Source organism: Aptenodytes patagonicus, chromosome 1 (genome assembly GCF_965638725.1).
Source record: "Aptenodytes patagonicus chromosome 1, bAptPat1.pri.cur, whole genome shotgun sequence".
In the NCBI taxonomy this organism is placed as follows: domain Eukaryota; kingdom Metazoa; phylum Chordata; class Aves; order Sphenisciformes; family Spheniscidae; genus Aptenodytes; species Aptenodytes patagonicus.
This window is the reverse complement of record NC_134949.1, coordinates 166,612,238-166,893,935: the sequence shown is the minus strand read 5'-3', so window position 1 is coordinate 166,893,935 and position 281,698 is coordinate 166,612,238. Positions and strand designations below refer to the sequence as shown.

Below are 281,698 nucleotides of genomic sequence, written 5' to 3'. Positions count from 1 at the left end.
CGACTCTCGGGCTCCCCGGCCGTGTGAGCGCCTCTCGGGATTCGCTCACATTATAAAAGCACCGTGAGGTCTGGGGTTTTTTTTTCTTTCTTTCTTTTCTCTCAGGGTTACTAAAAATGTGTGTTCTTTCTGGGTGTGTTTTTTTTTTCGGTGTGTGAGAGGCATTTTGCTGCAGCGGGGGTTATTCTCGGTAGTGGCTGTGCTGGAGAAGATAAATGACTGTACCTGCACAGCAATCACTCCTGACATCTGAACCGACTTTGGGTTTTACTCTGAAAATTTCTACAAGGATGCACGATGCAACTGAACAACGAAAACGGCTTCAGCTCTGGTTCATGTGCGCCCCAGAGGGTTCACTCCTGGGCACGTACGTACGGCCACAGCAGCGCAATTGGACCACGGCACCTTTTCCAATAAAGTCGGGATGAATCTCCCGTGGAGCTTATTGTGCCTGTGGCCAGCACGAGCCACGCTGTGCACGGCCTCCCGGGCTGCGGTGAAGCCCAGATTTGCCTTTCATACACACACGGAGAAACCATCGGGCACAGCTCCTTGAGGCAGAGGCTAATTTGATTGGAATGAGACGATTTGCCCTTAGTGGGAAAATAGTTTCATTATTAGGATGATATATTGTGTGGTGAATGTACAGCAAAGCCCCTTGTCTCAGCTGGCCCTCTGGGGGCAGGCTCCGTCCCTGCAGGGTGCCGGGCAGTGGAGGGCTCTGATTTACCCCACGGCCCCGTGCACGGTTGGCTGGCAGGGCCGTGGCGCGGCTGGGGAAGCCACCATGAGCACAGCAGCCCTGACCATGGCACGGTGCTGCCGGAGACGGGGCGAGGGGGTGTGGGCCACCAGCACGTCTTGCAGTGGAGAGAGAGTACTTTCCTCCCCAGCACTTCCCAAAATGTTTGCAGAAGCGCAGCCTGCCCTGTGGCTGGTGGGATGGCCTTCCCCACAGCAGCTATTTACTGGAGACCACTGGGGCTTTCAAATCCCAAGAGGATTTTATGTTCTTTTTAGTGGTTTTGGGGTTTTTTTTGTTGGTGGTGGTGATGATCTTGCTTGTTTTCTTTTTTTCCCCTCCCCAAAACTCCTGATAAACTAGGAAATTCCCATCACGGGACATTCAGGCAGCTACTGAAATGTACTGAGGCCAAGAAATGTCAAGGTTAAGATTACAGTTAAGCTAAATGTACGTTTCTCTCCAAGCTAGTAAAGCTCAAGCAATTCTTTAATTGCATAATATTTATAATGTTTTATAACATAGTGGCATTAAACTCAGTACTAATCTGTGTACTCATGTACGGTGAGTCATTTGTATAGAAATTACACAGTGAATGATATTGCCATGAATTAGTACAAGTTGAAGGTACCTAGCAAGACTAATAGTGAAAATTTGCTAACAACCATCTATTAATGTTGATACTTTTGTCACTCGGGGGTTTATATCACACGAAGGGAAAGGTCTGCTAATGAGAGAATAACTGCTGAGTAAATTGTAAAAAATATTCCTTAGTAAGATGGGGATTTTCTGTGTGCACATCTGTCAAGAGTTAAGCTAATCAAACTTGCGTGGGGTTCAGATGTTCTTCAGCTGTTTCATCACGATGATGAAAATACCCGATGGGTACGACATTAGAGAAGTGTTATCCCTACAGAAATCCTGACCCCACACCAGTGAGCGGGTCCAGGACCATCCTTTCGTCTACCTAATGCACCGCATGAAATACATCAGCAGCTGAAATAAATACTGGTCACCCTGAAGTCAGGGGTCACTGAAGCACTGATGGTAGAAGAACTGACGCTTTGCACACGAAAGGCTCCCGTCCGCCCTCATTACGCTCTCTCATGAGAGTTTTATTTCCACAGATTAACACCATCAAGGAAATAAATCTGGGATGAAGCCGGGCAAAATGCCATTGCCTTCCAGCCAGGTGCCCACAACGCCTCGGGCCGGTCGCCATCACCAGCGCTCGCTGATGATGGACGGGACGTTTTGCGATGCAAATTCATGCCCCGGACTTTCTCCGTGCAGTCAAATGCCCCCTGTGCAATCCCTCCCCTCCCTCGGGCTCTGTGCTCACACAGGCGCTAAAAATGGAGCTGCAGATCCCAGAAGGGGAATTACGTGAAGATAACCCAGCAGCTCCAGCCCCGCCGCTAACACGAACCCTGGGGACAGGGGGCTTCTCATGGAACCCCATGGGAGCGGGAAGGCATCGCTGTGCCAAAGGGGAGGCCTGGATAAAGGCGGGTCTGGGAGGGCTCAGCCCCTGAGCGGAGGGTGAGGTCCTTCCCAGGGGGCAGGCGCAGAGCGGGTCCTGGGGAGCCGGAGGAGGGAGATGCCCCAAGTGACATCACCAGCCTCGAAAACAGGCAGAGGAGACCAAAGGTCCAGGTGACAACCGTGTCCAGGGACTTGGGAATAAGGAGGAGGGAAAACAATGCGCTCTGCCTGATTTTATTTTTCTTTTTACAATGCAGAAGAAAGGAAGTGGGTTCTTCTTTTGCACAAAACATGCTCCTGCCCTGCATGCAGCAGGTGCCGTGCTACAGGAGTGCAACCCAGCTCCACCCGTTTGCACGGCCCCAGTGGCCCCACCAAGCCCAGCAGTGCTGCACCACACCACACCGCAGGCAACGGCCCCTTTTGCTTGGGGGTGCAGGGCTGGGGGGACCGCCTTCCCAGCTGGTGGGACCCCGCTCACTGCCTCTGCAATGCCGGGTTAGAGGAAAAGGGACCTCCCCCCCCCCAGGCAGCGTAGAGAAGCCCCCTCCACCCCAGTTTGCAGCCATCTCATTTAAGAGATATTGCCCTTTACTGAACCCAGCGGTTGGATGAAACATGGTGTGGGATTTGGGGGGTGAGGTTCAACTTCAGAGCTGGGTCCAGGTTTTCTTCTGCTGTGTCTGTGTTTGCACAAAACCACTTTTCCTTGGGCCCAGCAGGGAGCAAGCAAAGGGTCCCGCAACCCAGGTACCCATCCCAGGGCAAGGGGGAGCTGCTGTCCCAGGGTGTCCCTGCTGCCAGGGACCCGGCCAGGGTGCGGGGACACCTCCTGGGGGGGTCCTGTGCAAACACTCAGCGTGGAGTGTTTCTTTCCTGACACGTGCATCATGGCCGTCAACCACGTTGCAACCCCAGCCAGGTCCCCGCCAGGCAGCTGCCTCACGCTGCTTGCCTGGGGGTCCGTGCTGCCCTTCCCAGAGCCAGCTGTTGGGTATTTCGGGGTAGAAGTGCGCCTCTGAGTCACCACGGCTCTCTCTCACATCATCCTCACAGAGGACATCGCTCTCTGCCATCCCATGAAGGCTCCCTGCAGCCCCTTCTCCCTCCTGGAGGCCTTTGCACAGACGTTTCATCCCAGCCCGGCAGAAGAGCCAGCCCGCAGCTCCTCCGGGGTCAGGTCCTTCAGGCCATCAACTGTGAGCCCGGCCCTGGTGGTGTGTGTGACCGGCGAGGAAAGCTTGCAAAGAGCTGTCAGAGCCGCGCTAGGCAGGCGTTTGCCCTCGCACGTGCTGGGAGAGCTGGCACCGGGCTTGCTCCAGAGCTTCGTCTTCAGGTGCAAAGCCACACTCGGGGGTGCTGAGGCTGTTGTTTACACCTGGTGGGGTTTCCCAGAGTTGAGAGATGATTTGGAGCTGGACTTTCTGAAGGCAGAGCAGCATAACAAATGAGGTAATAGCCCCTTCACAGAGAGACAGCAGGAAGTTTGCGCCTCCTCTTTCCATTGTATCATCACCTCTCCCTCTTTCCTTTCCCCATCGACTTCGGTTACCTTTTCTCTCTTCTAGTGCAAAACATTTTCAGGAAGCTTTGGGTTTAGACACAAAAATCTCAAATCCAGATGCTTTCGGTTTCGATGCAAGAGGCAGAGATTTTCCACAGCCCAGCCCCTGGATCGCTAGTCCTCTGGTGGTAGAGCAGAAATTAGGAGAATATCTAATTTTAACATCCACCTGTCCATTCAATAACAACAGCTGTGTGGGGAGGACATTTGAGAGGCTTTAACTCAAGATGATGGGAATTGTAGAGAAAGCAAAATCTGTACTGAGATTCTACCAATTTGTGACAAAAATCTCAAAAAAATAATTACTGGGGGTGGTTTGGTCCGCTTGAAACTTAATCTGGCCCTAAATCTAGGTGGGAAACACTGGATAACGAAGCAGTTGAAATCTGCTTCTGCATGACGTGACCTGATTTATTCTGCATGCGCAGCACCAGCTCTGGAAATGTTGTCACAGCACCGAGTCACGACAGAGTGAGAGGAGTGGCACAGCTCACTCCAACATCCCAAGCGGTGGGACACAACGCGGCCGCTCCGGGAGCTGCTTCCTTCCACGTCCCCTCGCCTTCAGTCCCAAAATGTGGCCACAAAGCCTCGCGTGTGGGCCACGTAACCGCCACAGTTTCCATGTGCCTATGGTTTCACTGAGCCTGGCTGCAGGGAGGGGGTAGCTACACAAACAGGGGCAACTCTTAGTCATGTAGGTCTGGGCATCTTGGCAGGAGAAATACCGATGAAATTCACATTATGAAATAACTTCCTCCAGCGAGCATGAAAGGCACTTGTTCCCACGCTGTGCTGTGACTTAGAAGCTCCATTTTGATTTTGCAGGAATAAGATGAAAGTTTTCTTGGTATCTGATTTCTGTGGTTAAAAACAATGTTTAAAAGCTTGTTAAAAAAAAACAATCATAAGGCAAGTTTGGAGAACTTAGGTCCTATTTTTATCTGTTTTTTCTTATGCCACATACACTATATGCACACACACATTTATAACGTGCAGCTACGACATGAACAAAAGCAACCGGTGTAGAAGAGTGTGCTCGGGGTGCAGAAATGAGTGTTCATGATAGAGAAAGTGCCAAAAATGTATCTTAATTCAGTCTGGATCTCCATGAACCTATAAAACAACTTCTTTTGACAGGTCACCTTCTTATCTTGTGACTCGTTAGTCTTTGGGGTTTTTTTAAATTGCCATTTATTCTTTGCATTCAGTGTTTAGGCCATGTTATGACCAGGTTTGGGCTATGTTTAACACATTCCAGGTAAATCCTATGACAAGTGGAAAAATTAGCATCCTCGCGAGCATTTCCGTGGGGTGCTCAGCACAGTGCACCAATGCCTCACAGAATCACAGAATGGTTGAGGTTTGGAAGGGTGCTCTGGAGGTCATCTGGTCCAACCCCCTGCTCAAGCAGGGGCACCCAGAGCTGGTTGCCCAGGACCGTGACCAGGTGGCTTTTGGATATCTCCAAGGATGGAGACTCCACAACCTCCCTGGGTAACCTGTGCCAGTGCTCGGTCACCATCACAGTGAAAAAGTGTTTCCTGATATTCAGAGGGAACCTCCTGTGTTTCAGTTTGTGCCCATTGCCTCTGGTCCTGCCACTGAGCACCACTGAGCAGGGCCTGGCTCCTTCGGGTATTTACAAACATTGATGAGATCCCCCCTGAGCCTTCTCTGCTCCAGGCTGAACAGTCCCAGCTCTCTCAGCCTCTCCTCATAGCAGAGATACTCCAGACCCTTCATCATCTTTGAGGCCTTTTACTGGACTTTCTCCAGTATGTCGATATCTCTCGTACTTGGGGAGCCCAGAACTGGACAAACTGGACACAGTACTCCAGGTGTGGCCTCACCAGCGCTGAGCAGAGGAGAAGGATCACCTCCCTCAACCTGCTGGCAACACTCTCCCTAATGTAGCCCAGGACACCATTAGTCCTCTTTGCCACAAGGGCACATTGCTGGCTCGTGTTCAACTTGGTGTCTACCAGGACCCCCAAGTCCTTTCCTGCCAAGCTGCTTTCCAGCTGGGTGGCCTGTCCAGCATCTACTGGTGCCTGGGGTTGTTCCTCCCCAGGTGCAGGATTTTGCACTTCCCCTCCTTGAACCACATGAGGTTCCTGTCATCCCATTTCTCCGGCCTGTCGAGGTCCCTCTGGATGGCAGCATGATCCTCTGGCATATCAGCCACTCCTCCCAGTTTGGTGTCATCAGCAAACTGGCTGAGGGTGCACTCTGCCCCATCATCCAGGCCATTAATGAAGATGTTTAACAGGATTGGACCCAGTATTGACCCCTGGGGTACACTGCTACTGGTCTCCAGCTAGGCTTTGAGCTGCTGATCACCACCCTCTGGGCCTGGCCATTCATCCAGTTTTCAACCCACCTCAACGTCTCAGCATCCTCTGCTGATTTATCTATTCGCGTGCAAGTAAGTGGGGTGCTCTCTGCTTTATTGTGGGAAAGGAAACCTCAGAGAAGTCACAGTGAACAGTGAATAGCTGGAGACCTTGGCACCTGATTTTTTTCAGAGCATTTCATTGCTGCTTGTTCAAAGCATGGCTGTAACCGGCTGTAACGCCAGCCCCAAGCGCTCAGCACTTCGCATTTCCACCTCCTCGGCCCCAGATCCTGCAGAGTCCCGTGGCTTTTAGGAGAAGGTGAGTCCAGCTCATTGTGGAATAAAAGCCTTCCTTAATGAAAACCTTCCTTAATAAAAGCCTCCCTTACCAGCGGTGGTCAGAGCAAGCTCTAGCTTTTGTGGCTATCACCGCCTAGACTTGGTGTGGGCAGAGCAAAGAGAGCAATTCGTTCACACCATAACATTGATTCACCCGCAGAGCGTTGCCCACACGGTGCTGAGCACGGCACGGTCTCGGGGAGAAAGCAGTCGGCGATCACCCAGCGAAAGGCTGTCGCACACCCTTGCATGTGATACGTGTGTGCATGGGACCTGGGCTGACTTCGTACAGTCTTAATGTTGGCATCTCCTGATTTATAAGACTAGGAATGCAACTTTAACATGGCTTTTTGGTGTTGCTTTTGTTACTCCCCTCTTCTTTTTATGCTGCTTAGGAGAGCAGGCAGGAGAAGGAATACATGGTGCCTCAGAGAGACGTGATGCTCGCCGGTGCCAGCCACTGGCACGGCCACGGCGCAGACCTCTGTGCCCTGCCGTGGCACTGGCCATGTCTCTGGGGAGACGAGGAGCACCACGGGCTGGTTGTTTCACAACTGCTCCCTAGACAGCAAGGGAAAGCAGAGGTGTGGGTGCACATCAGGTCCTGCTGGGATACGTGGTTGACTGATCGCAGGCTGCCCTCCTGGAGCTGCCAGGATCTTCCTCCCTCCCTGGGTCCTGCCAGTGCCAGGTCCTCCCAGGGACCCCACCGGGGTCCATATGTCCATATCCATATGTCCCGCTTGCACATGTTGTGCAGCAGCATATGGATAAGACCCTCAGGGTATCAGGGGTAAACACAAACATTTCTACTGAGCTGATATTTTGGGGGGACCTGCAGCTTGGCCAAAGGATGTGGGAATTTCATGCAGCAAGCAAAAAGCCGATGGCCACATCCTTGTAAGCACATCCTTCTGTAACGGTTGGCTCCCTTGGGAGTCTAGCACATCCCTGCAAAACCACAGCATTATTTTTTCATGTATGAAAGGGAATGTTTCTCTTTAATTTCACTTTCAGAAATCATTAAACCATTTTTAAGCGGAATTTTCCAGTAGCTCGCCCCGAGGCAGTCTTTCCGCAAAAACAGTCCCAAACCCAAACGATACCTGCCCGGCCAAAGCCGTACGGACCCGAAAGATATCACACAATAGAAGGTGTTGGGGACGTGTAACCACAGTGAGTGCTGCCAGCCCAGCCTCCCGCACTGCTCCCAGGCGGTGCCTGCTCCCACCCCGCAGCCAGCCCAGGCTCAGCCCCTGCTCGTGGCACCTGGGGGGCTCTGCCGGCAATGTGGTGGGGCATCCCACGGGATGGACATAGGACATCCGTACGTGTTGCAAATGAAAGGGACTTTGCTATTTAAAAACAGAATTGAGAGCCCAGGACACAAATGCGTGTGTACAGGTACGTGCATCTACACATATCTCCACATACCAGAGGATTTGACGAGGAGCTGAGAAACCGGGAATAGAGACCAAGCACTTCTGGGGCTGAACGATAAGTAGAGAGCAACATCTTGGGGAGAATCCTCCGTTTTGCTTTGCGGTTTCCTCATGAAGGACCATGTTTATGCGAGTAAGATTTTGTTCAAGGCTGCAAGAAAAATTGGCTGTTAGATAATAATACCCTCAAAAAGTTTGGAAGTCGGTGGGGACAGGGAAGGGAGACATTCTTAGAATCATAGAATCAGTTAGGTTGGAAAAGACCTTTAAGATCATCGAGTCCAACCGTAAACCTAACACTGCCAAGTCCACCATCTTGCATCATGCAGTCACATGGTGCAATTCTGGTGAGGGTCTCAGCATCCTCCCCCGGCAAAATGGTACCGAACCCTCATGCAGGTCCTGCGCAGGGCCCGGCCCTGCATTTCTCTGTAGCTCCCTTCCCTGGTGGAGCTTTCCCCCTGAAGTCCACTTGCGGCAGGCGATGGTTGCTTCACCAAACCCCCTCCACGACTTCTGCCCCTTCCCTCAGTAAGGGCTGTGTTGCGGCTCTGGGTGTCTGCATAAGAAAATGTGCTGCTTGAACCAGATTGACTTAAACCCCAAACATTTAATCAGACTGAATTTTGGTGATGCTTTAAAAGTCTGGATTATATTGAAGGATTTATTTTGCAGTCAGCACATTTTACCTTTCAGGGCTTACTTGTAAGAGCAGACAGATACATCTCAAAACTTACCACCTTAAATGTCCATAGCTTTCAGGGTTTGTTGGCTAAATATTGTTCTAATGTGTTCATTACATGCCTTTGCTTCTCCACTCTTGCCTCCTGAGTCCAAGTTGCGGTTGGTCTCCTCCCTTACACGCCTCGGAATATAGTTACCAAATTATTTCTTCACAGTGGAAATTTTGCTTCCTGGGGTTTCACTCACTTTTAATGCATTCATGGAGACTGCAACATTTTAGCTGCTAATGCTTATTGAAAACACTTGAGTCTCAGGGCTTTAGCGTAGCTACCTTTGATGCTTAAGGCTTTAAATGATTTGTGATGATGAAGAGTTTGGTCTGACAGCGTAATTGCGAGTGGAGAGACTTCTGAGCACTCCATAAAAACTAGAAAAAAAATGGTACAAGCTTCGGGGAAGTTTTCTATGTACATGGTAGATACAGAAAATGGACCTCAAAATGAAGCTTTTTTTTGAAAAAGCAGAATTGGATGTTAGCGTAAGGGAAGACCCTTCCAAGAAACAACAAAACCCCTCCACACACATAAAAATAGACCCTGCTCAGCATCACACTGAGCCACCCCAAAAAGCCACAAGCCACGTCTTAACCAGGCCGACAGACGCCCCTGCCCGACTTCAGCAAGGGGGGAAGAAAATCAGCTTTTAACACCCCAAGTGAGAGGGCTGGCCATGGCTTGCTCCAAGCCCCTTCTTACTGGGAAGGCTTTGCACAAGTGGGAAGCACCAACGCTTCCAAGGCGGTGACTCGCGGAAGCAGGGATAATTCCCTTCCGTCTGCCGCCATAGCTACCCACTGCTCGCCACCCCAGCCTCTGCATAGATTTTACCTCTGCCATGAGACACGGAGGAATGATTTGCGTCTCACAGACAGGGATCAGGGGCAGGGAATGAGGTGGTCTAGTTTACTGTCGTTACAAACTGCAGTTGTATGGTTTAGCATCACGGAGTCAGAAATCCTAAAGCGGGACGTTGCCTGTGAGCCATGCTGGAAACTTTTAGAGACTGTTAAAGTCATGAATTTGTTATTCAGTGAGTATTTTGCTTGTGACAAAATACCATGCGGCTTAGCGTGTTGTGGAAACGAGTTTCTGATTTTTTTTTTTTTTTTTGGTTTGGCCCTCCGCCAGTGTTAATTGTCTGCAGCAACCCATGCAGTTCGGAGCTGTTAAAATGTGTAATCTCGAAACGTGCAGTCAGAGAGAAGCGTTTTGTTCTTCACACCCCCTGATCAAAGTCTGACCTCAAAGTTGTCTAAAATCCCGATTACTCTGAAATCATTTTCAAATGCAGGAACAGGTCTCCATCTTTACACAGCTATTACAGCATGCTGCTGGTTCTTTCGTACCATCACATATAGCGCATGTGGGTATCTCATCACCTACCACTGATGACCCTCAAGTGAGGAGGAATCTAGCTCTGTTGCTAAATGTGTTTTAGCTGTGTTGCTAAACGTGTCTTTAATCACCGGCTTCCTATAACTGTGTGAATGTCCCTGCTTAGGAGGGGATGTGACTGCTCTGGTTGCAAATGGTCAGTGTCAGAATGAGTCAAAGCTTGGCTGATAGAAAATGGGAATAACGAAGAATATTTCTAAAAGGACAAGAAACAAAGGGGTTTTTTTTTCAAGAGCTGAGGGAAATTTGAGGGAGGTCAGTAATTTCCCATCTCTCCAGCATTGCAGTCATCTGATGGCTTCTGTTGGCCTTGACCATTGATTACTAAACACACAATTTCACATGAGATGACCTGTTTGCCACAGCCTTACTAGTTGTTTGGTTTTTTTTTTTAAATGCATTCAAGTAGTCTGGGACAATAGAGTCATCATCCTAATCTGATTTAAATGCCAGCTCCTAAGAAGAGTAAAAATAGTATTTACTAGAAATGAAAACAGGGTTGTTTCAATAGCTAGGCTTTGATACTCCTCAGGAGGTGTAGATAAGGATATGCACTGTCTCCCCACCCACACTTGGTTCACAAATTAATAGCCTGGCTATGGCTGGCAGACCGAATGCCTCTCGCTGGGAAAAAGCAGTTTCTGCCTTCAGCTCTTTCTGGTAACAGGGAACCGGCCACTGCCACGCCATCCCGGCCACTGCTGCCAGTGGGATGCCAGTGGGCGGCCGGTCCCACCACCCTCCCGAAGGTGCCCGGGGCTCACAGCAGGAGCCTCCCGCTGCTTCCCGCCATCCACCTCCTGCCGCCTCACCACGTGTCACCGGTCCGGAGCCATGTTTCACTGCCAGGCTCCATACACACGGGCAACCCAGCAAAACCTCTGTGGCCGGACCCAAAGCCAGACCCGCCGACAGGGGTGGGCATTCGCCTGCTGGCTTCATGCTGCTGGCTCAGGCTCCTGCACCAAAATCATTCTTAATTTCAGGGCTTGCATGGTTCTTATTTTGCAGGCAGTTGTTCCCAATATTTGTTTTGCACAGTTGATCTGTCAGTTAAAAAATATAAACACTTTTTCTGGTGCGATGCATGTTGACGATGGGATTAATGTTTGTAATTGGGTGCAGACTGGGGTGAGGACGGGGGTGAAGGTGGTTTCATACTCAGAAGCACGTTTTCTTCTTGAGATGTGAACGTCTTCATCCTACCCTCTGAGGTAAAGCATATCTGTGGATGGTCTCCCCATGGCTGCCTGGTCCAAGGGCTTGTGCACTGACACACGGGGCTCTTGTGAAAGGAGAAGGTCTTGTAAAATGTATCAAGCTCGACAGGGAAAAGGTACTTACCACTTGGATGACCCAGTTTTTCATCAGAAACCAGTCTGAGGTAAAAGAAAGGTACCGCATTGGGGCTCTTTCGTAAGGTCCACTGAGCAAATGCTAATTAGATTCAAATTCATGCATGGGGTGTGGGCTTTTGTGGGAAGAAATGTCCCTGAGCAGAGAGACCACGCTGTCTGCAGGGCAAGCAGTGACTGGGTCCACAGCGGGGAGGTTAAATGGACTTCCCCCAAGCCACACAGCTCAAGAGGCAGCGAAGCACGTCCTTAGACCAATCTAAAAGTTTGCTTAAAGATCGTTTCCTCCAAGGAACCATTTGTTAACGTGCCTCTGTGCTGCCAGGTGTGATGTGCTGCCTGCCAGCGAGGAGCAGGGCAGCACAGGGCAACGTCACAGCGGGGTGGGACAGCCCCACCAGAGGAAGGGAGCGTGCCAAGGTGCAAACCCACTCCTCACCAGTGGAGTTGAACTTTCTCTGCCCTCCTGAGCATGCAGGGCGTCTGCGGGGCCTTGGCACTCAGCCCTGTGCAGGGCGATGCCAGGGACAAGCCCTGGCACAGCAGGGGTCGTGTGTTAACACCTCGGGGGCTTTCAGAAGAAGTGGGAAGGGACCATGGATCCACCAAAGCCACAGTGATGCTGGTTCCATTATAAGATGCTCCAGTGTCTATGCGGGGAAAGTCACCTTGCTGTCACTCCTGTGTGTACATCGTGCAGCAGGGAAGAAGTGTCGAGCGACTTTTGACTTTCTGATGGCGGGCATTTCTCTAGGCTTGAGCTGAGGAAGGTGGCGCAGAGCTGTCAACAGGTCCTGCTGCAGACTCACAGAGGTGGTGGAGGGAGGAAGTGGTTGTTCTCATCTCCGGATGATCTGCTGCTGCACACCAATTGCAAAGCCTTGTACGAGGCCCACGACAGAGCTTGCCCTGCGTAGGCAAGGAGGGATGGGGAGTTAGTGGAAAAAAACATTTAAGGGAAGAAAAGCAATTTTTGTAAGGGGGGGAAAAAAAGCCATCCCACATCACCTGTGGGTTTGAGACAAGTTGGCACAGCCCTGCTCAGTGCAGATCAAGCATGGTGAAGGCCAGCTCAGGTACTTCTCCCCGCAGCAGCCATTGGCCCTGGGACCAAAGGGGCTGCCGAGGTGACGGGGAGCTGGCCTGGGCGGCGGGAGGCCTCCTTGCCCTGTGGGGAAGATGTTGATGGGACAGGGGCACACGGGGCTGGTGCACACCGGGGCTGGCTCCACACCCTAGGATGCCCAGATAGGAGATGGGCTGATGAGGCCAAGTACATCAGCCCACATTGGCCAAGGGACTTGGTTTTGCCTGGGGGTCTGGTCTTGTGTGAGAGGGCCAGCGGGGTGCTGGAAGGAAACGGGTAGAAGTGCCGGAGAAGGAGATGGTTTCCTTCTCTTTCTGAGCCCACCCGGAGCAGGGAGGGGGCACGAAGGGGCACAGGGGCGCTGGGCCCTAACCCACATCCTCTCCATAGTTAGGGATGCCAAAGAAATGTTGATTTACAGCCAGAAATTAGGAAAAGGGAGAGACAGCAAAAATAGATTTTAATCCTCAGATGCTATTTTTAGGATACCTAGAGGTGAAATCTGCCGCTCCCCACCATCCCTTGGAAGCAGGCTTACCTTCCCATACACACGAGAGGTGTCAGCGTGGGATTACGCACTAGCAGTGATTAAGTGCTGCATTAATTGCCACTTACTAAAAAGAATTCAATTTTTTAATAGGAAAGGTAGGGAAAAATATATACACAAAATGCCTACTACAAATTCCAGGTAACTTGTGTCTGCGCACCTGGATGCGAAAAGTCGAGACCCGGAGCCCATCTTGCTTGAACACTCGTTTTCTTAACTCGCAGAGGCGAACGGCAGCTGCCTTCGGCAGCTTTTGGGGGTTCGTGCCTGGAAACGGAGCAGACCGGCGGGGAGAGCCGGCTCCCCGGTGCCACTAGAGGTCACCGTCTCAACGAGGTACCGGCCCTGAGGCACCGGCGGCGGCGGCACCGGCGGCGGGGGCGCGGGCAGCGCGGGGAGCACAGGCGGTGCCTCGCGAACGCGGGTTTATTCACTAGCGTTGACAGGCAGGCATTTTGACGAGCAAGCACCTGCGCCCAGCCTTTGCAAACGCTCCGGGAAAGGTTAGTTGAAGCGGACGGAGTTAAAATAGCTTATTAATAGAAAGGAGGGAGGGGAAAAAAAAATCAAAGGTTTGTGCTTTGAGAGCGAGGACTTCTTGAGTCACTTCGCTACACTTGATATGCTACTACTAGTCATTAGTATAATACTTAAATATTTTAATAAAATCTAATTCTACTTACCCGGTTAGAGAATTTAAAAGCATTCAGGTGGAAAATGCTTTTTTTTTTGGAGCTTCTGAAACTCAAGGCGGCTTTTGAAGGACACCTTCCACAGTGTCCTATGAAAACCTTCCCTGCCACAGCTCTTGGAAGCTGATTTTTTTCAGAAAGCTTCAGTGCCAAGTGTCTCCCACACTGGCACCGCCATCAAACGCATCTTCACACCTCCTTACCTCCACCCGACAGCAAGGGGGAGGGCAGAAACGAGGTCTCGGCCTCGGTGGGGCTTTACGGCAGCCGCTGCACTGAAATCTTTTCCTTTAAAGTCTTTGCTCCTTACTGTGTACGAATTAAAGACATTTAAGTAAGAGAGGTGTTAAACTTGCCCGAGGCAAATACCTACAATCAGGCGGTTGTTTATCTTTCTCCCAGAGTTTCCCCCATCTCCTTTGCTGGATGCTTTCACTCGTGCCTGAAGTTCAGGCCTCAGCCTCTTTGGGGATGGAGGGCTCTCATTTACATGCCTCAAACGTTTTTGGGTAGGGTAAACTTTAAAAGTAAGTAACCATCATGGTTTTAGCCAGGTTTTGCTTTGAATCGCTGGCTTACCTCAAAGCAAAACTGAGAAAAAGCCTTGGGCTAACTCTCATGACCTTAAACCCCGGACTATCACACACCTTCACTTATTGTTAGAGTGAAATTATTCAGAGCCGATGCCGGCAGCTATCGCTCCCGTTAGAAACCAGACAAAACACCCTCAATTTCAGTGGTGAAACTGTGAGCAGAATTTGTTTTTAGTGGCTACCCCCTTATTTAGCTGGCGGAAATGCTGGTAGCAGTCACCACCGACATCGAGCAAACCCACTCTTGCTTTCCACGCCGGCACCCTCTGCCGAGCCGCCGCTTTCGCGAGACCGCTTTTTGGGGAAGACCTGCGTGAGACTGGGAAATGCCACACAGTGAGGAGGATGGGGGGAGTTTTGGCCGGTGGAAGGTGATGGGTGTGCAGCACCAGGGAGCAAAACCCAGTCGGCGTGGCATGGCTAGGGCTGGCAGCTAAAATGCCTTTCCCTGTGAAAGGCAAGCTGCTGCAGGGCTGTGAGGCGGTCGCCCTCAGGAGCTCTTCCTGTGAAATTTCCTATAGGAAAATGTGTTTTTCTCATGCTGCAAATGCTTGGCAGCACTGTTTTGCCTCGATGCTGTCACCGCCTGTGGATACCATAATGCTGGTGGGCAGGTTTGGGACGGGCAAATCCTTCCCCTTCGCAGCTCGTAAAACAGCATTGCTTCTTTTATCACACCTCAAAGGCCCCAACTGTTTTATTTTACAAATGAGCCTTGCTTTCACTAGGGAAAGTTTAATGCACCTGCAGGACCAGGTAGTCACCGAGCTCCCGGTTTGCAGCCGCTCTCTCAGCTGCCAGGGCTTGCAGGAGGAGATGGAGGAGGAGGTCCAGGGCCCTGCAGCACGGGAGATTCGGCCAGGAGGACGCCGCTGTACAGAGTATTTCTGGACCCTTATGTCCCCCCATTCTCCCAATCTGAACCCCGGGGGCCAGCAGGCGTTTCTGTGTCCCCAAAGCGTTATCACGAGCTTTGCAGGCACATCGTAACAACCTGTGTTTGTACAGGCAGTCCCAAGGACTTCTGCAGCCTTCTGGCTGCCCAGCACATCCTGGGCCGTGGTGGGAGGTGGGGGAGTGAATATTGCTTCCTGGTAAACAAACAGGCGCTGATGTACGTGCTCTGGTTTAATTTCTTGTCAGAGATAGTCCTCGTTATACAAGGCCAGGTGTCGGGCTGGGAGGAGGAGGGAGGAAAGATGCCAGCAGGAGGAAGCACACCACCCTGAGGGCAGCGGGACCCTGATTTCTGGAGGACACCCGTGGGTGTTACGGCATTTAAAGGTGTCATCTGGCATTAGGGCCTGCATGGTGTGAGAGAGCCCCAGACCTCACAACCAGAGTCAACGCTGACGCCTTTCCCAAGGCGCAGAGGAGATCTTCTCGGCAGATGACGAACATAAAGCCAAGGGAGGTGAAGGTCCCACTAGTCTCAGCTGGAGCAGGTGCCACCTCAAGCGCAGGACCACGCTTTCCTCCCCTTGTAAGGAAATCTCCTACAGAGGCTGCAGAGAATCAATAAGAAAATCTTGATATTAAACACTGCGGTTCATCAGACTGAAATTATCAAAAGCCAGTGCAGCTTTACTGCGGTTTATGTCCATTTAATAAAATCTGCTTTTCATCTCCCTCTGAAGGCACGTGACCCCAGTGATTGAAAGCAGGCCAGGAGAAGCCCGAATGAAAAACCCACAGTAGGTGTAGGACAAACTCCAGTACAGGCAAGTTAGGTGCTGATTAGAGACCATAAACACTTGAACAGAAATAACAGGGTGAGCCAAGGTGCTGGAAAAGGCTCCTATGCTTGTAGGAGCCACAGGAGAAGGTGAACGGCAAACTGATACATGGCTCCATCCGGCACCAGATGGCCACAGCAGGCTCCTTCATGTACCGTTTGGTATAGAGGCAGGTCTGGGGACTAGTTCTTTAGGAACAAGCAAGGATCTCGATGCATTTCAGCTTTGTATCACTTCTGGCTGCTCTGTTGACAACCGGTGTGGCGAGATCAAAGTGAGGCAGAGACGAGAAGATGGCCCAGATCCTCATTTTTGTTATTCAGGCATTAAATGGAAATCTGGAAGACCTACTTGTACGCAGGAAGCAGGTACTTTCGAGAAACTTTGAAATGACAAGTTAGTTAGAGAAAACATGTATAGTAAGATGATTCTGGACATCCAAGCTAAAACATGGTTCCCACAAGTGCTGTCTTTATAGATTATGTACCAAATCCAAGAAATAAAAGAAATGGATCCATATTCTTTTTTAATTTGGTGATCAAATGGTCAGGCTTTACTAATATTATCAATGGCATGTTGGGAAAGGGCTGCTAGTAAGATCTGTTCCAGCCTTGCCTAACTTTTGATAAGAGTTAGCAAACAACATTGACTGATAGAATTCAATTAATTAGAGGCAGGTTTTAAGGATCACAGACTTGCCTTTAACAGGGAAGTAAATCTTAGTTAACGCCTTAATCGATCTCAAAAATAAAACGTCAGAAAGAAACAAAAGCTCCTCCCAGAAATCCCCCAAACACTTTAAATTCTTCTACTTGCAGAGATGTAAACGGCCCCAGCATTTAGGGCTTTTGAATCTACTCAGGAAAATGAAATTTATGACATTTTGACAGACTGTGGATATTTTCATTATAAAAGTACTACACGAATGTTTCTTGAATGAAATCACTGCGTTTGTGTGGGTGAGATTCAGGATCTCTGGATTCACCCACCTACACTGAGATGTCTGCAAAGCAGGTGTCTTCACACGAGAAAAAAATTTCAGCTCTAATATTGAGATCCAGCCAGTGGAGCTGAGGAAAGACAAACCTCTGGAATTTCAGGTGGAGAAAAAAGTAGGGAAAAGTTACAATCTGGTAGCCTGGACAGTGAATTTAAAAAGAGCACAGCTCCGTTTGCTGTTATTTCTCAGATTTGGGACATAATCCTTCTCTGATTTAAGTCAACGGGAGTTTTGCTATTGACTTTAGAGGGACCAGAATCAGGCACTGTGTCTGCTCCAGACCTGACTGTTTTATTTGGAAATATAACTTTTTTAAAACACACACTTTTCTCTTAAAATGCTACAAAGTAGAGCAAGTAATTACATTAGGCTCTACCTGAAGCTCCAGAGAGTTAATACAAAGGCTGCTTGGCTCTTGCCAACTTTCACTATTACAATTTTACTAGCACCATATGCAGCACTACCTTACCTGCTTGTTTCACTTAGTGAACTCATTGGGGGTTTGGTTTTTGTTTTTGTTTTAAAGGAGCATGCAATATACATAAACAAAAGCTCCAGGGAGTGGGGACCAGCTTGGTGGCCCATATGGTCTTAGTATCAAAGAAATCAGAGATGGAACAGGTCTGTTTGCTCAGCAACCCTGTCCTTTTTGGAAACATGCAAGAGTTGGCTCAGGAAAAAATGCTCTTTTGGGTGGTTTCTGTTGCCTGCTGTCATGCAAGAAACTGTGAAGTGAGATTTCCGGTGTTATTTTGAGCACCCCTGTAGCCAAAAAAGAAAGGAGCTGCAAGGTAAGGAGAGGACTGGCTGTGTCAGCTTTGAGACTGTGGAAAGGTTGGGGACAGTTTTCTGAGGACAGCCGGGAAAGGGTTTCTGCAGAGGAGAGTTTTCACTTGAAAAAGCTAATCCTGTGATTCTCATGTGACTAATTCCAATTCATGAGACGAACCAAATGCAAATTATACATACAAGGCTTCACATAAAGACCAAAGTGGAGATTATTCTCCAACAGACAGCTTTCCTAAGGCAGAGTAAAAGTTGACGAGGGATTTGTCACCACTGGACTTGAAAATAAGGTGACATCTTGCTGGAAGATGAGTTTTGAAGACCAAAGACTCTTGCAGCTCCCTCAGGCTTGCCCAGAAGGGGCCTTCTGCTGCACCAGGCTGGGGAGATGGACCTCAGCCTCGCCTGCTCTATGCCATGCAGCGGCATGTAAGCGGTCACGCCTGTGATAGTCCTATTTTTGTTTCATCCCAGTGAAAACGCCCTGCGGTCAAGCCAACAAGGCATTTGGCTCTGCCAACGTCCTTTGAGACTGTTGTATTTTGCTGCACTGGAGCAGCTTGATAGACCTCCTGGCTGAGTTGGGTCCTCCCCTACTTCTGTGCACGGTAAATGGACAAGAACCCAGCGTGCCTCATTTGAGGGCCAAGTGGCGTAAGCTGTGCAAAGGGCAGCCCGTGAGCGTTTTTAGCCCTAGGGATTGTCAGCCGTGAGGTGGGCAATGAGAGGGTCTGGGAGTCTAACAGGTGTCAGGAGGAAGCAGTGTTAGATGGAGCAAGGAGGTAGGGAGCAGAAAAGGGAAGAAAGGGCTGGAAAAGGAAGGCAAAGGTGGTAAACTCAAGGAAGTTTCAAGTTGTTTCTCAGAGATGGGTTTGGTGATTGAGTACAGTGTATGGATAACTTCTGCCCACTAAACAGAAAATTTACTGTATCGAAGAGCTCCATCATTGGGCTCCAACTTAGTTCAGGCTGCCGCAAAATAAGGTTTTGTCTTCAGAAGACAACTTGTATTGGCTACTCCCAGAGTCAGAGAAAAATCAAAGGATTTGTGAGGAAAGGTTAAAGGTTTGAAACTGAAGGTGCAGCTTTCAGCCTCATTTGGAGTCTCCTATGGCTTAGTCCACAACGAGATTGGGGGGGGTTACTGCCAGTACGCTACCTTAAGATGCACAAGTACATTGAGCCGTGACTATTACAAGGCACAACAATGTGGAAGTCAGACTTTGGTGGCTTTAAGACACTGGCTAGCTAAGGCTGACAGGTTTTGTTGCAAATTTGTTTCTGAACCCCAGCATAGCCTAACGCACGCTTATGAGTAAGAGCTAGGCTGGGACCAGCCCTCAGGAGCCAGGATCTGGCAGAGCTGCCCTCTCTCTCTGACCGGGTGAACTGACTGATGGTTTGGGACATGCTTCTCCCTCACTCTGGGGAAAAGGACCACAGAATCACAGAAATTTTGGTTGCATGGGATTTCTGGAAGTCATCTAGTCCAACCTCCCATCAAAGCAGGACTACCACCAACATTATACCATTAAGTCAGCCTTTATCTAGCCAAGTCATAAAAAGCCTCCAAGAAAGGATCCACGATCACCTCTCTGGAGCACCTGGTGGAGAATTTTTTCCTAATGGCCAGCCTGAACCTCCCCATCTGCCGTGTGTGGCCATTGCCCCTTGTTACGTCCTCTGGCACCACCAAGAAGAGTTTGGCTCTGTCATCTCCGTACCTGCTCTTGAGACAGCCACAGGCTGCTGTTCCATCACCCTTTAGGCTCCTCTTCACCGGGCGAAACAAGCCCAGCTCCCTCCACCTCTCTCACACCACACCTGCACTCTAGGCCCTGGACCATGGTGGTAGCCCTGAGCCGTCACCTTTCCAGTTTTTCCACATCCCCCTTGAAGCAGGGGTCCCAAAACAGGATGCTGTACTCCAGCTGTGGACGCACCAGTGCTGGGAAGGGGAAGTGCATGGTGCCAGCTCTTTCAGCCACAGCCTTATTTTGTGGGCCAATGCATGGTGCAGGCACCACCATGCCTCCACCCATGTCCCCACTGCCGGCTGTCAAAGGGGTCTAAACGGTTGATATAAACTAGGAGAAACGGTGCAGTTTCAGTTACAGCTAAAGCTTCGGTGTCGAAGCACCAGAGCGCCCTCTCCTCAGGATCTGCATATAATTAGCCATGCTTATTCAGTAAATCAGAGCAGCGCCCAACTTACGTCCTCCTGTTCCTCAAGTTCGTGTTTCGGTCTAAGACTTACCAAAACATAGTTTTATATGCTAATTTCCTTATAGTAAACCCCTTACTTTATGTTGTTCATCGATACCAAGTGGTGTACATGTAGGAGTAGGCTAATATTCTGTATATATTACCAACTTTATGAGTTCAAGAATTACAATGTGCTTGCTTTATTTAGGTGGTAAACTTTTTTAATGAGTCTGGAGGGTCCTTTACATAAAAGTAGTGACTCTAGCTTGGAATCTCTTTCCATGTTTATTAGAAATGTGTTTTACCTTACTGTGAAAAAAGCCAAGGAAACATGCCAGCCTTAAAGTCTAATGAAGTAGTTACTCATGCAGTCAAAGTTCATAAATTTTAAATACATTTAATTTATAAATTGAAAACATAGCTTGCACTGGTTTTTTCAAGATTATTGCTTGCCACAGGGGTTTTAGGATAGTTGCCGGGCCATGCTTGTTACCTCTTTCCTTTCAAGGCCAAGACTGGATCTTCACGATCTGCTCAAATTCATTCTGATGTTTTTATTAAAGAAAAAAGTATTTTCAGAGAGGGAGCTCCTTAAAATATTAAAAAACGTAACCCAGCCAGCAGCCTCTTTGTTCTCGACTCAAGATTTGCTTTCGAGCTGACACTTTAATAGAGAGCTCTTTCTTGTGGTGAGAAACCCTTTGTCCCTCTGGAGACCTCTTTTCTGAGCTAATTGCGGAGCACAGTCCCTGCAGTAGCAGTCTGAGCTGGATTTCAGTCTCACACCAATAAAACCTCAGTGCCAGCCTGGGTTAGAAGCCCAGCTCCCAGGAAAAGGGAATTTAGGGAAGGGGGGAAAGGAAGATGCCAGCTCCCCACTTTTTCCCTCTGCAGTCCTCAGGTTGCTCATCCATCCCTTGTGAGCAACTCTGGCTGCACAAGCTCTGCCATAATTTGTCCTACTTGCAAAGCGGTCTCGGGTACAAAACATGCCATAGGGATGCCTGGCACTCCACAGTTCTCTGCCTGCATCAGGAGGAGGCGAGAGGAGGGCGCCAGCCTTATGCCAGCTGGGATTTCCACCAGACACCCCACTGGGCACCCTGCCTTGTACCAGTGCTGCTGCGAAGCGATGTGGCAGCTAGCCGATGACTGCAGGATCACTGCTTGTTGACTCAGAGTCACAGGAGGTCAGTTCTGGAGCTTCAAATAACTTTACGTGGATGTTATAGAAATGGGAATGTGCCTATGATAAGGGAAAGCATCAAGCCCACATCACCTAGAATAGTGGTGTTGATATTTAACTGTTGTATCTTTAGATTTATAATCCTCCCAAGTTTCTTTTAACAATACAGCAATGCAGCCGAAGAAAAAAGGGCAGCAGGGCTCACCCTCCCCATTTCCATGCCCCCAAACTGGTCAATTATACCCAAGCCATTTCAGAAAGATATTTCTCTCACCTGGCCTCCAGTGACGGACATGCCACAGCATCCCTCACCCGGGTACTCACTGAGTCCTTTTCCTAACATTTAAAAAGATTTTTCCTGCACGTAATTCACATAAGGGCCACTTCTGCACGGCTCATCCAGACGACTCCATCCTCAGCCGTGCAGGTACCTCCAAGGACTTCTGCAAAAGGCAGCTGAGAGATGACACCCTCCTAGTGATTGATGGACGTCCCTGCTCTGCCCCAACACTTCTCCCATCTCCTTCCTCCCTGAGCCCCACCGCCTCTACATCGCTGCCGAGCCGGCGGCACACGCCAGGCCCAGCCAGCATGGGGAGCGGGGCCGGTAATTGGAAAGGGGAATTGCAAAGCACCAAAGCTTATCAACAGGCAGCGGGGGGAGAGTTCAACTGCTGTCCTCGGGGGCCCGGCCGGAGGTCTGGAGCGGGTTGGCAGCCTTTTGTTCGGCGGCACGGGGCGGACACGTGCAGCTGCTCCACTCCGAGTGGGCACCGCTGCAGTTGAAGTGGGGGGACGGCTCGCCGGCCGGTGCAGCCTCCTCTTTCTTCTGGGGCTGCCGAGGCCACGGAGAGCAGCACTGGAGCGGGAAACTGGCACAGCTCGGGGCGCCCATGCTCCCCAAGTGTTTTTGGGGTAGCCTTAGGTATGGCTTCTTGGCCTCTGAAGCGCCACCAAGCGCCATCACTATGCACACAAAAGTAGCAGCTTTTTTCTCATATATCTTTTACTCATTAACCGAATAGTCTAAATATAGCCCCGACTAGCACTAGCAAGAGATGGTGGGTGCCCTCTGTGGTCAGGTCTTTGCTGCTTGTCTACCTGCAGCGCTGGTTTTCTGCACCGGATCCTTCACTTTGCCAGTGCCACGTCAGGTGCCCTCTGCTCTCATTCCTGGGGCGGACGGATAATTTGCATTACGGGTTGCTATCACACATGCAGGAAAGGCATGCAGCCCCAGGAACGGAGCCAGCATGGTCCTCCCATGCTCCTGCCAGCTCGCCACACCCTGTGCAGTCCTCCCCTCCGTCCCTGCACCGGCTCCTGACCAGATGATATCGCTCCTGTCTGGATGTTCAGATAAACCAGGCTTGGTGCAGCGGACATGGATAAAACTCAGGAGTTCAAAGCCCAGCTCCTTTTGCAGGAGTTGTTCTCACTCATTACCCAGGATGGGTCCATCGGGAGTTCCCCAGTCCCAGCAGGGGAAGATTTAATCTTACCAGGGAAGTAAAATGGAAACTATTGTCTTTGCCGGGAAACATTCAAGATGTATCAGGAATATCTGATATGTTCATAGTCTGTGTTCCTGACTTCAGCCTTGGCTTGATGCCAGGCAGTAGTATCTCCACACCTACCAACCACTCACTGCCAGCCAACACTTCGCCCTTCACTCGGCAATTTATTCAAAATAGCAGGCAAGTGGAGAAGAGGGAAAGCACCTCGTGTCCCTGTGTGGATTTTAGGCTACATCCCAGCTGTATCTTCTGCAGGAGTTAACCCCTGTCCATCCCTCTTCCCAGTTGCGTAAGAATTGAAAAAGATGGTCAAGGGAGAAAAATTAAATGCACGTTTGCACTTTGTCTGACAAAGAAAAAGGTTATGGATGTTTAAAGGTTTGTTGCCATATTCTAGGTAGAGGAATATGGTTGTGACCTCTTGCATGTTGAAATATGATGTCACTTGCCAGCTTATTATTGATTTCAATTTCACCCATTCATAACAAAGTAGGCTTTCCAATGCAGTAAAAATTCTAGCCTCCAAAGATCCTCAGAGGAGCAACCTCCCACGAGACTTTGTAATCTCTGTCCGGGAATTCCTCAGCTCATCTGTCTCACTGTGTTTTCCTCGGAGTAAATGGAAGATCCCACTTCCCTATGCCTTGAATTCCTTCTGTTAGGATACTTGAGGCAGCACAGCATTTTATAGAGAGATAAAAGCTTGTAAGTGGCACGATAGCCTCATCAGAAGTAATCTGCCTTTTAGTGAATGGCCTCACATCCATCCTCCCTTGCCCATGGATAATTTTTCTCGGTAACTGGAAATACAACTCTCCATTTCTTCTCCTGGGATAACAATATGAGAAAAAAAGATGTTAGTGAGCAAATATTTGGTGGCAAAGCCAAAGGAATCATGTTCTTTTGAGACAAAACTCTACTTACAGCTGAGTAGACAGAGATTAAGTTATAAGGAATCCGGGCTCCTTGCCAATTCCTCCCCATCTGCTTGTCAGGAACAAATGCTTCGTTATTTGGCTCGGTGAAGGAGCAAAGAGCAGGAGAGAGGGCAGTGGGCCATGGCCATGTCCTCCCGCAGGCGTTTCCCCACCCATAGGAGCTGCTCTTGCCTGGGACCTCCAGCACTAATGCTCCATGTTAGTGACAGAAGGAGGGCCAGGGTTGGCTTGCCAGCAGAGGTGGGCACCATTGAGGAAAAAACATCTGGATAGAAGAGAAATGAATGAAGATGGATATGTGAGGCTTACAAAAAACAAAGGCAGGTGTGGGAAATGAAGAAAGTCAAGAAGAGTGATTTTCAGTGTCCCTGCAAGACCAAGGCACGTGGTGTCATAGAGATACGGGCTAAGAGACTACGGGGGGCTGTGAGCAACTGAAAGAGTTTGTAGTTCCTGGAGCTATGTAACTGTGTCACCAGTATACTGTGAAAAATATGAAAAATTACAAGAAGAGCAAGCCCAAGAACCACGTACCCTTACCACAGCAGCAACACCAGCCTCTTTCTGCATCTTGTCCCATGTATCAGAAGGCAAGCTGAAGTGAGATGGAGCCTTGAGTGAGTGGCAGACCGTTGCATGACAGCTACGCTTGGGAGCTGAGGAAGTCTGGGCTGAATGTTTGTTGGATGGTCCGATGCCTGTTAGGTGATTTGACAATTGCTTGGACCACAGGGCTCGAAGGACACTGATCAATGTCTTGATGCCCAGTTGGCAGCTACTAACAAGCAGAGTGCCCCAGGGGTTGATACTGGTGCCAGTATCGTTCTTTATTCTCATCAAAGACCTGAATGAGGAGGCAGAATGCAAATCTGTAAAAGTATCATCCTCAAACACGTCTGCGGATGGCACTAAACTAAGGGAGTGGTTGACAAGCCAAATGGTAGAGCGTCAATAAATAGACCTCAAAAACCTAAGGCCTGCACCAACAGAAACCCCGTGAAGTTTAACATGGAGACGTGAAAAGTTCTGTGACTGAAAAGGGCCTGGGGGTTATGGTGGGTGACAAGAGGAATATGAGACTACAATAGGATCCCATCGCAAATAACTGCAAATTGCACGCTCAGCAGTGCTGGGAGGAGGGTGGCCAGCAGATTGAACTGGACTCCTGCATGGCATTGGTAGGTCTGCGCCTGGAGTACAGTGTCCTCTTCAGGGACCCCTGCTTCAAGGGGGATGTGGAAAAACTGGAGAGGTGATGGCTCAGGGCTACCACCATGGTCCAGGGCCTAGAGTGCAGGTGTGGTGTGAGAGAGGTGGAGGGAGCTGGGCTTGTTTCGCCCGGCGAAGAGGAGCCTAAAGGGTGATGGAACAGCAGCCTGTGGCTGTCTCAAGAGCAGGTACGGAGATGACAGAGCCAAACTCTTCTTGGTGGTGCCAGAGGACGTAACAAGGGGCAATGGCCACACACGGCAGATGGGGAGGTTCAGGCTGGCCATTAGGAAAACCTTCTCCACCAGGTGCTCCAGAGAGGTGATGGCAGCTCCTTCCTTGGAGGCTTTTCACAACTTGGCTAGATAAAGGCACTGCTGACCTAATGGTATAACATTGGTGGTAGTCCTGTTTTGAGTGGGGTGATCGCCAGGGTCCCATGCAACCAACATTTCTGCGACTCTATGATCTCATTTCTTTATGTAAAACTTATCAATTTACATACTAGCCTACTTCACTAGCATGGATAAAATCTCAGAGAAGTTGCAAACAATCAATGCAACGCTACATAGATGAGCAGACACATAACTTGCTGCAATCCAAACACGTCACCCAACACAGAGCAATGAATGCATGGGTTGCATATTCAGCTGCATGTATTTTCCATTCAGCCAGATCACAGAAATGTATAACAATGTCCTTTATGAAGCCTTTCCCACTGCACCAGAGGTGCCGAGGCACTAGCAGACTCAGCTGTTGATTGTAATTGCTTCCAGATTCACCATTCTTGGCAGGCCAAGTCACCACAGAGCGCTCTTTTTTTTTTTGGCTTGCAAAAGTCCTGGAGCACACAACGTGCTCCAGTCACAAATACAGCACTAAGAGGCACTACAGTCCATATGAATCCATAGACAGCACTGTCGTATGCGTTGCCAGCTGGCCAGACCACCATTCTGCACTCACTGATCTATATGAAGGGGGAACAGTATAGAAACTTATCCACATACCTTGTCAAACATCCACATACCATATACCGGCCAGTGCACCCAGTTTGAGTATCTGTGAATAGAGCCACAGCACCGTGTAACGTCAGAATAGTAATCACCCTTTCCACAGTTAAATTTTCTATTTATTTCAGTTTAGGACAAGTGTTCTGCACATTGCATAGTCATACTATTTAGGAGACCACCTAATCTGGGAAAAAAAAAAAAAGCTGACTTGCAAAAATCTTGGCCCTGGCAGATTTTGGGTTGTGTTACCTTTTCATTTTCTCAGTGGCACTGCACTATATTCCTGCTCATCAAAACCCGAGAGCGGCAAACAAACGCCTCTTTCTGAGCAGTGCAAAGTAACCTTTGCAGACCTACCCACCATGTAGGAGTGTTTATAGATGATTTTCATTCTAAGTATCCTGAGGTTCGCCTTGTTAGCAAACCAGCATGTTGGGTGAGATTCTTTTCGCTACAGCCTCTATTTTCTGCTCCTGCATGTCTGTGCAGTGATCGTGTATAGCATGGCAAGTGATTCTCCCAGGAAATGTACTGTAATTTCCAGAGCGAAAAGGTCACCAAGAGAGCCATCATCTTTTCACCAGAACTTCCCAAGCATTTCTGTCTCTTGTCTGTGTAAATAACATGCATGGATTTTTTTCATATCTGATCAACCTTCCTCCCACCAATCGTAAACCAAAGAGGCAATTTTGTGTTTACCTGTAATCTGCGTGATCTTATTATCTTTGGTGTGACATGGAAGGCATAAATCAGAATGTAATTTGAAATTTCCAGAATTCCTCTATAACAGAGATGATAATTCTCCTAGCTGATGTTTTATACCAATTTTTGACATCCTAATCCCATTGATTGTTATTTTAATTAAGTTTTAGAGTAACCTCCATCCTGTTACTGATTGGGACATGTTGACAAAAACTTTCAGAGCATGTGAAGTAATGGCTGGGACAGGTTCTCAAAGGAGATCTCATGCAAAAATCAATAGGAGGACCCCTTGCTCCTGCTGCACTCCTTCCCCTGAATTAGCTAAGCACACCTAAGAAACCACTTTGCAAAGGGCAACCTAAGAAAGAAGTTTAGTTGCAAATGAGGGCAAATAACATTATTAAACCAGTTTGTGGGTGGGAGCTGGCAAAACTTCCTATTATAGTCTACCCATTAGAAAAATGTGCCTCTTGTTTTTTTGTTAATCATTCAAATTTGGATACTTAGAGACCCCACCCTCTAGAATATAAAAGGGAACTTCATTATGGGAGGAGTTGCAGCAGGTTTGCTTGCTTTTTGCCCTCATTTGAGAAAACAAAGAGCTTTATGCAAAGGATTTTAATATTTTTGTCAGCATAAGTCAGGTTTGTATTTACTGATCTGGCAAATCGGGTTCCATTTACAGTCACACATCGTTGCTAGAAGACAGAGACATTTGCATGAAACTGCAACACTAGACGTGTCATATCGTGGGGTTTTTTTTTATTTTGGACCTTTTTTTGTTATTCTCAGAGGAAAAAAGTTACCCCATTTTGTGCTGTCTTCCATCTCCACCCTTCTTTCTTCCTTTTCTGTCTTCCACACGCTTACCCAATCCCTTGCCTCCTTTTCCCCACTTTATAGTAGTTTAATGAAGACTACATGTCCCTAGTTTGTCCATGAGAGTGTCATATGGGACAGCATTAGAAGGTTTCCTTCTACTGCCTGCTGCAAGCCACCTTTTTCACCATCTTTTTGACTGTCAGGTCATCTTCCTAGGCAGCCACATTGGCCTCTCCCCGTTCTCACTGCGGGCATCACGGCGGTTTTTCATCACATCTTCGGCACCTCTTTTAGGAGCCGACAGTTCTCCCGGGCTCCCTTTCCCATTAAAATTCCTTTCCACAAGACTGCATTTACCAATTCTTTGAGCGGGTTGAAGTCTTCTGGTTTAAGTTCATTAGTCCATTGCTTTCGCTCCCTCCTCCCCTGAAACTCGAGAGCTCTGCTGATTTGTGATGTTTTCCACCCAGATCGCCTTCCTCCAGCAGCAGCCTCTCAACCAGTTTTCCCATGTTAACCAGCAGCAAACTGTAAGCCACTAGGTACAGCTGCGTACGCTTCACGTCACCGAAACAAAAAGCCGTTTTTTATCCCCAAAACTTCAGGGACGGGCTACATGTTGCAGTCGCCTCCCAAACACATATCTAGGACAGAGTTTCTGCTGCTGTCGGATGTATCCTACCGGAGGTACAGGCATCACTTCCCCATGTCCCCTGCTGCACACAGGGACCTGGTTCAAGGTATCAGCTCGCCGCGGCTGAAGCGGGATGCTTGCGGCTCTGCAATCAGCCGCCTAGTCTCCATGCAAGCAATTCCCCTAGGAGCCGGGAACCAGCTCAAACGCTTCGGCTCTGTGCTGTCCCCCACTCCCATAAGCCCTAGGATGTAACTGGCTGGAAAGAGATGGGTCTGTGACCTTTAAAGCTGCGTCGACATCCTTGTCACTGAATCAATGGGTCTCTTTCCCCAGTAACAGGCAGTCAGACGTTCAAATGCAGTTAGTGATTTTGCACGGTTCTCATCTTGGATGCTGAATTTCTCCCTGAAGTCAAGGGAAGTGTCATCAGGCACCCAGCAACACTGAAAGTCACACGCAGGGTGTCTTAAGAAAGGGCAACAAAAACAAACCCCACAAAAATCAAGGCATATAAATCTGAAAGGCAGACTTTAGAAAAACAGGAAAAAAGAATGTTTGCCTGGATTTCTCCCAGAAACAGCGACTATAATTCTGTAAGGCTGAAGATCAAGAAAATTATCTTTTAGTTTTACCCACATCATCTTACGCAGTATTTTCAACAAAATATTATTCACCATAATTTTCCACTTCTAACTGTAAAGTTCTTTTACTTCCTTTACTTCTAAGTGTAAAGCTTAAAAGAGCTAAGTAAAGCTCTTTTCAGTGTCAAATTCCCCCAGAATTAGAGGGCTGGGTGCACTGAATTACCATTACCGTTGAACACACATCCTGCTTCTTGCTGCTCTCTGTCCTGCTTTTGCTTTTCTCCGGCCATTTATTACCTTCTTTCCTTTCCTCGCTTTCTATTTCAGGCTGTCAAGGAGAGAGCAGAGTCCGACTCCCGCAATGAAATGCTTCACCTGGGGAGCCTGCTGAGAGCGAAATTGATAAAGGACAGCACCAGCCCAGGCAATTTCACTCACAGCGGGCACTTGCAGGTGAAGCACTACCATAAAATGGAGCAAGGTTACTCGCCCGCTGCCTCCCAGCACAAGTCACCAGCTGATAGCTGCTTCTTTCATGATCTTTTCACCCGTCTCCTGCCAGGCACCGCTTGCTCTGACCCCGGCGCAAGAGGCAGGAATCAGCCATGTAGACTAGCATTTGCTAGCAGGGGGGATGAGCCCAGGTAAGTGCTCCAAAGTGCTCAGCTGAAGCGTGGCCCGGCCACAGGACCGCTGGAGGCCTTCCTCAGGCCACCTTCCCACTGGTGGCATCCCGGGGAGGATGCCCGTGGTCCCACCCGCCTCACCGGGTACGACAACAGTCCCACAGAGCTGCGCCCACTGCAACCGCCTGGCGGGACAAAGGCGACTTGTAGCTGTTTCTGTAGCATCTGGTAAGGGTACCAGCCTGATGCTCGGCATAATTTAGGACAACCTATACACCATTTTAGCTGGTGGCTCCCGTGGATCTATTTCAGCACAGGTTAGGTCCCAAGGGGTAGGAACACTGTAACTCCAGCATCGCTTTGCCCCAATCCCGCTTTCTCAGCTATTTGAAAATCCCATGTATTAGAGGACACCTTTTCACCAGCTCAGGATTTTTTTATTTTGATAGGAGTATTCCTCAGAGCCTGACTGACACTGGGGCTGAGCTTTCTCCCTCAGACAGGTTAGCGTAAGGAGTAGTCCTGAGAGAAGCCTGGTGATGCAGAGTAGGGAAACTGGTCTCTGCCATCTACCCCTTTCTTCAATACTGGGAGTAGGGGATGAAACTTAAAAGCTCCAGATTTGAAACAAATAAAGAGATTTTTCTTACATATTCATAATTTATTTGTCAAGTGAAGATACACTATGTCATAACTGAGACCAAAATGTCTTGAAAAAGGCTTAAGCCTTTAAGGTGAACAGTCATGGTTGCAGTTAGATCGCACTGATAAAGCAGGATAAAAAGTTATGGCAGATAACCTTTCTCATACTTCATGGCATAAAATTCCAGGAACTGAAGGGATTATTGAGAAACCCCCTTTCTAAACAGTGCTTCTCATGGAGCGCTCTGTAGTCCTTGTTAGAGACTTGAATACCAGGCAGTGCCAGACATCTAGTAGAGCAACTCCTGCAGTACTGGTGGGGGGGAAATCGTTATGACAAATACTCTTTCTATGAGTCAAAAAATACCCATCATACCATTTACAAAATTCAAGGACTGAAATTATGACCTAAGAAGCACAGTGCAAACTCAATGTACGTGAACACTTAGCTCCTAATTTGGCACATAATTCCCAATTGAAATTAGTGGAAAAATAGGAGTCTCAAAAGGATTTAACTGCCTCAATACCTTCATAGTTCTTGTCCAGATTTCCAGCAGCCACATCCCAAATCAGCTCTGCAGCCTTTACCACGTTGTTCCAGAAGGCTTCCCATAATCTGAATTTCATAAACGTGATATGCTTTATAATAGTGCAAAATTCACCACCAGGAACTGGACTTAAGTAAAGATCTTTGTCAATGAATGTGGCTGATTGCATGTGTTAATATGTCATGCCACAGAAGGATACAGGCTGAGGACAGAATACTTGAGAAATGTGACCTGCTAATTATTAGATTAACTGCTAATAACCAGATGGTGTCTGTGTGTGTGTCTGTGTGTTCCCGCTTACGGGCTAGAATAATTTTGATATAGATTATTAAACAAATTTTTTCTCTCCTCCCCCCCCCCAATCTAGTTTAACTCTTGTCAAAGATCCTGAACAGTCTCTTCTTGAAGGAAAAAAAAATACAGACTCTTCTTTTCCCAGTTGATAGAAAACAGTGATCACCAAGAGTGATATTTAAGCTTGGAAACTTGGATGAGCTTGGATATTTAAGCTTACAGTGAAACTATTAATTACCAACCATGCTCACTGGTTACACAGGTAACCAGCTCAATTGATTTGGGGCTCACAGAGCTATAAAAAGAAAGCATTCCCCTTTGTTTTATCCACAAACATATTCCCATATAAAGGTTTGTTTCTTCCCAATCCCTATAATTGGTACTAATGTGAACAGCAATTTTATTATTACACACTGAGGGCTGAACAAACTAATTGGTGCAGCCTGAACCAGACCTGCTCCAAACATGGGAGGCATGGGCCAGGCAGGCAGCAATCTTCCCACACTTTCTTTTGTGCTGGTTTAAAATTCACCAGGGACCTCACAGAAACCTTACCTATAGCAACCGCTGAAGAGAGTCATAAATGCAGCTGCTCCCAAGGCCGTTAGTGCTCAGACCGTACTAGCTGGTGCCACGTGCCCCCTCTCCCTCCCGGAGGAGTCTGGTTTGTGTTTGCTGCAAGGCACCAGTGCATCCCTCTCGGCACACTCATTTCTGCGAAGACTCTGCCCCATTGCCTAGGCAAAGGAGTCAGACGAGCTGAATTTAGCCTTAAATATACAGTGATGGCTGTATAATTGTCTCAGCATTTTCTTTTGAGATGTAATTCAGTAGCGGTTTTTATCTTACAGAGCTCTTCTTTGCCCGTTTTAGTCAGTCAGTCCTTTCTCTTTTTAATTTGGCGAGTCGGGTATCAGACTGATTGTACATTTCTAGCACTGTATGAAATAGTGGGGAAAAGGACATAGGCCTCTATAGTATACCAAAAAGCCTGACAGGATTTGTGATAAATATTAATTTGAAGCTGGTCATAAAGTCATGGGAGGTGCTGGATCTAATGCCTGAAAAAAGATTTAAAAAAAAAAAAAAAAAAAAAAAGCCCCAAAACCAAACAGACTTGCAAGTCATAAAACCAAAGACAGCAACAGCGCAACCAGATGAGTTTCTACACACTGTGTGACTAGTCCGAACGCTGCACTGTTTACTTAGGCAGTGAACTGGCTGCTGTTCAAAAGGATATACTTTTCCTGGAACACTGCAGCTCTACTTTGACCCGAAGGAGAAGCACACCTCACATGCCACCGAGCCCTGCAGAGTATTTGCAGGTTGCAGCACGGCTCCTGCAATGGTCCTGAGCTGCAGGAAGCCAACCCCTACCCATCGGAGGACTGTGCCTTGGGAAAGAAGGAGGGAAGCCAGCAAGATCTCTGCCCCGGTGCTTCACAGACGATGCTGCCATCCATCTGCATGGGCTGGGGGGTGCTCATGCCATGCCTCTACTCCCACCAGCCCCACAAGTAACGTGGTCGACACGTTGCTACTGCCAAGGAAGCTTTGGATCCACAAAAGGACTAGGGCACTTGATGTGCTCGACTTCCACTTCGGGCACGGAGCCGTAACCCTCCTGTAACCCTGCTCTGCTGGCGTCTCACTGAGGAGGCACGCAGCCCCCTCCGTTTTCAGGCTCAAAGCTTCCTAAAGGTTGTCTTCCGATCACTCACAGAAGTACCTTATACTTAGCGGGACTGCATTGCTCAAATCTCCTCAGGCCAAAGTAGCATCAATCTTCACAAACCATAATCCTTCACCTGCTTCATCTGCGAGAAGTTCTCAGACACACTTGATACACCTGCTGGGGGGAAATTGTAACCAATTTCCCTTAGTACAGCCAATCATCCTTAGTACAGCCATCTGGGACTTTAATCCAGCTTCCTCCTCCACCTGATGAGGTCCTCACCCGTACTTCTCGCTTTCTAGAAAAATGACCAAGCTACCAGTCTAGGGACTACTTAGCAGCAGGGGATTTCCCCCCAGAATGAAATTTGTCATTAAGTTACTAGCGCCGATTGTCTCGGGAGAGAAAAAGAGCGCGCTCATTTACAAAACTCTGTATTTTTAGTTGTTAGGAGAACTCATCTGCAATAAGGGAGATTTGGGTTCCAGGCTGCAAACATATAGTCTATATTAAACACTAAAAAAAAAAAAAGAATGTTAAAATGACTATTAGCAGTAAAGTGGATGTTAGTTGTGTCCAGTTAGCACCCTACACATTACGCAGCAGAGTATTGTTCTGCTCTTCTGGTACTCAAATCACAGCCACTGAATTGTAACCTGTGGCTGTAAAACCTGTAGCGGGGGAAACAACTGTTTGCTTGCACCCTCCACGGCAAGGAGTATTTAGCTGTTCCACAGCACGTGGAACAGCCCCGCAGCTTGGCTGTTAAGGCGCTGTAGTGAGAGAAGTGTGTTTCAGTGCCCTCAGGCAAAGGAGGGAACATGCTGGGAGAAGGCACTGGCCACTGAGCTGTAGGATACAAGGGGCATTTAGGAGTTTGTTTCTGAAATGAAGAACTACGCTATGAGAGCGGTGAATCCCCAGATGAAGGAGGCACCCCTCGCAGCCCAGACGTAAGCAGTAGAAGGCGAGAACCACCACAATAATAGCAAAAGTTATTCACGTTTTCTGATAAAAAGAACGGTAACATTTTTCAAGGAGTGACACTTATTTTTCCCAGCAGTTTCTGACCACTCTGTATCCTTATCTTTGTATTTTCTTATCACAAGAATTTATCAGGAAAAACCCCAGGCTGTTCTTTCGCTTTGGCTTCTGTTGGTTCATAAATCTCTGAAACAGTAATTTTTCCTGTGTTTTATTTGTCTTGCATAACCTTGGAATTTCTGATGATAAAACCTGCGTTACTTGTTCTTCTAGTACTAAAACCACACTCCCTGAATTGTAACCTATCGCTGAAAAACCCGTAGGGGGGGAATTTAAGATGAGAAATTATCAAGCAAATTCCCACTGAAGTTCTCATTAAATTAGAGAAGGTGGGTTTTGCCCAGGCTGAAACTGGATCTCGGGGACCATGGCCATTCCTGGGATTACAACCCGTGGTTAGAGTTGCTCCAGAGAGTTGCTATGTTGAATTAGTAACACAGCCTAAAAAATGTTTTTCCACGTCATCTTTGTAGAGCAGAGAGGAGGGAGCGTCGTAGCATCACATCCACTGAAATGTCCTTTGCACCAACTGGCGGAGCGCCCCTTAAAATCGCTCTGAGTCAGCAGGTTTTGTAGTCATGAAGGCAGAGTAAGATGGGGGATTTAAACAGATCACAAAGCACACCGCAACTCCTACTCATCGCGCAGCTTTTGGAGCATTCTCAAGGAAAATGAGGATTAAATGGGCAAAGGCTTTTAAATATTCTCTCAAGCAAAGGAATGGAATTAGGCCCACAAAAGTAATTTGCTTGGAATATTAACCTGGGAAATGGGAGATAGGTTTGAACTCCCCTGTGGCAGAAGAGAAACTGAACTTGGGTCATTTACAACCCGATTACCCTAACCATGAGCAACTTTAAATAAAAAGAGGGACCTGGGAATTCTTCCCCAGCTGCGCTTGTCACAGGGCTTGATCTTATAATTGTGCTCTTAGGATATCTACAGGATGAGACAAGTAGGAATTAGACCTAGGAATGAGGAAGGCAGATGAAGAACTTACATTTTAAATATAGAGAGTTCAGAAATATCTAGTGTATATACTATGTTATAAATGAACACATATTTACATAAAACTAAGAATGGCTTATGTAGTGTAGAAAATACATAAAAATATATTAAGGTAACCTTACCTAAGGATTACATTATGTGGCCTGGGTGCCTAGATGCTCAACACTGCATCTGGTCAGACGCTGTCTGAATTAACCCACCTGGAGCTCCATCCTGCCACAGATACCTGGCTACAGTAGCCAGGTATCTCATTTATTGCTTTCTCAGGCACCTGGACGTTGCATTACAAGACACAGACCAGACACCCCTTTGGACAGCCCTGCTCATTCCTTACTGACTTTACTGGCAATACCTTAGCTGCCTAAAGACCTTGGCTATATATAGGACCGTGTCAGCAACAGATGCATCCCCCGAAACCTGTAATAAATGGAAGAAGGGAAATCAAAGACGTGTGAGTCAAGGAAATTAGCGGAAACGCTGCAACATTTATAAATACAGTTTTTCATTAGAGGCTGTTGTTTGGACTTTCTAAAGCTGCACAAACCCGAACTGATGGAAAACACAGGGAAGCAGGGAAAGGTAAAATGAGAATCTGAGCAATGTCCCCTCCTACATTATCAAAACCACAGACTTTTTATGCCCACCCCTTCTATAGGGTTTTTTTTTTTTGGTGGGGATTTTTTTTCGGTAGGTCGTGCCACACGACGGCAGCCATCAGTGACACAGAGGGAACGCGGACCCGGGAGCGTTGAGCTGTAACGGACGTCCACCGCAGCCAACAGCTGTCTGTCCATCTCCCTCCTCCCCGGCTCCACTCAGCCGGCGGTAGGTCTCGCCCCAAGCTCAGTCTGAAAACCGGGAGAGTTGTCCATAGCGACACCCCGGAGAATTAAAAAAAAAAGACAAAACGTATTTGAAAAAGCGCGATGAATGTTGAACAGCCGCGAAGCCAGCGCAGCCTGACCGGGAGCGGGGCCAGGCCTGGCTGGGACCCCCAGGCGCGGGCCCCAAAACGGCCGCTGGGCGCCGCTCCCACCGCCCGTGGACGTTCTCCCGTCGTTCCTCGGCGGCCGGGGCGGCCTCGCGCGCTCCCGGGGAGGGCCGGGGCCGGGGCCGGGGCCGGGGGGGAGGGGAGGGGAGGGGAGGGGAGGGGAGGGGAGGGGAGGGGAGGGGAGGGGAGGGGAGGCCCGGCCGCCCTGGCTCCCCCCTCCCGCGCCGCCCCCGGAGGAGGGCGCCGCGCTGCCACGGCAACCGGGGCAGGCGGGGCGCTACCCCGGAAGCGAACGCCCAGGGCCCGGCCCCCGGCTCGTCGCGTGTGCCGGCCCCGCCCCCTCGCCCTCGTCAGGCGGGCCGCGCGGGGTGACGTGTCGCACGCGCGAGAAGCCGGAAGCGGCGGCCGTCAGGGCGGGGGGAGACGAAGCCGCGATCGTTGCCGCCGCGGGCGCGCGTGAGAGGCGCCCAGGGACCTTCCCCCTTCCGCAGGCCGCCGCGCGCCCCCGCCCCGGCTCGCGCCGCCGCCGTTCCTCCACACGCACACCCCCACCCCCACCCCCGCCGCCGCCCCGCCATGGCCCTGCGGCGGCTCCTCATCGCCGCGGCGCTGGCGGCGGCCGCGCCCCCCGCCGCCGCCTTCTACCTGCCGGGCCTGGCGCCCGTCAACTTCTGCGAGGCCGGCAAGGAGAAGCCCGAGTGCAAGGTGAGCGGGGCCGGGGCGGACCCTGAGGGGGGCCGGGGCCCGCCGCGCTGAGGGGAGGCCTCGGCGCCGCCCGCGCCCCTGGGGCCCGGGTTGCTGCGCGGCTTGAGTCTTATCCTGCTGCTGTGGGGTTTGGGGGGTGGGGGTGTTTTCCGGAGGGTTTGTAGCTGCCTCGTTGTAACGTACCAAACGCCCCCGGCGGTCCGGGGGCTGTTGCTGCGGGGACTTGGAGCGTGCTTCGGTTCCCACTGTAATCGCTAATGGTGAAGCGTCCGCGGTCCCTGGCAGGGAAGGAAAGGGCTATGGGTTCATCTCGTGAGTTATGGTCACGTTGCGGAAATAGGAAGCCCGGCCACGTATCTCTCGGGCCCTTTTAAATAGTTGTTGGAAAGCTGCAGAAAGTAAGAATCGCAGTGACAGGTCGTGCCGGGGGGAGCGTGTGGTTCTCGGCAGGAGAGAGCAGCCGATGGCCGCAAGCAGATATAAAATCAAGGCAAGCATGCGGTGACACTTTCCTTGCTGTGTCTTCCTGGCTGCAAGAATCTGAAGTGTAGGGGCTTCGAGGCCCCAGAGTCTCAAGTGAAGCTTAAACTTATTTTCATGCCTACATAAGTGACAAGCAGAGTTCACATAACCAAATTACGTATTTGTAAGGATGTTGGCTGGTAAGGGAGTCTGTACTTAAAATAATCCTTGCTCCTTTGGGCGAGCTTTAGAAGTTGTTTGCTGCTGCTGTGGTGGAAATTGCACCAGACCGTGCTTTAAGACTTGAATGAGAAAGTTAAAGACCAATCGCTTTTATGATCCGTTGTCTTACTGCTGTTGAAAGTGGCTGTCTCACACTTTCTGATCTCTCTGCTTCTGTATTACATGAAGCACTGGTCCGTGATTCTTCAGAATAAGAGGCTATTTAAACTGCATGCTTTTGGTAAATACCTTGCACTGACTATATCCATTTGCTGTCATGAATCAGTAGAGCAGGTAGTAAGCCAAATGTGTAATGAAGACGTAGTTGCTATAAATGACTTTTCCCTTCATTTAAGTGTATTGTTCCATTCAGACCAGCCAAATCTTGCACCTAACACATAGCTGTGGATTTTTTCACTCTTGTTTCCGTGCAGCTTCTGTTGCAGTAAAACATTCTGTGGACATTCTTTTATAGGATCATAGAAATGGAGTTTGGAACTGACCTCAGGAGGTCACGTAGTCCAGCCTCATGCTTGAAGCACGACTTGCCAACACTAGATCAGCTCAGCTCTACCGTTGTTTGAGCAAGCCCTGAAAACATCCAAGCATGGAGCACCCATCACCTCCCTGGGTGACCTGTTACAGTGCTGCACTACTCTCTTAAGGAATTTTTTTTTTTCTTCAAATACAGGCCAAGACTTTCAAGCTGCGGTTTGTAGTTTTTCACAACATCCCTGAAAAACTATGTTTGAATTATTCCTGTTTTAAGCTAGGATTGTGGCAAATTTTTATTTTTTTATTTTTTTTTTTTAGGTCAAGTAAACCAGGTTGCCTACTGTCTTTTGTAACCAACCTGAGACACTTATGGGTGATCTTTCTCAGATGTCCCTGTATTTTTTTTCCTCATATAACGTGTACAAAATGTTTGTCTCCTTATCCTGAGAATTTATCATTTTGTAAATGTGAAGTGAGGTGCCTAGGTAATGTGAGTCTACCACCAGTGGCTAGCTGAACCTTATAGGATAACTTCAACAGGTGTATTATTGCAAAAATCTCTTTCTGAAATTAGCCACCTCTTATATTCCTCTACCTCGTGCCAGCCAATTTACATACTAAGTGAGACACAGGCACATGGAGAAGTCTAAATCACTCTTCACATCTAATTCTCTCCATGTAGTCTGCAGCTGAATGTAGTCTGGTCCCTGGTGAGGAGAAACAATATGTGATCAGATAATTGCTATAATATTTACATAAGTGGGTAAAACTAAGCTTCCCTGGACAACCTTAATTTTTTAACATGTTCTCAATGAGTTCTTACAATTGTCACTGTTGATTATGATGTCAGTAATAATACGGAATTCGCCTCTGCCTTGAGGACTTAGATCCACAGACCAGATCTCTAAATGGTACTATTTGTCTGTTATAATCTCTGTGGATCTCCTGTCCTCTATCGATGAGATCAGGTGGGATGTTGTTAGTGGGGCACGTAGCTAGCAGCACAAGAATGATGAGACTCCTGACTTTCCCCCTTCCTCCAAGCTGTCTGCTAATCTGCTTGGGCAAACTCAGTTTGGCTACTTTTCCTATTTCTGGTTGGAATATCATCAGAAATGGAATGTCATCTGTGCAGACTTAAATAGTAACTCTTGCCTGAACATTATGAATCCTTACTCAGTTTAAAAAAAAAAAAAACACTGATGGCTCCAAAGGGGACTTGCTGTTGTATGGGAAATTGTTTATCAAAGGTGCTGACCTGCAGTAATGCATGTACTTCTTACGGAAAACCAGACCATTCAGGTAAATCTCCTCCTCCGATGAAAAATAGCTAATCTAAGGCCATGGTTCTGTGACCAGCTGAGGCAATCTAATTCTTTGCTGCTGGAAGTGAGAGATTTCATTCCTGTCTTCCTCTGGGCAATGTGTTCCTGTCCTCTGCATTGCCCCGGCTGTGTCACTTGTTAAATCCTTTTTTGAGCTTATTAGCATGGCAGGAAGCTATCCAACTTTTTGCCAGACTAGTTTTTTGCTGTGTTAGTGAGTTGAAGTGGCTTATAGAATTATGACAAGTGTGCGCTACCCAGATGTAAGCAGCAGGTCTGCATGGCTTAGGGCAGAGGAAAGAGGAGTGGTAAGGTGTGTCTTCACTTAGTGAGTCAATCTAACAGCTCCCTACCTCTTGTGGAACTGCATCCTGACTTGCACATGGACAACTACAGTATATCAGTAAAACACAGTATCTGACTGAAGTATCTGAGCTACAGATACATGTGAACAATTCCATCTCTCTCCCCCCCCCCCAATTTCTTGGTTTGGCTAAACTTGAGTGAATTTTTGTAAGGAAGAAAAGCTGTCCTGTTGATTCATGGTGAGAAAATACATGGCTTGCTGTTGAAAGGGGGAGGTCTTGTTCCTGAAAGCACTCACCTTCCTTTTGCTGTCCCTAGCTCGTCTGATTGCACAGTAAGACAGTTCAACTTGCTATGCTGCTAAAAACTGCTCTTTAAAAATTTTTTTGGGTAAGTCTTTTGCTGTTTTAGCCAGTTGAATTGGTTTACTGTGCAAGCAGATAACTGCCAAAAACAGTGTAAGGTAAACAGTTGAAATGTATTGGGACCACGGGACTAGAATAAGGGAAGGGATTTTGAGAGTAAGAGGGAAGAGTGAGAGACCTCTCCCTCTCCCTTTCCGTAGCAGCAGGCTACCCCATCTGTAATTAATGTGTATAGGCCAAACTAGTCTGAAACCACAGCAGGTTCTTACTCAAGAGTTGCTAGAGTTATTGATAAACTTTTATAAGAAGGTAAATGTGGATATCCTTGCCTTCTCTTTGGAAAGAGCTTCTGTTCAAAGTTAAAATAGTGTATCAGTCTGAATACATTGTTTAAATCCTCATAGTTCAGGTTTCAGTTGCTACATAGATAAAATTGTGGAGCAGCTTAATTATAGGGAGAAGTACTGATCTCATCTGTACTTTTATTCATGTTCTTTTAAGACTTTTATTACACAAAAGTTGTGGTGATGGCTAATATGGCTCTAACTTGGTACGTGAAACTAAAACACTAGCAACTGTGGTAATTGTATTATTCTTGTGCATGATTTCTTGCTACCTTGTAGTTTGAATGGTTATGTTAGCCTTAAAGTTGTTTGTCATGTGGTCACTGTTTTTGTGATGGTTAGATAGTGTTTACTTACGCTGTCAGCAGGTACAGTTCCTTACACAAGATTCTACATTTCAAGATGTATAATTACACAAATCTTACATTTTCAGCTTTCCTTTACCTTATTCACGCAAATCTATTTACATATATATCTGTCAGAATTGAAGAAGTGCTTTAATATAACTGCTGATTATCTCCACTCTTTCAGTCTGGAATCGAGCTGTTTGTGAACAGGCTTGACTCTGTAGAGTCTGTCCTTCCCTACGAATATACTGCGTAAGTATATTATGCTGTTTATGTCATTTTAGTTGTCTGTTCTTCCAAAAAGATGAATTTAATTTATCTTAAAGTATTATCTACATCTTGCTGCCGCAGTTTGCCAGTGAGGAATGTCTGTTTATTTTGCTGACGTAAGTTTACAAATACAGAATTTTCAAGGAGCAGATGGATGCATACATTGCTTCCTTCTTCTCAGTTGCCTTTGCTGATACTTTAGAAGTAGTGCATGGATTCATAGGCCCTCATGTAGGTCGAATCACCTCTTTAGAGTAACTTAAGGTTAAAATGTGTGTGTGTCTATATATAACATTTACTCTGCATTAGTTGTCATTTTAGAGATCAAAGTATTACTGCTGTCTTTAGTAGCCTATAGCCAGATGAGTTAAAGCGGTAATGAGGTGTGAACTTCCCATCAATTATCTTAATGAGGTGTTAAGTGTTTTCTTGGTACACATCATAGGAGTGCACAAAATGTATCAGTGCCTGGTACAACTATGTAAAGTTGTTGCTTCAAAGAATATTTTGACTGTTAATATTGAAGAGGTTAAGCACTAGTTATGTCTACACTTTAATGAACACAAATGTGATATACTTGAAATTAGGCTGGAAAAACTTGGAGGATGTGCTATTAAATGTGTTGGTGAATAGAACTGCAATAACCTGTTTATTTAATAGTGCTTGTGGTAAAGGAGCTGTCTGTATGTGTATGGTTTGTTTTTTTTTTTTTCTTTTATTATTCCCCCTCCCGCCCAAGAATCTGGCCTGCATGCTTTTCTCTCAGAGCTGCCATGAAACTCTATGTGAAGGTTTAATTCCTGGCTAAAATCCCTATTCAAATAGGAAACTTCTAATTACTCAAGGAAACTTTTATGCTACCATTCTTAATGTAAACTGGGTTCTGAAATAGGTGATGAAGAGATTTGATTGTTGGTCTTATTTTGTTTTTTTCAAAATGGGACTGTGATTTTCACACTTTGTTTTACAGGTTTAAGGAAGAAACTATTGTCTAGAGGGAAAGCTGTATAGTTCCTTTACTTGTGATGAAGGTGTTGATTTGGGAGCACTGTTTGAGGTCTAATATTTGCAGCTGAGAATATTTTATTAACTTTTGTGTCTTTTCTCTAATTCAGGTTTGATTTTTGTCAAGCGGAAGGAAAGAAGCGTCCCTCTGAAAACCTTGGCCAAGTATTGTTTGGAGAGAGGATAGAACCGTCTCCTTACAGGGTTTGTTCTCTGACAAGGGGTGTTCAGTAATATGTATGTTCAAATGTAACCAAAGGAGATCAGAATCTTGAAGATCCTCTTCACAAAGACTTTATCTCAAAGAGCTTCAAAATCTGAAATTCCACATAACAGAAATCTGTCAATTTAACCTAATTGTAACTATGCACTTTGCGTCATGAAACTAGCCTGAAATGCTGTGGAGGTTGTCTTCTCTCTTTGCAACCTGCCAAAACCTGATTCTTGCTCCTCAGCTGTTCTCTTGTTAGAGGAAATTGAGTACTCTTATTTCTTGGAACCAGATCTGAAAATACCGAAGCTGTAAAATGGAAGAATTAGAAATGGTGCTAGCTGGGTTGTCTTTTCTGGTGACTGAAGCTCTCACCTTCTCTCCTACATGTAGTAGGAAAGTTATCAACTGAATCTGCCTGGGACAGCATTGCTGCTGTGAGGTCAAATGACTTGTCTGGTCAGAAAACAGGTTTTAATTAATAACAAGGAGCTCTTAATGTAGGGCACTACACAGTGAGCACAGGAGGGTTTCATAGCACACACACCAATATAAAAACCTCCTCTGGAGGGTTAATATACATAGTCTTGGTAATTTGTTAGGTGTTTTTATTATAATGGTATAGGCAATTATAAATGCATAGGGGAAACTTGTTAAATACTGAAATGACACAAAGTTTGTTACAGCCCTTTTGCTCATGTCTTTCATTTTTCTTAGTTCACATTCAACAACAAGGAGACGTGTAAATCTGTTTGTACAAAAACATATGATACCACAAAGCCAGAAGATAAACAGAAATTAGACTTTTTGAAAAAAAGTATGCTACTGAATTACCAACATCACTGGTAAGTTGATATCAAAATTCATGGATTGGTTAGTCTAGTATGTTGGTGATAATTTAATTTAGTTTATCATTTTGTATTTGCAAGTTAATACAGATTGAACACTAGGTATTTGCACTGAATCTATTGCCCTTCTGTTCTTGCAAAAGATGTTACATTGTTTGTCGTCTTCATAGAAAATTTCCTTCGCTTGAAGGGTAAGCACCAGATATAATGGAAACGAGCCTGTGTAGTTTTTGTGCTGCCTCTGTGCTTACTGTAAAATACTGCTATTTCTTTGTACCAGTAAATGTAGAAGTTAATCTGCCCTAGCTTGAGAAAAGTCTTAAGGGACCTTCATTCCATTGCTGTGTTGTCTTTGTTTTCCTTGAGAGCCTTTGCGTTCCCCTTCAGATGTTGTGTCCGGGAGATAGGATCAATGGTTCTGAGAGAGCGTTATGCAAGGTTTGTTTCTCTTATAGGATATGCAAGTGAAAGGTGGCCAATGAAAATTAATGAATGAAATAATTTTGAGGAACGCATAAACACTTGGTCCTTTCCTATTCTCTGAGCCCCTCTGTAACCATCTGAGTCATCTTGGAGCATGCTGGGGCTCTGTTTCTGCTTGAACATTGAGGTCCTTTTCCGATGGGCATTAAGGGTGGGGCAAGGCTGAATGTGTATGCTGAACGTCATGCTGATTTTCAGTTAGGATGTAGCCATGCTTTGCACCCACATCCAAGAGCTGGGAAATACTTATCAGCAGGTTCCGTCTTGATATTGGAAATACCCAGCCACACTATCTGTGTTTGTATGGTGCTTTGTATATTGGTATGCTGTGCTAACAGTAGCCTTTGGGTGCGAGGGCAGAAGGAAAAACTTTGGTGTGAAGTTGTCAGAGTTCCTGCGGCATGTCTTGGCAAGTAATACATGAGCGTGATTTTCCAGTGTTGCCCATATGATTCCAAATATGTGCTCCCTGCTTCACAGAAACAAAGTTTTCGGTCTTCATCTAATTAGATGAAAACTTCCTGGATACATTACTAAAAATGCAGGTGAAATGTTGAATGTTGCCATTGTCATTAAACGTTTTTCTGTAATGTCACATTCTGTTTCTTCAGTTTTGAAACAGCCACCCGTGCTGGAAAGGCAGTGAGTGCTTTTTCTACTGTTCTTGGGAACCAATATGGGATATCCCTTTTAGGGCTAAACTATGGCTTGCCGATGTAAATCTTTCTGGGAACCTCTTGAAAATTAGTGTTGTTGAAAGTTGATAGATTAGGTCAGAAGGGTTCATAGGCAATAGCCATATATTTATGGAAGTGAACCCGGAAGTAATAAAGAAACCCTGAAAGGCACAGCTACTTTTGTAGGGATTCAGTGTGTATATGCCTAATGCTGAAATAAATAGATCTTCAAACATGCTGGATTTGATTATATTCCTATTAAATGCTGCATATATTTACAATATTTATACCACTTTGAATTTCACTGATGCATGTTGGCGTGGCATAAAGCTTCAGCTTTAAAAGTTTGTATATGTTTTGGTGTATAAATGAAAAACAGTTTCCCAAGGCTATGACCCTGTCACTCTTTGAAAGAGATTCAGCTTTTTTAGGAAAGCCCGAAACTTAAGCTGGCTATTGATACAGAAACAGAACTGTGTAAAACTAATCACACAGAAAAGTACTTTAGACTGTTTTTTTTTCCCCTTAGATTAAATTGTTTTACAAATATACTTAGTGTATTTAAGTATTCTTTTTAGCCTGTACAGCTAACTTGATAGGACTGTTCAGATTTTAGTAAGATGTAGTTCTTTTTTTCAGTGTGAAAACTTCCCTTTAAATTTAGGGCACTCCATACATATTCTTATATTCTTAGTTCTTTTAATAGCACTTCTACTGTTTGGTTTTTTGCTAGGCCCACTGCCCTAAGATTTTAGAACCAGTAGCATGAAGAATCCCTGTTTATGTCTGTTATGGTAACGATAGTCCCCCTCAGCCACAGCTTCACAAAGTGGAAGTGGCTGGGTTTTGTGATGAATGATGCCTGGTCCAGGGGTATGTTGTACAGGGATCAGCAAGGTAGCATAAGTGAGGATTTAAGAGGTTTATTATCCACCTTCAATTTATCATAAATTCTTGGGGAACACAGATGGTGCAAAGTACTTTTAAGGTTTTAAAAGCCACTTAATAAGATTAGGAATTGACATACTGAATGGGACTCAACAGCTATACTGATATCTTGGCTGACAATGTTCATCACCAGATGTTCTTGAGAGACATACGAGAATACTGTTGTATAGCATATTTGCCCCACATGTATAATCTCTTCAAGTCATTTTAAATTTGAAGATTAACTGTGGAAAAATGATTTGCTGCTTAAACTATCAATTTGTTCCAGCATTGCTGCTTGAAGGCAGCTCAGTATGTCTTTGCTGTAGAAGATGCAAAGGAAAGCCTTTATCCCAACCAAACTCTTTAGCAGTAGTTTAGTGCTTTACCTGGGTTTGATTATGAAATGAAAATGCTAACAAAAGCAAGAGCTATCTCTAGCATATATTATGGAGGTAAAATTCCAAATATGGTCCAAGCGTAATGAATCTGCATCTGGAATAGCTCCTAATCAGCAACTTAACTGTGCCCCGTAGTAGCATGGTGAAACGAGTAGGATTTGGTTGGTGCTGCTGCTGTTTGCAACTCTTGTGATAGTCTTTGGAATCTCCCAAGAACCTGGACACTGTGTTTTTGGAGGGCCTGTCTTCACCTCTTCCACCGTGTCAGTATGAGACATGAAAATTGCTCCTTACTTCTGTCTGGGAGCTAGTGGTAGGGATGACGCAGGTTTTGTTTTGTGAACAAAGGCACCACGTACCGCTGTTTTTACCCCCATATATTGATGTGCTTTAAAAAATAGTGCTACTTTGGAGACTGCTACAATACACAACAAACTAAATAATGCTTTGTTGTTGTCTGAAGTCATAATTCCTGTGTTTTACTAGGTATTAAAAAGTACCTGATGAGGTATTATCAGGTATGAGGTATTTGTTAACGTTAATAGCCTAGTGGTTGTAATGATGAGACATTTCTTTGTAAAGGATATTCAGTAGCTTGAAAAGTTTTACAAAAAAGTATGTTAAGTTTCAGTGGGATATCCTTTTTTTGGTCTAGTGATGCACAAAAAGTGGCAGTTGTCTCATGTCTTCATGTGTGAAGTTTATTAACAGACCTTTAAAAACATACCTTGGAGCAATTAATGTTGCCCTAAGGGCAGCTACTGAATTTTAAGTCGTCTTTGAATTACTTTCTTTTGGGGTTTATCTTTCAGCTAGTTAAAACACTTCATAACATAAAGAAATAGGTTTGTGGGTTTTTAGTAGTTCCTTTTACAAAGGGACAGGTGATCATGTTTGGTATCTTTATGTTTAAAACTATATTTTTGGTTTTGACATTTGTACTGTTTGTAATGTGTTGGATACTGTTTGTATCTTATTGTCTTATAATTTTCTGCAACTCCTCATGGGAGTGTGGGATTCCTATACAAATTTTTCATTGAAATTGAACTATAAACCTACTGGGCTCAGGACTTTTAGATAATATGAATATAAATCTTGTGAGGCAATAATGTAAAGGCAGCAGGTAAACAGTGGAGGGAGGTTTGAAAGCGAATGGAGGGAGGTTTGAAAGTGATTACTTTGCCCAATGTGGCTTACAATTTTTTGCTCGTGTAAATCATCTAGTTAAAATATTCCATACTCTCAGGGAACTGCAACTGAGGTCGATGGTCAGGAATTCACTTAAATAGTAAAAAAAACCCCACCCAACAAACTTGTACTTAGCTTTAATGCAAAATAAAAGTTTAGAGAGCACCATGAAAAATGTATTTTGCAATGGAAGAGCAATGAGGAAGCTGGAGAATTAATAATGTGTGTGTGTAGGCAAAATGTTTTATTTTGTGTTTTGTCTTAAAGAAACTTGAAATTACCAAGTTCATTTTAGCTGATTTAGTGGATTATTTTGGCCATTTTTAAAGGCAAAATAAGGAAATGTTGAATTGTTATGACTTTGGAGTGGGAGAGTTTTATGTATCAGGCTTCAGAAGGGGACTTCAGAAACCAGTCCAGTGAATAGAATGTTTTGGTGGTCACAGACTAAGCCTCCTATTTCCAAGCCACCTTCTGAAGAAATAGACTGATTTTTTTAAAATTTTTTTTTTTCTAAAAAAGATAAAGTTTCAGTTGAAGAGCTAGATGCTTATATCTCATTTGGAAATTGGATTGGCAATCATGGTTAAGATCTGAAAGAAGTATTATTCTTGTAGTTAATCTTCCAATAATGAATGTAGCAAAGTTAGATTAATACTAATCTGGTTTTGCTTCCATTACACTGTGTATTTTGAAAGATTGTGAAACGTCACTGTGCCATTTACAGGATTGTGGACAACATGCCTGTGACCTGGTGTTACGATGTTGAAGATGGCCTGAGGTTCTGCAATCCTGGTTTTCCTATTGGCTGTTATATTACAGAAGATGGCCGTCCAAAAGATGCCTGTGTTATTAATGTATGTTTATGCAATTATTTTTTTTAATATTCCCTTTTTACTAATTTAAAGGCTGGCATTTCTCCTATGTCCTGTTTCTGTGGTGAGTCCTCACTACCTTAAGAACCCTTGTTGCCTAAAACTAGGTAAATGTTTTGATATCTCTGCAAGTACCACAATTTGAAAGCCTCATCTAAGCCTAAGAACTTTGTCTCTTCTGTTGCATGATACAGAAGGGCTCTAAAAGATAGAGGGAAGAGATGAACATGCATAGCATTTAGTACCTGTAAAGGGTGAAGGAGAAAAAAACCATGTCATCCTTCATTGCCTAAGAAGCCTAAACATTCGAAGGCTTGGACTTTACATTTTTGTGGGATAGAAGTGTTTTCATGGAAGCAGGTTTGCATAGACATGTTTGTACCTCTGCATGGAAATTAATATTTCTTGAAGGACTGCTTTCCCTAAAACTGTGTGGGCTGATGGAAGAAGGCAGAATATAAGATTTCTGAGTGAACAGAGCTTCTCCGGTGAGACAGGTCTATTGGATTAACTGCTGGGGGTCCAGATAAATGCACTGTACGTGTTACGGAGATGATAACGCAATAGAAAATCCAGGATGTCTTTAGATTACCACAGACCTCTTCCACGGAGAGGTCACTGAGAACCTGGAATAGGTTTTTGGTTTTACCAGAATGGTTGGTTTTACTTAATGGATCTTACCAAAGACGACGGTTTCTGCAGTTTCTAATTTTGTTTCCTTTTCTCCATAATGAATTGGTTTCAGAGGCTCCATATGAATGGATGCTGGAAACGCATTTATGATCAAATATGTAATCTGGCAATATTCTTTTAATCATGTTTAAATACCTGGTTTTAATAAAAGGAAAATAACCTTTGAAGGAGTAACTGAAGGACTGTAGAAGAACACGTTCTTTATATAACTTCTTATAATTAGGGTGCTTTGTAGAAAGGGGTGGCGATAGAACCCTGAAGAAGTACTAATTGAACTTCAGTAGACGTAATGCTTGTGATTTAACAACCTCTTTAACTGACTAAATACCAAGCTGATGTTTCCCTTCACCTGAGATTTGTATTCAGCATTCTTGGCTGCTGCTTGTAGTTCGTGCCTGTGCATCTTTGGTTTCAAATGTCAAGGTGGTTCTGTCGCAGAGAGCAATTATTTGCATTGTTTGTCTTGGGAGGTTCTGTTTAATCTATGAAAAATATATACGTTGTTTTAAAATAGCTGATGTTTATGAAATGCTTCTGGTATGAAAGTTGTCACATAGTTATGTATTCAGTTTGCTACTTAAATAAAATGGGACATCTTCAGTTAATGAAATATTTTAATATATTTATATTTATAAATACATTTTATATTTAATATGTTTTTCTACTTTACAACTGTGGTAGACAGTTCTTAGCATTAACTTTTCTAGTTTGTCTTTTTAATGCAAGGCTTTAATGCAAAGACTTTACTGTCTTTGTGTTCCCAGAATCCTGCATTCATCTTGTAGGAGAACTTCTTGACAGAAAAACTGTTACACGGTCTAAAATTCTGTTACGTAAAGCTTCCACCTAAGGCTTTTAGATGTCTTTATCTTTTTGATTGTTTAACACCGTCTTTTATCATTGCAGTCAGAATTTCATGAAAAAGATACTTTTTATATCTTCAATCATGTTGACATAAAAATATATTACCATGTTGTGGAAAACGAAGCTCTGGGAGCAAGACTGGTTGCTGCTAAACTTGAACCAAAAAGGTTAGTACTCAGAAGTAACTTGTCATCAAACAGTGGTCCATCCCAAGGTACTTGCTTTCATTTGGGGACCTGTTGCTAGTCAGAAATGTTTTCAGATATGTCACCTGTAGATTAGCTTTCCTGTTCATTGATGTAGTCTAATGTAGGACAGTCTAACATAATTTTGTTCTGAATTCGATAGATCTTTGTGCACTGTTTCCTGTTTGGGCCAAAAAAAAGATAAAATAAAACCTGGAAGTGGTATGTGTTCAGTGAAGTAACCCTCATTTCCCTACTGAGGAACATTTTGTCTTGTGACGGAATAGGCCACCAGTGCCTGAGGCAGGAGTAATCGGAGTGCGACATTTGATGTCTTCAGCAATCAGGATTTGAATGGAATGATTTCACAAATATACTCGTCATTTGTTCTGGTGTCTGTGTGGCTTTTGCACAACTGATGTCTGTTTTATTATTTCTTAGCATCTTGTCTTTCCTTTCTCTTGTATTCTTGGTATAACTGAGCTTGTTGCATTGTTGGTCCAGCATCATGATGAAAGTGTTTTTTTCTGACAAAAGTTAGTAATTCTGTTGTAACTTTCTGAGTGTTTTGGAGGTTCTTGGCAGTACTCAGACTTCTTTAATTTTTGGTGCTCTGCTTTAGAGACTGTGCTCTCTCTAGTTTTCTTGTTAGAAGAGACAACTGTTGTTTAAAAAGTTCAAGTATCAAAAAGTCTTGTGCTTATGGTACATTTCTTATGAGTTCTGAAACTTATGAGGCATTAAGAACAGTTTTTATATTTAAGGGAAGAATCCTGGATGAAATTGATGCTTGTGTAAGATGAATGAATTATTTCTTAAGAGTGTTGTCAGTGAAGCAGCTTTCATTCTGTGTTTTTTCTTCCTGCAGTTACAAGCATACTCATCCAGACAACCCTGATTGCTCAGGAGTACCTATGGATATAAGTAATAAGGCTAATGGAGAAGTCAAAATTGCTTACACATACTCAGTTTCTTTTGAAGTGAGTACTAAGTTTTCTGTAGTAGTTACCTCGTAAAATCGTGTATTAATACTCTGAATTATAAAGATGGACAACTAAGATTATCTCAGAATAGTAAATTTGTGGTTTTAAAACTTTATTTGAACTGGAATGTCAGAGGTGGCTTGGGATTTAACCACATGCTTTACAATTTTGCATACCATCGCCCACACACTGAATGTGAAATGCATATGTGTTTTTTAAAAGAATCACACTTTCCATGTTTACCTAGGTTGTCTGGTAGTTAATTTTTCAATCCAAGCTCTAAGTCTGAGAAATTGTGTGTTTCAGCAAATTTGTGTTGTAGGTAGCTTGAAGCTGATCATTTTCTGCTCTCCTGCTACAAAAGCTTTCTTCTCTTCAGGGTCTTCCTCCCATGGAAATTTGCAAAAGAGTAGGAAGCTGGTATTCTTTGTTCCGCTACTCTCTATTTAAAGACAGAGGAACAGTGTATCAGGCAACTGTAGGGAGCAGTGATACCTGAATATGTCTCATTCTGGTGACGAGCAAGAGATTTTTTTTTTTTTTTTTTTTTTTTAAATGGAGTTTGCTGGACAAACTGTTTCCCAAAGTTTCCCACTCTTTCCCAAACTGTTTCCCTATTAGTCTAAGCCTCAAAATGCAAGTGACTCGCTAAAAAGAGTGCAGGTTATAACTAACTGGATTTCTTGACTCTCTGTGTATGTATTGAAGGGATAGCTCACACACAGCAGTTCATATTTTCAACTTCAATTCTGTGATTCTTCTGGATATGAAGAGTCTAAGCCTTTTTTTTTTTTTTTTGTCGTTAACAGACTTTAATCAGAATCTTGGCAATTAATAGATTAAAAAATAGCAATAGGGCCATTTTTAATTTTGTTTAACCTTTTTCTTATTCTGATTGCAAGGCCAGTGGTGTCTTTCAAAATGATAGGCCATTGTCATATCAAGGCTGTTCATATATCTATCTTAATTCTAGATTTATAGCCTGCTGTAGAATTCAGTTCAACTGTGGTGAAATGGAGACTAGATAGTTGATCTTTAAAGTTAGTTGGAGGGTAGCATTGAGTTAGGGTGTGGGACCCACTGCCACTGTCATTAGAAGTACGCAATAAAGCACTGGTCTTCTAATATCATTATATCACCATGCTGTCTTAGGCATGAACCCCTTTTATCTCGTATAAGCTGTTATAGCAGTGTTTGAAGAATTGCCATGATAGTTCTTTACTCTAGTAATGTACTGGATTACATGGTAGAGTTCAAAATACAATAAATAGTATAAGAAAAATATTCAGGAGGGGTTATATTATGTATGAGTAATAACTATATTTTGAGAAATTATATCAGTTATGATGCTGAAATTAATTTGTATACTGAAACAAGTACTTCTGGAAACCTGTGAGAAGTTAGTATTTAAGAATGACCTTAGCTTCATGCTATTATATTGTTTATCTTAAAAAAAAAAAAAAAAAAAAAAAAAAAAAGACATGCCCAGCTATGCATGTGTTACTGTCCTGTGCACAATGTTACATCAGTTGGAGGTTGTTTTCTAAAATTCCATCGGGTTGGCAGATCAGGTCATCTCAGGAAAACAGAAAAAAGGCAGTGTAGGTATGCGGAAAAATGCGATTCTGTCCTAGAATTGTTGATACTGGTTTAGAAACCTGTTGCTTGCGTTGAGACATAATTTTATTACCTCAGTGAACTAGATAGTTGGCTAAATTTTTTAACCTGCTGTTTTTTATATTTTCAAAAACTGGCTTTACTGGAAAGCACTCTTGCTTTTGTATGTTCTAAATTACTAAAATAACATCCTGTCAGAAAAACACCTAGCCATTTTTATTAATGGATACTAGCGCTTATGGTTTGTTTAATAGCAATCTTCAGGTTGATCAGCACTGTTTATTCCTTTTTTCATGTTTACTCTGCAAAATAAAACAAAGAAATGCTCTTTTTGAAGTGTTTCTGATCAATGAATGTTCAGTCTGAATAAGTATAATCAGCTGAAATGCATGAAGGAATAATTTGTTTCCTTCTACTAACAACGTAAGTTTTGTAGTATTGTCTCGCCACCTGTCTTGCAGTATAAGCTGAATGTAATTGGCTTGGTAGTTGGTATTGAAACAAGGTTGCGTCAAAGCAAAGGATAATTCGGACAGAGCACTACCTAAAAAGTGGAACGTTATGCTGGAGACTATATAGCAGAGCTTAGTTTCTCAGTGTCTGTGGTGTTGACTTACACACTAAAAAATGCATGTTCTTCGTTATTCTGCTTGTCGTTTGAATTCCACATGAAATAATGTAATTCTTGAAGGGAGGAAGCACAATTAAATTAATCTGATATACCTTTATGTCCTAAGAAGACATGGGTGCTCAATACTATTCAGAAAATACTTTGGTTTAGATTCTATGGTCAAATCTTAGGTTTGTTTTAGGTAGTTGTTATTAAACTATTCCCCTTAAGGCATGCAAAATTAAATTTGTAATTTCTCATGAGATTTAAGATTGCTTTGCATGAACATCAACTTGTAAATTTAAGTTGGATACTGACTGTATCTGAAACTGATGTGTTTACTGTTTCAGGAAGAAAAAAATATAAGGTGGGCATCAAGATGGGATTATATTTTGGAATCCATGCCTCACACTCACATTCAATGGTTTAGGTGAGAAGAAAGTTTGTCTTCAAGTGTACTGTACTGAAGTGTTCACATTGCAATTTGAATGATGATTTTTTTAATTTTTTTTTTTTTTTTAAATTCAGTATTATGAATTCCTTGGTGATTGTCCTCTTTCTGTCTGGAATGGTAGCTATGATTATGTTGAGGACACTGCATAAAGACATTGCAAGATATAATCAGATGGATTCCACTGTAAGTCTGAAATGTACCTCCTAAAATTTATTTGGAATGTAATTTTTTTCAGCTAAATGTATTTCTGTAATAGGCTATTTAAATGGCAATCTACTGTATTAAAATAGGTGTATTTTCCTTTACAGGAAGATGCTCAAGAAGAATTTGGCTGGAAACTGGTTCATGGTGATATTTTCAGGCCCCCAAGAAAAGGAATGCTGTTGTCTGTTTTTCTAGGCTCTGGCACACAGATCTTAATAATGACTTTTGTTACCCTGTGTAAGTAATAAAGTGGGGAGGAGTTAGCTGAGTACAGATGATCTTTCACTGCTAATCGCAAGGTACTAGTAAAAGTAGCAGTATAGTTTTTGTCTAGAAATTTCTTAAAAGTCTAAGATTAGAAACAGCTGAGCTGATATAGTAGACATGCAACTTAGTATACACAGATTTTAAGATAACTGATATACTGGCTTTAAGTCAAATGTATAACTACTTTCCAAAATTATGCATCTCTGCTTCACAGTTTTTGCTTGCCTGGGATTTTTGTCACCTGCTAACCGGGGAGCTCTAATGACCTGTGCTGTAGTTTTGTGGGTACTGCTTGGAACTCCAGCCGGTTATGTTGCTGCCAGATTCTACAAATGTGAGTAAAAGTTATTTAGAATGACAGGGCTTAAGTTCGTTAAAGTAAATTATCATCACAGAACTGAATTTTATTTTCCAGTACTGTTTGTAGTTTCCCTCAGGGCAAGATGGAGAAATGTACTTACCGTTACAACAGAAAACACATACAGAACACGGACGTGGTTACATTGGTTTTGATGCGATCATGCCTAAAGACCCTGAATTGCTCTTGCTACTATGTATTTATGGAATTGGAAAGCAAATTCCATTTTACTAATACTAAGCTCATTACATCAGACAGTTTTTGTACTTCTGTCTCCTACAGTTGGGGGCTGATGTTAACTTGCATTTAGTTTTAGCCATCAATGTTGCTTGGTAACACTTCCCCCCCCCCCCCCCCCCCCCCCCCCAATCATGAACCTCTATTCTTGCACGCCTGAGATTTGTCACCTCTTTTTAGCTAGTTCCTAGGTCTTTGGTAGTTCCTAGGTCTTTGGGAGAATGGTGCTTATCAGACTGTGGCAGGGGCATAGGGGGAAGGATTATTAGGTGTTCTGTAGTTGTAGAAATCAACCCAGTGGTGTTTGGGCACCTGAGAGTAGTTAGTTGATACTATTTTCCTTAACTGATCCCAGCTAGCTATTGTTTCAAGGCCTGCCTACCAACCTTAAAGTGTTTGCCCCTCTACCCTCTGGTTTATTGTAAGGTGAAAATGCCATTCCGCATAATACAGCTTGTTTTAATTACCTTACTCAAGGTACAAGACTCTTTATGACTGAGTGAGCTGGATCTTTTGGACTATTTTAGTTCTGAACATAAAGGACTAGAGGAGTTTATTTCTGAACTTCAACCTGGCAAATTGGAGTTCTTTCTTCTAACCGTTTTGTAATTTTCATGTGGGGAGAACCACTGGGTTGTATTTTTGTAGGGAGTTTTTCCACAGTGGTAGTGATGTGATAGTGAACTGTTCCCTGTCCTTCCCTTCGAGCCAATTAGACCTAAATGGAAGGAGACTTTAGGACTAAGAGCATAATTGGGGACAGAATTATTGTTTATATCATGCTGTATATTATGAGTTTTGAAGGATATCTTGAAGTGTATCGATGGTAAATTCAATCCAGTATCTTTGGTGGAGAGGTAGCTAATAATAATTACATTTCATATTATACTTATTGAGAATCATTTAGTTGATACTTGAATACTGTGTTTAACTGCTAAGAGAGTGAGTGACTAATCCAGAGATATTCTTGTTATAACACGAGGTGGTCCATACCCTGTATAGAGCATGTAAACATGAATGTTTCTCCTTATAGTACACAAATAAAGTAATGTGAGACATAAACCAAAATGCAACTGAAATGGATATCCATTTTTAAAAGTGGGGTTTGGGTTGGGTTGGTTTTTTTTTTTTCAACATTGCATTTAAAAAGTGAAACCTGAGTTGAAATTAAATGGTTAATCTTAATAACCGGTGCCATGTTCTACCAAGATTTTATGAAGAAATAGCAACTTAATTAAAATCACTCTAACCATAATCGCTTCTGACTCTTGAAGTAAAGAAGCATGTCATTATGGCAGTGCTCAGATGAAATTGTCAGCTTCACTGAATTCCAGCAGGATATTTTCATTTGAAAGTGTGCGGACTATAATTTTTATCAGCGTAGTGCAAATTCATAAAGATTTTCGTAATAAAGCTATCTTTGGTCTTTTGGTATCACCACTGCTTAATGCTGTTAAGACTCAAGAGAGCATCACAACTTCCTGTAAGTGCATTAGTCCTGACTTTCTTGTAAGATTCTTAGACAAGAATTATTTAAAGAAAACTGTTAAGCTTGCTTTTCACATATTTATATATGTTTTCCTGCTGAAACCTGCAGTCAAATGCTAGAAAGCTTAAATGTCTTAATCACTCCAGGTTTAAACTGTTTTTTAAAGACTTAAAAGTACTGCAAATCTGCTTCTTCCTTTTAACAGATTAAGTGGTCAGAAACCCAGTTTATTTAGTTGGAATACTTTTCTTGACCTTGGTCTGAGGCTTTGCTTTGAAGCTCTGTGATTAAGCAATATGATGAGGGAGCTCAGTTTTATTACTAAAGATTTAGTTTACTGTTTTAAACTTGGGCATGATAGCACATTATTTGAGTATTTGCAAACTAAGTATAACAGGTAAATGGACTGGAAAATTAATAGTTCTGAGCTTAATGCATGTTTTGATGACTGTCAAATGTTTTAATACAGCATTTGGAGGTGAGAAATGGAAAACAAATGTCCTGCTGACATCATTCCTTTGCCCTGGGTAAGTTGAGAATATCGCCATGATTAAAAGAATTAAATTGCGCTTCTCTGACATGCATAGCTAATTTTTAAGTTTCAGCTATACAAGTAAATCTTATTACATCGTCCCTTTATTCCAGAAGCTACAAAAATACCACAGTGCTTTTGACAAAGATGAATATGTTAATGGCATATCATCCTTAGATTTTTTTTTTTAGTAAGCTTTTGTTTACTCTCACCGCATGAAAAGGTTGATTAAGAAAGAGTATTATGGTAGTACTAAGTTTTAGACAGGCACACTTTTTCATCGCTTTCTTTTACTCTAGCCTGTTTCTGTAACCACACTGTAGTTGGTCTTATATGGTGTCATATACTGTATAACCACTGTGATAAATTTTTCTACTTAATCACAGCAAGCAGTCTTACCCTGAAGTGTAGTTAAGACAAGCATATATTTGAAATTGCTTAGTTGGAACGTCAGCTCCTGCTGGAGTTCAGTCCCACTAGATTAAGAAAGAATTGCTTGTTTGACCTCTTCATTTTGATATTTTGTGTGTGTCATTTCATTTTAAGAGATTTTCACTGAAATCTTAATACAGTGCTATTGTTTTGTTAACGTTAAATATTAAGGAGTATTTCTGTGCTTTGTGTGTTATGTCTTTTTCAGAATTGTATTTGCAGATTTTTTTATCATGAACCTCATTCTCTGGGGAGAAGGCTCTTCAGCAGCTATTCCGTTTGGTACTTTGGTTGCTATTTTGGCACTCTGGTTTTGCATATCTGTACCGCTGACGTTTATTGGTGCCTATTTTGGTTTTAAGAAAAACGTAAGTGTTTTTGAGAAATTGTTTTGTACACACATACACACACACACACACACACACACATATATATATATTTTTCACTGTGTAGACTATGACTGAGGTAGCACCTAAGCTAGTTGCATTGTCAGCTCCAGTCCTGTTCGGTTACTTTAGAGCTGCATTAGATATCCAATCTTGGGATTCCAGGACATTGATATTCAGTCTGTTGGTGATGGTGATAATTCTCCGCAACAATTAGGGTTATCGTTGTATTTAATTGAGTGACTGCACGAGATAAAGCAGTGATTTGGGCTTTCTTTATTTTAATTAGCATCTCTTCCATTACTAAAAAATTTAGTTGACCCAGCCAAGCATAAGGGAAAGCAACTTCCACGTTTCTGGTTTTCCCCCATGTTTTTTGTTCCTGTCTGCCCTCTACACTGAGTCTTTAGAAGGATATTTTCTGATCAAATTGCTAGAGATCTTGTGAAATCTCTTTGCATAAATGTTCTGTAGATGGTTATCACTGCTTGGCAGACGTTAATTGGGATTGACTCCTAAACTGGCCAATTTTACTTATTTATATGAGGGCTCTTCGTGACACTGGTGACCAAACCTTCTTAAATAGTGAAATCGGTTCTTCCATTATTGCTTAAAAAGTGGTTTGCTGTGCCCCACAAACTTAAAGATCTATGAGTTCAGATATTTTTGTGGTTTTTTCCTGTATAGGAATCCAGAGTTCCAGCTCTCTGTAGCTCTCATGGAATACCTTCAGAGAATATTAAGTGTCTTAGAAGGCGCTTTTAAAGTTGATTGTAGTTACCCGGTTTTTGTAACCAGAACTCAGTGGGTTTTTTCTGATAATCAGGTTGAAATTCCAGCGACCCCCCCTGCATTGTACAGAGGCAGTTCCTTTAATAAAGGAGGATTTGATAAACTATACGGCAATGTGACAGGTGTCACAAATATATTAAAATCAAATCAGAAAGCAAGTACCTAGCAAGCATCTATTGATGCTCTTGATGTAATCTTTACGAAAGGGGAAAGATGGCAAAGTATGCATTTATTTGGCTTAAATTTTTTCTCCCACCATGCTGATCTATGTATGCCTCTTCAGTTAGGATTTAATTGCCAGATTGAATCCTCTCAGTTTGTAAGTTTACCCTAATGTGATTCTTGGAGTCAATCCTGAAAAACAACATACAGGGATTTTTAGAAGGGGAAAGCAAGAGTCTGCACCACCACCACCCCCCCAGCTGAAAAGTGAGAAATCAGCTCAGGCTCTGTAACAGATCATAGATAGGTAATCATAAAAAGGGAAGTCCAAAATACCTGTTGCTATGTTTTTGGTAAGAGCTGTCTTTTAGCTCGTTTGCCTAGCAAATGTCGGTAGCTAGGCTGGTAGCGAAAGCAGATGTAGTGGTAGCTGGGTGTGCACATGCCACCACTCATTTCCGAAAGAAAGCAAAAAGGTGGTGCTGTAGTTTGGCAAGTTATTTATTTAGCAATTTCTTATTTTTGTTTAAAGGCTATTGAACACCCTGTTCGCACAAATCAAATTCCTCGTCAGATTCCTGAGCAATCATTCTATACAAAGCCATTACCTGGCATTATCATGGGAGGGATTCTGCCTTTTGGATGTATCTTTATACAGTTGTTCTTTATTCTCAATAGTATTTGGTAAGTTAACCACGATCTGTTTGAATTTTCTCTGTCGTAAAAGGTGGTAATTTCTTTGTGAAAGTTTTTCTTCAAGATGCTTTGACTGATTTTTGGTGATGCAGGGTTACCAGGTACTGGTTCAGTAAAAATTTAAATGTTAACATATTTTTAATGTTTTGTGGTTTAGAAGATATTCAGTGCCTGTTTTGCTTGTTGAGGTGTGTAGAGAAGTGGCTGTGATATGCTTAGCAATTTACAGCTGACCTACAATATTCAAATAGCTAGTTTTCTCATGCTATTCCTCTGACTTCATGTGGAAGTGGCTCTGAAGCTGACATACGGCATATAACTTGAGAATAGTAAGTATGTTAAAATTGTCTTGAGGTTTTTTCGTAGTTGTTGAGCTAGGAAAGTATTACTACCCTTGGGAGAAAAAATAAACAAGAACAAATTTTGTGAAATCTTTATAAAGGCACCAGAGAGTGATTCTTTTAAAAAATAAAGCACTGAAGACTAGTCCAGTGTAAGTGAATTCTGATGTGAGCTCATAGCACGCTGACAAACTAATCTACTGTGAGGGATTTGTCTTCCTTCTGGCACAATTTAGTTATTGGGTCTTGTTAAACTGTTTCTGAACCTTGAATAGGTGCCTCTACCCAACGTAGACAGCTACAGCATTTGACATATCTTGTTATTTTGCAGCTCTGCCCCTTTGATTGAAATGCGAGGTGAAATCCAAGTTCTGCTGAAGTCAGTGGAAGAGGTCACGCTGACTTCACTGGAACTGTAATTTCACTCATTATGTCTAGGCAGTTCTTTCCCTAAAATCCCAAACAGGACCATGCTTTCGGCTTGCTTTCTCGCTGTTTTCAGACTGAGCTGCTGAGGCTCCTATTCTTCAGTTAGAAAACAAATTACCCAATTGTATGGCCATACAACTGATAGTACCTCAGTAGGAAGGGGAATACTTAAGGTGAAGGTGATATTACTGCATATGAAGAAATAATATTAGCACAGTGTCCATTTAAATATTTTTTTTTAAACTCCCTTTTATAGGTCTCACCAGATGTATTACATGTTTGGCTTCCTGTTTCTGGTATTCATTATTTTGGTTATTACATGTTCTGAGGCCACAATATTGCTCTGCTACTTCCATCTATGTGCAGAGGTAAGAAATATTCTTCAGTATTCATACCTGATATTGTTTTTAAGGATGCTTCCAAAAATTTTTCAGGCTTTGTAATTGGAAATAAGTATTCCAGAATTCAACATAAACACCGTTACTAGATGTCCTTAAATCATGTCTTAGAAAGTGAAGCAGAAGTGAAGCAGGCTACTTTTGGCAAAACTCGTAACAAATATTAAAACCCTGCACCGAGTACCACTAAGTCAGATATCTCATCTTTAGAGCCTTAACTCCCTGTTTTCTGAAGATGCTAAACTACTCCATGAACTTTGTTCAATCAGTGTGCGTTTTTGCACATGCCCAACCTTGGGGGCGGGGGAGAACCAGTCTCTGTGGCTGGCAATAGTAGGTCTGGCTTATTTGGGTCTTCAGATTTTTGCTTATTTGATATTGATCTTTAGGTTTCTTATCTGTAATTGCAAATGGTGTAATTAACGCAGTATTGATTATATATGTTTTTTTCCTGTAGATAAAAACTATAAAAACTCACTTTTTGATAAAGTAATAATAGAAAAAGTAGCTCTGCATTCAGTAATAGGATCAGCGCGTTAGAGGTATATGGAATATTACTCATACATATTTTTTTTCCCACCCCTTCTAGGACTATCACTGGCAGTGGCGTTCATTTCTCACTAGTGGTTTCACTGCAGTTTATTTCCTAATATATGCAATACATTATTTTTTTTCTAAACTGCAAATCACAGGAACGGCTAGCACCATTTTATATTTTGGTTATACCATGATTATGGTTTTGATCTTCTTCCTTTTCACAGGTAAGTATATTGAACCTTAATTTTAAATGTTGAGTCTACCTTTAGCTTTGCACAGTAGAATCCTTGGCAAAACTTATCTTGATACAGGATCATAAATTTGTATATAAGTCTTTTATTCCCCCCCCCCCCCCCCCCCCCCCCGGTAGTTGTGTAATGTTTTCCAATTCTCTGATCACAAATTTTAGTGAAAGAGATTAAGTGAGGATGAGGCAAAACTACTGCTAATTTGAGGTGTGGCTTGTAATTAGATCTTCAAATATGACGCTTTTAAATGTGATAAATACTTCTCCAGATTTCATTCCTGTGTTAGTCGTGTGACAAACTCAATTTTTTAAATTAGTTGTCTTTGGAGAAACACACTTCAAATCACACACAGTCAAGTCTAAAGTTACAGTGTCAACTAAGGAAAAAAATGCAACTTTTGTGGAATAGGGGGAAGGAAGAGAGAGGAGTGAAAGTTGACAGAGAATACTCCCCCCCCCCCGTATTTGTTCTCTTCCGGAACTTCTTTACCTTCTTTCCCAATTGCATTGAAGTGGCAGGGGAAGCAGACAGAACTTCTTAACCATTTTTAATGTAGTCATGTCAGAACCTTGTCATCTTTATTGTGAGCTTTTGGAAAAGCACCTGTCTTCGGTGCTGCACTTCAATTTCCTCTTCAGTAAGTGAGATGAGATGACAAAATCTTCCTTTGTCATCTTCAGCACTAAAAAGGAATCTTCGGTCAGACACACTTACGCCTTGTTTGGGGTGAAGGAATGGCAGTGAAAGATGCAAGAAGTGTCCTTTCAAACTCTCATGCAAGAAGGCAGCAACCACCGACTCCCCAAAAATCTTAAAAATAATGAATTCTGTTCCAGCAGAATGTAATCAGTCTTTGTGGACCTTACCCTACAGAGCAGTATTTTTGAAAGTTATTTTGAACGGATCGATGCTTTAAATGATTTCAAGCTCTATGTTTTTGAAGAAGTTTAATGATTCCTAAGGCTTTGATATGGATTTATGTATACAGCTATAAAGGCTGTATTTTGAGGCCTGCTGGAACACAAATGGCTTGTCATCAGAGCTTTTAATACAGATCTCACTATAACTGTAAGCAGAATTTTCATTTCCACTTAATGTAGGAGAACAAAAAAAAAAATCTAGTGGGAGAAGAACTGACATTTGAGAATGGTGTTCATTTTAAGAGTAATTGAACATTAATTTCAAAGACATTGCCGCTTCAGCTTAGGAAATATTGAAGCAGTTTGTGCACCTCGACTGAATGCAGATGATGATGAACAGGAGCAAGAGCCTGCAAGGAGTTTCTTGAGTCATTGCCTGTTAAAAGGAGGGAATGGGAATGGGACTTACATACGTTACATAATCTCTTTGAAAAGTCATCAAGCTGTGTTCCAAAAGTGGTTACTTTTATCTACCATCCTTTTTAAATCAGTCAAATGTGTTTTGGTGTTGCTTGCAGATGTTTTGTAAGTTACACATCATCTCTACTTATATTTTGGGTACTGGTTAGCAAGTCATTCTGAATGCGTAGATCAGAGATTCTGCCTCCCTTTCTCGCTCCGTCTTATTTCTTGCCCTGCCTTTCTCTTAACCTTTATTTGTGATCTGGGTTTACTAATAGAACTAAAGAATTACATTGAACTAAATTGAATTTACATTGAACTAAAGAATTTAAGAATGCATGGTTGTTCAACTAGAAATGAATGTGTACTGCTGTATGTAGATCAATTTTAAATGCGGTGCAAACTTACGAAGTAGTGTGAAAAAATAATTAGGCCTTACACAAGTGTAAGGTCAATTAATTTAGTTTCACTAGCTTTTCCAATAGATATTCAGCATGTCTGCCTTCAATAGTAAACAGTTTTGGCCAAAACCAGAATTGTGTTTTGCCTGCCTCCTTTATTCAATCTGTTTACTTTGGGTGCATGCAGTAGTTCTGGAGTGCACACATTCAAGATGAAGGGCATTTACAGTAAATTTTCTATGCTGAGACTTGGCTTAACTGCTTTTCAGCACCTACGGTACCCATATGATTTCCATCTTTCGCCCTTATTCTTTAAAGTCAGTCATGTCACATCGTCTAAAGGCATTAAGATGTGTCCAGTGTATCTCCCTTTTCCTTTGCTCACGCGTTCACTTTCAATTGACCAGTTGGCTGTGCAGCGCCTGCCAGCAAATCTGGGGAGTCCTTTTCAGGGTAGGTTCACAAGCATGGAAAGAAGAGGTGGTTTACTCTGAGACTCCTTGAGATGCTTTCTGTGGTAGTCCTTCGTATCTAATTGGGACAGTGGAGATGTGAATTTTGCCGTGCGACTTGAACTAAGCTTTCAGAGTTTGGATGCTTTCGTTTCTTGAAATTTTCGGTTTCTATATTGAAATTAGGGGAGAATAGAGGTGAAGTTAACCAAACGGTTAGAACTTTGAAACATCATATGCTTAACGATTTTTTTTTATCTACTTCCCACAAGATTAAGTGCAAATTATCCTTTAATGTGAGGGAATAGTCCTTTTTTCTTAAGATTTAAGAATAATTTTGTCCATTCAGGTTGATGTGCATTCAAAAGTGGATATGTTCAGTTCTCTGAGATTTACTGAAGTGCTTTGAGATAAGGTTTTACAGAAAAAGTTAGAGGCAGGGTAAAGGGACAGGCCCTGCTTCTTAAACGAAAAAGCATATTAGCAATTTAGCAAAAACTGCTCCTAAAGGCAACTGACTTCCTGTGTCAGGATGATAAAGAAGCTAAAAAGAGAAAATCATAATTGTTGTATCAAAACTATTCTGCTGCTGCTTACTCATCTGTTAAAAATCGTCAGTATCAGGAAGGGTTTTGACGGTGCCCTGCTGCTATGTCAGTGTAACACATGCTTCAGGCACTTGCATCCATACTGCATTCCAGGTCATTGATCAGGCTCAGCAGGCAAAATACCGGGAGCTACATGACAAATCTTTGATTCACAGCTGGGACCACAACTACGTATCACAGTAAATGAGTCGGTTAAACATCAGTAGTTTAGCGAGCGTGAAGGAAAAGAAAAAAATTACCGTGGTATCGTTCATGGTTCCTTCCTTCTAAGCTTGTACAGTGAATGAGTTAGCACACAACTTTTGTTGTGCCTCTTATCAGATCTAAAATAAAGGCAATTTTTTTTCTTTAAAGAACCTACTTGGCTCTTGCATCAGGCTATGATTTTAGAAAAGGTACTCAGGCAAAAATCAGATAATCTTCAGGGCTTTTTTCCTGACCTAGTTTTTGTGGGAAACGAAGGTTCCTGTAACAGGTGTTCTGAGCTGCTGTTCAGTCCATTATCGTTCTGATTGAGGCTGCATTTTGAAGTAATCCAGTTAGATTAACAAAGCCCAACTATATTAACTACTTTGCATTCAAAAGAATATTTCTGTTCAAAACTTCTGTTGGAGTTTCACAAAGAGAAGGGATGCAGCTATTTTTGTTCAGCTAAAAGGATTATAAGTTACCAGGGAAACAGTCTTCGTCCTTAAATTTCAGTTCAAGTTTGCTTACATCTTTTGACTGCCTTAAGTATTTCAGAAGTGTTTATTTTTAAGGTATGTAACACATTTTCAATAGGAAGTACAAGTTGTGTAGTAACTACGCTATGGTTTGAAATTCGTGTTAACTTGATTTACGCAGAAATAAAGGTAGTGCTCTAATTTTCCAAGACCTTAACGTGTAACTAAGAAATGGGGACTCCTTTTGATGCTGTCAATCTAATTGATTTATTAAATATAATAGCAATATTCTGACCAGCTGAGCAGATCAGGTAGAGTGTGAGTGACTAGTCACTGAAGAAGGGTGAAGTGGAGCAGTGTGAAGGAGTTGGACTGGGAAATAATGAAACAACAAAGAACAAATATGTAGGAAGAGAAATAACACAGAAACATCTTAAAACGAGAGTCTTCCATGTGATCAGCTCTATGATTGTGAAAATAATGAGATACTTTGTATAGTAGTTGATGCCTATAAAGACCAGGTACAGTCTGTAACTTTCCATTAGCTGATCTGATGGATGTACTGAAGACTAAAGAGAGCAGATTGCATAATTAGGCAATTAAATTATTTACAATATTGTACGTATGTCCTGATTTATGAACTACAGATAGAAATTGATGCCTCCTGTGTCAGTTTTCCTGATGTTAACTTCTTTCTGTTTGTTTGTTGTTGTTTTTTTAGGTACAATTGGATTCTTTGCATGCTTTTGGTTTGTAACCAAAATATACAGCGTGGTGAAAGTTGACTGAAGAAAGCAATGCAAAGAATTAACACGGAAGAGGTTTAATCTTCATTAACATAACTTAAAGACCTGGTCTAGTTGATGAACTTGAGCTTTATCAGAAGTATTGGCTTCCTATTCTTTGAGAATGATACTGAATATGCAGCTACTTTTTCCACTAACACGTTTGTATTGTGACTTAACCTGTTTTCATTCAGATCTAAATGAAGATCAGAGTTACGATATTTATGCATTTGTAAATACGACTATACTTTAAAAGAAACGTTCAATTCTAACGGCAGAGTAGAAGTTGGCTGTATTACACAACTTAATGATACTTCTGATCAAAGTACAACTGTAAATAGGTTTTTCTAGCTTGGTAGTTGGGATGAATTATTTTTCTTTGAGGGAAATGAGAACTTTTTATTATGCTAACTTTGAAGGATGACTCTAAAGAAGTGTTGCTTTTAGTTTGGATGTGATTTTTATTTTTTACTGGTGTTACGTCCATAAATATTCTGATTTCTGTGACTTCATTAGTTTTGGTGTTCTTGGCCTTTTAAACGATGTGCCTCTGAGTCCTTGAATTTATAAATTCATAATCTAATAAATATTGTAAAAATGTCTTCAGTGGCTTATTACATATTATAAGTTCATAAAAATGTGTAAATACAATTATATTGAAGATGGATGCTTAAAGATTGCATAGAGTATTTTATGGCATTTTCTATGGTTTAATGTATATTGACACACCCTTAGATCTGCCGGAAATGTTATTTGTGCTACATGGCAATAACACGGAAATGTGATTGTGGCGCATGAGAATTAAATTATACACACATTTAACGAACCACTCTACAGCATTAATCCAGTCCTTAACCCAGATACGTTTTCAGAGATTGCTATGGAATTGTCAGTATGTTGAGAAGATCTTATAACGCATGAGTCAGCATTCCCTGCTGATCTTGCTTTTAGATCTCGATGATGCATATTCTATAAGGCAACTGTTGCTGATTGTACTTAATGTAGGTTAAAAAATAAAAGAAAATTACTGGTTTTGCCTTATATTAAGAGACTAGTGACGATTTTGGACGACTAGCGTTAAACCTATATTTGCTTTTTTTGAAAATGGAGTATTTTGTTCATGGCAATTTTGGTAATTTTAGACTCGTAATGCAATTTGGCTTTTGGCATGTTTTCACAAGCCTGATAAAATTTTATTTAAAATGAAACTTCATGTACCGATTGCCGTTCATAAGGTTGGGGTTTTTTATTCTTACCGGTTTACCTTTCTAAAAGACCTTAACCTAATGATGCTTGAATATTGAACCCAATAAAAATATCTTTGGTTAAGGTAACTTGTCATTATTAACCTCCTAAAAGTTGGCACGTAAAAAGGCTTCAGGTGACATTTCCTCCACAGCCCCTCCCAGATGAACCACACCACTCTCGTGCTCTGCCTATCCCCAACCACAGCTCTGTTCAGACGTTGTGGACAGGTTTGTTCTTGTGCCCCTCCCCACATGCAGTCGCTAGGAAATGCTGATTTCAGATAAATCTTCCATGTTTTACGTTGAAAACAGGAAAAGGGTGAGTGTGGTAAGCGTTTGTTCTTTACTAATGCAGTGAGCTGTAGTGTGACTCTTGATTTAAACTTTAAAAAGTATAAAATTGAATATTCTTAATATCCCTGGTTTTGTGATCACCTACTGTGTGTATAGTCACTGCTCAAAATCATCAATAGTTATTACACAAATGGGAATGCTTAGTTTGAGAAACATGAATCAGTTGTCTGTTATTCAAATATGAATATAATAGGTGCTCAAGAATTTCAGTGTAGAGGTACGAAAACAGATTTTTGTGATGTATTTACGACTGCTGTTTAAAACCCAGATTAACAGAAGCGAGATAGATGTAGCCATGTGGTTTGTATATGGGTTTGAAACTGATGGGTGTATTTCCCTTTTGCATTTCCCTTTTTTTTTTTTTTTTTTTTTTTTCCTACAGACTAGTTGAGAAGTCACGGCAGGTTCTCAAGTATCTCATTTTCACCTTTAAAGGCAGTTTGTGAAGTGTGTCGTTATCTTCTGGAATCTAAACCTGCTGCACAGACAATTTTTCAAGCAGCCTTGCCTTGTAATAATTGCAACTGGTTTGGAATTTGAAATGGTTAGGTTTCAGTGTGCAGTACTTGAAACAATCCAGAAAGTTTTTAATACATCACAGGTTTTACGGAAGAGCTATATTAAAGTCGTCCCCTCCCTTGAAACCCATTATTGCCTCAGATAATTTAAAGTTTTTCTAGCATTTAGGCTTCTGGTGTGTGTTAGGGCATCCAAATGTTCTACTGTGTGCCGTATCTTTCTTCGGATCTCTTGGGAGGCCTGGGGTTTTGTCTAAACTTTCGAAATACTGGCTTCTTCCAAAATCTTTCTATACTACCAGATACTTTCTTAAAATGCACTTGCTGCACGGATATCTGAGAAAATGTAAATTAATAGGAAGGTTAAGAGGTAGGAACAAATTGCTGAGCTGCATGAAGACAGAGCAAATTTAGACGAAATATAACACTTCAGCGTCGGTTTTTTGGTGGCTGGTAAATAATTTAAAAACTGGTTCTTCAGAGTCTGAAAAAAGTGACCATCATTGCCAAATTTAGTCGGAAAGTAATCCTCGGTCCAAATCGTGTTTTGAAAGCATGGTGTGGGAGTTTGGTTTTCTTTCTCTAAGAAAGAAGAGAGAAAAAAGCAGCTTTACGGCAAGCTGTATCTCATGGCAAGCCACCTGGTCCACCTCTAGCCTGGTAGCTTCACTTCTTATTGAAATGCTTAGCTGTGTTTGAACAGCCGGAAGACTTTGTAATTTTTTGCTGTCGTACAGATCACGTGTGCCCTCGGCTGCTTCACTGGAGTCTTGCAACCGTATCGCAAATGTTAGCTGACTGTGAGCTAGTCACGGACAATATCTTCATGGGGCTTGTGCCATTTTCAGGTAAAAGGCAGTGAGGGATGGCTGGGAAAGGCTGAGGTCATTAGTGCAATCTCCTGCTTGCTGCTGACCTCTCTCCCATTTGGCGGTTTTGCTTAGGATTGCTTGAAAACAGATTTCCTTACATATATAGAATCATAGAATCATTGAGGTTGGAAAAGACCTCTAAGATCATCGAGTCCAACCGTCAACCCAACACCACCATGCCCACTAAACCATGTCCCTAAGCACCTCATCTACTCGTCTTTTAAATACCTCCAGGGATGGGGACTCAACCACTTCCCTGGGCAGCCTCTTCCAATGTTTCACCACTCTTTCAGTAAAGAAATTTTTCCTTACATCCAATCTAAACCTCCCCTGGCGCAACTTGAGGCCATTTCCTCTCGTCCTATCGCTAGTTACTTGGGAGAAGAGACCGACACCCACCTCGCTACAACCTCCTTTCAGGGAGTTGTAGAGAGCGATGAGGTCTCCCCTCAGCCTCCTCTTCTCCAGGCTAAACAACCCCAGTTCCCTCAGCCGCTCCTCATAAGACTTGTTCTCCAGACCCCTCACCAGCCTCGTTGCCCTTCTCTGGACACGCTCCAGCACCTCAACGTCCTTCTTGTAGTGAGGGGCCCAAAACTGAACACAGTATTCGAGGTGCGGCCTCACCAGGGCCGAGTACAGGGGCACGATCACTTCCCTACTCCTGCTGGCCACACTATTTCTGATACAGGCCAACGTGTCAACGTGTTACGTGTCAACACGTGTTACATGTCAACCCTCTGTCTTTGCTGTGAGTGCAAAGAGCAGTGATTGCCCTACCTAGCTCTTACAAGTAGCACAACCCTTTTGTATTTGAAAACTCAGCTCCCCAGAATGTGTGTGGTTATGGGTATGATGCAGACGTAGCACCAAGCGCAAAGGTGTAGGCAGCGTTGCGGAAGCTGTAGGTGTATTCCCATGTTTCTGTAACACCACGTGCTACTGTCCCTTCGGGGCTTGAGACGTTCGGAGTGATGGTATCGCACAGAGGTCCGTCAATATTTGTGGATGGAGGAGAAAGCCTGTCCTGTGCGGGGTGGTGAGAAGAGGTAGGTGAGCTGTCTGGTCGTTGGATACTGAGGTGGAAGGAAGGTAACTAGAGTTTCTCTGCGATTGCCTGAAAAATTCTTTGAGTGGGTACTTTAGTCCTGTCATGGGTGGTACCTGTATTTTCTTCAGGAAAAGTAAGTCTGGAAGAGAAGTGAGGAATAGAGAGCGGAACAGGATGGAATTCAGGCAGGCGTCTGAGGCGCTCAGAGTTACACTGATCTGAATAACCGGTTTGAAGGGACAGGAAACACAGATCAAGTCTTGTTTGAACTGACGTACAAACCAAAATATGAAATGTTGTGGATGAGAAGCACCGGTTTACTAATACTAGTAAAGGCAAAAATACCAATCTCTAAATTAAGAAAGGTTGTAGGCTGGACAACACCTGTACTTCAGGCAAGGTAGGGGAGGAGTGAGACCTTGAAAGGGAGTGGTTTTGGTGTATCTGACTTTGGTCAGTAGAGTTTGAAATTGTGGCCAAGTATTCCTGGAAAGCTTTGTGGGGTTGCAGGAGAGGGGCTGCTGTCACCAACCCTGACTACATTAGCAGTGCACGATAAATAAAAACTGAGGTTGCTTGGTGAATTATTGTTACTCAGCTGATAGAGATCTTGACTTTGACAGGTAAGGAATAAGTCACGTGAAAGTACGGTAAATCCTCAACAGCTGGGAGAAGTTTTTATATTTGATGGTTGATAAACATTGTCCGTTGTTGTAATTGAATGTTACTGCAGTGTTGGATTTAGTTTTCCTGCTCCAGCTACCCCGAACATCAAATTGTATGAGCTAGAACTTTGATAAGCTTAGCTGGCGTGGGATGCCCGTGACCATGACTTTATGCCATGAAGTTACACGCTGTCCTCTTTCTGTGCCTTACCAGTCTGGGCAACAGCCTCATTTCTGGGGGCACCTGTATCTCCTCTTCATAATTTTTCTTTAAAGTTACTGGTTCTGAAATGAGCTGTTCATCCAAGTTAGCTTGTTCTCAAATCCCTGCTTGCTCCCTTGGATTAATTACTAATCATCATTTAGAGAATGATGCATATTCTGCAAGGAACAATTTCATCTCTGCGTTTACATCCCCTTTTTCCTTTCAATTACTGGTCATCTAAAAGCTCTCACTTCTGATAATAGTCCCAACTCTTGCTCTTGGAGCTCATCAAAACTAAGTATTTTCTTACAGGAAAGAAGATTACTTGTGCAGAGATGTTCTAGTCTTCTCCCAAACGTAGTTTCCTACAATTCACCTCTAACTTCATTTTTTTTATTCTCAGTATCCTGTTGTTTCTCCTTATGCCAGACAGTTAATAGCAATCTGCTTATTTATGTATCTACATAAAGCTGACTCCTGAAATATTTCTCCTATTACCTCATATATTGACTTTGGGTACATGCTCGTACACAAGTGTATGACGCTTCAGATTAAAGCATAAATCTTCAGGGACTGAGAGACTTAATTTATCAGTCGATTGTTGTATAGCTGCCATCATGCATTTTCTTTCTTCTTGCTTGAAACACCTGGAACTCACTGTTGATGAGATGAGAGTAGTTAAGTGCTTGTAAATCAGATGTGCCAGAAGATTACAAATGAAACCTGTCACATTTGGGTGACGGGGCATTCTTGCTGCTTCTCAGGATTCCAGCGCTTTCAGTGGAAAGGCAGTTTAAATTCTTCCTTCCCTCAGAGGTATTTTAGCAGCACCTGCTGGCCACAGCACGTATAAACTTATAAAGTGCAGGAGCAGAGTTAAGGGGATGATGGGAAGAGTTGCCAAAGCACGCTACTGAGGGGGGGCTTATCCTTAACATTTTATCTTTAAATATGTATGCTAATTTTAAAGTTTCTGGAAGCAGGCAGCCAAAAATCAAGGTGAAAACCAGTAACAGTAATCATTCAAATAATTTCTCTGTGAAGACGTTAAAAAGGTGTCTCCTGTGTCTAGTGTGGGCACAGGGCTAGCAAGGGTCCTTTAGAATGAATCGTGTTTCAGATAGACAGCCCTGCTTTATAAGGATGAATTGTTCTCACTCGGGCACCCACTCTGATACCTTCAAACAGTTTTTCTAAGCTCACTAGAAGAGGGATGCTTCAGAGGGGGCCCCGCGGAGTGCCCTGAAAGGCTGGCCGGCCTGGGAGGTGAGACGGGCCGAATGCTGTTTCCCAGCTTCGTACTTTCAATAGTGTCAGGTCCTCATTTTTGAACAGTTCAGCATGACTACCGGCTGCTGCCGGCGCAAGACTTACTTTGGCTTCGTTTTGGGGGGTTTTTTTTGTTTTGTTTTTCTGTTTTGTTTTATTTTCATTTTCTTTGATTGTATCAAGAAGACAGTAGATTTATTTTTAATTTTCTTCTCTATTTTGGGGAAATTATTAAGGTAGAGAAAACATTCTTTCTGATATTTTTCCCCAACTTTCCATGACTATCTTTTGATTTGTTCACAATTACTATTCAGTTGAGGTGTGTAAAATCACAGCATGAACTGACTCGGCTACGACTATGTGAGGAAGAAGTGCACGTGGTGACCTCCCAAGAGGACAGGCAGACGCACAAACACAGCCCGGCCTCTGCTTGCCCTCGGCGTTGCTGAAGGCGAGCAAGCTTCTCGTTCACTGGAGGTCGGCAGGTGGGCCGTGTTCTGCTCCCGCCCATCGCGTGCACTAGGAATGAGTCACTCTGGGATATTACTGAGGAAGTCCATGGGCTGGCGGAGAGGCCCGATCCTTCCCTTTGCGGCCCGATCCTTCCCTTTGTGGCCTGATCCTTCCCTTCATGGCCCAAGGATACAAGCAGCAGTTTGGTTGTGACATTTTTTTCCTCCAGCCTTGCTTAGGAGCTGGAGGAAAAAAAAAAAACCTGCAACAATCAGAAGGTCAGACCTGTTTCCTACTTTTTTCTGCAGGTTCTCGCAAGGAGTCCTAACCACTCTTCGCCTGGAAGCTGCTCGTCTCTGCCCGTTGCAGCAAGGCTAGTGAGACAGCTGAGAAGAAATGGATGTTTTGTTCTGTCGCCCTTTTCCTGCTGTCTGCAGGCCGTAGTGACAGCAACAGAGCTAAATCTCACAATTATGCATGTTCTCCTGCTGCATAATGTCGGATCAGTGCAGCCCCGAGGCAGGTGGAGGGCAAGGCAAAGGGAAGCAGCGGGTGGCCTTAAATTTACTGTTTGTACCAGAAAGCAGGGTGACAGTAGTAATTCTGGACAAAAATTGCGGAGAGGAAGAAAGAGGCTTCCTTCCCTTCGAGAAGGACAATATCCAGACCCAGGGGGGCAGAGCCCAAAGAATCGATTAATGTACCAGGAAAATGCTGGTTTATTAAACACAAGTCTTCTCTGGCAGTCTATTACCAGTCTGAAGCGGGGTTTTTTGCTGGAAGAGACATCTTAGACCCAGAACAGAATTTCTGAACAGAGCAAGACAGGCAGACAAATTTAGGCAGATTAGGAACATGATTCTAAATCCCCGGAGATTTTCTTGACCGGTGGATTATTTTAGGGTTAATATGTCTGTTTTTCTGTCTTTTGAAATGGCTTTACAGACAAGTTTGTGAAGACGGTTGCTGCACAAAATGGGACAGGACTTGCAATCTCAGTGTTTTGTTGGACAGGACGCTGTCTCCTGTCCCACTCATCCCTGGCACTTCAGAGGATTGCTGGTAAAACAACCTCAGCCAGCCATCTGCCATGTAATTTGATGCAGAAATACACTTCTGCGTGCTGTAAGATGAGCCCCAGTGCACAGTGTCCAAAGAAACAAATACCCAGCAGGAGCCCCTCCAGACAGAGACAGACTCATGGGCCACCTCTGTGCAGGACTGGGAAGGGAAAGTTGTAGCCTTGGAGTCCTCAGTGAAAACACTGCCGAAGATAAAGGGGATAAATGGGAAGCAGAAATTGCATGAAAAATGTTAGAGTTCTAGGGCTGCAAATAGATGACAGCAAAGACAAATACTTCCTCTTGCACTTTTAATCAACTTTGAATCTCACGGCCTGAGCAAATACAGAGGAAGCTGCAACACTACTGGTTCATATATGGTATATATAGCAGAAATCCATCTAAGTCAGGGCTAGTCACATCAAAAGAAGTTCATGGAAGAACAAATAAATATGCTCTTAGGAAGTTTACAGTACTCAATAAAAGAGCTCTGTTTACCGCAGTTAAGCTCTAAAGGAAAATGAAAGGGAAAAGGAACTGGGATCATTTCAAAACTTAAGAGGATGCAAAGTTTAAATTGTATTAAAATCATTCTATTGGTGCAAAGGATTTATTGAATGTTTTTGTTGGGTTTTGGTAAATTTATTGGGGATATCAAGGAATTATGCATTTCTGGAAAGTCACGATGCATAAGCTGATGTTAAAGAAGTTTGTTCTTGTTAATGGGATCAAAACCGTAGGGCAGAGTATAAGAAGAAAAGTGCTGTCATAACCCAACTTGGGCAAGACCTCTGTGCAGCACTGACCCTCCAGTACCTCCAGTCACAGGCACGCTGTTACACAGCTCTGTTGCCTCCTTGAATTACGGATCCTTGAAGACAGTAAAGAGCCTGAGGTCATCCCCTCAGCCCTACCAAGCTCTGCTCTTCTGCGAGGCTGTGATCTGATGATGTTTCAGACTTTTCAGGACCCTTCTGGCCGCTTCTCTCTTTCAGCCCCTCCTTGGGCACGACGACAGCAAACTTGCTGCTCCCAACTTCCCCACCAGCACAGAGAGGGCCTCCCGCACTTTGCTGCTCCCTAAAACTCAGAAACTCCACCACACCAGGCGTGACGCTCCTACTAGCTGTCATGGGTAGAAACACCATTTTTATTCAGGACCGGAGCTAATACTTGCAAAGCAGCCAAGGCCGGCAGATCTCGAATTAACACCCGTGGCAGGTGTTGGCCGTAGCTCTCCGTGCCCTACCAAACGCAGCGGCTGGCAGGAGCGCGGTAGACCAGCCTCTTTTGGGAGAGGCCGGGCTTCCCACACGTAGCGCAAGCCAGAGCTCCCAGTTTGGTACGGGCTTGTTCCAGCCCTTCGTGTTTATTTGGGTGCAAACACATATTTCTTCCTTTTATTTTTTAACACCGTTTCAGGGCAGCAGCTGTGTACTGATGAGTGGAGGCATAGGAAAAAGCAAGTGTTTGCTGCCACGTCTTGCCGGCAGCGGCAACATCCACAGCAGGGGTAAAAGAGATTGCATAGGACTAACAAATTAGAGAGTAATAATTATAACCCACCCCTTTCATTATAACTTTGGGCAATTTTTTTCCGTCATCTCACTGCCTGTCCCGAGAGCGGGTTGGGGGGGGGGGGTGTTGTTGCTTTTTCTCCCCTCCCCGTTAGCTGATGCTCATTGTCACAGAAACTCCCAGAGCTGCCTGCCAAAATTTTGGTTAAAACCTGCAGGTCAGCGTTAATAATTAACATCTAGTGGTCTTTGGGAAGCAGGATGGAAGTCTGTAGTAACGGATCACGGGTTGGTGTCATCCAGTTACCCTTTGGCATTTTTGAGGGGCCAGGTTTATTCCTGTAGATGAACACTGACAAGATTTTTACACGTGGAAGAGATTGAATTCATCCTATGGCCACCAAGCGTAGCAGTCTCATTTTCAACTATTCTGTTAAAAACTGAGCAACTAAAGGCTACTCCTAAATATCCCAAAGCCATGACAGTTAATCAGGCCAACCATCGTTATCTGGGAGATACACAGGTGGCTGCCATAGTAGCTGTCACTCACAGCAGCACTAAGTATAAATCGCAGCATTAAAATAGCAAACAGAAGAGGAAAGCTGGGCTGTGGAAGGATTATTCTGGGTCCCGTCCGTACTGAAAACACCACATGACCTTCTTCACGAAATGGTAGTCAAAGAAAATCACTTGGCTGCATAGCAGTGCGCGTTCCCCTGGTGCAACTCTTGAAGGCAAGGCAGCCTCTTCTCAAAAATACTCCCGCTGGAGATTTTTCTTCTGTGCTTAGCGCACAGATTTCCCTTGGAAGTTTATTTCAGTATTTCTGAAAATGATGATCTTTTTCTGAAGACTCTGTGCTTCCACTATGGATGATATTGGCTTTCTGTGTGGTATATGGTATATATCTACTGGCCAACATTATTTGTAATTTTTACTTTCAGTTTAACTTAGGTTTATTTGTCTCGATTTAAGCCTCTTGCGCTAACACTAAGCTGCTTTTGTTTTTACTTTGGATCCAATAATTTTAATGTTTCCTCCATATGGCAGTGGGTTTTCGAAGGAAAAAACAAGGTCTGAGATGGAGTTATGTGAATGGATTGAAATTAGGAAAGTGAAACTAAAAATATAAATAGGAAATACCAGGCTAATGTGACATATATATAGGGAACTCCCGCATGATGTAAACATATTCAAAAATTTGACAAAATTTTTCACGTCTTATGTTCAGCCCTTCTGTATCTACAATGGATTCTCTACGCCTTCAGCAGCAGCTGGATAAGCAGCACAGCTACTCCTCTGGGGTGAACGCCAGAGAATAACAGTTATAAAATACATTTCAGTGATTCTAAACAATGAATTACACCTCCTTGTCAAAAGTATTTTTGTCAAGCATAACTGGGCAGTGGGCTTATTCTGTGAGTGTGGTGTACTTTGTTAGCCAAGTTTCCTTTACAGTCAGTGGATTATTAGCACAGAGAGAAATACAGGTCTGCCGATCCAGTTTTTTAGTCCAATAGGTGTATCGGTAAATATTCTCCCTTTAAGACTATTTAACCATTTGTTAAGTTTGTAAAACCAATGTTGCTTTACCTGGCGACTGAAATCAGGGTCCTCTTCCAGTCGTGGCTGTCCCCTGGGAGGCCAGGCTGTGGGGCGGCGCTCCCAAAGGCGGTATGTCAGAAACTATATTCCTGTTAGATCTGCAGGCTGAAATGTTCATGAGACCATCCTGAAATCATTTCAGTTCAAACACGGTAGGTTAGCCAAGATCTCCTACTTAAACCAGCTGGTTTCAACTAAAGACCTTTGAGAGCAATCGTATGATCCTTTCTCTCAAGTCACCAGGCAGGTCAGGAGGTGCTGCAGGTAGCAGTAGGTCATTTATAGCCACAACTGATGCGAATCCACCTGAAACCAAGTCTCTACGTTGCTTTAGTTAAAGCACAACTCTCTTTTCCCTGTAAAGAAGATGTGAGATACAGGAGGTGGCTAGCTGGCACGTTTCTTCATCTCCTAGCATCCCTCTACTTGCATTTAAGTTGTAGGCCGCTCTCCACGGCCGGACTCTAGGGTGGGAAGTTTTTCAGTCCTCGGCTGATCCAAAAGTAGCCCAAATTGTTCGAGAACAAATTTCCTGCCATGTGATAGCCACATGGCCACCTCTGTGAAACGATTGATGATTCTGGTCTAGTTGGTGGCAGAAAATGTTTCCATGTCATTAAAATCGTTGCGACAACTACCACTTTTCATGCCACATCAGGCACAAAACTGAAGGTTAAATGGAAAGTGTATTTCCAACATACTCCTCTAACGCTGGTCACTGTGAGGCTGTTGAGATGCGGGGGCTGTGTGTACCTGTTGGCCGTGATGAATGTGGATGGCAAGGTCAGCAGACCCTTCAATTCGGGATCTGGGACCAGCACTAGATTTACATCTGCCTTGTCCACGCGGAGGTCTTTGGAGAGCTCCCGGCTTGATCCTGCTGTGGCGCGCGGCACTGAGCAGAGATGAGTCAGTGAGGGGGCTACCTGGCATTTTTGCCTCTCCAGCCCAACAAAATGAACACAAAAATAAAAAACCCAATTCTAATTCATGCAAAGAGAGGAAAGGAGAATTTAGTCTTTAAAATCCTAGCCAAGACAAAACATGGCATGCACAGCGCTTCTGCCCATTTACAAGGGACGGCAGGATTTCCCAGGGGCTGGAGCCCACTTCAGCGTCTGCAGGGAGCCTGAGGGAGTTCTGCTGCCAGTGGCAACAGTCTGTGCTTGAGGACAGGCGTATAACGTAGTTATGTTCCACTATTCACCTGATGAAAAGTCTGTTTCTTGCTGGGACGCACGGGTACCCAGGTTATTTGAGGAGAGCAAAATAATTTCACTTGATGTTTCTCACATCGAAAACATTCACAAAATCTTATCACACTTGCCAAATCCTTCTGTTCCCTTTATAAAAATAAGAAAATGACTTCATTGAAGTGACAAGAGACATTAGCCTTTGTATGCTTAATGCTCTTTGGAAAACTATTTTCTTTTGAGATATGCTGCTTTCTGACATGACAGAAAGCAGTAGCATCTAAATGATGTTTCAGAGACTATAAACAGAATAATATATTCAGAGTATCCACTATATTCAGAACATGTATTCTTACCTTCTTGATCTTGACAAATTTACTGGATAAAAAGAATCTTACTAGAAATCAGTCAAAGCTGTGTTTTCTGGTTTTCTTTTTCTGGTTTTTTTTTCCTTTCGGCATTAAAAGATAATGGACTACTGTCTTTTATATAAAGACTTTAGAAATGTAAAAAATTATGGGAAGTCTGTTAGGGTGGTAGGTAGGCAGCCTAGACGTAACTTCTCTAAGACTTCTTCAAATGTTTCTTTCATTTATTTTTATGTCAAAGCGGAGTGTAACTTCTGAAGCTAGCAGCAACCTAATCCAAACCGCTGGTACCACAGGGCTAAGTTATAAAAGACTTTTTAACTAATGAGAAGTAAAAGCTAAGTTGTACAAACCTTTAGGGTTAGATAAAAACTGGACACTCCTTAAACGTTGCCTCGCAGAGAGCTGAGCGAGGAAATCAACTCATCAAAGCTCACCAGCTTTTTTCCAGGTATTTTCCCCTCCAGTTTCCCGGTGACGATTCCCCGGTTCTTTGGCCACAACTGTGGCAGCTCTTTCAGAGCCGCACTGAAAGGCTGCCAAAGGTCTGTCTTTCCTTTCACACTGGTTCAGGTGACACTTTTGAGAATACGAAGGTTTCCTGGTCCCTGCTGCACCACCCTGGGCACGAGCATCATTGCCTACAAGTACAATAGTCTTCCCTGCGTGCCACTCCTGTGCGCTCCCAAAGCGATGCCTTTGTGGATGCCTTGTGCCGAACTCCATTTGCTGCACCCTTCTGCATGGGGTTTCAGAAGCTTCTTACAAACAACAGCATCATATGTCCAGGGGCTGTCCAGATGTAGGAAGTGGACCTGAAAACTAACAGATACGATCCGCTGACGGATCGTCCGTGGAAGAGAAATCTCCAGCCCAGGCATGCTTGCAGGGGGTTTATTTGCTTGATATGGAAGTGTCTGAACCTCCATTCAGAAATATCCAAACTCTTCTGTAAAGTACAGTAGGGACCTGGACTATCAACAACAGGATTTAAAAAAAAAAATCCTAAACTAGGATTATAAACAATTTTTTAAATATGGCTTGCAGTATAACTGAAATTTGGTACTAACACGTTCCACCTTGGAAAAAAATGGCTCTGTTCTACTTATAGGAAATACAATACAGTTTTTATAAACAATTTTTTTCTTCTCATGTTGGCACTTCGCTACTGAGATTTTACTTTGCCCACTAGTTCGCTTGAAAACGAGTGTCAACCAGAGTTCAGCTCTCCAGCATACAGAGCGAGCTTTAAATTCAGCGATCTGTGGCAGGCACACAAACAAAACCCCAGGGTCTCTGCCTTTTAAACAAACCCCGTTTCCCTCCCCCTTCCACCCAGTAAAGAGCTTCTGGCTGCAGATTTGGTCCTTTCCAGAAGAGATTTTAAAAATGCCAGCTGACCTGTCCAGCAGCCTGGTAATCCTCAAATCATCTGCTCGCCGTGCTCGTGTGGAGATATCACCCAAACGGCTTGTTGACAACCTTCTGCTGCATTACAGATAAGCCTGTAAAACTGCCACTGTCTTACTCAGTTCAACTTTACCACACGGTTGAACAAAACTTCCCCTTCTGACAAATTCAGAAAGACTGCTGACAGGAGGAAACCGTAGGGAAAAATACTTCTGGTTTCCAGTTCGCTTTGGGTTAGATTAAATTGACACTGATCTGTATAACAGCTTGCGAACTCTTTTTTAAAAAAATATTTCACAAGTTATTATTTTGCAAGTCTGAATGTCCTTTCCATGCATGTTCTCATACAATGCATTTTAAACCATCTAAATATTTAATATTAATATTTATTATTATATTATTAATATATTAATATTCAATTTTCACCCATGAAAGCTATTCAGCGTTTGCTGGCTTATTTCTATTCTTATATCAATATATCTAAATACTAATATTTTATATTAGTATGAAGTTAAAAAATATTTTAATTAATAATGGATTTACTTCAGTTATTCAGTTTTTGCCTTTTCACACAAACTATTTTATTCTCAGCTCTTAACAAGAACTTGTATGGCAAAAAGGCAATAATTTAGTAATCAAACACAAACTCTGATATTATCAGCATCTATGAATCCTTCAATCAATTTTTACGTTAAGCAATAAATACTAATCTCAGCTAAACTGTTTTGTTACATATACAGCACACTCTGATCCCAAACAACTCCTTAATCCACTATTTTAATAATAGTCTATGGATTAAGGGATCTATACTGTATACTGACACAATATATTGAGTTCAGGTTCCATAGATGAACATTTCTGTCATCCATTTTAATGGCATACAAACCATCACAGTATTACGGTGTCAACAGCCTGCAGATTATCTACTGGCTTTCGATGCATCCCGCAGCAAAGCGAGTTTAATGAACCTCCACAAAGGTGAAAACACTATCAAAATGTATGGAGAGAGAGGACTTTGAAATAAAAGCGTAGAGTATATAAATACCAACAAGCGTTTATATATAATCAGCTATAAGATACACAGAATGTTTCGAGTTTTGAAATCTGACAAAATAACAATGTTAAGAAGGGGAGCCTGCTTTCTTGGGCCCCTCCTCATCTGCACGTGCATCACACTTTTCTCCTAGCATCCCTATCTCCCTCTCACAGCTTGACAGTATTTCACGTAGGAAACCCACCATGATGGATTTTTTTTTTTTTTAAATAAATTTGCTCCAAATAGCCCCATGTCTGTTGTATTCCTGCTTCTGAACTATAGCTTTGCCTGCCTCTCGTTAAGTAAAACAGCCGGCACACTGGCAGCAGAGGCTCTCCAGCACCACGTAAGGTAGGGAAGTGTCCCCACCATCCACCTTCACCACGCTAACTGTTTAAGGTTATTCTTCCCGAGCTCTGCCTGTAGTCAGGGAAAGGACACGCTCCTGCAGACGGCAATTCAGGAAGGAGTCATCGTCACTCTGAGTTGCTCTCTTCTCCTTGAGCATGGGAGATGTCTAGCGGGATGAGACCCGGCAGGCTGGAGTCAGTGCCCATACACAACACCGCATCCCCCGGGAGCGGCATCGGCACCGCTCGCAGGCCCCGCTCCGGGGGGAGAGCGCTGGGACTCCCTCTCCCCAGCGGCAGAGCGGGCACCACGTTAGCAAGCCCAAGGTAACGCACGTAGGGGAGAGCATCTTGAACCATTCCCATGCGTCGTTCATCACTAAGTGACCGGCTAACACTCAGGTAACAGCCCTGCTCCAGTCCAGTGAAAACATCTGCTCGATGTATAGCACCAAACAAAACGTGGGGATGTATAAGGAGTGAAGAAGAAAACCAGCACTGAAACCACACCACTTGTTGTAATAGCTCACCTGCTCCCACCTGGAGGACTGGCAAGCACATCTCTCTGCTTCAAACCTTCTTACAAACTCTGTCTCCCAGAAGTTTCCCCCTTTTTTTCCCCTCTAATTTCTCCCAGCCGGTGTGTAGAGCACGTGGGGTGTGTGCTGCTTCCCAGCATGAAAATATTTTGACTTTCCTGAATTCCAGTGACTCCATGCAGACACGTCTCAGTAATCTCTGAGAGTTGCACAGTACGTAACAGCATCCGAATTGGATGGCGACAAGCAGTCAGTGTAATGTCCTCCTGATGTCTGAAAACAGGCCTCCCGTACTTGGTATCACTTATCGAGCATTTTCTTTGATTTATGGCTGGAGCTGTTCTCGTAGTTTCTACTCCCTGCAGCTTCACCTCAGCTACTGGCCCTTCATTTTTTCCAGATGTTTCTCCCTTTTTTGACTTTCCTGTTCCACCTGTTGGTGATGCTCGCCAACAGCTCACCTGGGGAAGGGAAGGGTCTGATTTCAAAGGAGAAGAACCGGACTTGGACAAGCAACCTCTAAAGATCATCTCCGATGAGGAGGTGGGGACGGGCAAGGGGTATTTACCTTTCTTGAGGAGCTTCCTGTGATCTGGGGAGGATCCACATGCATAAGGCTGTGGATTTCCCCTGGTTCAACAGGATGGTGGTAGCAGGGGCTCTCTGCCCTCTCCAGGAGGAGGAAGCGGCTGCCCGAGCTGTGCTTTTGAGGTGGTTGAGAAAGGGAAGCTGGGGTGCTTCAGGCCCTTCGAGACTGCAGAGAGAGCTTTTCTTGGCAAAATGATGCTGTCTCAATACACCAGGACTATTCAATCCATTTTCACCAAAATCCACTTTCCATCACGCTAAATGCATAGGCTCCAGATGATGTACTCTGCATGGATTTATGGTGGATTAAAACACTATGCACTGCTGGGATATGACACGCACCGCAATTCTGTTCAACATAACGGTGCAATGAATAGACATTGGAAAATTCCATTTTCACCCATGAAAGCTATTGAGTGTTTGCTGGCTTATTTCTATTCTTGTATCAATACAGTTTTGGGGGAGGTTCTCCTAGATTTTCTTGTTGATGGAAAGCAAGTTCTTCCTTGGGCTCTCCTCCTCCTACAGGAGGAGCCAAATTGTCCCAGCAGCTCCCCAGGCCCAACTGCGTCCTTGCACGTGGGCACACTGTTGGCTCTGTGTGGAGCAGCGGGCCAGGACAGTTCTCCCAGGAGATGGGTGCACCTGAGACAGCCAGGAGCTGCGGGCAATGTTAGGCTGAGCACACGTCGCCCTGGCACCTTGCTCCACCAGGGAGCCAGGTGCTACCATGCACCTCACAGCCTCAGCAGCGGTGGAGGATGGGGGTCCTGCCTGGCACGGGAACACAGTGTCCAGCTCAGCTTTCCAGACTACCGGTAAGAAATACGAGGTCTCAGGCAAGGAGGCTGGCAGTACCATGGGCTCCATTCGGTGGCCTGCCCATAGATGTTCAGTACCACCTGAGATGCTCTTGGTGCATCTTGAACAGATGCTGGGGCTCAAGAAGGGTCCTGTGACACATCTGCTGCCTGGCACAGATGTCTCACATGGGACTTAAGGGCTTATATTTAAGTGGCTGGATTGAGCTCTCCATGGATGTCACACCGTGTGTGAGGTCCAGGCATTATTTATGGTAGCCTGGACCCAAGGAAGAGTTTGCTGTCTCGGGCTGTGTCTACACTACCAGTAGATCCAAAGCAGTAGTGTGGTTTCAAAGTGAAATCCGCCACTGCACTTATTGTGCCCTGGATTGGTTCTCAAAGCATCTGTGAAGTTCAGGAATTGGATGCCTTTTAAAGGAAACTAAGCTAGAAGCTGTGCTCCAGTGCATGCTGGGGACACCAGGGTCCCGGGTCCAGGGCGGGGGTGAGCTGCACCATCATGAGGTTTCCTAACACATACGTGCCAACAGGACATGACTCTTGCACCATCAGGAACTCCTGAAATAGTTCTTGCACTATATATAAGGCAAGTGTGCCTCCCTGTTAGCCTTTGACTGCTTGTCCTCAGCACTTTGTGACTCCGCTACTCCTTCCCCATCTATCCACCTTTCTTCTGGCTCAAAATCCTTTCTCTTCCTTTCCTTGCCCTTGCTTAACCACCTATATTTTTATCACCTTTTCTATTATCTCCTTAATGCACTGTCCAGGCCAAGTCAACCCCATCGCTCTTCCAGAAAAGCCAGTGAGGCCCAACCAAGGTCCCTTAGGAGATGTCACTGCTGGTCACTCTGCTGTGAGGCCAAAGGTGGTTTCTCCATGGCCGGATGATCCATGGCGGTGCTGTGGAGGTGCTAACCTTCCAACTGCTGCTGGGTACGAGAGGGCCACGTGAAACTGAAGGCAGCGTTCTTCAAGAGTCAGGACACCGGCTGGGTTAGGGGGCGAGAGGTGGCCTGGCAGGCATGCTCCTGTTGCAGGAGCTTGAAGAGATCTTCTGACATGAGTGTCCCACCAGCCCCAGGGATGGCCACATGGCAGCATCTGGAGGGAAGCACGTCCTCCCACCCTGCTCTTGCAGGAGACCCGGGGAGGGACGGCTGGCACCGCAGCCTGCAAAGGGGCTCGGTGTGCCCTGCAGAAGGGGCTGGGGGCCAGGGGTGTTCTCTGTGTTCGCAGGGCTGGCACCAGCAGGAGCCAGAAGGTGTGAGAGGCCTCACGTGGCCGGTGTCGTTGTGGGCAGAGCTCTGCTGGCACGTGTGGCAGGAGGCAGTCAGGAGGCCAGCATGGGCTGCCTGGGGTGCTCGCGGCAGGGAGCAGAGGTTTAGCACCTTCCCTCCGTGCCTCCATTCTGCAAGCCTGGAAACACAAACACAGTTTGCAGGGGAGACCAAACACGGCCCATTGCTAGCAGCCAGCGTCTGAATAAAAGTCTGACAATGCCCCTTCGTTTTCTCTGTGCTGTTAAGCTAGAGCTGGAAAGTACGGGATAAAGACGTGTAACTTGAGGGAATGCTAGGAGCTGTTTGGCGGCCCAGGGGGCACTGCAGGAGAGGGCTCCCACCAGGCGCCGAGTGCTTTCGCCGGCAGGGAGCTGGGAGGCAGCGGAGGCACCCAGAGACCCCCGCAAACTCTCGCCCAGGTAGGAGACCAGGCCAAAAGTAGTATGCTCACCACAGAGGCGCTTTAACACTGCTGGCCAGCAAAAACGAGTGCCTGTCGGAAAGAGGCACAGAAATCTCAGTGAGATTGGTGCCGACAGTTATTTATTTCCCATTTTTGCACAACGAGCTGAGGAGGACATCCCTTTGTGTTCACAATACCAAGTGGAAGGCACATCATTCCTTGGCTGTTACGATGCTCATTTCTCTCTTGAAAATCAAAGTAAATGAGTGTCAAGAGGACACTGACATGCAATAGCTTCAGGCAGCAACACAGGTCTTTTTTCTATTCAGCCTCCACACAGACTCCAATACAAGATTATTTATTTTTATCAGCATGGCTCATTAATAGTTCTACAGTACTTCTGTTCTACACGGCTTTTTTTACCTTTCTCATGCAAAAATACGTGCTTTAGTCGCTAGTCATACTATTAAGAGATCATTAAAGAATTAGAAAATGAGCATAGAACAATGACAACCATATCTTCTTCCAGAATATTTGGTTTGCTCTTTCATAGCAACCTTATGCTTTCAACATCTCAGAAGACACTAGACCACCATTACAGAAAAGGTGTTTGAAATACAACTGAAAAAAATAGTGTACATGAAATGTACATTGTAGCACTGTGGTTGCTGTGATGCCTTATTGAAATAAGAAAAGGAAGACTGGTAGGCAGTTATCTTTTTTTAGACTATTTTGCCTAGTCCATTAAAATTGCAAAATTATTTTCAACAGCGCAGTCTATGAGTCTGTCCTGGTTTCAGCAGGGATAGAGTTAATTTTCTTCCTAGTAGCTGGTACAGTGCTGTGCTTTGGATTTAGGATGAGAACAATGTTGATAACACACCGATGTTTTAGTTGTTGCTAAGTAGTGCTTACACTAGCCAAGGACTTCTCAGCTTCCCATGCTCTACCCACTGAGAAGGCTGGAGGTGCACAAGAAGCTGGGAGGGGGCACAGCCGGGACAGCTGACCCAAACTGGTCCAAGGGACATTCCATACCCTGTGACGTCATGCTCAGTACATAAACTGGGGGAAAGCTGGCCGGGGGGGCCGCTGCTCGGGGACTGGCTGGGCATCGGTCGGCGGGTGGTGAGCAATTGTACTGTGCATCACTTATTTTGTATATTCTTTTATCATTATTATCATTATTTTCCCTTCCTTTTCTGTCCTTTTAAACTGTCTTTATCTCAACCTGCGAATTTTACTTTTTTTCCCCCAATTCTCTCCCCCATCCCACTGCCGGGGGGAGGGGGGAGTGGAGTGAGCAAATGGCTGTGTGGTGTTTAGCTGCCTGACGGGTTAAACCACAACAGAGTCATTCGATCTTCATAATTTGTTTTCTATCTGAGAAGTTGCAGGATCGCTCTCTCAGATTATTTTCTGTGTGTAGTTATCACACGTTCAGCTGAAACATTTGTGCAGATGAGGTTTTGCAAGGAGACACAAAAACCAATAGCACCGACAAAAGCATCATAATACTGACTACCAGCCCCAGCTGAGCTCAGCGACCCTTTTCTCCACGCGCTCTTCATGTACATAGGGCCCCAGCGTCTTTGCCCCAAAGATACTGCCGCTAAAGTACTCACATCCTCGTAAGCACCTGGGTGCCTAACTCCTGAGGATGTCAGTGGGAGTTAAACTCACAAATACCTTCAGAGCATCCTGGAAAACGTTACAATTGGCTTAATCCAATTCATGGAAAACAGAATATCTTTAAAAGGCTTCCAACTTTAAAAGGGCAAGACAGATGAACAGTATTTTTCCCAGAATACAGAAGGGAAAAGGCGGTAATAAGATTTAATGGACCTCCCTATGACCATTTACAAGGCGAAGGGGCATATGTCATTTGGAAATGAGCAGGCCAGGCTACCCCAGGCTTTCCGACACTGGTTTATACAAAACCTACTCTCAGCTACTAGTGCTGACAAAAGGGTGTCTGGACTTCTGACAAAACCCGCAAGCTGCTCTGCACGCAGTGGTGACAGCTGATCTGCTGTCACCACACTGTCCTGCCTTCACCTGACGTTGCGGCGCTAAATGCCGTTGCTGCAAGGGAGATCCACATTTCGGGGGGTCTGCCCCTGGCTGGCTGTACCCCTGCTGTCATCTTCTCCAAGCTGTCACAGGGAGCCACTGAGAGACAACGGCCAAGAGGGTCCGGCAGGCGCCACACGTCTCTTTTCTTCCCCGCTGCTGGATGGCCTCATCACAGCAAAGTGGGGAAGGAGAGCACTTTGTGCACCTGGGACTCTTGGAAGTCAGAAAGGGAAAAGACAAGAGAGGTGCCAGGAAGGAAATCCCCTGTCCCTACGGCAGTAAGAGAGGGGGAGGAGACAAGTCCCAGGCTCTCCTCCAGCACCTCCTGCCATTTCATCCCTCATGAGGAAGAGTTCCCCAAGGAGATAAGATTGGCGGGAGGAGAGGGCAAAGGGAGAGAGGCAGAAGGGAGAGTCTCTGCCACGCACAGTTCACTGGACCTACACTGAAAAGGGTTAACGCTGTCATGCTACTGGTGAGACCAGGAAATGTTTCTCTGTTATCACGTTATGTCAGAGTCCAGTGGTATCACCCATGACTAGCACGCAAGATTACAGAGGGGAGGGAAGTTGAGCGCAGGTCACTTTCATGCTTCAGCACAGCTCTTCAAAACAGCATATTTCATTTTGCTAGGAGGGGAAACTCACACTTGCTGACACCGCTTCCCCACTAAAATGATGCTAAGCCAGACTGGAAAATTTCTACACAGCCCTCTGACAAAGAAGAGCAAATTGTGCGTCAGGGAAAGAACAAAGTTATACGGCAAAACTCAACGGCACTAGAAAATAGAAAAGCTCTTACATGAGGACCTGAGCTTGACCTGCACGGATGTGAGCCCGGGCCTTCCGAGGAGTGCGGGCACTGGTTTGGGGTGTTGTTTCATTATCCTGCTCCTGTTTTATAAGAGCTGTTGAAACTGAGTGTCTTGGGGTCTCTCTCTCGTGGCCAGACTTTGCCCAAAACAGGCAATGTGTTCAGCAGTTGTGGCAGGGTAGGGATGGGAGACGACGGGACAGACAAGCGGCATGATCCAAGCTCCTGTCCTTAGGAAACCTTGCGGAAATATCCACGCTATTGAAGGAGCTTGCTGGGATTATGCTTTGTGGCCACTCCAGCACATTCGAGCAGCACGGCAAGGAAAAATATGTTCTCAGTCTAACTAACTTTGGACTGATGGAAAATAGAAGATCAGCAGAATCCCTGCTCCATTTTCAGGACCCTTTCCTTCTCAGTTTTGTTTCCTTCCTGCCCCCTCCCCTGCTACTTCATCTGTTACCTTTGGTCTCGGCTCTTTATCCTCTGCAAGAATCAACCATTTCCATCCATGGCAGTTGTTTCCACGGAGAGATGTGCAGAGCAGAAGCATCCCAGCCAGAATTGACCCCTGAAGTTGGAGGCACCTGGGCCAAAAGCCTCTGCTGCAGCAGTGGGCCTGACCCACCGCTAAGGTTCAGTCAGCATTTCCCCAAGTACGTGCTGCCTCTAGCAGCCTGTCGTGGTTTAATCCCAGCTGGCAACTAAGCACAGCCACTCACCCACTCCTCCCCAGTGGGATGGGAGAGAGAATCAGAAGAGTAAAAGTGAGAAAACTCATGGGTTGAGATAAAGACAGTTTAATAGGGAAAGCAAAAGCCGCGCGCACACCAGCAAAGCAAAACAAGGGATTCATTCACTACTTCCCATGGGCAGGCAGGTGTTCAGCCATCTCCAGGAAAGCAGGGCTCCATCACGCATAACAGTTACTTGGGAAGACAAACGCCATCACTCTGAACATCCCCCCCTTCCTCCTTCTTCCCCCAGCTTTATATGCTGAGCATGACGTCACATGGTATGGGATACCCCTTTGGTCAGTTGGGGTCAGCTGTCCCAGCTGTGTCCCCTCCCAACTCCTTGTGCACCCCCAGCCTACTCGCTGGTGGGGTGGTGTGAGAAGCAGAAAAGGCCTTGACTCTGTGTAAGCACTGCTCAGCGATAGCTAAAACATCCCCGTGTTATCAATGCTGTTTCCAGCACAAATCCAGAACACAGCCCCATACTAGCTACTGTGAAGAAAATTAACTCTACCCCAGGCAAAACCAGCACACAGCCTCACCACAAATACACCCCAACTGTGTGAGTTTTGCCATGCCAGTATGTACACCAAGGTGCACACCAGCACCTGGCTGGCTGAAGCTGCGCTACCACAATGGCTGTACCGGTAGAGCTACCGCCACCCGGGACGGAGGACAGGTGTCGCCAGGGGTGTGATTTTGGCCGAGGAGCTGCCGACCCCCTCACACGCACCATCCCTGACCAGTTTCAGCCAGGCTGAGGCAGCTGAGCTCACCTCCCCTCCGGGCCCGCTGGCTCGGAGGGGCCTGGCTGGCCGGCGAGGGAGCTGCGCCCTCCCCGCGGGCAGCGGCCTGCCCTGGAGCAGCGGCGAGAGGGGGAAAGGAGCCGCCACCCCCAGCCGCGGAGGCGTCCCCGCCCCGGGGCGCGCAGGCCCGGGGCTGCTCCCGGGAGCGACTGACGCCCGACGGCCGAGTCCCGGCACCGCGCCCCGCCCAACGGCCGGTAACGGCCGCCGGGCACGCTCCGCCCCCCGCGATGACACAATGCTCCTCCCCCGCCCCGCCCAGCCCCGCCCCGCGGCGCCCGAAGGGCTCCGGCACGTGGGGGGCGTGGCGCGGGACACGCCTCCTTCCCCCTTCCGGCCAATCAGCACCGCGAGGAGGAGGGGCGCGGCGGCGGGGAACGCCGCCGCCCCAGCCAATGGGCCGCGGGGGGGCGGGACCGAGGCGGTGATGATGGCGGCGGCGGCGTGGGTCTTCTCGCGGGCTGGGCTGCGCCTGGGGAGGCGGAGACTGTGAGTGACGCGGCCGCTGCGCGCGGGGGGGCGGGACCAACGGACCCCCCGGCACCGCCCCTCCCTCCCCCTCCCCGCTGGAAACCGCGCTTGGGGGGTCTCCCGTCTCCCTCCCCCCCCCCCCCCCCCCAGGCCGCGGCGCCCGGGCCGGCGGGAGCGGGGGCAGGGGGCCGAGCGGCGGTTCTCCGGCGGCAGGCCGGGGTGTGGCGGGTGACGGGGACCCCCGCAGCCCGGGGGTCGGCTGGGGCGGGCCGCCGCGTCGCGGCGGAGCTGGCGTGGGGCCGGCGGGCGGCGAGCCCCGGGCTGCCTGCGGGAGAGGCTGCGGGGGCCGGGCCGGGCAGGGCCGGGGCGCCTCCGCCGTGCGCCGGCGGGGGAGAAGCCGCGGCTGTCCGGCTCCGCCGGTTCCTTGGCCGGCTTAGCCGGGCAGCCGCCGGGGGAACCTCTCACGGGCGAGCCCCGGCCTTCCCTTCCCGCCCTCGGACAGCCGCCTGCCTCCCTCCGCTCTGTGCCTCCCCGTGAGGGGCACCGGCAACACGCCGCGCCCGGGCACAAGGAACGTGAGAGCAGAAAATCGTTTCTTCCAGTCGCCACGAAATTGCCCCTGCCCGGTTGCCCGCTTCGGTGCGGCTCCACACGGGCAGCGACCTGGGTCTTCCCCATTCCTGCGCTGAGCCTCCGACCCAGCGGGCTCCTCACGGCCGCTGCGCCCGGTCTCCCGCAGGGGGAAACCCGGGGGAGGGTGGAGGGGGGGGGGCGGCGAGAGGGGCGGGGTCCGCGCCGTGGGCTTTCCTCCTCTGAAGAGAAGACCGTGTTGCCTCCTCCACCGATAAACCACCCTGGGTGGAGCTGAGCGTGGGTCGTGACGCGGGCAGACCTGTCGGCAGCCCCCTCGGCATCCCCCGTCCTGGGCTTGGGGAGGCCCTTGGCGAGTCCGGAGGGGTGGCGTGTCCCCGGGCCCCTGCCGCGGCGGTGGCTTGGGACGAGGGAGGGTTGTGTCGGCAACGTACGTCCTACATAAATCCCTACATAAAGGGGCCGGGATCAGCGGGCGCTTTCCCACAGGCGGCCGGGTAGCCGTCAGGGCAGGGGCTGCGGGCAGGGTGCCCGAACACGCGATCCCCGCGCGGGTCGGTCGGCGGAATCGGGCTCTGAGTGACATACGCTGTGTGAGACGAGGGCTCCGCTGCACCTTTCTCCTGGAGATCTGCGCGGTTTTGATGCCCAGCTTTCTGCCCGCAGGTGCGTGCCCGCGTATTACCTGCGGGCAGAGAATGACTTCTGCCAGAGTGATTGATTGATTGATTGATTGGTTGTTGGGTCTGTGCTGATGTAAAGGAGGTTTTCAACAGCGCTTCTAGAGGGAGAGCAGGGTTTTTAGTACTGATACTAGGCAGGCAATCAAGTGTTAATTCATTTTAATATTTAAAGCTTTAAATTCTTGCAGCCTCTGCTGAGACCGTGATACTGTAAATATTTTATAGTTGACTGACAAAAGCGTATGCAGCCTGTAATAACTGTAACATAGATGTTACCGTGAACAAGCAATATTGATGCTGGTGTTCTTGGGGAACCTCGGAGACAGTTGGACTGGTTTGTGCTGTGTTAGAGGCAGTGTGAAGAGCCCATAAAATCCACGTCAGTCTTTCTTGCCCACAGTAACACTGTCCTGCATAGCACCCAGGGTCATTTTTCCAGCCTACCTCCTACAGCTTACTTTTACAGCCTGTTTCTGGAGAAGATGCATGCATGTACATGCCTTCCGCCCCCCCCCCCCCATATTGGTGCAGAATCATAAATGCTATGCCTTGCTATTTCTGGTCGTGAGGAATTTTGAATATTTATACTGTGGGGAGGAGTCTACACAGTGTGAGGGCAATCAAATGATCACATTTATATATGCATAGCAGCCGTTCAGAGGGAGAAGAGAGGAGGCTGACCACACGCCCGCAATGAGGCTGCTCTCTTCCAGCCGTGGTCAGAAAGGGCTTCCTTGGCTGGTGCTGCCACAGGATGGGATGTGGCCGCTGAGCACCGCAGCCCCCTCGCTTGACTCCCAGGAGACGTGACGGCCTCCCTGCGGCGGAAACTGCTTGCCCCTTGTCATCAGTGCTGCTGTGGAGCCTGAGAAGCCACCACACAGGTGGAGACCACAGAATTTGGGGCATCCAAGCGGTCAGAGACCAGAGCAGGATGAGGCATGAGGAGTCCTTGCTCACCTTTGAGCTGGGCAGCCATGTAGCCATATGCAGTGGGGAGAGAAAATACAGGGACGACTTCAAATGTTGGCAATTGATGCACGAGTTGGTTGGATTTAATTAGCAGCTCCCTGGTCTGTAGCAGGAGTTGGCAGGGCCCGCTGGGTCCAGACCCTGGTGCCTGGGTCCCACGGTGCTCATTGCCACGCTGTCAGGCTGGGACCCTAATTACAGCACGTACCTCCGATGCGGTGCGGCTGCCTTTCCAACTGCTGCCATCCTTTCTTCACGCGGACGTTGCTGCCCCTGCGAAGCCGCTGTGCAGCGCTGCCGTGAGAATGCGGATGGAGTATTTGTGTCGTCAGCAGGCAGGCGAAACCTACGGTACCCGGAGCTGGTTTTGCTTACTTGCGATGTTCCAGAGCCTTTTGGGCTTTCCCTGCCTGCGAAAGACTTTTGTCTTGTTGGAAAAAGTTCAAAGAAACTCCTTCCAGCTGTCTCTCAATAACAAATGCAGCTGTTCTTTCTGTTGTTGTCGTCAAGAGCTTCAAATGTGCTTTTAAAGACGATGTTGCAGTAAAGCATTGACTATGAAAACTTTCTTGCTGACAGATCTTTGTGAGTTCTCTCTTTGCTTGATGATTACGCTGTAAGAGAAGAGCACTGCAGACGTAAGCACGATCACCTGTTTGCCCTCAGCTAGCCGGGTGCACATCCGCTTCACGTGTGTACGAGAGGTTTTTTTATGTGTATTTATTTATATGGCATATTCCAGGCAGATCTATACCCACGTGCCCGTACTAAATCAATCAAAAGCGGCATCGTTAAGCTCGCATCTCGGTGGAGCGCTGCAGAGTATGGAATATACCGTGTGGGCACGCAGAGCGTGTCGTGCCAAAGGTGCAGACACCAGCACACCTGCTAGGAACAAAGGAGCCTGAGAAGAGTAATAACCCCGTGTCAGATCTTGTTCAGGGACTGCGCCTATGTCATCTAAAATTTCTAGCATTGGGAGTTTCTTCTCTCATCTCCGATTGCCACCTTCCCTCCCAGGAATCCACCGCTGCTCTGTCTTGTGTTTCACACTCCCAAGTTTTTGTCTACTTGGCAAATTAGTGATGATGATGTTTTTCATGGATTGGACACTGGAGGGTGCTAATGCAATGAGAGCTGAAATTGTTCTAGCAAATTAAAGGGTTCCCCTTTGTTAGTTGTGAAATACTTTTATTCTTTGTTGCAACGTTTAAATGGAAAGACATGAATCGTGGTCCTTACCAGTAGCTGGTCCCGCTTGGCATGTGTAGAGCTATAACCAAGAATATCAATAAAGTGTTAAGTCTGTGAGGGATTTCGTTCCTGAACCTCTATCCAAAAAATCACTCATTTTATGTTCTACACATTTTTAAGTGTGTCTTTTGAGGTTGTGGCCTCTGTGTGAAATTTATTTGAAAGTGTGACTTTCTAGTGATAAAAACACTTTACGTGGCAGAACAGTTGAGCCGTATCTGCAGAATCTGCTTTTCTACAAGGTCACTTTAGTTCACCTAAACCAATGTTGTCGTGTTGCTGGCGAGGTGAGAACCCGATAGCGGCTCACATCGGGGAGGGAGGGGACACCTTGAGCACCGCTAGTCGAGTCCCCGGCATTGCGATCCTTTCTCTGGGGATGGACCTGGTGGAGCCTCAGCTTACCTTGCAACCACCGTCAGCGGGCCAGGCGTGCAGGATGGGGCCTTTCGTCAGCTGTCGCCGCTAGGTCAGGCGAAGCACGTTACAAAGCTGAGCCTTAGCTCTGGTGTTTCAAATTCACTCAAACGTTTTTGGCAGGTTAAAGTTACGTTGGGAGGTCTTACGCTAAAGAAGGTATTACCTGTCCGCGCTGCTCCAGCTTTCTGCTGAACCGGGTCTCCGCTCTCCTCCGCCCTTGGCAGAAAGACACGGGGCTGACATAAGCTCCCCGTTGTGCGGTCTGGCAACTCCGTACTCGGCATTAAGGACTGTGAAACTACTGCCTGAGCCAGTTCTCATCCTGGCAGCAGCAGAGGTATGATGCCAGCTAATTAATGCTAATGAGAAGCAGGGTGCAAAGCTGAGCGTGTCCAGCTAATCGCCGCTGGCACCCCAACTAGTCTGCTTAAAGCTAATGCGGTTCTGGACAGTCCTGCCCGGTCCTGTACCTGCCTTTGCAGACCCGTTAGCCAAATGAAAGCTGGTATTTATAAAATGTGTGAGCAAAACAGAATTGGGTACAAATACACTTTCCTTAGAAGTCTTTCTCGTTCGGTACGAGTGGCAAATGAGTTACTCCTCTGTCTCGTTGCCCTTTGCAAATGAATTGTGCTGTCCCCTCCTGGAAAATACTGTTACTGTGCTGTATGGGTCAGGTTTTGTTCTCTCCCAGGTGTTGCGGTTTGCTTACGTACGGCTGGTTTAGTTTTTCTTTCTTTTAAAAATACGCATCATTTTTCTCTGAATTCCCCCTCAAACAGAAGATGCGGATGAGCGTGGAGAAAGAGCCCGTGGATAAGGAAACCAGAACCCGTTGCCATCCTGTTCTGGCATCATTTGAGATCTGCTGCTCACCTCGCAAATGGATGCACGGCCAGTTTCACAGCAAAGTTGCTTGGCCTTTTATTGGAAGCAGCAGAAACGTAGCCAGCTGACAGTTTACACTTCTTTTGCAAAAAGAGTTTTAGTAGCTCACCAGAACAGGGTCATAAGGGGATGTGAGCAGAAAAGCTTTTGAAATTATTGTAATAATTAGCGGTACTGAAGACAGTCTGCTTAAGAGGAGATAATTTAGTGTAAGCACATGAAAAAAGATCTGGTTGACCATGTATTCGTCTTATTTACCAGCTTTTAAGAGAAGACCGTTTCTTCCATCGCACCTCCATGCTTACGAGCAGGGAGCCAGGGCACACCTCCCGGTGTCATTTCAAGAACCGATGTGCCAGCTGTGGTGCCAAAAGGATTTGCAGTTGTGCATTTTATGTAGGCGGTGTCCTAATTTATCCCAGGAGACCTTTCCCCAGGAGAGATGGTTAGCGGACCTTCCACCAAACCTGCTTGATCGCATTGAGTTTAAATGCCGCCAGCTGCGGGATGCCGTCTCTGAGGCCCAACGCCAGCCCTGCTCCGTGGCCCTGCACCGGGAAGAAGCATACCTGCTCCCTTGGGGGATGCTCGGTGCCTTCCAGCGTTGAGCCTTCACACGCTTGTACAGTCTTTCTTGGCTACTCGTAAAGGCTGGGTGAGTGGGCTCTCCGGGGTTTTCATGCCTTTTGAGGAGATCGGGCTGCTGTACTTGAAGCCTCTTAAGAGTCATTCTGGCAGGTAAAAGCCCTTTGATGCCAAGAGCTTTGTAGGGTTTCTGCTGATGAACTGGTGGTCTTTTGAACCCCCAGTGTGGTGTTTGCTCCCGTCCTCTGCACGTCAGGTGGGCTCCTAGTGGTGATCTCTCCCGGACCCCTTTCTCATGCCTCCCTGAGCTCCGAGCCTCCTCGTTTGGAGAGGGGAAATACTGGATTCGCCCTTCTTATTTTGTCAGCCGGGCTGTGCATGGAGGTGTTTCTCCAGCCGCTGCCCTTTTCACGCTTCCCTTTCCCGCCTGCGAGGCGGTGGAGCACAGCAGGTCTGCAGAACTTCGACTGCAAGTGGGTCTGGAGGTCAGCTGTGTGGTTACTGAGCCCCACAGGTGTTGAACAAGTCCCCTTCATAATTTTCCCCTTATTTTCTCATCGGTGCTATTTTTACCTCTCAAGTCTCCGTGTGCCCTTTCAATCTCCGAGCATCACTGGCATAAATAGGACTTGCCTGTCCCCATGAAACAGGCATCGGGGCAGCTGCCTGCCTTGCCTTCTCCAGCCCTTTGTGGGCTGGGGTTGACCTGTTGTCACAGGCTGAGCAGCCAAACCCGCTTTCTTCTCTGCCATTTTAATTAAAAATGGTTGGCATCAGGGGCTCTGCAGCGATGAAAGGGAAATGATGAAACTTTGAAGAATTTGGGGCATAAAGTCGATCTCTAAATTTTAATGTACTCATTGCACTTAAACAGTTGATACATTTTATTATTGAGCTTTCAGGTGACCTAATTTCCCTTAGTACTGTACATGTAGCTTTATACATCTGCACCTAATTTGTAAAAAAGGACTTAATGAGAAACTTCAAACAGTTTAAATGTCAATTACAAAGAAAGCGAGGTTTTAAAGTTCCAGTAATCTGTCCATATTGGTCATCGAAACATGATCCCAGGTGGACGTTAATTCAAGACAGATGGCATTCCAAAGGCACAATTACAAAGAGCTTATATATTTTCAACACTAACAAGCTGTCACGCTATGTTGTAGCTACACTTCCAGTACTGTATAACCACAATTGCCGCTTTATCTGCTGCGGACTCGGTAGTAAAGGGGTTTGATTCCCCACTCTTGATATTGTCAGTGGGATTTTGGGGGGGGGGACACACTGGAGACCAGGGTTAGTTAGTGCGAATATCTTTGATTCTCTCAATCCGTTGGGTGGGGGGTTTGTGTTTGGTTTTATGTTTAAGGTGGTGAAATGCTTTTCAAAGAAAGGAGGGGAAATACTGAATATGGGCATAACAAGACTAGCTCATCGCAGACATATTTCTATTTCCTGGCAACATCAATTAACTTTAGTCTTATCAGCTGCTAGGCAATAGCTATGATGATTTGTTAGAACCCCCAACATCCTGGATGTTTTCAGTTAAAAAGTCATCTGAAAGCCTTTGGAGTAACGCACGTGTTACTTGGAAGACTGAAGTCCAAGGGATTGATAGTGACTTGACTTGGGGCAGTGTAAATAGGCAGCAGCTCGACTGCAGCTGGGCAGGAGTGCTGCACCCCATGCAAAAGGCGGTTTGAATTATTTTTAGGTTTCTGAAAGTATTCTTGGGCCCAGAGGCAGAGGTAGAGGGGCTGGACAAAGCAGGGTCAAGGTAGGACTTCCATTAGACTGAAGCATCAACATGTGATGTAGTTGATCCAGCTGAAGATGTCCCTGCCCACGGCAGGGGCGTGGGACTAGATGACCTTTAAAGGTCCCTTCCAACCCAAACCATTCCATGATTCTGTGTGGTAGATGGCAAGGTTTGTTGGAGAAGGACGATGTTTGGTATCCAGTTAGTAGTTGAGGTGGGCGGTGATCTGCATAACTGAACGATGAAAGATAATTGGGCATAATTTCCACTGATTTCTTGTTTGTTTCTTGAAACCAGGTCACGAAAAAGCGAGACTTGCACGGCTATGACTAGACAGTGTTTTAATAGGCTTTAAAAATTCTGTGCTGTTAGGAGCAAGATTAATAATGCTCCCCAGGAAGGTTTTTAAGCTCCTATGGGCACGTGTATCCTCTAAAGAGGTACTGAGAATGAAGAGCTTATATTTCTGCTAATTTATCTACCTTTTACTGGGAAGTGGAGAAGAAGGCAGAAAGGCTAAGATGCTTCATCCTTGGAAAGCAGGAATTAAATGGTGAGGTTGTGCTCTTTAATTTTTGTTTTTCATTAATGAATGTTGTAAATGTGTTTTTTGAAAGCATCTTACCCGGCTTCCTCTTTGGAGGAGACGCAAGTGCTATTTGAAATATGCAGCTCGCCAACAAGCGAATTGGACTCCTGAGCCACGCTTGAAACAAAATGCCAATTTTACCTACAGTTTTACTAGGTTTCCTGGTTTATGCAGTGGCATTTGAATGGCCTCTAGTAATTGTTTTTAGCAGGAAAAAACCAAATTCAAACAAAAATGAAAAACGCAACCCGAAGCTCATTAGCACTGTATTTGGCATGCCATGAATCGTTAAATCTTTATATAAATGCAGAAGTAATTTGCAACAAACCAAATCCTTTATTTTTTTTGAAAGACTTTCTTTTGAGTTTTTGTTCGGACTGCTGAGGTACAGTATGTTTTCCAAACATCGGATGTTATTACCAGAACAGGGGAGGAACCAATTCATGTTTTAATTAAATATCATGTATAATTCTTGCATGTCGTATATACTTAGTGGTGATAAGTGAATAAAATTAGGTGGAAAACAAAAGACAATAAGAAAATGCTTAGATAGGGGGTTTTTACCTAATTTCTTTTAACCTAATTTTGATGTTAGTGTGTGTTGCTCTCAAGTGGTTTCCCCTCGGATTTTCCCAGTGCTTATCGGGGTAACATACTGCAGTCTTTTTATTTAGATCAGGCTTCGCTTTGAGAGTTAACTAATTGTTCAAGCCCAAGTGGGAAACTTTCTTGCACCTGGAAAATTAGGAGAGCAAAAGCAAGAGACATGTCCGCATCCTTTCCCTGGTGGTTCTTCACCTGCGAATTTGAACCACAGCGGTAATAAAAGTTTTGTGGACCTCATTTTATGTGAGATCATTAAGCGACAGGAGAATTCAGGACTAGCTGCCCTTCATAATTCAGGACACTGAAAGGTGCCATTTATAAGCTCAAAGTGCCTGCAGGAAGGCAAAACAGGCTTGTAAAACCCGCACTCCAAACGCTGAAAGGGAACCGGTTTGTAGTGCTGGCTGCAACCTTGGAGGGGCAAAATTGCAAAGGTAGTGGGGACTGGGTTTAAAAAAATGGAAAAACACCTGCCTCTAAAAGTTGATGTAATAGCCTGGTTTTTCACGCTTCTTGTGTTGATCTCTCTTTTGTCCAAAAAACCCCCCAAATGTCCCGGGCAACGATCCCAGTAAAAACCTTATCAGTTGTAGTGCCCAGCTGTTGGGTTATTATCTTTCCTACTATAGCCCACTGTTTTGCTGAGCTGCTAATTTGACTATAAAATACGTTCTTCCTGACTTTTGAATAATATTTTGCAACCGGTGACCTTTGCCCGTTATGTGGGCCAGGCATTTTGTAGGGAGAGCTCTCGCCTCCTTATTGCTTGAGAAGGAGTAGCAGCGTGCACAACACTTGAAATGAAGAGAGGTCTTCGGTAAAGCGGGTGATACACCAGCATACCCAGTCTTCATAAAGCTGATTGTTATGGCTCTAAACAGGCAATAAATACAGAATAGGGTGCAGCTTTATGGACCTAGAAAGCCTGAAAGACACTAGAGCTGCAGCCCAAGGAAACACTGAGTCTAGAGTTTATTCTCAGAGCAGGGACTGCTTTCCCTACATGCTCCCCTGCTACTCCTCACGAGAGTTGGAGCAATCATTTTTAAGTTTATGACCGAAATGTAGCAATGGCTGCCTAGAAATGAGGCATCCGTATCTGTAATCTTAAATGGCTGGGGCTGAACTCTTCTAGTCCAGCCAACATAAGCCAACTATTCGCGGCCCCATTAACGTCCCACGACTGAAGTTTCTCGGGTGCCAATTTGCACCATCAGAGCCTAAATTCCAGTGAAGACAAGAGCCGACTGCACGTCAAGTCTGCCTGCAGCGTCTTTGCTTTATTAATTTGTATTAATTCAATACCTGCCTGTTTATGCACACTGATTTCAGCAGCAACTGGCTACGTGGCGTGGTACCCAAGGTGTCGTCCCTCCGTACGTCGATCACGGAGGAGCCAGAGAAGCAGCTGCACTTCAGAAATGTATTGGTATTATTCCATTTTCTGACGCTGCTTTTGTTGCCTAGATTGACATGCTCGGGGCCCCAAACACTGCGCTGAGTTTAGTATGACCCCAGGGCCTTTGCAGAGTCGACCGCAGGACTCAAACCTTTATATCCAGTATTAAAAGGCAGTTATGTGACTGTTTATGTTAGAGCCAGGTGCTTTGTTGCCTGTGGACATGCTGTTACCTGACAAAACTTATTTATTTATTTATTCTTTATGGTCAAAATGTGATAAACATACTTACTTGAGTACCTTCCTCTTCACAAAAGGTCTGGCTGCCTTCAGCAACCACTCGGCTTTCTGTGGGAGGACGGGAGTCAGGGTTTTCCAGCTCTCTGTAGGGATGTATCCGTGGCAGCATTCCTGTTACTCCTATATTTTCTTTGTGAAGGACTTACAATTTCTAGAGGACATGTCGTCAGTATATTTTTAATGACACTTTTTGTGGTATTTTTCATTTAAGTTCTCTAATCTGCAGTGCATTTCTAGTTTTTGTGGGTTCATTTATTTAGGCTTTATATATGAATGCATGCTTTGCGGGCTTATTGCGTTCAACATTCGCTTTTTTTTTGTTAGATCGGTTGGGTCAATACCAAATAGTGACTTCAGCGGACTGGCAGTATAAAATCTGTTTTCTTACTAACTGTTTCTTTCAGAAGTTGATAGATGTGAAAACCATTTAACAGTTGGTTTTTTTCCTTTCCTGTTAAACTAAGCTACTGAGGAAATCTTCCTACTGCTACATGCTGCAATATGTCAGAAACACCGTTATGTTATAGTTGCATCATTATCTAAAGGAAAAATTGAGTGTGGGTTTGAAGTCGACAAGTGATGAAAGTAGCCCTGAGGTTGTCAATTAGAAAGCCAAGGCCTGGAATTGATAAGTTAATGGCCAGTTCCCTTCTCACCCCCTCGCTTTGCTGCCTGCTCCCGCCTCGCCCCGCAGCAGCTTTACTGCTCAGAACATAAAGAAAAGGCTCCCGTTGGTTTGTGTCCCAAAATTTATCTCACTAACATGGTTCACTTAAAATTCTTGGCTGGTTGCAATGTTCTTAGTACGGACAGAGAGTTAAACAAGGAGAAATGAGGTGCAGCAGATAGACAATACAATCTCAAAATGATGCCCCCTTTTTGTCTCGTTTGTTTGCTTGCTTAAACGTTGAACCGTTAACACTGTTGTTTCAGACCGTCCTCCTGCAGTACGCACAGCAAATTTAGCAGCAGTGCATAATTTAACTTCGTCTGTATGTTTGTTTGCAGGTTTTAAAACCTGAAATTTAATGGCAGCCAGTTGGAACCCATGTGTTCCTGTTAAAGGCGGAGGGCAAGATGTGCGGTTTTTCCTGAAGGGAGATACTGGTTACCAAAGTTTATGATATATAGCATTTCTATTTCGCTTGGGCAGGAGAACTAACATGTTGCCATTTCTCCTAAGGAACACATGGGTTTAGATAAATAGGTAAATTACGGAAAATAACAAACAGGATTTGTTCAGATTTTAATCATTCTTGGTGTGCTGTGTTGTGAGAACAACAGTAACCTTACGAAAAGAGCTTTAAAGTAGTATGAGAAGTAGAATATAATTCAAACAGGCATTGTGCAAAGCAAAACATGTAATTCATCATCAGTTCTTGAAAACTTTATGTGCAGTGTGAGTTTTTAGGGCTTGTAAAAGGTTGCAAATGGGCACCCCCTCTGCAGCCTGAGGTTTTCTGCCCGTGGCACAGCTGCTACAGTGACAATGGAAATTCAAGAGTTTTTCCACATAGCCCTGTCTCAACCTAGAGCAGATGAATAATAATCATGAGTATGAGAAGGCAGTTTAATTTGTAAGCACATTCAGGTTTTTGACCTTTCTGGTGGTTTCACCATAACCAGCAAACAGCTATTGAATAATAAAAAAATTGCAGTTGCTACTTACCTGCCACAGTCAAATGAAACAGGGAGCTCCGAGCATGGACTGCTGCTCTGGAGTCCCTCTCTCCTCCAGCCAGATTTCAAAACATGAAGTAAATCCTATTCTAGCTTAATTCACAGGAAAAGAGACGCGACATCATATTAAACAATTCAGCATTGGATGGCGCTCTCTCCGCCTGACGTGAGAGCTTTGCCCAAGACCCACGCGGCAGAGCTTTTCCAGTGCTTCACCAGAGGTTCAGTGCAGAAGAGGTAGTACATGATTTCCCAAAAGCACGTGTTCCTTCTGTGCCGTACTTTGACTTACTTCTTGAGATAGATGTCTCATAGTACCCATAAATAATGAAAATATACAATGACATTTTTAATGAGAGGTTTTGTTTTCTTACACGTCGTGACTCTGGTGTTTCTAGTGCTACAGGATAACCTCCTGTGATGGCCTGTTGCAAGAGAGGTTATCTCAAGATGAAGTAAGAACTTTCTATCTAGTTTAGCCTGACCTGTTCAGGTATCACACCTACCGGAAAGCATAACTCTGGGGTTTCCTCCTAAGTCGGTCCTTTCCTTGGATTGCAGTTTTGTCTTTGTAGGAATCTTCTGTAGTTATTTTTTGAATGAGATTCTGAAAGTTAATGGTGTTGGGTCAGCAAAGCTCGTCTTCCAGGGAGATAGTCATCTCCTTCTGGACTTTTCTTCTCTTAACCTCTTTCCTACGCTTTTATACACCTGTCAGCCCAGCAGGGCTGTTGCGCAAAGTACATTCACATGCCGTACGGAAGGCAGTCAGCCAGGTTTTGGTGGAGCCAGTCACTGCTCTGCAAAAGGCAGACCAACGCCAAAAATCTCCCTCTCTTTCAGCGGGTTGCTGCAGGATCTTGGTCTCTGCTCTTCTGGGTTTTTTTCCCCTCCCCTTTTGTTTTTGCTGTAGGTTAACTGCGTTTTCTCACCCATGGTATTCTTTCAGTCTGAGAGTCCCTCTCTTGCCATGTGTTTCTTTACTTTTGTCATGCCTTAAGTACATCCACATCTTTCGGTGTGGATGAAAATTTGACTCGTGTGCTGTCTGCTCACCAGTTTACGCTGGTTGCTTCCATACTTCCACAGCACATGAAGCACAGGGGTGCTAAACAGTGCTCATCTGAGGGTGAAGGCTGTGGCGCTCTACAGAGAGGTTACAGGTTGAATCGGTCTTCTTCGCCCTTTCCCTACCTAAGGAGGAAGGACCTCATTTTAGGAGGAAAAGTTTCTTTCTTCCCAGCAAGGCTGGGTCCACATAAACTCTTCAGCTCTCTAGAAGTTTGGTTGCATTGGATCACTTCTGTTTGAAGGTACAAAACCCTGTTGTCGGAGCTTTTGACGCTATAGAGCTTTCTAAGGCTAAAAGTCAAAGGGGCTCCTTTCCACCCACATACTTTACCTTTTCTGACAAATACAGCCTAAGCAGTGCTCCTTCCTTCCCACATGAGTGTTCTCAAGCCCGAAGCTCCTGCCCCGCTTCACATTCGTCCGTACTCAGAGGAATGTTGGAAAGAAATGAAAATTACTTACCAAAAAGTGGTGTGGCATTTCCTAATTTTTTTTCATTCCAATATGGAATTTTAAAATAGGGAAAAGCTTGTCTAGATTCAGTAATGTGAAACATTTGGAACGGATAAAAACCTGTCTTATAAACTAGAAATAAAAAAAAAAAAAGGAAAACCCAGTGCTTGCACAAAGGCATGTTCGGAGTGAGAAAGTTGACTTGGCATTTCCAGATTTTGAGTTTCTAACACAAAATTGAAGTCCACTGTTGTCTTTATGCAGTCGAGATAGATTTCCTTTGAGTATGTCTGAAATGATACAGAGTTCAGTTAAGTCAACTTGGTCTTTAAGGTCAGTATCATCATCTAAGACGCGTGCTATTAGCAGGTTGTTGTCCCGCAGCAACCCTGCACCGATGTTCCTGAACAAGATAAACCAGAAAATGAATATGCTATCAAAGGGCTGCATTTCTTAGGGCAGCTGTGGGGGTTTTTTTATCAGCTTCTTTGGCTACTTTTGCGTGGAAAATGATCCGTTAATGTTAAAACACAACTGACAAATGGCAAAATCTAAAAAAGAAAAACGAAGACATGATGGTTTAGGTTTGTTATTGTAATCTGTGACTGTATAAAATCACCTATTCATTATGCGATGGTAATGGCAAAATTAAACAGTTTCAAACCAAATGTAAGCTTGGGGGAAACCAGCAACAGTTTGGGCCTTTCTGGCACTATAGACCTCAAAAATGTTTGGAGGCCTTGACTTCAGAGACTGAAATATTCATCCTCTCCCTGATTCGTCTGTTGCAATGCATGACAGGGTCTGCTGTGTGGAGAGGGACGGCTGCAGGATGTCTTCGCTCCACAACCATCGCGGGAGTTAGTTTAGAAGAGAAAGACATTGAATATTTTTAACAGTTTAGACACTTCCAGTTTCTTTTTCAGACCACTTTCAGCCTGTTCTACAACTGATAAAACTATTTATTTTCTGGCATTTTTATATAACATATTTGAGATGTAGGTCTTGCTGCTTTCTGCCACTAGTAATGGTAATGCTGGCACATTCCTCCATTTTAAAAAAAAAAAAAAAAATTCTGGAACTAAATGACAAGCAAAGAGCTGCACCTGAGTCAATGAGGTGGTAAAAACTTAGTGATCAAGAAATAAATAACAAAAACAATTTTCAAAATTTATGCTGAGTGTATTTCTTCTTAAAAAATACATCTATTAAAATTATGCCAAGGCCTAAGCTTACTGTAATCTGCTTAAATCATAAAAAATAACAAACAAAATAGAAACAATGCTTCCAGGTTATGGGTCAGACCATTCAGCTGATGAAAGTCACTGCCTAAACTCTGGAAACCCAAAGTGTTTGAAGTACTGACTTGGCTTTTGAGATCAGTAGTCTCTTCTGCAAGTACCAAGATAATATTTTCTTCAATATATTCAATTAGCTCAGTTAAATGACTAATTTATTCAAACTTGACCAATTGGGAATTCAAAGAAGCAGAAAAGCTTGTTCTTCTCTACCAATCTGTGAATAAAAGCTAATTATGAGAGGATTAGTTTTGCTAATACTACAATATTGAAGGATATTATGACCAAATACTAGATTGGTGCTAATTCTAGCTAATACCGAGTTATTTTAATAGATCGATTTTTAAATCGAATCACAATTTTCTTTAGAAGTCTAGCCTCTTTAAGACAGTGCTATGCAACTGATAAACCATCTCGCTACATTTTAAGTTGCATTCCAGTTTCCATCCAAAGAAACATAAATCAAAAGTAAACACAAAGGGATCAGCTAGTAAATAAGAATTGTGCCATACATGATTTTCTAACAAAAACAGTAAAATTAATCTGAAAAAATGTATAATGAGGTATAGAAAAGCTTAAATATATGTCAGCGGAGCTACTCTGTCCTTCTGGCTAGCAATAAGAAGTGCCAAATTTAGTGTAAAAGCTATATTTAGTTACAAAGCAACATACTTTAGTGGTTACAAACTGAGAATTAACCTTTCTCCAAGAAAATAACTAAAACGTTTAAATGGGGAAACAAGATTCAAATTAATTATTTAACTCAAGGTTTCCCGCTTGGTAGCTTAACTGGTTATTTTAAAATAAGCAGCTTAATAGATTTCATCCTGCTGTCATCGATGACTGAGGTACCTACGAGTGAACATAAACATAAGTGCAAACTTGACATAAGGATCCAGAAATTCAGCCAAGAATGTGATGTCAAGAAAATGTGAGGATAAAATTGTCTGTCCTGTCCTGTCCCATATTTGGTATATGGGACACCCCACAATGAAATTTAATTACCTCTTCTCCTGATAGGATCACGAGAAAAACGTTGCTTCGGGCACCGTGAGACGCAGAGGGCAGGGTGGAGAGTGTCTCGGTCCTCGCACCTTTGCTACAAAGACGCCGGGTCCTGCTGCCGTTGGTGCTTGGAGTCTCAAACTTTGAGACAGGCATCATCATGGTTCCTCTCCATCTGCTGGTCGCATCGGAAGCTGTTTCCGTAAATGCTAAATCATAACTTTTCATCAAATTGCTTTGAAAAAACACCGCTTTCTGTTGCTGACTATTTAAAAGATCAGTTTGGCCATGGTTAGGCTGCCCATTTTTTATACCCGTTCCCCCACAAGCGGAGTCCGTGAACAGTGCCGAGTTTCCGAGAGGTGGTCCTTCTCCAATAGCTTACTTGACAGCATGGCTGGCTGGCTCTTCCTCACCTCCTAGCCAGGATGAACAACCGGGGCAATAGAGACAAATGCTCGGTGCAGTGCTGCCAGACCGAGAAGCAAATCTCAGGGTGCTCCAGCACTGTGCTGTTTGCGCACCCGCTGCTGTGTGCCTGGCTCGACCTTGCTGAGTAGCTTCTTTAGGTTTTAACCTCTGACGAACATGGGGTCCTCGTCTTCAGCAGGTCCATAAGCCAGCTGTGTAACTTAGAAGTAGCCTATTAGTAAGTAGAAACGGAATTTATGGCTGGAAATTTTGCTGGGTATAATGGCCTCTTTCCCCAGCTCCCCCTTTTCCCCACGGTTATTTCCCAAGGTAGCCCTGTATGTTTTGTCTATATGTCCTGAGCCTCTGGGAGCCTCCTGCTCATCACTTCTCACATTGACAAGCCCAAAAAAGGATTTTCTTAACCGGCCGCCCAGCCCGCTGCTCACTGCCGGAGGCACGGGGATGTAGCAATGAGGGGTGCTTAACGGGTGAAAAACCTAGATGATGGCGTTCGCCTCCCCAAAACTGCTAACGTGAACAGGCTACCGGTGCACCCCGGCCTCTGTTCCTCTTCGCGTGATCTGCCGTCTCCCTCATCGGGCTCTGGGGTCCGTGACCCTGCTTGGGCGATCGCCATGAGAGCGATGAGGCTGTTTGCATTTGTTGAACTATAACAGCCAGTGTGAAGGATGCTGAGGTAAAGGCTGCGTGTTACCTGCTCTGTCTGTCTGCCCGGGGCCCAGATTTTTAAATATGCTATTTCTTTGTGGTCCTTTTCAAGTAAAAATCCAGGTTTTGCCATCTTTCCCCTTGCGTGCATCCACCGTGAGAGATTAGCACAGTGTATAGGTTTTTCCAGACAGATTTTCAGGACAACTTGGACCTTTTTTTTCTGTGATGTTTCTAAAACTGGCAGAAGAACTTTTTTTTTAAGTCTGCATACGCTGCAAGGAGTATTTTAATTTTTTTTTTTTTAATCTTTAAGCGTGTTTAATGCTTGTGTAAGGTGCCAGATTTTAATTACAGTTGGCATTTATAAGCGTGGTGCTGGCAATGGCAACCATATTGCTGAAAAAAGGCATAAATTTTGACACTGGCAATATGGGAACCCAGCATATGAGACTGTAAACCTCATTGCTTTCTGTTTTAATATACTAGTTTAAGGGAAGAACATTTAATGGTTAATATTTAACTAGAATGTTTAGGGTTCAATATAAAGTTGTTCTAATTTCAAACTATTTAGTAATTTAGGTCCTATCAAAGATCGGCTAAGGTAATAACTTTCTATTAAGCAGCCTTTAAATAAGCGTGCTTAAAGTAGGGAAAATAAGATGCTTCATTACAAGAAATGAGGTTGGCATCTACCAGGTTTTCCATTAAGTTCCAGGTCACAGACAAATAAAGGAAGTATGTTAGGAAAAAAAACCTTTTTAAAAATAATTAGGGAGATGTCTGTTTTGTTCACCAGATGGAAAATCAGTAGTTGTGGGTGGTCTGTGCTGGATGGGGCATCTCACAATTGGCAGAACTATGCCTTTAACTTTTAAAGTCCTGGGACAAAATGTGAAAGTAATTGACTGTTCAGAATGCTCTCTCTCTGGATACCTAGCATGCTTTTAAAACCAAGATTTGGTGAGTTTCTGACTTTTTTTTCTAAGAACGCTCAAGCTGTTGTGTCTAGTATTAGGTCAGTTGGGTATATTTTTGGTAGCTGTTTAGTGGGGCTGTTGTCTTTTGTGCTTACGCCTGTGTATGCCTGGACTTGCATGCGCACAACTGAAATGCCACAGCTTTACAGTTCCCCACTAGCATGTTGTGCACATGATTTTCATCATATTGTCAGTCTTTGCCATGTTCAGGGTATATGTAAACTGTGGGTTAACATAATTTGTTTCTTTCCTCTAGTTCATTCCGTTTTAAGGAATTCAAATCTATCCATTTGCCAACATACTAAAGAAAACACAGTTGCAACCTTATTTTCACAAACAAGAAGAAAATTCCTGTTTTAAAATAATTCAGGCATGTGCAAAAGTATTAAAAATCCATAGTTTGGGGGGGGGGGGGGGGGTGTTAAATCCGAATAAATAAATCCAAATGTGCATGTGTGGATAGTATGGGTACACATATGCGTATTAAATACAAGTCATTTATGAACGTGTTAGAATCTTCTTGGTGCAGTTTGTAACTTTGCTCGCCGTTTCAGAACTGATACTTTCTAATTGCCAGATTAATTTGAGAAAACAGTATTTCGAACGTGGAAGATGGGTTAGAAAATCTTTGTATTCACATTAAGAATAACAGATTTTATTATCTGAACTGCAGTAAGAACATGTGCTGTTCAGCAGTGACCTCTCAAAGAATGAGGCAGAACCCATTTATGGCATAGGAGGCAATTGCTTTATATTTACCTTACTTTACGGGCAATTTTTTTGCAGTTATCTATATGAATGGTCACAGAGAATTGTACGCGTGTGTTATACCTATATTGTAGCTTGTGTTAAACCGGTCCCCACACTTATTATGTAGAAGCATTCTTGAAGATAAGTGAGGCACTCAACTTAGTGCCTTCTTTGTAAAATCCCTTTTGCTATGCATGACATGTACTCTGTATTTTTTTCCTTGCAGTAAATTATAAAGCTTTTTTCTTTCCATGAATCTCCTTCCAAGAAAACACATACAGCCTAATAACACTCGCCTTGAGAACTGTGCATTGCCTCCACTACAAAGCCGTGTTTTCACTGAAGAGATAATTATAATATGGTTTAATGTTCTTGTCAACCCTGAAACACCGTCCGTAAAGAGTGCTATTCTGGTGGAGGTCTTTTTGAAGAGAGTTGAATGCAGCTAAGAAAACATACATATAGCCACACACTTTTCTGATAAACCAAGATAGATTTTTAATACAGTATGTGCTCTCTGAAAAGAATTATACGTCTTCTAAGGTGTTAATTCAGAGCTGCATCTTCCTCCAGATTTCACTGTTAAAAATATGGAAAATTTGCTTGGATTTATTTGTTTTGCTTTCTTCTCCCCCCCCCTCCCCCCCCCCAATTATATTTATAGACTTTAAATCTATACAAGGACATAAACTCATAATAATAATAATTAAAATGCTTTTAATGTGCTTTGAGGCACAGACTTCAAATGAGTAAAAAAGCTCAAACTGGAACACAAATGGTTCTTCCCAGGCAACAAACACGCTTGGCTGTTGATATGCTGTAATTTTCTGCTTTACTTAGTAAAAACAGCAATTACTTATTTGTTCCATATTCCCCCCCCAGCACAGATGCTACTCAGTCTGTCCATTTTCTGAGCGCCGAGCAGGCTGCGTGCGCGTGCGTGGATGCGCGTGCGTGCGTTTTAGTGCGACGCAAGTCAGGTTTTCCCCTTGCATGCCGTACCGCTAACAGCATTTATTTGCCACTGCTGCTCGTTTACCACCAGCCCAAGACAATGGTGTGCTGGAAGCGGCGGTGGCTGTGAAAGTCTCGCTTGGCAGTCTCTCCTGCCGCCGGCAAACGTTTGCTTCCAGGTGCAGTTTTGCAAAGCGATCGTACAAACCAGCGCGAGGACAGATAAAAGCCGGACGGTCACACCAGTTAAGATTGCAGCCCGGTCAGACAAATCTTTAACATTGTTTTCGCTGTATTGTCTTTCCTGGCGGTCTGGTGGTTGCGAACGGTGTCTGGTGCTGCTAAAAGCAACGTAGTCTGAAGCAAAAAGCCTTCGAGGGAAATGAAATGGCAAGCTGGCTGAAGGCAATGCAAAATTCCCCCTGGCTTCAGGCCGTCTGGGATTTCCCCCTTGGGTTTCAAAGCCCAGTTAAAGGCCGGTAAGTAAGAAAACTGTGGTTATCCGCCACACCACAAAAAGTACATAGGACCAAAAAAAACCCCTGAAAAGCTAAGGACAACACAACCCTCTCACTGCTCGTATGGCGAGTGTGAGACTGTTAGCGCATACAAGGAATTGCGTGGCTCAGCACAATGCCACCTGACCGCTGAATCGGGTGCTTGGGATCTTGAATTTAATACCTAATTATTTTTAAGAGCTACTCTTAAATGAGGAATATCAGCTAATATGTTAATTAATTGAAAGTAGGCATTTTAGTAAGTACTTAATTAGTATAATTCTGGAGAGGTAGTATAAAAGAAGCACAATACCTGGCAAAAGTGTATCATTTGAATCTTCTTTACAGTCATCTCATCATTAGCAATCCATTTGCTTGCTCTGAAGTCAATGGGATTTTTTTTTTTCTTCTTTGAGGAGGAATTGCAAAGTAAGGCCTTAAATTAGTATTGTAAATAATCTCTCTAGAGAAACTTTTCATCGCAAAAACTTCAACAGGCAAGCGTTAAAAAGTTTCTGGTGCTGCAGTTTAAAAATATCCTCGAGATTTTTCCCCTCAGGTTTATATATTCAAGCTAGATAGCTACCGTTCAAAGCATAAGCAAGTGTTTCTGGCAGAATTAACATTTTATAGTCACGTCAAGTATGTTGTGGTTCCCCCACCGTTTTCCTTTTGTTTTGTAGTGGAAGGAAAAAATAGCCTAAAAATACAAAATGCTAAGAAATGAAAAATGCCATTTTCCCATTGGCCCTTCTTTTCATATCTTTGAATTTGTTACTACAAACTTTATTTTTAGTGCTCGTTTTCTTTTAACAAGATACGTTGTGTTCCAACCTAATCTTTCTTCGGCAGCTCAGCACCTAACATTTTGATGGATATTTCTTGACTTCAATCTTGGGTTTGGGCTTTTTTTTTTTTTTTTTTTTTAAATACCCCTTTTCTTTTTTGAACAAATAACTCATTGTGGGATTAAGTATCTGACGAAAACATACAGGACTTTCCCAATAGGTGAATATACATTACTTTTGCAATTATGTTGCCTCATTTTTTCAGGCTATGTGATTTATTAAAAAATTATATTTTTTTTTTTTTTAATTTTAGCTATGATGATGTCACATATAAATCCATTGCCATGTTAGATGCTCCTATGATCACAGCTAAGGCTCAGTGATACCTGTCTGTCCCAACAGACAGGTATCTTTGCTGCTGTATGTCCTCATAAATCTCTCTCTCTGAGAAAGGTTGTGTGGAGGGATACTTCCAGACGGCCCATTTCGTGCAGTCCTCCTCCCGCTGCCCAGAGGCACGCTTGCCAAGGCAAATGTTCCTGCTCTGCTCTTAACACATCCTTAATATTGCACTCTCCTTTTCCATGTAATTTTGCAGATAAGGAATTCTTAAGCTCTAAATACTCTCGGTGTTTGTTTAAAACCAACTTGATTTTTAACACCTAGTGCTTTTGAAAGCACTTGCTTTCCAGCTTTCACATCCAAATGTTGAGATGGAGAGAGCAACTGCATGGGAGGCTGCATTGTTGCACATTGATGACCAAATCTTGTTTAAGTGGGTAAATACTCTCTTTGACCCCATTTCCCCTGGAAATTCCCATTGGTTGCATATTATTGCTGTGAGATGGAAATTGATTCACTAGTATTTTCTTGCCTCTTAAAAGACTGGAGCAAAATTTTGCTGAAGTTCTCTTTTGATAATTTTATAATTAACCTTGTTTTCTTTTGTGATACTGGCATTCATTCAGCCTCTGTATCTCCCTGCACACTGCATTCTTGTAAGTCTTTTCTCATAAGGGGAGACTGCAAAGACATGCAACAGCTCAAGACAGCCTCATTAAGGCTGGAAAGTAAAATATTCAGGAGTTAGGAAATGTCAGAATTAAGACAGCTGACGCAATCGAAGTTCAGCCCCCTTACACGTTCGCATGATAGCATAGTCTTTAATTTTAGGATCATACACGGGTTTTTCACAGGACCCCTGCCTTAGTTAGTGAACAGGATGGACGATGCTGAGTTAATGAGCAGTTATTCAATATTTTGTTTTCTCCTAATTTTTCAGTGTGTAGCCCTAGGCCTTATTTACTGCACACTATTGAAACCCTGCTGTGAAGACAGAATTGTTAATTTCCTCATGAGCTTTTCTATGGCACTTATTGCTATAAATATCTGAATGCTTAACAAACATTAATTAATTTATCTTCAAAAAACCCTCACGATGAAAAGGACTGGTATTACTACTGTTTTACAAATAGGGAGCTGAGGCACAGGGAGACGAGGGTCATGAATGTTCCATAAATTTAGGTGCTCAGTTGTCAGCTTACAGTTAAGGAGGTAGAGATCTGAATTTCAGCATTCAATTTCGAGGCACCTTGCCATCAGAGCAGAAAAGCAGCGCTAGGTTAGATAAATAGGCTTCCTCTACTATTATTAGAAGAGCTAGTGAGCTGAGCTGTGTAGGGAGCACTAATACCATTTATTGCACTAATAGCTTTTATGTGGGGAAAAAAACAGAAGCTTTGGGCGTGCAAATCCTCTTCACCTGCACTCTTTTACTTTTGAATATCAGAATAATTTTAATTCTGTGCCAAGTAGAAGCTTCTAAAGAGACCCGCAGAGCGTCACGGCTGCGACTTCACTACACTTGAGAAGAGGTGGAATTACTTAGAAGACACAGTGAGCAGGGAATCACCTAAACCTAGACAAGGGGAAATATTGCAGAAATATCATTCCTTAAATCACAGCCTTTTCATAGATTTAGTATCCTTACTGTGGGTTTCAGGGAAGTGCTTTCTTCCACTCAAGATTCAGAGCTTTTAGCCCTTTATTAGAGTCACTTATCTAAGCTCTTGCTTCCAAAAGCATTTTGGAATTTGATTTAATTAGGTAGGACCCTTCCTGAAGAGTACAGAAACAAAAACCTTGACAGGAGTGTCCTCTTACTTTAGAAATTGCTCTCCGATAAGAAGCAATGGCATCAGTTCTTCCTTATTTTTGAGATTATTCAAGCCTGTATTTCCAAAACACTGCTTTAACTAGTAATGGGTTAAACTATGACTTTTTAGATTAATAGGTGGAGGCATTCACTTGGTAGAGGGCAGACCCAGTTCCTGTCCTTGCTCCAGTTAGTTATCCAAGTAATTGGTATTAATCAAGTTACTGGTTAAAGTAAGAAAGTAGTTTTTAGATGAGTCTTCATAGACTGGCCTCAAGGCTTATGCTTGAGCTTGTTTGTACCATCTCCCTCAGATCCAGTGAATATGTAAGTGTATGCCAATAAGCACCGCTTCTGCAGTGTGTCCCCAGGTAAAAACCTTAAAATGAACACACAAACAAACAAACAAAAACCCTCCCAGGTTCCTACAGACAATAATCTTCCTTATCCAGTCATGATTCAGGTCTGTCCCATAAAACATCTCTGCAGGAATGTATTATTGCAGACAGTTTCATAAGCTGTATGCCCCGAGGGCTGAATTTGGATTACACAGAAACGTGAATTTGGCTATTTCCTAACTCTCTGTTAGTTTGCCTTCCAGTCTTAGCAGTAGTATTTTAATGTGGTTTTTGCAGGTTGACAAGAGGGTGTTTTAGCCTGAAATGATACTGGACCCCATGTGGTTTGTCAGCATGGCTCGTGAGCTGGAGAGCACCGAGCCGCAGTGGGCAACGTGCAGGTAGTACTGCAATGTTGCACTCATCTGTGCATATGGCACCAAGGTATTAGGCGCTGGTACGGTGTCGGTGTCCTCTGCGCAGGCGTTACGCCTGCTCGGTGTGGCCTGGTGTCACTGAGCCACTGCCCTTGCCACCTCTGTCCCCGGAGCACGGTCGGTACCTGGTGCCATCCATGGAGAGGGAGGGGGCCACGCTGCTTCCTCAGCACAGAGCCGGGGCAGGCAGACAGGAGCCTTGTCCTCGTAAGAGTGGGTCAGAAAACAGGACTGCAGGGGGTGGAAGGAAAACTGGGATTGTAGTGGCCTTAGGGCCACTTTCTGCCACAGCCTATCGTCACAAAATGAGCGAGTATGAGCCCCCAGCACAAGCAGATCGCAGGAGCCGCAGCCTGCCACAGTCCCACTGACTTACTGTCTAACGATTGAATTATAGTTGGTGGTACTACGATACTTTTTCTGGTTCTTGGAGGAATGTTTGAAACTGAAGATGCTCAGGTGCACAGGGGGCCATTGCAAGTTACGTGATGCTTTCTGCTGCGGCTCTGTCTTGTCCTCTCTTTTCCTCAGTGCATTGTTTCAGTCCCATTCCCCATCTGAGGCTTCTCATTTACTTCAGCCCTCTTGCCTGGCCAGGACTAGCTTTCCTCTTAGGGCTCAGTATTTGGGGGAAGGTTTTGGGGAATGCATAAGAAAAACACCTTCTTCGCACGTCTTCCCAGAACTGCTGATAGCCACCGTCACGGGGCAAAAAGTTTGGGGTCTGTACCCGAGCCGTGCCGTGGAACTCCCTCAAGGGAATGGGGTACTGCACAGCCTGGTCTGACCAAGGGCTCCAAGTGGAAGGAGCGCAGCAAAACATTTAGATTATTACCATCTTAAATGAAACAAATCTTCCCTGGCTACGTTGAACTGCAGTTTTTCAGAGGTTTTTAACTTGGCTAAATTTGGGTGATTTCTAATGAGCATGACAAAGACATACATAAAATACAAAAGACTCTCAGTCCTCCTTGCTAAGTTGGAAGTAATTTGAAAAGGAACATTTTTAAAGGTCTTGGTAATTTTAATATGCAGAATAACCTCACTCTTTGAAATCACCTGTTACTACTGTAAAGTTCCCAGAACTTCAGCCCGAAGCGGACACGTAGCACAAGCAATTCCTGTCCCTGCTGTCGGCAAAATTATGTGCGACTGAAAATTGAGTGTCTGGCAACTTAGTAATAAGCCACAACATGATCCTACTGTAGATACTCTACTTCCGTGAGGGAAGCAGAATGTGGTGGCTGGTGGTGGTGTGTTAATGGAGAGACAAAACTTTCTGCAGGATTAATGGGGAAAAATGTGTACTTTTCCAGTCTGCTTAGGCTGCAAATTCCAGAAATTTAGAAGAAAAGAAGGAATCCGAGCTGTAGGCAAGCAGACATCCCTCTCCAAGTGCTCAGGTGCAGATCTAAGTAAATGTGGAGGTTTGAGGTTTTTTCTTAACAAAAAGACCAGCATTGCTAATGCAGACCCCCTGCTATTGGAACACCAGAAGTGTTGGACTAACAAATTAGCACACAGGAAATCTGCAATTGCAGAAAAACTCGGGTCTCGCGATTGTAGCAATTGTTTACATCTTTCTACAGCAAAAAGGCTGTTTAATCGCGTTACATTACAACCTTGTGTTCAGATAGTGGGCGCTCGCATTATTGTCTTTGTGAAGATGAGTTGTCACTTCTCTGATCTAGATTGCTCTCACAACAAAGAGGCCCGTAAAGCTTTCTGTTTGAAATAGAAGAAATTGAAGCATTTCTTTTGGTGCTAAGCCGTGCAACAGTTTCCCTTGTATAAGCCCTAAAGTTTAGCCTTTACTAATTGGTACTGAAATGAAAATTAATCAGTGCGAGGGAAGGGAATTCACAGCTGAATTCTAATTATTGCAGAGAAAGTAAGCAAAACTGTGCTTGGGCTGTGTGAAAGCGTGGCATAGGAGTGAAATGCTCAGCTCAAGCTCATTAACTGGGACTGATGTCCTCAAACAGCTCTGTGTGTTTGCTCATACCAGCAGCTGGTAGCTAGAGGAAGGTCGTGGCTCTGCATTTTGGAGCCAGCTATGCTGGTTGAGAATGGCACTGCTCCCCATCTCACTGCTGCTGCGGGAGAGGCGATTGCTCCCGTAGGTCTGCCTCAGAGAAGTTCGATATGCACTAATGGGGCTCACTGTGCCTGGAGCGGGGTCGGGGGCACTCGTGCAACCCCTTCCCATCAGCATGGTTGCGGAGGCAATTGCATCCGGCCGGTGGGGGATTCCAAGCACCCCAGGCTGATACCATCTCAGGTTAGGTTCAGAAGAGGACATCTGCCTGCAGCCTTCAATCACCGAAAGCAGTAGGTGTCCTGCTGGCAGAGGTTTTATGGCTGCTGCTTAGCACAGTGCTCCCTAGAAAGCATTTCATGTTCCTCTTTTCCCTCTCCCTAGCTGAACTGCATAGGCTTTCTTCCCACATGGGTACTCGCTCAATGGCAACAGATACCTCATCAATTTAATCAAAGTGGGGTTTTTCCATATTCTCAATGAAGAGTAAATTCATCCACTAGCTGATGTGCTACGTCTCTACTAAGCTCCTGTTCAGGTAACATTAGAGCTGGTTGAAAAATGTAAAGCAAAATATCCAGAGTTTTGGAAAAAAGACACTTTTTTACTCTTGATATTTCTGTTGTTTAAAGAAAAATTAACAACGTTTTGTTTTCTTTTGTTTTGCTTTCTTTCTTTCTTTCCCCGCTTTCTCTTCCTCTTACCCTTCTTTTCCTTTTTCTAGTTTGCTTTTGTGAAAATAAGAGGGCCAGTAAAATGAAAACCGTAGACCAGGCTGTGCCCATATTCTTTGCCTTCCAATTTTGACTGAAATAGCAAAATGTCAAAGCGTTGACAGTGGGGTTTTTATTAAGTCTTTCTTAATACAAAAAAAAATTCAACCAGCTCTAGCGAGTACCATCTTCACAGTACTCTCGGCGGTTGTTCCTAAGCAGCAATAAGTGGCGATGAAATTCTGTAGCCGCAGTACATAGGCTTGTGTCCTTCTGGTTTGCATAGAGGTCATGGGGAAACATGGTGCTGAACTCGTACCCCCTGCGCAATGTGGAATTACTGTTATCGCCAACTTCGGCTGTTTCTGTAAGGAGCGAAAGCGACCGCAACTGAAGCAGTACGGAGCAAGAAAAGATCATGCCTTTTGCAACCTCTATTCTGATAGACTTGTAACGATTTGATGTGAATTGGCAAATGGTGATAAATGCTGATTTTTACCAAAAAAAGTTTAGAGTACTTATAAAACTTGAAAATCTGATGGCAAAAATACAGGTGTCCATCTGATTCTTCAGCATACACTCGTTTCCTCTCTCATTCTGCTCTGGCGCCATGGCCCTGGCTTTGCCCTGCGTATTTAGAGGGACTTCGGCAGGATAAAACAAGAAAGGCTGAACTTGACAAAAGCTATACTTGGTGATTATCTTTGGCAAAGCTAAAGTCTATTAACCATTGATTTTTCTTTTTTTTTTTTTTTCAATAAAAAGTAGAAATTAAATCCTACTGTGCCCATTGGAGACTTCTTCCAAAGGAAGAGTTACTGATGAGCTATTCTTCCATGATTGTGTTGGCTTCTACAAATAACAACATCGCCGTGTGTCTTTCTCAAAGTGCGTGCAGTTTGCATAGGATGCTTTTGGGGGTTTCTGCTGCCGCCGAAGCTGATTTAATACTCGTTAAAGTACTGAGAAAGTCTAATCCAAAGCCTTATGGGCCTTCAATGCAGGGCCATAAAATGTGCAGAATTGCACTTGCCGGGCAGCTCCAGGGGAAGCATGCTGTGGGAAGAGGGGGTTGGTGTGCCTCCTGCTATCACAGAGCTGCAACCGGATTGGGGGAAGTTCGGAGAAGATTCCCGTCGCCGTGGGCAGAGGCATACATCCTCTGGTAGCAATCCTACTTGGCGGAGCAGCAAACGAAGCCGGGGGCAGCTCTGATGATCATCATCCCATCCCAGGGGGCTGCCCGAGCCACGCGACTGGTCCTGGTGTCCTGTAAGGGACAGCTGGTGTGGCACCTCGGCTGCCCTATGCCCCGTGCCCACAGAGGCTGCTGAGCTGCGCTGCCCACCAGCCCTGCTTCTCAGGAGGGGGGCCCAACGCTTGCTCACCCCTCGACATTTCCATCTCGCATGGAATCTCTCTGCAACAGGTGAAATCATGGCGCTGCCACCACTTTCCACAGGGCAGAGGTTTTACCCAGCCTGTTGTAGGCACCAAGCAGCCCAGCTGCCTGCACCGACACCGGGGCTCAGGCGACCCTCCGCCAGCGCAAGTCAGGAGGTGGCACGTGCGTCGTGTGGGCAAAGCCACACGCCTGGGCGATGCCAGCTGTGGCTTCTCCTGCCGGCGTGGAGCCAGTTGGGCTGAGCAGGGAGGGGCCGTGACGGCCATCGCCTACTCCAGTGACCTCCCTGCTGGCAGCTGTGAAGCCAGTCCCCCTTCTGGCTCGTGTATGCACCCCACACCTGGAGAAGTGTGAAATAGGACATGGCAGCGCTATAAACACCTGCACAGCTGCGCAGGGGTGAGAGGTGGCCGGCAGCTGCTTCTCCTGGCTCCTGCTGCTCCAGCTCCTCAGTGGCGGCGGGCTCACTCCTGGCAGGGCACGTACCCTATCCTGCACCCCGCCTGCACCTTCAGGGTTGTCTTCTTACAACTCGCGTCCCACTGGTTGTTTTCTGGGCTGAGAAATGGGGGTGGCCGCAGTGGTCTGCTAGGGGACATGCCGAGTGGGTTTGGCCCTTCGCCCCGTTGGTGACAGCACCCGGTCTGGCTGCCTTGTCTCTCCAGTGCTGGCAGCCGGCCCTGGCACTGCTTTGCTTTCTTCCTCCGTGAAGTGGCTCTCTCGAGCAGCTGTTCTTGCCAGGGGGAATATGTTGTCCGTCTGTCCGTCCATCCGTGTATGTAGACAACTGGTGAGCGGGGCGATTGTAGAACAAGGTTTCCCACCTGGATCTGTCCCATTCCCCCGGTGAGCGCAGGGGCAATCGGGGTGGCGTTTCGATGGGTGTCACAGCTGCGGGGTCTGAGCCCCCCGTGTCGCCGTGGGGTGCGGGCCGGGGGAAGGAGGAGGAGAGCCTGGGGGTCTCTGTGGGGGGACAGGCGCGGTCCGGTGCCCCTCCGGCCGGGGGCAAGCGGCCCGGCGGTGTACGCAGGGGAGGTAAAACCATGACGTCCCGCCGCTCCCACGGGCCTCCCGCGCGGGCCCGGGCCTCCTCGCGTAGAGCCCCACGAAGGCAGAGGGCGCTGCGCCGGCTCCCGTCAGCCAGTCGCCTCCTCTCCCCAAACCCGACGTGCCCCCGCCGGCTCCCGCCAGCCCGGAGGGGGAAACCCGGCCGGCGGCAGGAGCGCGAACCTCCAAAGCCCCGCGCGGCCGCGGCCTACCCGGGCCCGGCCCGGCCCGGCTCCCGCCGTCCCCCCCCCGGGGCGCGGAGCGGGCAGGGCCGCCCCCGCTAGATGGCAGTGCTGCCCCGGCGGAGCGGAGCGGCGCGGGGCGGCGGGCGGGGCTAAGAAGGGGCGGGGCGGGGGTGCCGGCTGGGTGGCCCGGGGGGCGCGGGGGGCAGCGCGAGCGCCCGCCTCCCCCCCCCCCCCCCCCCCCCTCCCCGCGCCGGGGTGGCGCCGCGCACCTGCGGCCGCGGCGGGCAGCGGCGTGGCGGCTGCGGCGGCGGGGTGCCCTGCCCTCAGGGGACACCGGCCTGCCCCCGCCTCTGCGGCCGCAGAGCTCTCCGGGGGGCCCGCCGGCGCTGCCCGGCGCTCCGCTCAGCCCGCGGGAGCCGCCCCCGTCCCCGGGCGCGGCCCTGCGCGGCGCGGCCCGTTGCCGTTATACTACCCAGGGCAGGCAAATACGTACAGACGTACCGTGGCGCGCGCGCGTGTGTATACGTTGTATTATCCTCCGGAATATACGAGTGCACGGTTAATTTCGTCTTCGATCCCGGAAGCTTCTTCCATCGCTTTAATGCTATTTTCCGGGGCATAACTGCCACAAATAACTTCACTTCTCATAGAGCCTTTATTGATGAAGCGTTGCCAGCTAGGCACATAAACAGCAGCAGCCCAGCACCTCCATCGAGACAGCCGCGCTTCCACGGCCAGGGAGGCAAACGCTAACACCGAGGCTGCTCCCGGCCTGCTTGATGGAGAAGCAGAGGCAAAACGCCCAGTGATGCCGTCTAAAAGCCGCAGGCCTAAATCTCTCGTGCTGTAAACTGAAACGCTGCCATTCGACCCAAAGGAGTTACACCAGTTTATTACAGCGTAGAACTAGGCTGGAGGGCTTTAAATGTGACCGTAGTCACATAATATTCAGGAAGTTCCTAATTTTCTGTTGGAGAGGAAAGAAGGAACGAGCCCGCCTCACCCCTCATCTCGGTGCGGTGACGGCTGGTTGTCTGAGGCAGCCCTGCTCCTGCTGCTTGGTGAGATGTTCAGAGCCTACGTGCAAGAGTGATTCATCCCCGCGCTTCTTAGTTGAGATAACAGCATCGCAAACCCGGCTGTTAAGGTTAACCTGTGCACTGCATAAGGACAACAGATGGGAATTCTGGTTTAGAGCCACTGCAAAAAAATAAAAACATGTTCCAAAGGGAAAAGGAGCTTGTATTTCTGTGTTTGAACCTTTGATCTTCGTTCACATCTGAAGGGAAGAGTAGACCTTTTGCTGAAGACACATGGTTTTGCATCTGTGAAAACACAGCTGCATAGAGCAAAACAAAACTGGTGCAAAACACAATGGTTCTGCTGTGTCAGTTTAGCTGTTGGCGTTAAAATGCTTTAGAAATAGAGGTTTTCTTGAAGAACCTTTCAGAAAGTCTCTGTCTTTACACTATTGTTTGTTGAGGTTTTACTCTGTGGATTTCAAAGTTCGTCGGTGACCAAGAGACAGCTGCTACCTAAATATTTAAAGCGAACTCGTGGGAAAGTCTGGCATTCCCTCGACAATCCTATTTTAACAGTTTTCTAAAAAAATATAAATGAAAGCATCGAAATTTACAGGAAAATCCACGCTGGCAAAATAACCTTGATTCAGAGAAAAAATAATCCATGTATCATTAATGCTGTAATTCTTAATGGCGTACGTGCAATATACAGCTATTTCATAGCAAAATACAGCCTTTCCGGAGTTGCCCCAACGCATTCCCCGAAAATAAAGGGATGTCGCCCGGCGTCCCGGTCACATCTGAGCGTGATGGCAAAGCTGCCCTCCGATGCCTGCCTGTTGTCTCCTGCCTCCCCGCATTTGCAGCGACACATGGCCGTCCCAGCAGCGTCCCCAGCAGCCCCGCTGCCTCGCTGGGTAGCCCAGCGCCTACCTATCGTGTCCCCCCCAGCACTGCCACTCGCGCACTTGTGTCAGGAGCCTGGCAGTGGTATTCGTTTTCCGCTGTAAATCCCTACTCGCTCTAGTTGGTTTATTACGAAAGACAAAGAGAGGTGCTAGAAATGAGGAAGGCTACATGTGCAAATGCAAAATTATTTCTTTAAATGGAAAGAAATACTCTCTTATTTCTTAACCACCTGATTCCTTTTGGGGCAGGGAGGGCATCTGGCTCTGTTTTTTAATTCCTGACATCGGCACAACAGTGCTTCGCTCTTAAAATTTGTCCGTCCTGGAGCCTTACAATAAATTTTCAAATGTGTTTGGGTCCCCAAGGATGCAGCTGGCACTTAATGGGATTTTCAAAAGAGCGTAAGCAGGTTAGACATCCTGCCATCCATTGAAATCGGTGGGATTTAGGTACCTATCTTGCTCAGTTGCTTTTGAAAATCCTGCCAGGTGCCTGTCTGCATCTTCAGTTGCCCTGGAAAATCTGGTCCCCTCTATCCCCGTGACCGCCCCCCCCCCCCCCCCCCCGCTCCCATCAGTATTTGTCTCCCGTCTCTGTCTCCCGTCTCTGTCTCCCGCACTCTGGCCTGTATTGATGCCGGAGCCTCCTCCTTTGTAGTTCCTAACACCAGGGACATCCCTCTCCTTTCTCTCCACCAAGCTGGCTCTTCAGCTGGTTAAAGGCTCAGTTGAGCAGCTATGAGCATGCCCATATTTTTCAAATTAGTTTCTCTCTCCTCCTAATGATTTTTAATTCTTTCTTGGTGTTGTTTTGACTGTGTAAAGCATTTGGGGATAAAAGACTCTGTGCAAACGGGTGTGAACGCGAGGGGAGCGCCGTGTTATGTCTCTCTGTTAGGTTTTATGTGTCTCCAGGCTGAACGCAAGGAGATGGGGAATTAATTTCCCGATCAGCCTGTCTCTCCCCGTCTCCTGGAACGGCAAAGTGATCAATGGGGTTTATATTTAAAGTCGAGAAAATTAATATTTTAATTTCTGGCTCGACCGGGGATAGAGGTGACTCGCTGGGCCTCCCCGTGCAAGCAGTTCCCCATCTGTAAAATGGATCCCCGGGTCTCCGTTTGCATGGGTTCAGAGCACGGGTAATTAATTAGTGTTTGTGCAGCCCTTTGAAAATCCTTAGACAGAAGGTGCTAGAAGGTGCTGCAGGTTGGCCTGGGGCTGAAGAGGCTCACCCGGGAGCCCGGCCGCCCTCGGAGCCCCACGGGGCGAGGACGCGAGCTGCGGACACAAAGAGCTGCTGGCCAATTCCTTTGCCAGAGATATTTTCCATTTTCTTCAGGGCAAAACAAATTGGAAAGGGAGTTATCGGTGCGCACGCCTCCCCTCGCCGCGCGTTACCTCCTCCTTTTCCCAGGAATAACAACAGCTTCATTAGCAAGCTGACAAAAAAAAAAAAAAAAAAAAAGAACGAGAGTATTGAAATATTAATAATAATAATAGTCCGGGTAACGGAGAGACGACAACTCTCGTCTCTGCCTCATGCAGAAAGTTTCCTCTTTGAAGTGGTTGCTTCCCTCCTCGCCCCGCCGGGAGGGAAGGGGGAACAATTGTCGAGATCTAAAGCCAGCCAGGAATGCTGAGCTGATGGCTTTCCTGCCTGCCCCCTGCCTGCCCCCCGCCCGCACCCCTGCCTGCCCGTATCCCTGCCTGCCCCTACCTGCCCCCACACCCCTGCCTGCCGCCTGCCTGCTCCCTGCCCGCACCCTTGCACACGTTCCTCCCCGCCCCCGCCTGCACCCCGCCTGCCCCTGCCCGCATCCCCGCCTGCCCCCGTCCACATCTCTGCCTGCCCCTTCCCCACCCCCTGCGAGCCGGCTGCCCGCGCCCCTGCCAGCCCCTGCCCGAGCCCCTGCCAGCCCCCACCCACGTCCCTGCCTGCCGCTGCCCGCATCCCTGCCGGCACCCCTCGCCCCCCCTTGCCTGCATCGCTGCCCGCTTCCCTGCCTGCCCCCTTGCCTGCCCTGCCCGCGCCCCTGCCCGCACGCCCGCCCGCCCGCACCCCTGCCCGGCCGCAGGCCCTGCCCGTCGGGGTGGGGGGGTTCGGGCGGCCCGCCCGGGGCTGCGTTTTGCGGCGGGGCCGGTGGGTGTCACTAGAGCCCCTGCTTTCCCCGCCCGGCGGCGGCGCGGGGCGCTGCGGGCTCGGCCGCCCCTCGCGTGGCGTGGGCCCCGGCGCCCCGAGGGGGTGGGGGGGTGTGGGGGGGTGTTACCCTCGAGGGGCAAGGACCCCCACCCCACGTAGTGTCCAAAAAAGAGACGTTTCCATACAGACGCATCGAGCCCGGGAGAGGGTTTTAGAGGGTTGGGTGGTTCGGGTTTTTTTTTACCGAGGGGGTTGTCGAGTTTTTTCCCCGCGTGGGGAGGATATCCCCCCCTTTTCCTGAGCGTGGCGGGCGCCCTCCGACTTGGGCTGCAAAACCGGCTGCTTGGAAAGGGCGCGATTCCCGTCACGCTCCTTTAGCAACTATAGAAATGCCACCGGTAACAGTGAAAAAGGGATTTTTTTTTCTCCCTGGAAAGTGCGGGTGTGTAGGTGTGCAGGTGTGCAGGTGCGCAGGTGTGCAGGTGTCTGCCTACCATCGGCAGCGAGGGCAAGAAATATTTATATTTGGCTGCGGATCATCAATGAACATGAGCGAGAGAACTCCTTGCCTGGCTTTGACCGGCGAGTGAGAAGGCTATAAATGGGTATTTGTTCTTTTAAAAAATACACATTTGAACCTTTTTTTCCCCGGGAAGTTTCTTGCATATCTCACGGGTAGTTTCTTCCCCTTCCATGATTATTTTCCTGGAGGATTATGATTTCTCCCTCTCCTTTTCCTCAAGAAAAAAAAAAAATACCAACCAAAGATAAATACTTTTAAACATCTCCCAGTGTTATGGGCTATCCACATTTTGCAATGTAGTCCCAGTAATTTGCAACTTTTGAAAGCCGGGCATTGTTTCTCTCAACTTATTGAAATGCACAGATATGTTAAATGGGGGGGGGGGGGGAACCCAACCCCAATGACTTCTGTTTCGCTGCATATGCAAAGAGAGGGCAGCTTGACTCTTCCCTCGGCGTTTGTTAGTCACATCCTCTTGGCCATTGTTTTGCTATTTGTGCTGGGAATCCAATTTATTTAATGGTAAAGAGCCAGGGGTCGGTTTGGGTTTTTTCATTCCGCTCATTCTGAGCTGATCTGAGAGAGCAGAAAAAATATTACCCATGCCAAGGGGCAGCTCCCAAAAAGAGCTCCAGTCGCCTTGCGGGAGGGATGAGGATCTCCCAAGTGACCAGATACAAAATATACAGCGCTATTACACTTTCTAAGTCATTTTTGGTTGTACATTTAATTTTTGAAGATCTTAAAACCCATCCGGTGGATAGATGGAGAAAACTTGCCCGTTATTTCAGACACTGGGCTGTACGTACAGTACTTCACTCCTTTTTGTAAGCCTTAGGAGGTAGTCCCCCGGCTGCTGTACGTTGCCTATTTCTTGAAAATCCTATCCCAAGTCCCCCAGAAAAGCTGTTTATAGCAACAGGCCTATTTCCAATGTCAAGGGGGGGGGGGTCGTTTTCAAATTAGAAGATTTATTTTTTTTTAGGGAAACAGAAACAAATAGGCTCCTTGTGAGAAAGGTGTGAGCTGCCTAAATTGAGAAACCGTCCCGCCGTTGAAAGCTCCCAAGTCCCAAAATGATTTTATTAAAAAGGACATCGAGGACCAAATTTCTGACGTTGTTATGGCAACAGAAATAGTTGGGTGGCAACGTGGGTATCCAGAACGTCAAGCTTGTAAGAAACCAGCAAAATAAGCACCGTGTTGTATTTGGAAAAACAAATTGAACGGTGGTGGCCAAGTCTTGTTTCATTCAGCTCAGTCCCCGTTTTCATCTGTCCAGCCATGCTGACGGTGCCTTAACGAAGGTGCCAGCAAGGCATTGCAATATTTATTGCCCTTAAATGCGACCTGAGATTTCAGTTTGTTATTTTTGCCGTTGACATACTGGAAGAAGGATGTTTCCTTATGTTTTATTTACTCCCTTTTCAGTGCCTCCAACTTTTTTTTTTTTTGCTGCCTTTCTTTAGCGACACGTGCTCCAGTCCCTTTTTGTCCCTGCACTCCCTACCTCGCCCGCCGCAGGACCGTCGGCAATCCCCCTGTAAAAACAGCCAAATGCGCTCCTCTTAAACCTCTGCGATATTAAAATTTCACCGCCGCTTTCATTTCGCTCTAGTTGAGGGAGCCCTGAAACCGCAGCCCCATCTCCCCTAGTTTAGAAAGAGCCAAAGTATTTGGGAAGCTCGCGGGTCCCTACTGTAACACGCTTCAGGGACCTTTTGTACAGCAGCTGAGCGGGATGAATTTGCCAAGTTTCAAATTTCAGGGGCAGGCAAGACATTTGTAAGTCGGTGTTTTTGTTATTCTGGAAAAGTTCTTTGATTTGCAGGCTTTTTTTTTTTTTTTAACCTTTAATAAAAAGGAGATGGAGTGTGACATTAAGCAATTTTACAGCATTAGCAGCTTTGGGCTGTAAACAAAGACAAACGAATCCCGCTTACTTTCAGTCTCAGAAGTTTGCTGTCAGTTGGTCCTAAACTGGGGACTCGATCCTACGGGACGTTATTCAAGCAAAACACGGCTTGAAGTCTCGGAGAGTTGTGCCTGAGTAAGTACCCTGGAATCAGCCCCTCTGCCTGCCGAAAAAGAGAAGTGCTGGTTATCTCCTTTTAAAGATCTTTTCTGCAGTCACACACTTCATCGTAACGCTTTTGATTTGCTTTGAGATTGCCTTGCGTTCTTGATGCAAAAGCTGGAGAGAATAAGGAAAGTCAATGTTTTTTGAGTAAGGCTGCTTTTTTTCTTTGTTAGATTTTTTTTTTACTAAAAAAAAGGGTCCTCCTCCAAATAAAACAAACCAAAAAACCTTCTATCGAAGCATCTGATTTTAATTTGATGTGATTTTTGTTTCGAGGTTCCTGAAAAAATTAAAACATATTCCCCCAACGTTTCGAGCTTCAATTTTCAGCATTTTACAATGTAAGATTACTTGACATTATTTAATTGGACATGAGGGTGTAATACAGGAATTTCCGTTATGTGATGGATTAATTGTTTTCCTAATACTTTAAAGGCTGAGATCCAAACATTTTTCCATTCTATTGCAAAATTAACTGCAATAAATCTGTCAGACCCAATTATTCATTTAAAACATTCCACACTGATTAAATCTGCACATTTGCCTGCATGCGAGTGCGAGCGAGCGAGGGAGAGGAGGTGTGCGCGGAGGGGGGAGTCCAGGTTTACTCCCTCTCCTCCTCAAAACGGCGGCGGTGTTAGAAACGAGTCCTTTAAATTTAACCTGGAAAATGTGATTAGCTGAATGGTCTAACGAGAGGATGAAGCATAAGTGGACGCACGTCCCTGAGCCTCCCTGCCGTCCCTCCTCCTCGCTGCCAGGTCCGGACAGGCAGAAGCGTCACGTTTGGACGTTTGGTGCTATTTGAAAAGATCATATTTTACTTCTGGCGAGGGTTTTTTTTGTGAGGGTTTTTTTTTGTTTTCTCTTTAGTTTGTTGATGTTTTCAAAGTCTCTAAACAAAGTCAGATGTGTTAACAGTCTTATTAACAATGTTAAAATGGAATTAACAGCTTGTGGATACCTCTGGAGTACAATAGCATGTCAGCCTACCCTGCCCCCTTATAAATCGCGTCCCGCTGTCTTTCTTTTGTTTCGTGCCCAATCAGCAAACTAAAGTTTTGTTGAGGCAGAAGGGCAGTTCAAGTGTTCCTGCTCCGGCGGAAGGAGGAGCGGCGGCGGGGTTTCTCTTCGGCCCCGGCGAGGCCCCCGCGCGAGCGGGGAGAGGGACCGACCCCCAAACCTGCAGGCAGGGCTTTGCTGACCCGCCTGCCTCCCTGACCTCTGCCGTGCTGTTTTGTCAGTTTAAAAGGCTTTGCCGAGGTTGTAGTTTACTTTTATGGGCCTTTCAGCGCGGCTACAAAAGCTTTTGTTTATTTAAGATGTAGCGCGGTTCAGATTTCTATTAATCTTCATATAACTTCGGTGGCTTCACCGCTTCCGTAAAGGTTCGTTGCCGAAACGGTGCTGCGCCTGGTCTTAGGCAGCCAACATCAGCTGGGTAATTACCGCGAGTTTGGGGTGTTTCAGAAATTATTTGCCTCTGAGAGTGGAAATTAGCACCAACACATGCCGTTGTTTAACACAATTTCACCATACTTTGGGTTCTGCACTAAGGAAAAACTTTTATTTTACCTTTTACTCTCTTAAGTTTACTTCTTGCCGTCGATCTCTTTAGAAACATCACCCAGCCGATTTCAGTGCTAAATGTATAATGAACATTTAATGAGATCTAATTTTTTTCATGTGGCTAGAATCACCCCGGGTTAATTTGCGTAGAAAATTTATGTAAAACGAGAGGCATTCCCCATACGGAAAACGCGTATATGTTTTGCTTTATGGTTATTATATTTTTACTCCTTTCATCTAACAGTCTCCAAGTATTTACAATTCCTTGTAGAAGTGCACAGCAGTACAAGGCAGACACGCATTTCAAGCCCTTTTATAGGTCAAAACCTGCAAGACACAGGCAGGTTGCAGTTTGCCCAAGGACTGCAAAACAGTTGCAAGCCCAAAATAGAGAAAGCCGTCCCTTTTGTAGGGGGGCGCAGGCCCCGCGTGCTCCTGACCGGCCCCGCACGCTGCCCCAGCGCCCCCCGTCCCACCCCGCTCCGGCTCCCTGGCCCCGCAGCCGCCCGCCGGACACGGAGAGTGCCTGCTGGAGATGCGCCTGCCCAAGATGGCGCTCCAAAACGGGCAGTCTCCGTGTCCGAAGGCTGCTATCCGGAGCAATATCTGTTTTGTCTCTGGCAGCCCCACGTGCTGCGCCCTCTCTGAAATAATTCATCTGAGCTGGGCTACACTCTTGCCCCGCTTTCCTCGTGCTCCCCGGAGTTGGCTCCCACTGTGTCCCCACGTGCATCCCACAGTCCACGGTGTTTTGCTTTTGCTTTCCGTGGGGGTAGCAGAGGGACATTTGCTTTCCAGCGTCGGAGCCGCAGCCGGACCGCCTGGCCCTGCTTCCCTCGGTCCCCTCCGATGTGTGCACATCTCTCAAACCCCAGCCTAAAACCCTGCCGGCTCTCCCTTCCCTTCGGTTTACACAGCTGTTCCGTAAGCGGAGAAGATGACACCGAATGCAATGCAAACTCGTCAGTAGCCCGTAGGCCGTTTGACTCCACTCCGGTGCACACCGAGCATGGCTCGCCCTCGCCACAACGACACAACACGAAAATGTTTACCCTTTCTGAGGGTCGTGTCCCCAAGAAGGTGTGCAGTGATGAGGATTAAGTTCAATTCATTATTTTCTTACCTAACTGGTACAAAAACTCTCTCACAGGGAAACTTGTACCAGTTTTGCACATACAAAACCCAGTATCTAGTCTTAATAATGAAAGAACCAGGGTGATAAAGACTAAATTATGGAGGGATGAAATGTGTGTTATTTATAGTATAGCTCACTTTACTGTGTTGTGAAAATACTATATTTAATACGCCATCCAATAATATTCTAGTAATTCAGCTTATTTTAAATGCTCTGTGCCTATTTTTACACTACAAAGGTTTTACATCACTTCGAAATTCTACAGATAAAAAGATATATTTTCATTTTATTTTAAAGCTTATGAAACTGATGAACAAAGAAAAATTTGTAACCAGGTGCTGGTTTATTTATAGAGAAAAAAATAAATGCCCATTTTTGGGGAGTGTATTCATTTTTATGCAACATCTGCTGAGAGAACACATCTTTTGTCTGAGTACTAGGAAATTCATAAAGAGATGTAGTGTTTGTTGAGAAAATATTTTTTGTTGATGGAAATCGTGGATTACAACACATGTCAATACTTTGCATTTGTTGTCATCTTCCAGAAATAGGGAGTCTCAAAGCGCCTCAGAGAAGCAGTCCTCCCAGGAAGGGTGCGTAGGGATGCCGAGGCGAGCTCTGCCAGTCGCCCTCCGCACCCCGGTGCTGCGCTCACCATCGGCAATCCCCATCACCTGGGATGTAGCCTGCCCGTCAATTACATATACAGTGCTTCTGTTATTATTCCTGTAAATCTCGTTTATTTTAGTAGCAGATTGATGGCAACGGAGGAGCCCGTGCGCAGTGTCTGAGGAGCGTGGAGTAGCAGGGCAGTCCTCGCCAGCTTACCTTTACGGGGCCCCAGAGCCCAACCATCAGAGGTGCTGAGACCTTCCCAGCAGAGCGGCTTCGGCAGAGCGGCGGCTGCCTGCCGCTTGCCAGCTTCAGGCCCTGACGTGGTTTTGTTTTACAGAGGCTTGGTCTCGTGTGCTTGTTTTCCAGATTCCTTGACCTACGCTTTCATTTCTGTGATTACGCAGAGTTCATGTTCCTGCTAGACATCTACTGAAAAGATTTAAGAATAATCTCATTTTCCCCTTTTTATTTCTATTCTTTATAATTTGTAGCAAATTCCTATAAAAGATCTATATTTCGTGGAAAATAGTGCAGTCTGTTTACTTTTAACGTCTGGCAGTTTTGTATATGGAGCTATGTGGAAGTTCGTTGTACGTATCGTCTTCTTGGTGAGTTCTCGGTAATGCCCACAGGAGTTGCATGAGTTTTCCGAAAGGAGAGCCCCACAAACTACACAACAAATTAAAAAAAGGGAAAGAATAAGCAAGCTTAGTGCCACTGATTTAAAAGCAGTTTTAAGTGAGAGAATATATTACGTATTTGCTCATCCATTTGGGTCCAAATAATTCTCCTACAAAAATGTACATTGGACCATCAGCGGAAATTGAAGCATAAGAGCAGAACCAAAGGGTTATTACGTTATGAATCCAGAAAAATGTACCCACATATTCCATATTACAAATGCAAAGAGATCTGTTGAAAGTAAAATCAAGATACTGCAAAAAATCTTTCTGGGATTAGGCCTTGATACAAATGCCTCTGTTTGAAAGAAGCAGTATGATACTGTCTTTTATTTAAGTCTGACACTAGTAACTTGTACTTTTTGGACATATTTCCTGCTGATATGTCTGAGGAGCTTCTTCCAGCTGTTGGAGGTAGGTAGGATGGGAAGGAGGACTCAGTTTTAGTGAAGAGTGGCTGTGCGAGAGAGGCGGTGGTCACTCGTTGGCTGAAGCAGAGGAAGGGGCAGATTCAGACCCCTTGGAGAAGCCCCTTCCCCAAGACCTCGGAAGAGGCCTGCGGATGCCCATGACATTCTTTCCATTGCCCTCACCTGCAGGAAAAGCGAGCATGTGGCTTTGGGGCAGGAGGAGAGAGTGTGGCTTTGACGGGTGCCGATTTGGGGTTCACTGTTCCTTCGGGTGAGCTGCATATGGGCTGGGCAGGGTGGGGGTCGTGGTATGTGCCAAGGACAGAAGTTGCCGAGGATGGAAAGTCCCATCTTTCCTGCAGAGCAAAAGAGGCGCCTTGACACAGAAAGCACCGTCCTGAGCGGTAGGGCACAAAGACGTTTGAGAACCCGACGTCATCCGTGCGTCCGCCCACCTGGTGCTCAACCGGGTGGAGGGACTGAAGGCACTCAGACCAAACTTTAACACTCCTGGGGACTTCACCAGAGGATTCCTGGGGTTCACCTCTAAACTTAAAACCCACCTGGCTAAGCTTTTCCGAGGCAAATAGTTGTATTCATATTCTGTGTCCATCTGTCTTGGATGATTTATTTATTTACCTTTTTAATGCCGGGCAAGTTTTATTGAAGACATCTTGCAGGTTAACTAGTTGCAGGTGACTAGTTTGAGTGGCTTCTGCCCTTGGAGGGAGGTGCAGCGAGGTGGCCGGAGGGAGGTCTGTTGGGAGCCAAGGAGGCTGCATTTCATCCCCAGGCAGAGCTGCCATGGGGCGGGTGCAGGTGAGCGGTGGCTTGGGGAAGGAGCTAAGGGAGACTGTGGGTGCCAGAAAGGGACTTTGGCTTCCCCAAGTCAACTGAAGAGTCATATCACATCGATTCTTTACTAGCACTGTGTTTTTATGAACACATGCTCACACTAGGAAATGCCGTCTCAAAGTGTTTGATCTAGATAGGTATACCTATCTAGAGATGTTTCCATAGAGGTGTAATACAGTAATAATTTATGTAAAAGACGCAAGAAGCATTTTGAAGATGTAGCGCCTTTCATTCTATATGCTTTCCTATTGCAAGCTGATTTTTAAATTGGGAAACTTGGGAAAACCTTGTAAATGAGGCTGCCGGTTTATTTATTTATTTGTTTCGTTTCAGCTGAGACAGATGGGATTCTCGGATCATGCACTGTTAAGCCTTCCTTTGGAATTCGCGCCACTGTGGCCACAGAGCCCAGATGGTGCTTAAATCTGTCATTTTTTAACAACCCGACTTTCTTAATTTTATATCCAAACACATTGAGCATTCGAAGTGATTAATTACTGTCCAGATATGCCTGTGCTGCAGCAATTTACTCGCGTGTGCCAAAGATCGTTTCGTTCTGGAGCAGGTAGTTTGGTGAGGGCTGAGGGGGTAGCAAGAGACTCACCAACAGATACTTTATGTTGGAGGTAGCAGCGCGGTGCTGCTTGTATTGTCCTGCTCCCACAGCAGTGGCTTAGCAAAAGGTTTCCATAAGTAAAACAGAATTTTGGCGCACATCAGTATTTTACAGCTTCCATGTAGGATTTTTTACTATTGCCATATCAGCTTCAGTCTCACCAAATCTTCCATTTCCCATCAAAAGGGGGTTTTTTTGTGCCTGACAAATACCAACATTATCTTTTCAGGATTTTACATCCAGACACTAGTGACATGGCCAAGATTATAATGGCCAAGTATTCGGTAAGAGAAAGCTGAAGGATTTTCTTCAAGAAGCGAAGCTTGTTCCAGAGGTTTCAGGAATGAAATGATCTGATTACCATAATTTTTCAGAATCAGATGTTTCTCTGGTGGCTTCTCAATTTTTATTTTAAAGTGGTGATTCTTCTGGAAGAGTTTAAGTATTATTTGCAAGCCCAACACTTTGCATGTTCGCAGCCAGCTGCTATCAACGCCTTGATTTTTGGAAATGAGGGAAGAAGTGATGCTGCGTGGTCCGCGCAGCAATAGCTCTAGCTTTACAGCAGACATCAATACAGCCCGCCAAAATCCTTGAACTGCTGCTGCTGTTCCCTTTGACCGAGCCCTGTCAGACAACCACCTGAAGGTTATTTTTGGATGTTACTGCATATTGTTTGTTGGGTCACGTAGGTTTCGTGCAGGTGGAAGTGCGGCTTTCAAAAAACCCGGAGAAGTGGGAGCTTCCTCTGGTGTGCCTGGAGTCAACCAGGGTTTCTAGGGCTTCCCTCCCCTTTGCGAAGGAATTGTAGTGCTCGTGCTATGTTAAACACCGGCAAAGCAAATGTCTAACTCTTTCCATTACTGGGGGGCACTGGGTAGCATCAGGCTGTGTCACTCCTTCTTCATACAGTCTTTATACCTTGCACAGTCTTAATTGTTAGCACCACTGTTTCGTGTCTCACCCACCACGCACACCACCACTGAGGACCAGTTCATGGGAGAGAAAAAAACCCAAGTTGCTCAAGAGCAATTTGCACTTATCTGAGGAGTAGAAGTTTAGCGGTGATGAATTTTGGTTCTTCTTAAAAACCTAGAGAAAGAACTATTCCTCACCATATTAACACACTTTAAAAGGAAAATTTGCTTCTGGGAAAGAGATCTTTTTTTTTCCCCTCCCACTTTCCCGGAAGCTGCATGGAATCAGATAAGTATAAGTAATCGGATAATCGGACACCACTGGCCAAACGTATGGTAGGAGGTTTTAAAGAACACCTTCTACTAAAATGAAAATGTGCTGACTGTGAAACACAGGCAGTATTCAAAGACTCGGATAGCCAAAGTGTAATGTTCGAAGGAGTGACTTCCACAGTGGTAAGACTTAGCTAGATTTTATTGTTTCCTTGAAAATAAGTGTCCTACTAACTGCAGCACAGCACATTCATGGAAATTTTGCTTTTATATATATATAGGTATTTATAAACTGAGTTTAGACAAACACATGTATAAAGCAAATTTGCATCTATAATAAAGTGCATGTGTTATATTCATATTGATAAACGTGTGTGTGAGTGTATAATCAGCCTGAATGTTCCCATTCTGAAATATACAGTAGTTTCTGTTATTGAACACACTGCTGTAGAAGGCTTTTATTCCGAGAGCACTATACATCTTGGTACACACATTTCCCTTGTTAAATTTCAGTTGAATTTAATTACTGTTAGTAATTACTGACTGGCGGCCACTGCTGCAAAATTGATAATTAATATTAAACAGCTAATGTACAGGATTAAAAAAAAGGAATGCTCTTTTGAGGAGGGAGGTGCCACAGCACCAAAGCCCAGTGCTGCATCCCCGCACTGCTTCTGGAGCAGCGAACATCACCTCTTTCACATCCAAATTTTCCTCCCTGCTTACAACACAGTCTAGGAGGTCTTACAGTAATTACATGAAGTTGCGGCAGTGCTTTGACGTTTGCTTTTGGTTTATGATTTAATAAGGCAGGAGAAGGCGGAGCGGGCTCTGGTTTTTAGGAGGAGAGATTTATTGGCTTTCTGGGGCAGGGAGTTCGAGTTACCGTGTGTTTCTTCACTCTTACTGGTGATACTGCTATCTAGCATGACATTTTTCAGACAGAGTGAGTGCTATAGTTAGGAAGGATTTTTTCCTGTCCTTTCTGATTTGTACTCTACCATACACTAAGGGTGCATACAATGACACCTTCTATAGTACTGAAGTGTTCAGTTAATTTTCATGTAAGTTATAAACCTGAAGTTTATATAAAAAGAACTGATAAGCCCTTAACCTGAGCCTCACTATAAAAAATAACTGCTGTGCATTGTTAGTATCAGGTTAGAATAATCCTGGTTAGTATTTTTTTCCTTTTTTTTTTTCTTTGATAAATAATTCAGCTTGGTAGCAACTCTATAAGCTGTTAATAACAAGCATCATAAGTTTCCATTAAAGTGAATCCCAGTGGTGTGGTGGGAGTTGATCCCTTCACTAAGGAGGTTCGGGTCTCTCCTCAGCTTGCTCCTGGGTATAATCAGCAGTTACATCTGCACTCCTAGGTGCCTGCTAAAATGTAATAATCAGAGTTTCTTAGACAATGAAAGTGCAAGTTTGGTGGGGTTTTTTCGTTCCTCTTTTTGTAAATAAATATACAGGGAAATTTACATCTGTAGCTTCAACTCTGCTTTGTCCTTCCTATATAAAGCAAAATACCTTATATTCAATGGGAAGGTCCCGGTTCCGATTCCCTTTATTTCCAGGTAGAGATAGAAAATGATGCTACCAGGTTTGCACTTTTCACGATACTTCAGGGCAGTTTCACCCAGGAGGAAATTAGTGCTGTTGACACTTTATTTTTTTATGTTTGGTTTTGGCACAGAAATTGCTCGGAATATCTCTACACCATCTTCCTTAAATCTTGTTAGCCAGAGAATGACCTGGCACTGCTCATGGCCTTTTGGCACTTAAAACGCCTGAGGGTGTCTTCTCCTTGGAGTCTACCCCTCGAGAAATCCGGGGGTTTGGTCTGACTACTCAGAATATAGAAATCCTTTTGATGAGTAAAAGTTAAACCAGGTTATCTAATCAAAAACTCAAAACACAATCAAAAGGATGAAACTCCCAAGACCCCGGTTCCTATCCACCTTTAAAAAAGAGCCCACTTCATCTGATTTCAAATCTATCGGCTTTTATCTTAGTTGTTTCCAGTGCTGAAGGACTTTCTTCCTAGCAAAATCTGTGTTGTTAGGCTAGGGTTCCCATTTTCACCGGTCCTCTGTCAGGCAGAATATAGAACTTTAGTACAGAACGCTGCGAAACAAGTTGCTATTTTTCTGCAGCTTACCTTTGTTGTGCAGTCAAAATGTGATGAGGAGCAAAGGGTAACCACCCTCACTAGGGTTCCTCTCACCTTCCTTCAGGAGCACTTCTTCCCAACACCCCAAACGCTGGACTCTTCGGGATGCTGTTCTAGTCGCAAAAAAGCTGTCTTTCACAAGTGAGTCTTTTTAACCTTTTCCTAATGAGTTCCCAAGTGCTTTTTGGCCATAGATATTAAAGCTTGCGTGTTTGCGATTTCCCTGGCAAGCTGCCGTTCGTAAAGAGGATATAGTGTTTTCTTGGTCCTTTGCCCAAAGTAATTTTGCAAGGAACTGTAACTGCATTTAGTACATGTCATTCATTGGAGAGAAGTCATTGTAATTGCATTTGATCACAATCAGTTTATGGCTCTTTTATCATGTTTTCATGCTGCATATCTACTCAAACATCATAGCAAAACTTAATGGCTACTGTTTTACTTCTGCGTAAAAACATTTTATGGCCTTTTTGTGCAGCAGACATCAGGTTTCAATCACCGTTGCCCCATAGAGAGAGAAAAAAGTTGGACGAAGAACTATCAAAAGTCCTTAACTACATAAAATTTTATTTCAGGTCAACTTCCCATAAAAGATATTAAATGTATTTTGTGGTTTACTCTGCACGTTAACAATTTTAGAGGAGCTGCAATGTTTTGGGGGAAGCAGTATGAAAGGGGGAAGTTAATTCACAGAAGATGTTTTACATTTGGGGTAGTTTTCCTTTGTAAGAGGATGGATTTGGATGTGGAAGGGGTGGCTGGAAAGTGCCATAGTCACATTCTCAGAGCAGCTTTAAAAGCTCACCATCACCTCCGCAGAATTCAGATTTCTGACCTTCTGCTGAGCCTTTTTAATAATTGCTTTAAATTTGTGATGTTCCATTCATAAAACCCAGCACAATTCATGTGCCTTAAATTATATCTTTTGCTGCCTGAGTGCTGCCAAAGTTCCCAGCTGAAAAGTTTAATTAAAAGGGAAACTTTGACGTGCTGCTGAGAAGATTAGTTCACATTAGAATGGCGAGATAAAAGAAAATTTACTTCTAATCTAATTAACACCAATTAAAAGATGTAAAAGAATTTGCATCGGCCAATTGTTAATTATGCATCAGTTTGCCTTTCCTGTGACAAAAAAAGCAAAACGTGACCCGTTTTGTTTTAGGATGCCTATGGTGTGATGATACTGCCACAGTCATTTTTCATGCGAATCGGCTAAGATGGTAACACTTACTTCGCGTCATCCCGGGGCTTTGGTTTGTGCTCAAGATTTTAGTGCAAGGTTATTTCAGCTTAATTGGTCTGTAACTTGACAACTGTATGTAGGGATGATGGAAATGCAGATAAAAATTCAGGTTTTACAGAAACCTATTGCGTGTGTATATATGCTTCATCTCCTTAAACGTATGAATCTAGTAGTTTGGAGGTGCTAGAGGGGTATGCCTGGCCACTTTTAAGCGTGTGTGTATTTACACATGCTTATATTTATTTTGATTCACGTCTTTTTTGATATTATATCTGAGATTATCTGGTAATAAATATAGTTTTATTCCACGTGCCTTGACTGTGCTTTTATGCAGGAGGTAATATTCCAGGAGAACTGATGTGGCTAGTGAGCTTCTCAGTTTGCTTCCAGGTGGAAGGCTGACGATATTTCGTCGCTGTATGGTAGGCACTTGCTGCGAGTTTAAAATGTTCTTTATTTTTTTAATGTGCATTTGCTTTTTTCTAATTTGGCTTTTGCAGATTTAAAATTTAAACATGAGATGTCTAGTTCAGTATAAAGAAAGGACACAGGCAAGACTATGCTGTTTACATTCTGTTAAGCACTTTATTTTTATTGAGGTTATCATATTACCAGATGCTTTTAAATATAAACACCATTTTTTGGTAACACCACCAAATGAACAGTTAGTTTATGACGTTGGTCGCTGCTTGTGCCTCCAATAACCTGAAGATAAATTTAATACGAATTTCCTGAATTCATGTTTACTTTATCATCTCTTTTAACTCTTTTACTCACTGTCTGTCTGTACAGCTGATAGTGTAGATATGGTTTGCCTTCAATGTGGCAAGACTAATGGGGTTATGAAGATGTCAGAGCTCTGAACAGCAAGAAGGTTGCCTATTTCTGGTAACCAATTACAGAGGAAAGGAGGTGCGCGCTTGGGTCTGAAAGAGCGATTATGTCAGCCCACTTTAGGAAAGTAATACGGAAATGGAATTTTGTGGCCAAGTTGTATATTATGGGGACAAAAGAGGACAGGGAACGTGCCAAAGGGAATAGAAATATTTGTGTTACAGTACTGCTTGCAATCAAATGGTATAGAGTTGTAACAATGTCTTAATTAAGAATTGCCCTGAATTTGCTCATAATATTCAAAAACCTAAGTAGTTCTTCACCACTGTAAAAATGTGGCAAATAACTCTTCTGTATGTCTTCTTGTTCATGTTATGCCTTGCTGTGCTGTTCTTTACGCTTTGTATTGCCTTTTGTGAAAAGCATCACAAAGGTTCTTTCTAAAGAAAACAAACCAGGAGCTAGAACATTAAAAGTACATTATATATTTGACCAATCACTTTTATAAAGTCTGATGCAAGTCTTTAATCTGAGCTCCTTGGAGAATGCTTTAGTTTTTAATATTTCTATGACCTTCTCCAGGGGACTGAAAAATTACTTTGAAGTATCAAAGTGGTGCATGGAGTTTTAGCTGTGTGATTCCCATTAAAGTCAGTAGGAGCCAGGTAGCTAAAACTCAACACAACTATGAAAACATACTCCTGGTGCAGTGTTAAGTAGTAAAGCAATTCTGTGACATGGCAGTGACATTTTACTGCATTTGCTGGCTTTATAGATCCACTCAAGGCTTGTATTTTTACTGGAGTTTTACTGTTCAGTGAAAATAATAAATGAATCTTCAAAAGCAGGTGTAGCCTATTCTAGTAAAAGGCACAGCTGTTGGGAAAAGCTGGCGGCTTACATCTATTTTTAATGTAAAATGGCAAAATCCATTTTGCAAACTCCGAGCTCATCACCTGCATGCTGGTTATACTGTAAGCATTTGTTCGAGGTGCCTGAAAATACTTCGCATACTGTCAGCCCAGGGCCAAAATCAGCCCTCGGTGACCAACGGTGCTGGCAGGCAATGGGAATTTCTCAGCTCAGCCATGCTCCCGTCCAAGGAGGAAGATGAGCCAGTGCTTCCCAGAGGTACTGACAGGCAAAGCAGCCATCCAGAAGAGAAGCCTGATCTAATTAATACAGTTTCTTTCAATCTGAAATAGCTCTACATTTGGCAAAGGAATCTACAGAATGGGCATTCAGTCTTTGAACCTCAGCAAAGGCAGAGGGATTGGGGTTTTGGGGGGTTTTGGTGCTTATTTTTTTTAATATCAGGGTTGTGGGGACCTCTAAGAGGGCAAAATGTCTTTATCTGATGTTGTTTCACCTATGGACTGGGAAGACAAGACTTTCAATGGGAACTCCAGCCATTTGCATTTAGGGATTGCCCTGAGGATTTGTGCTGGACAGGTCTCAAGAAATCTGTCACCACATCTTAATCTGTCACCAGCTTCCAGTAGCGTGCCTTTACTTTCAGCTCATGGCAGTAAGATTTTTAGTTTTGTCTGTCAAAGATCTCCGTATATTGTATTTCATACGAGCTTCTGATTATACTCCAAACCCTGCTGCAATAAGTTTTACCCTGTACAAAGCGTATATATATATTCTTTTGTGTTGACCATGATAATCTGTCCTATATCTTTTCTAGCAAAGGCAACCCATAAAATCAGAGGTGTTGGTCATCCTCATTAACTACCTTTCAGCTCTTCTGGATTTGTTGCTCTTGATACTTTCTAGCTATAGTGTCTCTCTGACTGAGAGCAGCTGTTTTTTACAGAAAAACTCTGGTCTGGCCAAATTTACACCAGATAAGTAGCCTGGAATGTGAAAAGGTAATAGTGTCTTCTGCAGACAGCTAATTAATTCCTTTTTGAATGACAGGTAAGTTTCTGCATCAGGTTTTCTGAAAGAGTGTGGCAAGTCTGATTTACGATATTGAGGGAGGAGAAAATGCAATGGTACCTCCATTCAGTCATGTCCTAAGGTACAATTACATAGAGGCTTGATCCTAAATTATAAAACCCAGTTGCCCTTTTCCAAAAGAAAAGCCCATGCTTGTGTTTCTTTTGGCTCTGGAGCTGCATGCAGAAATGCGTAGGGTTGTCACACACCAGGGACCAGTTAGAAGTAATAGATAATACACCGGAGTATTAACGATGCTTGAGAAATGAGACCATCACAATCTTCAAGCAAAACTCAATTCCGAGTTTTCCTGCCAAGGTGATCTTTTCTTTGTCCACTACTTCACAAGAAGAGCAAGTGTTGAGAGGAGCTGGCAATCAGAGCTCCATTCATCTCCTCAGACTTGGGCTTTGTCCACACTGGCCTTTGTCCAGTTCGAAGTACCTTTGGAACCAGCACGTCTCCTCTGCATCCTTCTGCCCCAAACCAAAACATCCTCTAAAAAAGTCACAACACAATCAAGTTGTTAAGTGTCTATGAAGTTTAATTTACACCAATGTAAGATAAGAAGTAAGTCAGCTGTTCTATTCGTCTTGCCTAAAATCAGAAAGGAGGGTTTAAAGCTTCCAAATCTTGCATTTCACCAAATCTTGCATTTCACGGCAACGTCCAGTAGCCACCTGACGATCTGGACAGCCTTCTAATGGCATCCCTACCTGGGCCCGCCATGCCCTCCCGAGCAAGGACCAGAGCTACCAGTGCTGCTGGCTGGGACGTGCTCCTCAGTGCAGTATTAGCTCACAGATGTAGCTTCTGAGAGGAGTACTCCAAGTTGCAAGAGGTGGGTAGAATACCTGATGAGGAGTACTGTCACAAAAGGTTGTTGAGGAAATAAACTTATAGCTAGCCTATCTGTTTCACAGGCAGCACTGAAAAATCAAAATCAATTACTCCAGAATTTTGGGGCCCAAGTTCATCTAGCTGACATGACGTGCTAAGAAGCCTACAATACTCAAAAGACAAATCTAGCCATTAATATCTGACAACAGCTTCTTGATATGGCAAATGATATGCTGACATTTACATTTTCACCCAAAAATTGTGAAATGCACATAATGCATCACATTACCTCAATAATGCTGCAACTTTTATGCAGCTAGGAAAGTATATTTATAGTGTTCAAATTATAGCGTATCATGTTTTATAGCATCAAGTGTTTTGTCATCAACATGATCATTTCAAGTTTTCTCAAGCTGACTGAGAAATTTCCAGAATTAAGTAACATAGAAAGAGAGCAGATAGTGTCCATGGACTAATCTATCCTTAATCCCCAAATTTTTATTGTGTGAGTCTCGGTGCAGGTTGCCAGGAGCTCAAGTGCTACACAGGGTTTTCAGAGAAAAGTAATGGTAATTCACCTTTAATATGGGCGTATAGCTCCCAGAAGCAACAGGCTTCAGCATATAAAATGACCCAAAGCACAGACTGCGGAGATAAAAAATCCGTATCAAAGAGGAATTTTGCTGCATTTCTGTTTCGAAACAGTACGCTGCATTTGGAAGTCATAGCGTTGACTTCCTTGGGTCCATAATTTATATGAATTAGATTTCCTGAGCTGCTTTGATTTTTTTTTTTAAGTACCATTTTCAAACCTTTTGAGAAGGCCATATTTATGAAATACTGACCTGTACTATAGGATACAGGCACAAGGCCAAGGACTTGCTCGGTTTTCCTCCTCTGCTATCCCATGCAAGTTTATACTGACCTGTTGGGAAATGTATAGTGATATTTATTGCTATATGACAATAGAGGGTAACTTTTCTCATACGGTTAATCCAAAACGACGTTTCTGTAATTTTTAACAACACAGTGTATGCGTGTGCATCTGTATTTGCATATTTAATTAAATTACTAGAAAATTCTTGCCCTTGATTTGGGATACGTAGCAAACATGTCTGAATAATAGAAGAAATAATAGTATCATTACATTAGCTTTATTAGGCTTTTCAGATTTAAAGATGTAAATAGATTATGATTTTATTATTTATTTCTCTTTAATTGAGAAATATTTGGAAGTGTGCAGAGACTGAATCGAATTTTCATTACGTACCTGGTCAGGGACCGGGCTAAATGATTCTTTAAGCAGTTTGGAAAAAAAATGCTCATTGAAGACTTGTTAAGTCGTGTGAGAATATGCATTAAATGCTTATCTCTCCTGTGGGTATGTAGGTATCAGCTACTTGGTTTACTGTGTGAGGTTTAATGCTTTTCTTCTAATTTCTAATGAACTTTACCACCAGACTACTTGATCATGACTAAGCCTATGAACAATGCAAATGGAATTGCCCCCTGATGGTGAGGAATGGGGCCCAGATGGCCCTTAAAAGGTGATAATTAGGAAATATAGCATATCTGAGTAGCTAGAAAGAGAGAAATTTGTTGAAGACAGTCAATCTGTTTGAAGCAATGGTCTTTCCCTTAATTATATAGATTTTCATTTAAGGCTGCTTTAAAGTAAATTTTCCCAGAAAAATTTATTTGCAACTGGAAACTAGAAACCACTGATTCTGCTTCTCCCTGTTTTAAATTCTCTGTGGAACCCTTTCGTCTCATGTTGTCTTCAAAATGTGAGTGACAGGCTGACTGTGTATGTTGTGGCAGTATTTTGGGTTGTAGGTATTCTTCCGCTGCAAAATGGCAACAAAATGAGAAGCACCAGATATAGATACTGGTATGTTGTAAAACGTATGTATTACCAGAAGTCAACTGTAAACTCTACTGGATGAGGATTTGCTTGCTTCTGGAAAGATTTGTCACTGTTTTGAGAGTTTCATTGCCTTTTGGGGGCTTCATAAAGATCAGACTTTTATTTCTCTATTTAACTTTAGAACTTTATTAAAACACTGCAATTTGGAAATATAGTGTTGCTTTATATTATAGCTCAGATGCTAATGAAAGAGTACCACAGGTCGTTTAAGGCTTTCCATTCTAGCTCTCCTTTTACAGCTGCCTTATGAAACGAGGTTTTATGTTGGTTGTATTTGCTGTGTTGTGAGAAAAATGTCAGTGGGGAAGGGACATCCATATTGCTAGCTTCTGGGAGGATATTATGGGGAAAAGAGAAAACTTACTGGTAAATCCACTACTAATAATTTTGTAAATTCGGTAGACTCTGTACCTGAGAGTGATGTGACTCAAGCACATACCGTAATTTCAGAGAACAGGTAGATAGATATAAAGGTAGAGACATATCACAGGTAGATGCATATCAAGTATTCATGTTTTGAACATGAAATCTTGACTTGAATTCAAGTGTCAAATGCAAGCCTGTGACAAGTATTTAAAAGTAAAATCTGTTGGGATGGCCTGCTTGCCTGAAGCTTACGTTTGACTCACCATGTCAGAAAAAATTCTCCAAAACAGAGGCGTATCGTGCAGACTGTGTTTTGTTGCTGTGGGAGAGGACAGACTTGCTGACGAAGTAGGGGAGGTCCTCCAGGAAGATTATTTTGTCCCTTAAAATACTTAATTCTGTCTCATATTCTGTCCCTTAGGAAATGGTACCATGTTCTGACCCTGTCACGTTGAAATGGAAATATAGGGCTCAGCAGTCACTGTATTGCCGGGGCCCAAAAGTGCCCTGATCATCATCACCTATGTTAACCTCCACCTTATGTTACGTATTGTCCTCTGTTTCTAAATGCCTTTCCTCAGCTTCTTGTTGGCTGAATTGGGATCATCAAAAGGTCAAGCTTCTAGATCTTTAAATGTCAGTGCATTACTGGTTTCTCTTCTGCTGGAGCATCCTCTTCTTACAAGGAACCAAAAACCAGTGCTAAAGGAAAGCCAGCCTACTGAGTGGGAAGCTACAGGAAAAAATATTTTTTCCACAATTTCTTTTGATTTTCTTTCTTCCAAGTGTAAGGTACTCCAATGCATAGGACAATACCTATATTGGGTTATCACTTCTACGTCTAGAAGTCTTACTGCAGAAAGCAAAAATATTTCCAAGATTTTGAATACGCTTGTAACACCTTGTTTGATGATACAGATAATATTAAATGGTAGTATTAATATGAAGTGTAATTAAAAAATAGTCTTTGTTGTCAGTTTGCTATAGGTTAATCTGACATTGTTACACTACATCCATAAATTGTTCCTCAGACTGATAGCGGTTTGAGCTGCCAGATATTTTTTTTTTAATTCAGAGTTTTGAAGCATGCAAACAAAGTTCGTGAAAGTATTTCACAATTTTTAGGAGAGTTTTAAAACTATTAGAGATTATGTAGAAAATAATGTAAGTTGTTAAGAATAGCTCTGGCTGGCAGTATTTAAATTCAAATTAATATAGGTTTAGGAGACATGTGACTGCTGAAGTAGCAAAAAAGTACCAGCTGTAAGTGTGTGTGACACACACTGCTGTAACACAGCAGATTTTGTCCTCCCCACCTCACACATCACAGCATACTGTAAATAAAAGTATAACTTCAGCAAGGCCTGTGGGATTCACCACATGCCTGACCCAGGAGGTCCAGATACGGACCCCACCGACGGGAGTCCACGTCTACAGCCAGATCCAGCGTGTGAGTGAGAGCCATCATGGTGAGAATTACCCCTGGCCCTCACATAATTTAGACGATTTTGTGAGTGCTGCAATAGCACCGCACATTTGGATAAAAGCAGTTTAGCAAACACATAAAAGAGGGTGTGCTTCTTTATCCCGATCATAAGTTTTCCACACGCTCAGCTTTACGCCCATCCTAAGCAACCAGCATATCCAAATGGATGGAGTTAAACGTGTGTAAACGGAAAGCAAAGGAGACAGGCGGTTGACGTCTGCATGTCAGAAGCTGGTTGCCTGTTTATCAGTTCCAGAGGCGACTTTCCATTTGACAAGTCATGTGCGTGTCTTCCAGGAGGCTCCCACCTTTCCTTCCTTCTGTGCGCCTGTGCTCCCTGCTCCGGGCGGCTGTGCCCCCTTCCCTGCCGTAAGGGAAGGCTTTGCTGCCACCCCGTTACATCTCCCAAGTCTCCCGAGTGCTGCATTTCTTTTTGTTCTGGCTGTCGTAAGCCAAATAAGCAAATCTCATCTGCTAGGCATGATTGCACTGCTTCCCAGCGTTTCCGTAGGGTCAACATTTTGGGTTCCCTTCTGCTTTGAATGGAATAGCTGGGTTTATTCCGCTGCTCTTTCGCAGCTGGTTTAAAAAAAAGAGAGACTCTTCCTGTCATTAATGTTGTTTGTTATTCAAAAAGAGTCTCTCTATCTATCCCAGCCTACCAAAAACCTTCCAGAACATTCCCTATTCTGTCATTTTACAAGTGATTTATTGCAAGTTTCATTTTAGATGGCAGGAAGGCGAAGACAGAGGTGGAGGGTTACTGCATGGCACTCTGATGCGATTCACTGTGCTTGTTCTGTTTATTATAATTGATTGGGAATGGTTAAAGTACTCAACAGCTGCCCGCTATACTGTGCTGATATTTATATGGTACTTTTATATTCTGTCTGAAACCGTAAGCACAAAGGGTTTCTAAAGAATTAATATAAAACTTGCTTGTAAAATTCCAAGGTTTATAGCACGATTCCTTCAGTGCAGACCTGTTTGGTTTATGTGGGTGGATGCTACTTAACTCTGCGCAATCCTTTTCCGTGCTTCTGTTTCTTACACAGAAAAACTCCAGGTTTCGAACAGTTTAAAACCTTTTGTCTTACTGAGACAAGCCTACTGTCTTTTTGTAAGGAAGTTATTTTGGAAGCAGGTGACACGTATACATGCAAGATTAATGTGGCGTAGATATCCTGAAGTACTTTAAATCACTTGGGTAACCAGTGGCCACTTTTCCCTAGCACTTGAAACCTTTTGTTTAGAATTAACTCTTTAGTAGCTTGCTTTTTTTCCCTTTCAAACAGACAGCCTAAGGCTTGATCCAGGAGATGATGCCGGTGCAAACTGGCTCAGGACCATCTTTCCCCTTAATCCAGCGACCACACTTGCCATGAGGGGGGTCTCTTCTGATACTTTCTCCAAAGCTGCATTTATGGTTTCAGGTGTTTTACACCCAACCCTGGGTCTGTGGCTAACCTTTATCTCCTCGTGAGCCTGTGACCATCGGAAGGCTTCGTACCAGGTCCATCCAACCGCGCTGGCCTGTCATCAAAGGGGCACTATAACCTGGGGGAAAACCTGCAGCTCTTTCTAGGTGTTGGCAAACCTGAATGTCTCAAACACATCCTCTGGAGCCTCTCCCACTACCACGGTGGTCACTTCTCCCATTTCAGTGACTTCCCACTGTATTTCAGTCCCATAAATAACATCATCCTAGTGCCTTCTTCTACTCTGCATATATACTGATCGTTAAGTCAGCCAGGAGCATGCAAAAGCTGAGAACGGTTGGGATAAACTGAAGGGATCAGGGGAAAGAGAGCAAGCATATTAGTCCTGAGCAGATGGCTTTGCTAAAGGCAAAGGAGGTGTGATGTGAATTTTTTCCGAGTCCTTTCTGGCTGCAGGAGGTGGTGGGGCTGTCCTGGCCATCTCCACCTCCGGGGAGGCTGGTCTTTCCCCAACCCACAGCCTCTTGGGACTTTCCATGCCTTCAGGCTTGGTGTTTGGCTGTGGAAGAAGACCTTGCAACAGGCAGGCCAGACCTGCCCTGTGACAAACCGAGCCTGGCTGGGGAGCAAGTTTGCTTGGAGCCGCGTTAGCTGTGTGTGGCACTGACCATTAGTCCTACCTGGTGCTATAACCCTGCTTAGTTGCCCTGCTTCAGTGTTGTGCCTGCTGGAGCACCCGAGTCTCTAATTTCCTTCTTGAATGAGGTTTTAATGAATCCCCACCTGAAACACTAAAACTCACAAGGTTTTAACATGTGTAATAATAATGCTAAGGGTATTCTGGTTCTGAACTGTGAGGTTCCCACATTTCCAAACTTTTCTCTGCAATCAGCCAGTCTTGAGATTTACCCTCTTTTAAAAATCATCATGTAGGTCTATGACTCTCAGAAAGGAAGCGTGAACAAAAGACAGCGTACCATGTTTTATAATGCTGATAAATCCCAAGGGCACGGTTAGCATAGTGAATGTTGACAAAACCGAGAAGAGGCAAATGCCCCTTTGAGTATGGTTATTTGTGCCCGTTTTCTTTTCATGGGCTGGATTTAGCTTTAATGAACGCGTCAGTGTGCCAGGAGCATCAGAGGCGCTCCCTGCCTCTTCCCACCCCTCCCACCCCCGGTCCGGATGTTATTACACAATGTTAAGCATATTCTTTCCTGGACATTTGCAAAAGAATAGGAAGATTACCTTATTTTCATGTCTATAGCCTGCATCACAGATAACTTGTGCCCTGTTAGAAGTACTTATACTTGAAAATAAGGCTGTCGTTAATCTGCACCCGCAGAAAACTTGTATTAAATAAAGAGACAGAAGCAGGGTGGGATTAGAGAGAGGAAGAACTAATTGGTCACACAGAAGGAGCTCTTGGGCGGGTGGAAGAAGAGTAAGCTCCCCATCACATGCATTCTCCTTATTTTGTTTTGGTTTGTATTTGAACAGCTAACCCGCGGATTGCATGCATGAAAATAGGAGACTAGGAATTCACACTTCAGGAAAGGAGCAAAGCTGCCTGCTTTAACACTGTGCTCCGTAGTGGGATATAAGGATTGTCTTCACTTTGCAAAGCAGTTTTGAGTTCAGGTAGCTAATATACATCTGCTGCGCTCAGGTAAAAACACAGTGAAAACGAGGCACTTGGGTTTTGTTCTGAGGTCATACCCCGGCTCCGCATGGAGTTAACCTCCTGATAAAAATGAAGTACCTAGTTTCCACTGTCTTTCTACCTGCCAATATCTGCCATGCACAAGTTATTCCAGTGGGGAAAAAAAAAAAAAAGAAGCTGCTTTTTTATCAGGGAGAAGCCTGAGGCGGTGGAATCCTCAGCCTTACAAAAATATAAACGACCAGGCTTTGATTCCTGCAGAAGGTTTAAGGCTGATTATTTTAAGAACCATTGAAACCTGAAGCCGCAGCCCTCTGATTACAGTCCCAGTCTGTATTTGACATAGTGCAGTAATGATTTCTAACATCTATTTTAGTTTGGATTTAGAGAGAGAGGGGCAACCTACATTGAAGTATATTACCATGCTCTGACTTGTGAGCATTGTGTAGGAGGTTTAAGTCAGATTATTTTAAGAACTCAACAAGCCTGAAACAGCATTTTTATGATTATAGCTTTTTTTCCTCCCATCCTTTCCACCCAGAGCAGTAGTGAATTCTAACATCTCTTTTAGCTGGCTTTAGAGCCGGAGCCAGCCTACACTGAATTGGCCTCTTTTGATGCTACAGTATTGACTGAGGGGAGGGACAGATGGAACAAAAATCCTAATTGCCCAAACTTACAATAGGTTCCCAGCAGCAGCCATCACAAAAGAAATGTTAATGCAGTAAAAGGTAAATGGAAGGAAGCTAAACCCAACTTGTGGACAATTCAAAACCTACATCAATTTATTTTAAACTGCTTCCTGCAGTTTGTGAACACCTTCCTTGTCATAGTAGAATTATATTTGTTTTAACATTAGTCACTGCTCTGCAGAAGTCTTACCATGCTTCTGCAATTTGTAAAGTAAACTGGAAAATGTCGTCTGGCATGAGGAACAAATGACTTCCTATGGTCCGGGGCCAATGCTCTTGAAGTTATTTGTTGCAAATGGTCAACTTCCCCTGCATAGTCTTCGCAGCTGCAGCTGAACACTATCTTTCAGTGAGAGTTGAGGGTATCTGCAAGCACAACAGATGGCAGTAGTATTTTGATGCTTCAGCCATGAAATGAAGGGGCAAAATGTCATCATCCATCCATCCATCCATCCATCCATCCATCCATCCATCCATCCATCTCACAACAATTCTGTTAACGTGTCATTCATCACATTTATATTTGCCGTGTTTTCTGTTCCATTTCCATTTTCTGATGCCCTTACCTACATATCTGCCCTTTAAAATGCAGCTCCTGTGGATGATGTTGCAATTAATTAAGAGCACACTGTAAACTGAAAAGTGCTTTGCAAGAAGCACTGTGTCCCTGTTCCATGCCGTGAAAAGCTCCTGCTCATTAAACAGATTTTAAGAGTTAGTTTCTTTGGCTGAGCATCATTACCTTTTCCAGTAATGGGTACAGCTGAGGATTGTTTTGCCAGTTCTTAGACTTCCAAACTAGGCATTAATTCAAGATACAACTTTAACATGCTTTTTGCCAGAGTGTAAAGAATCTCTAACAACAGAGCAAGCCCCCTTGTGTTAGACCAAATATTTATTATTTGGGAAGATAATTCATCCTCGAAATTAATATGTAATTTTCTTAACGTTTGTTTGGGATGATTTTCATAGGCTGTTTGGAGTCCACTGTTCTATGGTTCATGGATACCTACAATCACACTCTTAGGAGAAGCAAATAAAACTGTCCTTTAAAATTAAAGTAAGGTGGGAACTGGTCCATATTTAGCACAGAAGATTTTCATTTTTTCCACCCTTTTAATCAAAATCATTAACAGTAAGTTTACAAGGACCATGACTGGCTCAGTACCTTATTGAATTTGGCAGTCAGGTTCCTCCCCTTGCCTTCTCATGACTGCACACGTCACACCAGCAAAGTCTTTCACGTGGACAAGAGCTGCAGAGAATGAAGCCCTTGGCCAGTGGGCAAGGAAGAAGAAAGTGATTTATGCAATTGCATATTTTAATCAGAAACTTTCTCAGTTGCTATACATACAACTTGAAGGACTCTGCCATCATGATAGTCTTATAAAGAAAAACACACCTCTCAGATGCAACCGTATTTGTCCAGCCATGGGGTCATGTTCAGTGAGATGGTTGGTGTCTCCCCGCTCCTCTGCACCCAGGAGGAGGCAGTCAGGGTCTTGGAGATGAAGCAAGAGATGCCTTCCCCTTTGCTGGTTATTAGTGTGTGTGCTTACACAGACAAACACGTATGATGATCTGTGATGCTTTTATTGCACAAAAAAACCCGAAGTTATCTATATGGTTTGACATCATTCCATACAACTACATTGTCCTGCATTTTTTGGAAAAAACCATGGAAGGTCCGAGTGCAGAAGTCTGATGCAGGGTTGTTCTCTAGGGCTTACCTGTGGGTGCCTTGTCAACAGTAAAAGTGCTAAGTAATGAAGCTTCTAGAAATTCCTGCAGAAAACCGTGCCGCAGCTCCCTGCAGGGCTCCCTCCCTCCCTCCCTCCATGCTGAGGTGCAGTTGACATTTGCTGCTCTCAGTTTCACCTCGTTACTTCTAAAGCTGTTCCCCAAAAAGCCCCTCTCTGCCCACGTTACAAAATGGCTGTCCATTTTCACCCAGAAAGCTTTGGTGGGGCTGCAGTTGGTCGCCGCATCCAACATTTGTCACCGTCACTTTTGTTCTCGAGAACCTTTGGGTTTCCCTCTCTGTCCCCGGCACGGCCTCGTGCAGGGCAGATGGAGGGGTGCAGCCGCCAGCTCCCCCTGTGCAGCTCCAGCTGGGTTCAGCAGGACTTAGCCTTTAATTATAAAGTGCTTTTTCCCCACCTCTGCCTGATTATTAACCCCTTCTTTGCCTGGCACGTGCACCACCGGTGGGAACACTGCGAAAACTCCTACCCAGGCTCCCTGGGGAAACGTGCCTGGTGCTGTATAGCAGAGGGGTTGTTAGCAGAAACGAGGCCCCATCTCCCCTCCCATTTCTCTTTCTGCCTCCTTTTCCAGGCCACAAGTTTTGTACAGCAACTTGGGTTCTTGTGAGTCAAATTATTTCCATCCCGTAGCCATCCGCTACCGCAGGGCACTCGGTTTCAATGCCTGGCAGCGGTGTCGCTCACTGGTCCCCTCCACAGTAACAAGTCAAGGTCTGTATGTTTAGTTATAAAAGTCAAAGGTTAAGTGATTTGGGAATAAAATGTCACTTAATGCGACAGAAACGTGACATAACTGAACCCACTGATGCTTGCGTTACTCCTGGGGTTTTCTTTTCGCTTGCAGGCTCGGTGTTAAGTAATTTTACTAACTGAGGAGGGGGAGACATACTATTTGCTAACATTTTTGTCCTCGTTGCAACATTTATTGCATGTTGCTTCGTAAGTATTTGAAAGCAGCACGATTGGGAAGGCAATAAAAGTAAAAATGGGACATGGTTTTTTTTTTCTTTTGGAGGTGTTATTTAAAACATTGTACAATTAGTCAAAAAGATTAATTGTTGCTTGTGGCTAAACAGATGATAAATTTTAAAATTATATTATTACAGTGTGTCAGCATAAAAGCTCTGTGTCCCAAGTGTGTTGCCTTTTTATGTTTCTGTTGACAAGGTTCACATTTTATAGCACACTACCAGAAAGTGTTGACACATATTCAGATCACTGATTAAATGTTTTAAAAACGTGCCACTCAGAAACTAACCCTGATGGTCTTGGAGACAGGCATTTTAGGAGTCTGAATGCATTTCCCTTCATCAGTTAGGCTGTAGCACAGTGAGCAGTATTAATTAACTTTTTTTTTTTTTAATTTTGGTACATTACTATTTTAAGAACAGAGCTATTCATAATATATTTTCAGGCACATATTTTTATGGTTGTCTTCAATATGGTTTAAAAATTGAATGTTAAGTAGTTACTCAGAAAGATACTTACGCACTGACACGGGGAAAACAATTATCTTTCTCATGTAGGATTTTGTGGAGGTGTTTTTCGGTTTGGAGGTTTTTTTGCTCTTGCTCATTGTTAACGCTTTGATTTGTCTGTCTTGAGACCATCGGATGACATTAAAAAGTACAAGTCAATGCATCTGTAATTTCAAGCTGGAGGTGCTCTCATTATTTTGGAGATTTCACTCATGACTTTGTTCCAAGTCCTGCAATCTGATCTGCCACCTCAGACTTTTTCTCCTGCATGGAGTTGCCTGAAAGTGGGCAAGCTCCACCCGGGCCCACCGTTCAGGCTTGCTCCACGGCTTTTTATTGCCTGGTCTCACAGGTTGCTGGGCAGTTCCCATTCCCACTGCTTTCACAGAAGGGCTGCTTCTTCCTGCCGAAGAGTCATAGGATAAAAAGCAAAACCAGTCTGAAAGCACGGGTTGGGACCCAGGTGTTTCCTCTCCCAGCCCTGCTCACTTTCGCAAATTCAGGCTTCTTTGTCGTTTCTGCCCCCATCTATTTTTTGCTCTTGGAAACCAAGTGGCCCGTTCGCAGGGACAACCCTGGGTGTGCCATTGCTTGGCTGCAAAAGTCCCTCCTGTGGGTCGTCGTGTGTCTGAGCCTCCTGAGCCTAAGCCTGGCACGAGAACCCCAGCTCTCACTCTGGGCAGCAGCTGCTGGGTAGCTTCTTCAGCGCCTATCCTTCAAAAGAGAATAATTAACCCTCATTAGAAAAACATTGCTTTTCATTGGAGATATGCTGTGAAGCTCAACTTACTATTTTCTACTAGGGTTTTGGGGGGGTTTTTTAGAGAGAAGGCGTTACTGAAATATGACACATGCCATCTATTAGTGCTCTCAGTGTTTGCCACTCCAGCCTGTTCTGAATGGAGCTGTAGTATTTCTGGAGTGAAAAGTTTAGTCAAATGAGAATATCTGGTTGACAAATTACCTTGCTATTTCATGGGATAGAAATGTTTAAAACACAGTGAAGATATCTTTATTTATCTCATCTCTTGGTTCACCAGTAGCTTTTATTGTGCCTATTGTCCATCAAACTCTATTCATATTATGAGTGCCATCTGTATTCTGTTTCCTTGTCTTGCAATACAACTATTCAGAGATATTTTTATTCTGGAAAACACTACTAAAATTTTGTGCAAATGAGGAATCTGACCAGCTGAGTGGAGAAGGAATTTTTAATTGCACTATTTAAAGCGTTTCGCATACTTTGTTTCCAAAAGATCATTCACCATGAAAAAAAGGTGGGGCTTCAACTTCAGTTTCTAATGAAAACTCCCTATAAATATTTTTAAATAAAAAATTTTTGAAAGGAGACTTCCTCCCATCTTCAAGAATTGAAATAACCTGTTGTGGGGGAGATAAGATCCATTCCCACATCTGTAAGACCTGGAAAGCATCGAATATATGCTCAAGTAGAGCAGATGAAAGAGTCCTATCATCTCACTTCTGTTCTTGTAGTGATGTTGACCCACCTCTTGTTTTCCTTCCCTGTTACGCCACTGAGGAGCACTTTTCTAGTGGCTGGACTGTGAAACAAACCCATCCGTGGGGCCATGGTGCAGTCACACGCGTGGCAAGTCCCTCTGGCCACCGCCTCACCCAGGAGCCACCCTTCTTGTTTCACTCCTGCCCTCTTGGGGCTGCCACCCTTCTGCTTGTCCTCTCTGCCAGTGGGAAGGGTGATACCGCTCATACAACACAAGGTGGTAGGTGTGTATTAAAGAGAAAGCAATCATGATTTTGCTCAGGAAGGTAGTTCAGCCCATCCCTGAGACAGCGGTGATGAACTGTCCTGTGGGGAGCTGCCTCTTTCTCCACAGACTGCCTAAAGGAAACAGATAACTCGCGTAGGCTCCAGACCTGATATTTAGTTGACTAAAGCATTTTAAAAAGCAGACAAGCGAAATCCTGGCTCCCTTAAGTCAGTGACTTTTTTATTTCATTGAATTCGGTAGTGCCGAGGTAATTCACCCAGAGTGCTCCAGAAAATCACTCTCTGGCAGTTGGGTAAATGGGCGAGCACGGGGCACCTGGAGCTGAACCTCCCATTTGGTGAAGCGACATGAGCGACACAGAAATGCTGGATTGGTGGCCTCGGCTTGGGGTTTTCCAAGATAAACAAGAGAGCATTGCCTCAGTATTTGCTTAATTTATATTTTTGAAAACTGAAATACCTTCCGAGCACTAAGAAATGGAGCCATCACGGCGCTAACAGACATGAAAATGCATCCATCACTCCACTTACACTACAAAAAAGCCTGCACCCAAACTCCCAGTTGGGTATTATTTCCTGGATTTACTACAAAAAGAACAATGCATGTTTATTAAAAACAGAGTGGCTTTTAGCAGCAGCAGTAGCGCTGCGCACAATACACCAAAGCACAACGGGGGCCTTCTCCCAGCAATTGATGTGGAGAAGACCTTTGGCAGAGCAATATGGAAATTCACATTCAGTGGCTTGATTAATTTGGAGTTTGGAAGCCACCTTCCCGAGATGGATGACAGTGGCTTATTAAATAAATAAATAAGGAGCAAGCTGAAGTCGCGCCGGCGTTATAGCATCAGATTTATGTCATCTGCACAGGCAGAAAAGGCCTTTGTCGCTGTTATTGTTCGGCCTGTCAGCAGAGGCCTTGGCAGCGGCCTTTTGTCAGGGCTTGTGTCGGGGGTAATAACGGGGAGATGACGGCGGTTGGTCCATTTGATGTAACCCGGTTTTATGGATGCCGGAGTTGGCATCCGCACACACAGGCGGAAGAAAATAAGCGTGCCGGGGCACCGGGCCTGTATGCCCTCAGCTCCCCTCTCCGACGCCGGACGGGGGAGACACTGGCCAGGGTCCCTGGGACTCTGCTTCGGCGCGGGTCGGCCCGCGGCCTCAGGCTGTCACCCGGGGATTTGAACGGGGAGGAAAGGCTAACAGCCAGCGGCGTCCCTCGGGGCTGTGCCCCTAGCAGGTTGTGCCTGCTCCCAACCGCCGCAGCTCCCTCCTTGCCCTGAGCGTGGCTCCGGGGCTCAGGAGCCTGCACGGGTCCTGCGGGAATATCGGAAGCAAGTGGCAGGGTTCGGGGTACGTGTGCCTAAAACTATTTGGAAGGAAGTAAGAACTGTCTGGTACAAATCAGAATAACGGGATATATAATAGTTATCTGGCACACTCAGGGTAGAAGCAGATAGGAATGTTAGAAAAATAAACCCCTAACTGCTGCACCACAAGTTATTATATGACATTTTTAGAGGGGTGGAGGGACCCTAATTTCACATCTTTTTAGGGGAAACGATCTGCGATCCCTGTGTTTTTTACTAAGATCTTTGCACTTCTTTTCAACGTGGTATTTTTATGTCATCATAAATAGTAGAAGACTTAAAAAAAGCAAGGTTTTATTTGCAGTGCTGTGTGACTCATTTTCTCTACAGAAACATAAAAAAGGTTTATGTTGCTCATGTGGAAGTCACTTAGTTCTTCCACATTAATTATGAAAAGTAGATAGATCACCACAAGTCATCAAAAAATGTGAGCACGTTGACCTGAAGATGCAAGATAAAAAAGAAGACTATTAGTTTGCTGCTGACTCTAAGAGCAATCCACTTTATTATGCCACAAAGCCATTATCACTGGGTGAAAGTTAAGGAATATTTGGCACCCATTGAGAGTACCCATCCAGCCTTAGCACTGTGGCTGCAGAAGAGTTTGCGTGAAGACTAAACAGTTGCCATTCGCCTGGAGGCCTCACTTTCCGATTTGCAAGCAGAATATGAAAGTCATTTAAACTCCACTTAACACAGAATTGAATAATAACAGGGAATTTATTATAAAGACTTCTTGAACTGCTTTTCCTACTTTAGCATTTCTTCAGAGGCGAGTAATTAAAAGTTAATTCAGTTTGACACCAGTGAACTAAGTAACCCAATGAGAAAGACTCTTCATCTAGCTCTTTTTTGGGTGGGAGAAGGTGTTAGAACAAAGTCATCAAGTTTCCTTCGTACTTGTTTTGGGAGTAGACTTTATACAGATATAAATCGTATGGCACAAAAGTAAAAAGACCCACAGTGTTTAAAAAAAACAAACAAAAAATAACCCTGGACAAACCTCTTACCTTAGTGCATCTCATGTCACTGCTAACTACATGCTAAAGAGATTTGCCAGGGTGGAATTACAACATGGTAGTTTGATATAAACTCCACCGCACAGAATTTAATCTCATTTGTAATAGTACAAAATCTGTACTACACAAAATGGGTATAGTACAAAATTTGTAAATATAGTGGTCATTATTCAGGGTTATGTCCAAATTTTCAGTGTTTTTGGAAACAACGGTGTTGGTTCTTTGTGTGTGCATGTACTGGCGGAATTTTTTTTCTTGAATTAACTTACTTACTCTGAAATCAGAGGGGGACCTGAATGTAGAAAAGAAATACATTTTACTGGTTTCAAAAAAGTTAGTATTGTCTCATTAGCTAGATGCATAATCCAGCTGGGCCACTTTGCATGAGGATGCCAGAATAATGTTTGATAAGTTCAATGATGTTATTAAGATTGCATGATATTAATTTGGTAAGAACTACGATCTGTAATAATTTCATTTAAGAAACGGCACATTCTGCTCACCTTTATGTGTGACTGGCTGAGTTCAGTGTTAGCAATGCTTCACTTTGAAAAACTGTGTAGATTGGTAAGACAGAAGTGCTGTGGTAAGCTGGGGTCCACACTACATGAAAGGTTTAAAATATAAAGGCTAAACATTATAGATAGCCATACACAACAATTTAGTTTAATTCAGGGTATATATATTACTTTGAAATGTATTTCCTTACTATTAGATAGAAAACATCCTTGCATGACTTTAGATTAACTCCTGCATGCACACCATCGGCTTCTTAAACTGGTTGATGGTTGCCTTGGTGCAGTGAGAGTTTTGTTGGCAACTTCAGTGAGGACAAGTTTTCATCCGCAGTAACCTTCTAGAAAAAGAAAATCCTGTTTCCAAAAGGTTGTCTTCACTTCTACGTGACTTCAGTTGGTGAATTGAGATCTTTGGATGTTTCAAAAGAAGCAGACCTCATTTTGCAGGATTTATCTACCCTAATTTACCTATGTACAAAAAAAAAAATACAACCACCAACCCCGAAATTGTTTGCGAAGCATCCTTCTGCTGTACATGGTGTGACTTGTCATTATCTCCGGAGCTTTTCTTTCATGTCCTCAGTTGTCAGTGTAAATTAATGTTAGACAATGTCTTTAGGTAGTATTCAAAGTCTTTTAAAGAAATTATGGTGTATCTATCTCAAATGTAGGGCAACCTATTATGGTTTGAACAGGCAGCAAATAGTACGCTAAAAAGCTGGAATGCTTCTTGGGGTGAAACAAAGCACATATTTTCACCCTGCAAAACTATCAAGAAAACTTTCTAACCCACTCAAATACCACTCATGCACCATCTCTGTAAACAGGAACATAAGCCAGCCAATCCCTCTGCTTACTGATATAACAGTTCAACACCTGCACATTAAGAGATTTTCTTTGGTTTTAGCAGGCTTTGGATATACCATTATCCGAAAGCCTTGTGGTTGTCATTGTTTTTGCCATGTGTTCTCACAGGTAGAAAATGTGTTTAGAAATGCTTCTCTTTAAACATGTACCAGAAGTTAGCTAATGGCATTTATTTTTCTCCTATTTGGTCACGGAAAACATTTTTTTATCAGAGCATTATTTTATCAGGTATGGTGGGTATGTGGGTTTCTAAAATGTTCTCCTTTGATAAAATGTTCATTTTTGTTTCCTGCTCAGATATTAACTATACGGCTCTGGTCCCCTTCCGTCAGTCTTTTCAAATCTCCCCTTTTCTGTCTATTTGACTGCATTTCCTTTTATACTGTTTCATTCTGTAGGATTTACTCCTTTCTTGTTTGCTTGTTCATAGTACACAGTTCCAGTTGCGTTTGCTGGGGGAGGGCAAGTATTTTTAGGTGAGGATCTGGTCCCCCAGGTCCTGACATCACCATAATAACCTTTCATGGTGCATATTTTAGTTAAAGCCTGCATACTCAAGCAGCCCTTAGAGTGGAGTCAGACATATATTCCAGGAAGTTGAATTTGCCCCAGCAGTCGGATGCAAAAACAGAGCAAGGCTGTTACCTTGGCGTTTCCTTTGTCGATCCCTGCACCCCTCTCATCCGGACCAAGTTATGTGAAATTTATTAGGAAGAAAAATTGAGCAGCTACTAATGGGTATTAAAACGTTTTTGGTAAAACTGTATTACACGTCTGTGATGTTAAGGGACTAGAAGCAAAATTAGATTCCAAAACTCTTTGTTGACCCATACATTGAGATATCTGAAGTCTCAAACAACCAAAAACTCGTGGAGAACAATGCCTGAGGAAGCAAAGACTGCTGTAGGTGTGTATGCCCATGAGTAAAATATAACTCTGAATCAGAAAACTGTGGTTAAAACAATATGCTTAGAGATCCTTCTGCCACTGTTTTGTAAGGCGCTGAAGTAGGTTCTTTTCTTATTTCTGAGCTAAGTTTCTGGATTCTAACCAGATCTCCCAAAAGAGAGTTAAAAAGAGAGAAAATCTTTACGGAGTTTGCCCTGACCTATAAAAGCACCGCTCTGCAGGAGTTACAAATGGCTTTTTGGCTAAGTTCAGCAGCTGAAAGGGCCTCTACTTGTTTTGTCTCCAGCTCTGACAATAGCCGTGGAGAAGAATGTCTTCTTTAAAAGTTCTAGGGATCAAGCTGAACCTTCAGCTGCTCGAGTTTCGGCTCTTCTCTTCCTTCCAAAAAAAAAAAAAGTATGTTAAAGGGCCTAATCCTGCCTCCATTGAAATCGATGTAACTTTGTCTCTTTTCAGTATTTTTTTTGGTAGGCTCCTCTTTTGGGCTGCTGGAAGTATGTTTTATGCTTTTAGGTTAAAACCAGGTTTCATATTTTACAGTACAAAAACATCTAAGGAAAGGAGAAGAGATTTCATTTCTGAAAAACAGTTCTGGTTTGATAATAAGCAGTAGGAAGTTGGTGCTTTCTACACGGTTGCAGATGGTGTGAACTCTCCCATTCTTGTTTGCAAGCTTCTGTATCGGGGCTATGGGCAGCTGTCCCCCAGCACTCAGGATCCGGCACCAGCAGGGTCGCTGGAGACAGGTAAGTAAAACTGTTATTCCAAGAAATAGCTGAGTTGTCAGCGGGTCTCCTTGTTTATTTCTTCAAAAAGGAGTGCTTTGGTGCCTACTGTCTTTCTGATATTCCAGTGCTACCCCACCTGCCCGGGCAGTGAGAGCTGGGCTCAGTCCCACCACCAGCCTGAGCGGGTTCAGACACGCCACTCCAAAAATGCCCGAGTCATCCAGCCATTTGCTGTTCTGTTGGTGGAGGAGCCTTTGTTCCTCCCGTTGAAGCTGAGCAAGAATGAAATGTCAATGGCTGTTTATATGGCCAAAATGTACCTCAGCCTTCCCCAAAACAGCTGGTAGCCTGGAGAGCAGGATCTCTCAGACAGGGTGGGCGATAGGGGGGACCCAGGTTCCCCTTCCCTGGGTCACCATATGCATGGTGACCTGCCCCTCCTTTTGTCCAGCCATGTTTTAGGAGAAAGAAGTGGCTGTGAGAGGGGTTATCCTGGACTTGAGATGTTCTGCAACGGGGTGGGGCCCTGTCAGAGCACACTTTGTTTCTCCGTCCCTGGTCCTCACAAAGAGCTGCTGAGGACAGAGGAGTACCCCAGGGCAGAAGGGAAAGCAGGTATATAAGGAAAGAGCACGTTTCAGTGAATCTCAGCTGAAAATCAAGTATTACAGTGCAGCTGTTCATAGAAACCGAGCTATGTTTGTGGTGCTTTTGGAAGAGAAAAAGGATCATCTTTTAATGTGGACGCTGCAATACAGTAAGAAGGGTTAAAAGCCTCCTTAGTTGCAATTATCTTAAATTGCATCTTGTGGTGTGGCTGTAGCTTTTGAAGTGCAAGTTGTTTGGGTAACTTCTACAGTCAGTAAAGGGAGAGAGGAGCATCTGGAGGGCAGGTCCTCCAACCCAAAGATACCAGGCTTGCTTGCTAGATGACTTGTTCTTTGGAAATACCTGATTCTCTTGGTTGGTAGTGGGGATCACCTACACAAGTAATGTTTTAGATTACCAGTGCAAGGGGGGATGAAATCTACTCCTGAGTCGGGAAATTATTTAAACTGAAAAAGTCGTGATGCCACTGAAAAGGTCATGGAACCTGGAGCAGTCCCGAAGCAGCTGGGGAAGCAGAAAAATCATTCTGCAGCCCAAACAGGTCCCAGGATTAGCTGATGGGAAAAAGAAAGAATGATCCCAAAAGATGTGGCTTTCCGAAGGACTGTAGCTCTGAATACGTATCTGTGAGCTTGTAGAACTGTTACAAAAATACATTATGTTTTGCAGAGGAATGTAAAATGGGCATCAAATTGACAAAATCAGATTAAAGACAATTTGGAGAGAATTATTACAAGATAGTAATGCCACTCTTGCTTTTCATTATTTGTATTTTCCATATGGAAAGGACAAGCAGGTATCTTCAGTTTAACAGCTTCTGGTTTTTAGCTTAAAGGGGGAAAAGGACACATAGAGACTTCCAAGAGACTTACCCTGTAGCAACAACCATTTTGAGCAGAGGCTACGTTTGCTGGATACAATGCAATGTCATGTAGAAACGCTTAAATTACTTCTGAGTGAGCTAGCTCAGGAAGTCGGAGCAACGTAATTGCATTAAGTGCTCTACTCAAGCTAATGTTTCCTCCTGCCTGTACCAGGACAGCTTTGATATGTCTGATGGCATTACATTAGGTGTGTCAACTTGCCTAATGCACAGAGTAATGCGCAGTGCCTAAATAACGGGAAGACCAACACAGGTGCCATGAAAAGAAGCAACTTAGTGCTTCCGACATTGCATTATTAAACTCGCTTTCCTACAGCAGAGAAACATCACATGTGTGTTTGCGGGTGCTATATAAAATCCATATAATCTATTTCATATAATGTCAGGCATATAGTAGGGCCTTGGCGTAGGATTAAATTGGAAAGAAAAAGGAACAAAAGTGGGATCATTTGGCCTCCTAAGGCCCTTAAGGGAACAGAAAACGAGTTTAACAATGCAGTGATTGTCGCTCCAAGTTGTCTCCTCGGCGTGACACCGTTGTGGGGCTCCCTCGTGTACCTACGAGCCAGGGGATTTGCCTGCATACCCTGCTGGAGGTAGCCTTGGGTGCGCCCGGCGCCGGCGCTGCTCCAAAATCACAGCTCACCCGGATAAAATGGGAGAGTGGCGCATTTCTTTAAGGGTAGAGAAGCCCAGAGGATAATGGAGTCATTTAACTGCCTTGCCTGGCTTGATGTATGAAGGTGGATTCACGAGTAGTTCCCATAACATTTTGCTGGTGGTTTAATCATTACCAAGAGAAAAGCCTAAAGAATGCGGAGGACAGGACACTGCGCTTGTGGGTTTTTTTCCGGGGGTGGTGTTTTCTTCTGTTTTTAAGAAGTGCATGTCTTTGATGAGATATGGCTGCAGGCTACCGTTTTACATTTTATGTCGGCTACCTTTTGTCAGCGGCTCATTATTGATGCTGTATTCTGTTTTAATTCACACTTCTCTGCTAATCAATTACAGCGTTTATCCATTAATCAGGTATTCTGACAGGGTCAATAACTGCTTTGCAGTTTTGTGGGATGTTGCGCATTATCAAGCAAGTAGCAACAGTCGGTGGATTAGTTTAGCACGGCGTTGTTTTCCCAGGCTGGTGGACGTTCAGGGGACTAAACACCTAGTGAGGCTTCTGGCAATTACTCGGGTTTTTTGGATCCCTTGTCAAAAACCTCATCTGTTTGCAAAATTCATCCTCACTGGTGGGTGTGCGAGAGCGTGTGCATGAATGCGTGCGCTCACGCATGTGAGCCTGCATGCACCCATGTGTGCCTGCCTTCCCCCATCTGTGTGTGTACAAATAGACGTAGGTACCCTATAGTCTAAATATCTACCTTCTAAAACGTGCCAGTTCAGCTCTATGGCTTGTAACAGCTATACTGGTGGTAAATCATCACAAGCATTAAAGGATTTTTTTCATTTTAGCAAGTGGTGTAGATAACAGAGGGGGCAACATTTAATTGGACAGTTACAGTTTTGGTAGTTAAGTTACCATCTATAATGATGGTAACAGGTTTCAATTATCTTTTTTTATGACAGATGTACCAACATTTAATTGTTTCTCGTCAAGTGTGGAAAGAAAAGACACTTCTGTAGATTTTTCAATTCTTCTACATGTCACTTAGCTGTCTGCACCATTGTTTGAGCTCCTTTCTCTCATCCTTTTTGCAGCAATGAGTTGTGTCATTCCCTCATGATCAGCACTTTTGTTGTCTTTGTTTTTTGCTGTACCTCAGAAGTCCATCTTTTCTTTCATCTCCTTCCCATTCATGCATGAGGGAACAGTTGTGCTCTGTTGTGGGGATGTTCCGCTGGATTTCAAACAGTAGGGTTTCTTTTTATTCTCTTCTGAGTAGTACAATGGGGCTGAATGTCTGTTGCAGAATGCACACACTAATATGCCAGGTTATTTGGTTTCTAAGAAGTCAATAAAAATGCTACATTTAGGTTCAGTACTTGGCTTGCTTTTTTTTGCTGTTTGCCTTTCGGTCTTCGGTTATAAATCTGTTTGTTTGTTTCTGGTTATAAAATATAATCCTCGATATTAAATCCAAGCGTGGAATCAACAAACACTTAGGAAAAAATGTTACTGGCGATGGAGTATTTTCACACTTGCAGATTTGGCAGACTCTGTCTTCCCTGATAAGGAAGGGAAAACTGCCGCCAAATCTAATTAATGGGGGTCTCTAACAGGGAAGGAGAGAGAGGGAGAACGGGGCGGGGGGAGATGCGATCATGAGTTCGTCTTGGCAAAACTTTCTTGTTTCTTGGAGACTTAGCTAGTCTTTGCATTTAAGAAAAGGTAGCTTTAGTCGACTTCATTTTTAAGGACTTTTTTTTTTTGCTTGTGCACTTTAGTTTATAAACACCCGTTCAAAAGCCATTTCAACGGCAAAAGGCTAAAGACATAAAAAGCTAGAGATATCTTCAGACACTTTGTTCTCATATTCAGGAACAATCTTCAAAATCCTCCTTAATGAGGTCATAAAAGAAAAAAAATCGAACAAGTGGTACTTGTGTACCTCTCTAGGATGTGTCATCGGGGTCACTTGCCACTAGGTTATCCTATTTAAAAAGGGATTGGGATAGTTCAATCAAGCATTGCATTAAAAGAGAGACTTTGATTAATTCCTTCTCTTCTCTATTGTGCTATAGATAATTTCAGTAAATTTGTGATACTTTCTTCTTAGTCAGTGTTGAGGCTTAGCGTTCTCGATGCGTCATGCTGAGTATTAGCATTTATTGGGCCTATTTGGCTCTAGTAAAGAGGAGTGTAGGCTGCAGACAGCCCTCTAATCTTTGACAAGTGAGGCTATTCTTTCAACATTACCGTTATCTCAGGTCATAGAGAGAAAGTGTTCTCTTACAGGTTTGCTGCAGGAACAAATATGGCATGTAAAGGAAGGGGAAGAAGAAAAAGTAAGTAGGCTGATTATTTATTGCAGATTTCTTTTTGGAAAAAAATAGAGGTGACTTTTATGGAGAAAATCACTGTCTCGAATAACTTGTTCATTTTCTGACACAATGGGAGAGAAGTAAAGAAAGGCAAAGCTGAACTGTGTTACTAACTTGCGCTGTGGCTGGAGACTTGAAATGCAGCAGAACTGCAACTCAGAACCCAGCTGCGATTGCATTGTTTCTATACCTCGTGAAACCTAACTTTTATTTTAAAAAGTGATTGGTTTTGGTGGGAAATTTCCTTTTTCATTTAATTCTCGTTAAAAAAAAAAAAGGAAAAAAACCTACAAGGACCTGTTTTGACAATGAAGAAATCGCGTTACGTCCTATTTTTCAACTAAACATGCACTTCTTTTCCCTTTAAATATAGGTCTTTAGAATTTGCATGATATGTCTTTTATTCATTGTAAAAAATTTCTCTCTTTACGTTGTTTGGTGTAATCTCCCTTCTCTTCCCTGGCTCATTTTGAAAACGTGTGTGATAGTCGCTCCGGAGACTCAAGGCCCTGTTGGGTATACACATATTTAGGCGCTCTTTAAAAAGTGGATTTTTGACCTGATAGACCGTAACGGCTCCCAGGGAGCCACTATGGTCATTGTGTAAATCCTTCTTAGTTTTCGGTTTACTCACTTGATATACCGTAACGGCTCTTAGGGCCGTTATGGTCTATTGTGGTAATCCAGCTGCTGCACATGCGCGTGAAGCTTTTGTGCCTAAAAATCCTCGGGAAGTTTTGTTGGGAGCGTAGCAGGCACGTCCAGAATTGCTTCCTTTCTGGTGGAGGAAAAAGCCGTGGCTCTTCTTCCTTTCCCTCTGGCAGCAGCCAAAAACACTGGGGCACCTAAAAGGCTATCAGCCTGCCAAAAAAGTTTATTTAAAAAAAACCAAAACCCAGCACTACTGTCAGATGCTCAAAATGTCATCTGGAAAGACTGGTTTGAATCAAAATGTTCACAAGTATGAAACAGCCGATTTTTATTTATGCATTTGTTTAATGTATGGCTAAGATGTGTGTCAGGCTTCTGCCCAGTGGGATTTTTGACAACTGAGTTATTGACCCTTGAAAACGGGGAGTTGTAAGTGAAAGGCTGATATAGTTGTAACTATAGCAACACTGTCAGTGTTCCTGTAATTATTAACTTTTTTTTAATAAAAAAATTAAGAAGCTGTTTCTGTTCTTAAAGAAACCTTTATTGCAAACTGATGATGCCACCACGGAGATGCGATATGTTGAAACAGTGAGTGCCAGCTAGTTACTAAAATAATTAAAGTACCGGGAAAGTATGGAAAAAGAATTAAACATCACTTGCTTGTATGAATAAGGCCTATTGGTTCAAACTGTTCCTACAAGCCAGTGGTAGCAGACAGGTTTAGCCATCATTTTGTGCTGCGTAAAGCTGATGGAAGGCTACGTTTTCATGATGTGCAACTTTGCATGCCGTGCTGCCTTGAGAGAGTAATGTTTGTACTGAGGCTGCAGGCAGAGATTCAGACATTTATTTGGAGTTAATTCTCTGGTGTAGAGGGCAGAGTGATTTAACCGTGCAATACACATGCCTGCTTTCAGCACAGAGAGCGGTGGCGTCTCCCACGGATGCAGTTTTACATGGGCTTCATGACAGAGAGCACTGCAGAACGGCCGGGACTCGACCCAATGCCACCGGGCTCTCAGAGCCACGCTAGCCTGTGCTACACCCTCCCTCTGCTAAGAGTTGCCAGAGGTTGCAGGCACGACGCTGAGCACATGTAAGCACATGTAAGACGTATCTCCCTTGTGCCGCTTTGGCCGCTTCCCATGCTTTTCTTCCAAGCCTTGCTCCATCAGCCGAGGTGGCGCAGGGGGGGCACCTCCAGAAAATGCTGCTGCTGTTCTGGGGTAACCCGTCACCCCCATGGGGACACGGCCAAAGCGCTGGCCTTTTCATCCGAGTATGGTTTTTCAGGACTATATGCGTGCTTGTGTTGTGGGGGGAGAATCAAGAGGAGAGGGGAAGACTGTCATACTTCAGAAGGATGTCCTGAGCAGCAGACTGCTCGCAGAGCCCTGTTACGGTTTTCTAAGACTTGACAAATCACTAAAGCTTTTATTATTGGTCTAGAGTTTGTTTGCATTTTTTAATCCACCTTCCAACAGGGGTATGAAATGCCCATTATGTATAAAATGTGTGCACCTTAACATTTAACATGAGCACAGCAAATATTAATATTGCCACAAATGGCGGCGAGTCCTCCGTTGTCTTATTCCTTAGAATCCAAACTACTGATAGTACTATATTGAATCGAGTTCTTTAATTGCTTCTGTTAAACAATCAGTTGCTAAGCTTTCCTTAGCCAGGTTTTAGATAAGGGCTTTTGTTTTTGCTTAGCCATCTGTCCCTGAATTAATTGTCCTTTTCCCCTAGCATCCACCCATAATTCTGGCAAACTGGTTCCCGAGGTTGGTTGAAATTCCTTTTGCCTCGTTTTCTATTGTTGGACACCGTTACCTTTAGCATTTCACACATTTAATAGATGCAGTTCTGGCTACTGAAGGGAAGTTCAGCCACTTGCATTGCATCGTAGGGAGCTGAAGTTACTGTTTTTATGCAACGTTAAGAGCCGGCCAAACAACATAGAAACCTAAATTAAAATAATCACTTCTGTGCAGGAAATCAGTGTGTAGGGCAAGTAAAAACATTTTTCTGCTTTCTCTGCAAAGTGAGGTAACCTGTCACAGTCAGAGGGTTTCAGAAGAACTTCTTCTGGGGTCAGCATCGAAGTTCCCGTTTCATTTCCATTCTGTGTGCTGAACCACCATTTGTTCTGTGTGGTTTACACAGCTTCTTCCCCAGTCTTGGACTGGAGAGCTCATGAACCAGGCCCTGATTCCAGAAGGTGCTTAGTCAGGTGATGCCGTTAGAGTGCTCAGACCCTCCACATTGTGCTCAGCTACCTGGCTGAATCAAGATCACGCTGTCTCCTTTTTGCTTCCTCCTCCTCCCCTGTACTCTCCATCCTTGCCTCCCCCTTCCGCTGCTTCATCCTCAAAGATGTATGCCAGGCTGCCCCTGTTTTCCTTAAGTGATGCAGCTGGCTGCCCTAAGTTAATACATTTTATCTGTCTCTGATGCCACATCAAGAGATTGCTCAGTCCTTCCTTTTCATTGATGCTCACCAAAATCTCCACTGACCTTGTCCTTTTTTTTTTTTAAATTACATTCTCGCCTTACTCTTTTAATCTTGCTTTTGACCTTGTTTTCTTCTGGCTTTCTGAGTGAATACTTACCCTGACTCCCTTTTTACATCCCTGGTTGATGGTTTGGTTTCTGTTTCACGGTCTCATCTCCTGTCCTGCTGCATCTCTCCCACAGTCCTCCCTGGTCTTCTCCAATGGTGGCTCAGTTAGGGTCACGTCCTGGCACTATCTGCCTCACTGCTTGCACAAAACCCATCCTTCTCTTTGGGGCCTGGGGGCCACCTCACTGAGACCCTATGCATTTGTCACCCCTCTCCTGGCCGATCGGGCCACCCTGTCTTGCTGGGTGCTGGCTGTCCAGGATCGCCTCTCTTGCTTTGACTTGCCTCTAGAGCTGCCCGTTGCATGTCGCTGGCTTCAGATTTTGTGTCTGCACTGCCCAGGTCCTGGGTTTTCCTCACCTCATCCCTCTGCCAGACCTGGTTTCTTGCAGCCTACAATTACCCTTTTATTCTCTTCCTCCTGTAGATGCTTTTTAATCTTCTTCCTTACTGGCCCTCAAACATGGGCAGTCTTAGAAAAGTGCTCCGTATTCCCAGCACTAAAAGCTGCCCTAATACTCCTTGTGCTGGGTTAAATGTTGGTTTGTTAGTTGCTGGTTTCCAAGCAATAGAAAGGGTGTATAGAGTAATAAAAGTGTATTTTTAATCAAGACATACACATCTCTAGTTGAGTAACAGAGTAATCAGCATACTGCAGCTGCCTGAAGCCTTATTTGTCTCTCCGGGCTCTTGTGTCTTTACTTCTCCACAACTCAATCCATCCTGGTGTAGAACCTGTCTTCTGTTTGCTTTTCTTCATAATAGGCAGCATTTTTGCAGAGGTCAGAAAATCCCATAAAACTTAACTACTGGTTATTTATTTTTCAAACTAATACAAGCTCCTGAGACATGAATAAATGTCCCTACTAATATTTATAATATCCTTTTTGTGGATCAAAATCTAGCAACATCCTTGTAATGCTCAAGTTAGCAGGCATGACTGTTATCATAGTGGGAAAACAATTTACATTATATCTGCTTAGGACAGGAACAGAGGCAACATATCCTTAAAAGACTCCAAAACATAACTGTATTTGTTGAAAGGAAAAGCAGGGTTTCGGGCAAGATTGCACCAGGTTTTTTTTTCTTTGAGCGTGCTGAATGCCAGGGCTTATCTTGTAGAGCATCAGGAACGTCCAGCAATGGAACAACATTTCCTCTGAAGAAGCAGTTGTTGTAATACATAGTGAAGGAAATGATTTAAACACAGCACTAGCACTGGCAGTGGTGGTAATTACCTTTCAGCTGTTCCAAAGCTATACAAAACAGCCTAAATACATACCCATTCAGGTTCAGGTATCTAAGATGGGTGTGAAAGTCTTCCCAGGGACACGCCTCTCCACTGTTTCCACAGGGGACTTGACTCTGTTTTGCGAAGGGCTCAGCTGTGGTTTTCACAGCCCAGCCTGGCCACAGGATCCGTGCGGCCTCGGGATCCTTAAGATCATCCTGGTGAGGGAATGCCCACCCTTGTCCTGCTGCTCCTCAAAAGGGAAGAAAGAAATGAGTTATTCCCCCCCCTTTTGCAGTGCAGTTTAGTGCCTCTGGCTACCACTGTAAATGGCTATTTTAGCCAAAAAGTCGTCTTTCTTCCCACCTATTAACATATAGTGATAGGGTATTGATGAAACAGCCCCTAAATTCCCTCCTTGCCTTCCAAAATAATCTGAGCAGGAACAAGGAAAGGAGGATATGAGATTGTTCTCTCACTTTTTTATGGCTAAAAATGTTGAGCTCCAAGAGATGAAACGGAAGGAGTGTCACTTGTGTGAAATACCTGGTTACTTGCTTTGTTCTGGCAGGGATTTGGCAAAGGTAGGAAGCAGTAACATTAGGGGCAGAGCTGCCTTGGCTCACTGAGGCATATCTTCATGTAAATCTGCAGGGTCTGCTGTACTTCTGCTGTAAATCTGCAGGGTCACACCTGTACTTGCAAGATATGCAGGATGCCCACAGTGTGTGGATGCGAAGTGTGTGATGCAAAGACCACAAGCGTTGCAAAAGCAAGGCACGGTCGTCGATAACTAATGGTGGAACAACCTTCAGTCTAGCGTACGTGGGGTCCTGGGGAGACTTCATATTTCATTGGAGAATTCTCACTCTAATGCCATTGCTGGAGATGCAGGAAAAGGCAGTTTATTCCAGGAAAGTATGAGGAATATTTGAGGCTACAAGTTCTGAGAAAAAAACAGTTTTATTATTTCTTGGATTTATGGAAGATAATTTTTTGCCGCTTTCCATCATTACATGCTACTGTTGTGCTATGCCGTATTGGGTCTTTTTATACACATATATGTGTACATATATGCACATTTATATATGCACATTTATATGTGCATAAATAAATAAATAGTATATGTAGATATATATACACGCACATAAATATATAAACATAAGCATGCACACATATAAATACATGTTCACCTCTGACCATTGTGGTTGCAAGCCAAAAGAAAACCTTACCTTTAAGAGTGGGGATATTGTACTCTGTCCAGTGTCTCACATTTTGTTCTTGCTTGCACCCAGAGCTAGTGAAGTTATTATTTTGCATTTTCTCCTTTAAACTCAAATGACCCAAAAATGAAGGAAAGACTTTGCCTGCTGGGTGTGTTCTGCAGAAGAGAGTGGATATGCCACAATTTTTTCCCAGCGTATCTGATGCTAGTCTCTGACAACAAATCTTGCCATTACTGAGACACTAGCTCAACTAAACTGTTATTCAGGAGGATAAAAATTGAAACGTCCATGACATTCTTCTGTCAGCAAGGAAATAGATGATGACGAACAAGGGGCTATGTGAGACTAAAACTGATGCTTCGAACCATCCAAATTCTATATATATAATCTCAACTTTGAAAGAGGTACTTTGTTTCTTAATATTAGTACAGATTACTGACATGCTCTGCAGAATTAAAATGTATCTCGATATTATTTCACCTTTGTACTAAAGTATATCTAAAATAACAAAAAAAAAGTAGGCAGATACAGTAATGGAATATTTTTTCTCTTTATCCAGTACAGGATAAAAGACATATGTCATCTAATCATCTCATTTCCTTAAGCCTGAACCTGTATTTATGACAGAGGTTGTTAAAGAAGACTTTTAAAGGAAAACCAAGTGATGCCTTTACTTATTTTCACAGGGAGTTTTTTTCCACAAGGTTATCTATCAGTGAGTTCAACGAGTCTGTATGTTGATCAGTTTTTGTACAGATGTGGAGTGCTATAACACTTACTTAGAGAAACACAGCTGCTCATTTAAATGTCATAAAAACTGTTGTATGGAAGTAGACCTAACGCTATTTCTCCTTACAGATTTTATTTTCATGTAATCCAGGACTTTTGCTTATCTATTATATATCATCGTTATGAACTAAAAGCCATTTTCTTTATTTGTGCAGGTTGCAAGGGAGGCAGTGTATTTTTCTTCTTCACTTATTTTTAAATAAATATTGAACAGCCTGCGTCAAGAATTTAGAGAAAAAAAATCCTCACTCTTAAACTGGGGCAGTGTGGAAGAATTTCTTCTTCACGGCACTCCTGAGCGAACTGTGTGCTCGGTGACCCCTTCTCCTGCCTTTCTCTTCTCTTCCCTCTCAGCCATGTCAAGCTCTTCCCCCCCGACTAGGCAGCCATCAGGGACAGGACTGTTTTCTAAAATTTGTTTTTAAGGGCGGGGGACCAAAGGCGTTGATGTGTGTTGTGATGTAGTGAGGTAGGAAATCCACATTTAACGAAATTGAGGTGTTTGGGGAAAAGGGACATCCTGTGAAACAAGGCCATCAGGGAGGAAAGCAACTTTGATTCTTGAGCTTTACCTAAGTTTCAGTTGGCTTCTTCGTGTGTTCACCGGCCATGGTAAATATATGCTGTAGCAACCGTAACCACACAAGTAATCTCACCTGGGAAACACAGATAAGAAACTCCCACAGAGCGTGTAATAAGAGCGCTTGCACTCACGCTTGCACTCGCACTCACACAGAGCAAGGCCCGTCAGGTGCTCTCAGTGCCCCAAGAGGGGCTGCTAGCTGGTAATTCAACTTTTTTTGTGAAAATAAAATCATATTGTTTTGCAGAGAAGTTGATTTTCACCCTGTCTCTCTTCCACTCTTGATGATGATGATTTAAACTCTGGTCTGTGTAAGGTGCCTACATCAGTGACTGACTGACCATCAAATGGGATGGGGCTTACTACCTGGGGGATCTGCAATGGCGAGGTGGGAGTCATGGTTTTATGACCGGTTTCTGAGTCTCCCGGGATGTGGCAAAGCTGATCTGACGAGTTCTGTGAAAATGTTTAGAGATAATTAAATGATAAAAGTAGCTTAGAAATGGGTTTTTCTATAGCAGGCTTCTGCATTTAGTATTAAAATATGTCCCTTGGCCAACATTTTTCCTCCATCACACATTCATATTATCTGCCCTGGTAGGTCCAGCACCTTTATGGTCTTTGAGCTTGCCTACACAGCAAAGTTCATCCTCGGTAAGGCAGGCTGTGATGATATGACCAATGTGTCCCTCCAAATCAGTTCCCCACCGTGGACACCCGAGGGTGGGGTTCATCTCCTCCTCAAGGCACTTAATGAACCGCCTGAGTCAGGAGGAGGGTTATGGCTGAATCCCCCCTTGGAGGGTGCACCTGGGACTTTGACCACACGCCCCGAATATGCACCCATGGGAGCGGCAGGACCCGACCCACCAGCTCAGTAGGGCCAGGGGTTTGTCCCTTTCAGGGTAGCCCCTCATCCCTGGCTAAAGGGAACTCAGTGGCTAGAGGGGTGCTGAGCCTGAAAAGGATGGTGGGCACTGAAATTGCCATTTTTAGTTTACTGACCGTAGCGAGGAGACAGTTTTGGAAGGCTGCTGCTGAGTTAGGGATTGGCGTGCCTGTTTCCATGTAATAAAAATATCCTTCAGCCACCTATGTGGAAGATCAAAATGAACTGACAACTGTCACCTTTTTATCATTAGTTTCACAATATTTGGTATTTCCTTTAAGCCTGTCTTCCTAAAATCTCACCTTTAATTTTTTTTTACTTTTAAAGAAAATTTCTGGCTTTGACTGTTCCAAGGAAAAATACGAAGCCAGGGACACAAGAACCAGAAAATAATATTTCATTGTGCACTTTAAAAATGTTGCGATTTTTAATGCATCACATTGTTCATGATTTTTTGAATTCTTGGTGTTGTTAGCAAACAAAAAATGAACTTTTTTTTATCAAGACATGTATGGAATAATGGGCAGATGCAGGATAAATACTAAAGAAAATGTAGGTCTTTCATCGTCATCTGTACAAAAGCAGTAATAACATTAATTCTTGTAACATACTGAAAAAGGCAGAAGAAAAAGGAAATTTTATTATTGGATAATAAAGCTTTGCCAGGTGTTTATTTACTGGAGATCAAGAAAGTTCTGCAGTCTCCATAAGGTTGGTTAATGCCACCACTGCTACTAGTTTTCTATGTTTTAACTTTGGATAATTGAACAGGGACATAGTTAAAGGCATGAAAATATAAAAGTCAGAATTTTGGGGCATTCCCTGCTATCTTTTGAAATTAATAAAATGAGATCTGGTTTTCAGCTGATTTCATTCTCAAAGGAAATGGGGCCAGGCTTATTATTGTTACTGCCACAACTGTCATAGAAAGATTCCTGCATTTTGCTAACATTGAGTAGTGATAGCGGCATAGAAAATTCATTTGATCTTATGTAATGTTTTCATGGTTAATAAGATTTACATATCACATTTTTTGTATGATTAAAAATACTGGAATTTCATTGCAGTAGGCTTTAACTCCTGTGATTGAAGTTAAGGGAGATCTTTTTTTTTATAGCTAATCAAGAGTTTAACTGCCTCTGGGGCATTTTAAGAAAATGTTATACTGTACTTAACGAACATTATACTACAAATAAGAGTGATATTCCTGTAATTAAAACAGTCTGGATATTGCTTAATGAATGTTTTTCTTATCTTAATGTATAGGCAGTAAGGATTCATGTAGTTGCCTTTATTAACTTGTGGAGTTAGTTAAAAAGCTGGTTAAAACAGTAAGTCCATATCAGGTCAATATAAAATGCTTATGTAGGGATTTCATTGCTCTTATAAATCTGACTAGTTAAAAAATAAACACAGATGCTTGTTTGTGCCATCCTGAGCCGTACTGCAGGGTAGTATTTCTGCTTGTAGACATTTCTAAAGTTAAGTGTTGCCTGGAGCACTGCAGGATTTGCAAGCGGTCTTCTTTGTCGGCCGTTTAGGAAATATTTTAAAATTTCCACCAGGCTGGTATTCAAAAGCAGAGAGCGGTTGGTTTTCAATTAGTGTAGCTACACTTGCTGTTGAACTAATAGCATTTGTGCGTTCGTTCTTTTTTCTGTCATACTGCATCAGCTTATTAATTACAACATTTTATTTTTTTTTATGTAATTGCGGTGCGTTTTAGTTTTGTAGTTCTGTTCTTCAGCGGTTTCATATTTACTAATTGCTTGCTAAGTTGTTCTTCACTGCTCAGTTATTTGGCACAGAAACCATTCTGAATAAGTTCAGTTTAATACAAAATAAATCTTCTACATAATAATTCTTCTACAAAATAATGCTTGGCTAAACATCATATTTTTGCTTTTAATCTTATTCTGAAAATATCATGCAGGGTTTTTTTTCCCCAGACGAGATCGAGCATCTTTATACTGTTTAAAAGATATTCACCAGCTGGATTGCAACTGCATACATCTAAGTCTCAATTTTGCGCAAGTCTCTGTGCCAAAACCTGAAAATAGCAGGTTGGCCCACGTATAGCCTAAGAACACATGGAAATGGAACAGTTTCATAATCCAAAATTAATCCCCAGTCCTGCAGGCACTTAAGCACATGGTTAATTTTAAGTGTTTGACTAGTCCTTTTGATTTCTCTGGCTAAGCACATGCTCGAGTGGATTTACAGGAGCAATCTCAAAGTGCAGAGAAGACTGCAATATTGTTTTGTTTTTCCTAAGTAGTAAAAATGTCTGTGCTTTATTTAGTACCATAATTTACATACATTTCTAAGTGCAGGAATCGTCAAGCTGTTTGTGCTTTGGCTAAGCCTAGCCTGCCATAAATTGCAAATCAAGACAAAATATGGCCTATTTAGTGAAAAATTCTCAGAAGTATGAAGGGAACCTCGGTTTGTAAAATATCCCCACCACAACCAAAATTACAAAGTATACAAATTGTCATAAAAAAATCAGAAATTCTGAAAGACCCAAAGTGGGTGACAAATTTCTTCCTTCTTATGACTTCTGCAGCACTAGTATATTGACACTCGATTAATTTCCTTCTGCTAAATATTCTCAGGCACATCTTTAGTGTAATTTTATTTTAACTCAGATGTAAATCAGAACTAACTTTAAGGACCGTACCGTTTTCCTCATCTCTCACGCTGTGCAGATATGGATATCTAACCTGCATAGGCTCTGGTGAACATGGCGGCTCTGTGTTACAGCAAGGTCATTTAACAGGCAGGAATGGCACTTTATTGATTCTGACTTTATCAAGTGCCTGTTTCTTATTTTACATATAACTCATTAGCAGCCCAGTCCTAAACTGCTCGGGAGGCTTTGGCTGTTTGGGACTCAGACTGTAATCACAGTAATTAGCGCTGAATTTTCAAATCCTCGTCTCGATCTTGACCTTGCAGTATTTAGTCAACACGCACACAGCTGGACCGGTGGTGGGAGCTGCAAGAGCCCAGTGGTGGGGATGCTCCCTGTATCCTGGCGTGGGCACCGGTGCAGAGGGAAGAGAGGGGATCGGGTAAGAAAAGAGGGGAAAAGCATGTTCAGGAAAAAAAGAAATTCTGTCCAAACATTTTTATCAATTTTTGTGTATGTGTACATAGAGCCATGGGTGGGTGCAGAGTCGGGGTGTGTGAAAACGTTGATGCAGAATTAGTAGGAAGAGAAGTGCCCGATGGTGAGCCAGAGGGGAGGATTGGAAGAGGCAAGAGTGGTTTTGCAGTGACATAAAGAATCTCCTCAAAGTTCAGCTTTTCTGCAGAGGCCACCAACATGGGTCTGACTCTATAAAAGTGCAACCATTACAGATTTGAGAGGTTTATATATTCACTTCCTGAGACAGAATTTGGCATGGGATGCTCCGGGGTAGCTTGTTGGTGATACGTGCCTGATCCTCCTCCTGAACTGGAAGATGCTTGGCCCCAGAAGCCATGCTTTTTCCTTTGTGCTGCACAGCCCTGAGCACACTTGGTGCCTATTGGTTTGTACACAACAGTGATAAACCAAAACAAATCATACATCGATGTCATACATCCAGAGTAATCTCTTCTTACTTCTCAATGCACATCTTAAAAAAGGCTAATTTTATGTGTAGTCCTTTCTAAACCTCTCGATATGGTATTGAATCTTCATCTTTATTGTGGGATGTTTCGGCTATTTAAAATGTGTTGTAATTTTCTGTCACAGCTGCTAGTTGCAGTTCTGTAAAAAATACGTAATGCAAGAGCTGCTGTTTGGAAAACGTATAGCTAAACAAAATTTTACAGTGTTGTAGATTTAAAAAATGCAGAGTAGAAACAACATTCGTTAAATACATGAAAGCACTTAAAATTTACTTATAGAAATTAAAACTTCAAAACTGTTTATATTTAGTGTTTATGTTTGTTTCTCTATCTTTATATTTAGGAAAACAGGGAAATGAATTGTTATCTTGACTACACCTTCCTTTGGTTAATGTGGCAAAGCGAATGTGTCACAGACAAACAGCGCTTTTCCATTGCCCTGCAGTGATGTGGGTTTGACTGAGCAGCAGTAAGCATCCCAAGGAGCTAGAAATTTTGCTAATGGTGACAGCAAAGCAAGGCGCAGCTCAGCTCGGGAATACTTTATGGGCATGACGAGTTATTCAGTTATCCACGCCGTAAGGAAGAGAGCGAACTCTCGACTGTATGTCACGTATGTTAAAGCTCCCCAAGACAGGACACCAATTAACCTTGGATGATAGCAAACACACACACACAGGCTGCCCGAGAGAAGCAGCCTGTTGCCATTAGTAGGAAGCAGCAACCCTTGTCACCCTGAGCCATTATTTAAATCTCTTTAAAAATTCCCTTATTAAGTCAAAGAACCGTAGCACTCTCCTCTTCCTCACAAATGGACTATTTTTGCTGCCGTGAAAACAGGAGACGTTAGTGATATGAGAAGCCAGCGGTCCTTTTATTTTTATCCTCGCTGTCTAATTTGGCCATTTTGAACTGAGAAGAAAAAAACCCCCGATCTTCAGTCAAAGCAATTCAAGGCATGGTGGAGCTCGGAATGAACCAAAGCAACAGGGTCAAATGTAGTTGAAAGAACATGGTGGGGTAAATAAAAGGTCTTTTTTTTTTACATTTAGTGCTGGTGGGAGGAGAAAGTTTGGTTAACTATTTAACCTGTGATAGCCTTTTATCATTTTATGGCTTAGGGCTCCGTGATTTTAAGCCTTTGTCAGTAAGTTCCTGGTTTGTATTCGATCTTTTCCTCAGAAAGGCTCTGGTGTCCAGTTGTGTGACTTACATCCATTTACTGGAGATAGGAAAAAATTATAAATAGCAGCCAAAGATACATATTTTTCCTAAAATGACTTGCCAGCAACTTTGGATTTGGTACTCAGTTTCCATTTAAGCCCTAAACCGCTTTCTTCTGCTCACACTTCTCTGCGTCGTGATTTTTTTTATCAGCGGGGTTCTCCTTCCCCATTTGGTTCGCCTCTCTATTTTTTGGCTATAATGTGACGTGTCCTATCAGTTGGAGCAAGCGCTTGCTAAAGGTCACTTGGAAGCCCCCTTTTCATTTCTCCCGCTAGAGTTTTTCCAGCAGGCAACCGCTCTCGGGGGAGCGACCCCCTCCAATCTGTCCCTTTTGATATCCAAAGCTGGTTGTTACGGGGGTTAAATTTCTTAATTCGCTGAGTTTTTGTGAGCGCTTCTTCAGCCCACTGCGCTCGGTCCCCGCGGCTGGGTGCAGTGCAGACCGCCTGTCTCCCTAAGGATGCTGTGAAAGTGTTAGGGCTTATTCTTTCACCTTCTTCAAACTTGAGGGATGGGGGCCAATTTTGTACCTGTATATCTCCCATCAGCTTCAGGGGAATTAACCTCCGCATTACATCGGCGCGAGATCGTATCAGCCTGATGGGGGGAAGTTTAAAATCAGACAAAGCCTCTTCCAGGGCGCTTTGACTGGGAAGGAAAGCTGCTTGGCAAGAGATCTCAAACCACGAGAGCTGGTGGCTTCTGCCTGCCCTGGCGAGGGGTCAGGTTTGGGGGGTTTCTTAATTAGTTTTTGGAGGGTCAGGGAAATGACTGTAGTGGGTCTGGAACAAAGGAAGAAATCAAAATGTAAAGCTGAGTGTTTGATATGTTGATAACCCCCCAGTTTTAATTTTAGCGTAATTGGATCAGGGTTAGTGGCAGTTGTTAGGTAAAGTACCTTCCCAAAGTTCTGGCTTTATTCAAAAGTAAATATCATAGCTCTTCTCTTTTAACCTAAGTCTTTTTCTGTTTTTTTTCCCCAAAGAAGAACTGCTTAGTTTACCTTGGAATTATTTCCACTAGGAAAGCGCTAAGATTTCGGGGACCTGTATTCTGATGGTAAAGCTTGTGACATGAGCTTTTGTTTTCCATGTGAGGAAACGTTAGCATTTTTCACATGTTAACTTTTTAACAATTGCGGGGAATTTCTTTTCCTTGAAAACTGCCCCCTTTTCTTTTTCCTCCCCTTTTCTGTCTTCTTGATATTTTTATTTGCCTTTTATATGGAGACTTGTAGATTTTGTCACTTCAAACGTTAGCTGTTCCTCCTCTTTTCTTTCGCTTTACAATACACACTAGGAGATTTTTTTTTGCATATTCCTCCCCTTTCTCTGTGAGATATTGTAGTTGACCAAATTTAAAACACTACAGTATTTAGCATCCCCGCAGTGCCATTTTAAGTATTTGGACCTGGAAAATGCCCCAAGCAATAACTACCTGAATTGCTTTTAATTACACAATATAGCTGCATCATTTTACTTCAGATTCTTTTTGATTGATGCTGTAAGGCAATTGTAACCATGGATGATGGGATTAAGTGCCTCTTGAAGTGACTTTAGCTTCTTGTGGGAACAAAGGGAAAGAAGAGAACACTTAGTCCCTTTTTGAGTGAACAGCCTTTTTTCACTTGCTATATAAAGAAATACAATTAACAAACATTATCCCCAGAGGTGAATTGAAATGTACATGCGGACAATAACCGCTCTTGACTGCAATTAGACATATATGATCCGAGGTATTTTGGCCATTCATTAGTGCTAATTGTTTGAGAAACAAGCCCACAGAACAAATGATTAAAATGTTAGTGCCATAACCAGGATTATTAGCATGTGTGATAAAATGCATGTGCCGCAGCTGTACCAATAAAACTCTCCGGCGAGTCGCTTTGATTCGACAAATACTCAGCTCGGCTGCGAGCCCTTCGTATTTGCACAGGGCCTGCTGATGTTTATAACAAACAACTTATATCTTCTTTTCTTAATTAGAAAGAATTACTATGCAAATTGCGGGGCTTTGTAATTTCGTAGAAGTTTCCTTTGTCTTTGGCGGATTATTTGTGTGCAGTTGTGAGCTACTCCCTAGTAAATTCGACATAGGAAAACCGTTATATTTACTCTGGGGGTTTTTTTGCACATATCGGAGAAATAATTAGTAGGAGATTTTGCTGCATTAGCTGGGTCGTGTTCAGTGGGGTCTTAGGTCTTGGGTCACTTCTGTCCTTCTGCCACAGCACCACAGATATCCAGGATTGTGATTGGGACGCAGTTACGTGCACACAGGTCAGAAATACACATTGTGGAAATTAACCAGCTTTTTTAATGGTTTTATTCAAATGCCTAAACATGTCCGTTGGAAACGCTTTGCCAACAGGGTGCCAACAATTGTAGAAGGAGAGATTCGGCCTGTGGAGCAATGGATATTTTTCCATGCGTTAGGCAGCTCACAGTGCAGCGTCTCTTCCAGGGACGATTTGATCTAGCAAATAAACAGGGAACAGAGGCGCAGGTTAAAGTGCTGATCCTGAAAATCACTTGTGGGAGTGCTTTACTTGTGAGCTATATGTTGTTGGGTCGGATGGGACTGCACAGGTGTGTGCAGTTACGTATATGTGTGAGTACGAGCAATGCTGGAATGTGAAAATCCAGTTTACAGCAGGGAAATGTGTATCATTTGAGGTAGTTTCACTGGTTTGCAGTCACACTGTATGGCTGCCATTGCAAAGTGCAATGTCTCTTAGTAATCAGAAAGGTTTTGTTTTCTCCTTCCTGAGGATGAACTATTTGCTGTTGAGTGAAACGGTTCTCAGAGGATCACGAGTAACTTTAACTTGCCAGCTGCTTTTACATATTTGATGAAGACTTTAGTAGAGTGTTATGTTTGCTGAAGAAATTTAGTTCCATTTCCAAGGCCCAGGAGCATTCAGCGTGCTGCTAGATGCTATGAATGAAAATACGCTGCTGTAAAACAATTTAATGAGCATTACCCAATAGCCTAGTCCTTGTTTTAACTTACAGTGCTTAAAGGAAGAAACATTGTCTTAGCAAATTCACTTGGCTTATGTCCATGTGTTTAGTTTAAAGCGTAGTCAAGCTTAGTTTGAATCATTAAAATACTTGCAGTCAGGAAACATATGTAAGATTTTCTTCCTCTTTATGGCATGGGGTTAACAATATAATTGAGATTGCAGTGCTGTGTGGGTTTTTTTGTCCTAAAAAAGTAACTGCTGGGGATTTTTTTGTTCTATCAAAATAACAGAAGTCGAGATAATCAGGATAGTGTTTCCTACCAGAGTAGCTAACTGCTCATATGCATAGCACCCTAGGCCTTGCCACCATTTTAAAAAGGTCTATAGGCAAATGGATTTCTTAATAAATCCTCTTCTTCCTTTACATTTCATTTTGTTGTAGGACATAAAATATGTCTATGTAAGGAAAATGCACAGTGAGAACAGAAGCTGATTTTTTCAGAATATATGCCAAAATAATAGCATATGAAAACATTTATTGCAGTCACACCTAAGCATACGTGTTGAAAACTCTTATTTTACATGTACATTTCCAGAGCTCTTTGTTTTGAAAGGAGAAGGATGCTGCGTTGGTCCACTGACACCAGTTCCTCCTGTACATCTTTTTTTCCTGGCCATAGCTCTTGAAAAAATTATTACTTCTTCAACTTGCTAAAATGTTCCATAAGACTAATAATTTGACAAATCGACAGTAAGTTTTTATAATAGTCTGTGTCCTGAGAAACCTGTGGTTTGGGCCCATCGGGCTACAAAGTTGGTTAGCTGAAGAGGAGATACCTATAGTCACCAGGTGATAGTATTTCTAACATTAAGCCTATTAGGTGATGGTATTTTAATGGATTAAATCTACTGCTTCTTTAGAGTCAGCTGGCCTGCTGGGGAAGCCGTACTGCTCCTCCATCTGAACAAAATTCATAGACCTCAGTGGTGACACCTGACTGAATCTGGTCTGCGGGTAACGACGGTTTTACCTACACAATACTACATGCCGTTGTGTGTGGTATGCGGAGCAGAGCTGCCTTCGTGGGGCTTGCAGCAGTGAGAGGGAAACTGGCTGGTCAAACAGCCCTTGGTTTGACGACGGCTCAGAAGAAATCCTGGGAAACGCCTAACAGGAGATACGTCTCATCTCGGTGTGCTCTGAGATTATAGTGTTAGCCATGTCTATCGAGTTTCAGGTGGGTTGGGGGGTTGGTGAGAGGCAGTCATTAAGGGTGCTTCAGGGGCTGCTTGGCTCTAGGCTGGAGTTAACTATTAATGGGCTGAGCTCTTTGAGTCCTTTGTGTCTTTGAGAACTACAGGGTCGAAGCCATCAGAGAAAGAGAACAGAAACTAATCACTTTTGTCCCCTCATATATGTTTAGTGAAGGACTGCAGACTTCTTTACTGACCTCTGTGTCACACTGAAAAAAGACCCTTCTCTTTCCATTTGAGATAAACCACTCTTCCACCTCCTCCTTGCTCTCCCAAAGTGTACTACTGCAAGAAAATGGGATTAAGTGGATTTAACTAGCAGCCACTTGAGTTGCCACAAGTTGTGTTACCATCCCCACTTCAACACGAGGCAGGAGACATGAAGTGGTTTGTGGGAGAGGGGCAAAGAGGGTACTTAAGAGAGACTCAGTGGATCTCAGTTGCATGTCTCCAGGTATTGTCAGGACCTCCACCACCTAAGTCTTGAAGCTGTTGCAGTTAGAGAAGAAGAAGATTTATTAACAACGGTAGTACTGGCACTTGTATTAAAATAATGCATTGTTTATGTTTAACAGCAAAGCTGCCCTGTTACTTAGGCTGGATTAAGTATTACCAGGCATATTATAAAGAAGAGATTGGTGGCGGGTTTTTGTGGGCTTGTAAGGTGGGTCCACCCAGGACATGCAGAGACCCAGCAGAGGAGATGGTGGAATAGTTGTCCTGTTGAACTTAGTTTACTGAGATAAAATGTGATAAAAGCTTTCTTCATATTTTTAACCCAAGACCTGTATTCGGCTTTTAGGGTGCTCACTCTAAGGGAAGAGAGGGTTCTTCAATAGGGTTAGCTTAGAAAGGCAAGTATCACAGTGGTCTGTCAGCGACGCATCACATTGACTCTGATTTAGATTGACTGAACTCATTTCCAAGTGTTTGAGGGGGTTAGTCATGTTCACTTTGAAGAAAACCCACGTGCACATGTAGCCATGTGTCATCCAAGTGTAGCAACTTGGGAAGCATTATTAAGAGGGGCATAGGAAAATGCATGGGTCCCTGACATGATGCGATAATGACATGTTCAGCATGGTGCTAGAAAAGCTTTGCATTATTCAAAGTGCTGAATAATATACATGATAATGCATAATGGTGTTATATGGTAGGATTATTTTGTGGCATAAGTGACTTGTGCTCTGAGTATGAAGGCAAATTGTATTATTTTGTCCTCATTTTTGATGTAGCAGAATAGGCCTGGGGGGTAGAGCGTGAAATGGGGAGGAACAGGAGCAGACAAGGGGTTTTTTTTTTTGGAAGGCCATGAAACACAGTGGCACCCTCTGCAATTTATTTCTCTGTGCTTGTAATTATGGAGCAAAGCAAGCTCCCTACTGCACTCGAGGGCAGCCTCCCCCGGCAGCTCCACTGCCTCCAATTGCACCAACCCGGCTTGCGCCTGGGGTGGGTTAGTTGGTCCCTCACCGGGAGTACCAGCATGGGGTGGAGACCGCCACAAACCTGACACCTACGGGCCATACGGATGCCACCCACTCAAGCCATGTGGCACCACAGGCTCACACCTGCACTGAAGTGTGGTGCACAAAGCATTTATAAATTTTAAAAGGCACCGCAGCCAACAGCCTGCTGATGGGTTTATGAGCTCTGTCGATGGAAGTCTGTGCTGTGGGTCTGAAGGCTTCTGAGAGGACGTGTTTGGATTAGTGAGGTTCCACATTACATGGGGTTTTCATTCCTGTTTTCCTCATTTCCCCCTCCGTCCATTTTGCTTATTTAAAATTTGCATGCAAATACGTTTGTTGATATAACGCTAAGGTTGCAAAATCAATGTCGCAAACCCATGTTTGTTTTAACCAACACCCCTGCTTCGTTCACAGCATGCCATCCAGCTCCTGGAGCAAACGTGGCAGATAGCGGCCTTCTCCCTAAAGCAGTCCCAATCCATTCCCAGCACAGCCTCCATCCTATGGAGGAGTCCTATGACAGGGAAAAACCAACCACCATCCTTCTGTATTTAATACTTTCCATAGCGCACAGAACGGGCAGCGTAATTAAGGCTGCACGGATAACCTCAGCCCCGGCAGTTCTTCAGTTCTGAGTGTTTAAGTTGGCAACTTCTGTTGAACATAGTAGTTTTGGAGTTTTATACTGTAATTAACTGTAATACTGATAAGTCCCTTGGCTCTTCCTAAGGAAAAAAACTATATATAAATAACCCAAAACCAGCCACTATCTAGGTAGGAATGTTTCCCTTTTAAAATACAGTCAAGTATTCTTTACAGAATTGTAGCCAAGAGTCTAATTTCAACAATATCCTTTACAGGGTGGATTCTCCTCTGCCAGCTGGTGTTCCTAAGCTTAGTTATCGCTTTGCATCATCTCACAAGTACGTTCCCAGGCGAGCTGTGCTGTATGTACCTGCGGATGATGAAAAGAAGATACGAAAAATCCCGTCACTAAATGTAGATTGTGCGGTGCTGGACTGTGAAGATGGCGTGGCTCTGAACAGAAAGGTAATTAAAAAGTATCTGTGTGATACAATCAGCACTAAAGAGAATGTGTGGAAAAACATTGCATTTGCCTTGGGGAAGTGACAACCAGAGAGACGAAGATAAATCTTAAGATATACAAAGTGATGTAACAGTGATAGGCTTTGTGAAGGCGTTGGGAAAATCTGCTTACCCAGAACTGAAAGAGATCCCGTGTAAGTGGGGAGGGAGTTTTGAAGGAATACAGAGCTGGGCGTAAGCTCTCATCACAGAAGAGTGGGAGATACTGTTGTTATTGCTGCATATTTCTTATAGAAGAGGAGGAAATGGACTGTGAGAAGAGAAGCAGGAAAGGAAGAGTTAGTTCAGAATCACGAGGTGTGGGGTTTGTTGTTGAAACAAAAGCATCTTCAGATTGTGAGCGAAACAGTGTGGGTTTGGGTTCGAGCCTTGGGGTGTTTAGAAAGATTTACTTACTGAGCATTTTGGAAGAAGTGCTGTTAGGGATGTTTCTGAAGGAAGGAGAAGTTAGAACCTGAGCGCACCAGGGTTTGGAGGGCGGTTTAGATTGAAGGAGCTGCAAGAAAGCAGTCATGGAGAGCAGCATGGGAAAGAGATGTAGATGTGTTAAGTACCAGTGCCAAGTTTCTGTTGACATCGAATTGTGAAAGAAGAGAGAATGATCTAACATACGTTGTTTTGCTTGCAAGCAAATTTTTCAAATATCTGAAAATAACCATTTTAAAATGTTTCACATCTTAAGCAATGTATATGAGAAACTGGTGTAAATGTTTCCTAGTGAAAGGTATTTCTGAACAGAAACAGAAGTTTGCCATCACATCATTTTCATATTTGTCAGTTCTCCTGTCCATTTTACAATGCTTCAAACTACAGCAAGCACTGTTTAAGTTTTGAGTATGAATGCATTGTCCAGGAAGTTATGAAAATAGGCTTGGAAATTTTCCCATGTCATCTCAAAAATGTGGATGAAATTTTATTCTTTTCTGTTTCTTGGGAGTTAATGCTTTCCAGAAGGACTCCCTTTGATAGCGCTCTCTTTAACCTTCAGGTCTTTACAGGTATGTTGGAAAGAAAAAAGTTTACAGAGTTTTAGTTCACTATTTAGTTACACTGTTTTAGTTCTGAAAAGTGAAAATAGCATTGCTGAATGTTCATGTGTACTGCTGAAGACACTTGGAAAACGTTTTCCAGTTGCTAAAATTCTGTGTGGAAGACTAAGATTATATCTGCCGTCACCATGAATTAGTATTGTTTAGGTCCTATTTGGGCAGCTTCTGCTTTAAGATGACACAAGGCGCAATTGTGTATTAAACTGTGGCATTTTTAGGTGCAGCTTAATTATATCAAACAAATCATTTATAGCAGAAGCATCTATTTGTAATAGAGGATGACAGCAAAACAAAATTTTATGATCAAGGTGACAAAGTTGATAGTAGTAATTTCTAAAGGGTGGTAAAATTCTCCTTTTGTTGAAGTGAAGGGGAGCTATGCCACCGGGTATAAGATTTCAAAGAAATTAGGGGGAAAATCTGTAATAGGAACTTGACATGACAGATGAGCCCCTGACTGAGCTTAAATGCAAAAAGGAAGCAGACAGGAGGTAGAAGTGGGGACAGGCGACCAAGGAGCAACACAGAAATGTTGTCCAGGCATGTAGGGACAGAATGAGGAAGGTCAAAGCTTGGCTGAAATCAAAACTGGTGAGGGATGAGCAGGACAAGAACGGCTACTACGAGTACATCAGCAGCAAAAATGAGAAGGAAGACTAGGGTAAGTGTGGACCCACTGCTCCATTAAGCCCCAGACTTTACTGTCAGAGTCTGCTCTCAGGCCTCCTAGGTCGTCTCCTAGAAGCAAAATTTGGGGGAGTGAGGTAGTAGCCAAAGTAGGGGAGGATGGACTTAGGGTCTATTTAAAATAAGGTGGTCCATGGGACCAGACAGGACATGCTGGAGGCCGCTGAGCGAGCTGACTAGTGGACTAGTGTCATCCTGAAGCTGCTGTCTGTCATCACTGAAAGATCATGGTGGCTGGGACACATTCCTGATGCCTGGAGAAAGGCGAATGTCACAGTCGTCATCAGAAAGGGTAAGAGTGAGGAACTGCGGGCCCATCAACCTCACGCTAGTCTCCAGGAAAGTGATGGTGCTGGTTCTCATGGAAGGTATTTCAAGGACCTAAGGACCTAGCCAGAATGGACTGATCAGGAGCAAATCACACCTGACATACCTGATCGCCTTCTCTGAACAAATTACTGTCCTTGAGTATGAGAGCTGAATAGATGTTGTCTACCTTGACTTTAGCAAGGCTTTTGACGTGGTCTCTTGTAGTATCCTGGTCATCAGCCTGAGAAAAAATGGACTGGATGGATAGACTATAGGGCAGGAGGCAGTTTGGCAGGAATCGGGTGGTCCATGCTATGTGCTATTTTGCACTTACCTCTGCTGGGGCCAATACTGTTTAACTTCTTCACTAGCAACCTGGTTGATGGGATGGAGTGCACTCTCACCAGGTTCATGATGAAACCAAACGGCAGTGCAGTTGATATGCTGGCGGGCACAGCTGCTCTTCTGATGGGGCTTTACAGTTGGAGGAACAACCTGACAGAAAGGTAATGAAGTCCAACAAAAGTAAAAGCAAACTCCTGACACTGGGCTGGGATAACCAGCCTGCTGGAGTAACAGGCTGGGTGTCTGACTCCCTGGGGGCAGCTCTGCCAAAAAAGGCCCTGGGTGCTGTTTTACAACAAGCTGAATGGTGTCAGCAGTGCGCCCTGGCAGCAAAGGTGGCCGACCGCCTCCAAGGCTGTGCTGGCACGGGTGCAGCCAGCAGGTCCAAGGAAGGGGGTCCCTCCCATCCACTTGGCTTTTGAGGGTCTCTCTGAGGGGGCTGTGCCCAGCTGTGTGCCCCAGGACAAGAGAGAGGCTGACCAACGGGAGGGAGACCATGAATGGCCACCAAGGTGGTCGTGGCACAGGAGGAGAGGCTGAGGAGCTGGGTTTGCTCATCCTGGAGAAGAGATGGTTGAGGGGGCCTTGATGGAGGCTTTGCTGCCTGAGGGGAGCTGGATGGGTGGCAGAACCAGGCTCTTCTCAGAGGAGCTCAGGAACAGGGCAAGAGCAATGTTCACAAGCTGCATGAGGGGAAATGCTGACTGGAGACAATGGAAAAAAGTCTTCCCCGTGCAGGTGGTTAGACACTGGAAGAGGTTGTCCAGAGCAGTGGTGCATCCTCCCTCCGTGGGGGTATTCAAGCCTTGGCTGGATGAAGCCATGAGCAACCTGGTGTAGAGCAGTAGTTAGCCCTGCTTTGAGGAGGCGGCTAGATGAGGTGGTCTCCTGAGATCCCTTCCAACCTGAATTAGACTGTGTGATTGCATGATCTAGTAGCAAAGCGTAATTAAAAGTGGTTGGAAGATTGAATTTCATTTTTAGATCTGCCACAGATGCTCAGGAAGACTTTGAGACTTAGGGGCTGTGAATGTGAAGCTGAAATTATTACTGCTCTTACAGCTTAATTTATTAATGTTTCCAAACACCTCAGAAACTTTGTGTGAAAGGTATGTCAAGAACATGCACTGAAGTACAGTATTCAGTGGCCTGTTGCAAGTGAGTCGCCTGAAACTGAGGAAAAAAAACCACTGGGAAACACAGCAACACTGAGTCTGTCCTTTAATTATTATTCTTAAAACAAATAGTACTGATGAATTTGGCTATTTATTGCCATGTTTTATATCAGTAAGAATGCTACTTACGGATTTTCTTGAAACTGCTGCCGAAATGTTGGGTCTTGGGAAAATCAGGACCTGGTGGAAGGTTCACAGTGCCTTGTGCCAAACTTACACCTGTCTACAGAAGGCCTTCACTTCCATCAAGTCCAAGCAGCAAGTTTGAACCACATCTTAACAAGTCCATTTTAACAAGATGCTGTGTGGTTTGTATTAGGATTAAGTTAGATTTGGAGAGATCAAGAATCTGGAATGTCGGCAGCTCCATTTGGTTGCTCATTTAGAGGGAAACGAGGAAGATGAGCTTCCTATAACCAAAGCTGATAACATTTGCAAAACTGCATCTGGTTGCAGTAGCTGCTTTTGAAGCAGCAGTTGTAAATTAAAAATCTTTAACTATTTTCTGTACAATATTTTCTCTCAAAGAAATTTTGGAAGATTTCCTCCCCTGCAGCCTCCCTCCACAATTATGTTTTGTAACGGTTCACAGAGAGCACCAGAAGAGGGGATCCCATACCCATACCCTAATCTGCATACTGTTTTGGTGCCTGCATTTCTTACCTTCAAGCGCTACAACACTGACCGTGATTTCAGGTATCATCTGTTGACTTCTCCTTCTTTTCAATCTTTTTTCCTAGTTGATATTTTGACTAAATCACAAAAAAAAAAACCTTGCCGCAAGAAGTTCACAAGGAGAAAATTTCTCAGCAAATTTTCTGAGGAGAACCAGTGGGAAGAAATGGCTAAAAAGCAAAGTTATAGTATGCTGAATACTAAGCCTGCAAGTAGGGTAAGAGCTGATTCTGGTGTGAGTAGGACATGTGGGACTTTTGCAACCACTTTGGGACTAGACAGAGCTGTGGGAGGTCTTCAAAAATTCAGAACAGGGAAGCTGATAGGAAGATATCCCAGTGTTGCTAAAAATTTCAGCCTTCTTTTACAAAGTTAGCTTTAGTCTTGCTGAACATAGTCTACTAGTCATGCTGACCTCAAATCCTGGTTGGGGCTCCACACACTATTTTTAGAGGTTCAAATGCATAATCATAGAATCATAGAATCATTGAGGTTGGAAAAGACCTCTAAGATCATAGAGTCCAACCATCGACCCAACACCACCATGCCCACAAACCATGTCCCTAAGTGCCTCATCTACTCGTCTTTTAAATACCTCCAGGGATGGGGACTCCACCACTTCCCTGGGCAGCCTGTTCCAATGTTTAACCACTCTTTCAGTAAAGACATTTTTCCTTACATCCAATCTAAACCTCCCCTGGCGCAACTTGAGGCCATTTCCTCTCGTCCTATCACCTGTTACTTGGGAGAAGAGACCGACACCCACCTCGCTACAACCTCCTTTCAGGTAGTTGTAGAGAGCGATGAGGTCTCCCCTCAGCCTCCTTTTCTCCAGACTAAACAACCCCAGTTCCCTCAGCCGCTCCTCATAAGACTTGTTCTCCAGACCCCTCACCAGCCTCATTGTCCTTCTCTGGACACGCTCCAGCACCTCAACGTCCTTCTTGTAGTGAGGGGCCCAAAACTGAACACAGTATTCAAGGTGCGGCCTTACCAGTGCCGAGTACAGGGGCACGATCACTTCCCTGCTCCTGATGGCCACACTATTTCTGGTACAGGCCAGGATGCCATTGGCCTTCTTGGCCGCCTGGGCACACTGCCGGCTCATGTTCAGCCGGCTGTCAACCAGCACCCCCAGGTCCTTTTCTGACAGGCAGCTTTCCAGCCCCTCTTCCCCAAGCCTGTAGCGCTGCATGGGGTTGTTGTGGCCAAAGTGCAGGACCCATAATGTCGCACAGTGTGGACTGTCAGCTGCCTCCCCAGGTGTCTGACTCTATAAGACATTGGGAATTTCTACGACAGAAATTTAGTTTTTGGTTGGGGGGAGAATTGAATACTGCTAAAGGGAAATTACTTTCCCTGAGCTACTATTCACAGATGAAGATAGGAACTCTTCCCTACTGATGTACATGTAAAGTTTCTCCAGTGTTGCTCTACATTTTAAACAAATGTCTCAGAATGGCTGGCTTGGTGATATTATTAAGTGAACAGTTCAAATAGAAATTATAAAACTATAAAATCAGAAATAATACAGATTGCAGTGTTGATATGTTGCAAATGCATCACACTATAGAGACGTTTTGTGAAATGGTATGAAAACAGCCTGTATCTATTTTTAGCTCTTCACAGGAGAAGGCTTGAATTTTCTTTCATTTTAATTGTAAAAAAGACAATGATAAAAAAGATGGCTGCATCAACGTGCTTGACCAAGTCATATAAGCCAATAAGCTGAATTGCATGTTATGCCATTGAGAGGTCTCTGTGTAGGAGCTGAGCTGTCTGAAGATATCTCGAGGGCTCTCAGCCAAGCCAGCACTCCCTGCTGTAGCTTTCTCTGTAGAGCTGTGTTACTCACCGTGCTTCCATGCCAGGTGAACCTATTATCAGGTGGAAAAGTTTCCTCCTCCTGTTGGAGAAAGGAAGATTTCCATGCCAGTGCTTTCATTTTCCAAGGGCAGAGTGGGCTGAGATTTCGTTGTTAGTTCCCATGGGTCTTGTAAGGTTATCACCCTTACAAGAGAGTTTTCTAGAAAAGCTTTTTTTTCAGCAGGATCCTGTCTTCAGTGCTGCTATTCTTCAGAGCATCCAGGAGGTCTCAGCTGCCAAGTCAGCCTAGCAAGAGACCAGTTGGAGCTGCTACTGTAGTGTTCTGCCTCCTTCTGAGGCCTTGACAAGAGTTTCAGAGCATTTTGATGACTCCAATCCAGTGCTATTAGTGACTTCATCTTCACTGAGGTCAGTAGGATGGTTTTGAATAATGGGGATATATGGCGCCTAATTCTGTAGCTCTCTTTAGTGTGCCATCAGGCCAGCCAAGGCACAGTCCCTTCTGCCTTCTGACCTTTGAAAGTTACCTCAGGCAAATTTTGAAGGGGCTAGGGTTCAGCCTTTTCTTTTCATGGGGAATGCCACTGTTATAATTAGAAATCAAAACAAAACCCCATCTTCCCTCCCCCCTGCCCAGCATTTTTTGTATCAGAGGTCTAAAAGCAATCCCTTGGAGTGTACGTATGGCTGGGAAACGTCTGTGGGGTCCTCTGACATGGAACACTTGAAAATGTGAAATGTTATTGTTGTTCTTCTGGAACTAAATAGATCTCGTTCGTCCAATAAAATTTATTAATATTCAGGGCTGCACTGTAAAACAATGTTTAAGTTCCTAAGCCCTTTTTGCTGTGAATCGTGATTGTATCGCTTTGTGTCTTTTAAAAAGAAGTTGCGCTCTCGTCCAGCACTTGGGCAACAGAAGCTGGGGAAGAGGAAGCCTCAGCTCTGTCCTTTCCTCACATCCCTTCCTCAAGAGGGGAAACAGCAGCCCCTGAGCCTCTTCTGTTCTCCCTGCTCCCCTCAGCAGCGAGGGGAAGTTCGGTTTGGCTAAGAGGATGGATAGGGAAGGACCTATTTTGCTTATCTGCAGCACGGCCTCTTAAGGTCATAGCATGAATTTGTTCCTACTTAATATCTTGTAGCAGCCACTTAAAAGATCATCGCTGTGCTATGCCACGGAAGGAAAAAAATTTTCAATTAATCCTTTTGAATCGTCCGTTTTTAAAAATAGGATTAAAGCCTGACCACTTTTCAAACTGTTCCACTACGAATAACGCATACGTAAGAGATGACTCTGGGTTCATTACAGTTAAGAGCAGGTCATCCGTATACGTGCTGATTTTATGGAGATTTCTCCCCATGAGCATGCCTCCCCCATCTCTCTAGTGATCTGATCTTCGGGTCAGAACAAACAGCACGCCGGCAAGAGAGCATCCTTGCCTACCATTTTTCCCCTAATCTGAGGCCTTCTGACCTTTTTATTCCTTATCACTGATGAGAAGAGGCTCTTGCATATAAAATAACACTTCAACTAAATTTGGGGGTGGAGATAAATATATAAAATGGGTCAGCGTAGTATACAAAGAAAATCCTAGGCTTTCCTCATTGAAAGGAAATTTCCTTATTGATCTTATTGAAGGCTTTTACAGTATCAGTGGAAAAAAATTGCAGTTGGTTTCCATAAATCTGTAGCTACTTCAGTTAAAGTCAACAGTTTTCCTGTATTATGTGATGATATTTTTTTTTTTTTAATAAAGCCAAGTTGGTTAGGATTTATCAATGCCGCAGGTATTTCTCTAGGCTCATAGCGAGAACGTTAGCTAGTACTTCGTAGGCACAGTTGCATGAAACATTGATAACTAGGTTATTTTACCAGGTCTTGGCTTTATTTATAATAAATTAGTACTGTACCTAATTGTATTCCTCCTACAGGGAGAAGGCTTGCTGATAAAGTGTGTAGAGAATGATTAAATGTACACAGGCGCATAGTAGGGTGACTTCTCTTCAAAAGATGCACAAAATTAAAATGGGAATGCTGCTTTCCCCAGTGGCTTGCCATTATTAAAAGTCTCAGTAGCATGGGAAATTTCTTCTGTAGGAATTGGGGAGTCCAAAAGTCTCTCTGGTTTATTGTAGGGAAGCTGAACTGTACAGTGAAACTCTGCAAGGCCTTTTTGATCCTTGAAGAGTTCTGATGAATATACATTTTTATGAAAGTTGTAAAGTGTTTCTATTTCCTTATTAATCCCACCATGGTCCTGGAAGAACTGTCACTCCTGAGTGGTAACTGTGACAATAAAAGTTTTTGTTCCTATTGTTTTACTCTACAAGCCAATCATCTTCCTTACATAAAGATTTGAGGGTTCGTAAGGACAATCGCAATATTCAGCAATTTTCTTCTTAATGAGCTCAGTAATGCCTGTGTCTCTTCGAGCAGAGCCTTTGAATTGCCAGTTATTTCTTTTCCACTGATTCAGATGTATCCAATTAAGTTTGACTTGGACATGTTCTGACACAACTATTACTGCTGACAGAATGGTGTCTAGAAACTTAGGGAAAATGTCTTGACTAAGTATTAACAGGGATTTCAGGCAGGAATACATTAATAGACCTGGGAAAATATTTTAAAACATACAGTTAACATTTGTATGGAATTGGAATTCACAGTACTTCAACTCTTCGCGTGTAGTCCACTGTCTGCAGGCACATCAGCACACCTGGCTACTGAAGGCTCATTGCAGGACTAGAAGTCATGTACTGTTACGCATTTCTGGACCAGTTTTCAATATTTCATCTGTTTTCATAGCAGGAAGGACCTGGCTGCACAGCCATTGAGCATCTAGCACTTAGTTTGAAGGGAGCCGTTGAGTTTCAAGTGTGCTACAGAAAATCAAGCCAATACAAAATGTTCAGTATACACGTGTAGCTTAGAAACAATCTGTTGGATCAAATTTGGGCAGACTTTGGTTTGTAGGCAGAGCCATGCGTTGGGTTGTGTTGTCAGGGCTGCAGTGGTACTGGGGGTGAGGAAAACATAAAGGTACTGCCCAGATGGCAGTCACAGGGGTTCTCAGCACTCAACACCATTTGCTCCAGGCCGTGAGCAGGCAGAGGAATATGTTTGTATGTCCATGAGCTTTTTTGTTGGCCATGAGCAGGCAGAGGAATATGTTTGTATGTCCAGGTTTCTATTGCAATTAATCTTGAAACCTAGTCTTGAACCTAAGACTCCATTGTGCTTGTAACCAGTAGTCCACCCTGCTTATTCTTCCACATTGCAAGGGCCACATTTTGAAAACAGAGAGGTAGGCCGAGCATGAGGAAACCCACAGACCCCATTAACAGGGGCATGGATCAGGAAGTGGTAGGACACTGTCGTGGTTTAACCTCAGTCAGCAAATGAGCACCACACAGCCGCTCGCTCACTCCTCCCCTCCCCCCCCAGTGGGATGGGGGAGAGAATTGGAAGAGTAGAAGTGAGAAAAACTCGTGGGTTGAGATAAAAACAGTTTAATAATTGAAATAAAATAATAATAACAATAATAATAATATAGTAATAATAATAATAATACACAAAGCAAGTGATGCACAATGCAATTGCTCACCACCTGCCGACCGATGCCCAGCCAGTCCCCAAGCAGCGGCCCCCCCGGCCAGCTTTCCCCCAGTTTATATACTGAGCATGACGTCCCATGGTATGGAATGTCCCTTGGGCCAGTTTGGGTCAGCTGTCCTGGCTGTGCCCCCCTCCCAGCTTCTTGTGCACCTCCAGCCTTCTCAGTTGGTAGAGCATGGGAAGCTGAGAAGTCCTTGACTAGTGTAAGCACTACTTAGCAACAACTAAAACATCGGTGTGTTATCAACATTGTTCTCGTGCTAAATCCAAAACGCAGCACTGTACCAGCTACTAGGAAGGAAATTAACTCTATCCCTGCCGAAACCAGGACAGACACACAGAGAATACAGCACTTGCCCTCTTTGATAAACTTTTCTACGAGGTATCTCTACAGTCATAGTCAAGGTAGTGGTCTAGTGGACCTTTGGTCTGATTTAGGTAAGATAGATAGGGAAGGGAAGGTAGAAATGCATGGTACTTTTCCCAGTGCATTGGTGCCATCAAAGCTGGACCTGTCCCAGGAAGGTGAGGACTGGGGGGAACCTTAGAGATACTCAGAAGATTATGGGCAAAATTTGTGGTTTATTTTACCAAACTGTTTAAACATTACCTGTTTACCTAGGATTTAGTAGTATTATCAGGAAGCAAAACAAGGAAGTGTGGCAGGATACTGGGTAAGAGAAAAGAATTTTTGATGTCGGATGGAGGAACAGCGTAGCCGTACACATGGAAGTTGCAGATGAGGGTGAGGATGTGTGTGGTCACGGCTAGGCTTGGGAACCTTGGCAGGTGTTAGCTGAAAGCATGATATTTAACCTCTGTACCTTCGGTTTCATCTATTATTCTTCTGGAGACCAGAGAAAAGGATCCTAGCACTCAGTACCTATGCGGAAGCCTCATTTCCTTCCGCTCTATGTCCAGTTAGCAGGAGTCCACAATACTTACGATGCTGCAGATTCCGCAGTCCTTATTCAGATAACATTTCACAATGAATTAAGGACATCTGTGTTTAAATGAGTAATTCAGGATTAAGCCCTTCAGGAGTTTGAGCTTATTCCTCCTATATGCCACTGTATGTTGAATTGAAGGCATGTGTGCTGTGCAAGTTGCAGGACACACCATTCCCAAAAGAAGCATAGAACCATCTAAAACCAGCCTTTTATTTCCACCACGAACTAAGCCCATGCCATGACATCCCTTCAACTTGAGTAATTTATCTCTGTTCAACAGAAGACAAAACACATGGATTACGATTGTCTAAAGCCCTTGTGTTTCCATATTCTGTGAATGACTTTCTTCTCTGAATTGTGAAAAGACTGTGTGTTAAACAGTGCTTTATACACCAAAATAATACACTTTCATGGAACAGGCTGGTACCCAAAATAGCTACAAAAACACATCTCTGGCTTACTGAAACTGGAGAGCATCCAGAGCCATGAATTCATTGCACACTCACCAGAATAGAACACAATACACAACTCTTGTGATTTTTCTAGTCCTTGTCATAAAAGCCATAATAAATGGGGACAGAGCATTAGGAAGTACTTGTTTGTGCATTTGTTTACTCACATCTAAACCTGCATAGCTCTGCTGTCTATGTAGTATGCAGCAGGCTCCAGGGGCACAAAAGCTCTTAAAGTGTCCCCAGGTTACACATTGCCATGGCCAGAGTCTGGGCTTCCAACGAAGGAATTCTTTTGCAAAAAAGCAAAAAACATGCCAATTTTTTTTCTTCATTTCAGGTAAGTCAAAACACGTAGCTGCATTTGAAAGTTGCTGGTTTGGCAGTGGTTTTTATGTATGTATGGAGCATGTACAGTTGTTAGCACATCTAAATGCATTGACCGAAGTATATTGTATATCTGTCTCCAAAGACAAATGCACACGTCTGCAAATCCAGCATACTACAGACTTGGATGTTAATGTAAGCTGCTCTGCTGAGGTTGCCCATCTTTCCTTTTAGCTACGAATATCACAAGGGAGATTATGACGTGTCTTCTTGTTTATCAATAAGGAAAGTGAGAAGCTGACTGTGCGAGTCTGATCAGCACTTTGCATCTTTTCTGAAAGGATAAATAAAATCTTAGTGTTTTCTGAGTTTGACTACAATTTCTATCTTTAAAGCAGCTTGGTTGCTGTGGGATTGCTGCTTCAGCTCCTGAATGGCTGCATAACATAGTGCTGTCTACTGTGGATCACTGTAATAGCTCTTTTTGCTATCTTTCTTTCACTGCAGTGTGTTAGGGCTACCTTCTCCAGAACAATGTATTTGCCAGTTATTTCAAGATTGGGAGAAATGAATTGTAAATATTTTTCTTCATTTCTGATCGCTGAGCTCCAGAAGACCATAAATCCTTGTGTTGTTCCTCATTTGGGAGCAAATGGTTGTAGAGATCCTGGCTGTTCATTTTAGGTTCATTATAAACCATGGCTTGCTCATTTTTTCCTCCTTACTTGTTACAGTCTCTTACTAGATTGCCTCAAAATAGCTGCTCCTATGCCAGGCTTGAGATAACTTTATCTTCCGAGGTTTCACAATACAATTGTGTGTTAAAAGGGGATATGTTGAACAAATTGGTATTTTCTTCCAGCTTAGTCAGGTTATTTGGTTACATTTTAAACTTCGATTCCACGCAGACCCAATCTTCCACCCGTTAACCAATTATTTTTAAATAGAATAATTATAGATCATAATTTAGTACGCATTTTCTTGAGAAAAAGGGCAAATTAATACATGTAAATATGGGTGAATCTCTTTAAATAAACTGTCCACAAAATCCTTACAATATGTAAACAACATTTGTTATGCCTTGGAGATAGCATATGATTGGACTCATGAGACCCTGTTTATCCTACTGAACAGTTTCTTTTATAACTTCAAAGGGAATTTTATATATTTATTGCAATAGCAGGGTGTTAAGTGTAGCTAGACAGAAATTATACCTCAGCTATTTAGTTAATGCCAATAGGGATTAAATTAGATTTTATAGCTGTTAGTAGAAGTCTGTTTTGTAGCTAACAAGTGGGATTTTTAAATCCTGGAAAGCATAATCCTATTATAAAACTGGCAGCTGAATTAACATTCTCTAGGAAGCAAGTCTTCACGGATTAACATTTTTTGACATTAACAAAGAAAAACTAATGCTACAGGGATATTAGATGCTTTTCCCAAAAGTAGGAAAAAAAGGAAAGTGAATATAGGACAAGATAAATGGCACAAATACTGCAAGAAGGAAAAATGGAGTGAAATGTGCATGAGAAATTAAATCTGGGAGTGGCCATGTTCTGCCTCAAATACAAAAGAAATACACCGGGTAGGAAAAGGCTCCACAATTGGTAATTCATATGTTAGCCCGTGCATTGATTTATACGTGCCTTGTGACTAATTCACAGTTATCCAACGTGAGCGTGGGATAGCCACAAAGGCCTTCTCCTGCCCTGAGGGCTGAGGTCTTTGCATTCCAGCTAGATGCTATAGGAGCCAAGGACTGGCAGCACTGCAGAAGAAACACTCGTCCCTTTACTGAACAGGCCCATAAAGCCGTTCCACAAAGACCCTGATGAAGTTCTCCTTGCATACCTTGAAGGACACTTGTGGGACAACTACTGTAGGAGGTGGTACAGGAGATGAGTGGGTCACTGAACTTGCTTGTCTTGCAGTATCTTATTCTAGGCATTGATAGACTAAATAGCCATAAGGGTATATGCCGTGTCATATTTCAATTAAAAAATCGTTGTCCCCATCACAGTTGTAGAGCAAACCTTTTATTACTTAAAATCGTGAAGTATACAACTCCTGTAAATTATTTTAAAAGCTCTGTGTTTAGAATCTGAGCCCTTATTCACAGCTGCAGCATTGAAATAATGAAAGTAGTATTTTGTTGTGTGGAGGGTTAAGAGGAATCTACTTGATAAACTTATCAATCACAAAAACATGCCGAACAATTTCTTCCAGACTTTGCAACATCATATTCAGTGTTGTTGACCCAGTACAGATTTTACTGTAACAGTGTCTGTTGGCTGCCACCTTTTCTCACAAATTTCTTCCTTCTTATCAAATAGAGAATTTCATTAATTACTAATGAAAGCTAAACTGAAACAATTTGTTCTAACTTTGCCTTCCAACCTCCCAGTTTCTTGGTTCAAGTAAAGCAGAACTAGATCTGAGTCACTGACGGGGGTTTTGTTATTAGAGATTTAACTGTGGCTTTGCAAACTTAATACGTGCCTTCACAGGTTGATTCTTGGTTTGATGCTTTTGAAATGCTGCATTTTTCTTCCTTGTGGGTTGCTACTTTAACCATTATTACTTACTGGGTTACATTTTTACTGAGCATCTTTTCTGCCAGAGCATGTGTGTGTAGCAATCGTTGCTGTGGTTAAATCCGTTACCAGAGGTGTGGCTGTGACTGCCTTAAGGGCTTTCTTAAATCATGGCTGTGTAGCATAGACTTTACCTTGCAAAGCATATAACAACATCTAAGCTGTGGAAATAGTGTGAAATTTCTAAGTTGCCAAACTGTCCTCCTCTGAAGTTAGTGCCATGAGGAAGAACCTTGGCATCATTATGTCAGTGGGAAAACTCACACCATTTGGCATCAACAGGACCAAGATTTATCCCCTGTTGTGTGCATGTTGCACCAACGATAATGAACCCTAGTGGGAATTGGAAGTAGTTGCTTGCCCTCCATTGTGGCTCTTTTTCAAAATTCTGTCCCCCAAATGCTTTTTTTTTAATTTTATTTTTCTGTATGTAGATGTATGCAACAGTCCTGTTTAAAGCCTGGTGCTTTAAAGCACGCAGGTATCTTTTAGCCATTGTCACAGCCGTCTGAAGTGCTGCGCTCCTTTGGAGAAATGGGAGTAGAACATGCCTGTGATTTCTCACGTCAGGAAGGACATGAATTTGATGTCTCTCAGAAGTGTATGGTTCTTAGATAAAGGACCTATTTTTCCTTCCCCCTTAAGTAATAAGCAATCCTATAGCATTTTAGAGTTTATTTCCAGTTTTGCTGTCTGGTTTGGAAAGTATACAGATTTGGCCAATAAGACTTGGGTTGTTCCTCAGCTTGTGTAAATAGGTTTAGCTCTTCATTTTTCGTATGGTGACACAGTAGATGAAGCAGCTCTCAAATGAGAATTAAAGAAAGATTATGTGGGAAGGGAGCGTTATATGACCAGGGAGTTGCATCCACATCACCTGGCTGTACACTCATCATAGAATCACAGAATCGTTTAGGTTGGAAAAGACCTTTAAGATCATTGAGTCCAACCGTTAACCTAGCACTGCCAAGTCCACCACTAAACCATGTCCCTAAGCACCACGTCTACATGTCTTTTAAATACCTCCAGGCATGGTGACTCAACCACTTCCCTGGGCAGCCTCTTCCAATGCTTGACAACCCTTTTGGTGAAGAAATTTTTCCTAATATCCAAACTAAACCTCTCCTGGCGCAACTTGAGGCCATTTCCTCTCGTCCTATTGCTTGTTACTTGGGAGAAGAGACCGACACCCACCTTGCTACAACCTCCTTTCAGGTAGTTGTAGAGATCCATAAGGTCTCCCCTCAGCCTCCTTTTCTCCAGGCTAAACAACCCCAGTTCCCTCAGCCGCTCCTCACAGGACTTGTGCTCCAGACCCTTCACCAGCTTCCTTGCCCTTCTCTGGACACGCTCCAGCACCTCAACATCCTTCTTGTAGTGAGGGGCCCAAAACTGAACACAGTATTCAAGGTGCGACCTCACCAGTGCCGAGTACAGGGGCACGATCACTTCCCTACTCCTGCTGGCCACACTATTTCTGGTACAGGCCAGGATGCCATTGGCCTTCTTGGCCGCCTGGGCACACTGCCGGTTCATGTTCAGCTGGCTGTCAACCAACACCCCCAGGTCCTTTTCTGCTGCGCAGCTTTCCAGCCACTCTTCCCCAAGCCTGTAGCGCTGCATGGGGTTGTTGGGGCCCAAGTGCAGGACCTGGCACTTGGCCTTGTTGAAGCTCATACAATTGGCCTTGGCCCATCGATCCAGCCTGTCCAGATCCCTCTGCGGAGCCTTCCTACCTTCAAGCAGATCAACACTCCTGCCCAACTTGGTGTCATTTGCAAACTTACTGAGGGTGCACTCTATCCCCTCGTCCAGATCATTGATAAAGATGTTAAACAGAACTGGCCCCAGTACTGAGCCCTGGGGAACACCACTTGTGACCAGCTGCCAACTGGTTTTAACTCCATTCACCACAACTCTCTGGGCCCGGCCGTCCAGCCGGTTTTTTACCCAGCGAAGAGTACGCCTGTCCAAGCCATGAGCAGCCATTTTTTCCAGGAGAATGCTGTGGGAAATGGTGTCAAAGGCCTTACTGAAGGCCAGGTAGACCACATCCACAGCCTTTCCCTCATCCACTAAGTGGGTCACCTTGTCATAGAAGGAGATCAGGTTAGTCAAGCAAGACCTGCCTTTCACAAACCCGTGCTGACTGGGCCTGATCACCTGGTTGTCCTGTACGTGCCATGTGATGGCACTCAGGGTGATCTGCTCCATAACCTTCCCCGGCACCAAGGTCAGACTGACAGGCCTGTAGTTCCCCGGATCCTCCTTCCGGCCCTTCTTGTAGATGGGCATCACATTTGCTAACCTCCAGTCAACTGGGACCTCCCTGGCTAGCCAGAACTGCTGATAAAGGATTGAAAGTGGCTTGGTGAGCTCTTCCACCAGCTCCCTCAGTACCCTTGGGTGGATCCCATCCGGCCCCATAGACTTGTGTGTGTCTAAGTGGTGTAGCAGGTCGCTAACCATTTCCCCTTGGATTATGGGGGCTTCATTCTGCTCCCCATCCCTGTCTTCCAGCTCAGGGTCTGGGTACCCCAAGAACAACTGGCCTTACTATTAAAGACTGAGGCAAAGGCAGCATTAAGCACCTCAGCCTTTTCTTCATCCTTTGTCAGTATGTTTCCCCCCGCATCCAATAAAGGATGGAGATTCTCCTTAGCCCTCCTTTTGTTACTAATGTATTTATAGAAACATTTTTTATTGTCTTTTACAGCAGTAGCCAGATTAAGTTCTAATTGGGCTTTGGTTCTTCTAATTTTCGCCCTGCATAACCTCATGACGCCCTTGCAGTCCTCCTGGGTTGCCTGCCCGCTCTTCCGAAGGCCATAAACTGTCCTTTTTTTCCTGAGTTCCAGCCAAAGCTCTCTGTTTAGCCAGGCTGGTCTTCTTCCCCGCCGGCTTGCCTTTCAGCACATGGGGACGGCCTGCTCCTGCGCCTTTAAGATTTCCTTCTTGAAGAATGTCCAGCCTTCCTGGACTCCTTTGCCCTTCAGGACTGCCTCCCAAGGGACTCTGTCAACCAGTCTCCTAAACAGGCCAAAGTCTGCCCTATCAAAGTCCAAGGTAGCAGTTCTGGTGACCCCCCCTCCTTACTTCTCCAAGAATTGAAAACTCTTATCATTTTGTGATCGCTATGCCCAAGACGGCCTCCAACCACCACATCACTCACAAGCCCTTCTCTGTTCACAAACAGCAGGTCCAGAGGGGCACCTTCCCTAGTTGGCTCACTCACCAGCTGTGTCAGGAAGTTGTCTTCCACACACTCCAGGAACCTCCTAGACTGTTTCCTCTCTGCTGTATTGTACTTCCAGCAGACATCTGGTAAGCTGAAGTCCCCCACGAGAACGAGGGCTAACGATTGTGAGTCTTCTCCCAGCTGCTTATAGAATATTTTGTCTGCCTCTTCATCCTGGTTGGATGGTCTGTTACAGACTCCCACCATGATATCTGCCTTGTTGGCCTTCCCCCTGATTCTTACCCATAAACACTCAACCCTATCGTCACCATCGTTAAGCTCTAGACAATCAAAACACTCCCTAACATACAGGGCTACCCCACCACCTCTCCCTCCTTGCCTATCCCTTCTGAAGAGTTTATAGCCATCCATTGCAGCACTCAGTTGTGCAAGTCATCCCACCATGTTTCCATGATGGCAACTATATCGCAGTTTTCCTGCTGCACAATGGCTTCTGGCTCCTCCTGTTTGTTGCCCATGCTGCATGCATTGGTGTAGATGCACTTCAGTTGGGCTGTTGTTCCCACCATGTTTTTGGGGGAAGAAGCCCTAATTCCTACGTGACCGTTCTCAGGCACTTCCGTGATTTCTAACACAGCCATATCCCTTGCATCTTTGCTGCCACATGCATCTCCATCCCCTACCTCCACTGAGACGGCAGACTGAAGGACCTCACTAGCACACTGTCCCTCAAATATTGGCGTGCCGCCCGCAGGCTTATCTCTAGTGAGCCTGGGTTTATCCCTTTCCCCCTTCAAATCTAGTTTAAAGGTCTTTCAATGAGCCCTGCTAACTCCTGTGCAAAAAGATCCTTTTCCCCCTTTGAGACAGGTGTACCCCATCTGTCGCCAGCAGGCCTGGTGTCGTGTAGACAGATGCATGATCAAAACCCCCATCAAATCAAAAATTCTGCCCGTGACACCAGGCTCGGAGCCAGGTATTGATCTGCTGGCTGTTCCTGTTTCTTCCCTCATCATTCCCTGCAACTGGAAGGATAGAGGAGAACACTACTTGTGCTCCTGATCCCTTAATTGGTCGTCCCAAGGCCCTGAAGTCTCTCTTGATTGCCCTCGGACTTCTCATTGCAACTTCATCGCTGCCTACCTGAAAAATCAATAATGGATAATAATGTGAGGGCTGTACCAGGGCAGGAAGCTTTCTCTTCACATCTTTAACCCGGGCCCCAGGGAGGCAACAGACTTCCCTAAGAAGCGGGTCCGGTCTGCATATTGGGCCTTCTGTTCCCTTCAGAAGGGAGTCTCCTATGACAATGACCCGTCTTTTTTCCTTTATGGAAGCAGTTTTGACAGAGGGCGTAGGCCGACTTAACCTCAGCCACACCTCCATGCTAGATGAACCATCGTCCTCGTTATTGTTCGGTTCCACTCACAGAGCCTCATACCTATTACGCAAGGGCACCTGGGAAGGTGGGGTAGTCACAGAGGAGACGCGCCTGCTGTGCTGAGCAGGAACTTGTCGCCATTGCCCCCCAGCCCTTAAGTCACTGTGTTCAGCCAGGCAGAGAGAGGCTAGGGAATCCTCCATATCATGCGTCCTCTCTGCCTGTTGGGCCTGTCCCAGGGAAGGTAGGGTACGATTCCAGTAGTTTATCTCTCTCTCGCACTCCCTGATACTCCTCAGCCTACTCCCCTCCTCCCGGAGCTCTGTCACTAAGCGGAGGAGTTCCTCTCCCTGGGCGCACCTCCCACAGGTGTGCTCACTGCTGCCGTCCCGTACTGGCATAAGAGCAGGGCACAGCCTGCAGCCTGACACCTCGGTGGCAGCATGTTCCTACCGGAGCCCTGTCTGTGCAGCTGCATCAGTCGTGGTGGGTTCAGAGCTTAGAGAGGCCATGGCTTTCTGCCTGGTGGATACCATTGCTCCTTGGTCGAGCTGGCAGAGCTTCAGCGCCCTGCCGCACCATCTGCCTCCAGTCTCTGGAAGAGAGAAATGGAGATGCGAGGGGGCTATGTAGTTACTGAGCAGAGCACCTTTCATCCTCCAGGTGACCCTGCGCCTGCTATGACCAGCTGCTGCTTGACTGTGAAAGAGCTCACTGAATGAGGAGGGAGGGATGAGGGATGCTTGGCTCTGCCACCCGGCGCTTTTGCATCTGAGTATGTGTTTTTCTAGAGTAGATGCTTTGTAGAAGCTTGTTCAGGGCCAGCATGTGGAAAACAGCAGCAGCAGCGCCTGAGCATTGCCAGTCAGGGCACCTGATCTCAGAATTTGGCTTCATGTTGTCAAATTTGCTTATCATTGGTAAGGTACAATGAAAGTGCCAAGAATAAAAACAAATGCCCAGAAATGTGATGGCGGGTCATGGGTTTCAGTGCTTGAGGCTGCTACAAGTAGCCCTGCAAACTCATGCTCGATTTTGTAGCTGGGAGGAATTAACGCACTGAGCAACCTCTGAGTAGCACTTGATGTGACTCGACAGAAACTAGCAGAAAGAGCAGCTGACTCTTAGCCTGTGAGGGCGATCCCGATCCCTGGTCAGCAGGCATCACCTCTTCTTACATCCATCTCTTCATAGAGGTGTATTTGGTGCTACGTAGCAAAGCACTGAGTGGCTCATGCCCTCCCAGGGGTGACGTTCCCTGCAGGAAGAGTGACGACACTTTGCCATAAGCACAGCCAGCGGGTCAAAGGTATCTCAGAGATCTCCCCTTTCTTTTGCCATTGAAGCTCTGAGCTTTCTCTGTGCTGTTAAGGGAGAGCAGACCCACAAAGCTCACCTTTTCAGGCCATATGGTCTTGGCAAGCAGCTCCTGCCATTCTGACTGGGGTCAAAAAATATAATAATAATGCATATTGTGCATATTTATCATGTACCTCTGAGCACTGAAGACTAGGTAGTGGCAGAGGGGACTTCTGTGAGCTGGTTGTGGCACACTGTAGCTGGAGCTGGAGTTAAGGAGTCTCTTTCCTGGTGCGGTCCAGGAGTTGGTAAGTGAAGGACAGGGTGTGAGGAAACGCTAGTGAAGCAACCGAGGCCCCGCTGAGGCACAGTGGCACAAAGCAGCAGCTTCTCAGCTCAAAGAAGTCTTGCCTGGGGTTGCACACAGGGCTGCCTATTGGCCCTTTTTCGACTCTCGCTGTTCAAGAAAAGAGGACTTGTGCTACCTTTTAAATGGACAAGTTACACGCAGGAAGCTCCCAACTTGTTTCACGCCCAGAACTCTGCAAGTGCTTAGTAAAGTTGGTATTTATAGCAAATCTGCCGTGGCTGTTAAGCCTGATTCCTTGAGTGAAGCAGAGCATTTATCGCATTGTGTCTTTTTTTATTCTACTGATAAACGTATCTGGCAGGAGAAACTAGGACCTCCATTTGGGATCACTTGTTGGAGGGTTTTCTGGGGTAACAGAAGTATTGAGCTGGAGGAGCTGTCATCATCTAGTTCAGTCCTCTGATCTGAAGCAGGATGAAGCCTTTCCAAAGCACTCCAGTGGATGTTTCTGTAACCAGTTGTAGAGAGTGCCCACAGATGTCTCTGGTCCCCCTAATGTCTACTCAGGATTTTCTAATAACTTAACTTACATGTTATTTTCAATAAATGAGATGGATTTTGTTGTCCATGTGTCCTGGTTTCGGCTGGGACAGAGTTAATTTTCTTCCTAGTAGCTGGTACAGTGCTGCGTTTTGGATTTAGCATGAGAATAATGTTGATAACACACCGATGTTTTAGCTGTTGCTAAGTAGTGCTTACACTAGTCAAGGACTTCTCAGCTTCCCGTGCTCTACCCACTGAGAAGGCTGGAGGTGCACAAGAAGCTGGGAAGGGACACAGCCAGGACAGCTGACCCAAACTGGCCCAAGGGACATTCCATACCATGGGACGTCATGCTCAGTACATAAACTGGGGAAAGCTGGCCGGGGGGGCCGCTGCTCGGGGACTGACTGGGCATTGGTCGGCAGGTGGTGAGCAATTGTACTGTGCATCACTTGCTTTGTGTATTCTTATTATAATTGTTACTATTAGTAGTAGTAGTAGTATTTTATTTTATTTCAATTATTAAATTGTTTTTATCTCAACCCACGAGTTTTCTCACTTTCACTCTTCCGATTCTCTCCCCCATCCCACCCGGGGCGGGGGATGTGAGCAAGTGGCTGTGTGGTGCTCAGTTGCCGACTGAGGTTAAACCACGACACCATGACCACTTGCAGAAAGAAAAGCAGAAACCTGTAACCCTCTCCTATAAAACATTATTCTGTGTATTGAATTGTTATTAATGTCTCCTATAGATTTTCTCTTTTTAGTGAGGGTGACTGGATATCCTTCAACTTTTTCTAACAGGATGTGCCTGAACATCTTATCAGTCTTCTTGTAAGCTTGTAGACTCTCTCCAATCTTTTTTCATTTCTGGGCCCCAAAACTGGGTATTTCAACTGAGCTCTTATAAATGCAACATAAAACAGTGCAATTACTTCCTATTTTATTATATATATGTTATGTATACTATATTATATAGTATATATAATATAATATTATATATTATATATATTATTATATATGTTAATATATTTCCAGAATTGGCTTTGTCTTTTTTGTAATAATACTGCACTGGTGGCACTCATTCACTTCAACCTGCTACTCAGTGCATTTTCAGCTTTGTTTCTGCCTCTACGTCTCTGTCTCATATGTCGTATTGTTCTATCTTTTTCACCTTTTTATTGTCTATCCAGTCTGAGAATGTCTTTGCATCTGCCTCCAAATTACAGGTCTCTGAAGATACTGGAAATCTAATCTCTCTTGCACTACTCAAGTTGTTAATGAAAATACTGAAATTATGCCACTTCACCCCTCAGGAGAGGTGCTCAGTTGAATACTGGTTGCTACTTTTTGATGGTAGATTTCCACATTAGCATGTTTCCTTTGAGGTTGTTATGTGCAGCAGTGTCAAAAGCTTTCTCACATCTTGACTGCCCTCCACAGTTTCTCAACACCGCTCTTGAAGTGGGTGGCCAAAGCTGGACATCAAACTCCAGGTGCAGCTTCACCAGTACTGAGTGAAAGGGGACAATAACCTCCTTAGTCTTCTGGCCATGCTCTTCCTACTGTAGTCCAGTGTGCAGTTTGCCTTGTTTGCAATGAGAGTACACCATTCCCTTGCTGACCCTCATTTAGGTTGCCATCCACCAAAGCCCCAGGCCCCTTTCAGCAGCTGCACTCTGTAGCCTGCCACCTCTGGCCAGGCAGATGTGTGGGGTTATCCCACCCCCGCTGTACAACTTCTTGCTTCTCCTTGCTGAACTTTCTGGGGCTCCTGTTGGCCCAGTCCTCGAGTTTCTCATGGTGTCTCTGGACTGAAGCTCATGTCCCTCTAGTTTGGTGTCACTGGAAAATTTGCTGAGGGTTCATTGTGTCGTCACGAGGTTCATGCGGAAGATGCTGGATAAAATTGGCCCCAGTATCAAAGCCTGAGGTTCTCCACTTGTTACCAGCTGCCAGCTAGGCATTGAGCCATGGATAACTATCCTTCAAACTCAGCTGTCCAGCCAGTTTTCAACCCATCTAACAGTCAGTTTTTCTAGCCCATATTTTCCCAGCTTCCAGATGCAAATGCTATGTCCTCTAAAGTCAGGGTGTATTACATCTGCTGCTCTCTCTTTGTCCATGTAGCCAGTCATTTTGTCATAAAAAGCCATCAGATTGGTCAGGCAGAGATGTCCTCCTCCTATCTCCAACCCACACAGACTTATCCATTTTCTTCCCTTATTTGGTTGTCTGTGGTTATTGTGATACCATGATTGCAACCTGTTCTGTCCTCTTTTCTTCTTTACTCAGCTAGAATCAATAGACTTAATGAACAAGAGACTTTATTCTTACTTCATCATACAGCTTCAGTGTCAAGTATTTTGAAGTGTCCTTAACACTTATTTAGCATATTATATTATATATAGCATTATATTACATATAAGCATATTATACTTTCTGAGCACTAAAATTTTAGTTGCCTTGAGTTGACTTTAGACATCTGCATCTGAGAATGTGATTCCCAGCCACACTGCTAATCCCTGCGTGTGCTCTTACGTGCTTGAAAGTCTGCTTTTGTGCATACTCAGAAGTGCTTCTGTCCTCTTCTGGCAGCTTGTTGTCTCTCTTATGCCAAGGCTATCAGAAAGATATCTTCTGTCTAAGGCCCTTGAGTAGATGGGATCAAAACTTGCCTAGCAAACTCAGACAGGAGACACACGCAAAGCACAGAAACCATGGCCTTTTTATTTAAAAAGGGCTAGGATAGGAAAGAAGAAATAACGGTCATGTCCATGGTGGCATGGGTAACAGGCTTACCGTGACCTGATGGATCAGGGTCAGAGGAGGAGCCAGAATGGGGGAATGTCATGGTGGTGCCTGATCAAGGACAGACCGTGGACAAAGATGTCTTTAAACAGCTGAAAGTATCTCAAATTCTTTCTGATTCTCATGGAGGACTTCAACCATGTGAGTATCTACTGAGAGGACAGTGTGATGGGACACAAGCAATCCAGATTTCTGAAGTGCATGGAAGACAATTTTTTTGATGCAAGTGCTGAACAGGCTAACTAGGGGAGATGCTTTGCTGGACTCCTGAATGAGAATGAACTGTCAGTCAATAGCAGCCTTGATTGCAGGAGCTGTCAGATGCTGGAGTTTACGATCCTGAAGGCAACAAGGAAGGCAAGGACACAAGATTTCAGCTGGTAGGCTGCCCCTGAAGGTAAGGGAGCTCGTAAGGGCTGGTCAGACTTCAGTGACAACCTGTTCAAAGTGCAATAAAATCATCTGAAGGGCAGAAGAACAGGCAGGCATGGGAGAAGGCCAGCTTGCTGAACAGGAAACTCTTAATTTAACTCAAACGCAAAAAGCAAGCATACTGGAAATGGAAGCAGGAATGGGCTATCGAGGAGGAATAGAGAAATATTACCTGGACATGTAAGGACAGAATGAGGGAAGTCAAAGCCTGGCTGGAGTCAAAACTGGTGAGGGACCTGGCGGGAAACCACAAAGGTTTCAACACTTTTATCAGCAACGTAAGAAAGACCAGGGAAAATGTGGGTCTACTACTGAGTGGTGGCCTTTGCTTGCAGGACATGGGTAAGGCTGAGATGTTCAATACTTTCTTTGCCTCAGGCTTTACAGTCAGAGTTTGCTCTCAGGCCTCCTGGTCATCTCCTTGTGTCTAGAAGCAAAACCTGGGGGAGAGATGTGTTACATGCAGTAGAGGATGGAGTTAGGGTCTATTTAAATAAGCTGGTCCATGGGACCAGACAGGACACACTGGAGGCTGCTGAGGGAGCTGATGTCATCATGAAGCTGCTGTCTGTCATCACTGAAAGGTTGTGGTGGCTGGAGGAGGTTCGTGATGCCTGGAGAAATGCAAATGTTACAGCCGTCATCAGAAAGGGTAAGAGTGAGGAACTGCGGGCCCATCAACCTCACGCTAGTCTCCAGGAAAGTGATGGTGCTGGTTCTCATGGAAGGTATTTCAAGGCACCTAAGGACCTAGCCAGAATGGACTGATCAGGAGCAAGTAACACCTGACATACCTGATTGGCCTTCTGTTTTGAGATGACTGGCAGTTTGGATGAGGGGAGAGCGGTGGAGGTCTTTTACCTTTAAATTAGTAAGGCTTTTGACATAGCGTCCCATGATATCCTGGTAGCCAGTTGGAGGAGAAAGGGACCCTGTAGGCAGACTGCCTGACTGTAGAGCTCAAAGAATAGTGCTCAGTAGATCAGAGCCTAACTGGTGCTAGGTTAAAAGTGGCGTTTTACAGATACTGTGTAACATTTTAATCAGCAACCTGGGTGATTGCATGGAGCGCACGCTCAGCAGGTTTGCAGGTGATACCACTTTGCAGGGGAATGACTGGACAGCAGGACTGCCCCTTAGAGGGACTTCTGCAGTCTGAAGGAAGGGGTGGGCAAGAACAAAAGCAAAGTCCCAGCACAGAGCTGGGATAACCCCGTGCACCAGTGCAGGCTGGGCGTCTGACTCCCTGGGGGCAGCTCTGCCAAAAAAGGCCCTGGGTGCTGTTTTACAACAAGCTGAATGGTGTCAGTAGTGCGCCCTGGCAGCAAAGGTGGCCGACCGCCTCCAAGGCTGTGCTGGCACGGGTGCAGCCAGCAGGTCCAAGGAAGGGGGTCCCTCCCATCCACTTGGCTTTTGAGGGTCTCTCTGAGGGGGCTGTGCCCAGCTGTGTGCCCCAGGACAAGAGAGAGGCTGACCAACGGGAGGGAGACCATGAATGGCCACCAAGGTGGTCGTGGCACAGGAGGAGAGGCTGAGGAGCTGGGTTTGCTCATCCTGGAGAAGAGATGGTTGAGGGGGCCTTGATGGAGGCTTTGCTGCCTGAGGGGAGCTGGATGGGTGGCAGAACCAGGCTCTTCTCAGAGGAGCTCAGGAACAGGGCAAGAGCAATGTTCACAAGCTGCATGAGGGGAAATGCTGACTGGAGACAATGGAAAAAAGTCTTCCCCGTGCAGGTGGTTAGACACTGGAAGAGGTTGTCCAGAGCAGTGGTGCATCCTCCCTCCGTGGGGGTATTCAAGCCTTGGCTGGATGAAGCCATGAGCAACCTGGTGTAGAGCAGTAGTTAGCCCTGCTTTGAGGAGGCGGCTAGATGAGGTGGTCTTCTGAGATCCCTTCCAACCTAAATTAGACTGTGTGATTGCATGATTTTCCTAGTGGTTAGAAAACTTGTCCAGGAAGCGGGGAGCAGAGGTCTATTTGTCCTTAGCTGGAGTGATGAGAGCACCCTGCTTGCTAAATAAAACTCTGATACACCATCTGTCTGCACGCACCTCTGTGGTAGAGGCATCCTCCACCTTGCTTTAAATAAGTAGATATTAACTGGGCCAGAGAGCAAATCTAGGCCTGAAGCTGACTTTCTAGCTCAGTGATTAGGGCATGAACCTAAGAGAAGAGAGACCTGGATTTCTATCTGTGCTCCAGGGAGAGCTCACACATTTTAGCCTATGGCTTTTTTCCAAACATCACAATGTGTGTGTGTCCCTGTGTGGTTCTAGTCCTAGTTTACTAATCTAATCAAGAAATCAGATCCTCGACAGGCATGAAACTGAAGATACCACTATGTTACCGGGGAAATTTTCATTTATGCTTTTTCTTAACAGCCTGCCACCTCCATGACCAGCTCTTTCTGTTTAAAAACCTTGAAAAAATTCACTTAGTTTTTACTGCTTTTCTAGTTGTAAGTGGAAAATTATATATTTTACTTATAACTGCTGACAGCTATTTTTCCCCTCCCTCTGTACTCTTTCCTCAGCTGTTACAGTTTGAAAACCAAATCAAGACAGTTCCTCCTTTTGTTGGAACTGCCTGGATAGAGACTGCAAAGGTCAGGACAAGAAAAAACCAATGTGTTAGAGGTTGCTGAATCCAGCAGCCCATTAGAGGCAGTTCCACCATCAGTGAGGCTGAGCAAGTGTTCCCAATAGGCACATGCGTCCACATATTTACATATATATGTATGTGTGTGTATACATATGTATATATACTTTCTGACTGCGCTAAATAAACTGAGCGGATGGCCACTCGGTTCGCACAGTCAGAAAGTAGTGGCTTTACCAGCACTCATGTAAACACAGCGCTCATAATGCACATGAACAGTATTGATGGGCAAATCCTGTTCCCAGTCCTGCATATGCTCCCTCTATATAGTAGTATGCATATACACACAATGTCTGTATAATATACATATATATAATACACATGTAATACAGACCTCCCGTATCTGGCCTTAGACAGTCAGTATATCCTGTAGTTGGCCCCAGATCCCCTGATCTCCTCAGTTTGTGTCACCTGGACCTATGAAGCATGGAGGTTCATGGCCCCACTGCAGCTGCTGTTAGTCAGACTTGTTTTCATTAAACACGCGCACGCGCACGTGCACAGGCACATGCACACACACACCCCCCCTGGAGCACTCCAGCAGCTGGCCTTACACAATCCGTCCCGTAGCTGGCCCCTGATCCCATTAACAGTTCAACTTACCTTACCGTTAGCCTGAGAATTACCACTTCTTATTGCCCATAGCTATATATATTGTTAGTAAATTAAAGGCGTGGTTTCTCAAAGTCAGAGATTAATGATAAGAAGCTTGCTGTCACTGTTTTTTTCAGTAGGAGCTGGATGTTAAACTGTTATCCAAACCCTGTATATCTACAGATGTAGCTATGAAATGAACAGCTGTAAGCGTGGCGTGCTTGAGCATCCTATAGAATTAGGAAGGAAGCTTCGCAGACTGATATATGTTTTATTTGCGATTAAAAATGCAAAGCACTGTATCACTTAGCTGCGCTGACCCACATGTGAGGGTCTGTACGTGCAGCACATTTTACCAATCCTTTTGTAGAAGGTGGAGGAGGAGGAGCAGCTCAACTGGGTTAAGCACAGTAGATGGTATAGATAGGAGCTTCTGGCTACCCTGCTGCTCTTGCAGTTGATTAGCTGTTTTCAGTAATTATGCATTTCCATCAGGGGTGCAATGGTTATCACCTCTGGTAATGAGATTACTCCCATTTCATACAAGTGTAATGTTCTGCCGGTTCCCTTTTGGCACTTTACACGTTTCCTTGACTCACGCTCTCAACACTTGCCGAGGTTGCTCACCATATTGTCTCCTATGGACTTACCGAACCGTGCAAATGGGTTCCCCAGCATTTGTCAGTCTCGTGGAAGCAACCTATAGGCATGCCAAGGTAGCCTCGCAGCACGTACAGTAAAGAGCTTGCTTTGCAGTAACCGCAGTGAACTAGTTCAATTTTTTTTTAAGTGGCTGCAGTAGGCTGTCACAGAATGGGAATTACATGTTTTTCACTTATGTGAGGCATCTCTGTAACCCATGACATAGCATCCCCAAACCCCCAAAACATGGTTTTGCATCCCATTCACCACAGAAGGAAAACCGGATAAGGCACTATCCTTTCATTACATTATTGAAAAACTTGCAAACTTTGCTGGGATTCCCTAAATGCAGAGTACTCGTTCCCCAAAGCACTGTTAAAAATCATTATTGTCAATTACAGGACAAGCCAGAGAAGTGGATGCTGGTGTTGAATCTGATTTATACAAATAAATTGCCCGTTCTTCTGGTGCTGAGTAATTACCCTGGAAATTTCTTAAACGGGAAGAAAGAGAGATACCCCAGTAAAGGACAAATAAATCATTGAAGAAGATACAAAATTGTAATGCACACTTCTGGAGCTTAACAAAGAGGAAAGAGTACACAGTGAAACATTACACTGCATGGAGCTGCAGATTCCAGGCATTCCTTTTGATGGAGCCTCTGAAGGAAGGATAGAGACTGTGTACCCCTTTTGAGACAGCTTTACAGGTCACAGATCTGGCTTAAACAAAAGTATTTTTTTCTAAACTACTCCTTTCATTTTCCTCCTCCTCATGTCGGGACTCCAGCAGAGTTTTGTAAGCAGTCCGAGGGCCATCCTGGCAGCATCTACCTCCCTGCCTCTGGGGACCGATTCCAGGTCATAGATCAGAAGGAAGGTACACTTCATAGAGCACCTTGGCGCTAGCACACCTCCTTTCATAGTTTTTTTTTTTCCTTCCAGAGTGTGGCATGAAAAGGGCAACACTGTAGGCTACCAATCAACCACCTCCTTAAAATAAACCCCATCATCACAGTGTCTTTCATGTAGACATCCCAGGGAGTAAGCTGCATGGTGCAAAGAAGGGCATCTGGTTTTCACCCTGTTCTGGAAATCGAGTGAGTACATAAATGCAGTTTTTGCCAAGAGATGTAAATGCAAGTGCTTGAGCGGCAGCCTTGGAGCGCAGAGACATCCTTGACTCTCCATGTGGTTCCAGGAGCCATGTGACAAGTTCCTTTAATGCTTTTTCCCATTAAAATTGATCCAAGATCCCAAAAGATAAGCTATGAAATTCCCCTGATGTGTGAAGCTGCCAGATTTCCAAAGGGAAAGACTCTGGTCAGGAGACCAGAAAACAATGCTGCCTCTGCAGAAAACCTCTCCTATCACTTCAGAAAAAGGTCTTCGTCCTGAAGGTGCTGCTAAAACCAAGTGCTTCTGAGCAATCATGTTTAGAGCGAAAGAGATTAAAGGTGCCTTCTTTAGGAACGGGAGGGCCCGAGCCTCCCACGCCAAGAGCAGGCACAAAGGAGCTGTCAGACGAAGCCTGCCATTCAAGGGAACGGTCTCCTCCCTTCCTGCTTTTCCATATATCCTTTCTTGCCCACGGCCCTTGTTTTCAACGTGCTAAAATGAGACAGGGTGGTGCTCAATCCAGTTGCTTTCTTTGGGCTTTAGAGAGTCGGGCTTTTGGAGGCCGGGCACCAGCTGTGAAGTTAAATTGATAAGATCTACATTTCAACAGAATAAGACATATAATTCACCCTTGAAAAGTCAGAAGCCTTATTTCTGAGAAACTACTACTTAAGAGAAGATTTGACTATACTCTTTAATTCAATCTAATCTACCCAGTCTAATTACATGCACATTTCTGCTCCAGTTTAGAAGAACAGTAATATAAAAAATCATACATTTGGGATCTTTTTCAGCATTGCGTGAGGTCACTAAGGTTGGGTCATGTAAGTGCTGTGAAGGCAACACCATGGAGTTTTCATTGAAAGGGTTTGATAAGGGACTTATATTGTTGCAGAGGGAAACGCACTCGGAAAATCTCTCTATTGAACTTGTTACTTCATGTAAAGCGGTAGCTGAAATAATGAGAAAAAAATCGCATCTAATTTCCTGGAAAAGTGGGAAGTGGAGAGAATATATTTTAATAGCAGTCATATTATTAACTCTTTGAGATTCCAGTATATTTCAGTGATCTCTAAACACAGCTGTACAGTACAAGTGCAAGTGCCAGTGCTGGCACGAGGAGCATCTGAGAAAGTTCCCCGTTGTGCCAAGACTGTGACATTGCGTTCTGCTGGAGATCTCTTTGGCTCTGTTTCATGCATACCTAGCAGATTTAGCAGATTGTGAAAATGAATGTTTCCATTCTCATGGCTGATTTTTGCATGCATCTGTTCACTCATCTAAACCTTAGTTACATGCTGCTATGAGAATGAAAGGCTATAATTTTTTCCTTGGAAATTGGGATTGTTTCATGCACCACAATTTCTGCTTAAGGATCCTGCACAGAAATTGTGAAACACTTGTCTTACTAATGTCTTAGAAAAAATCGTAGCTACAGGGATGCATTTTTCTTTCCTTCTGCATGCATATCTGGGCTTCATCTTATGGGGATTATGTGCATAAATCAAGAGAAAAGTACTCCCCCTAGAATAGAAAATACCTGTTGGCAGGTACCAAAAGATAAATATTTAAACATGACACTTGTATATGAAATTAATAAACCCACACTGATTATGTCACAAATTCATGGTGCTTACTTCATATACCAGGTTGCAAGTTACTGTGAGTGCAGAGAGTTTGCCAAATTGTTTGAATATTGTAGCTGTGCTATATTACAGGGCTTACACAGGCTTTTATATGCTGAATGTTCCTCTTTTTATTTTTTGGAAAAAAAATGGCCTGGCAATTAGCTCGATACAGTGATCTTGAATAGGGTCATGAAAGAAAACTGATGTGTGTGACACTCCAGAATTAACAGTGTTTACACTCTCACTTTTTAAAAATTGCATTTCTGGAATGTTAGCTTTTTATACTGTAATTTCACTGTTTACCATTCTAAATATCCTTTAATACTAATTTTTTCCACGAAGGAGGGGTTTAAATGGCTTAACCACATTCTCATAAGAGATCTAGGCAAAGACAAAGGCTGAGATTCAGATGTCTCTCAGCCCACCCAACCCCTGCAATGTTTCTGGTAAATAGCACGTCTGTTGTTTTTTTCAAAATTATTTGTGCTCTGCAGATTTGTATTCCCTTTGTTGCAGCGATGTACTTTTCTGAGCCTTGTCCCTGTGCCACCAAAATTAACATGCACCATCTAAAAGGTAAAGACAAGGATACAAAGGCAAAAAAGCCATCAGTAGAAGCATTGTGCCCCACAGTACTCTTAAAACACTTGCTTCTCGTGCATCCAAAGCTCCCATTAAACCTTTATATCACTCTTCAGAGACTGTCATTTCTTTTTCCACAGCATAAAGTTTACTGGTTCTTCTCTTTTCTAAGGCACCCTCTTTGCTGAGTAGTCACACAAAAGGAACAGAGCTAAAAAGTGAGTCACATTAGTCATGCTGCGTAAGGTCCAGTGAAGTGGATTTCCAATTATTGCTAATTTATTCAAGGGTAAATTGTTGCACTGCGAGGGGGCTAGCAGTAGGGGTGGGTGCAGAGCCACGCCGGCCCAGCGGGCACACGGCGGGGCACATCATGCAAAGGCTGTCATGGTTGCTGCATCTCCCGGGGGCTGGCTTCAAAATGCATTCACACACGTGCAAGGTTCACTCCGCCGTCTCGCAGAAGGAAGAAAGAAAGGTTGGGTTTCGTTGCCCCCCTGCTCCTCTGCGCGCTCTCCGGGGACCCTGGTTGCATGTGGGAGCTGAGCTAGACCTGAGCGTTCCCAGTCAGAGGAACGTCGGGTCTGCCTTTGTGGCTGGGTCCTACCGGGGGCTGGAGCCCGGTGCTTCTCATATGAGGATGGGGTGGTTCCTGCTCATCTGTTTCACCTGAACTGCATTTCCCGTCTGGTTCGGGGGTATTTTGTGGAGGGGAAAGAGAGCACCGTGACCCAAGGCTACCGCGTAGCAATGCTGCAGGCAGCCTCCAGGGCCCCAAAAGGTCTCAGGGGGAGCTTCCACTGACACACATGCTTGGCTGTGCCCGGCCACAGAGACAAGCGAGAAGGCTTGGCCATCTGCAGCTATGTGCTCTAACTGGCACTTTGTAGTCCAGGGAGCTTGTAGTTGAGCCCTTCCCTCCTGCCTTGTGCCCATACACCATGTTGCTCCTTTAGCTTTATCAGCAGCATGAGTTTTAAACTATTGCACGTCTGGCACTGCTCAGCTGTCCGTTACCTTCTCTCCAACATCCATGGCTCCAGTAAGGACATGTAGAAGAATTTGTATTTCATTTTCAAGACCCTGTCCTCTGCAAGCTGGTACATATGTTAGCCATGTTCTGGCAAGCCAGGGTAGGAAATGTCCCCACTCACCTCATGGAGCAACTAATCAATGCTTTTTTTAATGCAACTGGAAAGCTTACATGTGTGGGCTTCTTAGGTAGCATGACCAGAGCACTGGATAAAGACACTTTTGCAATTGATAGATGTATAACCTTGTGGTTGAGAACAGCTGGTTTGATTTTAGTGGCAAGCAGCGTGTTTCTGGCTGGGCGATGTAGCTGACCATGGGAGCCAAGTCCATCTGGGCCCTTCCCCAAGGGCCAGCCTCCCTGCTATACTAAAGGGTATTTCCCCGTTGAGCTTGCCAGCCTTTCCCTGCAAAGGAGCTAGCTACTTACTTTTACATGCTGTGTCTTAGTGAACCTTTGGGGACCTTCCAAAAAGCTGAGGATATTTTCAGTGGAGTTTAGACACACTGCTTTAAAAGTCTTATTTAGCCCATCCAAACATCTAAGTCAGAGACACTTGAAGTATTGTTTCGTAGCAATTTCCTCTGCTCAGTGATCACGGTGGTACTTGCAGAGCCAGAAAGGCTGTATTTTCCTTCTGGGATAGGAAGAAATACAGTAGAACAGGTGGAGTTTGGTGCTTTACAGGTTGGAACTAATCCTGCTGTCTCTTGCACTACTAACTTAAAATTTGCATTCTGTTGAATTCAAAGGAAAATAAGAACACAACGTGTTTCTTCAAGGAAATGAAGTGTCCTTAGATTTTTAAGACCCCACACACTAGGTAATAAATATTTCCAGTAAGAATAACCAGTCTTATTTTTACCAATTCCTATTTAACTTACGATGCTTTGCAAAATTTTCCTGCACATTTCTAATATGTGTGTGCAAAACTGTTGTGGAATTACAGGTGCTGAGTTTGGGCAGAAAGTTGTAAAATGTTTACATTTGTAAAGATTTCGTTAAACTGGAATGCTACTGCATTCTCCGCTTACCTAATATTTTACATAATGGAGATGTAGGTTTGCTTGCCTTCCTCTTTTTTTTCCATTATAAAATGTAAGAGCTGAGAAGCAATTAGAAATGGTGATTTTCTTTTGGCAACTAAAAACTGTTAAGAACCAGAAAGTTATGTTTGCGGCATAGATTGCTAATAAAATTCGCCTCTTCCTGCCAAAATCAGAGAGTCCAATTTTCGACATCTCCCCAGTCTCTCTCTCTCTGCACGAGCTGTTCGCACTGAACTGGCTGCACTTCTGGCTGTTTTGCTCGTGCACTCTGTCAAAAACTATTTTCTGCATCTCTAATTTCATCAAGATATGCTTGACTGCGAGCGTCAGCATCGCCGAGCACTAGTGTTTAATTCAAAATTCACTGCGTCTGTGGCTACGGCAGCCGAACAACTAAAATATCAGTGAGGAACCAGACCACCGAGGTGCTGCGGTTTGTTGGCGTGTTTGTGCGATTAGATGGGAAACGTCACTCTTGTGTGACTGCCCGTGCTCAAGCATCCATTTCTAATCTGTAAAAACTCTGCATTTAATTGTTGTGTTATAGAGGTGTGTGCCATATTTTGAGAAATAAAAAATACCCTTTTTTCTTCCCCCACTAGTCATAGTAACACATTTTTAAATAGCAGTCTGCAGTGATAATTATCTCATCTGTGCAATTTCTAAGGTATTTCTTACACTGACATACAGTCAGCAGCGTTAAGGCTTTAGCAGTCCTAAAGTCAGACGTGGGTAGGATGGCAAAGGTTCTAAAGAGCTAAGACTTGAAGAAAATAGATGGAAAAAATTCAGGGTGTCTGTCTGCCTCTTAAATATGGATTGTTTTTAGGAACATCAGTTGTTTTTGAAATGAAATGAAGCTGTATCATTCCTGTTTGATGTGCTCTTGCTTTCACTGTTGATTGTGATCTGCCTCGGACATAATTATGATACTGTGGTTACCTCCTGCCCTGGCTATTTTATTGTCCTTATTTTATTTTCCTGCACAGATAGTTTTTCTTGAGCACTGGTATACCGGGAGAGGTAGATGCCCAGGATATCGAGTAAGTGACGTTAAGGCACTGCGCTTCTAACCGGGGTTGCCTTTGGACATGACTGTTGTACAGTGAGGGGGCACAGGTTGGGAGCGGGCAGCTGCCCGGACCCTCGGAGGTGTGGAGTACAGCTGGGCTGGTGTGGCCCAGCATAGAAAACAGGCCACTGAACTTGATTCACATCGTGTGTAAATCCAACCATTGCTGATCTTCCCTTGAATATATTTAGTGAGGGAATTGGGTTTAGTGGGTGATTGTTTTGAATGATGAGCTGTTCATTACATCTGTTTTCCTTGACTGCTGATGTGAAATAATTGACAGATGAAATGTGAGAGGATAATTTCATGTTTCACACCAGTGACTCCATTTTGTTTGGTACCCTTCTCACATGATTGGGAAAGGCTAGTGTCATATGAATCCTTTGCCCAACTGAATGGTGAATCAGCAGGTCGATGATGAGGTCATACCAAGACCTCCCGAAAAGCTCTTTGTTGTTGTTTTGGTTGGGTTGGGTTGGGTTTTGTGTAGGCTTCTGAATAGATTTCATGATGCAGCACTCAGTTTCAGTGCGTGTCCCTTGGTTCAGATTTATTCCTGGTTGGCGCTGTCAAAGATTTTAGCTCTCTGACAGCGACGATACTTGGTGGCAGACCCTTTTCTGGCAGGTTTAGCAGAGTTGCCAGTGGTTGATCGGACACGGACACTGGCCCATGCTTTCAGCCCAGGGATAATATCTTTGTCTTGGGGCTGAACAGTGCTTGCATGGGCTTGTGTGATACCTTGTTAGGGAAAACAGGGCGCCTGGGCTCTGCCTGCATCAGGCAAACCTAATAAATCATGGGATTTAATCAGAAGGGTAGGGCCAGACACAGATGAAACAAAACCTGTGGTAGGTTTTATCCTGGTAGACAGGCCTGAAATGTCCTTAACTGATTGCTTTGCTTCTCCAGTAGTTTCAGATGCCACTGGCTCATAGCAGAGGGCAGTCCTGTGTGCTACGAAATCAAATGACTGATCCAAACCACAGCAGTTACTCACAGTGGAAATGAGACCTTAGTTGCCGGGAACGGCTCCCCAGTGCAGCCACCAGTGCTCACACACTGGCGCCCAGGAGACGAGTTTGCAAAGCAAAGCAAAGCAAAGCAAAGCAAAGGTGCAGAAATCCTTCCCCTTTCTCCATTACAGATTGGAAATTAATGTTTGTGTTGTAATCCTAAAGTTGTGCGGAGGTCTATAAAATAGAGTCTGTCCCACGTTTGTCTGGTTACACTTGGCACCGAAAAGATAGCAGCGTTTCCTCCAGCCGCCCCCACGATGGGAGAGGGTGGGGAGCGTGGAGCACGACTGCTAACGTGAGCACAACATTGCCGACAGCATCCTGGCGTTCAGAGTGCTAATCCTTTCTGTATTTCTGAGGTCCTTGTCAGTAGGGTTTTCTGATGGACCGATGCTCTGGGAATAGAGCTGATTTCTAACTTACAGATACCCCCCTTGCGAACTCCTAGCACAAGATAAATAATTGTTTTGCGCTTCTGCTTCCTATCAATGGTACTATTCTTGCAACCATTCCCAGCCCCGATGCTCGGTCTCCCGGCCAGCAGGTGCGGGAAGCTCAGCGAGGGTGGTCCAGGCTCGGCACGCTCTGCAAGAGTGTATCCTGTGTTTCTCAATAACAGCCTCTCCAACCGGCGGATGAGCCCCAGAGGGAGTCCTAGACAGTCCTGCATTGGGCAGAAGAAGTTGGCAGCGACACAGGGCCTCAAGGATGGAGTTTGTAAAGCCGGGAAAAAGTCCCCTCCTGTGGTGCGATGCTCTGTGCCAAGTCCATCATCCTTCCAGCCAAGGCGGGCTGGATGGGTCTCCCGTAAGAGCCTGTCAGCCCCTTTCATTAGGCAGCCGGAGGGGCTGCTGCTGAATGATGCACGGCACCTCCTTCCACCCAGCGCTCGCTCCCCGCCAGCCGGGGGAACAAGAGGCCAGGATTAGAAATCAAACTCCGGGTTTTCTGCATGACTGTGCAGGGCGTATTAGCATTAGACCCCTTTTTTTTTTTTTTAATAAATATTTTCTATTTGGTTTTTCCCAGCATCGGTGGTTTTGTTCTCGCCCCCCCGTCCCCGTCCCCGTCCCCTCCTCTGCCAGAGGCGTGGGTACGCAGGGGATTGTTCTGCGCGGAGCGGAGGCCTCGATGTGGGTTTCAGGGTTTTGTCCATCTCATTACAGAGAATGCATCACCTGCATGACTCAGTCATTCTTTGGCTGCCTGGGGAGAGAGGCCTTCAAGAGCAGTTGCAACAATAATCCTGTCTCATTACGGCACATGGCACTGCCGCTGTGAAAGTAGGCAAGCTAGCAGATCTCCATCTTAGAAAATACCAGTCTAGCCGTGCGGAAAAACTACCTTCTACTACTGGGTAGTCAGCATTATATTGTGGACTTCTGTAGATGGGGTAATTTAAAACATAGTAATTAAAATGAAAAAGTGATGCCAGGACAGTGCAATACTGTTTTCCTTCATCTAGTATCTATCGTGGAAAACAAAATTACAAAAATCTCTGTTGACAAAAAAAAAATAAAATCAAAACACATTCTGCAGCCCAGGGCAAGATTAAATATTTGTGAAAAGCAAATGTGCAAAACCCTCATATTTCTCTGCATTTGTCTGATGGTTTTTTCCCCCTGCATTTGGGGAAAGATGCTCAAACTGGATGCATTCAGTGGGCCCTGCTTTAAGCCCTCAGTTTGCCACTGTCGTGGTCTGCCATGCTCTTCCAAACCACAGCCTGTTCTTTGGAGTTTCCTTCATGCCTGCGCTTCTTCTGGTGAACATCCACCCTTCAAGTACAAGGGCTGGGATAGGTTTAGGTAAAGGTTTAGTAAATCCCCTCTGTAAGGAAGAGCTGCGAACTGTCGTTGGAGGTTCTTCCTATAAATCCATCTCTTCCTATAAATCCATCTATAAATCCATGTAGGACCACTGGGAGCCTTACCACCCTATTATAGCCTTTGTCCTGCTGTAGCCACCATCATGGGACAGCATAAAGCTGCTCCTCTCTGCCTGCCCTGCAGCCCCAGCTTCCCCGGCAGCTTTCCCCTTTGCTCACTCCCGGGGCATGGCCGAGGAGCTCCCTGGGGCTGCGTGGGGTCCTCCATACGGGGTCCTCCCAGAGCCGGAGTTCGGCTCGCTCCCGCACCCGAGCGGGGGCCAGAACGGCACCGCCGTATTTTAGAGGATTCACTGCAGGAACCTCCTCCCGAACAGCAGATGTCCTTGCCAAAGAAGGGTAGTCAAGCTTATGTTTTCTGTAAAAAAGATGTTTCCTGAATGATTAGATTTTTTTCTCTGACTCTCTGTATTAAAATATTTTAAAAGAGGAGAAAGTATTACTTTGCGCATGTGGCTGTGTAGTTTAAATATAATTAAAGGGAAACTAGTCTTTTTTTCTTCCGCTAAAGAGTTGCATTTATACATTTTAATACGAAGATATGCTCAGTAGGGAGCAGGAGCCTATCATTGGCTCCTACTGCAGGCAACACAAACTGCAAATCTAAAAGAAAGGGCTACAGCACAGAAAGGAGGAAGCGAATTTTAGATGCAGAGGGAGAATACAAGTATTTAGACCATATCTGTAGCTATAAAGCTAGAGATAAAAGGTTTTTTCCTTTATATTTTCTTTTTATTGTTTTTTATAGTGCAGTACAATACAAACATTACAACCTGGCTGACTCCTGCAGAGATGCCAGGCACTAGCATCGTGTCCAAAAATTAGCTTTATACATATGCTAAATTAAAGATTGGCAGCCGCAGCAGCACAAATCCCATATTGGCAGCAGTTTGCAAATCCCACGTTGGCAGTCTTCTCCACATGAAAGAAGAGAGGAAACACAAAGGGCAAAAAGCCCAAGAGACTTTCTCTAGCGAATAGCAGCGAGTGGAACATAGAAACTATCTGCAGGGAAAAAAAAACTCCAAATTACTGAAGATAAAAGAATAAAGCTGAATCTGTGACAAGCTCAAACGAGGGCCCATTTACACCTTTTGGAGAAAGAGCCATTAGTAAGCAAATGTTACTTTGGTGGGAAGGGTGGGAGTCCGGTGCTGGGCAGAGAACGGCACTAGCACCCGTGGGGGCTGGAACCAAGGGGGCTGGGTTCTTCTCCGACCCTCGTGTAAAGCTCCATTTAAATCTCTTATATTAGGCTGTTGCTAAATATATTGGACCAAAAGCATATAGGGTTATTTGGGTTCTCCTTTACAAATTGTACATTTTGATCTATCTGCAGAAAAAAAAAACCTGTATTTTTTATGAACCAATCAAAATTGTCATTGCTTTTAATTCATTAATCTGAACATCCATATTTTCATGTTACTTCTGTTTATAACTGCATTCAGGGTGCATTTTACAGCAACAAGTAGTTTCATTTACATGTGTGGTTGGCAGCAGTTCCTTCTAGGTCTGCCCAGTCAGGATGGATTACTTAGCTCCTTCAGCCTACCCACCTATGTTATTTTGGCTGGTGTTGCTTCCTTCTTGAGAAGTTACTGCATCTGGTAATTTACCATGAGCAGTAAATCCTTCCAATGCTTTGACTTGCCTGGGTTTTAGAAGTCACGCATCCTGTTTTCGGGATAGATACCTGGACTTGAACCAAAATATGCAGTAGTAAGTGGCTGTGTGAAGGTAAAAGAAAAGGAAGAGCCACAAGTTAAGAGAAATCACCTAATAGTTCTAATGCTTGGCTGTATGAAAAGGTGGGTCCCAAGATGGATGTGCAGAGAAGTAGAATTTTAATTTTTCTAGAGCTTTTGGTTTTGTTTAATCGTTAAGTCCCTATAAGCACTGAAGTATTTAATGATCTTCCAAACCCAAATCTTTGGTCTAGAACAAGACATGATTTTTTTTCCTTTCCCAGAAAGGAATTTGCAGTGAATCAAAAAGCAGCAAACGATAGAGGTTTAATTCCTTTCCATCTGTGTGCCACCTGTCAGGTCTCACCACTCCTGTAGCCAACTCCTTCCCAAGCCAACCAGTCCCAGGCCAGCGCTGCAGGATCTAATGCACTGCTGAGTCAGTGGATGCGGCTCCAGATCAGGCACCTCCGCTGAGCAGGGCAGGGCACATGGGACAGTGTTTTTGCCAGCGTGGGACACGGGTCTGGTGCACGGCACCCCCTGCACTGTTGAATTTGGCTTGCCCACCTGCAGTGGGGGGCACTGGCCACCACGTCAGATAACCTGCCAGAGAAGCTCTGTGCCATTTTCAGGATGCCATTTGCTTTTCAGCAGCTCACAAGCCGCAGAAGGACGTGCCGGAGGACAGCAAAGACCCTACAAGTGGGAGCAGGGCTGTGCTCAGAGTCCCTAGCCTCAAGTACCATCTCCTGTGCCGTCCAGACCATGCACAGAGAGAGGCTGCAGGTGGAGCTGGGCTTACAGAGCACTCCGGTGTCTGTCCTGCAGGAGGGGGCAAGGACAGGAGGTCCAGCAGCAGCACAGTGAGGGCTGAGCAGCAGAGCAAGAGCTGCAGGATGAGAAGGACTACGTTCATAACTGATGAACTCCCTTGCAACAGAGGAACAAAAACACTGCCACGGCCACCTGGAAGCTGGTGATTGCTCAGCTTTCTCTGCTACGCTACCAAACATTCAGGGCTGCAAGGTGAAAGCCGGCAAAGCTCTTGGCCCTCACTTCCCGCAGGTGATGGACACATGGGTTGTCAAAGCAGTCTTTGCTTGCATTAGGCTTTCCAGCTGCATCGAGAGGTGGGATCTAAAGGCTGGACATGGGATTTTGAGGAGGAGGAAGTGTTGTTCCTGTATTATTCATTAGCTGACCTCTGCTAATCATGTCCTGGACAAAGGCCCTTACGTTTTCCACTGCGGCACCCACTGAAGCCTGGCTGTGCTCCACGCTCATGGTGGCTTTCTCTGCCAAGTCTGATTTTGCACATTCACTCTGTTGAGTCTTCTCTCACCACTGCAGCCCTGGTTTTGTTCCCAGGCTTTCTCTAGAGCCTGTAGGACCAGCTGTGTCCTTGAGTTGTCTGGCTTTAGCTGCAGATGCCAAGATGCTTCAAACAAGAAAAATTATCAAGTGGCACGTTCCAAGCAAATCGAAAAGCAGCTCTGTTTCACACAATGCATAGTTAGGCTCTTTTCCCTCTCGATAGTGTGGAAATGAACATCAGTCCAAAAAGCAACAGAGCATATTCGTGAAAGAATCCAGTCAAGGACTATGAAACACAAAGACACTGCCTCTCATTCCAGGGATCCCTAATCCAGTGTAGGTAGAAGGGGAAAGTTTCTTTCTTCATTCTCCTGGGAACAGAGAATTTTTGACAGCTTCAGTGGAGGATGAATGGATCAAGACCAGCTTCCAAAATACAAGAGAGTGAGGAGAGGGAGCTTAGATTGACTTTTTGGTGATCACTCTGACCATTTGAAGGCACCACACAGATCGGAGGATGTGACTTGGATCCATGCTCTTCTAGGCTGACAAATGCGCATCTTTGCTCATGCCAAGCATACCCTTACTCTGTGATTTCATACTGTGCCTGTAGTGCATTAAGCCGTAAGAGCAGAGATCTGTGCAGGTTTCTCTGGAAAAGCTGTGCTGTGCTGGGAATCCCTTTTGTTATCTCAAGTTCAGGTTTGATTTTTATAAATCCTGATGCATTAGATGAAGTTCAGAGGATGATCTGTAATTATGTATGGGCTTTGCTGTATGAAATTCTTGACTCTTACAAAATCAATACCATGTGATTCATGACCATTAATCCTAGGGAGAGCAAGCCCATAAGGAGAAAGGCCTTAGACCCTGGAAAGTTTAGGCCCTGTGCCAGGGCCAGGGCTGTTTAGGAGTATGCGAGGCTGAGACAGCTGTGTAGGTGTGTGTATATGTGTGTGTGAGAGAACGGACCTGCAAAAAGTTACCTTTCTGTCCAGTACTTCTCAGCATGCCCAGAAAAAATGTGAAACAAAGGGCCTCCAAACATTGCTTTCACACTGAAGGACACTGAAGTCAAGCCAATTTCTAGGTGTCTTGGGAAACCAGTGCTTCAAAGAGGTTCCCTCCAGTCATCTCTTCTCCATCTATGGTGTGGTCATTAACCTCTTCTGGAAAGAACTGAGTTGTCAGTCAAAGGATGACTGCTTCTCCAGGGAACCTCCTGTTGCATTTGCAGTTGTGTCTGTGTCCTTGTTTGGATGCAGGCAAGCTCCCTGTAGTGCTGACCTTGAATTTCTGTCATTGCCCTTGGCCATTTCATAGGCTTAGCTCAGAGCTTTCCCTTGACTGTCTACTGCTCCAGTGTCCTAAAGTATCCACGTGGCATGTGCATGGCGATGTCCTGAGCTCCCCCTGGTTGCTCCTGCGTGGCTGCTGCCTTCACAACCCAAGCGCATTCAGTGCCCTGACCAAATGCTGGCGTTCCCCAGGAATACCACTATCAGCATGCAGTCTCCATCGTGTTTGGCTGGGGCCACCAGCTCAGCCCCGACACTGGTGATCGGCAGCACTGTGCTACTGTTTGGTGTGGTTGACTTGGGCTGTGGTGTCTTGGGAGCAATTGGGTCACTTCAGGTGTTTTGCAGTGGGCACAAAAAGGTCAAAGTTAAGCCAACTTCCTCATGAATCATCATGGCTCTGCACATAAGGGAGGGCAACCACATCCAAGGGACAACCAGGTAGCTTTGGAGGACTGGGACTGGAAAGGGGATAAGAAGGGACCCATGAAAAGTCCATGGTTAGCTGAAGGAAGTCCAGTCATTTTTATGCAGATCCACAGCCTCTGATCTGGGCTAAAGTTACCCTTCCAGGAAGTATGAACAGCCTTCACCTGGCAGAGGGACCTTACACTGTGTCAGCGCTTCGCAGCGCATGGTCAAAATGATTTTTAAATCTTGGATTAGGTGCTTTAACCATTAGACACACTTTCCCACTGACAACGGCTTTATTTTTTTGTAATTTCTTCATGGTACTTATCCCAAATGCTAGTGATACTTCTCTTTTACTGCATTCAAGAACTTAGCGCTTTCAGTGGAGTGTTAACATGCTTAAATTATTTGCCTTGCGTCTTAATCACAGTTAAGCCAAACAATACGTGTTTATCTCTTTTCATCTCTCTTTTTTACCTTGCTCCTACTTGCTTCCATACAAACATGCTTCTATTTATTATGGTCTTTCTGATGACCAAGTGCCCCGAATTAAAAATAACTAAAGGCTGGCAGTACTGTTGTTGCAGAGCTGCACAGAGATGGAGGTGGCATGATAGAGCTCCGTTGGCTGTTTTTTCACTGCTGCACTGTCACACAGCACGTCCCTTTCTCATTTGCCGTCCCTGGTTAGCCACACTGCCGCTTCTGCTTTGTCTTTCTCACTGACGGTCCGTGGCTTTGAATTTTGTTTTTATCCTTAGCTCTTTTGTATTTAGTTCTCATCCTCTTGAACTGCTTTTGATTTTTTTTCACATTAGGGTCGCTAGGAAATTTTTATTGGGGTGATGTTCACATTTTCTTCAAGACCATCAGCACAGATGCAAATTAGAACAAAAAAAAATTCCAACAGGAGTACCCTGGACACTTTTCTTAGCTCAATCTGATTATTTTACTGTTTATTTCAGCTTATTATCTGCTTAACAATCTTTTCCAGCAATGCAGCTTTTTACCCTTGAACATTAATTTTGAGCGTTCGGGGCTTAGAGGTAAAATATATAAATTGCACTGAAATGATGAGAAAGTCTTGAACAGTAAAATGCTGCTGTAATACATAATTGTTCTAATTGTCCTCCTGACTCCACTGCATTATTTTCACTCAATTATATCACAATGGCATGAGCACATATATCAAAAAGCTGAAACAAGTCGGAATCATGACCGTCTACTCCTCCCCCATGTCCTGTCAGTTTCTTCATCCCAGATTAGTGTCTGTTGGCTTGGGAAGCAAAGAGGGAGCAGATGGACCACAAAATGAGATTCTGTAACCTTCTTACCCAATAGATCTGCTTTCTGCATGTATTCAGACATATTTACTTACTGTAGTGACAATTATCAGTTTTATTTCTTTTAAGAAAACCAAACAACTTCAGCTCAGTATGAAAGAGAGCAAACTAAATTGTCTTCTGGCACCATTACCATCCATATAATTTTAAATCAATTAGGAGTTATGTGGCCAGATTCTGATCTGCGTTATACCTGAATATGCCCATTAAATCCATAGATATGCTTAGGTATAAGGGGACAGATACAGTACGTACAGTCGGTGGACTCTAGATAACTTTTTATTGTTCACAACGCAGGTCAGAAGAGCACAGTTGTTTATTTCCTGGGATATTTTGTTTGAATATACTATTTGGATGCCCAGATGAAGCATCTTTTTACTTGCAAATGAAGGGAGTTGGATACAAAAGTAACCAAATAATAATAACTACAAAGCTTCGAAATGCATCAAATAAAGAATTCGATTTATTCAGAAACTTGCACGTTTCCTATGCCTCATTTGAGACGCAACCGTTCAGAGCACTGGGTGTATTTTAAATGAGAGGAGATAAACGTAGTTGGCTAGTGTTTGGTTAAGGTATAGCTGTGAATGAAAGCATCTCCCTGCTCTCAGCCGTGCAACGTGTCGGTGTAACCGTACATTGAGCTCATCCTGACGATCCACTGTTAGTGTGATACTCTTACAGCAGCAAAGGTCTATAGTTAGACCTTTCATATTAGCAAAACGTTGCGAGTCTCATCTGGGACACCAGCCCCCAAAACACTGAGGTGAGACTCATCCTGCCTGTTGTAGCTCTCTAGGAAGAAGGTGCTTTGTCTCAACTAGCTGCCGAGGCTGCCTGCGCGTTCAGCTAAGGGAGCTGGGTGCCTCCAAAGGACAAATCATCTCTATGCCTTAGGCAGCTAGTCTAGGAGAAGATAAATCTCCCTCCAGATATACCGACCTCTTACTATTGACTGTAAAAAAACTCTAGGAAAAAACTTGGAGCAGACACCTAACTTTTAGATGACTCAGGCTGGATGCGAGGAATCCAAATATATTGTGACAAGCTCCTGTACTAAAAAAAGTGCCTTCACTCTCCTGCTGAGCAAATGGGACTTGTCCAACAAGTATATGGCACACATATGGCCACGCGCTGGAAACACTGGGTATCTTCCTTAGGAGGAGAAAGGAACGTATCAAACCTAGCAATTAGACCTGGACTTTTAGGAGTTTTAGGTAATGGGGAAAATAAAACCGAGAGGTAGAGACTTTGTGTAAAGAATTGCCTGGCTCCCTTATATGTGCGAGTGCATTGCCAAGAGCTGCAGGTGTTCAATCAGACTGCTTTTATTTGAGGTGCCTAACGTGGGTTTTGAAACCATCACGTAGGCAACCCGGCTTGAAAATTGACCTTAATTTCTTCTAATTGCATGTCTTATTCTTCATTATTTTTCTTGTTAGAGACAGAATTTTGAAAGGCGATTCACTAGTGCAGCTATTTTTGACTCATCGCTGACTTTGTCTTACTTCGTGTTATTTAATGGGTTCCAGTGGCCATATGCTGCGGAGAATCCTGGAACAAAGTGAGTAAACTGGGAGGCATTGCTCGGAAGGATAAATTTCACAGTTGGAAACACACTTAATACTAAGCCTTCTAACCAGTTTTTCCAGAAGTCGCAAGCTTGATTGCCATGATATCTGAACATGGCATTAGCTACTCTAATGAAGAAAATAATTTATATGCTATGGAAATTAGGTCTAATTAGATCTTGTTAAGATAAATATCTCTGTTCAGCTGAAAACTTGAAGAGATACATTTTGCAGCATTCCAGATTATAAATATGACCCTTGTTCTTCACCCCCCTCCGCGTCTTGGGTTACTACTGCTAGAAGTGAATGTGAAAAGCCTCCTTATCAGAATCGCTGCAGTCTGCACCCACTTGACACAGAATAAGTGACAAAGATGCTAGATAGTTTAAATCCTACATAGCTTAAAACCCATTTATTTTTTACATCAGCTTTAGACAAAGATCCTAATTTCAGAACCGTGTAACAAAATATCTCCTGCCTATTCATTTTCTTCAGTTAAAGAAATACATTAATTTTTGTATATTTTCAGATCCACAGCAGATAATGCTCTTCAATGCTCTTTAATGCTGTTTTCATTGCCTTTAGAACAACATGTAAGCTGTATTATATCAATAACATTTCGATGGAGGGCAATATTGAATGCAAGCTATAACAAAATCAAAGTTCCTTTGAAATTTTAAAGGAAAAAGAGGAAAAAAAGCCAAAAATATATAAGGTGGGCCAGTATTTAGACCGGGAAGATGACTTATACCCAGATGTATACCTTGCAAGGTGCTGCCGAGCAATGGGCCAAACTCGTCTTCCCCCTTCGCTAGTGGAGTTGCCATGGGTCTCAAAGCAGGATGAAACCTTACTGGCAGCTGCCTCGTTTTCTTCCAGCTTGCACAAAACACAGATCCAAAATCTTTACTCTCTTGATGGTCTTGAGTTTCCAGCTTGCACACTGATACTCCTTCCACAGTGCAAAAGAGAGGGGAATCAACGTTCTCTAATAATTTTAGTTTGGTATTTTCTCATTTTCATAGAATACGCTATTTAAAGTGAACCCTTTAAAAGTCTGCCTTCAGATATTAATTTTTCAGAGCCCCTGAGCTACTGACCTACAAGCCCTAAAACCACTGTGTGCATCCTGTAACATCACAGGCCATTTTAAAAACGTAACATGTTAAGGAGCCAATTTCTATTATTTGCTGCAATTCCTTTGCCATTTTGCTGCAATTCCTTTGCCATCAGCCTGGCAGAGCTGGCAGCTTTGGCCAGCTGCTCCCGTTCCCTGCAGCCGCCAGCTTGCCTTCTGGGGAGCGGGGTGTACCGGGGGGTGACGCAGCAGAGCAGTGGGGACAACTCCTTGGTGCGTCAGCGCTGCTGGGAGCCCAAAGGCATGAGGGTAGCGCAGGGGACCAGCCTGGGCCGGGAGGATTTGTCCATGAGGACCACCGCCCCGGGAGGCAGGTTCACCAAGTGGTCCCTGCAAGGATGAGGGTCTGATGGCAGAAGGCACAAAAGCTGCTTCTAGGCAAATCCAGTCCCTCTGGGGGAAAAAAAAAAAATCCATCTGTATGTCCTATTCTTGAGCAAGGGGAAAGGTGAATGATCTGATGTTTGCAGTCATGGTTCCTGACAGCTTTTCAATGTCTCTGTGTCTTGATAAATACATACCTCTGTCCACTGACATTTTTCCTTACAAAATGAGTGCGGGGGAAAACCATGGCAAGCTAGTGTATAATTTTCCTGGATGAAGGTGAATAATAAGTGAGTAAAACAAGATGACTCTTCCTATGACCTTTAATGAAATATCCATTTGCATTACTCATTTTCTATTATTAATGTATTTCTCTTCTTTTATTCTTGGTCTGTCTGGTCATTGCCATTATTCTGCATCTTCCGTTTCAGAAAATACTTACAAGCGTTGTAAAGATTCCCAGACCCTCCATGTAGAGATGTGCATAGACAGTCACTGGATGAGATACCACGCAGACCAGCAGCAGATGTATGTAGATTTCTTCAGTGGGAGTCTATTGCAATGATTTCACTATTTAAGTCACACAGCACCAAGGCAGCATTTTTTTTTTTTTAATTTATTTATCTTTTTGTGACAAACCTAATGATTCCAGAAATGAGAAATCAGCCTGCAAACAGTCCAAATTTAAATAAAATCACCCCCACACTAGACTATAACAGTGGCAGATGGACAGAGGAAGAAAGTGTATATAGTCATATTTTTTGCCATTATAGTATAGACCCTTTCAGATTGCAGCAAGCAACTTGCCATCTGCAAATCTGAGTCTTTCCTTTTCTGCTGAGGCACTGATTCAAGAATCATGATTTCTGAAGTTTGAGTTAAAGTGTTAAGCGGTTTATCTCTCATTTTAAAGGCATACTGATCTCATGATTTTACTTCAAACGCATGGGAAAGGCATCCTGAAAATTTCCTCGGATTTCTCCTTAAGACAAAACCCAAAGCCACTGGCTCAGGCTTAGGTATGTGGTGAGGTAATGGGTTGCACACATGAATAGCTTTTTGTCAAATAGTCTCTTATTGCTGTTGTTCTCCCGGCTTTTGTTTGGTTTACTCTATGGGCAAATGATTTGCTCTATGCCTGTATGATATGTAGATCACACTGAGCACCTTCTTTACAGCAGTACACATACTCAACAGCAGCAATGGGTGTTTGGTTTTAACATTGCCCCTCTGAAGAGAAAAGAATCTGAGCACTACATAAATGCCATTGATTTTTAAGGGCCAGATCTTGATGTAAATTGCCGCTGATTTAGTGGGAGTGTCAATTTAATACAGATTTGCAAAGAAAATCTGGGCATATTTTAAAAACCCCTCAGTGTGTCAATCCACTGTTGTTTTCCACAGTTTTATCTGACAGTAAGTTTGCAAAAGATGCTGAGGATACGACCATCACAGAGCTGACAAACAGATGCAAGTTGCAGCCTACCAGAGTTTCTGATGCTTTCACATTATGGGCAGGGAGTTACTTAATCTAAGGGTCAGGACTCTCATACAGGTTTAACATCTTTTTTCCCTCTGTGTAGCCAGCAGTAACCAAAAAATCTCCTTTAGGGATGAAAGCCTATTTTGAACTTGTCTAAGAAGAAGAGGATGCAATTCAATTCTGCCAATTCCCTTTCAAGAGGTGCAGCAGTATGCATTGCATCGCGGTATTTCTAATTTTCACCCAATCAGGGTTGCTCTCTGCGAGGCAAAAAGAGGAAAGGTTTCTTTTGTTAATCATACATGCAAGAGCCATGTACAAAATGAAGTATTAAATACAGTAATTACAGTAATTTTTGTTAAAATATTTCTACACAATAAACCTGTGGCTTTGAAAACTCTACCAGAAGCAAAAGAAAAACAATCTGTAATGAAAAAATTGAAATCAGAAGCCACTAATAACACTAAAGGGAGCCCAGAAGCCAAATTAATGTTTCTACAAAGAAATACTTTCCTACACCAGGCAAATTCCTAGTAAGACTCTTACCTGGGTCTTTATATATAGGATTCAGATTTCATTTTGAAGCATGCTTTTTACAAACTGTTTAGTGTTCATATGTCATTACCACTGTTGGGCCAGATTGCACCTGGCATCGATATAAACAAAGCTTTGGCAAGAATTCTTTCCTTTGGGATGGAGACATCTGATTTTCAAGCTGAAAACATGTCAGTGTTGCAAGACACTCCAAATAGCCTGTTTTACCAGTGCAGTAAATTAACCCGCCTGGTGTAGTGTTAAATGCTTTACAAACACCGACTGAAGGGAGGGAGGGAAACAGCAAAAAACAAACAAAAACATTTCAATAACTTGTTTGACTAGGAGCAGTGGAAAAAGTACAAGCAAAGCTTGAAGGGAGAGGATGATCCTTGGAAGACAGGACAGCAGAGGAACAAATTTTCTGAATTTTGTCCTGTATTCGACCCAGAGAGCGTGCCACGGCGTGGAAAGACACAGAAGGAGCAGAGCGAGTTACATAGATGATAGAAAAGGCATCTTCATTTGAAAAAAAGATTAGGATAACAGCAAACAGTGACTTTAACTCATCATTTCCTTGTCTACAGGAGGAAGGCTTTTTGAAAGCTGTTACATGCAAGAGGTTTGCCTTTAATGCTGCAAACCGCTGGTGGACAAAGACTACGTAGGCAAAACAGAGGATAAAATATTAGGCTATCCCCCTTGCTTCCCCATTGTTCAGGATGAAAAAGCTGAGCTGAACTTCTGGGCACACAGAATTGGCTGAGTGAAAGCTCTCGTCGCTAGCTCGTGCATTTGTGCTAAGCCTGAATGGTCTAGAGGACAATGGGGTTCAACCTGCCTGTGGCTCTACAGTGATTCTGCAATATAGATGTGAAACTAGAATAGCCGGAAAGTAGGTCCACATGCATATGGAGTCGAACAGCGACCTGTCCTGAGAAACACGGGCAGAAGCGGTGTTCTTAAATATATATATTTATATGGCTGTTAGACTGAAGCCATTTTGCTACTCTTGTCTTGCTATTTTAATTATCCTGATAGTCATCTATTTTCAAACATGCATGTAAGTGGGCTAGAATCATTAATTAATATTCATAAGCATTCATAAAATGTGACAAAGTTTATGTTAGAGTGGATGATAATTCCCAAGAGGATTACATTTATGTTAAGTGTAGGTTTATATTAGTAAGATTCAGCATGATTGATTCTTGCTTGGCCAGCGATAGAAGACTTAGCTTCCATACTGGCAGAGATTATATCTGGTCAACAGGAAAGGAAGACTGGCCAAGAAACTGCCAACACAGAATCTGAAGCTGTGAAACCTGGTCAAGAAGAAATAAAGCCAAATAAGCAACAGATGAAAAATTATCTTAAAGCAAAGATCAAATCACTCAGTTGGAAACGAGAATTGTATTGGAAAAGGTGATGCCGAGAGCATGAAGGGACATAGGAATTTTTTTAAAAATAATATTAATAAATAAACTGGAGTGCTGAATACCAGTAATTTTTTTAAAATGGACCTTAACATTTTTCAAAAATAAAAAAAGAAGTAGTCAGTTTTAACATGCTCAAAGACTTCTGACAAATAGCAGAGAGGAATTCTAAACCTTGCGAATCATTTGGAAGAGAATGCCAGAGGTCTCAGTACACGAGAGCCATGGACATACTGGAGAGAGTCCAGCGAGGGGCTGCAGGGATGATGAAGGGACTGGAGCACCTCTCCTGTGAGGAAAGGTTGAGAGAGCTGGGACTGTTTAGCCTGGAGAAGAGAAGGCTCGGGGGGGAGGTGGGAGCTCATCAATTTATATAAATACCTGAAGGGAGGGTGCAAAGAGGAGGGAGCCAGGCCCTGCTCAGTGTTGCCCAGTGGCAGGACCAGAGGCAATGGGCACAAACTGAAACACAGGAGGTTCCCTCTGAACATCAGGAAACACTTTGTCACTGTGAGGGTGGCCGAGCACTGGCACAGGCTACCCAGATGTTGTGGCGACTCCATCCTTGGAGATATTCAAAAGCCGTTTGGACGCAGTCCTGGCAACCAGCTCTGGGTGGCCCTGCTTCAGCAAGGAGGTTGGACAAGATGACCTCCAGAGGTCCTTTCCAACCTCAGCCATCCTGTGATTCTGTGACTCTGTGCGAAGCCCACCGGGGAAGGTGATAGATTGAATGAGGAACCAGAAAAGAAAGAGACTTTGGCAAGATACACATTTTACAACAGTTTTCTGGTACTGTTTTACCTGATACAGCACCCTCAGACATTGGAATAGTCCAGTGTGCTCAAGGGGGACAACAGACTTGTTCCTGCACCTGTGCTGCAGAAACCTACTACCTCTAAAGAGGAGACTTCCTAGGAAGTTTATTGACGATTGCGTGTCAAATGAAAGAGTCGAGAGAGAAACAGGTAGGGAACTCGCCGACAGATAAAGCTGAACAGCACTGATGTCACTGTGTATTTGCCCTCAGAAAATAAGTGAAGTTCTCTAGGTGTAGAGCAAACCCTTGACAAGTGGTGTGAGGACCACCTTGGACTGCACCGGCCACAGCCCCATCCCAAGTGAAAGCAAAGACACCTTAACTAGCAGAGGACCTGAACGGCCGGCTGTGTCCAGCAGCATAACCACACACCAGCACAAGCACCACAAACACGCTGGCAGGGACGGTGCCTCGGTGCCCAGCTGGAAGGAGCAAACGGAGCCGGGGAGCTTTCAAAGGTTGTAGGGGTGGCTGCCAGACAGACACGATGCTCGGTGGCAAGCTGGTAGTGGAGGGAGCAGCCACTGCCAAGGAAAGGGAAGGGAGCATCACCTAAGTCCCACCAGGGTTAACCTGCACCTGATGCAGGTGATGGGAGTGGGTATTCTGGCTGGAGAAGACATCTCTGAGTGCTTTGGGGGAAAAACTACCTTCTGGTCTCAGTACAAAACACATTATTACCATGGCAGTCAAAAGGTGTAAACATGTTTAGCAAGTAAAGCAGAACAGCTTTCCTTAAAAAGAGTTTGTTAGGTAAATAGGACACATTTTCATGAATCTCTTTTGGCAGTCCTTCATTCAGATCAAGAAGGAGATTCATATCAAGTCAAAGCGACAAAAAATTGTTAAATACATATTTAGACCAGACAGTCACACAACAAAAAGCAAGTTGGGATACCATGAACAAAAATGGTATTTAATGGGTGTCAAACTTGTGAATACTGAATTCCATTTTATCACTGTTGGTTTAGAATTAATATGACAAAACCAAAGCAGCAGTACTGTATGAATGCAATTATACTGCTATAAAATCCTGATTGTCCATGTAGTTCATTCACACAAGAAAATAAATTATACTGCTAGCAGCACTTTGGCGAACAGATGTATGTCAAAGTTTAGCATCAACTTAATGTTATTGGTGTTAACTAAATTCAAAGTAGTTAAATCGGTACAAAGGCAGGGTCCAGGCTGGCCCCAGCATTTATTATATGTGTTAAGAAATGGTCCAAAGCTGAACCCATCTTATTAGTCTTTTATTGACATTGCATTTGGCAGAGTCATTGTCTAAAAAGTGAGAGAAAATACCTGATAAGCCAGACGTAAAGAATTTGAGCTTAAAGCCTGACAGACTGCTTGAAATAGATTAAATCCATGTCGGATTTGGACTTGGACAGCTCTAACAGTAGGTAACGGGAACCACACGTGGAGGAGCCCTCATGTTCAGGCCTAGAAAAATGTTATGAAGGGAGCAACCTAACTGAAGGCAAAAGTTGTGTTGGTCAAGGAATTGATGATTTAACACGGTGCCCTGCTTCCAGATGCCCTGATCAGTTATGCTGAGGTAACGTTATGGGTAAGTACATATGGATGTAAGAATGGGGGATCATAGTGATGGTTGTTTTGGGATGCAGGCATTTGCTTGACTCGTACCTGCTACTCTCCTCATTAGCACAAAACCAGTGAAATGATGGGTACTTTGCTGGTTGGCCCTGGTGGAAAAAACAAAAACGGCTCAAGAAGTTCCTCTTCCCATGTTGCCCTTCCTGGCTGCTTATTGTCATCCTTTGCAAGCCCCTTGCTTGCAGTGATTTGTAATTGTTTGTACGGCCATGCTGTAAACGGGACTGCTGAAATGGTCTGGGTTAAAAAAAAATCTTACTCTCCCCCCAGAAATAAAGTAAACCTGAGTTTTTCTAATTTGATTGCTTCAGTGATCCAGTTTGCATCTTGGCTTGAGAAACAGTTGCATTGGAAATGCTTGCGTGGAGAAAAAAAAAGGGGCATGGAGTGGGAATAAGCAGAAGAGGTTAGAAACTGCTTAGATCTTGCAGAAATAAACATACATTGATTTATCTTATCCTTTTATTGGGGAATATGCACCAACCTTACTTTAAACTTTACAGATATTCCAGAAGCCCCACTAAGGATCACCTTCTCAGTCAGCCTAGCATTAAAAATAGTTTATTTCATCAGGAAAAAAATACAGTTGAAGAAAAGCTTAGGGAAAGAAATGTCACAAGTTCCAGTAATTTGTTCCACTGCAATCAGGAATATCTAAATGAGTAACTTAAAAAGGTTTTGAAGAACACCAATAAACAATTAAGATTTCTTCTCTACATGTCTATAAAGATGTGTATTATATTGTACCAGTACAATACATCTATCGGTGATGTACAAATACCGTACTACAACCATAGGATTGGAGAGTTGACCACCTCCTCAGGTCCCACTTCCAAACTGGAGAAGAATCTCAGTTCCTTTAACCCTGATCATAGGTCTCGGCAGGGAAAAATTCATGTTATCAGATTTGGTTTAGACCACAGAAAACAAGTGAAGTCATTTCTAAAAGGTCCTTACTCCTTGCCATGAGTACATGAGTCATAGAGTTGATCTTATTTTATACATGAGGGCTCAGTTCCTGCCTCAGCTAGTCACTGTCTATGCCGGGACATGTGGGACATGGCATTCTGGTGCTGTTTCCCCTCTCCCACTTCGGGGGGGTGGGGGTGGAAAGAAGGGGGTGCAGTTGCTTTTGTACTGCTGCCCATCCTTCAGGGACTCTGCCAAGAGTGAACATCTAGCTGTAACGGGCTTCGTCACGTCATTAGGAGCATCTGAGAAAATGTTGCCTACACGAGGTGCTAGAACCTGCATTTGGGGTGGAGTGGGATGTTTGGGTTCCTTGTCTCACCCCAGGCACCCATCCAAGTGGGATCTCTATCAGAAGGAAGCCCTTCTGGTAGAGAAAGAAGGATTTCTAGCAGAATCCAGCATAGTGAGGTGGGTCTTTGTTAAGGTAAGCACTGACTGAGAAATACATGTATAAAACAAGTTTTCTTTGCAGGAAGGCAAGAGTTGTGTCAATTTAGTGCAAAGCTTGTTAGATCAAAGTTTCCTGTGTTGACCCCGTGGAGAGCTATCTATGCAGTGCTCCTGGCATCTTCTTCTTTAAAGCTTCTAAACTTAAAAACATCTAAAATTACATTCATGCTCTCCTAATATTATTCTCCCATGGAAGTAATTACTGCAATTATAGGATACTTCTACAATGCTAAATGCACCTGATCCAAGGAGAGATCCCTGGTGCCCTCGCCTAGTGAGGCAGAGGGGCTCGTGTCCACATGCATAGGAGCAAATGTCTAGAGCAGACTGACTGCAGTGACGGATACGTAGCACATGGGTCTGGGTCTCCCCGTGACACACAGTGGGGCTTTGATGGACCTACAGTATGATTGTTTTTCTGGGTGTTTTTTCTTCAGTTCCAGCAGCTGAAATAATGTGAGCAGTGTGCCATATCAACATGGGGTTTTTTAACCTTTAGCTGAGGGTATGCGTTGCATGCCCTGGGGCATGGCAAGATGGCACGTGTGAGTGTCTGAAGGTACACAGGCCTTGCTGGAGCAGCGTCACAGGACTGAGCAGGGTGGAGGCAGCTGAACTTGGTGCAGTCCACCCCATACTGCTGTTTGTGCGTGATGCCTGCAGAGACCCATCTCTAAAACCACACCTTTGGTTTGGTTTGGAGGAAATAGATGATTCACTACCCCAAAGGAGAGTCTGGCTGTAAATGAGCAGTTGTGCCTTGTGGGCAGGTGGGGCCCAAGACCTTCAGGTGAAGCTGGGAGCTAAGTTATCTGATGGTACACATTTTCTCAGAGGGTACATAAACAGAAATTGAAATTAATCACATGATCTCACAAAGGAGCGCAGGACTGCATGAGAGAATCTCTGCTTTAAAAAGCTGCCCGTGAGATGAGAAGTTTTAAGAAGTCCTCTTCTAGATGGTGCAAGAACCCACCTGGTGGGAGGACTTCCTGGGGGTGCCTTGCTCAGCGTATGACACCTGAGTGACCAGCTGGTATCATAAATCCCATGCTAAACCCATTGCATGGAAACACATGCATCTACAAGGTGACACCACTTGACTTTAAAATGTAAGTTGGAAAGGATGAGATGAGAGCTTTTTTGCACAAGTACGATTTTAATGTGGGCATGACCTGTAAACGCTTGGACTTGGGGAATTCTGTGCGATTTTGATCACATTACAGAATATCAATTTGCTGATTTACCAATGCAGATAAAGCACTTCACGAAAACTGAGGTAAGAGCTGTTAATCAGTATTTGGACAATACCAAAAAACATGCACAGTTGTCCCAAGTTCTCTCTTTGAAACACCTAGTTTCATTGAGACTGTGGGTAGACTGGGAAAAGTTTCTTCCAGAAAAGACGAAGGATTAATGAAGCCATGGCACAGCTGGCCTGATTTTTCTTAATGCCTTCTTCGTTCCCAGGGGCTTCTGAGCAGCTTGGGACGCTGGCTCCTTTGGTACAAGCAGGCCTAAGCCTCTGGCCAGTAGTTTTCTTTCTGATAAACTTTTATTTGCCTTTAGCTTGCCTTTAACTTTGCACACTGTTTAACGTCTACCTCGTTTGGCTTTAATTATTTTTTTCCAAATAATTTATTAAATAATTGAGGCAGTAATTAAACGGCACTTCTGATGGTACCCATTTGCCGATCTTCAAAACCTTTGATCCATATCTCACTTAGAATCACCACACCTGAAATCAGCTGCTGAACAGGGGTTGATAACTTGTTAAAGCAGATGTACTTTTGACAGACAGCAATGTATTTCATTATCAGCATTAACAAAAAGTTGCATTTATAAAAAAATTATTTATTTTAAATTTATTTACATTTATAAAAATAAAAAATGGATGCCTGAATGTACACATTTTCCATAATAATTTATTACATCATGCCAAGAAAATATATCTTAAGCTAGAATATTTTTAAATAAAAAATAACCATAACAGAGAGTTAAATTCTTCTGCCGGATGAAAGAAATGTATAGCCTTTTTTTTTTTAATTGATACATCAGATTGAATATTTTGTGGTCTCATTTCATTGTGCAGCAGCTCATTCGGACTGTCCAGGAAGACTAATTAACACTAATGCTTCTAAAGAATTTTCATTTGTGATGCTAATCTGTCACAAAACCAAAAGCATCCTCAGAAAGCCAGGGAAAAAAAGTAAAAAGACTACATCTTGCAGCCAGCTTAAATTAGTGTTAGCTTGATTTGTCTTAATTGAAAGGTTGTTTACATCTCTTTTGTAAGTGTTTATAAAAGTTGGCAGACAGAAGAATAGCTGCCTACGTACATGAACAAAATTTTCTTTTATTGAAGCTGTTGTATATAGATCTGTCATTAAAAAGCCTTTTGAAATATTTCTGTACACATAGTCTTAAGGTATAAGCCTGTCTCTGTGTTTATGTATATACACACACCCCCCATGCGGTATTATTTTTGCTACAGAGATATTTATGCTAAGTCCTCATATTACATGAATGCTTCTATGTGCCAGTTCATTCTAGCAGCCTACTGGCCTCTATTTACATTTCTGTGAGATACATGCAAGTCGGAAAAATATCTTAAACACAACTTGTGAAATGTCTTGCTCTTGCACTAATATACACGTGCTCGGATACCCCGGCTCAGCAGAAATGTAGTGCTTACATAGCTGAGCACCCGTAAAGCTTTATGGGGATTCATGGGCCCTGGGTCCTGCACTGCCAGCTGGGTGGACCTCGGGTCCTTCTCTGGTTCCCCACGTTCACAGCATCTCAAGCCAGGACATCACCCGACCATCACATACGGAAATTGTCCAACTCTGATGAGGTTGGATAGACCCCACCTAATATCTTCAGGATCCACACTGGCCATGCTGGTAGAGGAAGGGAGAGGCTTGCTAAGCTTACGTGGCAGCAAGCAGCTCCCAGCTATTCATAAACACCTTTAAGAGATCTTGTCCCTTAAAAATACAGGTTAAATATTTTTGATAGGTGCACTGATGCATTCCTAGACCTTAAATAAAACTTCTAGGAAAATGGGCAAAGAAATTAAGATTCCTCAGCAGAGCATAATTAAATTGCAGCTTAGTTCATAATGCTGGCCACCAAAGTTTGCTTCATTTTAGTGTTGCTAGACCATGTACTGCATGTAAAGACAACTAGCAGAGCAGAGAAAAGCAGCAGATGCTAGAGATGCACAGAGTTAGATGATTCATTGTGTCATGAAGAATCTCTCTTTCAGAAAAGTGAAGAGGTTGGTATAGAAAAAGAAAAGGCTTGAATAGACCACATAATTATTAAAGAAAGAATTCAACAATTTCAGGAAAGAGCAGCGGAAAAATGAGAATCTTGCAGTGCTCTAAAACGTGCGTTTGCCTGAACTGCAGAGGAGAAACACCGACAGGCATGACGGAGGCCTTATTCTCCCTCCTCCTCCCCATTCCTGCCCCTTCTTTCCTTTAGGATTACATGGTGGGTTTGGCATGTTCCCTGTTGCACCAAAAGAAAATGTGTTTTAAAACTTCCTAAGTCTTTAAAAACTCCTCAACTGATTATCTGTTCAAAGGTAACTAAAAGAAATGATTTAATAGCAGCTTCCTGAAGGCTTTGTGATGTATGCATATTTTACAGCAGTTTTTCAGTCTAACAAGACTAACTAGAAATAAGTATTTGCCATTTCAGAGATTTATTCTCACAAGTACCTGATGCATGTAAGGTAGAAGGCAGGTCTCGTGAACCAGGAGCCTCCTGTTCTCAGAAACACTCTGCTCCACGCTTACGGTTCTCTTTGTTTCCTTAAAAACAAATGTAATTTGTCTTTTCTCTTGCTAATCTCATCTGTGAATTTGAAACTAAATGAAGTATGATTCTGTATGGCATCACCTCACTGACGGAGAATTAAGCGTGTAAAAAATGTTAGGCTTTCCCTCTGCAGAAACTCAATTTTGCCCAAAAAACGCTGTGGGTATACAATATATGTGCGCTTCTGCAAAATCTTATTTGAGAGATGCATTCGTAGGGTATGCACTAATGTAAGTGACAAAAGATTCAGCAATGTCAAGTCCTGTAAACAAACCACTCCAGGGAAGTAACATTAACACATAATTGTATGTTTTTACCATGTCAGACCTGTCACAAAAAATAATTTGAATTGTGATTATAGTAATTAATTTTTCCTCTGCCATTTGAAACATGCAAACTTATTATGGCAATGAGGATGACAGATTCTGGCCTGCCATTTTAGCACATCGTATATTTACATTTCCATATGAAGAATTATTACCAAAAGATGTTAACAGGATGAGATCTACACATAAACATATCTTTAAGTATACCCACTATCTTTACATTAAGACCTGAAGGTCTTGAGGAAAAAAAAAAGGGGGTAAGACTAGGCAAGAAAGAACAAGCAAACCAGACATTTTGTCCCCAAAATCAGGCAGGTCTAGAAATCACAGTGCTGGAAAACTGGTTTGTGGGGTATCGTACCAGTTTGAAAAGAAAGAAGAAAACGCCATTTTTCTGTCTGCTGTTGCAGTCCCCAAAATTAATCTGTTAATCTGTTTCGTTATTGCTGTATTAACATTGTGTCCGGGGTGAGTGGGTGGCTGAGCTTCCAGCTCTGTGGCACTCCTTCTGTTTCAAAGTGGAAATTTCTATGTCTTGACATAAAGAGGGAAAAAAAGGGGGAAAGAAGAAAGGAAAAAAAAAAAAGAAAAGAAGGAAAGGTACTGATTCAGCTGGTAGGAGACTATGATAATACTGTCACCAAAGGCACCTATTTAGGTGCGCTTATACTATGTAGTTTTATAAATAAGCCCGAGGGGCTCCTTCTTCGCCACCACCCCCTTCCCCGAGTCTCGTGCTCTGCCTGCCTGATCCCATCCGACAGTAGAGCTATACCGCACTAATCCCCGCAAGTTTGGGACTAATGAACTAACTGCTGGGCTGCCGCCACGGAGCTTGGTCCCAAACTATACTGTACTTCACACTCGATTTATTCTCCAGATGGCAAGACTGCGCAGCCCCGCCGCGAGGGACCACCTCTTCCACTGGAGTGTAAAAGTGGACGGATGTTGTTTTCTTTGCAGATTTGATAATTCAGAGCTAGGAACTCGTGAGGATGGTTAGTTATTAGGTTTAATGGGTGCCAATCGAGCCGGCAACACGCGTATTCCCGTCTTTAATTTCAGTGTCTGTGTGTCTGGGTGGCGGTGGATTTGTCAGCGATGCTGCGTCACTGAAACCTTTATCTTCTCCAGCTGACGTAGCTGCGCGTGGTAATGAACATCCTCCCGTGTCCTCCTCCGAGTCAGACAGAAGGGATGCTAAAGTAGCCACCCTGACCAACGTTTTTTTTTCCAGTGGGTTTTCCAGCACGAGTTGCAAATTTAGCATTTTTTAATAATATCACTGTTTACCATGGAAGCTCTCTGTTGTCTTTCTCTCTTGTTCGGTCCAACCCATGTTGGACCGAACAAGACCCAGTGGGGATACCACCGTCACAAGCTACCTGGGGATGGAATCATTTATGTAACAATCAGGTTTATTTCTTTATCAGCTCTTCAGTCATGGCAGAGTATTATCTGATGTTGTAGTTCTTGTGTGAAGAACAGGGTAAATCATTTTTTTCACCTTTCCTTAAAAATTCTAGTTTGACCATTCTTGGCAGGGACTTTACATACAGTTTGGAAAATGTGTCTATTCTTGCTTCTACTCCTATAAAGACCTTATTCTATCAAGAACTACTTTTTTCTCTACTATTACAATGTTGAAGTAGTTTACCTAGCTTAAAATTATAGCTTTTCGCATGGATCCTACAATAAGAATAGCATCTACATTACACTGTGTAATAAGGCAGAAAAGCCTCTCCCTTTCATCCATGTTTTTAGTACATTTAGTCAGAGGGTTTAGTACATTTTTTTATTTACCCATGAAATGTTTTATTGGAAGCCTGCGTGGGGATCTGATATACCCCACTAACATCGTTGGGATTTTCCCTGTTGGAGGAAGGGTAGGCACCGAGTCAACCCCTCACGAGCTCCGACTTTGGCAACCAGGTCCTCTCAGTTTGTCCCACAATTAAAAACATAAATCCTGATGTGAAAACTATAGTGACTAGAAGCATTCTGTCATGGAAGGGAAACGTTTCCATTCCTGGGGTATCTAGGCAGACAGATCTAAAACGTAGTGGTTCTAAGAAAATGCATCAATTCTCAACCCAACAGATGGCATGGGCGTGTTAACTAACATAGCAACATATTTTCTATTAAAATATGGGAAAAAACAACAACCCCCTCCCCATGTTTGTTGGTTGGTATAAATTCAGTGAAGTTGTTGGTTATTTTTGGGATACGTACCAGAGGGCTGCACATTTAGTTTATGTAAATTGATAACAGCAACAGCCTGTTAATAAGTGTTTTGTATGGAAATATACCTAGAAAGACACGATCTGTCTTTTTTGGGAAGGGAGTTTGCAGCCTGAGGAGGAAAATAGCTAATGAGACGGTCTACTGCTCATTATTATAATATGAAAAAAATCATAATGAATTAGGCTGTAAGTTCGCTAGAGATGTGCCTTCAGTTGGAATTGGATGCTGCCTTAGTGGATAATTTGGGGAGATCTTTCTTTTGCAAATTGGATCAGTGTGTGCTGAAACGGTGATAATCTGACTTTAATTAAAAGCATAAATTGGTTTGGAGCATGTTTTTAAGCCACCCTTCTGCATCATATCCAGAAGCTTTCGGCCCAGCCCTAGAAACCTGTTACCCCTGATCGGAGAAGGAAAACACAGGGGATTTGTGTTACCCAGTAATGGCATCATATGGTTCGGTTTACCTAATTCAGAAGAACCATTTCAGACGGCTGCGCGCCGGAGCTGTCTTCCAGCTGGACGTGTTTGTAGTAAACTGCATGCATCTTTGTGTGGCTTTCCTAATGGCCCCAGCCAGAGTCCATTCACAGCGGTTCGAACGTTTCGGGTTGTATTTTCCAGAGATTACCTCTGAACGTGCCCCTTGATCGCAGCACTGGGATGCGTACATGTGCGCCTTGTTCCCGTCTGTCCGATTAACTGGCATATGCTCCCAACCTTCGGAGAAGCACGACTAGTAGCCCCAAGCTGAAGGCTGCTCGCTTCAGATTTCATTAACTTTCTGCTTCATTATTCCTTCCTTTTAACCAGTTAAAAGGAGTTAGAGCCACCACTTGCTTTTCTCTAAACTTACCCTAATTATCGGGCATCCCAGCCCTGTAAATCAGTACACTGCAGACCTGTCTTAAACTGGCCTGGGAGACCCTGTTCTGATCGGACCTGACAACTGTAAGCTACTGTTCCCTCACACTGTTTAACTCAGACCACATTGGGAAACCGTCTCTGCCCCTCTCGCCGGCAGAGATTTGCATCCGTCTGGTTTAAATCGACTGTCATGTGCTGTCTTGCTGATTGGTATTAGCCTGGATATTAACTTTGATGATTTTTTTTTGTTTTTTGCCCCTTGAGTTTGCCTGTTTTCTTGAAAAGCATCTCTATCCAGCGACTGCATATTGTTAAAGTCATTCCTGAACCTCCGTGAGTCAGGAGCTTTAAAGTTTTATTAGCCCCATAAAAACTCTTCACAAATGAAATGACTTTTGATAAGTGTGCATTTTGACAATGCAAATTTGTTAGGGGCTGTTGGCGACTGGAAGGAATTTGGGGTTGAAACCGCAGTTGGCAGGAAGCAGGGAGCCCAGCACCCTCCGTCTCCCTCCCCTCTTCTTCTCCAGGCCAAGAAACGCATTTCATTTCAGAAAAGCATACAAGTATTCTTCATGCAAATCAAATATTAAACAGATTTGTAAATTTACATTCACAAAAATAGCGAACGGCCAGGGGAAGCGCGTGTCTTTGGAGATTTTATTTTGTGCCAGTGGGAGAATAGCTTTTTACGTGGTTCAAGAAAAATCTACAAGTTATTTTGGTGGTGTTTTCACATGCGAGTTGTGAACTCTACTACGGGCTTTAATATGCTTTGGATACAGGGAGAAAAGGAAGATTTATATAGCAAAACCAAAGAATTATATGTACCTCAGTGCTTTCTGATGTCCAGGCTATTTTAGCACAGGCAATACAGAGATTAATTACAAAAATGAATTGGTTTATGCAAATTTATTAACATGCCATTTTTGTGAGTGCAGTGGGTTAGTGCAACACATTGTGGTTAGTATAAAGATTTGTGTTTGTTAGACTTGTTCAGCAATAGTGGACACAAAAGTCATGTTTTCTACAGGTGATGGTGTAGAAATACTTAGACATAAAACCCGAGCATTTTATTTACCAGTTATAAAGAAACGAGGAAGGTAAAATTGCGAGGTGCTGGTGATGACTGCTTCAATAAAAGTCCAGGAGTGACAGACATTTTGGGGACACCAATATACTGGCTGTCTAGCTTTTCCCCCACATCGTTTCAACAAGTTTTCTGCTCAGTGCACTTTTCTGTCAATAGAAAATAAGCTTTCTTTTTCTTTTCTTGTGCCTTTAAATACATATATATTGTAGAGAGAAGCAAGACTGACAGTTGTGAAAACCCTTGAAGAGTTTGACTTTGGCTGTGCTGAAAAGTGTGTTAGGATAAACTCCGTGTCCAGCGGTCTTGCAGGAGAAGATCTAGAGGTGCTTTTGCAGTCCAAGACCCTTCCTTCAAGCATGATGCTGCCAAAGGTTGAAAACGTGGAAGAAATAAGATGGGTGAGTAGCTACCTGTTTACCAGCAACACAGTAGCTTTCGACTGAAGCTGTTGGGCCAGGTTCACACAGGCATAGAGATGAATGGCTCTGAGTTATGAGGAAGGTTGCAAGTACCATATAATGTCATTGCTAGCTAATGTAATTGGGAAATGCATCTGTTTAAACGTGTGTAAGACGTGCTATACAAAAAGCATACGTGAAACACCTTGCATTTATAAAGAAAACCAGATTTCTCTCTCCTGCGGTCAACAAAGAACCAATACTGATGTCAGAGTATCTTATCAAAAACAGAGGCATAAATATCTATCTCTTTTCTAAATACCCTAACATGCAAAATGACTGTCTACGTCCGTGGGCCTTAGTTACATACATTGCAAGCAGGAGATGGGGAAACCATGTTAGCGACATATGAAAAAATTGGTTGGGGGGAAGGTCACTCCTTGGGGCAACTGGAGAAACAAACAGGAAGCTTTTAACTAGTGTTTTTAATTAGCACAGATATTATTTCCTGAGCAGTTCTCTATTTCTTCCTTTTTAATTGCTGACAGGTGTGTTTGTGTTTCACAACTGACTTTTCAGCCAATAAAAACCTGAAATGTAAATGGTTGCCATGTCAAATTACTTAAGAAAACTTTGAAATAGGCCTAATTATGCTATAATTGTTTTAATTGTCAAGAAAAGGGGGACGTTTGTTTAGATATACCATTATTTCTGTAACATGCCAGTAAAGGAATAATGCTTAATTATTCACTTCTATATTTTTGCAAACCGCTAGCCGAGCAACTAGCACGCGTGCAAGCTGTGATGAAAGGCAGGCAGATGTATTGGGATCTATTTTAATCTCAGCATCTAACCTTGATCAAACCATTAAGATCAGGCGTGAGCGTACAACTGAGCAAATGCGTTGGGTACGTGACGAGCCCCGTCCGTTCCGTGGGACTGTCCCTTCGGCCTCCACCGCTCGTGATGGAAGGTACACCGTCCCCTTCCACCAACATTTAATTAAATTAACCGGAGTATACCTCTCAGGGTTTACAGCCATGTAAGTGTTAGACGTAACTTGTCAGTAATGAATATTCATGCTTCCAAAATGGCAGGGCCCTTGCTGCCACCAAGTAGGTTTTGCGGGGAGGTGGGATGCAGGGGCTCTTTGTCCCCTCGCCCCCTCCCACCTTCCCTCTTGCTAACTTTGATTTCCGTCATGGAAAACAAGCCAGCCCCAACAACTTCTGCCTCATTGTCCGCCTTTTGCTTCCCTCTCACTTTGCCCAACCTTTGCACACAAAGAGCGCGCTCCGCTCAACGCCGCTGCCTTCTTTTCCCAATCCTCCCAAAATTCACCCCGGCGTGATTTTTCAGCCTCCCAGAAGCTGTTTATTTCCCCCCCCACGTACCCCCTCCCCCCTTCATTTTTATTTATGTGCAGCAGAAAACCTGGAGGCTGATGCACAACTAAAAGATGGGCTTACTTGTTTTCTTTTGTGTGAGAATCTCTTGCTTTCCTTTTGTCCCTAGTGTGGGTACTTGTTTGACTGGCATGGCTTATTGGACTATAACAAGCGTAACTCTCCCTCCTTTGTGGCGGGACAATTCTCCCACAAATCCCGACCAGTGTGCATTCTTCCCGACACACTATTGGGTGTGCACTGGAATTGAAAGAATTGCTGAGGCCTTGCTACTTCATCCCCTCCCCAAGCTTTGTGGGTTTTTTTTACCCTCCGCCTTCTTTTTTTTTTTCCCCCCTTTCTCCCTGAAATGAACACTTTACCGGGCCGGAAACATTTAATCGTCTCCTTTAGAAAAAAAAAAAAAAAAAAAAATTAATTGAAACTTCTCCACTCGTTACCTTTTGTATTGGTGCTTATTGCAAATTTTTTAAAAGGGAGAGGAAGGGAGACTATTTAATTAAACGTGCTTTTTTTTTGTTTACCTTCAAAACAAAAGATAGCAAAAGTCCCAGGAGGGTGACTTTTAAAATATTTTAAAATAAAAGAAGAGCTCTGCTGCTTTAACTTGCACCTAAAATATAAACACGGTAGCGCTTTTTACTTTTTTCCGCTTAAAAAATAAAAATCAGATAGGAGTCTTAAGAATATATGCTGATGCCATTATATTACCTCATTTTCTGCATTTGTCTGGATGAAGTTTACTGTTTTCTGTCACTATAGTACCTGCCATACTGTACACTGGCACGTGTGAATTGCACTGATTATTATCTTTTTCCCTCCTTGCACATTTGTGGGTGGAATTCTCTTCTCCAAAGAAAAGTTACCGAGAGGGCCACGGTGACGATGCAAAGCAGGGGTGGGAAGGGCAGAATTCTTCGTCGAAGAAAGCTGTGATTTATTTTGGCCTAATTGTAAAGTTACTGCAAATTGCTGGAAAGCTTTTTTTCAAGATCTGGGTGATTAGATTTTCCTTCTTTTGGGGAGGGGCTGTGGGGGAAGCTAAAAGGGGAAATAACACCTCTAATCCAGCTTCTGGTAAATAGGCTGCCAGCTTTTAAAATGAGTTTCCTTTCTATTAGTCGGAATATTATGCTAAGCCTTAAGCATTAGTTTTTTATGTTGCCATAGCAGCCTTATTCCTGCAGGGTTGTGACCTGCGATGATTACAGTACAAAGCTTATAGGGTCTTGAAACCCCCTTTGAAGATGAAAAGTCTTTGATGGTTTATATTTATGCAAATCTCTTAGATATGATTTACCCAACTGAGACTGAATGGAGAGATGATTAAAATTCCCTTTCCTTTGATATCCATTAATAGTCGAATATTCCTTAAATTTAAAATATATGCATATGTTATTTTTTACTTTATTTACTAACATATTTTCGCCATACCTGCGATATGTTTATCTCTGCGCAAATTACTCAATCTGGACAGACACAATAGATTTACAATATAGGGCCCAGGGTTTTTTCCCCTCTCTTTTTTTTTTTTTTTCTCCCCCTTTTGAAAGGGGAAAAATCTGTGCAAGAGCTTTTGTATGTTTCCAGATGATAGATTTTGGAATTTGGGCTACCCCACTGGCAGCTCAGAGCTAGCTGTGAACTGGTCTCATGGAAAAAATTGGCAAGCTTTGGTCTTCAAAGAATTAAACTTCCTTTTTAAGGCCTTCCTAGGTAAGCTAAAAAATTATGAAGAAAAGCCTATTGAAAAAAAGGGTAACGGTGCCGTAATGAATAATACGGATGCCACTTAGAAGGCTGGGGAGCACTTCCAGTGATGGCAGTGCTGGACCTGAAACAAAACCGGACCTCAGGTACAGCAGCACTTCATTGTTTTCCAGGGCCTGCGGATTTGCATTTCACTAAGCCAGGGTGAGAGGTGCTAAGCCTGGATTTTTTTTTTTTTTTGCAAACCAGCCTGGAAACCTAGAAATGTATGGGAATGCTGCGGTTTCGAATCGCAGGCCTTGTTAAAAGCTGGTTTAATTTTTTTAATTATAAGTTTTGGGGGTGGGAGGGGTGCTGCTACAGCCAGGTGAAAATTTAATGTGTTATATATACACGTAGACTGGTTTGGTTTTTTTTCTCTGATCACTCATACTGTCTAGCTTTAGTTTTCAGACAAATTCTTACATCACCTAAAAGGCCGAACACTTGTAGAACCAATGAATTTTATCCCTTTTGTGGAAACTGCAGTGGGCTTGCTCAATTTTAAGGTAAGCAGGTCTTGAAGTGTTCATATTTTGCCATTTCAGCGAACTAGGGTGAGCAGAATACTCCCCAGTCTCCCCCTGATTTCATCAAGGGAGAGAGGTTAAAAAATACTAAACGTATTGTTCAATCCCCCCGAACATTTGTATGTTTAACTCTCATGTTTGTATTGTAAAGGCCTTAATAAATTCAAAATATTTCAGTGACGGAACAGTTCCAGATAGCCCATGCCGAATAACAAAACCTCTCTGCATTACTGTGATCATTGAACTCCACGCTTGGAGTGGAAACAGGCTTCTCCAAAGATTTGAAATACTCACACTGTCGCAATACACTCGGCTATTTAGTAGCTATCGAACTGGACTTTTGTATAACCGGTAGTTAGAAAAAAGAATTATCATCATTTCACTATTGCTAAACTGTATCTTCATAATGGTTTCTGCTGATAACATTACAACCACGTTTCACATTACAGTTTTTTTGTGTGTATGATGGGGTGTTTAATGCTAAGATTGGAAGTATAATTAACTTTGAAAATAAGACATATCTGCGGAACGTGGTCCTTTTTTAGGGTAATTTTAGATCAAATCTTATTTTTCAAGTGCGTTTTAATATAAATTACTCCCCAACCTTTACTATCAAGTCCAGGTTTTTCAGAAAGGCAAGGCAGCGTGGTAATGAAACGGAAGATCTCGCGCGTGCACCAGGAATTCAGCGTTCCCCTCCCAAGCTCTAAGGGAAAAGCTTCAGACCAGCTGAGGACATACACATCAGAAGTACCTCCAGAAGTACCGGCGGGCCTGGCAGGCAGCCTGCCCGTTTGATACAGCCATTTATCCTACAACACACGCTAACATATCTGGGAACATAATAAAGCAGTAACCAAATACACACGCTCCTGTCTGGTGTGCATACACAGGATTAAATCCTATTTTAAACCGGCTGAGGTTTTTCTTCACATGCAGTATTTTATAGTGGAATTTTTAATATTGCAGTTCCTGGTGTTGGCAGGAGAGTTGCCTTTTAAAGCACTCTGGTTAAGAATAAGCTGCCATAGAAGAACACCCACTAGTAGAACTTGTAATTACATCTGTCTCTCTCCGCGTACCTTAGCCTTAGAAAATATTAATACTATCCAAACTTTGATATAAAATAGTAATATTTTGAAATGCACTTCGTCGTAGAATAGCTACAGCAGCGAAATTTTTCTTGCTTTTATTTCGATACTTTTCTGCAGCACTTGTTGCATTTTTAACTTCCTTAGCTACTTTTTAGTTATATGTAGCAGAAGACTTTAAATTGGCAATCCTATAAGGAATCCTTATATGCTGTAAGGAATCCACAACCATTTTAAACCGTTCGTATTATTTATTTAATAAAAGAGATCCTTATCTTTATTTCTGTTTCTCATGCAGATATATTACATGTCAAACGAATCAAATTTAATATTTTTGGTTTGCCTTTAAGCAGTACTTTACAAATGTTTTGTATTGTATTGTTACATAAATATCTGAGGTACCGATCGCAGTAATACCCAGGGCATTACGTCGACCAAAAGGTAGGGAATCTGCTACGATGTCCTGTATTTAGGCAGCCTAGGCGTATAGGTGCTTAGGGAAAGATAATGTTTTCTCTTTTGCTGAGTCATTTTAAAGCACTGTGCATAGTCGAGCACCTACTATGGCTTTGCTTTATAGGAGCAATTTTAGCTGAAGGCTTTTGGTAACGCCGAGTTGCTGTAATACCCTTTTAGTCTCTCTGCGTCCCGCCTTTCTGTAGAAATTAATACTCTGTTCCCATTTGAAGGCTGTCTGTGAAGAAGCACTGAGAACAGGATCCCAGGTTGGCTTTCATTTGGACGCAGTCGTCTTTGGAGGAGAGGATTTCCGTGCCAGCATAGGTTGTTACCTGTCTGTTTACTATAAATGTTAATGTATGGCATTTGCATTGGAGAAGCCCGATGTGATTTATGACCATTGCTTTTCCGACAGCAATAACTGAAATAATGACAACACTTGATTCTGCATTTTACATTTTCACTTTTCTCCTTGATTTTTTTCAATGCAGAATGCATCACCGGGACACTAAAACGTGGTCCCTGTGTGTTGCAGGGCAGTGACGCTTTCTTGTGCTTCTTGCCATGCAGTACCAAAAATTAATAAAAAAAAAACCCTGTTGAGTCACTGAAATTATTTAAAAATATGATATGCATAAGAAACATGCACGTGCTTCTAAGAACTGCATTTAAAGTCCTAAAATTCTGGTGTCTGCTTCATCACTGTTTTACAGACAATTATCGGTCAAGCTTTTGACATCATGCACAAATACTCTCCTGTTACATTTTACTTTCATAAGTTTACTTTAAATATGTCCCATGTCAATACAGCCATGTATTCATGTGAAAGCACTATTAGTCTTCCTCAAAAATAAAAAGTATTTCAAAATTTCTTTTATGATAGGCCGCTTAGCTTCTTATTAATCCGATTCAGTTTAAAGATAATAGTTCAGAGCTATCAACACTTAAATTAAAAATAAGTGTGTTAATGAAAAATTAGCATTGCTTTACTAAATTATTCCTTACAAATTGGAAATCCATGTCTCAATAGTGACCCTAAGGAAAGGGAACATACTATGATTTTTTCACACCAGCCTTCACGTGAGCCCATTGCTTAGCTGGTGCCCTGTGAGCACATGAAGCCTCATGAATACTTTTGCTTCTTCTCAGAAGTCATCTACCATCATTTTTTCATCCAAATTCTAAAGCTTAAATATTCAGCTTAGGACATCAGTTGTGACAAGAATCACAACCAAGGAAAGTGCAATTCTATTCTCAGTGTGAATTTTTTAACCATTTAGTTGTACCCAGTACATCAATTTGTGTAAAGCTTCTCTTGCTGTAATGCTTCTTACTGTACATACAGTAAATAATATAATCAAATAATTATTTCATGTTAGTCCCAACTCCACAGTCCTTACCAGCCAAAGCTTCCACTGACTTCAGGCTTACAACGTCTGATTTGAACTGAATCAAAATCTGAATTTTATAAGCTAGTGTTTAAAGAAAGATTTATTTATTTTTTGCTAAAGCAGGTTTTTTTTTCCTCATAAGAGTATTATTTTGACAATATAGCCTTGCACCCTTCTTTTGTTTTCTAAATTGGTTAAGTGAAATCTCTAACTTTCTTTTTTTTACATAGGAAATATTTAAAATAGAAAGGTTTAAACCACTCCTGTCAGCTTTTCTTTGTTTTCATTATTTTCGTAGGTGCAACAAGCAGTAAGGAAACTCACGATATTCTATATGCCAGGCAAAAAATAATAGTCACAGCAAAGGCATTTGGCCTTCAAGCAATAGACCTTGTTTACATCGATTTCCGAGATGAAGATGGGCTCCGCAGGCAATCAAGAGAAGGTGCCTCAATGGGATTCACTGGTACGGCTTTCTGCCGATGTCTCAAAATAATGCATAGCTTCTTCAATTTAAATATATTGCTACATTTGCTGTCACTTAGACAAGTAACTTGGTTTTTATTTCAGGTCGTTTATCAAAAACCTCAGTAATACCAAGCTCTTCTATGCTTATTAGCACCTTTAAAATTGGGGCTGGAAATTTTGCCTGAAAAGTCACAGGCTGCTTTTTAAAACCACATCCCATGAAGCGTGTGACTGTTTTTGAAGAGAAGTTGGGGTAGAGGCTGTGCAGTGATTCCTCCCATCACAGAGCAGGGGAAAGGCGGTACTGTACTCTGCAATGACCGCTCTACGATTGCTTCTTAAAATACGTGGTCCCCTTTCTCCAATTTTTTTTAAACGGCGGTTGTTAAAAAATACTTTTCAGGTGAAGGAGTTGAGAAGCAAATCTCGTATGCTAATTGCTAGGGGAAAGTTATTTTCTTATTATTTTCTTTGATTTGTTTTTCATCCCCTGGCTCCCCTCCCAGTAAGTGCTGGTGACACCTACGGGTATTGGCAGACAGCAAGAGCAGCAGGCTCCTTGCCCCAGCGTCCTGTAAGGCAGGCTGTTACCCTGTGATTGGTGTACCAGATCACTCGGACACCCTGGTGGGACAGTGCAGCCACCAAAGATTGGGGTTTTGCAATAGAAATCAGCCATTTGACACATGCATTAGAGAATTCTAGCATACAGGACGAACATTTTACATTCTTTGTCTCTGACCATCATTCAGGATATATGCACGGTAATAGCACATCTCTTAGGATTTTGTTACCAAAGGCATGGGTGCTGGCGATGCCATCTAGCAGACTATGTTTTTACAGTTAGCGGTATACGATATCGTAAAGCACCAAGCAAAAAAACAAGCGTTCTTTTAAGTGATCTCGACGTGCCAGCGAAAGAATAGCAATCGATGCCCTTCAGCACAAGCTCTGCCTTACTGTCTGTTGAGCTTCAACGTTTGCAAAGCCAGATCTTGTTTCAGAGGCAAAACGGTTAGCTCCTCACAGCTACGTTATCCACGTCCATGTGGCCTTCCACCCTTCATTCGTCTGCGATTGAAGTTGGGAAAATAATAGAGCTCCTGAATGGTAGCACCTGCTGATGGCTACCTAATCTCGACCAATATTTCCTAGCTTAAGGAAAGGCTTGATTTTTGAAAAAAGTTAAGCATCTGAACCTCCTGTTGACAGAAAATGGAGTTGCAGATGCCTAGCACCTTTGAGAGCACTCCTTCTGAATGCTTAATGTGTATTTAAACACTTAACTCAGGCTGCCAGTTCAGGAAATTTAGAAATGCTCAGCATAAACAACGTTAATGGTGGTTTGGACTCCACTGACTTTACGGTGGAGGTTGTCTGACATCAGGATAGGGTCCAGATAGGAGACAAATAAAAAGGTCACGTGTGGCGATTTAGGGCGTAAAGTGAATTTCTAACTCGGCCGTAGAAGTCTCTTGCCTTTCCGTGCGAGGAGGAAAGATCTGTAAAAGGTACAGACTTCATTAAGGCGAACTCACAGCTCCTGCTCTTCGCCGCCTGCCTTTCCGCAGCTATCATCAACACATTTCCAAACTCCAGCAAACAGCCTGACAACCAGTCCAACCATAATTAGAGACGGGGCAATACCGACTTTTCTGATTCGGTGGCCAAAAAAAAAAAATTTTAAAAAATCTGTTTCAGTCAAAACAAAACAGCATTTTTCATATTTTTGGTAAAAAAGAAAAAAATATTTGGGGTCGATCCAAAATGTTTCACTTGTTCTTTTGTTTCTTTTGCTTTCAGTTTATCTAATGTTTTTATAATCGTTCTTGCTTGTTTTGATTAAAATAAAATGTCGTTTCAAAACTGAGAGCAAAACATTTTGTTCCAAAACTATCTAAATGAAACATTTTAACATTTCCAATTTACTATTCATCACAGAAAATTACAAAAGGGTCTTAGCTTAATCCATGACCTTGTATAAAGCAGAAGTCTGCAGATCGTATTTGCCACTGACAGTCCTCTGGTAATGTGAGAGTAAAATACTGAAATGTCGCCTTAATAACAAGTTCAAAACACGCGATTCTTGTTATTTTAAAATATTTAAGATCCCTTCCCGCTACTTTTTCACAAAGAATCAAAAGCATTGAAATCAACAGGACTGAAACGAGCTGAGGCTTCCAAATTGCTCTCTTAGCTGGAGAACACACGCTTTTTTTGCCTGCATAGGGCCAAATTCACCACCCTCAAAACTAATGCAAATCCAAAATATTCAGCAAAGTTATCTGTCCTCACATTTTCCCATATTCAGATTTAGACCAGTAGAACTGGCCTTAATGTAATCAAATATGTTCACTCAAGATTAAACAAGCGAAATAATATAAGGAAGAATTTACCAGCTATTTAGTTACTATTGTGACCCTCATTGCTTATTGTAGCCAAGTTTCTTTTCCGGTTATCTTAAAAGCAGCCTGTTTTTCCTTCAGTGAGTGTGTTTACATAAAATCAAATGTTTTCAAATGTAATTTAGCCAAATTAATAGATCTTTTATATGTATATCTATATATAGTTTTTAATATATATTGGGGGGGCGCATATATATATATATATATATATATATATATACACCCAAACACACACGCATACACACCCGGCAAGATGTTTTACAATACCAGAACCCGTGGACTCAAAGTCAGCGTGTTGCCTATATAAATGGTCATCGGTTTTAGGAATTTTTATGTAAAAAATTAAGTAAACCTTGCCATAAGCTTTAACAGCTGACTTAGCCATTATCGAAAGTCCTGTGCTACATGCTGAGAAGCCAGATATAAATACGAAACGCTATAGGTTTCCTCTCTTTTTGCAGTCTTTTGTAGAAGACTAAAATGACACCATCATACAGTTACCTAAAAGACTTGACAGGTATTGATTTAAAGCACGATATATCAAGTGGTACTGTAAAAAGGATTTCATGGTCATAAATTTTAATGTCTTCCAATTTTGCACTCTCTCGGTAACTTGTCAATAACAACAATTCTGTTTAAAATATTTGCTTCATTCCTGCATGGCATTACGTCTATTATACAGTTATTTGGATACATAATCTGTGACAAAAATCAACTGAGTGCTATAAATCAAAAGTTAGATTATATCCTCTGAAAATTGTTCAGTAGTGTTTTAATTATAAGAAGTATAGCTTACTGCTACAGATATCTTTATCAAAAGCAAATCTTTTTACAGAAATGTTTTACACTTTTAAAAATCATGTATAAATATTTTATTTTTGTTACAATTATAGACTGCCTTTAAATATAATTTAAAATATATTCTACATTTTTCCCGGAAAGTTAAGCTCCTTAGGATTTTGCAGGAATTATCTGTACACCCTTCAATTTTAGAATTAGTAGTTTAGCTAGGGAGAATTTGTTGTATTACAAATAAGGAACATCATAATCTTATTAATGGTGACATTTGATTAAATTGACTAAAAAACCTTTGATTAGCCCTAATGTAAAACACGTCAGTTAAGAAAATTTGTCTCCATGTAATTTCTTTCAAAAAATATAGTTCTTACTGAGTTTTAAGCTTTTACCTATTTTTAAGCTATTTTTTAAATAGTTACGGCGTTGAAATTTCAAACTGAATATTTGGATGCCCGTAAGATCATAAACTAAAGGTTGTTTAATAGGAAATAAAATAAAATAAAATCGAGCTACCTTTGGCTTTTTAGCAAAGAAACGTAGCAACACTAAAAAATTACTATTTCGTTGCTCATTAAATTCAGTAGATTGTGCTGCTGCATCCCCAGATTTTGTTTGTACTCCAGGTTATCACTCAGACCCGCTGCAGTCTGCTAAAAGTAATCCCGGGGTTTTTGCAGTGGTAATTTCATTTAAAATAGGTGTATCTCTGCGGTCACGCATGAGACTTCTTATACCGAGTGAGGGGCTGATTTCTAACCGTACGGCTGGCTTAACGTCAGTAGGAACACGGGAGCAGACCCCGTTGTGCGCGGGAAACCTCCTTAGGTCCTGACGCTTCATATTTTCCTTGCGTGCAAAAATCTCGCTCCCGCGAGAGGCTGCAGCGCGCGGCGGGACGGCGCGGCCGTGGGACCCTCTGTGTGCAGGAGGCTGCTCGCTCGATGGCAGGTTTGCAGGATCAGGCTCATCCCTCCAACTAGTTTTGTTATCTGGCACGGAGGAGAGTCATTTATTCCGCGGGAAGCTGGGAATGACGGTAGCCTCTCTTTATTAAAACACTTCGAAGCCGAAGTGCAGAATTCACACCGGTCTGTGAAATTCCCTTAGAAATGAACTAAGTGTCAAATGTTACACTTTTAAAACTGTCAAACAAATTAGATATGTATTTGTTTTAAGGCAGCTAAATACAATAACAGATTAAAAGGGATTATGTGGCTGTCTATTCACGTTTGAAAATCTCTAGTAAAAAAAGGCAACATCTCTTTTTATTTTCTTAACGTACGTTTATACAAGAAAGGATAAAAAAAAAAGTGCTTCATAAAACCTCGGGGCACCGCTGGTAGTTGTTTAACATACCGGTGACTAAATAAATAAGGCAACCTACCTGCAACTGAAAACTATTGCAACAACAACAATTTAAACAACATTGAGGATTTTATGATGCTAAGCCAACACTGAGAATTTAGGGCATGATCCTCAGGTGACTGGTAACTTTTCAGTGCTACAAATCTCTTGCCATCTTCTTCAGATCTCATTTTCTGAACGCGTTTTAAGACAACTTATTTAAGAGTGGCTGGAGCTGTTATTTATACAGTTAAACTCAGAGATGCATTATACTTAAGTGTTATTGACTGCCCCGGACAAACAGTTGCGCCTGAAACGACTGAGAGAAGATGTATGGATTGAAATGGGGAGGGAGGAGAAAGAATCGTGGGTTCTTTCAAACAATACCGAATGCAAGCATAGCTCAAGATATTTTTATCCTTAAAAAAATCTGGCAAAAGGCTACCTGCCGGTTGTCCAGTTTAAAAAATAAAAGAAACCAAGTAAAATAATTAGTTAAAGAGCAAGAAAGTCTGCGAGGCATATGAGAGCCTCAAGTGGTTGGAACATTTTGCTTGAACATCTGTTTGTCGATGCATGATTCTGGTGTTATTAATCTTCTTTGTAGGTAAGCAGGTGATTCACCCCAACCAAATTGCTGTTGTCCAGGAACAGTTCTCTCCGAGCCCTGAAAAAATAAAGTGGGCACAAGAACTGATTTCTGCTTTTGAAGAACATCAGCGATTAGGCAAGGTAAATATTTTGTTAATATGCCATAGTGGAAACCAAATTGGAATAATATTTGACATTTAGAAAGATTGGTGATGGCTCTTTGCATTTATCTTACGAAGTGTGCTGTAACTGAGTAGCGCTCGTGAAATCTAGATAGACTGTAGAGTGTATATTTATTGTAAATGTGTCACTTCCAAATATATTTACAAATAGACAGCTGTCTTTCTCTCCCCCCTGCTTTAACTTTAATTCTTTGATTACACAGCCTTTTGAGTACCTGCATATGTCTACAGCATCGGTGAACTAAAACCGCTTCTCCATTATGCCGCAGAATCACGGCGCTACTGTGGTAGGGAAATATTTGCAATCAAAAGGCAGGTAGCCTGGCAGATGACTCAGACTGCTTGTGCAGACATCATTTATGGGAAGAAATAAACAGGTTAGGAAGTCGTTGGTAAACCTGTTTCACTTTTGGGGGTTTGATCCTGCAAACATCCCTAGTAGCGAGTGAATTTACTTTTGAGCAGAACTGCTTGCAGATTGTGGTTCTTAATCATTAAAAATGGGAATGTTTTATGTGCATTTGTACCAATTGCTGAACCTGAAATTTGGATAGAGGAGAAAGCAAATTAACACTAGAATATGATTGTTCCTAATTTAGTGCATCATTGAGTCTCACGTTTCCTGCTCTGTGGGTTTCTGCTATGTAAATATTGCGGTGGTGATGCACAATCTGTCTCCACTTTGTGCCAGTAATACTTAAATTAGGGGTCGCCTGAAGGAAGATTTTATGCTCGTTGCGGCATTGTCAGTTAATTATCTCAAAGGTTATTTGCTATAATCCAGTTTGCCTCTTTTTGAAAGAAAAAAAGTTGCAGCTAAATATGTTTATCTTAGTTGCAGCCAAGCCCGGGCTAGTTAAAAAGCGAAGTCCCGATGTCAGAACGGGGAGTGCAGATGAGCGGGAACGGCTCGCGTGTGCTTGTGTGGCATTCAAGTGGGAGACAAATCTCTTCGGTAGCAAGGTTCATATATAAGACTGTGCGTAGGGTCTCACTTTCTCCGGTGCCGTATAAAGGTTTTCCGTACACTGCTTCGCGTTGTGGTGGGTAGAAATAGATTGGTGTGTGTGCCTTCCCCGCTCCCCTGCATTTCTGATACTGCAGATGTTGTGCATTAGAAATGCTAAAAAGGTCAAAGCAGAAATGATGCTTTCATCTCAGGGTAGAAGTCTGACAAGGTATTTGCCATTGCTCTGCCCTTCTCTTTGCTAGGCTATCGCATGCCCTCTGTGGTACCTGGCTGTTTCCAATACGTCCATGACTACGATATTTGGGTGCTGTCCTGAGCAGTTATTTCAGGGTCACTATTAGGATGCCGTATGCCTGTATCTCTTTGTTCTGTTCCCTCGATTTTGAAACGTAGCTGTCTTCATGCAAACGATTTAGAAATAGAAAATGTATGGCTGGTTTTGCTCATTATTTCGATTTACAAATCTTGGCTCTCTTACAAAAGGCATCGTTATAAACATACTGCTGGTGCAAGTGTGTAGGCAGGTAGATGCAGGAAGAAAAAACTCAAACGACGTACTCAGCCAAATATCGTTTATGTTTATGCGGTATATAATACTATTCATTCAGCTGAATTTAGTGTCAGAAACTCATCTAAGGAATACCCCTGTCATACGAACAATCGATGGGGAGACTGGACTAAATTTAACTCTAGTCCCAGTATCACACAATCATGAAGCCAAACGTTTAATATTGAACAATTCTGTATTAGGCAAGCATTAGTCCTTGGATTTGCTCTGAAGCTGTTATTTTACTGACATAATGCTGGTTTCTTGCTTCTATCAGCCATTCAGGGGGGAGTTGTTTGGGTTTGGGGGATTTTTTTTTTTTTTAACAAATGCTTTTAAAATAGGTTATAAGCTTCTATAATCAGCTGCAAGAACAGATTTGTTGAGGGTTCGTGGTTTGGGCTATTTTTTTAACCAACCAGGTTGCATGCTTCATATATTTTTGCATGTAGCCGTCTATCAATAAAAAAGGACTGGCAGGTTAATATGTGAACTTCTGGATCTTGTATCACTGCCCTGTTGCCGGGCTTCATAGCAAAATTGGAAAAATCATTTTCCGTGTAGTGCTGCAAACTTCTTAACCGAGTTTGCAATTTGGTATTATAAGTGTGTCAGTCAGAAGAGCTTGGACGGTCTGATTACTGAACTTTTTTTCCAAAGCAAACATATCTCACCGAGGGAGCCTCTTGCTCCGCGTCCTAGCGACATGCTAAAATGTAAGTAATAACTCTTCCCCTACTACCTCCTGACAAATACTCCACACAGCGGTTTTAGTAATCCTCATGTCCTAATGAAACACCTCTTCTGTTTTCCTTTTCCTTTTATTGTATTAAAGTGTTCATGTCAGTAAGACTAAAAATATAGCTGTGGTTAATATGGTTGAGACTTGCATAGTTTTGCCATGTTATTAATCAAAGTTGAAAGCCTGGAAAAAATAAATGTGAGGGATTTGTGCAGCTGTTTGTGTGGTAGATCAGTTACTGGTCTGCAGCCTCTGGGATCATAGTTTGTTATTAATTGGGTTTAAAGTTTGATGCCCTTAGTCAACAATATTTTATATTAAAATAGAGTAATAAGCTTTTATAATCTATTCCAGTTTGAGAGCTACGATCGCCGTAATAATCTTTCTTTGAGAGAAGGCTGAACCAGGCTACTTCATCCTGGAGGCTGAAATGCGTTGACATAGTAGCCCCCAAATGTGAGTACTGAGGTCAGGAAAAATTAGGATCTCGGATGAGCGCTGCGGAATTGGAGATGCCGTGGCAGTGTCCAAACAGAAGAAAATTAGAGAGCTAACCAGCTAGCCAAAAGTATTTGGGCTTACCTTACGCAGATAGTCCTGTTTGAGGGGTTGGGTTGGTTTGGTTTGGCTTCTAGGTTGTTTTGGTTGTGCGTTTGGTTTGTTTTTTTTTACATTTCTAATCTGACTGAAAAATAGCATCTCTAGGAAATAAATGGTAACATATTTTGGACAATTAGAAGACAAATGTTGAAAAAGTACATTTTGTATTTTATACAACTATTTATTAAGTGCTCTCTTTTGTCTAGAACTTTGAGATCTAAAAATGAAAAGTGCATAAAAAGAAAAGTATTATTTCCGTATCATTTCAATATTTTTCCAGTAGAATTGCTTTACTAGGGGATATGATTTTCAAAATTAAAAAATTCATCCTAAAGAAAGCAGGTGTAGCTGTTGGGAAAGTCTAAATATAAGACAAATGTCAGAGTGTGTTCAAAAATGAAAAAGAAGGGTAACAAGCATTGTCCTGGTAGTCTACAGGACAGTTCTGTTCTAAACTTCTGAAGTGTTTGTACATTAAACAGGGAAGTGCTCTTATAAATCCAGATTAACTGAGTCCAAGGGGGTAGAGTTAGTGGGAGAAGTTACTAGCTTATTTCAAGAAAAAGATCTGACTTCTATCAATGAAGGTACAACAGTCTTTTTACTACGTAAGTAACTCCTGCATTTGCATTACCAATACACTGGATACAGGAATATAATCCCTTCTATTTGTAGTTAGTGTTTATACATGACAAGAAGGTAAGACATTGAAAATGTGTTTTTGACCCATTCAACTTGTAAATACATCAGGCACAACATCACTATCGTAACGGGATCTTCCTGAATCGTCTGGTTTTTAAATAAAATTCAGACAGAAAGAAAAGCAGAAGAGTAAAGTAAGAAGTTGCTTACACATTTATCTCGTGTACTAATTTATAAATGCTTTCAAAGCACCCGCACATTAAACCAGGGAATAGCTAAATGCTGCCGCCGAAGTCACCTGTCAGGTAAGGATTATTTAGAGTTAAGGTAAGTAATTCACAAACCCAAGCTGTAATATGGGTTGAATATTTAGATCCCACGGGGTAAAACAGAAGAAATATCTGTACATGCCACGTACGAATGCACAGAGTGCTTCTAAGAAGACCTTTAGCATATGTTTCTTGCATTATATTCTGTGCCATTGTATATCATGTTCCCAGTGGCTGAGGAATAATATATATGAACTCCAGCGATTTGACAAACTATACAGTTTCTTTTATGGACCTTTCCAGGATTATGAAAAATCTTAGGAATGCATTTATTTACACAGCATCTACCCAACAAAGGAATGGAAATTTCCAGCAGTGGCTCCCTTATAATGCTCTTTGTTTAGGAAAAGCTACCCCAAGCCACTGTATCTTGGAGACGATGCGCCCTCGTGCTTGGGCTAGATCCAGCTCCCACCGCCACCCGGGGAGGTCTCTCCCCGCTGCCCTCCCTCTCCTGGCAGTGCCGCGGCCCCCAGGAGGGATCTCTGTGTACGGCCCCAGCCACAAGGGATCCATCCTGTCCCAATCCAGCCCGTGGGTGCTGGGAGAGCAGGACCGTGCCCCGGGGGTAGCAGGCTCCTCCGGGCTGCCTCCTGGGAGGGATGCGCTGGAGCATCCCTCTGGCATGGGGTGGTGTGGGACCCCATCAATCCGCAGGGATTATATCACACTTTATAAGGCATTATATCTTGGGGCTTTACGCAGAGCTGGGGGTGAGGGAGCAGCCCAGCTCCCCGCTCCCCTTGCCCAGGACAGACTGCAGGCAGAGCTTTGAGGTGCCACCAACTACGCTGGATCCCATCCCGGGGCGACGCCGGCAGCACAGGGTACCTCTGCACGCTGGGCTGCAGCGTTGTCAGCCCTCGCTCCGAGGACGCAAGGCGTTTGCTGTCTTTTATGTTAATTAAGCAATGTATATTCCTCACGCTGCAGAGTGGGGGATTCAGGGATTTCTGATAAATTGCCACCTTTTATGAGCTTCGGCCTTAAGAAGTATAGGCTCAGGTGCATCTCTACGCAAAGATGGAGAGCGCTGGTGGGATTTAAGCATGGGCCACTGTTATGTTGTTTATGTTTTTAAAAATGGCCAAGTGAAATTTTAATGTGAAAATTGATTAATAAATAGAGATCGAGAGAGCTCATATTAGTACTTAAAGTTTCTCTACACAATTTTATTATTTGAAAAAGATTTTAGAAATGTGTTTTGTGTCACAGTTGAAGGCTTTTCTCTTAGAAAGATCCATCTGGGGGCAAATTTCAAACCTTTACAAAAGAGCAGAAGGGGCTGTATTAGCTAATTGCTTGTGCTATACTGGTTCCTACACTGGCGCAATCAGTCCTGAGGGAGTTATGCCAGGTGGGGAGAGAAGGAGACAGATTTTACTATGCGGGGCTGCAAAAGCTCCTAAGCAGGGCAGAAACTCATACAAAACATTTTCTTGCCAACTCCCCCCGCCTCCCACTCCCCAGCAGGCATTCGGTGGCTCTTAATCTGTTTTCCTCTACTCATTAAAGACATGTGTCCAAAACGTGGCGGGAGAGGGACTCGGATGGCGCTTTGACATTTCCCGCAGGGAGAAGTTTCTCCGTGAGCTGGGAGCAAAAGGACAGATGCTGTGCCCCTCCATAGCCTTTCCCCCCGGAGGTAGCTCCTGGAGGAGGCGGCTGCTGTCCCGGGGGATGCGGGCCCTGCAGAAGGCAAGGGGTGGCACCCCTCTGGGCTCCTCCTCAGCAAGGCATGACCCCTCTGTCCTTGTCACCTCAAGGAGGTGCGTGCGGGGTCTTGGTGAGACAGGGTGAGTGCCCTTGCTTTTGGAAGGGCCGTGCCGTGCCGGCGTGCTCCCAGTGCAGGCGATGCTTTTTTGCAGGCATGGCGTGGGGAGACACCCATCGCTGCAGACACCTGCCCACTGTCATGCCCAAACCTGCTCTGCACCAAGCAATCCACCGAGGCAACTACCCATCTCCCAAATCCCTCTTTAAAAAGCATTAACAAGCACTCATGAGCTTCGTTTCAATTTCCAAAGCAGGTTCTAACCAGAGATGCAATGTTCTGACCAGATGGCTCTTTTTAAGGCTTACTGAGGGAATTCAGAAGCCTGTACAGCCAAAATACTGTTTCAGTTAATTTAAGTAGCAGCGGTCTTGCTGCCTCTTCACTCCTCTCTGTGCTAGCTGGCATTTTCAGGGACCTGGAGAAGCTCTCTGCAAAAGCTCCATCAGCTGAAATAGAGAATGGCAGTAAAAAAAAGGCTGTTCAATCCTATTCAGAAAATGAATGTGAAATTAGAAAAAATATAGACTACAAAAATAATGGTGATTCTATTCTTGTTGACAGAACGAGCTTCACTGTTTTACTTTTCTCGCCTGCGTTGTATTTTATAGCTACCTTCCCCTTCAGTATCAAATGCCTTTTGTGTGTCCTGTAGTCATTTACTTCCAGATGAAATTTTCTAGTCTATATTTAATAAATTGCTTCCATGACTATAAACCTCAAGTTAATTCTAAATGACTTAATTAAGGGCATCTGAGGATACTGAAGTCTTAACATTAGTTACTTTTCATTTTTCTATATAATAACCATGATGCTGACTAGGGGAAAAAATGCATGGTTGGATAGGATGTTTGTCCAGGAAACTGCTTTTGTGCTATAAAATAAAGATTTGCTTGGCAGCAGCAAGTGTGCTCTCTAGGACTCTTCCGGTCCCGATACATTATAAGACAGAGGAGGGAAACCAGCGGAGAATATTCCTGATTTCTAGGACTTTCTTCTGTTCCTTTAGTTTTATTCTTTCCTACTCTAGAGGAGCACACAGGAAGGCAACAACCACAATGAGAAGGAAACGAAAGAAAATGTAAAGACAGCAATAAAACCCCTCATGTCTGCCTTTCATTCAGGGATCTTGAACAGGCTGTTTGCTCAGTGAGAGGTAGAGACTTTGGTGGCTTGAAGGAGTTTCTGGAGTTGGACCAAGCAGGATCCCCTGGCCCATCCCAGCCTAAATGGCTGTCCCCAGTGGTTCAGGCACCTTGGGGGCTGTAAGAGGGAAAAACAGCTTGTCTGGCTCACACAGCAGGGCAAGACCCTCATCCATGGGCTGGGAACGATAAAGTCAGGCGGAGGAGAAGTAAAGGACCTCGTAGGTCCCTGTTTTTCATCTTTCCTGCCCCACAGTGGACTTGAGGGATCACAAAGTCCTTCCTACCTGTTGAGCTTTAGAAAGGGCTTTTTCTGTCAGAGTTCTTGTACTGCTGCTAGGGAGTTATTTGAGGTAAAAATTAATCTCTATTTCATGTTGTTGTTGCTCTTTCTTTCTTGACCCTTTGTGTCCTTCCATCTGCTCCTAGAGGTAGAAGCCTATCTCATACAAACAGGCCTGCTTCTGGCATTACAAGCTGATTTATCCTCTGAACTACCTAACTGTTTCTGCTCTGGTGAAAGTTTACACTGTGAAAAGAAACAAAAGGTATTTAATGTTTTCTTCATATCAACAAAATGGCTACAGAAACTCGCTGCTGTTGATACTTCGCAGAATTCCCTCCCCATCTATCCCTTCCTTCAACAGATCACAGAGACCCACTGAGCATCTCCTTTTGCCAAAAAGACATTTTTGACAAACCTTTTCAGGGATCATTTATTTTCCCCAAAGGTTTTGTGTGTAAGCATCTTTCCTCCTATAATGTTGCTACAAAAAAGGGGCGAATGTCAAAGGGTTCAAAGGAGAGGATACAGAAATACATAACCCAAAAAGCTCTGTTTGTATAGCTTGCTGTGCATGGAGTCTTCAGTTTGTCACATGTGACCACACTAGTTATTTGGGCATTTCCTACCTACTGCAAAGATGCTAAAAGAAGGCCAAGAGTTGTGTGTCAACCTGATCGGGAGGCAGGACAGGCCTGAGCAGAGAGGAGGGCGAGACATTATCTTGTTATAGCCTAAAAAACGTGTTCAGTTGACCCAGATATCACTGAACACCTCCTAGCAGCTCACTAACCTTTGGAAGTTCATCACTGAAAGGTGGAATCGTGACCCAGCTCTTTATGATGGCTCTTTGGCTACAACTTGCAGAAGAAAAAATTAATTAAACCTGCATTCAGCACCATCACAGCTGTTAGCTTATTTCCTCCTCTTGACTTCCCCAAAAATATGGTTTCAACCTTCTGTTTCAAGGGAAAGTCATTCCTTTGTAGTCAGCATAATCACTCCTCCCCCAGGCACAGACCCAACTCTATTTGCTGCGACCAGGCCTCTCTTCTCTTTTGTTCATTACCTGTAAGCAAATCCAAGCGTTCTTTTTAAGCCCCAAAGCAAAGATTTCAAAATTTCCTCTGCAGGGGGTTGCTTAAAGAAAGTCTGTTTTCATTTAATCCCAGGGGAATTATCTTCCTGAATGCCGTGCTTTTTACGGGGACCCTTTGCCATCCACCTGGTTCCTTCCCTCCTCAGAAAAGCAAATCTGCCCTTCTTCTAGAGCACAACACTCTTATTTCCTTGTAGCAGTTTAACATTGTGCAGGATTAGAGATAATGGTCTCAGACCCAAGCAGCTTTTAGTGGGTTTATTCCATGTATTTTTGCGGTCTCCAAAAAGTCATAACTAGACCCTTGGGATTCAGAAGTGGGCAAGGCACTGAATTACCATGGAAAGAATTCATGTTTCTCAGGTAGCTGTGGATCAAAGATTTCTTGCATCTGTGGACTCGAGGATGCTTGTCGATACGTGTTCTCCATTTCCCCTTGTGGGAGGTACGCAAGGTTTGCACTGGCCAGCTGGCATCGCCCGTTCTGCTTGTTTCCATTTATCCTGGCATCTGCCCGCGAATGCCGATACAGGTCACAGGGGTTGGAAGGGGACTTACATAATTACTTATTTAGACAATGGCTGTATTCACATACAGCCTTTGGCCCATGTTACCAGAGTGGTATGGGAGCTCTGTTTGATTCACCACATCTCCTAATGATGAAGGGGGTGGAGGAGAGAAGGGTGGCTGGCTCACTGGTCTCCCTACGCCCATTTCCCTTAGGTCCTAGATGCACGTCCTCTCAGAAGGCAGCCAAGTAGGGCGAGGAGATAACCCGACTGCCACACACTCATTGCAGGGGTTTGGTCCGCAAAGGAAAGTATTGCTAGCTAAACCATTAAGTAATTGAAGAAAAAGAAGTCTTCATCAGCAGGGCAGTATTTCCAAGCCTGTGACAGCACAGTGCCATCAAAGGACCTCCCCTCACTCATGAGTTTGCTTGTCTTCTGAGTAACAGTCACCTAACTAGTGGCAGAGATTTTTTTGGCAATTCCATAAGCATTAGATATATCTTAGACTTATACTTAATTCAAAATTCAGCAGCAGGTGCTTTCTTGTCCCTATTGCAATTTCATGGAACATGACTTTTGCTTGCTTTTCCTTTTCTTCCGCTGGTCAGGGTACCCAGAGTCCACCCCATGCCAAAGCCCTACCTACTCATCAGCATCCCCTAGCGTCTCCAACCCTGTCATCTAAATCGCCTGACTAGATCCCCAAAGTAACCTGCTTCTGAAAAAGTTGGCTGTCTCTACATAGTGGCCCAGGGCAGCCCATACCTTGACACACACAACAAATGAATATAGCACTATTGGCTATATTCTTTCATGCGATGCAAGACAATTGAGGGGTTTTTTTCTACTATAGACAAGCCACAGGCTTAATGTAGTCTTTATAAAAATCTTTAAGAAAGGCCTGGCCACTGTCACGTGGGAGTTAAAGTTGTTGGCTACACGTATGGTGAGATCTGGTAGAACAGAGCATCAAATCAAAGGCTTAGCAAAGGTTTACCAATAGTCAAGGTAATGAATAACAACAGCAGTGGTTCCCAAAACAGAGCGCAGAGTTCTCGCAACCGGTGCTCACGTTTGGAGTCCCATCTGCAATCAATCAGGAAGCCGATAGACTTTTTGGAACTTACAGGACGTATTTGGTGCTTCGAAATTTATATACTTGCTATGCATTAGGAAAGCCGATCCTCACATTCAGTACTGATGCAAGTTATTAGTAGTTTCCAGTGGTCTAGGAACCGAGGGTCTGCAGTAACCCTCTTAGTGAGTTCATTGCAGTCATTGGGACGGACGTGGATAGAGGCACAGACAACCACAGACAGAGCAAATGCTGAGGAAGAAGCCACAAGCATTCCCAGGTGCAGGAGTGCCTCTAATTCTTCCATTTTGTCAACCAAAGGGGACTAGCTCGTCCGATCACTGTCCCACATGTCCCAGAACAATTATTACTTTACTTTAATTAACTCATGTACTTTAATCCAAGCCACAGCTCAGAGAGAAGCATGTCACGTAACTACGAGGTGCCTGAAGTGTTTTGTATCATAATAGTTTTAGCCAGCCTGTTTCTGTTGTTAAACCAGTGGTACCTAAGGAAACAAAAGATGGTGGGAGTAAAACCCCATGTAACATTGCATATTATATAGAAAGGTTTCAGGAGACATGAAGAAGTATGAAACTTTACTTTCCCTGATCTTCTGGAAAATCATGAAAGGTACCTCACTTGTGATCCTGTCCATCCCCTGTTGTAGTCAAAGTCAACACAATTCTACCATGCATGATAAATGCTAGCAAGAGAGTTGGCTGTATCGTTTCTTCCCCTTTCCTGGTTCCCCCAGAACATACTGATCCCCAGCCGATACAGAAATCATTGACCCTGAATCCCCTCCATTTACCTTCTAGAAAGGTAAAATGCTTCTTGCCATTAAAAAAAATTACTCTGTTTATGAGATGGTCGTATAGATTTACCAAGCTCTTAACTACTCCCAAAAGTTTCACAGAGCAAATGTTCCTAGATGCTGCCACATACAGACACACGGAAAAAGAGGAGGTCTTCATGTTCTAGGAACCACTGCATTAATGTGTTCCTCTTCTGGCCATGGCAAATAACAGACCAACGCTGAAATTCTTTCTGCTACTTGATACATGTCATTTCTTATAGGTAAAGGAAATCTTTAAGGATGACATACAGATACGACAAGAGCCATGTCCAAGATTCCTGGCAACACATGGCCAGAGTTTTCTTCTAAGTTGTCAAAGAAGAGCCCTCAATTATATGTTGAACTTTGTTAGATCTGAGTTGGGTTTGGTAGTGACTACGTTTATCCAAAAGGAGGTTCATAAGGTACAAGCATAAGCTTTGCCAAACTGATATCTTACAAAGTTTGGTTCTGAATCTCTTCGGTCTCCTCACAGTCACCTGGAAACTAATTGCATTAGATATTCCTAATGCATAACTTGATTTGCCCCCTTTTTTCATAAGCCTGTATCTTCAGCTCCTGACCTGTGAAAATGATTGTTCTTTGTCAGTTCTGCCTTATCCGCTTCCCTTGTCTGTATCACTTGGGGCTGACCACGCTTAATTCTCTTTTTCCCAAAACTATCATTTTTTGCTGTTTCCTTCTGAAAAAAACCTAGCAGCTTTCTATAATTTTAATTCCCTTCCAGCTGTTTTCTGTATTTGCCAAAAGCCCTCTCCTTTCCATTCTCAAAGCACTTTAGGACGTATTAAAATTCAAAGTAGAGCTGTTAAGGCCTTACTCGGCATGGCCTGCATCTTGCATAAATAGCTGTTACGTTTTTAAAGATGTTACTACTGTTTTAACAGAGCATTAAATGTCATTGTGAATTTACTGCATTCAAATACTACGTGGCTCCTGGGGGATGCAGCAAATTGCACAGTACTGGACCTGCATCGTTCAGCCTGGAGAAGGTGGCCTGATACAAGAGATGGAGATGGGGAAATGACGACTTGGTGGGCTCTGTGGGCAGCTCCAATGACCGGGCAGAGAGAAGAGGAGCTAGATGGGTCCGCCGCCTTCTTGTTGCTCTGCTCTCACAGAGCCATCCAGAAGGAAACAACTTTGAGTCTTTCCTCGCTTGTCAGTCGACTGGGAAGGACTTTTAGCTGGTCTGCGTGATGATCAAAACTTGAAACGTTGCCTCTTCACCTTTCTTCCTTGCTTTCTCCCTGATAGTCTGCCCTGGCAGAGGCATGCAGCGATCTGGCTGAGGGAAGCCAAAGGTTGTGCAAATACAAACCCCTCTGCTGTGTTGTGCTGCCTTCGCCGCTGTACAGCATAGGCCAGCCAAAGCGCTCGTACTGCTCCTATACCCTGCAGGCTGGTGAGTGCCAAAGACACCCTATTTCTCACAGGGCTTCGCCCTTAGCACATTCACTGTGTTGCTGCATGAAGGTTGGCACTGGGTAAGGACAGCAGAATATGTGCTGCATTGCTGAAAACAGGGGCAGTCTCTTTGGCCACCCACTCCTCAGAAGGGCTGCACTTCCAGCCAGCGGTATGGTGGGTGCCACAGTTGTCCTCCGTTCCCCCACCTCTCATCCCACCCAAGTTACTTGCACCCGTGCGTCGTCACCCGAAGGCTGAACCCACCGGCTGCGGCTCTGCCTCCCGGCTGCTCCTTCTCCCAGCTCCTCCATCAGCCTTTACCTGGAGGCCTGTCTCTTACCAGGGCAGGTCTGACATGTCTGACTCGCCTGACGGCAGGATCCTGTTGCAGCTTTCTGAAAAGGCCCCCACTGAATGATGTATGCGGCCACGTGGCGAGCGAGAACCACGGCCACCGAACGCGATGGATGCAAACCCCAGCCTCGCGCCATGCACCCGCCGTCGCTCCCATTCACGTTGCAAGCTTCCTTAAGAACAGACCCTTGGTCCCACAGTTGAACTACTGGAAGTCTAAGCACAGGCTGGAAGTGTGAGATTATTGAGAAAATTAGCCAAAAAGAAAATTTAGATCTATAACTAAATTAATCCCCAGATTAACGCTATCAAAGCAAATGGTGTTTATAGAAAGTCTTGTTTTCTTTATATTCATGTGAGAGAAAATCAAAAGAATGCTAAAGGCAAATTTCATCTAGCACAATTGGAAAAGAGAGCATGGGGACAAAGCTATAATTACTGGTATTTCCTATCTGTTGAAACCTGTGGGTGGAAAGAGAGGCGGTGAATAGAGTATATTCAATGGCATTAAAATCGGTTTCTTTTTCTGGACTTTAGCTCAACGCTGCAAATTGGCAGGGAGAAAATAAGCCTCAGAGTGAACAGGCAGAGAAGCCAACTTCTTCGTGTTACTCTTCGCTGTTAGAAAAAAAAGGCATTTTTTTCCTTCAAGAATTCAAATTCCTAGCAACCCAAACTACAGCTGCACACTGACAAGAAGAGAACGTACGGCAGATCTCAAGTGGTTCAGTGTTCATGTGTCCACACACGCACTATTATCCTGGTTTCCTTTCTAAACATGCTATTTTAATGAAGAGAGGACAGGCATGCTGTTTAATTAACTCCTGCTTTCAAAAAAGACATTCTGACCCAGATTCATCATGCTCCAGCTTAGACACCTGCAGAGGTACCTGACTTCAGAGCACCCTGTGTACAGTCAGTGGAAGGGATAAGACCCTCCCGATCATGATTCAGACCACCAGAGATCAGAATTGCCATTGCTAGGCGCCCATCTCTTTCTGCAGACTATTGCAGGTACTTAGGATAACTGTGCTCCTGAGTCAGCCATTTCACAGAACCGGGAAGGATGATTCCAGACCTTAACAGATCTCTACTTGTCACTGTCATCCCACATGCGAATTTCTCATTTAAGCAATAGCTATTATTTGACTGAATACCTATAGAAAAATAGGCACAAATAAAACAAGTTTTTCTTACAGTGAAAAAGATGAATCTTGCAGTTTGAGATCACTGCGTAGACCTGAATTATTCTGAAGAATTCCTATGTCATAAAATGTTTACTTAGTTCCCGATTTATTTTCACAACAGTTAATAAATTGAATAATCTGAGGCTGCATTTTCTGTAAAGGTTTAAAAGTGTAAGTGAAAACGGCTGAGATGTAGCTAAGATAAAAAGTGGTGTATTATTATTAAAAATAATAATAGTAATAACAATATTAATGTTGTGGTGGTGGTGGTAATGTAGGGTCGACTGGTTGCTCTGTAAACAAGAAATTTGATTTGAAGCATCTACCATTGAGTATCTGTCAGTCCCATTATTCTCCAAACCCACCTAAAATACCGCAAGCTATAGTAGGAAATCCTACTCAGAATAAAATAATAGTTTTAACTATTAGGTTTTTAATGGCTTTAATACAGCCTGTTCTTACATGCAACAATATTGATTTGTATTAGATTACTGTTCAAGGTGGATTTTTGTCTTAACTGTTCTAGAATGTGATTTAGTATTTAATTAATACCGCTTCAGTCAAGCGAGATATGTCACTGGAGCAACACATTTCCTAAACATTTTTGTAAATGGGTTATATTTTCACTTTACTTATTAGAGTCCTCTATTTAATGATTATCAAGCCTTAAATGAAAACGAGAAAACAATAAACGGCTTGCTCTCCTCTGCATTTCTCTCCCTATGCATGCACAGCCACACATGCCATTATCGTTCTTACCCTGTTCTTGGTTAGCCTCGCTCGCTGTCGAATCTAAGACCAGCCTGTGATCCCCTATCGATTGCAGCAGGACATTAAAAGGGTGCGCAGTGCTTCAGAGAGACGCCCTACGCAACGCTGGGGTCAGGGAAGGGATTGCATCTTTGTATTTGTTTTTTTCAAGAATGTGTCAAAGTACTGTCAGAATTACAAATAAGATTTATTTTTTTTTGTCTACTGAACCTTGGCATGTCTTGATGCACGGTATTTTATCTTCAGAATCCTACCTCAGCAACACATGTGTGGATTAAAGCATCCAAAGGAACAAGTCAGGTTTGGCCCTATTTGAAACATGTGTCTTCTGTTTAAGATTTAACTACGATTCATAGTTAATTATTTTAAACTTGTCACCGTGGTACCAACACAAAATCCCTAGAAATACATGACTGCTGAAACCTGGCTCTCCGATCGCCACCTCTGAGGCACACTGGCTAGTTCTGTACCCGCTCAGGGAAAGTCCCTGTATGCAGTGCCCAGGTGGGCTTTACCTTGGCTCCAGAGCAGATTTGGGCAATATTATCGCACCAGCCACGTGTTTTTTTCAGCTTTCATCCCAGCCCCTGGCTCTAAGCACAGGCCCAGCCTATCTTTAGCACCGGAGACCTGATGGAGAGGTGCAGCAGCACAACCTCAACACACTCCCAAGTCAGGAAAACTTCCCTCCACCCCCCCCAAACGCCTGTTGCTGTTTCCTGACAAAGAGAACGCTTCTGGCTTTGCCCTCCGTCCGCGGACAGTTTCGCGCCGGCCCTGTGGCACAGCCCCGGCGCTGGAGGGCGATGCTGGACGTGGGGAGCAGAGCTGCCCCCCCAGGCGCTGTGTCCGCCAGCCCCCCCGCTGGCACGCACGGCCTCGCTGCTCTTGGCCCTCGATGTTTGCCAGCTAGAGAGGCTGACACAGGCAGGCTGCACGCTGGGCTTCTCTTTTCTGTCTCTTTTTGCCTCCTCTTCGCAGCACTCGGCGCCCACTGCATTTCTTTAAACACATTTGCCCCGTCTCGGTTAGTTTGGCTCCTCAAACTCGTTCAGGATTCCTGTGGGAGCTAATGTTTCTTGCCGAACGGATGTGTTTTTAAAGAAAAAGACAAGGAAACTATGATTTCCAGAGGTCCTCTCAGGAAGTTTATATTCTCTCTTTTCCAGGGAGCGTTCACTTTCCACGGGAGCATGATCGACATGCCATTACTGAAGCAGGCACAGAACATTGTTACGCTTGCCACAGCCATCAAGAAAAAATGAGCTGGTAAATGAAGCTCTCACCATGGGGCCCCAGTAGCTGTTTTAAAAGATGACTATAATACTTGGGGGGGAAAAAATTAAAGACATCAAGCTTAAGCCGAAATTCATTTCCATTTTGCAGATCTGTCATAATTTGCTTGGCAGAATTGCTAATTACTAAAACTATTCCCGACCCAAACCGCTGCTCGCTCCTGCACAGCCCATGTACTACTCGTAGCCTGCGATGAAGTTACATCACTGACTGTGTGACATCACGATAATTACTACGAACGCAGGACTATGACTTCACTAAGCTGTGAGCTCTGTTAAAAAAGCAGATGAAAACCGGGTCAATCGCTTCTGTTTGTATCTACGCTTTTTTCCCGCTCCAGTGCAGAACTCCCGTCAGAAAGGGCAAAGCCTCGAATAATTACGCACCGGTTGAAATAATGGTGATGAAAATCATTGCCCTGTGCTGGCTTCGCATTCCCCTCCCACCCCCTTCTGTAAATGTGCAACAGCCATTAAAAATATTGCTCCGACAATGCGGGACTCTTGACTTTCTTCTCTTTTTTTAAGCGGTCGCTATTCAGAGCGTTTCCTCCTGGAAGTATCCAGCCCGGGAAGGGTTGGACGGCAATAAACTTGTAGTTTTCGGAGACACAATGCAGCAGAACTTGTGCATATGGTCTCGAGTCAGATTTACATCACATTAGGGATACGGCTACAGGTCATGTGGGCCGTGTGGTTAACGGGCTTAGTAAAGCTGTTTTGAAGAGGTTAACCCAGCTTGTAGTAAGGGTAAATAAACATAACAACCAGGCATTGTCCTCTATTCAGCATGTACTCTTATATGGAGGGCTAAAGGGTATTGAAGCTGCAGAGGATCAACTTGTGGTTGCCAGAGGACTCCAATGAAGTTTGAAACACCAACAATCAGAGATTTTGTTTCTGTTCCTCATTAAATCATGAGCTTTTGTGCTCAGACTATGAACGACTGTTCTTTAAGAAATTAGCAGAATGGGAAGTTTTAAACTATGCACCAACCTTTTCATGACCTACACAGCAGCAATGCTGCTGCACTTAGACAAACACCGCGGGGAAGGCTGTTCTGTTTATTTAAATTTGTAAATAGAAAACAGTTGTTTTTTAGTTTCATTTTTCACCGCCTCCATGGCCATTTTATGTATGGAGTCACAGTGGCTTATTCCTCCCCATCTGCTCGCTTAGTATGTTTCCCCTCCGTCTCCCAGCAGCGATTTTAAACATTTTGGGTTATTTCTGGTTTAATTAAGGGGAGAGGAAAGAGGGGGGGAGAAAACCAAAACCCACCGACCAACCCGCGTGGAAGCAGCGAGGGAAGGGAGGGCGCGGGCGGCGGGGGCGCCCCCCCCCCCCCCCTTCCCCGGGACACGGCTGGGCTGGGCTCGGCCCGGGGAGCGGTGGAGGAGCGGGACGGGGGAGCGGGACGGGGGGCGCCCCCCCCCCCCCGCAGCGCTCCCGGGCCCGGCCGGGGCGGCACCGAGGGTGCGACCGCGGGGCGGGGGGGGGGGGGGGAAGGGGCGGCAGAACTCCCCCGCGGCCCCTCCGCGGAGTTTGGGGGTGAGCAGCGCGGCCCGACACCCGCCGCCCCCCCCCGGGTCCCGTCCGAGGGCGCTGTGCCGGGTGATCCCTTACAGCGCGGGGACCGCCGGGCTAATCTGATTAATTAAAGACTACCTGTTTATATTGCGCCTCGCAGCTCACCCCAGCCTCCCCGCGTTTCAGGGCACCCTCCGTTATTAATTCTTGGATGACTAAATTATGGGTAACACTATTAAAACATTATCAGAACTAATGAGAAACAATTACTTAGAAGATGAGCTGGGACAAGCCGGAGCTGGGCACATGTGTAGTTATCCCCGCAGATTACGTTAATAAATCATCAGGTGCAAGGCAAGACGGAGGCGAGACCTGGCGCAGGGAACGGAAAATTAGATTTATGAGATACAGGGTTTGAGTTTGGTTTGGGTTTTTTTTTTGCTTTTTTGCATAATTTTTTCATTAATCTCAATAGGACCCGTGTGGCGTAGATTGTTTTATTCCCTTAATACCGCGCCGGGGGGGGTGGGAGGTGTAGGGAGAGAAGAGGATTTCAAAAAATAATGTCTTCATTGTTTTACTGAAGTCTTCGTGACAACGTGTGACGAGCCCGCGGGAGATGCGCGGCCGCGGAGGGCAGCGCGGGGGGCGGCGGAGGAGCACCCGAACGCCGCCCGCCGCCTCCGCTCCCGCACTCAACCCAAGAAATAATAATAAGCTTTCTTGAGGTGTTTACGCGCAACCTCTTGCTCCCGCAGCTGACTGCTTAAGGAACTTCATTTCGTGACCCGTACGCGGAGAAATCAACTGTGCAAGTCCTTGCGTTTCCTTCCGCCGCTGGATGTGTTCAGATTTCTCCTTAAATTTCCCTGACGCACACCCTCAGCGGAAAACCCTGCTTCCATTTAACAGTCTTAACCGTTTTCGCTTTATAAGACATAAAATGCGATTTATTTGCTTTTTCGTTTACTTTAGGAAGCTTCCCGTGTTTTTCCGGCTTTATTCTTCTCCTCTTTCTTTCTTTTTCTGTCTCTCTTTTTCTTTCCCGCCTGGTGCTAGGCAAGCAATCGATGAAACAAAACAGATTATAAGATTAGCGGCTGGATTTTGTGCATATTAATGATAGGGAAGGGCACCGAATGGGTTTGTAATTGCAGATCTTGCGCTTGGGATTGCGAACTGTAGCCCTGCTACAGCAAAGACCCCCCTGTGAGGTTTTCACATTGGAACTTAGGGGAAAAGTGAAAAAGTAATTACCAGAGCACAACATTGAAATGTTAAAGCACTTATTCTTTCTTTCAGCGTTCTGTTCTAAAGGGGGAAAACGGGCAAAATGGAAAATAAATTACTTTCAAATAAGTAGGTTAGCACCTGAATGCTGGTGCGCATTTTCCCTTCCTTTTTTTTTTTTTCCTCTCCCCCTCCCCAGATTCTAGCAATTATTTAGCAGGGCATTTGCTTCTGAACCTACCATCCAAACAGCAGAAACGGGGGAAGGGAGGGCAGGGAGACCTCGGGAGCACAGGGGCATTCCGCCTGTGAGGTTTGAAGCAAATATCGCCAGGAAAGCTGTTCAAAGCTGCAGTTTGAAATTTAGAGGGGTTTTTCTTTTCTTCTTTTCTTTTCTTTTCTTTTCTTTTCTTTTCTTTTCTTTTCTTTTCTTTTCTTTTCTTTTCTTTTCTTTTCTTTTCTTTTCTTTTCTTTTCTTTTCTTTTCTTTTCTCTTTTCTTTTCTTTTGGTTTTGTTTTGAAATCGGGGCTTAAAAGGCAAAGATTGTTTTGGTTTCCTCTTCGACACAAGCATCAAACGGTATTTTAGCAAGGGATGCATTTCACAACCACAAATCCCTTCCAGGAACGGCATGTTCCCTGCAATATCGAGAAGTAACCTGACACTGAATTTTAACTCTTATTCAGGGTCCCTCCTTGTTACTTGGGCTGCTTCGGTCCTCCTCCTCCTCTGAGCTTATTCTTCCTAAAAATCTGGATTTTTGCGTTTAAAACACAGTGCTCCTTTACTGACTTTTGTAATCATTCTCTCCTGTGATTAACAGCAAAAGATGGCTTAGCTTTAATGGCATCTACTCGCGCGTATTGTTTTAATTCTGCTTTCAACGGAAAATAAATGTATCTGGTGGAAATTAGGCTTTGAAAACTTTTTTTGTTTTGTTTTGTTTTTTTTTTTAACGAGCCGATAAAACGCAGTATCTGCTCCTCAGGCAGTAATTTCTGATTTCGAATCGGGGGGGGGGGGGCAAACCCAACTTTGACTGCATTTCGTCCATCCCATCGCTCCAACCCTCTTCTCCCACCTCCACCTCCCTCAGGTTCAGAGCATCGTAAAGCTCTGAGGCAGGGCTATTTTTTAACTACTGTTTTAAAGATAAAAAAGGCAGGGAGAAGGGAATAAAAGCCCGTGAGGGCAGCATATTATTTCCTATTTTTCCCGGTGCCCCGGGGCTTGGGAGCCGCGCACCCCCCGGGGGAGCCGGGGCGGAGGGGAGCCCCGGGGCGCAGCTCCCCGGCGGGGCGGGCAGGGCTGCGGGCCGTTTTTGGGGTGCTGGTATTTGCACGAGCCGCCGCCCTGACGGGAAGCGGGGTCCGCCCCACCCGGGGTCGAGAAGCTGCCAGCGGCGCCCGGGGGGCCGGGGGGGGGGCCCCCCGCTGCGCCCCACACCGCCGCGGGGCCGCCGGGCTGCAGCTGCGGGGACCGGATGGGTGGATGGATGGATGGATGGATGGATGGATGGATGGAGGGCAGCCCCTGGCCCCGCGGGGACCGAGACAGCCCCACGCCTTCCTGGGCTGCTGCCAGGAGCCCCGGACACCGCAGAGGAAGGGAAGGGGGGAAGGGGAAGGAGGAAGGGGTGCCTTAATCGCACCCCTTACACCGCCACCAGAATGGTCTCCTCTGGCCGCCCTCATGCCCACAGCACCCCTCCAGCCAGGGCCAGGGCACATGTGCAAAGGCCACCTGCAGAGAGGTACACGCACACCAGCCCGGCACCAGTGGTGCCTGCAAGGGGCGGTGAAGAAATTCTGCCCTCCATTTCCATCACACCTTCCTTCCCCCTCACAGTCCCCACTGGGTCTCCTGGTTCCCTCCGTGCACCCCAGGCCACCCTTCACCCCCCCCAGCAGTGGGTGTCCCTCGCTGGGAACAGGAGGGGGGCTTTCCTCCCCATGTCCGGGGCCGCCGGGAATGGGATGCAGAGCAGAGATGTCCTGCATGTGCCCATACAGCAAGCAGGGGAGAGATCAGATATCCTCACTATGTTTGGGGTTATTGCTTCCCAAATTAAGTCTGAAGCTCCCAAATCTGTGATGGCAAAGTCAATACCGTAAGGTGCCGGTCAGAATGATGTCTTTAGAAATGCGAGAGGCCCAGTTCCTAAACCTGTTGTAGGTGCCCGCTGCCTGCTGGCATCGTTTGAAGCTGATCATCCTGGTGAGTATGAGGAGTGTTAAACGCCTATGCTGCCTTCTCGGGCCTCTGTAATTTAAGCTGTGGCTCGACGTAGCTTTGGGTCTTATGCTTGTAATTTTATTCCTATTTCTGCTAGCGCTGCTAATGTGACTGAAGTTGTGATATCAAGCACACACATCAGTTAGGAATTTTCCAAAGTCAAGCTTGCTGAAGGTAAGAACCTTGTCCCTGTGTGAGACGTGCCTGCAATAGCCTAGAATTTATGGGAGACACGTTCAAGCTGCTGGGAAGACCTGGTCTAGGCTTCCTGATACCTGACTTCATTCCTGGCTTTCTTTGCAGTAGTCCCTAATACATAGCAGTGTTTGTGCAGATCTGGGACACTATGGGATGCCACTGGAAATGCTTCATGTTAACTCTGCATGTCCTATCCTGTGTAAAAATACAGCTCAGCTACAGCCGGTAGTGCACGTAACGCTGCAAATCTGACCATCAGTGACAGCCCTGCCTCCAGTTTTGTCACCAAGAGTCCTGTGGTTGGATAATACAGAATTAAATACTTGCAACTGAGGATGTGCAAGGACTGTCCGGTTACATCGCTGGCATTGCTGTGAGAGCACACGTGGGAGAACAAAAATCACTTCCACCCTCTTCAATCATCAGCGCTCGGGCCATCAGTGAAGGGTTTGTGTTTTACTTTAAGAAGGTCCCACAGGTCGGTGGTACTTGGTCAGAGTGCAGGGAAGAGCTGTGGTCTCTGGTCTCTGCCCACAAGATGCCTCAGAAGGAGCTCGCCCTGCAGAGGCTGCCCGCCCCTGCCTGCCCCACGGCGGTGCCATGCCTCTACCTCAGCACTCGTTTGACTGCTGGGGTACAAGTGAAAGCCTACCTGCTCATTTGAAAGCATTCAGGCACATTCAGCTTCACATCATGACGCTCTACTCAGAGACTGCTTAAAATCTATAGTAGGTAGAGACATCTATTGCTTTCTTTACAATCGATTTGGAAAAAAACCAGCTCCTCCTGACAGAAAAAAGGCAGTCCTGTACTAACGGCAAAATCTCTATTGGTGCAGTTCTAAGATTTCGCAAGGAGTTACAAAATGCAGAGGTGAACTGGATTAACTGACTTCACCATACAGATTAATTGGTGTCTAATACTTTGTTGAATATTAAAGATATGCCAAATTTACAGGAAAAGGCACACAGTAAGTTTAGTAATAAATGTAAATATGTCTCTACATTGTAGCTATATTAGGCAATTCTTTCTTTAATGTTTAACTAGCATTTGTTAAAGTGGGTGTGTGAGGGTGATGTGTACAGTGCACGTTTGCTGTCAAAGCCTAGGGAAATAAGCGTGTCTTCGTGCCTAGGTTTTCCTGAAGCACGCACGTTCCCGAGTATAGGCAGACGGAGAAAGTTGGAAGGCTGTCCCATTTCACGTGAAGGGGCGATGTAAAGATCTGTGCTCGGTTCCTGGCCTTGCTCCCCCCTTACTGACATCAGTTTGTGTCAGGTTTACCAAAAAACCCTGCTGCTGTAACACTCCATTTGAGAGGCAAGGGGGAAAGGATAATAAACTTTTTTTTAATTGCTTCCCTGGCTATAAATTAGCATGCATTGGGCTAAATTTTTTCCCGTGAACAAAAGCACAATTGACAGCGAGGCTTAGGGAAAGTAGGGAGGGAGCTCTGAGCCCCAAGGCTCCCCTGCGTATTGAACCTGAGCAGGAGGAGGCCTTGTCTGTGCCCAGAAGTTGAAGGGCACTGAGAATTACAACAAAACAATAGGGATTTTTATGTTTCACTCACTGTTTTTGCAGCTGCATCTTCCCCCCTTCCTCCTCTCTCCCCCCCCCCCATTATTTCATGTGAGAACCAAGTATGAAAATAGAAGCCGTGGCTTTCCCTCCTGCCACAGCCAACGTGCATAAACCCGGGCCAGAAATCACCAGAGATCTGAGGTTAGTTATAAGTCAGTGTTACCGGCAAAAGCAGAAATTGTTTTGTGCTTCTACACCGTATTTCATTTCTGTTATCACGGATGTAAAGACAGGGCTGAAGCCCACCGACTGCATTTCGGGTTCAACATGATCGTCTTTGCACCCCCCAGGCTCCCGACGGCATTTGAGGAGGAGCTGACAGAACCCACTGAGTTCTGCCTTTGCAGTTCCCCCTCCATGCACGCCTCCCATTCGGCCCTAGAATATCTGATAAACTATCTCTTCCCGTGGCAAAAGCTCATATAAGGTGATTTTTCTCTGGAGCTGTTTGTGGAAGGCCTTATGCTACTTGTCCTCTGGTGCATCCAGTTACCAACCTGAACAGAGAGCCGACTACAAGTCAGAAGTAGGTGGGCATGGACCACAAGCTGGAGAGCAAATGTTAACAGAGAGGTGGCCTAAGGGGTGGGGAAATACTGGGGGAGAGTGGCTGAGAAATGGTTGAGGGATGGGGATGGAGAGGACAGATGCATGCCTGTCCTCTCATACTCTGCGGTGGAGTCACCCCTTGCTCTCCACATCCGTAGGCAGAAGGATAGGCAGAAATCGGTTTAATTTGCAGCAAAGGAAAGTGTGAACATCTTCAGTATTTGTCAAAGAAAAAAGGTATCTAATTGAAGACTAGTCGCACAATGAGATAAGTCACTAAAGGAAAGTGATGAGGTTTCTTTAGAGCAGGCTAAGTAAGCATCTGCTGCAGGGCTTTCATGAGGGGGGGTGGACTAGGTGAACCCTAAGGTCTTTTCTAGTCATTTTTTTGCTGCTATAAAATGTACAGAAATGCAACCAAAGGGGGGGGGGGGAGAGGAACCTTAGAAAATGAACAAGGGAAGAATAGGAAATTTACTTTCCTACCCCTATATTTTGTCAAGCTGTGCTCGCACCTTAGTCTCCTGCCTAAACATCTACACCAACGGACTCTTTCCCCCCTTGAAAAATACTTTTTTCTTTCTTTCCTTTGGTGAGGAAAGCCTACAACACTGCTCTTTAGAGAGATGAAGAAGTCTCTGTATTTTCACGTGGAGCCTTCAATGGTCTTCTTATCTCGTGCACCTTTGCCTCAGGGAGCAGACTGCGGTGTGCTGGAAAACCCAGGGTACGGTCTTCCGAACAGGCAGGTACGCTACCTCATCCACCACGCATTCACTTGCGGAGATGGTCTGTCTCCTGAGGTACTTTCCCCTACCATTTATAAGGAGCCATGCTTGAAGGGCCCTCTCCCATGAGTGTGTCAAGCCTCCCTCCAACCAGAAATCCCAGGAGCTGCTGAAGCTGTGACCGGGCAGTCGTGACTCCCAAGGTGTGTTTCCTAACAGGTACTGATTTCATTTCGGGTATCAGCGACGCAGCAATGAATCCAGAGCGCCAACTCTTTCATGTTAAGGCACACCCCTCCTGCTGCCGTTCAGGTTCTGACAATGTTTATATCCTTTAAAACCTTTTTTTTTTTTTTTTTTAGTTTGCATCTTATTTTAAAATAAACTTACCCCAGAAGCAATGTCATTTCCAAGAGGCAAATCATTCTTTTCTCGTATTATAGAATGGAGCATTTGCAAAAATCATTAAAACTCTTGCATTTGAATCAATTTCAGGCTAGTGTCCTGTTATTCAAGGCTGTCAGGGGGTTTTTTGGTATTATTTTGGATGATTTTTAAATTGGTGTGTTCTCTGCTGTTACTATTAGAATTGTATAAAAAAATCTTGTTTGCAGAGCTGTGAAATGCTTTAAAGGCATCAATTGAAATGACAAGGCATTTCCCAAAGTGAAATTTATTTCCTCCAAAACAGCGTCCTGAACATCCAGGTAGTAATAAACATTTTTCAACCACGTACAAACTGTGAATTGTATTTGAAATTAAATCTCCACATTAAAATCTGCATTGCTGAACCTCCCGCTGGCAGCCACCGTTCTCCTGAAAAGTGACATCTTCCCTGGCACCGATGGGGCGGGAGTTCTTGCGCAGATATTACCAAACGATTTCCTATCGCTCTTCGGATATTGGGACTTTATAGCAACATACACCTAAAAAGTACAAAGGATGCAAGGTGTGTGAGGAATGCAGGAGGGGACTGCCTCGTGTTTAGTGAGGATAGGTGTCTTTGTCCTGACACACAGGGGTGGAAACTGTTTTACAAACCTCTATTAAAGCAGCATATTGCTGATGTCACAAATTATGTCATTTTTCAGCAAGCTGTTAGGTAGCAGCAGGATACTTAGAGGTCCCAATCTGAGTTCACAGCTTGAGGCCTCATCATCCATTGAAGTCAAGGAAATACTCCAGTCCCCTGGCCTTCTGTTTCCAAATAATATATCAAGAATCAGGATGCCCACAAATGAACTCTCAGGCACTGAGCTAAAGGAAAAGGGTTTGTGTATATATATTTTTATATATATACATACATATTATATATAGGTGTATACGTGCATGCGTGCATTTGTGTGTAGTACAACCAAAGTCTGCAGTTTGCCATCACATTTTCTTTAAAGAAGCATTTTTCATTCTTCCTTGGTATATAGAACTGATTCTTCCTAACCAATTCTGCGGCCATTTCGCACACAGAACCCCCACCAAAGTTTGAGATGTCCGCATAGAAAAGGGGTACGAAGTACTCCCATTCATTTCTCCTTTTTAAAATAGTGGTTTTTTTTTTTAATATCTAGTGCTTATATAATAAAAAAGAGCTCTGATTTTAAAAGATATACATAAGAAGAGGTTTATCTATAATGGAGCTGAGTGGATTGTGAGAAATAAAATAACAGGAATGTCTAAACTAATCAGTAGAACAGAACAGCTTGTTGGAGGCTCTCCTCATCTCCTGGATGAACCATATTTACACGTATATGTGTATTTCCCCCCACTAGAGTGGAATATGCCGTCACGTTCTTCTGACAATGCACGTATACCTGGGCGACAACAGCCTACGTCAGAAGACATAAAATACATAGTATGTGGCCTGATAAGGTATTAAATTCGAAGCTAACGGTGCCAGACTCGTTGGTGGGTGCTTTTACCCCCCTGTGTGTTAGTGGGAGCCAAAGATGGAGTGTCAAGGCACCACTTTGATTTTCCTGACTTTTGCCAGGGTGTTAACATCACTCCTCTAACAGAATGAGGGTACTGGCGAGGAGACAGATTAGAAGGCCAAACAGGGCGTTTTTATCCCCGTGCTCTCTCCCTAAACTGATTCCAACATTTTGCTACGTATTTGCTGACGTAGTTGGCTGTAACTTCTGGAAATGATATTCTGTAACACTACTGGAAATGATATTACAGGGTTGGATTAGCTCCTCCTCTATAGCGTACCCCTGCTTTAATTACTGCTGCAGCTATCCCCCACTATCTGCACAATAAATGCTGTTGCTTACAGAAACATGATTACAGGATTAGAATTATTGGGCCCTCGCCCAGACGAACGCGGTGACATAGCATAGCACTGGCACCTCTGAAAGCTACACTGACCTCAGGCATCTCTACATCAAAGGCCACGGCCACAATCTGAGCTTCATTAGCTTTCAAGGCTGAAGTTACAGGAGCACTACTTCCTCAGCCACTAATGGGAAACACTCTCCTCCATTTGCTGTTGAGGTGTTAAAAGTTCCTCTTAACGTCAGTTACTGAGCTACAGCTTCACTGGTATCCCAGTAAAATAAAAATGACTTGTGGAGTGGGAGCTGAGTTCATATTGAAAAGCTGTGTTGGACATCCCTTACTCAAGCAAAGGGCATTCACCGGCGCAGGGATGCTTTGGGAGTGAGGAGTACAGGAGGAGGCGCACCCCGAATCCCAGACTGGGAGCTGTAGGGAAATTCCCGCCGCTCCGGAAGGGTTTCGTATGGTTGTACCCACAGTTTAATGACTGAGGTGTCTGAAGGATGCTCTGGTTTTCATTTGTAGGATGTGATGCAGATGATTATGCAAACAGGGAGAGCTTGGCAGCTAGCTGCAACTCAGAGCACGTGCATCGTCGGGTCTGCGCTCACCGTGAGAAATCTGTGAACTGTGGTGATAACTGCTCTAGCCCCCTTGGCTGATCTGCACCTACAAGGAGGAGACTTGGGAGGTAACATTTAATCCCACAGAGAGAAAAGTTAGTCAGAGAGAGAACCACGAGGTGGCAAAGCACTAGGTAGGATCAAATTGAATTTTTGCTTCTAGCATACACTTTCTATGGGGAAATTTCTCTTAAACTAGGTGTACCTCAGTTCCTCTTCATGCAGCTGGAACATCAGCATTTCCTCTGTCTTGTCTATTTAGATGATGCATTCTGGGACACAGGTGACCTCTTGCCATGTTTGCACAGTCCTAGCATAGTCATTTAGAGCTTGCAGTCATTACCCTAATTGAATAGTCATATACGAAGGATGGGGCTACATTATCGACTTGCATAAAGAAACCAGCTAAGTGGCTAGGTGGTGTGGAAGAAGCCCCAAAGTTTCATGACTCTCCACCCAGAAGTACTTGTTCCATGAAAATACTTGAGAATGGTAGGACATAGTCCACCACGGTGAGCACAGAGAACCAGAAACTGGCTTTATATGAGAATGAAATGGCTGAAATACATCATTTGTATTAAAAGACCTCAATAAGACTAAAAAAAAAGAAGAAAGTAGAAGAGAGCTACAGGGTTTACACCAGAGGGCTTGCTTTTCTTTCTTCAGTCCAACTAGCCTTCTCTGGTGCTTTGCCTGTGGGA

At 44.1% G+C, this 281,698-nt stretch overlaps 2 protein-coding genes across 5 annotated transcripts; both read left to right on the top strand.

The window, feature by feature from the left end:
• Positions 1 to 36,058: 36,058 nt before the first annotated feature.
• On the top strand, positions 36,059 to 65,414 carry TM9SF2 (transmembrane 9 superfamily member 2). The gene is made up of 17 exons (XM_076361653.1): positions 36,059 to 36,187; positions 40,238 to 40,305; positions 41,439 to 41,532; positions 42,257 to 42,384; positions 46,791 to 46,920; positions 48,538 to 48,662; positions 49,549 to 49,660; positions 52,241 to 52,320; positions 52,419 to 52,527; positions 52,653 to 52,785; positions 53,030 to 53,149; positions 55,369 to 55,426; positions 56,072 to 56,231; positions 57,736 to 57,887; positions 58,926 to 59,037; positions 59,657 to 59,828; positions 64,022 to 65,414. Exons 1-17 carry the CDS (start codon positions 36,059 to 36,061, stop codon positions 64,087 to 64,089), a joined length of 1,950 nt encoding a protein of 649 aa, XP_076217768.1. The 3' UTR covers positions 64,090 to 65,414.
• A 22,329-nt stretch (positions 65,415 to 87,743) lies between these two features.
• CLYBL (citramalyl-CoA lyase) lies at positions 87,744 to 270,540 on the top strand. 4 transcript variants are annotated; one of them, XM_076361622.1, is made up of 9 exons: positions 116,207 to 116,333; positions 179,370 to 179,559; positions 241,850 to 242,038; positions 245,601 to 245,702; positions 247,504 to 247,597; positions 248,963 to 249,130; positions 254,287 to 254,411; positions 269,921 to 270,020; positions 270,138 to 270,540. In XM_076361622.1, exons 1-8 carry the CDS (start codon positions 116,236 to 116,238, stop codon positions 270,014 to 270,016), a joined length of 1,062 nt encoding a protein of 353 aa, XP_076217737.1. In that variant the 5' UTR covers positions 116,207 to 116,235; the 3' UTR covers positions 270,017 to 270,020; positions 270,138 to 270,540. The 4 variants fall into 4 exon arrangements, with proteins under 4 accessions (XP_076217747.1, XP_076217737.1, XP_076217729.1 ...); XM_076361632.1 differs by lacking the exon at positions 116,207 to 116,333 and adding an exon at positions 87,744 to 87,814 and having other exon boundaries at positions 269,921 to 270,540; XM_076361614.1 differs by having other exon boundaries at positions 269,921 to 270,540.
• Positions 270,541 to 281,698: the final 11,158 nt, after the last annotated feature.

What these genes read in the sequence shown, in the direction of transcription:
- TM9SF2 (XM_076361653.1), top strand. Translation starts at nt 36,059, where the DNA reads ATGGCCCTGCGGCGGCTCCTCATCGCCGCGGCGCTGGCGGCGGCCGCG. An exon ending in TGCTGCCAGATTCTACAAAT is followed by an intron (nt 53,150 to 55,368) that starts GTGAGTAAAAGT and finishes GTTTTAATACAG; the next exon opens with CATTTGGAGGTGAGAAATGG. An exon ending in ATTTTGGTTTTAAGAAAAAC is followed by an intron (nt 56,232 to 57,735) that starts GTAAGTGTTTTT and finishes TTTTGTTTAAAG; the next exon opens with GCTATTGAACACCCTGTTCG.
- CLYBL (XM_076361622.1), top strand. Translation starts at nt 116,236, where the DNA reads ATGTTGTCCGTCTGTCCGTCCATCCGTGTATGTAGACAACTGGTGAGC. An exon ending in ACGTGGAAGAAATAAGATGG is followed by an intron (nt 242,039 to 245,600) that starts GTGAGTAGCTAC and finishes GTCTAGCTTTAG; the next exon opens with TTTTCAGACAAATTCTTACA. An exon ending in AACATCAGCGATTAGGCAAG is followed by an intron (nt 254,412 to 269,920) that starts GTAAATATTTTG and finishes TCTCTTTTCCAG; the next exon opens with GGAGCGTTCACTTTCCACGG.